The sequence below is a fragment of the Eublepharis macularius genome, chromosome 14, assembly GCF_028583425.1.
Source record: "Eublepharis macularius isolate TG4126 chromosome 14, MPM_Emac_v1.0, whole genome shotgun sequence".
Classification (NCBI taxonomy): Eukaryota; Metazoa; Chordata; class Lepidosauria; order Squamata; family Eublepharidae; genus Eublepharis; species Eublepharis macularius.
The window spans coordinates 731,230-961,752 of NC_072803.1; the positions used below are offsets into that span (position 1 = coordinate 731,230).

Here is a 230,523-nt window from a genome sequence, read left to right on the forward strand (position 1 = left end):
TTGGATATGGACTGGCCCGGGATCCTCTCATTGCAAGGGAAACCTGGATCCTTCTAGGGTGCTGTTTTACTTAGGGAAATTATAAATGTAATTCTTGCCTCTGGAATCTATTACAATATTTATATCCCGCAGTTCTTTGTGGCTCAAGGCAGCCTTTACATCACAATTAAAACAAATTAAAATCAGTAGGATGAAACCATAGTATCCTAACAGAAATGGCTTGATCCATTTATCCTACCTTTTTTCCCTCTTAGTGCTTGCTAAGAAAATTGTGACTAAAGGAGAAAAAAGCTTGTATCTTTCTAATCCTTATCTATTCTAGGAAAAGTTACTTTTCAATAGCTTGTTCAGATAGGAAAGTCTTAACAGCTGGGCTTCATGCAGTAATGTGTTCACTGACAGGGTACTGGGGAGAAAGCCCTGCAGAAGTCGCCTCAAGCCCTTGTATCTGTCTTCTCAAAGAAAGGGAACTCCTAGGCAAGGAAGATCAGGTAGAATGAGTTGAGGGTGCACCGAGGAGGAAGATACCGGTAGCAAAGGGACTTGTGTATCCATGTAAACTGCTGTCCCTGCAGTCTTCGGGTTTTCATCTCTTGGGCTGTCCATGGACTGGTGTTGGCTTGATGCAGGCAGATGGTTGGCTTCGTCTACAAATTAAGTGATGCCAATTTCTCAAACTGCTGATTGGTCTGGGTGCTTTCTTCATTTCATGAAAAAATGGCTGCCTGAGTAGCCCCTCCAGTTTCCTCTACTCAGCCATGGAGACAGGTTTCTTCCAGAGGGTAGAAGGAAGATGCTAAGAAGCAATCTCAGGTATTGCCTCAAGGACAGACCATCATTTTAGGCCCCGACCATCACTGCAGCTGGTCTACTGCCCTTGCATAAACAACGTGCCACCCACTGACCATGTGTGCCTTCATAAATATTTTAAAATTATTTATTTTCAAATGTACGCTACTCCTACAGAGACCTACTCGAAGTGGCTTACAACAGGCAACACAGTCTTGAGGATGCCCCCGGGGTGGAGGCATCTGTGTGCCTGTGTAATTATGGCACCACTAGTCCATTCCCTATGGACATTCTGCAGGGGGAAACAATACCTTAAGGCCCCCTGCCTTGCAGGGACAGAGCAAGCGCATGGGAGTCTGTAGAAATGCTGGCAGCACCCACCAGTTGAGTAGTGTCAGCCAATGACGGCCCTGTGAACGGCACTGACAAGTGCAGCCACTGTCCCTCAATGCCGCCCCCAAGGAGAAACAGGACGGAAAGCCCCACAGCAGCAGCACCTCAACAGAAGCACATGGACTTAGAGACCCCATTCTGAGCCCGGGGGGGGGACACACTCCCCCTGACAGGATGCCCACCCCTTCCCTGACATGGGTCAGGCTGTCAGCAGCAGAAGTACTGCCCACATACAAATGCTCTGCTGTGAACCACATACACCCCCCCCCCGAAAAACAGGCCAAGACAAGACCGGGCTTGAACCCCTAACCCCGGGCCATAGGAGTTTCCAAAGAGACACGTCAGTGGGCATTAGACACCCCGCTGCACTCCAAAGTCACCGCCAGCCACATGGGGCCAGCCAGAGAATATCTGTATGGCTGGGGCTCCTGGTTTCGTCTTCAAATGGGGAGATGGGCAAATGCCCTGGGGCTGACCCCTTCTGCAAATGGCCAAAGGGGGATGGCCAAGCTGATGAGTCACATCTAAGAGCCTTTTGGTCCGGGTGGTGCCCCAGAACTCCCCCTCTGCGGTACCCATGGCATCTCCCCCCCCCCCCACCCATGCATTAACCACCTGGGTTATCAGATGCTGGCGTTACTGTGAGCGTGTGGGACCCAGATCCTCCCACCCCCACATCCCAGACCACTCAGCTGTTTCCCATGCAAGTAGCCAGTGGAGTGTGTGTGTGGAGGGGGTGGGGACCTCCCCTAATTGTGGGGGCAGCTTCCCTGCTTTTTTAGAGCAGAATAAAACAGAAGGCTACTGGGGGCACCTGAAAAACCAGCCCCTGCCATCCTAGCATGGGTATCCCTGAGAGCACACCCTCCTGGATGTGTGAATGGGCAGCCCTAAGGGAAGTCACAGGTGGGGAGGAGGAAGTGAGGCAGGGAGGGGCACGGAGCTAGTCTCGTCCAGACTCAGACAGACAGATAGGGACAGAGTTGTAGAACACCCCAGACTTTACTGAGCTTAGATCATGAATCGGGTTGCCAATGCCCTCTGTCCCATATGGCCCCTATGCTTTTGTGAGCTGCTCCTGGGGGCCATGGGGACACGGGCTGCGCTGTCTCTAGCACAGCATGCAAGTGAAGCAGACTTCCCGCTTGGAAAAGCTGTCCGAGGCAGGATGTTCCAGGAGCTGGGCTGGAGCTACGGTCTGAGCAGAGTGCCGTGAACTGTAATGTTCCCAGATATCCCTGTTGAATTGCTATCTGCCTGAAGGAAAATAGAGAGGGACGTAGCAATAGCAAGAGTGCAGTCCTGGCACCAGCCACAGCCAGGTTTGTAGCACCTGGGAAGGGCCCCCAGCCCCATGCTCAGAAAGGATACTAGGACACTCCGCCAAGGCAGATGCTGCTGCCCTTTCAGTGTGGATGTGCTCTGTGAGTTTGGAAGACTGATGTGCTTCTGCACTGGGCTCTGATCCGGCAAGGGAATGAGTGCCAGAGTTTCTTTGCCATCTTATCAAGGAAATAAAGCGGGGCAGCCCTCTGCCACGCCAACCCACAGTTGTGCCCCGTCCTCTGCCTGGGAGGAGAAGCACGCCAAGGGAGTGTGCAGGGCTGCAAGCACCCCTGCCTCCCTCCCCATCTGAGGCAGCTCCCCTGGGTACACTTTTCGGGGAGCCTGGGCCATGGTGCCTGGAGGGCCAGGCTCAAACCCCTGCCGCCTCCACGTGCTGCTGGCCTCGGCTGTGGAACGGACATTGTGGGGCAGCACCCCCCCCCCCCCGGCGAGGGGAACCAGGGAGGTGGAGCAGCCAGCTTCCTAGCTCTTGCTTCACTTGTTGGTGCATCCTTGCCCTTTTGAGCAAAGCTTCCAGGGGCAAGGGACCAGTTAAGGGCCTGCAGTGAAAGATGTAAGCCCCACACGGTATGGACTCGCTCTCTTCCTGGGTTGTTGGTGCCACGTGCTTGCCTGGCATTGCTAAATGCTCAGTCTGTGTGTGTGCTGCTGCCAAAGTGCCAGACACTCAAAACCTGCACGACAGGAAGATCTGAGGCAAGGGCCCAAGCTGTGCATCTACCTAATGAGTTCTCGTGTGTCCCAGCAGGGGGTTATGTAGGGTGGGGGGGGCTGCCTGCTGTATGGGTGGGAGGGATTGTTTGCAGCTGTACTTGAAATCCTGTGCTTCACCAGACCATTTGGACGGGGCTGCTTGGGTGGGCTGGAGGCCCTAACACCAGCCCCATCCCTGAAGATGGAATGGGCCCTAAAACTACTCCTTGCTCTTTGCCCTACTAAACCATTTCCCCCACTGCCATCTTTCCTAAATCTACATGGCGCCCTGATGCTACCTGAAGCCACAAGTTTATCGCACTTAAAGACCTCTACAAAAGAGCACGTTAGTGCCCACTTCTACTTTTAGAAAACTGAGAATACAACCACTGGTGCCAAACACAGATTAAAAATGCCACACACCCCACCTCAGTGTTGCATACCGAGGATTGCATACTGCACCTTGTTTGTGAGGCAATGTGATCTGGGTGCCTGCATCATCAAATCAGATTTACTCAAGTCTAGCCCTGAAGATGACCTCGACCGTAATACTGCCAATCTGGCCACCTGGACCCATGTCACAGTAAGACTACTGTAACACACTGTACAAAATCTCCAAGTGGACTGCAGTTGGTGCCGAACACTGCAGCTTGGCTATTATCTGGAGCTGGACGGAGCATGCATATTACTCCTGTTCTGCAGTCACTCAGTTGGCTACCCATCAACTACCAGGCTTAATTCAGGGTTTTGGCAATCACACCTTGGTCCCTTGCATCTGTGGGCATGCCTGTCCCTCTATGACAGCTTTGCTCATCTGGGCAGGGGCTGCTGCAGGTGCCAGTCTGCAAACAGGCAAAATTAACACATGCCCATACAGGTGTCCTCTCTGTTGCAGCCCCCTGCTTTATGGAATGGTCTGCCTGATGGGCTCAGGAGGCTCCCTTTCTCCTACCTTTCAACTGAAGACTGAGGTCTCTAGTCTGTACTGCTGCATAGCTTGTAGTGCCTGTTGCTGTACATAGGATCCTGCTATGTAATTTTTTCATCATTTAATGCGTCACGCTTTGCTTCAGAGTTGTGTTTTCAGATTTCTGGTGAGTTCCTGATATCTACAAGACAAATCCTATTGCATTATTTATTGGATGTTCCCTCCTGTTACTGACTTACTCTGTGTAATCCGCCTTGAGTCCAATTAAGAAGAGCAGACGCTTTCTGTAGAGGCTTGACAGAGCACACCCCGTCTGGGAAGTGACATAACTGTGACGTAGATTCGGGTGGTTAGGTTTGAGGCCGAACCCATGCCTGCGTTTATGCACCACTGGATTACAATTTGTCTGAAAAGCAGAGCAGGGTGGTAAGTCCAGGTCTTGAGCCCGTCTTCAGCCACGGGAACATGGCCAAGCCCCCTCTTGCTCTCACTTGCGGCGTTCCAGCCACCGCTGAACAGCCAATGCCATACTGTGAGCAAAGCAGCCTTGTGCCCAGGATGATGCCGTCACTGGGCAGCCTCAGAAGAGTCAGCCCAGCCTTGCCAAAGACGCCCTGATCTGATTAGAAGTTTCAACCCTTGGACCTCTGCTCCGGCCCCATTTGTGGCAGCTCCAAACCCACCCCTGTATCGTCGTCTTCCTGGTACTCTTGCTGCCACGATTTCTGCTTCTCCAGTTTTACTTAGATGTGAACTTGCAACATAGGAGCCAGACTGATTTATGGAAGCGGTCTGTGGCAATCATCCCCTGAGTCCCGACAGTCCTCTAGGGCTCTAAACCAGTCCTGGTGAGGTTGGCCTCATGCAAACCCCGGAGACCGGCCAGCCCAAGAGAGCCCCTGGAACTCGGCTGGTTCGGAGGGGGTGAGCCAGCCTCAGCTTGAGGAAGGAGGAGGGATACTGTTTTCCCTCCAGGGGATTTTGGTGGCTGCAGACGACAGAGGAAGCTTAGACAAGCTTTTTGTTCTTCCAGTTAGTGGTCAGGCTAGGGGAGGAAACTTGTATTAGGGAAATAAACACTCTGTTTAGGGCAGACCAGATCCAACTTTCCACACACACACGACAGGTTCTATGAGCAGGATCTCTTGAGTTCAAGGAGCAGCCTGGAACCTGGCCAGCAAGCTGTGGCAAAACGTTATTTTATTTTATTTTACTTATTTTCGATTTTTATTTCGCCCTCCCCAAATTTCCAGCAGGCTCAGGGCGGATTTATTTATTTACTTACTTTACAATCTGCCCTTCTCACTGAGATTCAAATCAAGGATTACATGTAAGTCAATATGATCAATGGCTGGGACATTCAACAACAACAACAACAACAACAACTGTGCTTAGACAGATTAGTGCCTCACTCAGAGCGATGAACAAGTTAGTGTTATTATTATCCTCATAATACAGCTGGGGAACTGGGCTGAGAGGAGTGGCTGTCCCAAGGCCGCCTGCTAAGCTCATGCCAGTCCTGGGATTCGAACCAGTAGAGTGCTGATTCACAGCCAACCACTGTAGACATTTTAAAAACAAACCCAGTGCAAAGATGAAAATGCGCATTAAAGGCTGTGTAACTCCCCAGTAGGAGCATCCTTGCAGCAACAAACAGTATGCAGTAGTGTAGCCGACAGTCCCGATCCCCTTATCCAAAGCATCCCCCCTTGCAGCACCAGCCCCATTGCCCGCGCAAAGAGCCCTCTTGCATTCTTGGGTCCTGCAGACTTTGCCTTCCTGGCCGCTCCAGGCAAGCCAACCCGTCGGGCGGAGGTGGCGCGCCGTCCTGCAAAGCCGCCAGGGCCGGGGCGGGAGGCAAAGCAAGCCCCGCTCGGGAAGCGGCCCGGGGGCTCCCCGCGGGGAGGCTCGTCCTGCCGCTGCGCTGCGCTGCGCTGCGCCGCCCCTTCGGCTGGGACTCGGCCGCGGCGGGGCATCTTCCAGGCGGGGAGGCGCGCCGCACAGCCGAGCCCCGAGGGGGAGGCGGGGAGGGGCGCGACCCGCCCCCGCCCCCCCCCCGCAGGGCCAGGAGAGACCGAGCCCCCTCCCCTCCCCTCGCGGCCGGGGCGCGCGTGCGCAGTGGCGGCGGCGGGGCCCGGGACTCTGGATAAGCGCCGCGCGTGTGCCGGGCGGGCGGCGGCGGCGGGCGGCTCATGCGGGGCGCGGGGCGGCGCCGTGCCGGGGCCCGGGAACCTGCATAGGGGCGGCGCGCGCGGGGCGGCCGGGGGCGGCGCGCGCGGCAGGCAGGTTCCCGGGCCCGGCACGGCCCCGCGCTCTGGCTCGTCGCCTCACAGGGAAGATGGCGCACAGCGGTCGGTGGCGCTTCCCGGCCCGGCCGGGCACTGGCGCCTGGGGCCGCCGCGGGCTGGGCGGCTGCCGCGTCCGGGTGCCGGCCCTGCGCAGCCCGCGCCCCGACCCGCCCGACCCGCGCCCCAGGGAGCGCCCGCCCGGCGGAGGCGGCGGAGGGGCGGCGGCGGCGGCGGCGGGAAGCGGCGGGGGCGGGGCGGGCGGGCCCTGCGCGCCGCTCCCCCCCGCGGCCCCCCCGCCCGGCGCCGCCCCCGCCCCCGCCCCCGCCCCGGCCGGCGTGGCGCCCGGCTTCGACGCGGCGCTCCAGGTCTCGGCCGCCATCGGCATCAACCTGCGCCGGTTCCGGGCGGCCTGCGGCGCCGAGGCCGGCAGCGGAGAGGTAAGCGGCCGGGGAGGAGGAGGAGGAGGCCGAAGGGGAAGGAGCCGCCCGGCTGCCCGCGCCTGGGCCGCCCCAGCCAGCGGGAGGGAGCGCCGCCGGACACGCCCCCTCGCCTCGCCTCTCGCCTGCCTGCCTGCCTGCCTGCCTGCCGGGCGGGCCCAGCCGCAGCGCCCCGCGCCCCGCATCCTGCCCGGCCCGCAGGCCCCCGCGCCGCATCCCCCGGGCCTGCGGCTGAGCCCCTCCGCGCGGGAGTCCCGCGGCGCCCTCGGGCCCGGAGGGGCCGCCCAGGCGCCGAGACGCTGCCGCCGGCCTGTGGGCGGGCCCGAGCGCGCGGCGAGCCCCCGGGAGCCCCCGGCAGACGGTAGGAGCCCGCGGGAGCCCCGGGCGCCGGGTCTGGCTCGGGGGTGGGGGTGGGGGTGGGGTGGGGGGTGGATGCGCCCCTCCCCAGGGGGCCCTTCGGCGGCGGGGCCGCGGCGGCCTCCCCCTCCCCCTCCCCCTCCCCGGCACGTGTGAAGAGGCGGACTCGGGGCCGCTGCCTGCCTGCCTGCCTGCGGTGGGGGGGGGCGGGGGGCGCCTGTCCCCGGCAGCCTCCGAGCCGCGGGGCTCTGGACCAGCCTCGTCGGAGCCCGGCGGCTGCGGCGGCTGCTCTGGAGCTGCGCTTCGCAGCCCTTCGCGGCGGCCTTCAGGCGTCTCGCCTGGTCCTCCGCCCTCTGCCCAGGCTAGAGGGGGCGGGGGGGGGTCCCCCTGTCAGTCGTGCTGGTTCTCGTCCCCCTGTTTGTTGGTCTGCCATGTCGCTACGCCCCTCAGCACGCAACCGGTGGGAGAGGCTGCCAGGCAGGTGGCGGGCAGTGCCAGCCAGCCATCCGCTCCTCTTGCCCGGCGGTTTCTTCATTTCGTGGATTCAGGTGAAGTGATGGCAGCCCAGAAGAGGTTCCCCGGAACCAGTAACTGAGTGGAGGATCCTGAATACACTGAAGCTTGTGGGGGCGGGGGGGGGGGAGGAGCACCAGACTCAGCAGGGGAGAGAAATGCCCGAAAGGACTGGTTGGTGGTGTGAGAGGTTCTCCCCGACCCTGAAGTAGTGGCTCAGAGTGCCCTCTGTGAGTAGGGCTTGTGGGGCCCTTGTGCCTGCACCTAGAACAGGCGGACTCGGCTGCTGCCATTCCCCATTCTGATGCGACTCTGCAGTAGGCTGTTACAGCCTGCTCTATGTGGAGCTGCCCTTGAAGACTGTCCGGAAACGTTAGCTCTTTTTAAATGCTGCTGTTCAGCTATTGATAAGAATGAACAGAAGGGAGCACTTTACACCTGTCACAGCATTGACTGCAGATACGTTTCCCCGTTGAAGTGGCTGGTGTGGACCTCGAAGACTAAATAGTTTTGATCCTGAGTTGTTTAAGGAGCTTTTCCCACACATTAGGATGGGTGAGTGAGACCATGCTTAAGGCGCCATCATTTGTGGGTGCAGAGCAGGGCTTTTTCAGCAACTGCCCCTTGGGGAATATCTCCCCCAGAGGTCTCATTGGTTTCAGTGTTTGCCTCCTTTAGGCAAATATGCCCTGCTTACCTCAAAGGAAGACTAGGGTTCTCGCCAGGAGTACTGTCAAGAAAAACAGTGAATTGTATTAAGTTTGCATACAGATTGCGAGTATGTGCATGTGTGTGCATGCATAAAACCTTTTTTTAGGTGATCGTTTTACATTCAGGGTCATCTTTCTTTTTGATAAATGCAGTACCTGTTCTCATACCTGTTTTGATAGTCCTTTGAAAGTGTGGCTTAGCTAAGTAATTTCAAAACCTGTTGATGGTTTTATAACATGTTTATTAAGTGTTGATTAGGTTTTTTAAAATATTTTGCTTTTGGAAACTTGTAAAGCAGTAATGCAATACAGTGCATTTAGCAGTAGAACTATTATTCTAAGGTGATACTGGTAATTGAAAGTATCTTTATGGTAGTAAGTATTTTTATACTTTCCTCTATTTTGTCAATTTCCTATCTTTCCATATTCCAGTAGAAGCCCAAATATTTTTAATTAAATAAGAAGAATCACCTCTGAGCTGTTCCTACATACTGGGTGCAGCATCCTTGTCTAGTGATAGCATTCCCCAGGGGTAAACAGGGAAATGCTTACTGTAGAGTTCTTTAAACTTTTGAGATCTTACTGAAGAATTTGGTCAAATTAAGGTGATGAGAGATAAAGTTCTGTGGCTACTAGGCAAATTGAAAACTAATGGCTACTCACCATAGTTAGTAAAGGGCCTCTGAAATCCTGTAAGCCCTGCTTGATGGCCCTCTAGGGCAACTGATTGGCTGCTGTGTGAAAGAGGGTGGTGGATGCGAGGGGCCACTGGGCTGATCCCCCAGGGCTGCTCTTGTGTTTTTGCAGGAGAGAGTCAGATTGGTGTCGTGGTTGGACTAAGACCTGGGAGATCCAGGTTGGAACCGCTGCTCTGCCATGGAAGCTTCCTGGGTTGACCTAGGGTCAGCCATGCACTGTTAGCCTAACTCACTTCACAGGGCTGTTGTGAAGATAAAATGAAAGAGATGCAAGTTGCTTTGGGTTCTCTGAAACACTTTGAATTTTAATGTCATGAGCTGGTAGGGGCACAATGTTCTACCAAGATGATTGTTCTCGTGTGAAAGCTTGTAGCCTGTTGAGTGGATCCAGCCAACTCTTCATTCAGTCTGGGTGAGGGCACCCAATTGCCCTCCTTGTTACAGCTTCTGTCACACACAGCTTTTGTCTATGCAGGTTTTGTGATCTGCAGCATAGCCTTTTTTAACCCCCTTTTTCACCAATGGGAAAGCTGGTTATTTGTCTAAGATGGATGGAAAGATAGGATGGCATTTACTGCAAAGATTCTCTAATTAGAAGACAAAGCTAATGCAGTTCCATTTCCAAAGTAAAATATCTGTTGGTTAAGGTGTGTTGGCTATGGAGAATTCCCAGTCCTTGTTAAAATACAAGGAGGCAGTAATGTATATTACATTAATATTTGGCAATCTACATAACTGTTCAGGATGAAGTATAATCCACTTAATTTGCAAATGGAATTATTTTAGTCTTATCACAATATTTTTTAGCAGCAGCAGCAGGTATCTATACAGTATCACAAACCGGATGATAGGGTTGGGTTGCGGCTCAGCGGTAGAGCACCTGCTAGGCATGCGGGAGTTCCCCGAGTTCAATCCCCAGGATCGTAGGGTAGTCGGTGCTGTGGAAGACTGAGGTCTGAGGAAGGTCTGAGATTCCAGAGAGCCACTTCCAGTCTGGGGAGACAGTACGGACTTTGATGGACCAACAGTCTCACTCGGTATAAGGCAGCTGTGTGTATTTTGCATGGAAGTATTCTGATGATTGTCACAGATTTTACGCCGCAGGTATTTTTTATTCTTCAGGTATGGCTTGAAGAAGCTTAGTCTCTTGCTTACATTGGGGCGTCTTACAATGCCGCATTCTGCTGTGTGTCAGTGCCAGACTAGACGCAATGCCAGGCTAGACTGCTGCCATTTGAAGCCTCACTTTTCAGATTTCAAACTGCCACAGCACGGTGTGACAAGGTGGTGGTGCTTCTCTCGCACACGTTTTCAAGTGCCAAAAGGCGCCCCCCCTCTCGCATTTCAGCACTTGAAAAGGTGAAAGGGGATCAAGAGCATGCTGATCAGGATTGGGCTCTTGTGGCATTGCTGTGGCAGACACAGTGACAGACGCCGTCGCATCTAGTCCGGTCCTGAGTGTAATGCGATTGGCAGAGCAGGTCTGTGTCTTTCCAGTTGTCTGATGGCAGTATGTTGTCTCCTCCATGCTGATGGCGGTTTCAGGGGTCTTGTCTCTTCTGTTCTAGCAGAGAGCTGTGGGGGGGAACTGACTTTTTGAGGTAATTGCAAGTTGGCCTTCTCCTTTATTTATTGCTGGAAAGTCCTGAGCAACTCTTTCAGCAACGAAAGTAGAGTCCCAGATCTGTTTTTTCCCTCCGTGTTTAGATGACGTCCAGCAGTGCTGAACTTACTTCACAAAAAATGGTGAACAGGATTGATGGATAGAATTGAAGCTGCTGCTTCACACTGAACAGCGCTAAAGTATGGCCCAGTTTGGGGCACCCCAGTTTAGGGGGGATGTTGCCAGGCTGGAATGTGTCTAAGGGAGGGCAGCAAAGATGGAGAGGGGCCTGGAGACCAAAGCCTGTGAGGAAAGGTTGAAGGAGCTGGGTACGTTTAGCCTGGAGAGGAGACGACTGAGAGGTGATAGGATAGCCCTCTTCGAGTATTTGAAGGGCTGACACACAAGGGATGGAGTGGAGTTATTGTCTGTTGCCCCAGAAATAAATGGGTTAAAATTAAAGCCAAAGAATTTTATGTTAAACATTAGAAAAAACTTCTTGACAGAGCGATTGCTGACTGAAATAGGCTGCCTCAGGAGGTGGCGGACTTTGCTTCCTTGGCGGTATTTAAGAATAATAACATTCGATTTATATACCACCCTTCAGAACAACTTAATGCCCACTCAGAGCAGTTTACAAAGTATGCCATTATTACCCCCACAACAACAAAACACCCTGTGAGGCGGGTGGGGCTGAGAGAGCTCCAGAGAGCCGTGACTAGTCCAAGGTCACCTAGCTGACTTCAAGGGGAGGAGTGGGGAATCAAACCGGGTTCTCCAGACTAGAGTCCCACACTCTTAACCACTACACCAAACTGGCTCTCAAGTATAATCCACTTAATTTGCAAATGGAATTATTTTAGTCTTATCACAATATTTTTTAGCAGCAGCAGGTATCTATACAGTATCACAAACCGGATGATAATCTTAGGGTTGGGTTAGAAGAGGCTAGATGGCCACCTGACAACAATTATGATTCTGCGGCTCAATATGAATTTAGGCAGATGGGGAGAAGGAGGGCAGGAAGGGCTGAGCCGGGGCTAGGCTCTCGTGGCCCTTTCTTACCTGCCGAGGGTGATGCAGACGACCACTTTGGGGTCAGGAAAGAACTTTCCCCCCAGGACAGATCGGCCGGGGATCCTGGAAGGGTTCTTTTGCTTTCATTGGGTCATAGAGCAGTGATCACTCGGGGTGGGGGGGTGGGGGGGGATGGCTGTGAATTTCCTGCATTTTGCAGTGGGTTGGACTAGGTGACCCAGGGGATACCTTCCGGCTCTGTGTTTCTGTGTACATCTGGGGAAGAAACCCCAAATGTAAAATGATACCTGCATATGTAGCGATGCCACCATTGTCCTGAAACCAGGTGAGCCTCACAATGTAACTTCAGATTGCATTGGCCCTTGGGCTGTAAGTGATGCGCCCTTGTACTGGACCAGTATCTTGTGTGAGTAAACCCTGAAGAATCACATACTGGCACTTAAAGACAGGCAGAGGGATTCCCCCCCCACCCCACCCCATGGTTGGGTTGTTTGATATGCTCTTGGCTCTTCCTGATAAACTGCAGCAGCTCCCAGTCCTGCCTTTAGAGGTCCAGGTATTTCACATCAAGTATTACACACAAGTACCTTTCCAGAGGAGACTTGGAGGAGGCTCCTGAAAGGTTGCTTGTGTGGCTGTTACCAGTTCGACCTGGTTCGCCCTTTGAAGGGGGCAGTGATTTCTGACGGGGGAGTTAAGGGTGCTCCCCTCTTTCAAACTGTCCTACTGATGCTTAGCAAAGCAACCTGCTCCTTAAAATGAGTGGTAGCAGGACTGTTGTGCCAATAAAGCAGAGTTTTTCCAACAATTACAAAGCAAGAACTCTGCCAGATACTCCCAGCTAGAGAGTGATTGCAAAAATATGTGAGAACCCAGTGATGTGAGGTTTCCAGAAAAATGTGAAAAAAATATGAATGAATTTTCCAGAAAACTTTCCAGTGCCCTGAATAACGTTATCTTATTAAGCATGTTTATATTGATATATATCTAGTAAGCAAATATGAAAAATACCACATGTTATGTCTAAAGATGTGAAGGCCTGGAAAACTTTGGGGGAAGCAATGGCTTTTTCCTGTTTTTTTAAACAATGACCTTTAAAAGGTTTATCTAGTGGGAAAGTTGGGGGCACAGTATGAAATATGTTACCTTTTAGAATGAGTAAAATGCTTTCTTAAAGGATTTTCATACCCAAAAGAGGATTTTCCACTAGAAGAATAGGAAACATTACTCATTTGATTTCTGCCGTCAGCGTTGCTTGCGCCATGGGCAAGGGGGCACTTCAACTTCTTCCTTACCAAAAATAAAAATGGCAGTAAAGTGTCAGCTCAGCAGAAGACTGAAGCAGAACTTCTCACGGTTGACATCCATCTTTTTCAGGGCAACCAGATCCCTACAGATCCCCACCACCCACTGACAGCCTGACAGGACGGGGGGCCCCCATCCAGGGAGCTCGGTCCCAGCCAGAGATCCTCTCCAGCAACAACCTCTGGGAACGAAGGGCCATTCATCTGGCCACTCTCCTCCTTCAGGGATCAGATCCAATACAACAGCAGGATCTTCATGAACCACCGGTGGGGGTGGGTGGGTGGGGGTGGGGCGGCGTCTTTCAAGTTGCAGTTGGAGGCAGCCATGCTGATGGCAGGGTTGGCATCTGATTGGGGGCAGAGCCTATTCAAGGATGCTTCAATACCCAGGTGGACTGGCTGAGCCACAGGCACCTGCAGCTCGTTGTTGTAGCTTCCAGTTCCCATTAGTGGATGTCTTTGATACTCCCCAGTATGACAAACTTCTGAGATGCTTCACTGGGTGCCTTTGTCCTTAGACGCAGGGCGTGGATGCCCTAAGAGCACTGTTGCCATCAAGACGTTTTTATGCTTTCCCTCCTGTTCCCTTAATTCTAACAGTCATAATGAAGCTCAAGCAGGAAAAGGCAGAACTGATTTGTATAGCCCCAGCTTAGCCTATGAGACCCTAGTTCTTGAGTCTCCAGGCTGCATCAGTGGACCCTCCATAGAAACCTCCTGTCTCCTCAGACATGCTGACCCAAGGCCCGATAGCTTACTCAGGTCCTGAATGGCTCAGTCTAACCACATGAAGATTGAGCAGAAAACTCTGATGGACAAAGGATTCTCTGAAAAGATGATATCTACTATACTAGCATCTAGGAAGAAGGCTACCTCTAGGATGTCAGAAATAACATCGTTCAAAAACCAGTGGGAGGACATTTTAGTCTACCAGAACATTCCATTGCTAACCTAAGAGTAAATTGTTCTCAAACATAGTAACTTGGAAAAAAAATTACAGTGCAAGTTTGCTGAAATAGAGTTTATTTGCAAATTTGGAACAATGTCCCCCAGGTTGAATTGGGACATTGGATTTTTCTCCCGCTGTAGATGCTTATTTTTTACACTTCCCACCCATGCTTTATCAAGCTAATTACAGCAGGTGTTATAGCTAGCTTCCTGGCACTCTAGTTTGCAATACCCCTACCGCCCTCTGTCTGGATTTTAGAGACTTCTACCCTTTTCTACTCCGTGTATCTGACTCTCAAAAGCTCATACAGTGGAAATCTAGTTGGTCTTTGAGGTGCTGCTGGACCTGGATATTGCTCACATTGGAACTGAATCCTAAGATGGAGGGTGCCGCTGAGAAGGCTGAAGTCTTGAAGGACTTTGTGCTTCCTGCATTGATGTACGTACGGCTGACCCTTTACTGGCTTGGCTAAGTGTTCGTGAATTACGCTGGACCCAGTATTATTTCCGGAGAAGCCAGCTAAGGCAGCTGCTCAAAACCCCTAACCCTTGCACCCTCATCTTCATCCTCCAGTCTTTGTCCCCCTACCTTACCTTGGCTCTGCCAGTCTGGCTGTGTGGATCCATACCACAGTAACCTTCAGACTAAGACTATTGTAATGTCCTCTACGTGAGCCTGGCCGCCGTGTCATCTTAGAAACCTAGTTGGCACACGACACCACAGTCTGGTTGCTATACGGAGCCACACAGATTATTCATATTAACACCCATTCTGCAGTCATCCCATTAGCTACTTTTCAGTCACTAGGTCCAGTTCAAGGTACTGGTTATCACAACTAAGACTCTCATGGCCTTGGACCTTCCTGTGTACCAGACCGACTCTCCTGCTGTGCTCTGCTGTGACAGCCTCGCCTCTCGCCTTCTGAAGGTGCCACCCTGCCAAGGTGGATGGTTTATAGCTTGCCCATCCACTTGCATTCTGCGTCTCCCCCACCTGGTGGAACGACCTGGCTGAGGAAGCCAGGAAGGCTCGTGTATGTCTTCCTTTCTGCACACCATGGGTTGGATCCAGATTAAAATTTCTGCTACTCATTTCCCCTTCTACAGACCCCCTCTCTCGTAATTCCTCAGGGTCCTCTGTCCCTCAAGAGCAGCATTTTGTGATGATCGGGGCTGCTGAAGGAAGGCGGTGGCGGCAGGGAAGTTGTATTCTGCTGCTGGAAAATTTAGTCCGGATCAAACCCTCTATAAAATAGATATCAATTAATTCTTGCTCTTCCTGTTTCTTTGGAAACTTGGGCTCAACAAATCCTTGTCTTTCTCCGAAAAGAAGGGGTTGCATTGTGTACGTGAAGCGCTTGCCTTGACTACAGCCCCTTCAAAGCACTGCAAAGTCTGTTGAAGAATTGATGAAAATAAGAGCTTTCACCCGATGCTGAAAGGGTGAGAATATGCATAACGCAGAGAAAATTTGTTAGGAAAGGCTACTTCCCGCGCAACACGGGCTCTTTCCAAGGTTCTGGATGGACAGCTATCAACACCTGTTCCATTCCCACCCCACCCTTCCTCCCTTACTTCAGAACTGTGGGATGTCCTCTTTGGAAGGCTTTCAAAAGCATATATATTACTCTTTTCGTTTGTTTTCATTGCACCTTTGGTGGTAATAAATTGGAATAGTTTTCTCTTTCTGTATTTCTGCTGATTAACACAGCTCTCTTTTTAGTTGATATCTCAACTTCTTGATTTTTAGTTTGATTTTAATTTTGTGTACGTACTTTTGTGAGTTCTTATTGATGACATACTCAGTAAATAAATGAAGGAGGACTGCCTAGTTAACTCTGTGCTGCTTGAAAGCTTGCTCCATGATCCACAACAGTTGGATGCAACAGTTATTTTCTGTAGTCCAGCTTTCCAGTCCAAAGCTTTGTCCTCCCTCACCAAACACATCCACGTACATCCCCCAAGTTGTGTGGGTGCTACTTTTCTGCAGCGCTGTCTCTCAGTCTGTACGAGAATGTCATGGTCAGACGGGTAGACCTAGCCCACCTCTGCTCTGTGGCCCTTTTGCACCTGCTCAGCAGGGTGGGAAGGGCAAGCAAAACAGGGCAGAGGCAACCACGGTAAGTGGCAGCCGGGCCGTGGCTGTGGCTGTGACTCACCTGGTGCCAAGACTGTGCCATACACCATGAATTCCACAGGCAGCCTCTGGGCCACCCAGCAGCACTGAGTGCCACTGGGGGTTTTAAAAGGAGGTGGCTTGACTCCGCAAGAGCCGGGACTAGCACAGGACCCGAACAGAGGTGCCCTCGGGGACGGGAAGGGACAGAGCTGGAGGACACAGGTGCTAATCTCTCTGTTCTCACAAGCCTTTTCTAGGGCTAGGGCTACACCCCCGGCACGGCTTCAGTTTTCCACCGTTGCTCTCTGCCGTTTTAGGCTGTGTTTTTTTCTAAAGGCTTCTGTAACGTTGCTTTTAGGATATTTATGATTTATTTTACTCCAGTGCATTCTGTTGCCGCTGCTTTGGTGGTTGGTTTTCCTGGGTTTTTGATGCTTTTTGGTGTTGCTGGCTTTCGGTATGATTTTGTTTTCCGTATTGTGAGCTTCCTTGGACATTGCGCTGTAGAGAAGAGGGGCAGTAATATTTTAAATAACTACACGAAACTCTGTGGAGCCGCTCTGCTCGTGGTGGACGTTTGGCAGACTTTCCTCAGGAGGCTCCTAAAATTCTTGGCGATAAAACAGGTTACTGATTCGTTGCATTTTTGATGTGTTCATGCTGCTTAATATTTCTTAACAATATAATTCAAATGAATTTCCTGTAGCTATGCAGTTACATTTATTTAATACTTTTAACATACAGTCTGTCCTATCATTTATTTATTTTAAATTTTTCTCCTCAAAAGATTCAAATGAACTTTTTGAGGTGTGGAGGCAGAACGGGGAGAAGAGCGTGTCAAGCCAGTGTTGAGCTGCTTCCGCGGGGCAGAGGTTCTGTGTGTTGTTTTCGGTGCTGCTGCTGTGCCTACAGGGCTGTGTGTGTGTTAGCGACGACAGCACATTCGCGTGTGGCGATCTCCTGTGCCCTCTCTGCTCCGTTGTTTCTGACGTTTCATTTCCACATGTGCTCCTGGGAGCGTGGCCATTACAGTGTTGTGTCCCACGCCCTTTGCCCCCTTCATGCATGTGGAAGAGTGCTGCTACAGGTTATTAAAAATTGAAATAGGTAAGAGACAAAATAGATGGTTAGAGCACTGTAACGATTTGTTGCTACGTATGTTACCAGTTTTAACAGGGTTTGGGGGGGGGGTTGTATTATGGTTGAAAGGACAAAGAGCTTATACCACATGAGCAGCCTCAGTGAGTTGTCCAGATGAGACCGTAGGGACCGTTAATAACAGGGGAGGTGCTGAACACTTGATGGTGCTGTGCAGAGTGGGGTGGGGTGGGGGGTGGCGCTGCAGAATCAGTGCAGGCTTGGAGAACTCGGGTTGCATGGCTGAAATTGGAAGGAAGCTGGGTATCATTGAAGCCTTTTGAGTTTTGGGGAGTCCCGGGTTCTTTTCCCATTCTTGATGAAAACTTGCTGGCTTTCTTTTTCTCAGTATCTCTTTATTCCTTATAAAGTGGGACATTCCAACAGCATGGAGTGTTTGTAAAGGTGTTGCTCCAGGACTGATGTTGGTCGATTGCTGCATCTTGCCTGCATTTAGTCAAGACTCTGCTGTTTCTTTCACGTTTCCTGGGATTTGTCTGCTTGGCTTTCCAGGAAAGGCGAGTGCCCGAAGGTTGCCTCTGCTCTGTCCCAGCTGAGGAGCTACAAAGGCGGTCTTTGTGCTTTTCACAGCAGCCCTTGCTGACTTTAACCAGCAGCTTTGTAGGGAAAGCCAAGCCCTCTTCCAGCATTGCAGCATTAACATTGTTTACATCTTGTAGAGAGCCTCCAGCAGCCCAAAGGGATTGGCTAACTCCTGAGTATATCTTTGACAGGATCTCTTTTCTGTGAACCAACGGGAGTTTTCTCTGGTGCAGCTTCACATCTCGCCCTGCCCTCTCCCCGCCCCTCTCATCAACCTCAGTGCAGGCAAGATTGTTTCTTGCTTGACAGTGCTGGCGAAGAAGTTAGCTGTTTGCTTCCTGCCTTATGCGTGCCATATCTAAGCAGCACAGAGGAAAATCCTATGAAAGAAAAGCTTTTTAGAAAAGGATCCTGGAGCCGAGCCTTTTGTGACCTTTTCCTGGGTCTTCTGTAGGCTTCGTGAGCTACTGTTCAGCAGCTTGCCAGCGATAGAACCACAGGACAGGGCCTGTTTTTCTGGCATGGCTAGCTTGTAAAGGGTTGCCTTTGAGCATATGGCTGTCTGTCCTCTTGTACCCTCTCTTTTATCAGAATGAATAAATTGCCGTTGGCTGTGCGTGGGCACGCCAACACAAGCGCTGGGAAATCCCCCAGTGTCTCTGATGGGGCAGAATGAGGGAAGTTCTTTGAGAAGGCTGCAAAAGAGATGTGTTGGTGTTTTCCATGCGGAGACAGGCTGCCATGGTTTCTCCTCTGCCGTTGTGGTTGCTGATACAATGCAGCAGTAATGGGGTTTTCACATGGCAATTTTCCTCACTGTTTCCCTGCCCTGGGGCTTTTTTAAAAAAATGGTTGTCGAATATCCTTATGCTTCAGGTTCTCTGAATTCCTACCTTTCATTTTTAAAAAAGTAAGGGTGGGGAAAGGCGCATCTCTGTAAGAAGAAATTAGAGATGGACTGCTAAAAAGAAAGAAAACAAGAAAACTGGGAAATCCAAGAACCTGAGACACAGGTGGTTGTGACAACGTCACCAGATTCAGTCAACACCCCCCTCCCCGCCCGTGGGGGAATGGCTGCTGCATGGGCGGGACTGGGAAAGTCTGGGCTCCCCCCCCCCACAGATGTGGAAGCCCTCTGGCCTTAGCTGCCACCTGCCCCAAAAGTTGGCAGCAAAGCAGACTTGGGAAAGAGAAGCGAAAAACGGGGGGAAACTCGGGAGGTGTGTGAATGCATCACTAATACTGGGACAGCTGGCGAAGAACCTGCTTCCTGACAACAGTCAAATGAGTGCTAACAACTTGCGTGGAAGAGATTTGCAAGGGCCATCTGTGAAAACCAGACGCGACCTGCTGGATCAGACCAGCGGCCCGTCCAGTCCAGCACCCTAACCCTCACACACTTTCTCGGGGGTTGGGGGCCCGGAGAACAGGGCATAGAGGCCGAGGCCCCACTCTGCTGCTGCCTCCTGGCCCTGCGGAGTTCAGATGTTTTGACTGCCTCTGGCTGGAGAGGCTCTCTTTAGCCCCCATGGCCAGTAACCGCTGATAGACCTTTCCTCCGTGAATCTGTCTAATTGTCTTTGGCATGGATGGAGCCTCCCCTCCCCTTTCTAATGCTTCTTGAAATCTAGGATAAAAATGGGCCACTCCTGGTGACATTTGGTTACTTTTCACCGAGGCTGGAATTGGTTCCCAGTTCCTTATTTGCAACCAGCCACAAATACTGATGATATTTTAAGAGCTCTGCACCCCACATTAGTTTTGGGCTACAACCAACCAGGCTCCAGGCGCTCTGCTTGGTTTGGGCTTTATGCCTCTTCACATGGCACTGTCCCCAGAGTACATGATTTGGGGTGGTCCAGCCAAAGCTTTTTTGGAGATACAGAATTATTTTATAGAACTGTACCATAAAATAATTAAGTAGCATGAGAAGGACGCCCCCTTGCATGTTCTAAAGTGGCTTTTGTTGGAGGAGCATTGGGGGGGGGCGTGATCCTCTGTGCGGAGGCGGCTTCTTTATTCTTTTCCGTCCAGCAAGTGCTAGTGAAAGAGCTCTGCTCCTTAGGGGAGGGCAGCCCCAGGGTTTGCTCTTGTTTCCTCTGGGTGTCCCGTGGTGTGCAGAGTTCAACCTAGCATCTTCCTTGTGGTCTGAGAAGAGTACTTCTTCAGTAATAAGCAGCTAACTGCCCATTTGTCAGACATACGCAATATCTATGTCTTGTTGGAAAATGCTTTGTGACTGCATGTGTGTATGAACAGTCCACTTTTAACTTTATAACGCCCCCCTTCCCCACTCTTGTGCAGGATGAACAGTTCCTAGGCTTCGGCTCAGACGATGAGGCTAAAGGACGAAGTCCGACCAAATCTCCCGCAGGTACACTTAGACTGTGGAATGGGCTGCGCAAGGGGATTGGCTTCAGTGGGATCTCAGTATGGCTGTACAGCAAACGACTGGTTCAGTGCTGTACAAAGTGGGATGCAGCCTATGGTGCGCATGATACCTGTTCACTTTGTCAGTGGGAGATGTGAAGAAACACGATTGAATGCCACAATTCAGATTCCACTTCGGGCTTCTTTGGGGGGAGTGGAGAAGTGGGGTACGGATCCTGAAATAAACACGGTTTCAGGACAAGAGTGCTCTGGTGCTGCCGTTCCTGGAGCCCGCCAGGAAGGGCCCCTGCAGGTGGGGGTGGGGTGCTGAGCGTGTCTGCTGTAGAGTTCTTCTTGCTGGCTGGCAGTTTAGCCAGGGGTGGGTTCAGAAAGAACGGCAAGTGCGTATACGCGCACACTGATGTGCTTCAATTCCACTTCCGCTGGCCTGGACTGCTCTCCTAAGTCCGCTCCAGGCCACAAACAGTGTGTGAACTCGTTCTCTGAACTTAGGGTGGGGGTGCTTCTGTCTGAGACCTTGAATTGGTTTGAACGGAGAGGAGGTTGCACACTGCCTTCCGTCAGCACTTTGTCTGGTGCATCATGGGAACTATTCTTGGTCCTTCAGAGGTGGTATTTTGTGGGGTTCTGGAATGAAATGTTCCCATTTTATTGTAACTTTTAAAGGCCTGTGGAATCTGCTCCCCTTTTGGGAAAAACTAGCCCGCTACAATCAGCTAGAAGGAAGAACTTTACCCCTGTTGATGGCAGTGCTCTGTGTGCGTCATCTGTATAAAAACTTTCACTTGCAGTTTATTCAGTTTCATGCGTGTGTACAGTGTGACTTCTCACTGCAGTACACGTATACCTGTCTTGGAGATGCTTAACATGCACTCTTCTCTTCCTTCTTTTTCATCGCCAGTCAAGTCTAGCACACGGAAACCACGTGGGAGGCCCAGAAACAGCTTAGACCGAAGCTCAGCCATGCTTTCCGAGTCCTCCCTAGTGTATTCAAGCAAACCAGAACAACTTACATCCATGGAAAAAGTGAAGAAGAAAGAATTGAAAAGTGGAGAAAAGAGACGAGGGAGGCCTCCTGCGCTTGCCAGTGTGAAGTTCAAAATCACCCACATGAAGGGCACTCCAGATGCCCAGAAAGAAGGCAAGGAAGAAAAAGAGAATCTGAAGAAAGTAAAGCGGACGCCATCCACAGCCTTTCAGCATGCAACAAAAATCAAGAAGCTGAGAGCAGGAAAACTCTCCCCGCTGAAGTCTAAGTTCAAATCTGGGAAACTCCAGATGGGAAGAAAAGGCGTGCCGCTCGTGCGTCGGAGAGGAAGGCCACCGTCTTCCGATCGCTTAAATGCTGCTCTGGCAACTGCTGAGAGTTCTCAGCTGGAGAAAGCCCAGAGGATAAGAAAGGAGAGAGAGGGCGCGACACTGCTCCCCAAAGCAGGAAAGCCTGCAGTCAGGCAGAGCCCACGCAGGATGAAGCCGGTGAGGATAATTCCTTCCTCCAAGAGAACAGACGCCACCATTGCTAAGCAGCTCTTGCAGAAGGCTAAAAAGGGGGCCCAGAAGAAGATTGAGAAGGAAGCAGCAAAGCTGCAGGGTCGGAAGACAAGAACTCCGCTGAAAAATATCCGGCAGTTCATCATGCCAGTGGTGAGTGCCATCTCTTCCCGGATCATTAAAACTCCCAAGCGCTTCATTGAAGATGAGGACTATGACCCGCCAATCAAAATAGCCCGCTTGGAGTCTACACCAAACAGCCGGTTCAGTGCTACCTCCTGTGGGTCCAGCGAGAAATCTAGCGGTGCCTCTCATCACTCCTCGCAAATGTCTTCAGATTCCTCCCGGTCCAGCAGTCCCAGTGTTGATACGTCCACTGATTCTCAGGCCTCTGAAGAGATGCAAGCACTCTCTGAAGAGTGCAGCAATACTCCTGAGGATCCCGCTTCATTGCCCATCTCCCAGTCCCCTGAGGACGAGAGTGGCGAGAGGAGGAGGAGGAGGAGGAGGAGGTTCTCAATGGCCGAGAGAAGTTTTGGGCCCAAAGCAGCTGAAAAACTGCCCAGTCTCCAGAGCGTGTCCCAGCAGCAGTCCTCTTCTGCCTCTCCACCCCCACCGCTCCTTACCCCACCCCCTCCCCTTCAGCCAGCTGCCGGCCTCTCTGACCATGCCCCTTGGCTGATGCCCCCCACCATTCCTTTGGCTTCGCCCTTTTTGCCCACCTCTGCTGCCCCCATGCAAGAGAAACGGAAGTCCATTCTTCGAGAGCCGACGTTCCGGTGGACCTCTTTAAAGCATTCTAGGTCTGAACCTCAGTACTTTTCCTCAGCAAAATACGCCAAAGAGGGTCTCATCCGCAAACCCGTATTTGATAACTTCAGGCCTCCCCCGCTGACCCCTGAGGACGTTGGCTTTGCCTCTGGTTTCACGGCGCCAGGGGCCCCAGCTCCAGCACGCCTGTTTTCTCCTCTGCACTCTGGAACAAGGTTTGACGTGCACAAGAGGAGCCCTCTGCTGCGAGCTCCAAGGTTCACCCCAAGCGAGGCCCACTCCCGAATCTTCGAGTCCGTGACTTTACCGCCGTCTGTTAGTCGAGCTGCCGGAGGAGCTGCTGCGACATCCGTCTCTCTGAGGAAACGGAGGAGGAGGGTGTTCAGCCCCATTCGGCCTGAACCCAGGTCTCCGTCGCACTCCATGAGGACCCGAAGTGGAAGGCTTAGTACCTCTGAACTGTCTGCTCTCCCACCCCCCTCATCGGTTTCTTCTTCACTTACAAGCATTTCTGTAGGTTCCTTGACCACCAGTGCCTTAAACACAAGTTTCACTTTTCCTTCCCATTCCCTTTCCCAGCCTGGGGAATCGACAGAGAAAAGTCAGAGATCGAGGAAGCAGCCGGGTGTTCCAGCTGAGCCCTTTTCGTCCAGCGGTCCTGCTCCCCTCTTTCCATGGTTCACGCAGACTGAGAGGAGCAAGAACAAAGACAAAGTCTCTGAGGAAGCATCCAAAGACAAAGAAAGCGACAGAAGTGTTGAGAAGGAGAAGAGCAGAGACAGAGGGAGGGAGAAAGAAAACAAACGCGAGTCACGGAAAGAGAAAAGGAAGAAGGCTCCTGAAATCCAGAGCAGCGCCGCTTTGTTCCCGGTGGCTCGAGTTTCCAAAGGGAGAGTGGTTGTCAGTGAAGACCCTGCCATTTCCTCACCTGCCAAAAAACCTGTGGGACGAAAGAAATCGACAGCTGCTGACCCAGTGGCTGATATGCCTGCTGTGGTTCTGGTGGACACAGCAACAGCCATCAAAACCAAAATGGCCAAGAGAGGCCGTGGAGGGTTAGAGAAATCCAGCCTGGACCTCGGCCTTGCAGCCCCTTCTGTAGAAAAGCAGGAAGCACTGAGGCTGCCTGCGGCTTCCTCCATCAGCTCGATGTTGGCCCATGCAGACAAGCTTCCGATGACTGACAAGAGAGTAGCCAGCCTCCTCAAGAAAGCAAAAGCTCAGCTGTACAAGATCGAGAAGAGCAAGTCCCTCAAGCAGGTTGATCAGCCCAAAGGACAGGTACTCTCTCTAGAGTCTGGAAAAGGAGGCAGTTGCTTCTCCTGCTGGCATTGCCAGTGAACGTTTTCTTAGTGGCACCTTTCTCTTTATGATTCCAGTTGTCTGATGTGCGTAATGACTACTGTACTTGCCCCCAAAGTTGATGACCTTCAATAGAAGAGTAGCCTAAAATAATAGAGGGTTGAACACAAAAATGGATGGCACTGAATTTAAGAGGAGATGCCTGGCTGGCAGGGGAGGTTCTGCTCTTGCTGCTTGTGTGCTTTCGGGCTGCTGGACCAGCAAGACCACCTGCCTGCCGGTTGTTGAGGGCTGCTCCAGACCCCCCTGGCAAGCGCTGCAGCAGAGAGATGTGGAACGGTCCCTGATCAGCGGGGTCACATGATCTGGCTGATGGGGTCTGGCTGCAGAGGTGTGGGATGTGGCCCCACCAGTGCTAGGTCCAGAGTGTGGCAGCCCTCGCCCAGCGGTGTCTTTCATGTACCCCAAACTGAAGACACCCCCATCCTGGCTTGTTTTGAATGACTGGAGTAGTCTCACCGTTCCTGAAAACCTTGGGGCTGAAAGCATGACTGCCAGGCTGATGTTTTTCTAATGCCTATAGGACACACTGGCCACTCACAGAGTGCTTAGCCATGTATTTTTATACAAGTAGCTTAAGATAGATTCCTCTGCAGGTGAAGCTTGACTGGCAGATTTTTTGGAATATTTTACAAAATTAAACTTGCTTTAAACATTGTCTGTTTCCACTGTGCCGTCTAGGGAAAGGATAATTTTACTCTGGAATGGGGGTTCCCAAAAAGTTCAGAGAGCTCCAGCGTCTGCATTGCAACTAGAGTGGAATCCACGTAGGATGATTGTCTCTGAGCACCCCTAAGAGAGGTTTCTCTGGATGATTCCTGTGTTCTTCTTGCCTACTTTAGGGCCAAGAGAGTGATTCTTCAGAGGCTTCAGTGCGGGGACCACGCATCAAGCATGTTTGCAGGAGAGCAGCTGTTGCACTAGGCCGCAAGCGAGCAGTCTTTCCAGATGACATGCCCACTCTGAGTGCCTTACCGTGGGAAGAAAGGGAGAAGATACTGTCTTCCATGGGGAACGATGGTAAACGCCTGGATGCTTTCTTCCAGGCGACACTGGGGCAGTGGGAGGCGGAAGAGACTGGGACAACAGAGCTGTACTGTTAGAATATCTGAATGGGCTTTATTTTTTAAGATGTTGTAATCTGCCATGAGTCTTGGCGAGAAGGGTGGTCTACAGTGAAGGAAGTGAATCCCCTTGTACAAAAGCATGCATATTCAGGTGAATCTATGACTGGTTTCCCTTTTCTTGGCTGCTGAATTCATAGCTAATGTTTTCTTTAACAGACAAGTCCTCCATCGCTGGTTCAGAAGAAGCCGAGCCCCCGGTGCCACCCATCAAGCCCATCAAGCCCGTGACCAGGCACAAGCCCCCTCCAGAACCGCCTGTAAAGAAAGGCCGGCGTTCAAGGCGCTGTGGGCAGTGCCCAGGATGCCAGGTGCCAGAGGACTGCGGTGTCTGTACCAATTGCCTCGATAAGCCGAAGTTTGGGGGGCGCAACATAAAAAAGCAGTGCTGCAAGTAAGTGCGTGGGACCCCCAGCTTGGAAGCCAAGGGGTGGACTTTGGAAGGGTTTTGAAAAGAGATGGGTTTTGGAAATACCCAATACCCGAAGCGGCAAGCCACTTTGAATTCGGGTATTTGAATCGCGTCGGAATGCTCCGTAAAGAATCGAAGCATTCCAAAGTGATTCAGGGGGCAGGGTTTTCTCCCAGCACCCTCACCCCCCCCCCCCACTTCGCCCCCTGCCACCTCCAACCCATTTAACTGGCCAGGCGAGGAAGGCCAGAGCCACCGCCGCCTCCGGGCCTGCAGCAGCTGCGGGGAGGGCTGGAGCTGGCGCTGCACCGCCTCCTCTGGGTCTGCAGTGGCCCGCAGGGTGGCTGGAAAGGCAAGATCTGGCAGTGCATAGCACCGCAGGGTGGCAAGGAAGGCCTTTTCGGCCTCCTCCGCTGCCGCTCGGGCCCACAGGGCAGTGGAGAAGGCCAGAGCTGCCGGGCCGCATCCTCCACCACCGTAGCAGCCGAGCCAAGGTAAGTGGGGGGGTTGTGGGGTTTGGGGTTAGGGCCCTTTAAACTGTCAGCTGATGGATGGCAGTGGGGGATCCCCCCCGCCACCTGCCAAGTGATAGTTTAAAGGGAGCTGCTTGCAAGCGGCAGGAAAGGGCCCTTTAAACTATCAGCTGTCAGGCGGCAGGAGGTGGGATTCCCGCCCCCCCGTGGCCTGACAGCTGATAGTGTAAAGGGACCTGCCGCTTGCAAGCAGCAGGGAAAGGACCCTTTAAACTCACCCCGAAACTTCCCAAAGCAACCCGAATGCTTCGGGGAAGCTTTGAGTCGGGATTTCCGAATTTTGACCACCATGCTGGCCCCGATTCGAGAATCCCGAATCTTTACAAATAAGGTCCAATTCGGGTATTTTATCTGAATCAGAAACCCCGAAGTGCACACCCCTGCACAAATTTCTTCCCCGCTAATTTCTCTCAGTGCAGACACTGCAGCACTTTCCTGCTGGGGGTAGCCTTTCCTGTTCCATCATGGAAGGGCACATGGTGCCCGAATTAGTCTGGAAAGGATTTCCAAGGGAACCTGGGCATGCTATAAGTCTCCAATGTTCCTGCTTCCATGTCTTAAGGGACTGCCCTTTTCCCAGTGGTCTCACATGAGGAGTCCAGAGAACCCTGCAGTGCCAAATTAGGAATACCAGAGGTGTTTTTTGCTGTCTCCTTTTCTTACTCTCCTCGTCTTTTTGTTTCATCCCAGGATGAGGAAATGCCAGAATTTACAGTGGATGCCGTCCAAAGCCTATCTCCAGAAGCAAGCCAAAGGTGGGGATTCCTCTGGGGATGGGGCAGAGAAGGCCTGGCGCTTGTCACGTGTCTGTTTCCTTTCCAGCCCGGGAGCAAGGCCGTGCCCAGACCCCCTCCCTGTCCTGAGCCCTGCCAGCTGACCACCCACCTTTGCTTTACAGCTGTGAAAAAGAAAGAGAAGAAATCCAAGTCCAGTGAAAAGAAGGAGAATCATGCAGGGAAGAGCCAGCCTGACTCTGGGCCGAAAGCGGCTCCTCCGCCCGTCCTGCCAAGAGGGGACCCTCCTGCAAAGAAACCCAGTGAGGAGAAGAGGGAGGAGGGGGTGCCCCCAGCCCCTCCAGACAGCAAGCAGGCCGCTCCACCTGCCACCAGGAAAACTGGCAAGCAGGCACCCCTCCCTGTGCTGGTGCCCTCCCCCCCACCGCCTAGTTCAGGCCCACCAAGAAAGGAAGCCCCTAAAACCCTCCTTGCTGAACCCAAGAAGAAGCTCACCCTGCCTCCAGAGGCAGGTAGGTGCTAACATGCCTCCGACCCTACCAAGGGCCTCTTCAAGGCCAGGCATCTGCTTGGATGGGAAGGGGTAGGGTGGTGGGCACAAGCATGGGTGGCTAGTGGGGCCGAGCCTGGCAACAGTTGGCAGTGCCCTGAGGAAGGGCAGGGCAGGGCAGCGAAGTGGGGGATCTTTACAACTGGGAGCTGCCCTTTGACTGAGATATGCTGCTTGCTGTTTACTGGTTAAAAGCCTTTGACATCTTCTGAGTGTGGAGCAGGGGTTGGGTGGGGGGAGGTAGTTGTGAATTTCCTGCATTGTGCAGGGGGTTGGACTAGATGGCCCTGTAGGTCCCTTCCAACCCTAGGATTCGAAGAACACCATAAAATCAGTAATAATAGCATGGGATAAAAGCAGTCCTCTCAGATGCCCTAAAAGCACTATCAAGCCAGCAATAATGAGAATATAATAAAAAGTGGAGTGAAAACCACTATCAAGGATGGTGGAATAAAAACAAGCAGGAAGCTTAGACGAAATGGGGGACAAAATGATGCCAAATAATATCATACAGAGGGCATTGATTAATTAATTTTGAAAATCCATGCCCAGTGCCTAAATAATGGTCAGGTTGACACCAGGAGCACCTGAGTGGGAAGGGAATTCTCCCGCTGCACGGAAGTCCCTGCCTGTGGTGCTCAGTACACCGTGGGCACAGCAGGGCCTCATGATCTCAGCTGCTTTGGGCAGGTGACGGCCCTTCCCGTCTAGGGCTTTGTAGATCATCAGTTCTTTGATTTGCCCATGATACAGCTTTTAAAACCAGCAAGGAGTGTACTCTGCTAGCAGCCTTGTCATCACATTCTGAATCATAAAAACTTCTGGATAATATTCAAAGGCAGCCCCACGTAGAGCGCATTGTAGTAGTCCAGTCTGGATATAAGCCATGCATGCATAACTGCAGCCAAATCATATTTCTTGAAGAAGTGCTACGACCGGCACACCAGCCAAAACTGAGAAGGGTGCTGCAAGCTGTAGAGGAGACCTGCACCTTCTTCTACAAGACCTGATCCCACAGTACCCCCGGACTGCTAACTTGTGCTTTTGGGGAATGCAACCCCAGCCAAAATCAGCTGACTTCACAGACCCCACCTGGCCGCCTTACTGACTTAACAGTACTTCATTCTTGCTTGGTCGAGCTTCAGTGTGGTCACTTTCATTCAGCCCATTACTGACTCCAGATAATGGTTCCACACTACCTCTAACCAGATAGCTGAAAAAAGAACCAGAGTGTTGATGGCACCTTAGTCTTCAGGCAACCTCACCTGGTGGCTTCATATAGATGTTGAACCACATGAGGGAGATCAGAGATCCTGTAAAATCCCGTATTTCGGGTGGACCATCAGTCTTCCAGAGTCGCTTTCTGGAAACAACTGTAACCACTGATGCAAGGTAGTTACTCTTAGCAGTCGCAAGATAATGGCTTCTGCTTTCCACAACAGTGCCTTTAGAGCCTGTTCTTTCCTCAAATCCCACATTCCTCTTGGTCTCCAGTGGCAAGGTAGTGACAAGGTATGCTTGTACTTTTCCTAGGTGTAGAGCAAAGCAAACAAAAGAAAATTTCTCCGCGCCCTAGCCTGCCAGTGAAGCAGAAGCCAAAAGAAAAGGTAACCTCCTTTTTGAACTTTGTGCCGGGTGTTTTTTCTCATGCAGACCTGCTGGCTTTAAAAGAGCCTGTGGATATGGCAGATGCAGAGCCCCATCCAACCCCCATCGCGCTCTGATGCTGCAGCCCTTGGGTAGGCCGCTCTTCCCAAGGGGCTAGTCGGGTGCCCGGTGCGCTCACTGTGTTTCGGTGTGGCACGTGTAGAAGAGCCCATGAGGCCAGCCGCCTTGCACTACATCAGGCCGTTGGTCTCTCAAGGTCACAGCTGCCTATTCAGACTGGCCTCAGCTCTCCAGGCTCTCGGGCAGAGGGCTTCCTCGTCACCTGCTGCCTAACCCTTTTTAGCTAAATAAGCTGTGGATTGAAACGGGGGCCTCCTGCCTGCCAAGCAGAGGCTCTGCCCCCAAGCCACAGCCCCTTCCCAGGCTTGTGGCCTTTTGTCCAGGCTTCAGGACAAACAAGATACTTTTTCTAAGCATTAAGAAGCAGTATGTTTGCTAAAAAAAGAATGGTAATGGCTGAACTCTACCATGGCCAATCGCAAACTCTTGCTGGCAGTTCTTTGCTAGGTTTCTGAACACTTTGAAAATCAATAAGAATTCTTCTCAGGATGCGAATAATCAAAGATATACTCAATTCAGATTCTCCTTTTGGATCCTGAGTGTAGTATTTGGCGTTTACAAAATGCCTTCGTTTTTCAGGAAAAGCCCCCTCCAGTCAGCAAGCCAGAAAATAGCCTGCTCAACTTGCTAAGCCCTCTGTCGAATGGTGGCAGTTCCAAGCAGAAGCCTCTGGCAGATGGAATTCACAGGATCCGAGTGGACTTCAAGGTAAAAGGGTAACACGCGTGTGTTGTGTGTTCTTTTGTCTGACATGAGCACAGCTCTTGGAGCTTGTAGGATGCCGTCTTTCAGGAGAGATCTGTTCTGCTGCGAGTTGCTTAATTTATAGTCAAGAGGGGGAGTCTGTGACCTCTTCATATGACACGTGCTGGCTGAGGAGTTCAGCTGTTGCCAGTAAACCAGAGCCAGTGCTTGATGGCTTTTAATGCCCAAGAACAGGTTTAAATGTTAGGAAAACTCTCCTCCTTGGTAAATCCTTGGGTATAGGGTATTGCAGAGGGTCCCCAATTTAATGCAGCACGTATGATTGGAGTGTTGGCAGAAGAAGCGATGCAGTGGCTAATTTGGGAGGATCTGGATCGTGCCACTTGTTGCTCAGATGCTTGCTGTAGCTGGACCCAGGGTCAGAATTCTTCCCTTCTCATGCGCTCCATTTAATGATTTTTAGGAGGACTGTGAATCTGAGAACGTTTGGGAAATGGGCGGTTTGGGTATTCTGACCTCGATGCCAATAACTCCTAGAGTGGTCTGCTTTCTCTGTGCCAGCAGTGGGCATGTGGAGGTAAGGAGTCTGATGCCAACAGTGTGAATCAAGCAGTTCGAGAGGGTAAGCATATGTGGTTATTTGAGTTGCCTTTAAATTAAAGAAAAATTTAATTTGAAGCTCAAATGTCATGCTTAATAAATACTGTCATTATCTTGCAGAGCAAGCTACTGCTTGGGATGCTGCTCTCAGCACTCCTGGGAGCAAAGGCAAAGTGTGCGCGTGCCCTTGTGCCTCCAGGCCCCAGTGCTGGCATGTCCTGGGGGTTCTGCCCTATTATTTATAGAAGCAACAGGCCTCTTCATGGGCTACAAGAACTCAGGCCACTGCCCCAAGGAGCTTACAGTCTGTAATCTGCTACATACAACATAAGTGGAGGTGGAGTAAACCAGGGAAGAATCTGCACACATTCCAGCTACACATGCTCAGGCTACTCTTCAAGCAGGGGCTCAAGGGGTGTGCCTCACAGTGTTCTGGAATATAAGGAGGGCTTTGGGAGTCAGGATGGAGGGTTGGGCTGGATCTGGGAGTGGACAGGAAGTCGGTGTGAGGACTGAAGAAGGACAGTCACATGGCCAGAAGGGTACAGAGGTGGACAGTGTGAGTGGCAGAGTGCTGGACAGGGACGTGGGGACCAAGGCGTGCCTGCAAAAGACTAAAGAGGAGGAAGTGAGAGGAAAGACTGGGCAACGTCTAGAGCCGTGGGGGCAGCGGCCCTCATCACTGGGGCACGGAGAGTTCCTGGAGCCTGGGCAGGTCCTTGTGGCGCAGTGGCGGGGTGTGGCCAAGGGGGTGGAGGAGAGGAGGAATGAGAATGAACAGCATCCACCAGTTCTTCTGTCCTCTTCCAGAAGGGTTCAGCTGCAGGAGAGCATTGAATTTACGGAAAGTACTGAACGAAGGAGAGGCTGAGAACTAGACGTTTGCAAGTTGGAGCAAATGAGTTGAAGGTCGCAACTGCAGAGCTGGAGGAGTGAGCAGGAAAAGGCACAACGCCTCCACATCAGCAGATGGAAAGAACAAGAGGAGTAGCGTAGGGAGAGGCGGGCGGTGATCCGTGTGGAAGGAGATGCAGTCATGGTTAGAGAGACCCTATTCCACAGTCGAGAGGTCTGGGATAGGCAGCGTTAGAACAGTGTGCGGGAGGGATTTATTTACAAGGCGGAGAGCGAAAGGGTGAGCTTAGAAGGAGAGGGAAAGCAGTGGGATTGGAGGGGGTTGTGTTGGGGGGGTTGTCAGTGAGGAAATAGAAAGGTTGAGAGTGGGGCGGTGAGGAGGGACTACAGCACAAAGAGGCAAAGGATTTGGGAGGTGGGAGGGCAGTGGGATGGGGGGGTGAGCTGGGACAAAACTTGATAAAAAGGCAACCAATGTGACCATCCAGGGAAGGCGTTTGGGAGGGAGGCCTCCAAAAGGGAGGACAGCAGCGCTGCCAGTCTGGGCTGGGGTGGGGAGTTGGGGTTGCAGAGAAGGATTGGGAGCAGAGCAGACCACGGAAGGCTTTCGGAGCAGCGGAGCAGCAGTTCCAGAGCGAGCAGGGGAAAGAGGGCAGAAGGGGGCGGGATTCCAGGAGCAAGGGCGGGCGGGTACCCTTGGGCGGAACGAGTGGGTGGATTCAGAAGGGATAGGAAAGGGGACAAAATACAAAATCCAGGGGAAAGCACACTGTCACACAGCAGTCTATCACATAAAACAATAAAAGTTGAGGTAACTCAGCTAAGCACACTTCACCTAAGTTGTAGAAGGTTCCTCAGAGCATATGCAGAGTTCCTTGTAGTACCAAGACAGTGGAGGAGTCCTTAGCCCCTGGCCCACTGGTCTTCCAGTCTCCAGATGTTCCAAAGTGGGGACAAAGAAAAGTCCAGAAGCTCCCAGGTATTTCTGGGCAATGGAGTCTGACCTAATCCGTTCTCCTTGGTGAGATTGACTAGCAAGTCGAACCAGTCCCAAGCAACACTCCATCTCTGATGTCAGAGACTTATTTCCACCCATCAGAGAATTATTACAGGATGGTCCCGCCATTTTAATGGTTCTGTACTAACATGACAAAAAGGGGATCCGGCTCACACCGATTGCCCTTTGTCAAAAAGGGATTTAGTTGGCCAGGTAGCCTTAATGTGGAATCCTATATAATTCCATTAGCATCTTTCTGATGACGCACTTTTATCCTGGTGCGCCTGAGCGGGCGCACCAGGATAAAAGGGCGCTGTAGAATGCCGCCTCTGGTGGCAGACAGTCAGGTGAGTCTGCCCAGCCTCCTGCCACGGGGCGATGTAGCCCAGCTGGAGGAGGAGGAGGGCAGTGCAGGAAGAGCCCCGTGCCTGCAGGTGGAGCCTGGGTGATGGGGCGTAACTGAAGTGCCCGCCTGGGAGCCCCGCTGGAGCCGTGCTGCTCTTGGTGGGGACGAGCCGGGGGCAAAGCGCCCCCCCCTGCCCTCAGAGCCCCGCCGGAGCTGCGCCGCTCTCGGCGGGGACGGGGCGGAGGTAAAGCGCCTGCTGCCCTCTGAGCCCTGCTGGAGCAGGGCCCCGCCGCTCTCGGTGGAGCTTGGGTTCCAGGAACCCAGCTCCAGTGGGGTTCACAGGGCTACAGGCACGTTGCCCCCTTGCATGTCAGCCGTCCCCAGACCCCCCTTGCCCCTCCACCTGCCAGTCCTCCCCAGATCCCTCCTGCCTCTCAGTCCCTCAGACCCCCCCCCTTGCCCCTCTACCTGCCAGTCCTCCCCAGACCCCTCCTGCCTCTCAGTCCCTCAGACCCCCCCTTGCCCCTCCCCAGACCCCTCCTGCCTCTCAGTCCCTCAGACCCCCCCTTGCCCCTCCCCAGACCCCTCCTGCCTCTCAGCCCTCCCCAGACCCCTCCTGCCTCTCAGCCCTCCCCAGACCCCCCCTTGCCTCTCCACCTGCCAGCCCTCCCCAGACCGCCCCCCCCCCCCACGCCAGCCCTCCCCAGCCCCAGCTTTCTAGAGCCCGTTGTATTAATTTGCACAACAGGCTTCGTTTCTCGTTGAGTATAAAGCGTTATGCTCGTGCACGCTCCAGGGGTCCAGGAGTCCCGAGGCTGTGTGTGGCACGCTTGCGCCCTGCGGAGTCTTAGGGTCTTGTCACAGCCTTATATGTGGGACTGCCTTTCAGGGGGGCTGCTTGGAAACTTCAGCTAGTCTAAAATAAGAAAGCTGAAGTGCCTGGGATGTCCCAGTTGGGACAGGCCTTGAGAATTCCTCCTCTAGGACTCCTGGCCTTTCTGGGCCCAGTCTAGAGTGCTGGCTTTGGCCTTTAAGGCCCTGGGCACACGGAGGGTTACCTCCCTTGCAGACTTGTCCATCAGTTAAAACTGCCTAGTAAAGACGTTCTCTGGATGCCCGCTGCCTTCAGACGTGAAGGGCAGGTGGTGTGCTTCTGGCTTCTCGCGTGGTGTCTTAGCAGTTAGATCCCAGGTGAAGACCACCTTTAAGGTGGAGCTCGGGATGGATTGGTCGTGTTGCTGTTTTGTGCTACTCATGTGATTAATCTTAGTGCTGTCGGACTTTCTGGATAGATTTGTCAGCTTTCTTGGAAGTACTCTGAACTAAGTGGCAGGGAAAGAATACTTTAAATAAAGCGTTTGGGTGAAATGGTGACATTAACTTCATGTTGTATTACTAGCAGTTGCTAACCGGAGTGTATTTAAGCTTCTTGGGAATGAATCAGGAGATGAAATTCAGGTGGGCTTTACTCCGCAAAAGCCTTTGTCTCAGTTGAACTGTTAGCCTCGACTGTACTTTGTGGCACCCAAAAGACTATGTGAAAATGGGTTTTGTAGATCCAGACCATGAATGCATGTTTCTGGAGCCAGCTGGAGTGCAACTAGGTCTCACAGAAAATTGTGGGCTGCCACTGAGCTGCTGTGTTTATTTCTTCTCTTTATAGTTTGTGTATTGCCAAGTGTGTTGTGAACCCTTCCACAAATTCTGCTTAGAGGAGAGTGAGCGCCCTCTGGAGGACCAGTTGGAGAACTGGTGCTGCCGACGCTGCAAATTCTGCCACGTGTGTGGGAGGCAGCATCAGGCCACCAAGGTAGTGTGCATCCCAGGTGTCCCTTCTGTGTGCGGGACAGTCTCCTCTGGTCCTTGGGAACACAGGAGGGGGGTTGGGTGGCATCCCTTGGTTAGGTTCTGCCCCCCAGTGTCCCTGGAAGGCACAGCAGCTTGGTTTTGCAGGACTTCTCTCAGCTCCAGTGTGAAATAAAGGGTCTGCCTATGGGACAGCAGAAAAGTCTGGATTGATGTCGACATGACTGCTGTGCTCTGCTGTTCTGTAGCAGTTGCTGGAGTGTAACAAGTGCCGAAACAGCTTCCACCCAGAGTGCCTGGGACCGAACTACCCGACAAAGCCCACCAAGAAGAAGAAGGTTTGGGTGAGTTCTGCCGTTGCGGCACATGGACGTTGGTGCCGTCCACTCTGCAGCTTTGTCGCTTGGAAGGAAGCTGCCCCAGAGCTTAGACAGAATATGAAAGCACCCCTCCTTGCCGGCCAGGGTCTCATCCTGTGGCAGGCCTTTCCCGCCAACTGCCCCGAAGCGGAGGCCTCTCTTCTGTTTGACAGGAGGAGGTCCTCGGGCCTCGTGCTCCCACACTAGAGCCCTTTGCAAAGGAGCCCAACTGGGAGGGCCTCCACGTAGGTCCCCGCTGCAGTCAGTACAGCCGAGGCAGAGGAGGGCAGGCAGAGCTGCTTCCGAGCAGGATCTCGGGGGTGTGTTTACGCAGCAGGAAATCCCACGGCTTATAAAAATATGCTTAGAATTGATTACCCTCAATTGCACCTTCAACTTTTGTTACCATAGTCACATGGTTGATTACTAACAGGAATGCAGAGAAAGCGATCTGCTTTATCGTGCCTGAGTGGTTGAAAGCAGGGAGGAGGGACTGCCCGTTGCTGCCTCCTGGCTGCCGTGTCCAGGGCAGTCCTTGTTCCTCTTGGAATTGGAAAGCTGCAGTGGTAGTGGTTTGCAGTGGTAGCTTAGCCCCCAGATGGAGGCGCGTCACCTGACATGCTGCCTGCCGCCTGCCTTGTGCAAGCCCTCCTCTTGCCTCCAGGGCTCTTTGCTGATTCACCCCAAACAGGCCAGGATGGCAGCTTTGTTCAAAGGCTGCATCTGAAAAAAGGCAGGGGAGTCAAGGGGAACGTGACGGGTCGGCAGCACCGTCCCTTTGATTGTCTGCAATAGCGGAGTGAAAGGATGAGGCCTGTCTGCGGAAAGCATCCAGTAGGGAAGCTTCCGTGAATGAAAGCCGGGAGCCCAAGAGCCATGCAGCCCCTCGAGCCAAAGGCCTTCTTGTCTTTCCAGATCTGCACCAAATGCGTTCGATGCAAGAGCTGCGGGGCAACAACTCCAGGCAAAGGGTGGGATGCCCAGTGGTCTCACGACTTCTCTCTGTGTCATGATTGTGCCAAGCTCTTCGCAAAAGGTACCGGAAAGCTGGGAGCTTGCTTGGCAGGGGGGCCACCCACAAGGCGCCTGCAGTCTGCACTGTAAACGTGGCCGTTCCAGCTATAGATGGAGGCCACACTTGGTGCCGGGGGCAGGAAGCTCAGCTGCCTTGAGGGTGAGAGAGAAGGTGAACCGTGTGGCCATGCTTGTCTGTCCAGAGGAGTGGGCAGGCAGTCGGGTCACGACCCAGGTGTGTTGACAGCTGCACTTCCTCCCAGGGAACTTCTGCCCGCTTTGCGACAAGTGCTATGACGATGATGACTATGAGAGCAAGATGATGCAGTGTGGGAAATGTGACCACTGGGTCCACTCCAAGTGTGAAAACCTCTCAGGTGAGGCTTTCCTTGCAAAGAGCAGCGCATAGAAGGAGCTGGCTGCCTTCTGCCCATCTGTCCGCTCTCCTTCCAGGGAGTTTAGGATTAAAGTACACAGTTTTGTCCTCACAACGGCTCTGTGAGGTAGACTGTGCCAGGGGAGGGTGACTGGGTCAAAGCTACTCAGGAAGCTTTATGGCTTGGACAAGGATTTGAGCCCACACCACCCCCCAGCCCTGTCCAACCCCCTCATGCCACTTCTCGACATTCATTCCCCACACTAACGTGTGCTTGAGTGGCTATGGCATGGTGGTTCAGTGGTCGGGCTGGGCATCAGAACTCTGCTGGTTTGAATCCTGGTACTGCCATGAGCTCAGTCGGTGGCCTGGAGTAATCCCTGCTTTCAGCCCAGCCCCCCAGCTATATTGCGGGGATAATAGTAACACTGGCTTTGTTCTCCATTCTGAGTGGGGCACGGATCTGTTTAGAAGAGCAGTATCTGAGTGCCGTCGTTGTTGTTGCTGAGGAGTGGGCCGTGGCTTTTCTCCTCCTGCCTTGTTCATGTGTCCGGGCAGAACAGGTGAGAAGCTGCCTTGGGTGCTGAAAAGAGGGTCACCTGCAAAGGTGTCTGGCCCCAGAGCCTCAGCAGGATGGGCGGTGGGCAGACAGACTCACACGCACGCAGTTTGGGGGGGGGGGATAATGCTGAAGAATTCTCTGGCCCTCAGAAGAGGAAAGCGGTCAAGCTGAAGCCACCGGCTCTTACTCTCAGCCCCCAAGGTGTGCCTCCCACCTGGACATTGTGCATGGTCTGGCCCAGCTCTGCCTGCCCCCGGCATCCCTAATGTTTGTCCGCTCTCCTTCAGATGAGATGTATGAGATCCTCTCCAGTCTTCCAGAGAGCGTAGCTTACACATGCATCAGTTGCACAGAGCAGCACCCTGCTGAGTGGCGCCTGGCGCTGGAGAATGAGCTGCAGCTTTCTTTGAAGCAGGTTGTGACCGCCCTGCTCAGTTCCCGGACAACCAGCCACTTGCTGCGCTACAGACAGGTAGGCCTCCTTCTCCTGATAGGTCGAGCTGCCAAGAGCTTAAGGTGTTGATTTGTTCAAATGCTGGCTAGGAAGAAAGGTGCACTTGGCCAGCAGAGGCTCCGTGGTGTGCCCCCCAGTTGCAGTGAGGGGACGGGGAGGGCCATGCTAGCGTTTGGGGTGGGTGGGAAGGAATCGGCTCCCTGGCCCTGTGTGCGTTGATAGGGATCCATTCAGTGGAGGGTGAGCCCTGGTGGCGTCTGTCCCAGGCTTTTCCCAGCAGGTGAGCAGCGGTCCTTTCAACAGATGCTGGCAGTGTGGGTGTGTTCAGCTTGTTGGCTCTTTCCCCCAGCACTCTTTTTCTGAGTCCTCCAGGGTGTGTTTCCACGGATGGAAAGATTTCTGCCCACAGAGCACGGCTTCTAATTTCTCCCCTCTCACTGGAGCCCCCAAAGCTTTCCAAAATGCTGTTCCTGGGATAGAAGCAGGGAGGGGGCATTGGGGGCAGTAGCAGGAGGTGGGGGAAATGAGATAGTTACTCTTCACGGGCAGAAATCATTCTATCCTCAGGAAGTGGAGCCAAGCCCTCGGCCTTAGAAACTTAGAGCTGGAAGGGACCCCAAGGTTCATCTAGTCCAGCCCCCTGTACAATGCAGGAAATTCACAGTTAACCTCTCCCCCCCCCCCACAATTCCCTGTCACCCCTCCTCTGTGCTCAGAGGAAATAAAAAAACTTCCACCGTCCCCAGCCAGTCTAGCCTGGAAATTCCTTCCTGACCCCAGAGGGGCCAGCAGGAAGGGCCTCAAGAGCCTCGCAGCAGTTCATCGCAGAACGTCCCTGTGGCTCCCCTCTTCCCCTTTCCCTCCCTGGGCAGTGCACACCTGCCATTTGGGACTTCTTTCCCGGATTTAGGTGGCATTTGGTCCTCCTAGCCATTGCTGCGTAAGCCCCTGTAGCTCATATTGGCATGTCTCATCCCCAAGCTTTGCAAGAGTGCTTGGGGCAGCTAGCTGGAAGCTGGCGTTTTCCTTAAAGAAGCTCATCTCTCTCTGTGTGTTCCTTTCCCCCATCCTAGTCAGTTTATCTGCCGAGGGAGGGGGGAGCCGAGACAGCCCCCTCCTTTAGCTCTGCTGAGTCGTGTGATGCTTGTTCATCATCTAGCAGCCTGCCTGGCTTAGTGCCAGAGTCAGAAAACGTTCTGACCATTTTCTCGTCTCCAGGCAGCCAAGCCGCCTGACCTAAATCCTGAGACCGAGGAGAGCATTCCGTCCCGGACCTCTCCAGAAGGGCCGGACCCTCCTGTACTGACAGAGGTCAGCAAGCAGGAGGAAGCGCAGCCGCTGGACCTGGAAGGAGTGAAGAGGAAGATGGACCAAGGAGGCTATGCTTCTGTGGTACGTTGCGCTTCAGGCACCGGCCGTCGACTCCCTCGCGTAAGGAAAGGAGGGATGTGTGATTCAAAACATGAAAAAAAGCTGTGCATTTGATGGACGGCATTGAAATGATACGGCAGTGCTGTCTCTTTGCCACGATTGCCTCATTTGCACCTTGAAGGTGCTTGGACTCGAGGCAGTCCGCTGTTCGCCACCGGCCTGCTCCTCTTCTGGAGTACAGGGGAGGGAATGAAAGGGGGCTCACTGAGCAGGGGTTGGCCCTCTTTTCCTCGAAGGGAGGGCTCTCGTCGATGTCTTGTGTAGCCAGGTGAGCCCCGTGTGTGTCTTTTAGCTGGAGCTGAGTGATGATATTGTGAAGATCATTCAAGCAGCCATCAATGCCGACGGAGGGCAGCCGGAACTGAAGAAGGCCAATAGCGTGGTGAAGTCCTTCTTTGTCCGGGTAAGGCCTGTTTGCAGTGCTGCTGCATCTTAAAGGATTCCGAAGGGGCTCATGTCTCTGTTTAAACTGTTGGTTGGCTGTCTGCAGCACATTCGTATCTTCGCTTGGCACATTTTAAGCCCATAATAAATAGTTCCTGGTTGTGAATTTGAAGAAGGTTCTTGAAATGTTTAGTGCCTCTCGGAAAACATATATAAGAAAACCTTTCTCTTTTCTCTTTAGCAAATGGAACGGGTATTTCCATGGTTCAGTGTCAAGAAATCAAGATTTTGGGAACCTAATAAAGTCACAACCAAGTAAGTAAGTGCTGTGTGGTTGATCTGCTGCTTCTTTAAGCCAAAGGTGGGGCCAGAGCTGTGACATGTCGGGAATAAAATAGGAGTTCAGTTTCTAGGTGGGCTGTTCTGTTCCGCAGAGCAATTGCCTGCGAGGGCGGGGGTCAGCCTTCTTCACATGCTTGTTGCAGTGGGAGGCTGGGGGGCTGCTGGGCCCATCCATTGGCGGTAGGTTGGGGGAGGCGCCCTAAGAAGGGGCTCCTGTGGCCACTAAGTGCAGCCCTGCCTGATGCTGGGCCCTGTCTCTTGTTGCCTTTTCAGTAGTGGAATGCTGCCAAATGCGGTCCTGCCCCCCTCCCTCGACCATAACTATGCTCAGTGGCAGGAACGTGAAGAAAACAGTTGTGCTCAGCAGCCCCCTCTGATGAAGAAAATAATTCCCGCTCCCAAACCCAAAGGGCCTGGAGAACCAGACTCCCCGACGCCGCCAGTTCCCCAGACGGCACCCCTGTCCAGTGAGCAACAGAGCGTTGTCGTGTCCTGGGGGGCAGCTGTGCAGAGGAACTGCCGTTGAGGCGGGGGGGGGGGGGCGCCAGACCCTGGCCCAGGCCTCGTCCTGCTCTAGGCCAGCCGAGCATTTGTGGGCGAGGGGTTCGGGGCAGCCACTGGAAGGCTGATCCAGAGCCAGGCTTGTTTCTCCTCAAGCCAGTTGGAGACTCTGGGCCTTGGCGGCCTCATTCATTTTCCCAGTGTTTCTGCTCAGTGCCGTTTGTCAGAAATGAGCAACCCTCTCTTTCTGCTCTGAGGTTCTGATAGCAGCAGAGAGGACAGCCCTGACCTGCCCCCGCCTCCAGATGTGGAAGACAACCGGCAGTGTGCCCTTTGCTTGAAATATGGCGACGACGGGGCAAATGTAAGTGGCTTAGGCAGGTTACCGGCTGTTGCAGGCAGTAAGAGACCTTTTGCCCCTTTTTGGTTCTGGTCAGTGTTAACGTGCCGCCCGGCTCTTCCAGGCCCTCTGAGCAGCTGAGCTTGCTGTTCCTCTCCCATCTGCATGCCTCCTTTTTGCTCCGTCCTTTGGAGTCGGTCCCTGGGCTTTTGTCACGCGATGGTATTCTGAGTGCCTCTGGTGGCCTTGGCTACTTTCTGCAGGATGCTGGCCGTCTTCTGTACATCGGCCAGAACGAGTGGACGCACGTGAACTGTGCCCTGTGGTCAGCTGAGGTGTTTGAAGATGATGATGGCTCTCTGAAGAACGTGCATGTGGCAGTGATCCGAGGGAAGCAGCTGGTGGGTAGGAGCCGATGGGACCAGAGTTTTCCTGGGAAGTAGAATGTAGGCTTTGAAGATCAATCACATTGTTCTAAGCAAGAAACTCTTCTCTTGTGCTGTTACAAGAGAGAGAAGAGTTTTGGAAAACCTGCTTTGTGTCTTGACTAAGAGCAAGTTTGTACTTTGCTTTCATGACATGGTTTGCAGAAGGGCAGAGGGTTTTGTACCACATGATTTGCAGCAGTTGTTGTAATGGAGTGCACACTTCTCTGCTAGTAACAAAACAACAAATCCTGCCTCAAGCAGCACTTGAATTGCAAAGCAGCTGTCGCACAAAACACTTGCAAATTATTCCTCTTACTCTCTGATGTGAATAGTCTGGGAAACTTCTGAGTTGATCGCCTTAACAGATTTCATCAAGGCCCACAATGAGTCCCATTTAGTAACTGCTTTGGGACAGGAAGGCTTGTGGGGTTAGCCAGATGCTGAGCTTGAGGGGTGGTCAAATGCCTGCTTTGCAGTCCCCTAGCAGTCAGCTGTGTTGTTTTATACGACTGCTGCGTATGCCAAAGGGGGGCGGGGTGGGGGGAGAGTGCTGCTTTTGATCATCTGTTTTATACATTGTTACGTGATCCTACAAAATGAACCAATAAATTATTTTGTAACCCCCCCCCCCCCGTCCCCCAATCCTGATCGTGCAGAGGTGTGAGTTCTGCCTGAAGTCTGGGGCCACGGTGGGCTGCTGCCTGGCCTCCTGCACGAGCAACTACCACTTCATGTGCTCTCGGGCCAAAAACTGTGTCTTCCTGGAGGACAAGAAAGTGTACTGCCAGCGCCATCGAGATCTGATCCAAGGAGAGGTGAGTGCTCCCTCGCCTCTCCCGATGTGCTCCCTCCTCCTGCACTCCTCTGGCTGTGTTCATGTGGGGTTCCGTCTCTTTGTCCTTGTTGTAGGTGGTACCGGAGAATGGTTTTGAGGTCTTGAGGAGAGTCTTCGTGGATTTTGAAGGGATTAGTTTGAGGCGAAAATTTCTCAGTGGCCTGGAACCAGAGAATATCCATATGATGATTGGTAAGAACTTGGCCTCCAGCACTGGACATGTGGCCAGTGGAATTTGGTCACTAATGTCGCTCTTCTTCACAGAACATTTCCTGTTCAATTTCCGTGCAGGGTCCATGACTATCGACTGCCTTGGAATTCTGAATGACCTTTCTGATTGTGAAGACAAACTGTTCCCAATTGGCTACCAGTACGTACAAACTGACTGGGAAATAGGCAGCCTTTTGTCCTGGAAGATGCTCTGGGGGACTCATTCAGTTGTATGGGAAATCCTTTCCCCCTTTCTCCAGTTTTGGAGGAGTTGCAGACTGAAATCAGGCGTATGTGGGCAGGCACAGCTGTGTCCCAGAACCGTTATCTGTATGGCGTATTTTCCAGGTGTTCTCGAGTGTACTGGAGCACAACAGATGCTAGGAAGCGCTGTGTGTACACATGCAAGATTGTGGAGTGCCGCCCTCCCATCTCAGAGCCAGATATCAATAGCACTGTAGACCACGATGACAACAGAACCATCGCTCATAGCCCGATGCCGTCTCCTGGTGAGCTCTTTCAGGCATGACGTGGTCGTCACCCCTGTGCCAAGTCTGCAGCTGCATATATGGCTGGTTTGTGTTCCCGTCCTCTTCCGTGAACAGCCTTCCGTGGTGCGTGCCAGACCAAGTGCTGAGGATTTTCTGTGCAGGGGCCCACAGTATCAAGCTGGCCTGCTGAAGAAGGGTGTCCACGGAAGAGGACTTCTTGGTGGTAAATACAGGATCCTTCCCAGGGCTTAGATCCAGAGGAGTTAGCCGTGTTAGTCTGTAGTAGCAAAATAGTAAAGAGTCCAGTAGCACCTTTAAGACTAACCAACTTTACTGTAGCATAAGCTTTTGAGAAACACAGCTCTCTTTGTCAGATGTGTCTGATGATGCATCTGATGAAGAGAGCTGTGGTTCTCGAAAGCTTATGCTACAGTAAAGTTGGTTAGTCTTAAAGGTGCTACTGGACTCTTTACTACTTCCCTGGGCTATAGAATATGTTTTAGTTGGAGACTGAAATATTCTATCCCATTTTTGTCAGAAAATTTCAGAGCTGGATACAAAGTGAAATTACTGAAAAACATTTACAATTTGACTGATTGATTGATTGAACCTGCATTCCGCCTTCCTCACGAATTGTTTCCAAAGCAATTTAAACCAGATAAAAACTTCTTGATCCACAACAAGAAAGTGGCAAGAACTGGGGCACACAGGCAGCCAAAGGCGAAGGCGGACAGGATCAGGGATCCACCTCAGTCTCCTTGGCTGAGTTTTTCACGGACCCCCAGAAGGCCAGCGGGGACTGAGCCAAGCGCCCTGCCTGCGGGGAAGACCCCCCGAGTTCTGGGCAGGCCCCTGACAAAGCTCCGCTCCTCCGAGAGCCAGCCTTGCTTCTCCGTGATGTCCTTCATACTTCAGGATGTCTCCTGGCTGCGGTGCCAGAAATTACACGGAAAGGATATTTTTACAATAGTACCTTTCAGGCACCTCCCACCCCTTGACACTCGGCGTCCTTTGCCTTGAATTGTGCTCAGTTTGGCCTTGAAGCCAGCGTGCCACGAGCATCCCCTTCTTCTTTCAGGTGACTCTGCTGTGGCTGGGGCGTACTGACTTCTCATTTTTCTTCTGCAATAGAAATCCTAGCAAAAGAAGCCCATGCAGCCTCTGCAGCTGCCAGCCCTCCATCTTCAGACCTTTCTACACGTTTGCAGAACTACAAGGCTCTGCGGATCAGAAGACCGAGTTTTGCCCCTGTCCAGCGGTCCCCTGGCTCAAGGCCGTTGCCCTCTGCAGGTGCTTTGGTTTCTGTTTTCCCAGGTCTGGGGTGTTTCTCCCAGGTTGTTCCTTAGTTCCGAGCATCCTGAAGTCCACTCCGGCTAGTGCAGAAGCATCTGGGCTGCGTGTCGGGGCTGATTGCAAGGTGTGATGACTGGAGAGTCCGGGCCCAACAGACGTGCTGCTGCATCCTTTAAAGGAACCCGCTGTGATGGGGCTGCCCCTCAGCAGTCAGCTAAAAGCAGCAGCAGGTCCTTCAGAAATTCAGGTTGCGTTCTTAGCACTTAGCTTTTTGACAGCTTTGAAGTGGTGAAATGGATGCGGCATGTGTGACCTCCCTTTTGGAATATAGTGGGTTCCGTTTTTTGAAAGAGGAACGAGGCTTGGAGGGATATGCCGTTTGCAGGTCCAGGCTGACTTCTGGTTTACAGTTCTGAAGTCAGGGACTTTGAATAGGTGACAGCCGGTGACAAGTCAGTCCCCTAAAACAGGAGGCCTCAGTTCTTACGGACTGCTGTCACCCCAGTAGGCACACGACTATCACCAGGGAGACACCCAACTCCAAAGTGTTAATAATTTATTTTACTTTATTTTACTCAGTTTATACCCTAACCCTTCCTGCAAGTGGGTTTAAGGCGGCTTACAACAAGAATGCACAATTAAAAACATCATAACAGCATAAAACCCAGTTTAACATCTAATGATACAAAGTAAACCGTTTATTGGAAGGCATTATGATGCATATGAAAAGGCATGAATACAAAACCATCAGAACGATGTGAATGGCTGCAGTAGATAATATGGAATACCTAAACAGGCAGTGCAGAAGCACGAGCGAATCAAACATGAGCCCACGGTATAGTTCTAAACGAGGACACACTTGGTAGTAGAGAGGAGAACCATAAGCCACGAAACATTGTAAACACACTTACTTATTTATTTACCTTAGACTTTTGTTCTGCCCTCCTCACAAGCAGGCTCAGGGAGGATTACTTCAGGTTAAGACATCATAATTTATAGATCATAAAAACAGTAAAACATTTTTAAAACTTCCAAAATTTCAAAAACAGCACATCATACAAGATGGTATACTAGCTAGATGGCAGCAGTCAACATGTGCAAATTAAAAAAGCCCGATGGTGGATGACTCTAGCCTAGCCTCAACCATATGCCTGGTGGAACATCTCTGTCTTACAGGCCCGGCGGAAAGATAGTAAATCCTGCCAACTTGAAACAAAAGGTTGCAAACATGAGAGCAAGCATAATGCATGTTCCCTAGCCTCAGTGTTAACCCATTAATTGCCACCCTAGCACCCTCCTGCTCTTCTAGTTACAGCTCAGAAGGTTGATGCCGTTTCATAGCTGCTTCTCCAAAGGTCCAGGAAGGCTGGAGGGGCAAGACGTCCGAGGTGTGGGCCTCTCAGCCATCAAATGCTTGGGAATTGGAAGGAGGGGCGAGCAAAGCACAGCGGTTGGGGCCTGGATCTATCTGCAAGGCAGGCCTGTCCAGATTGTGGAGGGGGGGAGTTCCTGTGAAGGCAAAGGGGCAGCCTTGAGATGGTTGAGCAGCCGGTTTGCATACAGAAGGCCTCAGGTCCAGGCGCTGGCAGCATCTCCAGTTACCAACAGTCCTTTTTTCACAACTGACTTCACCAGCAGATGGCTTCCCTTCTTTGGATTCACTGGAAAATCAAAGCAGAAAATCCACGGAAGGCCTTTGAAATACACCCTGTCTTGGTTGTTGAGGAAATTCTTTTATACCTCAGTGTACCAATATGAGGTTCCCCTCTTCTTTGTCTGAGTAATTGACCAAGAAGACTTCAAATCTAGTGATCTCAGAAGTAAAGTTTATTTTCTAGTAAACTTGATGTATAAATCAGATTGCAAAAGTGCATACCAGAATTTGGTAGCTTCCACTTTTATACTTTTCAGAAAGAGAAGATATAAGCAAACAATTTTGTTTATGGAACAAGAAATTATTACATGCATGCGTAAGCAGTCAAGTGAATATATAAACAGATAAGAGTTACATGATGTTCAAATATGATGAATTGACAGGTTAAGTACATATATGCTTTGGGTCAAATACTGTAAACAAAATCTTAAGACTCCAGTGACATCTAGACCTGTTTGAGAGAGGATAAACCCAAGGCTGAGAGAGAAGGGCAGTAAGGGGGGGAACCTCTGAGCCCTTATTCACTCGGGGATTAATATGCTTGCTGAGTTCAGTTTGGCCTTTATCTTGGACTGACCAAACACAGGGAGAACACAGTAAAATGAAACGAGAAAGTGTGTGTGAGCGCATGTCGATTTGAGACACTGTAGTCACCCCAGAGCGTAGCAGAGACCTGAAGAGCAGGGTGCCCCAAAATGCCCTAACATTGGTTTATTAAGTGATCGAATACAGATTATTTTAAACACTCAAATTCTCTCTGATGTGGCTGTGTCAATATTCCCTGATCCAAGTATGCCAAATTTGGAAGACCAAGTTATTGATTATCCTTCTTTTATATTTAACTGTTTTATCCATGTTCTGTATAATGTGATGTTGTTATCCATCAATGTTGTCAATAAATAAATGATTTAAAAAAAAATATTAGGTAATAGCTGATAAGAGAGCCCTCTTCTGCCTGAGACGCGGGAGAACCATTGGCAGTCAGAACGGACCATACTGGCCCTAGTAGACCCAACTCTGTAGAAGGTTCGCGCAGGGAGGGGTTGTGGCTCAGTGGGGGGAGGCCTGCTTGCCTGCCTCAGTCCCCAGCCGCCTCTCGGGCACCAGGGGGTGAGGAGGCCTTTCTCTGCCTGAGACCCTGGAGAGCCGCCGCCAGTCGGCCTGTCCTGGATAGACGGGGGCGGTGGGGAGGCTTGTCTGGCTCAGCTGCTTTGTGTGTTTTCATCTCTGTTCATGTTTTCTGTGTGGCAATATTGACCACTTTGCCTGAGGAAAGGGCCGGAAGAGATACAAGGACAGTTCAGCTGTGGGAGTGTCGTCCCTCCCTTGGGTGGGTCCTAATGAGTTCTGCGTATTGGTGCTCAGAGGATGACCTTCCTGGTGCCCCCCCCCACCAGTACCCTCCGTAACTCTCCTCCTTCTTCTCCCCTCCCCCCCCCCTCTTTTTCTCCAGGGAGTCCCACCCCCGTGACTCACGAGATCGTGACTGTGGGAGACCCGTTGCTGTCATCTGGACTTCGAAGCATTGGCTCCAGGAGGCACGGAGGGTCTCCTCTGTTCCCTCAGCAGTTCCGATCATGGATGCTGTCCGCCAGCAGAGTGCAGGCCACTCACTCCAGGCCCAGCCTGCCTCCAGGACCCAGCACGGGCCCCTCCCAAGGGCACGATTGGAGCGTGCAGCCGGCAGGACAGGCAGGGGGCCCAGCAGCCTCCCGGGTTGCTCTTCAGAGCAGCTCTGTTCCCCCCACTGCTCAGACGTTGCCAGTTCACAGTGGGAGCAAAGGCCCTTCCCTGGGGGGATCACTGTCCTTGGCAGCAGTGCCCCCGGGAGGGACCAGCCCTGCAAGCGCAGAGAAAGCCAAGCTTTTGAGTTCCAAAGACACCAGTGCTGCTTCGCCTGGACATTGCAAAGCAAGCGCTCAGGGGGCAGGCCCGGCTGGCCTAGAGCCAAGCTCCAGCAGAGCAGCAGGGCAGCTTCCAGAGCCCCCGCCTGGGTGGTTTTCCTCCAGAGGCTCCGTGGCTTTTCCACCAATACATCCGAGAGTCCCAAAGAAGGAGCAGGACCAGCAGATGGACCCAGACCAGGCCTGCGCTTCAGAGGATGCCGAGGGGAAGGCTTCTGGCGGGAGTAACAAGCCACCTCTGGCCAGGGAGCCCTTTCCCTCTGGGAGCAGCAGAGAGAGGAGACAGAAAGGGAAAAAAGGAGCTAAAGAGAGGCATTCCAGCAAGTTTTTGACAAATTCAAATCTCCTCCCAGCTGGCAATGAAGAAAGTGCGGAGCCAGAATGTCTTGATCAAGCACCTGAGCCCTGTCACAGCGTTGCTGCCGAGAAGACTGCAGAGAGCCACTCGCTTGCTCAGAGGGCACCCAAGGCTCCTCTCCATGGTGAACTGACCCCCACTAAGGACTTGCAGGCCTCCCAGAAGCGCACAGTGAAAGTCACTCTGACTCCCCTCAAGATGGAAGGGGAGAGCCCCTCCAGAAACGTCCCGAGGGAGAGTGATGCAGGTGCTGTGTCCCAGGACTGCAGACCAGCTTCTGTGCCTCAGCCCGCTTCGAGAGCTGTCCCTGAGGCCCAGGGTGGACCCAGTGAGAGTTCCGCTCCAGAGGCCCAGAGTGATGCCTACCAGAGTCTTCCTGGCCCAGACAGCCGCTTGATACTCCAGGATGGAACGAAAGCCCAGGAAGATGGAGCCTACAAGCGGCGCTACCCCCGACGCAGTGCCCGGGCCAGATCCAACATGTTCTTTGGGCTGACTCCCCTGTACGGCGTGAGGTCTTATGGTGAAGAAGATATTCCCTTTTTCAGCAATTCGACTGGGAAAAAGCGGGGGAAGAGATCTGCTGAAGGGCAAGTAGATGGTGCAGACGATGTCAGTACATCGGATGAGGACGACCTCTATTACTATAACTTTGCCAGGACTGTGGTGTCCAGTGCAGAAGAGCACCTGGTCTCCCACAACTTATTCCCAGAAGAGGAGCCGTGTGGCCTTCCCAAAATCTCTCAGCTTGATGGTGTGGATGATGGATCAGAAAGCGACACAAGCATCACCGTGACGACAAGGAAAGTAAACCCAGTGACCAAAAGGAGTGGGAAAGAGAATGGGACAGAAAGCTTGAAACTCGACAGGAGTGAAGAAAGTGGGGGGAAAGCTCACATGGCCAAGATCTCAGCTGGCCACAAGAGTGCTGACTCGAAGATCGAGAACTGCCGGGTCAAAACTCAGAGTCAGGATTCTCTGGAAGCTCAGCTGAGCTCCCTGGAGGCGGGTCGCCGGCCTCGTGCCAGCACGCCTTCCGATAAGAACCTGTTGGATACCTTTAACACGGAGCTCCTCAAATCTGACTCTGATAACAACAATAGTGATGACTGTGGGAACATACTCCCTTCAGACATCATGGACTTTGTACTGAAAAACACCCCCTCGATGCAGGCACTGGGGGAGAGCCCAGAGTCTTCCTCCTCTGAACTCCTGACTCTGGGAGACGGGCTGGGCCTTGACAGCAATCGGGGCAAGGATATGGGCCTCTTTGAAGTGTTTTCTCAGCAGCTGCCAACAGCTGAACCGGTAGACAGTAGTGTTTCTTCATCGATATCAGCAGAAGAGCAGTTTGAACTGCCTCTAGAACTTCCTTCTGACCTGTCCGTCTTAACAACTCGAAGCCCTGCAGTGCCCAGCCAGAATCATAGCAGGCTTGCTGTGATTTCAGAATCGTCGCTCTCCTCCTCTGGGGAGAGGTCTATGTTAGCTTTGTCTGCAACAGAGTCTGCAGAAAAGCGAGTGGCGGTCGCCGAGAAGCCTGCCTCTGGGGAAGGGGAGCCAACTCTGTTAAGCCCCAGCGTGGACCCGAGCCCTGAAGGACACATGACCCCTGATCCCTTTCTTCAGGGCCACATGGAAGCAGATCATATTGCCAGTCCCCCATGCGGACAGGTGGAGCAAAGCCATGGAACCAACCAAGACTTGACTAGGAACAGTGGAACTCCTCTCCAGGTACCGGCATCTCCTACCCTTCCTCTGCAGAACCCCAAGTACGGTCCAGACTCCACAGAGAACCCACGTCCCTCTCAGATCTCTAACGCTGCTGTGCAGACTGCCTCCCACCACCTCAAGGCAGCTGCCGAAAAACTTCTTGTGGTTAACCAGAACATGCAGCCACTGTATGTCTTACAGACTCTTCCCAACGGGGTTACGCAAAAGATACAGCTGACGTCCTCAGTCAACTCTGCACAGGGTGTGATGGAGGCCAGCTCCCCTGTGCTGGGGTCCATGGGGCCTGGGCTGGCGTTGGCCGCAGGCTTGAATCCAAACTTGCCCTCATCCCAGCCTCTCTTCCCACCAGCCAGCAAAGGGCTGCTGCCTATGCCGCATCACCAGCACTTGCATTCCTTTTCCGCAGCCCCGCCGAGTGGCTTCCCTGCGGCCCTTGGCAGCTCTGCCTCAGGCCTTCTGATGGGTGTCCAGCAGCCGCCTGAGCCAGAAGCCACTCAGAGGACAGACATTGGGCCTGCAGCTCCCACACCCCCTTCTGGCCTTGTCAAGAAAAGGCCAATCGCTCGTCTGCAGTCACGAAAGACCAAGAAGCTAGCCCCTTCTGCCGCCGCCTCTTCTGACATGGTCTCAAATATGACATTAATTAACTTCCCTCCATCCCAGCTCCCCAGCCCTACAAGCCTGTTAGATCTGGGAGCAGTTGGTAACTCTGCATCCCACAGAACCCTCCCCAATATAATCAAGCGTACAAAGTCTGGGGTTATGTACTTTGAGCAGGCATCTCTGTTGAACCAGTCTGTCGGAACAGCAGCAGCTGGGGTTGGAACGCCCCCTAACGTGGCCGGAGCAGAGTCAGGCCACGTTGCAACTGGGCCAGCATCCAGCCTTAGCGCCACTCCATCTGTGCTGAACGTGGTGTCTATGCAGACTTCAGCAGTGCCTTCCACTGGCCCATCAGTCCCTGGGCATGTGCTAGGACGTGGGTCAGTGGCACTGAGTAGCCCTGGACTGCAAGGAGTCTCTGACATTGGCTCGCTCGGCAGCCTGTTAATCAAAACCACTCAACAGGGCCTGGGCCTTCCAGAGCAGCATGCAGGTGTGCCGCCATCTGGCTCGGGTATGTTTTCACAGCTTGGCACCACATCTGCAAGGACAGCAGCACCTGGTGTCTGTGTCTTGCCTTCTGCACAGACTGTGAGCATGACCGCTGACCCTGAAGGCTCTTACCAGCCTGTGACACCAGGACCTGGCAGCAAAGCTGGGACTGTCCCCTCTAAGGGGGACCTTGCTCCTTCCCAGCTCTCTCCACTCTCAAGCTTCCCCAAATTGGTCGATGTTGCAAATACTACAGCTCTAGAGCAAAGCAAACCTTCCCTCCTCGTCACCCATTCGCACTCAGTTCCAGGGAGCTCCCCACCCATTGACCAGCCAGCCCCCGGTGGCCCTTCGCCAGGATCTCTGAAAGCAAAACTCAAAGTTAAAAGGCTTCAGTCCTCAATAGACAGCAAATCACCTGGAAAGAAGCACAAAACCTCTCACCTTTGGACGAGTTCGCCTGAGAAGCACGTTCCCCACCGAGGCACCAGTGCAGCAGCCCAGGAGTTGTGCGTTGGGTAAGAGAAGAGAATCTCTGTTAGGGCCCTTTAAACAAACGGGAGGGGAAAGCTTGTCCCCCTGAGCAGTCTCTGAGTCCGAGCTCAGGTGAACTGCAGCATGAAGAAGCAAGCCCACCACCCTTCCTTCCTAACTGCCAGACGGGCCCTTGAGCCAGAAATGGGTAAAGTTCCGGAGTGCAGACAAGGGTTCTTCCTGATCTTTATTGACGTGGATCTTTATTGTTTTATTAGCAGTAGTGGGTGTACTGGGGTGGCGCCACGTGGAAAAGAGGCTGGAGGGGTGTGTGTGCTGGGTTCAAATTCACTGAGTGTCCTTCAGTGTCGACATCATGATTCCTAAGTCCATATGATTGAGCTGAAGTCAAAACAGGTTGGCTTCCCGTGTGACACCTCCGAAAGAGAGGCGGAGGCCAGCCTCTCTCCCGGTTCCCTCTGAGAGGCTGCTTGGCTGGCTGGCTGGCTGGCCGGCCGGGCGCAGGCCTGGGAGCAGCCCTGAGTCTCTCCTCCTGTCCTAGGGCTCCTGCTCTGAAGGCACACGCAGAGGAGGAGACAGACCGAGAGCGGCCTTCACCCAAAGCGGCAGGGTAAGTCAACTCATCAAACCACTCTCGGCACCTGACAGGGATTTTTATTCTTTCTTTCTTTAGAAAAGGTGTGCGCCACCTCACCAGAGAGCTACTCAAGGTGGCTCACAACTTAAAGTGATACGACAAAACCAAAGAATCCAGGCAGACAGCATGAAACCCACACGATAAGCATAAAATAGTCCTCAGAGCAGAAGCAGACCATAAAATCAGCAAAAGAAAGGTGGCACCCCTCACTGAGAAGCCTGGGTTAAAAAAATGGTTCCTAAAGGAAAGTAAGGCAGGCCTCAAGGAAGGGGAGCGTTCCACAGGTGAGGCGGCACCACTGAAAAAGGCCTGTTTCTAGATGTCACCCGCCTCAGTACTGTTGGGAGGGGCGCAGTGCTTGTGAGGCAGATCTTAACTGGCAGGCTAGACAATATGGGAGCAGGTGGCTCTTCAGGTAACCTTTAGGCCCTTCAAAGGGAAGAACCAGCGCTCTGAATTTTGCCTAGAAAGTAATGGACAGCCAACGTTGGGGTGGTATGGTCCCTGTACCTGGTCCCCAGCAGTAGCCTGGCCAGTGTAATTTCAACCAGCTGAAGTTTCCAGAAAGATTTTGAAGGCAGCCCATTACGGTAATCTAATCTGGCTGTAATCTTGAGTATGATTGCCATGGCCAGATCTCGCTTTCTGTGGTACGGCTGTTGTTGGCATACCAGCCAAATCTGATCACAGGGCCTGAGCCTGCAGCTAGATCCAGAGGGGTTAGCCGTGTTAGTCTGTAGTAGCAAAATACTAAAGAGTCCAGTAGCACCATTAAGACTAACCAACTTTACTGTAGCATAAGCTTTTGAGAACCACAGCTCTCTTCATCAGATTCAACTGCAAGATGAGCCTGCAACTGTATTCATAATAACAACTGCACTTATATACTACTCTTCTAGGCAGATTAGTGCCTCACCCAGAGCAGTGAACAAGTTAGTGTTATTATTATCCCCACAATACAACTGGGGTGCTGCTGGGGCTGAGAGGAGTGGCTGGCCCAAGGCCACCTTCTGAGCTCATGGCAGGAGCGGGGTTCGAACCAGCAGAGCGCTGATTCGCAGCCGAGCCACTTACCCACTGTGCTACCGTCGGCCAGGGTGCAGCAGCAGCACCAGGAGGAAAACGTGTGTCTACTTTTTTGCATCCTTGGGGTAAGCGGAGCTTGACACATCTCTGCCCGAGTTAGTAGGGGCTTCTGCGGCCTCACTCGGTGGGCCTGACCCGTCGTCGGGTTGCGGAGCACACACTTCCTGTTGCCAGAATGGGGTACCGTTTTTCCTTTGCTCTGAATGTGGGTAGCCACACAGTAAGTTCCAAACTGTGTTGTACAAATGCTGGCGGAGAAGCTTCCAGCTCTCCTTGTGCAGTCCTATTCTGGTGGGTCCAGAAGACTCCCTGAAGCTTGCTCTGCTCTCTTGAAACGTCACCTCCCTAGAGGCTCCTTGCCTGCCCCTCGGGCTAATCACACTCCTACAGTCTATCCATCCCTCTGCCAGTTGCTGGGGTTGGGGGGGGGGAGGCTGTGTGGAGATCAGGCACTCGGGACCCCCCATCCGCACAGCCTGCAGCCTTCACACACACACACACACCCATTTACTGCCATGTATTTGTAGTTGTGGCTTCCACAGAGGATTCAGAGACCAAAAACAAAAACGGGTGCTCATGTTCTTTCTTCCGCACTGGCCTTCTTTCCACAGGCAAACGGCATCTCTTCCAGAATCCCAGCTGGCGCAGAATGTTGCCTGCAGGCCAGAAAGTACAGGCAAGTTTCTTTTCTTGAAGACCGTTACGCCAGCACATAGGCAAGGGCTCCTTGGACAGGCATGTAAAGCTGGGCCCTGTGGAAGCAACAGCAAAATCCTCAGCTCGCTTAATGGAGCAGCGAGAGGGACTGGCTCTGTCCCCTTTTCCAAGGAGTCCAGGGTGGTGCCCCCGAATCATCCCTCCTAGAGATCTGGAACCCCAGGGGGCTTCCTGGATGAGTGGGGGCGTTCTCTTGGGCCTCCCCGCCTGTTTCAAACGCTCTGCCTGTTTTTCTTCCAGACTCCAAAGCTGCTGAGGAAGAGGAGGAGGAAGAGGAGGAAGAGGGCCTTTTTAGCTCTCCTCTCATCTTTTGGCTTCAGCAGGAGCGGAAGAGGAAGGAGAGCCTCTCTGAGAGGAAGCCGAAGAAAGGGCTGGTTTTTGAGATCTCGAGTGATGACGGCTTTCAGATCTGCTCAGAGAGTATTGAAGGTGGGAACAGGGAGGGTGGGGTTTGCTTTGGTGCCAGCAGCAGGTTCATGTCTCTTGCACCCACTTCCGACCCTCAAGGCAGAGCCCCCTCGAGAGGGAGCCTTAGATGGGAGGTGGGCCAGTCACACCACTGGGCGCTTCCCTGGCCGTGGAAGGAGTGAGTGGGCAGCTGTGGCGACTCACTTGCCACTCCTTGTTTTCCTCCTTTTAAACCTCAGATGCCTGGAAGTCTTTGACTGACAAAGTCCAGGAGGCCCGTTCCAATGCTCGCCTGAAGCAGCTTTCTTTCTCAGGTAACAGCCGGGGGGGTGGGGGGTGGGGGGTGCTGTTGGACTGTTCACACAGTGCCCGCTTCATTTCTGGAGCAAGTACCACAGTTCCCCAAGGGGACTGCTCCCGTCTTCTGTTTTGCTGTGAAACTTGCAACGTTCCCATTGGGTGGCACATCCCACGTCCAGACGGGGGCTACCAGCTGCCCCGTGCCTTTTCCAGGCGCTCCTGGTGGGGGAGGCTGTCGGCGGCTCGGTTCCAGAACTGCTCCACTCGGGACTGCATGGGGGTGATGCTACTCCCACAAGGCAGACCGTGGTCACCCGGACCTGGTCTGTTGTTTCTTTGCACACAAATAACAGCAGCAACAACCGTGTCCTTGCATGTGACCCTTCTGGACAGATTAGTGCCATGCTCAGAGCAATGGAGAAAGTGTTATTATTACCCCCACGACGCATCTGGGGTGCTTTGCTGAGAAGAGGGCTGACCCCAGGCCCCCTTCTGAGCTCATGGCAGGAGTGGGAGTAGAACCAGCGGAGCGCAGGTTCTCGCAGCCCAGCCACTTCACCAGTCTGCTACGGCCCACTCAAGGCGGGAGGGCAGCTCTGCTGGGGCTAAGTCTGGGCGACTGCCTCCTGCCCTGCGTGGGCACCAGGTGTGTCTTCTTTTTTATTGACGTTAGTTATCGCCAGATGATGCCATGTGAGCCAATGTGATCGATGGATGGGACATCCAGTCAGTCATGCAATAGGATATGGATAGCAGGAATTTGAAAGCAACCAGGAATCCAGTACAGAGCTGAAACAAAACACAGGCCGCGTCACATGATGTATTAAACAAAGTAGAAACTACTCAATAGCAGTATACTTGCAGCAACAGAAAATATACAGTAATGGAGTCTACAGCTCCTGTCCCTTATCCAAACCATCTCTCCGAGCCATTTCCTCACAGCGTAGGCCTGTTACCTACTTTTTAAATATCTCCTGAATAATTCAGCTTGGCGTAGTTTGTAGCAAGGCAGGAGAACGGGAGCTTTACTGACCCCTTCAGGCCGGCCGTTCTGTAAGGCCACCGCAAAGAAGGCAGATGCAGAGGGAGCTACTGGTTTTGCCTCTCTGCCGGGTGGCACGTGCAGGGGGCCTCACAGGCCTCACAGGCACGCGATAACGAAAATGGGGAACTGAGCCTGGTAGCTGATGGGCAGCCATTGGAGTGGCTGATAGCAGAATGGGAATAATACTTGTGCTCCACCTAACTCCTGATAATGAATGAGCCGCACCAAGAGGCATCTCTGAGTTGACTTTGAGGGGAGACCTCCGTACGGCGCATGACAGTCATCCAATCTGGATGTGACTGCGGCATGGATCCGGGTGGCCAAGTCAGCCATGGCGGGCGGAGGGGGGTGCATTTTCCTGGCTAGACCCAAGTTGGGAGAAGGCCTTTGTGCAGCTGCATTAACTTGCTTCTCTAGCAGCAGTGCTGGGCCTAGTATAACCCCTGGGCTCACAAACAGTGTCTTCAGGAGCTCCACTTTCCCAGCCAGCGTCCCCTCCCTCTTGTCTGGGCTCAGATTCAACTTGTTCATTTTCAGCCGATTGAGGGCATCTGTCCAGCAGCCACTCAAGACCTCTGCTGCATCCGCTGGGATTTCGAGAGTGACGCGCAGCGCTGGGTATCACCTGCATAGCGATGACATCCAGTAGCTACGCATGATTTCACTTCAAGGCTTTACAGATGTTGAATAAAATGGGGATAAGATTGCACCCTGTGGAAGCCTGTAAGATAATTCCCATCCCGGGGACAGCTGATCTCCAACAGCAACCCTTTGAGTTCACCCCATGAGGAACAATTTAAACCAGTCCAAGGCATATCCCCTGATACCTGCTTCTGCCTCCAGGCACCTCAACAGGATGGCAGGGTCTGCTGTAGCAAAAGCTGCAGATAGATCTAGGTGGAGCAACGAAAAAGCTTGACCCTTACTATATTCAGATGAAGGTCATCAACTGATGCCACCAGAGCCATCTCTGTCCCATAGTCTGGCCAGAAACCAGACTGAGAAGGGTCCAGAATACACGAGTTATGCAAGAAGACCTGGAGCTGGGCTGCGGCTGCTCTCTCAATCACTTGACTGAAAAGGGCAGAAGAGACTGAGCAATAATTAGCCACTAGGGAAGGTTTTTGTAAGTAGTGGGTGGATGCCTGCCCTTCTCAGTGGCTAAGGAAAGGTGCCTTGAGTTAATGACGGATGTATGATAATTATAGGCTCAGTTGTATGGTCTTTACGTGATTTTAGCAACCAAGATGGGCAAGGATCCAGTGCAGAAGTAACAACCTTGACAAAAGCCAGCGCCCAGTCAATATCCATCAATGAAACTGGGACAAAAATGTCCTCAAGGGAACCAGATGGTGTACTAAGCATTTCTTTCGCCTGGCCTATATTACAGCTAGCATCCAGATCAGAGCTTGTTCGTGATATTTTATCAACAAAAAACGTCACATTCCAAGCTCCCAGTTTAGCCTCAACAGAATATGTTTGGAATCCTAAAATCCCCGAAAACATTTTAGAATATAGAAGGATCCATGAGTCTCGGGGGGGGGGGGGGGGGCTTTGCAGTGTGTCAGGACCTTATTCACCCTTGTCCTCAGTGGGTAGCGCTCAGGCCAAATCTTCATTCCCAAAAGAAGACCTCCCCTCAAAGGCTTAGTGCCGGAGATGGAGTCCAGGGTGTGGCCTCCTCCATGTGTGAGCCAGTGGCTGAGAGAGGCCAAGGAAGCTCTTAATTCCTGGGCCAGCCCTCATGAGGAGCATTGAGCTTCAATGTTGAAGTCCCCTAGAATGGTCAGTCTGGATGTCTCCAGCCCCATGTCCAAGAGCACTTCTGCCAACTCAGAAAGGGTGCTGACTGGGGAACTAGGCAGCCGGTAAACAAGCAGAATGCCTAATCTATCCTTAGTTCCTATTTTAAGGAACAAACAATGCCAGCTATACTTTGTACCAGGAACTTGCAGAAGTGGAAGGATTCGTGGAAGATGTCAGCCACCCTCCTCCCCGCCCACCTTTGTAGCAACTCCTCCTCCACTGGCCATAACCAGGGAAAGATAAACCACCTCATTTTCTTCCAGTCACATCTCTGTTACACAAGCCAGGTCAGTTTGCTCTTCCTGTAATACCCTGGCGTGCAGTTTTGCGCATCAGTGACCTGGCAAAGAGGTAGGGGTAATAGGAGGCCCTGCATCGTTCAGTCTCGAGGGTATGGGGATTAGATAGGCAACAAGCCTCCTTCCTTACTGAGACTGGCCCTCTTTGATACAGTCCAGCTCCATCTCTCCCAGCTTCCCTCTGGACTGGAATGGTGCCTTCACCATGCATCCTTCCTTGCTGTAGGGGTGAGCGGCCTCAGAATGCTGGGAGTCCTCCACGATGCTGTGGTTTTCCTGATAGAACAGCTCTCTGGAGCAAAGCACTGCCGCAACTACAAGTTCAGGTTCCACAAGCCGGAGGAAGCGAAGGAGCCTCCAGTGAACCCACATGGCTGTGCCAGGGCAGAAGTGCACCGAAGGCAAGTGTAGGCTTCCTTTGGAGCTGCCCAAGTGGCCAAACCCTGTGCAGCCCAGGCAGTCTTCCGGTGGCGTGTGAGCACAAACTTGAGCGAGTGCTTGCTGGACAGGTGGGAGGAGGGTCACCCATCCCATCCCAGACAGAATAGCTTGTGTGGGAGAACGGGGCAGGGCGGGGGGAGCCTTGGAAGGGTTTTTTGCTTTGAGTCCAGGCAGCCCCGTGGAAGCTTGCCCCGGGGGGCCCTGGGGGGGCTGACAGCTTGGAGAGTTGGGAGGGAGTGTTGATGGCTCTTGAAGGAGCCAGTTCCCCTCATTGCCTCGTCTGTTCTGAAATTCAGGAAGTCTGCCTTCGACATGTTCAATTTCCTGGCTTCCAAGCACCGCCAGCCACCAGAGTACAACCCCAATGATGAAGAGGAGGAGGAAGTGCAGCTGAAGTCTGCCCGGTACTTGGGCGCAGAGGCAACCTGGTGGGGAGGACTGGAAGAATGTCCTTAGTCCTTGTCAGCAGGCCTAGAAGGAGAAGAACTCCTCCAGCTGGCCTCTAGGAGGGGAGGGCCCCTCGACAGTTTGCACTGCAGAATGGTTTGCAGAGTGTTTGAGTTGGGGGGGGTCAAAGGGAGCAAGAAAAGATGTGGTGGCTGGTGGGGGGGGGGTCAAGCAGCATTTGTTGGCCGTGCTCAGCCGGGCGTGGGGAGGTGTGATTGTCTTCCCTCTGGCCTCGTGAAGAAGGGTCTGAAGCAATCTCTCTCTCCTCAGGAGGGCCACCAGCATGGACCTTCCTATGCCCATGCGGTTCCGGCACTTGAAGAAGACCTCCAAGGAGGCCGTGGGTGTCTACAGGTAGGCGGAAGGCAATCTTGACAGGCTGACGGGGGGAGACTGGTAAAAAAAAGGGGGGAGCACTGCAGCTGCCCGATTTGATCATTGCAGAAAGACCCGAGGGAAGCAGTGCAGCAGGTTGCGTGGAAATCTTCAGGGGCCTGCTTGGTTGTGGGAGGGGGCGATGGCAGGCGGAGCGTCTCCAGGCTTCGTGCCCAGAACGGCTGCCCTCCTTGATGCTGCTGGGTGCGCTGTACTCTCTCGTGCCAGGTCCCCCATCCATGGCCGGGGCTTGTTCTGCAAACGGAACATCGATGCAGGAGAGATGGTCATCGAATATGCAGGCAACGTGATCCGCTCCATCCTGACTGACAAGCGCGAGAAGTACTATGACGGCAAGGTGAATTCCCAGGGAGGAATCTCCCTGGAAGGAGAAGGGAGGCGGGGGGGGGGGGTGTGGCTGCCCAGCTCCGTGTTGGCGCCCATTTCTGGACTTCGTTCCAGCAGCAGAGATCTTAGCGGGGCCTAGCAAGGGTAGCCAAGCCAGGAGGGGGCCTTCCAGGGGTCAAGCAGAGCAGCGCATAGATTCTTTCGGTAGCCTTGCGTTACCTTCAGCAGGCACCTGCGGTTGTGCCAAAAGACGTGCAATGCAAACTGACCGGGCGAGTCCTCTGAACGCTTGGTGCTCTCGAGCATTCCTGACCTGTTTGGGAGCCTCTGACCAGGAGGCATGCTGTTTGGAGAAGCCGGCCTTCTCGAGAAGCTTTTTGCGTTGCTGCTGCTCTAGCAGCTCTAGCGGGCCCTGCCCCCAGGGGTGTGACTTGTCCCCTCTCTGCTCCTGGCCCAGGGCATCGGCTGCTACATGTTCCGTATTGATGACGCAGAGGTGGTAGACGCCACCATGCACGGGAACGCGGCCCGCTTCATCAACCACTCGTGTGAGCCCAACTGCTATTCTCGAGTCATCAACATTGACGGGCAGAAGCACATCGTCATCTTCGCCATGCGCAAGATCTACCGCGGAGAGGAGCTCACCTATGACTACAAGTTCCCCATTGAGGACGCCAGCAACAAGCTGCCCTGCAACTGTGGCGCCAAGAAATGCCGCAGGTTCCTCAACTGAAGGACCGTGGTCTGCTGTGGTCATGGGGCTGGGGCTCACTGTGCCCGCAAGCCTGGCAAGTGGGGCTGGGGCATCCTTCCGAGGTTGGGGCGGGGAGTGGGATACAAGTGGGTTGTGATGGGCCAGAGGCAGCACCTCTGTGCAGGGTCTTGGCAAGGGTGTGAATTCAGCTTTCCCGGGATGCAGAGCCACGCGCCCTCGAGCGCCACGGATTCCCTTCCAGCGCTGCTTGGCTCTTCTCCTGAAACAGCTGGGGGGCGGGGGCTGATCTTCAGTTTTAGCTTTGGTGGGCATGTTTGTGGTTTTACCACAGAATGACATCTGTGTTTGACCAAACACGCCTAAGGAGGAAGTGCTAAGGAAGGTTCCAGTTGGTGTGCCTGAGTCCTTGGTGGAAGAGGTGCTGCTAGCCAGTCTTGCTCCCAGCCCCCAGGCTTCCTGCCCCCAAAGCAGGGTGGAGAGCCTGCAGGGAGGCAGTGTTCGGCCCCGGCCTTGAGCGTGCCCAGGAGTGGGTGTGGGAGCTCCAGTCGGGGGGTTCTGCTTGGCAAGCCAGAGAGCCCTGCCTTGAGCATGCCCAGGGGATGGACTCAGGCGGTCTCTGGGCTTTCTTCCGGGTGGGGGTCCCAGTGGGCAGCTGCAGCCTGTGATCAGGAGGCCCGGTTGGGATGGGGCCCGGGGTGGGGGCTTTCCATCCCTTTTAAAGCAGGTCTGAGCAGCCCCCGTCTCCTTTCAGACTCTTCAGTTACCACCTCTTGAATCTCATCATTGGATTTTACTTGTTTCTGTTTACAGTTTTAGTATTTAAAGTTTTGTAAATGTAAATAATTTTGTATATTTTTCTATGAGAAGCACTTCATAGGGAAGAGCACTTATGAGACTATTTTTTCAACTGTGGTGTCATCCTAATTTAAAAGAATCTGTATTTGATTTTAGTGGGAAGTTGCTGGCCAGGAGCGCAGTTGGATCCTTTCTGTACGGGGGGGGTGGGGGTGGGGGTGGGGGTGGGGGGGGATGAGGGTCCAGCAGCTCCCTCTTCTCCAGAATCTGTGGCTGGGCCTTGATTGATTCTGTCTTATGAAAAGTGGTGAGAGAAAAGATTCCCAGCAGCCCTCGGTGGAGCTTGGAAGCCTGGGGCTGGCGCCTGCTCCCCCCCGCCCCCCCCCCCGGTAGCTCCCCCTGGCTGGGATTCCTTCTGCCGTTTCTGCCTCTTCTTGCCTGGGGAAGTATCCGGTTTCCCACCAGGCACAGTGTGGGTAGCCTAGCGTTTCCGGGCTGCTGCATCTCCTCCCGCCAGGGCAAAGACCAGGGCGGATTTCTTCTGCTGCCAGTGAAGCCGCCGGGCTGGAGCTGAGCCGGGGAGCCTCCTGGGCCAGGCTTCTTCCAGGCCTCTAAGCACACTCCCCGCCCTCTGCCCCTCCTTCAGCACACCTGCCTGGAGAGGCTGCCCAGCTGGGAGAGAGGTGCCCGTTGGTGTGTTTTCTCGGGTTCTCCCCGTCGGCTTGCTTCCTTTATTGGAGTTGCATTGGATGAGGGCGGCCCATGGGAGGGAGCAATGCAGCCCCTTGCTGGCACGGGCATGTGCATGCATTTGGTCAGTCAAGGGGGGAAGTCTGTCCCACCGTCCCTCACATTTACTTGAGGACCCTCTGAGCAGGGCCTGGGGGAAAGCTGGCTGGCTGGTGGCAGCAGCTGCTGCAGAATCTGTCCTGGCTCCCATGAGTGGCAGCCACTGTGGCCAGTAAAACTGTTACCTGAGGATGCTGCTGCTGCTGCTGCTGCACTGGGGTGGGGGGTCTCAGTCCCTCAGGCCAGCTTTGGTTCTCTGCGCTAGGGGAGGGGCAGCAGGGGGCATCCTCCATGCAGCTTCCCGGCAATATGAATGTATATTTCTAAGGACTGACAAGAGATCATGATACCTGAGAATACGAAGACTCAAACCTTTAAGGTGTTTATTTTTTTAAAGGAAAAGCGGGTCATTGCAAAGGGCTGGGTCTGATCATCTCTTCCCTTTCCTCCATTGCAAAGCAATACCAGGTTCTTTGCGCCGAATCGTGTCGTTTGCCCCTTGACTGCTGGTCCACCCCCCTCTCACACACCTGCAAGGTTTTATAACTATAAATATGGTATATATAGGAACTAATATTGTAACGCACCGTGTCTTGAAGCCTGGCTTTGAATTCTCTTTAACACTATAAATAAGGGTTGTGTTGCAGTTGCTCAAAAGGCAGGGCACCCAGCTAGCCAAGGCCCTTCTGGGGCCAGCCGGAGGGGGCAGATGCTCTGTTTGGGCCTCCTTTGGCTAGGAATTCTCCTGGCTTTTCAGTGTTACCAGTACTTGTACAACTTGTTTCTCTCTTTCCTTTTGGGTTTCTTGTTGGGGTGCCACAACTGTGTCATGTGCTTTCCTAGTATCTGGACCAGGTACTGCTGCTTTGCCTCTCAGCCAAGAACTGTACTCGTGGTGTTCCTTTGATTCAATGTCCGTAGTGAATAATCGTTCCAAGCCGTGCAAGTGCTCTACTGCAAACACAGGATTCTGTTCCAAACAAAATGCAACTTATCATGTCAGATCAATCTTTAATTTCGTTTTCCTTTTCTTCTTGTGTTCTTCCAAACTGTTTGGATTTTTTTTCAAGAGGAAATGTGTCTCGAGCGCGTCAGTGTTAATTCCCTGCCACGCCAGGGATGAAGGAAGTACTTTCAATGGTTCAAGAAATGACTGAATGTAAAAATAAGTGTATATAGTTGTAAAAAAAAGGAGTTTTTAAACATGTTTATTTTCTATGCACTTTTTTATTTAAGTGATAGTTTAATTAATAAACATGTCAAGTTTATTGCTTCAGAGGACAGTGTTTCATTGATTGACTGAAACATTGCGCCGCCCCCCCCCCCCCCGGGGCTTGTCTGAATGGAGTCGACCTCAGAGGGCCACTGGGCTTCAAGCTGAGGGAGCCCTGGCTTGCTCATCCTCACAACCCAGGGTACCATGGATGAGCCAAGGTGTTCAGGGAGGGGGCTCAGCTGGCGAGGAAGCTGGCTTTGACTTGGCCCAGGACAATCTTCCTTCCTTCCCTCAGATGGGCAAAGCACACGTGTGCCAGAACAGGACAGAAAAGGACAAGCTGGCCCTTGGGTAGATGCTTCATCCACCAAGCAGTTCCACTCAGTGGAGCTGGCACGAGATTGCAAGGAAAATCGTTTTGTTGTAGACAGAGGTCACCAGCTAAAGCCCCCAGGGCTGTCTCCCTCCCATAGCCTGGCCAGAAACCAGAGTTGTCCAAGAAGGACAGATGAGAGACTGAGCAATGATCGGTCACGGAATTTTTGTCTGGGGTGGGGGTTTAAGTAAGGGATGGATGGCCACCTCTCTGAGTGGCTGAGAGAAGGCACCCTGAGTTAGTGACTGATGTATGATAAACATTATAGGCTCAGTTATGTGGGATTTATGTGATTTTTGTAACCAAGATCGGCAGTGGTGCAGTGCACAAGGTATTAGCCTTCAGAGATGCCAGAATTCTGTCAAGATACCTGAATGTAATTAGGTCAAAAATGGCCATAAGTGGACCAGACAGAGCATTAAGCATTTCTGCTGCTTCGCCTATATTGGGGCTGGCCACCTGATCAGAGAGTATTCGTGCTATTTTGTTGACAAATAACTTTGCCAAGTTAATTGACTTCCTGAGACAGTAACTATTGAGATTTAGAAGACAGAAGATGTTGAGACACCTTAAAATAACTGGGATGGTTGTGAATCAGCTGCTGCAACGGTTGAGGAGAAATGATGTTTCTTTGCCTCTAGGACTGCTGCTCCATTGGTCTTCCAGTGGGCTCTATAGCACACTCTATCAGATTCAGCACAAGTTTTTTGCCATTGTCTTTTTAGACATCTCCCAGCCCTCTTTATGTGTCACCCAGCTTGGTTGTAAAATGTGGGGCTGGTGTCTGTGCCAGGGTGGGAGAAGTCAACATTTCTTGCCATTCTTTGGTATGTGGCGTCCCTCAGGGCGATTCTTTCCCCGATGCTGTTTAACATCTATATGCGCCCCCTTGCCCAGTTAGCCCACAGCTTTGGGCTGGGTTGTCACCAGTATGCGGATGACACTCAGCTCTACCTGCTGATGGACAGCCAGTCTGATCTCGCTCCAGATTCCTTGGCCAAGGGTCTTGAGGCTGTGACGGTATGGTTATGTCAGAGTCGCCTGAAATTGAATCCCCTGAAGATGGAGGTTCTGTGTCCGGGTCGTGGGGCGATCGAGCTGGAGACCCGGCTCCCAGCCCTTAACTGGGTACAATTGAAACCTTCGCCGACAGTGAGGAGCCTGGGTGTGACCTTGGATGCCACACTTTCAATGGATGCCCAGGTCACGGCCGTTGCCAGGTCTGCCTTTTTTCATCTTCGACAGGCTTGGCAACTGGCTCCCTGTCTTTCGCCCCAGGACCTGGCCACAGTAATCCATTCAACGGTCACCTCCAGGTTAGACTACTGCGACTACGCTGGGCTGCCCTTGGCCTGACCCGGAAGTTACAGTAGGTCCAGAATGCAGCAGCACGCGTCCTTACTGGAATGCCAATCCGAGCTCACGTTCATCCTGTGCTGTGCCAGTTGCAGTGGCTCCCAGTGGAGTTCCGGATCCAGTTCAAGGTGTTAACCTTGGTGTTTAAAGCCCTTCACGGACAGGGACCTGCATACCTGCGGGACCGCCTCTTACATTACATCCCCTGCAGGGCATTGGGTTGTGCAGACAAACAACTCCTGGTGGTCCCCGGCCCGAGGTACATCCGTCTGGCCTCAACCAGGACCAGGGCTTTTTCTGCCCTGGCCCTGGCCTGGTGGAACGGTCTCCCGCTGGAGATCCGGGCCCTGCGGGACCTGTTACAGTTCCACAGGGCCTGTAAAACGGAGATGTTCCACCAGGCCTTTGGCTGAGGACCAGCGGGTGTCCCCCTTCTTCCACCTAAGAGCACCACTTTTTCTGGGACTGCCCTCGGCCATCTATGCCCATATACGGACTCCCAAATATTTATTTAAATAGCCTGTGCCTGGACTATTTTAATGACTTTTAAAAGATTATTATTGATTTTATGGTTTTGTGATTCACTGTGTTTTATGAATGTTGTTAGCCGCCCTGAGCCCATTTGTGGGGAGGGCAGGGTATAAATCAAATCAAATCAATAACAAGGAAAGATCTCGTCCATAGCAAGCTCTCATGGCTGCCTCAACAGAGATTGTGTTTGGGATTTTAATGCCCCTCCCCCCTTTTTCAGGCCACCACAGCCATATTCACCCTTGTCTCCATTAGAGAATGGTCAGTCCAGGATTGGAAGACCCCCCCCCCCCTCAAGGCACAGGACAAAAGAGTCCAAAGTGTGGCTTCTTCCACGAGTGGGACCACTCACTAGTTGTGCGAAGCTCAAGTGATACGCCTTGCTTGTTGCTCATGAAACGGACTCAAAGGTTGCCATTGGAGACCAGCTTTCTTCAGTGTAGGAATTATCTTTCAGTGTTCCACAGGATGCAATCCCCACCCCCCCGCCCCCGCCCCCCGGTTGTTCAACCTTTATGTAACGTCTTTAGAAGAAATCATGTATAGCTTTGGAATCGAATGTCATCAGTATGTGGATGGCGCCCAGCTCTCTCTCTCGTTATCCAAAGCCCCGGGTGATGTCTTGAATCACTGCTTGACAGCTGTGGTCAAATAGCTGAAATTGCTTCTGTTCCGTTCTGGTCCAGCCCAGAGAAGACGGAAGTGATGCTTTTGGGGAAGGAGGAGCTATTGAAGGATATTGTGCTCTTCACTTTTGATGGGGTTCAGTTGACCCTTGTTAAGAGCCTGAGGGCAATACTGGAGCCACCACTGCTGCTAGAGAAGCAAGTTAATGCAGCTGCAAAGAGACCTCCTTTCAATTCAGTCTAGCCTGGAAGATGCCCCCCACCCAGACATCCCCAATCTGGTCACCTGGATCCATTCAGTCTATTGTGATGCTCTGTACCTAAATCTCCCCTTGAAGTTATTAGCCCAGTTGGTGCAGAACTCTGCAGCTCAGTTATTAGCAGCTAGACAGAGCGTGACTATTACTCTATTCTACAGTTACTCCACTGGCTACCCATCAGTTAACCAGGCTCAGTTCAAGATTTTGGCTACCACATACAAAGTCCTTCATGGCCTTTGTCGCTCATATCTACAGGACAGTCTCTCTGTCTCTCTATGCGCCACCACAGCAGTTATGCTCATCTGAACAGGGCCGTCGGCAGGTGCCACACCTGCACATGGGCAAACCCCACAACTGCCAGTACGTGCACACTCTCTGGAGGGCCCTTGCCTTACAGAAGGGCCTGCCTGATAAAGCTGGAAGGGCTCCCACGCTGCTGCTTTCCACAAACTCTGCAAGGCTGCAATATTCATGACAATGTTTTTTTTTTTACTTTGGTAGGGCGGCTATACTGAAAGGAAACATTTCAGAAAAATGTTTTGGCAAAGGGATAGGGACCGCAGGTGACACTACTGAGCACGGTCTGTTTACGTAGGTATTGTCCTACAAGGAAATTTCCACGTTTTAACGTGTCAAATTTAATTGCTTAGTTTAAACCCTGTATCAAATTTCTGTCATCCAAACTCTTTTGCATTGTTTATTGGGTTTCCCAGCTGTCAGTTGCACTTTCTCCTTGATAAAGGTAGACACTGGACTATAAATAAAATGGCTGAGAGCATCTTTGTCAACTCAGAAAGAGAGCTAACCAGGGAACTGCCTTCCTGTAACACCTGATGAGACATGCAGTTTTGAACCTCACCAATCTGGTATTGCATATTATTAGAGGTGTTAGAAATGGGGGGCCCTGCATTGTCTCCTCGGGATGCTACGAAGGTTGAATAGGCAGCGAGCACCCTCTGATCAATCCTACCCCATACCTACCACCTCCCATCTGCCCTGGAGTATTGCATTCACCATAATCCTGTTCGGGGTAACGATTTCCCCCAAAGCCACTAAGACACCCCACATTCAACATAGGAACAGCCGCAGAGAAGACATCAACAACAATCCTGGACTGCAGTCACTGATTGTACTGATGTTAGCATTGTCCAAACAGGTGTTGTTTCTATGCCAGCTGTTCGTGGTCTCCAGGTATGTAACTGGCGTAGTTCTCCCTTTCTAACAGTAGGGGACTTCAACTTCTTGTATGTAATGGTTGTGTTACGAGAAAACAAACGAAAACTCGAAAATGACACACACACCCTCCCCTCAACTAAGTTACATTCTTTTTTGTTGTTATTCAGATATGCAGCCTAAATCTGTGCAGGGCCAGACTGACAGCCCATATCTTCACTGAGATGTTAAACTCACAGAAAAGACACTGCAAAGTCCACTAGCCTTGCTCTTTAGTCTGAAAGAGAAAAAAAGTTTTTCGCAATGCTTGCTCCTCAAGATGCCAGGAACTGAAGCTGGGCTATCCTGCATGCCAGCCAGGCACTCTGCCCAGAGCTAAGATCCAGAGGAGTTTGCTGTGCTAGTCTGCAGTCACAAAATAGAAAAGAGACCAGTAGCACCTTTAAGACCAAGCAACTTTATTATAGCATAAGCTTTCGAGAACCACAGCTCTCTTCGTCAGAGGCACGGATGGTATGAAGAAGCTGGCCCGAGACTCTGGATGGTTATCTCATTACCAGAAGTAACTGCCTTTCAGGCATTTCCTTCAGATTCAGCTATGGAGGGGAGGGGTCACATGCAGCCTGGACTGTGCACTCCACCTCTTTCATGACTTTTGCAACTGATTTGTATCTACTCCCCCCTCCCCTCCCCACCACTATCTCTCTGGCCGGTTTCTTTATACCCACTGCCGGCGCCAGGGTTTCACGCAGCACAAGCTGGGAGCATTGGCCGGCGGATGGCTGGGGTGGTGGGGGGGGGAGGCTGCTCCGTGCTCTGCACATCGCTCCGGCAGCGGCTCGTGGCTGCTGCGCCCGGCTGGGGGCGTGTGGCGGCACGGGGATGGCTGGCTGCAGCCCAGCCACACCAGCTCCGCGGAGCGCACTTCCGCCCCCGACACCCCTCCGGTGCCCTCCGCCTACCTGGCCTCAATGAGTGCGCCGGCCCTGTTTATACTCTCCATGCATCTGACGAAGAGAATGCAGAGATGCCCTTTGGCTGCCCCAACGAGTGTCCACTGTTGGACCATGAATCTGGTCAAGCCCCTCTGAAAGCCCCAGTGCTCGTGGCCATCACTCTATATCTCCTGGCCGTGAACTCCATTTCTACTTGTATCTGAAGAAGGGAGCTTGAATCTTGAAAGCTTGAAAGCCCTGAGAAAGCTTGTTGCTAGTGGACATAAACTTCGCCCATCTTCTACATCCCAACACAGCTACCCACCTGAAACGATCTCCACAATTTAATGACCCATCAACACAATTAAATGCCCCCAGAGCTCTAACGGTATGTGAGATGGAGAAAAAAACCATCTGTATCCACTTTCTCCCCCGCCATGCATAATTTTATGAACCTGTGTCATGTCCCTTCCTCAGTTTTCTTTTAAAATGAAAAGTTCTGAATTGTTCGACCTTTCCTTATAGATGCAGTGTTGAGTAGTAGTTAGAGTGACAGACTATGATCTGAGAAACCCAGGTTTGAATCCTCGATCTGCCATGAATGCTCGCTGGGTGACCTCGGGCCAGTCACATGCACTCAGCCTAACTTGCCACACAGGGTTGGTGTGAGGACAACATGAATGGAGGACAGCAGAAGAATATTAGCTGCTTTGAGTCCCCATTGGGGGAGAAGGAAAGAGAATAAATGAAGTAGATCAATAAAAAGGAAAGTTGTTCCTCCCCGCCCCCAACCCTTTGTTCATCTTGGCTGCCCTTTGACCAGCTCCACAATACGCTTTTTTGGGGATCCAGTGGCCAGACCTGTCCACTGGATCTCCCCACGGTCTGTTGTACAGCCCAAGAGGCTCGTTTTAAGGCCACTGCAGGCCTTAGGCACTTCCTGTGGGAGGCCCAGCCCACATCATAGCAAACAAATTAAAATGCATCCACATTTTCAAAACGGACACCTACAAAAAACTATCTTCAGTCTCCCATAAGGCAGAAATGACCTTCCTTTCCTTGCACTACTTTTGATTGCAAGAAATGACAATTGAAGATGTTGGGATTTTGCTCACAAAAAAGTAGGAAGGAAAACAGACTTTTGAGTTTTCTTACGGTTTTTAATTCTGAGTTTTGTTAAGAATAAATTAAAATTAATTGTGATTTATTTTATTATATGTAACTATATAGAAGAGCTGAGTTGCAGTTGACCTGTTGACCTGTTACATTTTGTAGACATTTAAGTAGAAGTTTATAAATTTCGATTTTGCAGTTTTCTTTTTGCATTTTGGAGCCTGTAATTTTTTTTCCAGGGCTCAGCCACTTTCACGGGCCCTTGAAAAGCTGGCTGGCCCTTGGCCCTCTGCTCACCGGGCCCAGTGGACAAAACAGTCTTTGGTCTCCCCAGCAGAGTGGGGGGGGGAGGCTGTCTCCGCCCCCAGCTGCTACTGGCTGTTTGTAGGCCAGCCCCTTCCCGCCTCCCGGGCCAGCCACTGGGGCTGCTGCACAGGCACAAGCCCCCCAGAGCCTGGTGTGCCGCTCAGCATGGGGACAGCTGGCGACAGGGCCGTATTGCACAGCATCTTCCACCCTCAGAGCCCACTGAGGGAAGCCATTGCGGAGGAGCAGGAGCAGGAGCAGGAGCAAGAGGATGGTGAGTTCGACAGCCACAGTGAAGGCAGGAAGGAGGGCGTGTGGACAACCGTCACTCTCCCTTTGGCATGGGGGGTCCACCCCTCTAGCTGCATCATTTCTGGGCTTGTCTGGGGGTTAGCTTTTCCTAAGGCGGCTGTGGGGCGAAGCAGAGGGCCTGTGGGTTGCAGAGACACTGCCTGGTACGCAGCTTCCCAACCACAGGCTGGGGGAGGGCAGTGGGGCAGAAGGCTGCTTTCCAAGGTCATCTGTGGGAGCTGCTCTCCTGACTCCAGCAAGGGATTGCTGACTTGGGCCTTTCTGCACGGTTCTATTCTGTGTTGGCGCAGCCGAGCTTGAACCTGAATTGAACAACCGCACCAGGGGGTGCAATTTGCACTCTCTGTGTGTGTACTTTGCACCTAGGGGGTGTGCAGCTGCTGCAGAGGGAGACTGCTGTTAACCACTGGAACGCAGGAGCCAGAGGGGACACTGAAGGCAGGGCCTGTGTGGATGGGGCTTCTGGCTGGAGCAGGGCTGGGCTGCCTCCAGGGCTCCTGGGGGCTCCCACTGGCCCTGCATGGTCAGAAACCGCGGTCCTCTTCTTGTGCCAGCAGGAGCATTTGAGCCAGAGCTGCTGGAACAAGCCTTAGCTCTGGAGATCCAGGGGATCACAGCCGCTGAGTCAGGGGACCTGGATAAGGCCCTGGAGAGGTTCGGCCAAGCCGTTCGGCTGCTCCCAGAGCGCGCCTCTGCCTACAACAACCGAGCCCAGGCCCTGCGCCTCAAGGGGGACGTGGCGGGTGAGTAAGCCCCGTGCTGGGGCTGGCCCTCCCTCAAGGGCTGCCTCCTGATGCTTCACTGGACCAGGCCAGGCAAAGCCAAGAGCAGGAAGGGGGGGCCTTTGGGGGGGGGCTCCCCACAGGAGCTGCAGACAAGCTTCTCTTCTCTCCCCACCCCTGCGGCGGCTTGGGCATGAGGAGCCCCTCCCCAGTCTTCAAAGGAGGGCCTCTCCCTGGGAAGCTGAGCCACAGCGGTGGGCTGAGGGTGGCCCCACGCCCTCACCAGCCGCCGTAGCTGCAGAGTCCCTGCCTGGATCCGGGCATTCCTCCTCCCTTCCCCCTCCCCACCTGTGTCGGCGCATCCAGTGCAAGCCTGCTCTCCATTTCCGTAGGAGCCATGGAGGACCTGGCTGTGGCTCTGGAGCTCAGCAAGGGTGCCGGCCGGGTGGCGCGCCAGGCGTTGGTGCAGCGAGGGCTCCTTCAGCGGCTACAGGGGCATGATGAGGCAGCCCGGAAGGACTTTGCAGAAGCTGCCCGGCTGGGGAGTGCCTTTGCCCGCCAGCAGCTGGTGCTGATGAACCCCTATGCGGCCCTCTGCAACCAGATGCTGTCGGAAGTGATGAAGAAGCTGCAGGGGCCAGGAGCCCCAAGCCAGGAGCCCAGCCAGGAGCAACTGCTGCCTGGATCCTGGACTCATCCTGCCGGCCGGCAGGCGCCTTGAGGAGCCCTTGAGCAGCCCTGAATCCTAGGAGGGAGCCTGGACGAGCCCCTGGAGGCTGCGGGTGGGGGGCAGGGGGAGGACTGGCAGGGTTGGGCTTCCCTGGCTTGCAAGGAAAATCCATTAAAATGAAATGATTTTTCCAGCGTATTCACGTCTCCAGTTCAAAAGCTCTTTGGGCAAGAGATGCAGACCAGCCACCCAGCAAGCGGCTGCCTTCCCTGGGCACAACCCTGCTCTCTGGAGGGAGGGCCGGTTGCTCCCCTCTGCCTGGCACCTGCTCTCCGGGCCTCAGGCTCTGTCGCCTCTCCCGCTTCCCAGAACTGCCCGGAACAGAAAGCCGGGGGGGGGGGCGCTTGACGGCCAATGGCAAATCTTTCGAGCGGGGGGGGGGGAATCACGCCGGGGAGGGCAGGGGAGCCGCGACCCAGAGCCGTGCGGGGAACTCTGCCCGAGCCCACCGGCCCCCAGTTCCCCGGGCCGGAGCAAGGGGGGGCAGAGCCCGGGACGCGCCGCCCAGCGCCAGAGCCAAGCCCGACTGCCAGCAGAGGCCCGGCCAGGCCAAGCGCCCCGCCGTCGAGGGGCAGCGGGGAGACTCGGGCCTCGGAGGGAAAGCACCGGCCAGGAGGGCTCCGGAGCCGGCCCTGCTCGCCCGTCCTTTAATGAGACTGGCGGCCGCACGGGACCGGACGGGACGGGGCAGGCCCGTCGGGCTGGTCGCTCTCGGCTTGGCCGCTTCCAGCTCGGCACGGCGCGGAGGGGCCGCACAGCCCGAGTTCGGCTTCCGTGGGCCGGGCCGGGCCAGGGCGCGCGGCGACCCCTTCCGAGAATCGGCTGCCGCGCGCGCGCGCGCGCGCGCTCCACGCCGGGCTTCGGCGCCGCAGTGCTTGCGGCAGCAGCGACGCCGCCGGGGAGACCGGATCCGTCACCGCCGCCCTGGAGCTCGCCAGGCCAAGGCGGCCTCCGCCGGGCCGCCTTCCGGCTTCTGGCCGGCCGTCGACGCCCCACGAAGGGGGCGGGACGGGACGGGGCAAGCTCGGCGGCGCCTCCTGGCTCCGGTTGCCGCCGTGAGGCCCGCGAAGGATGCCGAGGCCCCCACCGCCCTGGCCTGGGCTGCGCGGGGCGGATGGCGCCGCCGCTGCTGCTGCTGCTGCTGCTGCACCTCCAGGTGCTGCTGTGGCCAGGTGAGCGGGCGGGCGGGCGAGAGGGCGGGCGGCGGGACGGAGGGAGGGCCGGCCGCCCCGACGCCGCGCCTCGGCTGTGCTCCGCTCTCTCCCTGCAGGCGCGGCGGAGCCGGGAGGCGGGCGGTTGCTGTGGCCCAGCAGCGCGCCCGGGCCCGAGAGCCGCGCCGTGTCGTGCCTGACCGCCGCGCCCAGCCTGGCCTGGTACCTGGACGGCGAGCGGCAGGAGACCCACGACGGGGACGGCGCCACCGCCTCCCGGGACCGCCGCCTCAACTGCTCGGCCGTCGACCCGACCACCGGCCAAGCCTCCGGCGCCTCGGTCCTGCTCCGCGTGCACTGTGAGTGGGTCCGGCGGCGCGGGGCGGCCCTCCCCCTCCCCCTCCCCCGGGCCGGCCTCGCCCTCGCCCTGCGCGCTGCAACGCCGGCCTGATGTCTCGCTTGCAGTTAAAGCCGAGGCCGTGCAGTTGGAGGCCCGCGCCGAAGACGGGACGGGGCCCGGCCTCGTGCTTGTGCTGCTGGTCTCGGTGCAGGCGCGGCCCCCGGCCGACATCACCTGGGTGGACCAGGACGGGCGCCTGCTGGTCAACGCCTCCCACTTCCTCATCGTGGACGCCCAGACCTACCCCTGGCTCGGCAACGCCTCCGTGGAAGTGCAGCTCCGGAGCCTGGGCCGCAACCTCTCCCGCGGCGCCTCCACGCTGCTGCCCGGTAGGGCTCCGAAGGGCAGGCTGGGCTGGGCTGGGCTGGGCTGCTGAGCCCCGCGCAGGGCTCCCGGCAAGAGGCAGTTCGCCTTCGGGGGCTCGAACGCTCCCCGGAGGATCCCCTCCGGGGGCTCGAACGCTCCCCGGAGCCCCTGCAGATAGGATCCCAAGTCGAAAAACCACGACGTGCTCGCCTGCCGTAGCAGAGCCGCCGGGAGCGTTTGTGCTTGGAGGCGGCGAGCGGCCACCGGTCTCTGCCGCCCTCGAGGTCGATGGGATGCAGCCCCCCCCCCCAATCAGAGCAGGCGCCTTTGCTATTTGTCCTTTTAACGGGAATAACGTCTCCTTGAAAAAACCTCCCCTTCCACAACACTAATAAATAAAAGCACGGGGGGGGGGGCTTTCAGCAAAGAGCAGCACATGGCAGGCTTTTGAGAAGCAGAGGCTTAATGCAGAGAGCTTAATGCCTCCCCCCCCCCCCGGATCGATGTGCAGAGGAACGGTGGGGCATCCCTGCACGGCTCAGCCTGCCAGTCTCTGCTTGACTTAAGATTCTGGGGTAAGGTGGGTGGGCCTGGGCTGCAGCCCCTGCAGATAGGAGGGCCTTGACCTGACTGGAGTCTCTGGCCTCCCTAGGTTTCTTGGGCAGCCGCATTGAGCTTCCTCTCCTGGCCCTGGTTGTAGGTGCTGCTGTGACCCTGGGGATTCTCATAGGCCTTGGCATGCTTCTCAGTTGTCTGGTATACCAGAAAGGAAAGAAGGCAGCAGGTAGGAGGCAGCAAGTCAGCAAAACGGCCAGGGCTGGCTCACCCTCTGGCTGACCCAATTCTCTGCCTTCTCCCTGCAGGACTCGCTGTGCCAGCCCAGTTGCCTCCAAGGTAACCTCCCCAGCCACAGGCACTTCTGACAGCAACAAGGCCCCCTGCCAGCATGAACCCAAGCATGCCCGATTCCCTCCAACTGGGGCTGCATGGCTCAGCCAAACCGCTGCTCCTGCTTTAATGGCGAACCCAGAAAGGTGGCCTCAGGCCTGGCTAGAGAGGGGGAGGAAGGACTGGACCCTGGTCAGTTGTCTTCTGCTCTTGCCATAGTGACTCAAACCACCTGAAGCTCCAAAGGGCCCAGATGCCACGGGCGAACATGTCCCTCCCCTCTAACCTCAAGCTCAACGACCGCCCAGAGGAGCCTCAGGGTACAGGTACGTGCCCACTTTTAGCAGACCTTTTGCAGGGTCAGTCCTGCAGAGCCCCCTTGCTGCGAAAGGGATTCAAGGGGGTCCCATCCAGAAGGGCTAAGAAATCCCCCAGCCCCACCATTTTTTCCTTTTACAGCCATGGCTGAGGAAGAGGAGGAGGCCCTTTCAGAGCCTGAGAATAGCTTGGTCTTGGAAGACAGAGGTAGGAAGGAGAGCTTCCCACAAAGTATGCCAGCATGACAGTCAAAGCAATGCTGCCTCCTCCCTGTAGCCAGCCTGGTAAATGCAGAGAGGTTGGGTTTGGTGGGAGTTCTCGTTGTGGAATGTTTCCCCGTATTAAAAACCATTTCCCTTGCTGTGCCGGTTCGCAGCTTGCATGGAGACTTTTTGTTTCATGCAAAGCAACATTCAGAGCTGGAATTCCACAGTCTGAAGCATCACAGCACATTATTCTACGTGTGTGAAACAGGTCTTAGCATGTGGTAGCTATGAAAAAGGCAAATATTACACAGGGAACAGTAGGAAAGAGATGAGGAAGAAAACCACCAGCATCACCTTCAGTGTGCTCTGGTAAACAAATCAAAGGGAAAAGAGCACTTTTGGTATTTTTCTGGAAACTTATCCGGAAACTTTTCCCTGAGGAAGGCAGGGTGGAAGTTTCTAAAAATGAAAAGAAAAAGATGGCTGAGAACAGCAGTCATAAATGGTGTGGAGAAAGTGGATCGAGAATTGTCCGTATCCCACACGAAGGAAACTGACAGGCAGCACTTTAGGGCACATGGAGTTCATGGCTGAGATGTGCTTCAGGCCAGGAACGCAAATGGGTGAGACCTGCCTGTGGCAAGGACCCCAAAGAGGCCAAAGCAAGATTCCCACTTCAGACCCCAGAGTGCCTTGAGCTGCTTCCTACTCCAAAGGACTTTTCACAAAAGAGGCAGGGCTGGCTTCAAGCCAGGGCTCAACCTGAAGGGAGAAACGGCAGAACGTACAGTTTTGTGTGTAGCAGAAGCTGTGGGCAATTTTTTCTGCATTTGCAGGTCTCAGCCAGTTCCCCATGGTTGGGTACATCTACAGAGCCTCAAGCGTCAGCAGCGAGGAGATCTGGCTGTGAGGCAAGGGCCAGCAGCGCCCCAGCCACGCAAAGGACCTGCACTTGCTCTCCGAGGAAGTCTCCTCTGTGCCTGGCGTCAAAGAGGAAAAGAAGAAACGCCAGCTCCAAGGCTGGTCACCCAGAGATACCCCTCAGAGCAATAAGCTTGCCCCCACCCACCAGCTGCAGTGCACTTCCGAGGCCAAAGAACTGGCAGCTCTCTTGTTCTTTACCTTGGGCCTACTAGCACCCTCTCCCCCCCCCCGCCCCCCGCCTTCAGCATGGTAGCTGCCTTTCTGTTTCTTTGGCTCATGGACCGCAGTTTCTCGAAGTCCTGCTCTGCCTAGACTCAAGCAGCATGTATTTGTGGCTGGAAAGGAGGCAAGCCCCAACACTTAGGACCTAGGCTGTTACTTCAGTAAAGGCATGAAATAAGGCTTTGTAGCTTCTGCAGTATACAAATAAAATACGTAATCCAAGTATAATCTCTTTCCTTATCCCCCAAAGGATTATGCTCACGTGTTCCCCCTCCCCCAGCTAAGACTACACGCTGGTTTGTACTCTCCTCGGACACAAAGGAGGCTAAGCCAGAGGCAGAAGGGGCTGCTTTTGCCTTCATTCATTCAGATTCTGGGCTAGAGAGAGCAGCCCATTGTAGTAAAGAGCTGGACCAGAACCTGAAATGCCACCACGTGCTCACAGGATTTCTGGGTTGTATTGATTTTATAAGATCACAATATTGTAGCTGAACAAAACCAAGCCAGGCCCACATTCCCTCCACTTGCAAATCAGAGCACAGAACCCTGTGCCAGAGGCAGAGAGAGAGATTGTTGGTGGGCTAGGTTTTCCTTGCTGGCAGGTGAACAAGGCCCAAGAATTTAACTAGGGCTTCAACTAGTGCCCACAGGCACTGTCCAGAACAAATCAGAGTAAGATCCAAACTTAAGCTGACAGCCAAGAGCCTGGGATGGTGGGCTGCTGAACTAGGGGTGACTTGGGGGCCTTTTGAGACTGTTACAGCTGTAACTGCTGTGGGGGGGCGGGTCCCTCACTCTTGCTGTCCAGAGAATGCCTTTGAGCTCCCAGTGCTTGTGGTGAGACTGGGCGGGCAGTTCCCTTGCATGGCTCAGGGGAAGCTCAGAAGATCCGTCTCTCCAGCTTGCGAGGCAGGGTTGGAGGGAGGGCTTGTGGCCTTCTTGTCCTTTGCCAGGGCATTGAAATGCTGTGGAAGAAAAAAGTTCCATCACAAAGGCCCATCAGGGAACACGCCTAGCGAATGAAGATAGGCGCATCCCCTTAAGCAGAAATCTGCCCCCGCCCCTTTCAGACAACTGGTTGGAAGCTGGTGCAATCTTCGTACCACGGAGTTTTTGAATTCCGAGTAGAGCGAGAACAGTGTGTGCAGAGACTGGATGCGACTCCTGTAGACAGGAATGTCCAGAGTAGCTGGGGAAAAGAAAAGCGCCCCCACCCAAGAAATTACCTGGTCTGACTCAAAGAAAGCAAGGCCGTACCTGGTTACGGGTTGCTTCAGGCAGATCCCATCCCAGGAAGTCAGACACAGATAGGAACACCCCCTGCTGCTCCCGAGCAGCTGGGCTCAAAGAGGACCAGAACGGACTCACCACATATCATGTCTGCATATTCAGCAAGGCTACAGCTGATGTCTGCTGTGGGGAGGCTCACCTAGACAGCACAAAAGGAAGGAGCAGCTGGCTGCTGGTGTCTTACAACAATGTCTTCCTCCAAAGGAGGCCCTATGGAAACCCAACACCTTTCCCTGGCTCCTCCCACTGACAGAATCTCCCCCCCCCCCTCCCCGCCCTTCCTCAAGGCTCCCAGATAACATCTGTGCAGGGAAGGGCTCAATCTCTAAAGGAGCTCCAGGGACATTTCTTTTGCAGCAGGCCTCCTTACCTTGCCTAGCAGTTCTTCAAAGTCAGGGGGCCACTCTTGCATCAGTGTGTCTATTTCAGGCATGGGCCTACAAGCGACCGAAAGAAAAGGGTAGTCCCTGACAGCCCAGCGACCAAGCATTCCAGCGCAGGAACAGCCCGGAAAAGGCCCTTGCGCCCACTAAGCAGCACTGAGGGAAGCAGGGCCTCCATGCTGAGCCAGACCCACCCCCTTCCTCCAGCGAGGATTGTGGGGGGAGCCCACCTAGCATAGTGCACAGAGGCAGGAGGTTTGCAGCGATGGAGCTCGCTGATGCTCTCAACCCAGTTGTCGATGGCTTTGGGATTCTTCTCGGCATTCTCTACGCTCTTCACTTTTATCTGCTGCTAGAACACAAACCAGATTTCCCTGTGCTGAATTCACACACACACACCTCCCCCATCTCTTGCTCCTTGGTGCAAAGAGTCACGCAGCCACACTCACAGAGCTGCCAGCCCCCCCCCCCCCCCACTTACAGCCACACTGTGCTGCTTGGAGTTTTCTGTGAGCCAGAGAGAGAGCACCGTAGGGTCTGACTGCTTAATCGATGGTTCATCTAGCATCAACAGGCCCAGATTATCTGGCTTCCCATCTGGGCGGGGCACCTGCAACAAACAACCCACCCGCCAAGACAGCAGGGCTTCAAACTCGTCTGCTCCTGGAACAGAACTCTGCTTAAGGGAGTCTTCCCAAGGAGGAGCCATTCACCTCTGAGAATTCTTGCGCAAACAGCGGCCCTGACTCTGAAGCAGGCCAGGGAACGGGGTCCTTGTGAAAGGATTCTGCAGAACAACCAAACTGTCCACTGTGAGGCAGGGAAAAGCTCCTTGGACAGCACCAGGAAAAATTCGGAGTGCCGCCCCTTAGTGCCACTCCACAGACAGGCAACGGCTTCCTCCGTCAGGGGTGACAGCTGGAGGATCTCTCCCATAACCCTCTGGGGACCCAGAGCCTACATCGTACCTTTAAAAAGGCATCAATGTCTCCTACTGCAGGAATAAATTCTGGAATGAAAGGCCTTAGCTTGTTATCCAGGTCAATCAGTTGTGGGGAATACCTGCAAAGCAGACGCTGTGAGCTGGTTCCTGCAAAGAGACCCGTCTGCCCATGTGAGGGCCAAGCCCCCTCACTCACCTCCGGACATACTGGAAAAGGTCTTTGATCTCTGGAGCTACAGGCAGGCATTCATACTCCACTGGGTTGTATCCCCTGAAGAAAGAACTGTGAAACAGGGCAAGAGGCAGGGGACTGTAGGAGGTAAGGGAAAGTGGGCTGTTCCCACTCCAGTTCGGGGCTAGCCAGAAAGGCTGCCTCCCCCAACTGGGAGGAGCATTTCCAGGCTCTAACTGTTCCAGGGTAGCCCAACAGGAAACCTTCAAGGGAGACCCTGGGCGCGGGGGGGGGGGGGGAGAGGACTGACTTCCCAGGGGCTGCTTAGGGAGGTGGAGGCAGGGCTGGGGCAGGCTCTGGGTTGCCCTCCTGCCCCTGTGGAGGCCTCGCCCAGCACAGCGCAGGGGTGGAAGCCTGACTGAGGGCGCCCAACCATCCTGGCTGCCTGGGCAGGGGCTGAGGCACCCACCCCTCCAGGGGGATGCCGTGGTCCTCGTCGTCGTCGTCGTCCTCCGAGTCCGTCTCTGAGGAGTCCTCGTCTTCATCACCCACCTCGCTCTGGCTGAAGCGCTGCTGGGAGGCCATCTGGGCCGCTGCCGCCTTCTCCTGTGGAGGCAAGAGACCGTTTGGGGCCGTGGTTAAGAGCCGCAGGACTCTCGTCTGCAGAGCCGGGTCTGAGTCCCCGCGGGAGCGGGGGCCAGTCACGGCTCCGAGGAGCTCTCTGGGCTCCGAGCGGCTGTCGGGGGGGGGGTGTGTGGAAACGGCGCGCTGCTCCGGAGCGCTCGGTCGTCCAGAAGGGCGGGATACCAAGCGCAGGCGGCGGCGGCGGCGGCGGCGACTGCTCCCGCGCGGCCTCCCACCTTCAGGCGCTCCTCGCTGTCTTCCTCCTCCTCCTCCTCCTCGCTGTCGTCCTCGGCCACGGCGGCCTTGCGCTGAGCTCCGGGCGGGCGGCGGCCTGCGGGGCGGGGAGCAGGGCGGGCGGTGAGCGGCGCGGGGCGGGCCGGGCGAGGCGGGGTCCGGGCCGGGGTCCCGCCCGCCCGCTCGCCCCTCGGCCTTCGGCGCTCGGCCCGGGCGCACCTGGCTGGGTGGGGCTGGGCGCGTAGAGGCTGGCCACGTCCTCGGGCTCGGTGACGTCCAGGCTCTCGTCGTAGGGCTGGTTCTCCACCAGCCGCGTCTGCAGGGACAGCGCCGAGGGCGAGGGGTCTAGCGGCGGCGGGCGAGGCGGGCGCGGGCCCCGCGCGGCCCCGGCCCCGGCCCCGGCCCCGGCCCCGGCCCCGGCCCCGGCCCCGGCCCTCCCCTGCTGCAGGCCGGCCTCGGGCGAGGGCGCCGCTCCGGCCATGGGCGCAGCAGACGCGGCCGCGCCGTCGCCGGGGAGACGGACGCGCCCAACTCTCGCGAGAGCGCCGCCGCCGCCGCCGCCGCCTCCCGGGCCGCAGGTCGCGCCACGTCACGTCGCGCCGCGTGCGCCGTGACGTCGCTTCCGCCTGGCAGACGTGGCCGGGCCGCCATCTTGTGGGCAGCCTCGGAGGCCGGCGGGCGGGAGAGCTGGGAGCTGCAGCCGCCGCCATGGTAAGCGGGTGCGAGCGCGGCCCTTCCCCTCCCTCCCTCCCCCGTTCTCGCTGCTCCCGGGCGCGGCCTGCGCTGAGGGGGCTTCGGGGGCTTCGGGGGCGGCGGCAGTCCCGGGCCGCGGGCGGGCGGGCGGGCGGCCCCAGTCCCGGCCCTGACCGCCTCGTCGCCGCAGGTGCTGCTGGCGGCCGCCGTGTGCACGAAGGCGGGCAAGGCCCTGGTCTCGCGGCAGTTCGTGGAGATGACGCGCACCCGCATCGAGGGGCTGCTGGCCGCCTTCCCCAAGCTGATGAACACGGGCAAGCAGCACACCTTCGTGGAGACGGAGAGCGTGCGCTACGTGTACCAGCCGCTGGAGAAGCTCTACATGGTGCTCATCACCACCAAGAACAGCAACATCCTGGAGGACCTGGAGACGCTGCGCCTCTTCTCCCGCGTGGTGAGCCTCGGGGGCCCCGCCTGAGCCGGGGAGCCGCAGCCCTTCCTCTCCGGGGGGGGGGGGCGCCGGTGGCAACGCTCCCTCTTCCACTTCATGCTGTTTACAGTTCCCGTTTCTCGCTGAGACTTGAGGCAGGTCGATAGCGGGACGTTAAATACTCGCAGTGGGGTTTACATAATAGTAGTTCCAAAAACAAGTATGAATTGGAATTAAGGTATGAAATACTGCAGAGAACAAAGCGTGAGTAATTTGACATGCTGTATTAAATGATCTGGAAATTCATAGTAGGAACATAGCTACACCCACAGGCGGTACGGGGCAGTATAGTCTGCGATCGCTATCCCCTTCCCGAGACATCCCTCTCAGCACAAGCATGTTGTCTGCCTTGCTTTCTTGCCTCAAAGTGGCTAATATGGACACGAAACCGTTCATTTAACAAGGTTTCAAAACTTCACTGATTGAAAACATTATTTTTAAAGCACAAATTACAGAATTAAAATGGTAAAGAATTAAAGAATCTCTTTAAAAAATCCTTTCAGAATTAAAAAAAGAACCCAGCCAAATCTGCCAAAGCAGATACGCTGTCTTCCAAACGTTCACTTGAATAAAACTGCTCTATATGCTTTCCCGGTTGTATTGAGCAATGGTACGGCTTGCACCTGCTATTGTAGACCTTTTCAGAGGACTTGTCCCACCGTGGAAAGAGCTGGTTAATGGCTTGTTGCCCTACGGACAGTCTTAAGGCAGGGCCCCTTAAGAAAAAGATTGCTTCAAGAACATAGCTGATACGCAGGAGTATACTGAGAGATTGGGTTTAATAAGTATACAGGCCATAGACTTTAAAGGGCTTCAAAGGTCATAACCAGCACCTTGTACTGGGCTCAGAAATATGTAATCCGTTTGTTTGATGCAGCACTTAAGTTTACATACATTATTTATAGTTTGCTTTGGTCGCTGAAATTAAAGACGGATTACACAGTTGAAATTGATACAATCAGTGACTGGACATTTAATAAACAATATAGTAGGTTACACGTTTTGAGCAAAAAGCCCCAGACAGTAGTCTTGTTGCGGCAAGACTACTGTTCTTTTATTGAGATTTTTATATCTTGTTTTCTTCACAATGAACATAGTAGTTTTGAGCATAATTTTTATCCTCACAATGACCACGTGAATTAGTTGGAGAGAGTAATTGGCTATTCGGCAGAGGGGGGATTTGAACCTGGGTTAACCCAGATCATACCTAGACACGCTGGGCTGGCTCCAGTCATCTCCTCCAGTTATCTACTAATGGAAGCTTCCAGTATGTTTTTAAAGCCAGCCCCACATAGCGCTCATTACAGTAGTCTATGCTTCTGCAACATGGGTTTACTTGGCAAACGTTATATCTTCTGAGCTAACATCACAGCCGTCATGGAGAAAAGCAGAGCATAAAACATATAAGGTAAATAAATGTTGGCTCTTTCCTCATTCGTCAAAAACTTTTATTCCTGATTTCATCCAGATCCCTGAATACTGCAGAGCACTAGAAGAAAATGAAATTGCTGATCACTGCTTTGATCTGATCTTTGCCTTTGATGAGATCGTTGCCCTTGGGTACCGGGAGAATGTCAACCTGGCCCAGATCCGCACCTTCACAGAGATGGACTCGCATGAGGAAAAAGTCTTCAGAGCTGTCCGTGAGGTGAATCCAAGAGCTTGCCAAGTTTGCCTTGTTTCACTTGCAGCTTGGTCTCCACTTGCAGTGCTTCGAATGCCCTGCTTGCTCATTCTCCAGGGCAGCTGGTTGGCCACTGTATGAAACTAGATGCTGGGCTGTATAGATTACTGGTCTGGTCCAGCAGGATTTGTGTTTGTATGCTATCAGGGTCTTTCATTTGTTGAACTGCTTTTATTTTTAAGAACAGATAGCATCCCTCTCTTTTCCTTAGACACAAGAGCGTGAGGCCAAGGCCGAAATGCGTCGCAAAGCAAAGGAGCTGCAACAGGCGCGTAGGGAAGCTGAGCGACGGGGCACAAAAGCACCAGGGTTTGGTGGCTTTGGAAGTTCAGCTGTGACAGGAGGCACAACAGCTACCCTGATTACAGACACCATTATTGAGACAGAGAAACCAAAAGTGACTCCTGCACCAGCCAGGTCTGAATGCAGCTTTGTTATTGTGGGGGGGGGAGGGCAGTGAGGGAAGTTTGTATTAGTTGATCTTGCCCTGGGACTCTGCTGTTGCACCTGGTGCTGCAGCCCCTGAGGGGCTCCAGTGAGTCTGCTCAAGCAGCCTGCTCAGATGAGCTGTGCTGTTGGCTGGGATGTTTGTTAGGCTGAGCGCATCATGTTTGTTTGTTAGGCCGTCTGGATCAAACAAGGCACTCAAGCTGGGTGCCAAAGGAAAGGAAGTAGATAACTTTGTGGACAAGTTAAAATCCGAAGGAGAAAACATCATAACCTCTTCAGCAGGCAAGCGGTCGTCTGAAGCAGCCACAGTTTTTGCTCCCCCTGTCAATATGGAGAGGTAAGTGGAAGACAGTCACGCCTCTGCTGTGTATTCTGGGTGGCTTTATGGTTTTCGGCCATCATGCTACTCAGTCCTTCCATGTTTGTGTGATGCAAGGCATTTTATGTGTTTTCTTTCTTAAGCACATGTCTTTGGGCAGGTACTCTCTGATGTTTCCCTGAGTTTGTGAAGAACAATATTTAAGGATGTTGGTCCTGCGTTGAGCATGAGATGGGGTGTGTTGGGGGAAGGTGAATAAAGTGTGGGGAGGTTTGTTGACACCCCAGAGGAGGAGGAGGCGGCGGCTACTGGGGAGGCGACTGGTGCTGTCCTGGCTGGTGCTGCTTCCATAGAAAACGGTAGAGCTGCAGAGCCCGGGCATTGTCTCCTCTCCAGTGTGCACATGAAAATTGAGGAGAAGATTGCGCTGACCTGTGGCCGTGACGGGGGGTTGCAGAACATGGAGCTGCATGGCATGATCATGCTGCGGATCCAGGATGAAAAGTTTGCCCGGATTCGGATCCATGTTGAGAATGAGGACAAGAAGGGTGTGCAGCTACAGGTATGGATGGTGTGGTGGTTGCTGGTGTGGTGGAAGCTGTATGTGCTGGGAATGAGAGCTGTGGTGGCTTTCCCGTGCATGCAGCAGCCTGCAACGAGTTCAGCTGAGCCCTGGACGTCTTCTGGGATCTGGCTGTTCTTCACCAGGCTGCCAGACGTCGGGCAAGAGCTAGGCCTGTGGTCTTTGGCCTCTGTAGGCTTTGCCATTACTTTCTCTTGCAGCGCTTGACACCAGGGAGCCCCTTCCTCGGTCTGCAGGGGGAAGGGGAAGAACATGCTTGTCTTCAGCCTTACAGTGGGGGTATCTGAAGACGTGAGCTGTGACTCATGAAAACTCATCCCCTGCCACAATTTCTTTTAGTCTTATAGGTGGTTCTGGCATCTTGCTCTTTTCTGCTGCTACAGACAGTCTAACACGGTTGCCCATCGTGATCTACCCACCCCGGCTGGGCCGTTGGGTGTCTGTGATGTATAGGAGGCCGGGTTTCACCTGGAGCTGGCTTGCTGGCCCCAGCTTGCAGTCCATAGGCAGGAGCGCTGATTAGAGGAAAGCAGTTGGCCAGTCCAGAAATAATCTTTCTTCTTGGGCTTCTAGGATTTACAGATTCCTTTCTTTTCATCAGACTCATCCCAATGTTGACAAGAAGCTTTTTACAACAGAATCCTTGATTGGCTTGAAGAACCCTGAAAAGTCTTTCCCCATAAATAGCGATGTGGGGGTGTTGAAATGGCGGCTGCAGACCACAGAAGAGTCTCTTATTCCACTGACAAGTGAGTGTAGCTGGGGTTGCCCAGGGAGTCTCGTGAAACAGATGGGGATGGGGGGAACTGGGCACAATGTCCCCTTTGGAATTTGTCACAGGCAACGTGGCCAGTGTTGTGAGAGGGTGCCTCTTTGCCTTAGTTAACTGCTGGCCATCTGAAAGCGGTAGCGGCTGTGATGTCAACATTGAGTATGAGCTGCAGGAGGACAGCCTGGAGCTGCATGATGTGGTGATCACCATTCCCTTGCCGTGAGTCACATCAACCTCTTGTGCTCCTGCCAGGGTCCCAGTACAGCCCCCCCCCTTCCAACAGAGCTCTGGCTCAGGCCAGGTGCTGGTTCTGAAGCACGGGGTGGGGATGTGGCCTGAGAGTGAGCTGTTGCTGCTTGTGCAGGTCTGGCGTGGGCACGCCAGTGATTGGCGAGATCGATGGTGAGTATCGTCATGACAACCGAAGGAACATCCTTGAGTGGTGCCTGCCTGTGATTGATGCCAAAAACAAGAGTGGCAGCCTGGAGTTCAGCATTGCAGGGCAGCCCAATGACTTCTTCCCTGTGCACGTCTCCTTCGTTTCCAAGAAGAACTACTGCAACATCCAGGTGAGAAAGGAAAGCTGCCCCTGCAACGTCTCTTGATCACCTGGCCCATTGCCCATAGGCAGCGGGGGCTTCTACTGTGGATCAGTGCCACCCTGCTTTGGAACTGGAGGGGTTTTTTTTAGGATGCAAGGAGCAGTCTTCACAGAACCACAGAGTCGGAAGGGGCCATGCAGACCTCCTAGTCCAACCCCCCCTGCCCGATGCAGGATGAGCCTAAAGCATCCCTGACCAATATTCATCCAGCCTCTTCTTGAAAACTGCCAGTGAAGGGGAGCTCACCACCTCCCTAGGCAACTGATGCCACCTCTGAACTACTCTGACCGTGAAAAAGTTTTTCCTAATATCCAGCCGGTACCTTTCTGCATGTTTGCAGAAACCAGTTTGGTTTCGGAGGAGTGGGGAATCAAACCCGGTTCTCCAGATTAGAGTCCCACGCTCTTAACCACTACACCACTACACCAAACTGGTTTCTGCAAACATGCAGAAAGGTACCGGCTGGATATTAGGAAAAACTTTTTCACGGTCAGAGTAGTTCAGAGGTGGCATCAGCTGCCTAGGGAGGTGGTGAGCTCCCCTTCACTGGCAGTTTTCATGGTGTAGTGGTTAAGAGCGTGGGACTCTAATCTGGAGAACCGGGTTTGATTCCCCACTCCTCCCCTTGAAGCCAGCTGGGTGACCTTGGGCTAGTCACAGTTCTCTGGAGCTCTCTCAGCCCCACCCACCTTACAGGGTGTTTGTTGTTGTGGGGATGATAATGACATACTTTGTAAACCACTCTGAGCGGGTGTTAAGTCATCCTGAAGGGTGGTATATAAATCTAATGTTATTGTTACTATTATTATGTCATTTCAGCCCATTGCTTCGAGTCCTGTCCTCTGCTGCCCACTGGAACAGCTCCTTGCCCTCCTCCAAATGACAGCCTTTCAGATACTTAAAGAGAGTAATCATGCCCCCCCTCAATCTCAGTCTTGTTAGGAGTCAGACCATTCCTAGCTCAGGAGTGTTTATGGCAGGGTCTTGAGTATATTTCTTAGCCCTGTGCCTGGAGATGCTTTTAACTGAAAATGTCAGAGATTGAACAGGGACTTTGTGCTTGCAATGCCAGTGCTGAGCAGCTGGCCACACCTGGGCCTCCTTCAGATTGTCTGCACACACGTCAGGGTACAGAAGCTGTATTCAGCCTCTTCTCCTCATAGCGTTTCTTTGGATCGGCTCCAGCACTTGCTGGATTCTTGTCTGCTTCGGGGAATCCAGCCTGGGGTCGTCTTGCTCGGCCGCGGTCTGCCTGGCTAAGCTGTTCTGCAGCGCTCCAGGGCAGGGTGCTTCATCGCAGTTCACCTTACGACCTTCTCTTTGCAGGTTGCCAGAGTGACCCAGGTAGACGGGAACAGCCCTGTGCGGTTCTCCACAGAGACCACCTTCCTCGTGGACAAGTATGAGATCCTGTAGCCGTCGCCGCAAGGAAGCGGCATGGAAGACTTTGAGGCTGTGGCTTCTAGAAAGGGGCCGCCGCTCTTCTGTGCCAGGGGACTCCGGCATGTTAGTTTGCCCAACTCCACTTTCTAAGTCACAGCCAGGCAGGGAGAGGCTGCTGGCTTCTGTGGCACAGCCAGGGAAGCCTCCTTTGGCCTCTGTCTTGGCACACTCCTCCCTTCCCCTTGCCATCTCTGTTACTGCTGGCCACTTACTGTGTTCAGGGGGGCAGGCGGGAGAGGAAGCGGCTTTTCCACCCTCTCCGTAAAATCTCCCTGGACCTATAGCAAGCTCTGACATGGCAGTGAAGCAGAGCCCCCCTCCCCACACCCACACACAGCCGCCGCCGCTGCTGCTTCCCCTTCCTTTCCTCATGCAGTTGAGCCCATGGTTCAGGGTGGGGAGGACTCTGGCTTGAAGACTCTTCCATGGCTCTGATGAATCTGCCTCCTGTTCAGAGGAATAACGTGTGACCGGAACTGCCTTTCTGGGAGCCCTTCAGAAACCCCATTGTGGGGGAGGGAGGAGCAGCAGCCACTGAGGGTGTCTGTTCTCACGGCTTTTGTAGAGCCCCTGCTTGCATGCTGAGGAAGTCACCAGCCTCTCCCAGTTGCCATGTTGCTGATGAGACCCTTTTCAGGATGTCCCGCGTGAAGATGGGGAGCCTGTACTGTAGGTGGTAGCTGTGAATCTTCTGGATCCAACTGTGGTCCCGCATTGTCAGTCTGATTTTTAAAAGGGAGTGAGTTCCACCAATGAGGTTTTGGGTTTGTCCTTAAATAACTGGGGAGGGGGTGATATTTAAAGGTTTTGTAACCCTGTAAAATAATGGAGTTAGGAAATAACACATTCCAATGTACACAATGAATCCCTCCCCCTTGATCAAATAAAAGAATATTCTAAAAGGTGGTGTCTGAGGGTGGGATTATGATACAAATGCTGCAGAAGAGCCTGTTGGCCCGTCGGAGAGCGTGGTTTACGGCTGCCTGTCAAGCGAACGTGGGCCCTGGAGACTGCCTTGGGCACTGTGTGGGCTGCGCCCATGCCAACGGGCATCTCCATCCAGTAATGCCTTTTTCCTTTGGGCATAACTGACTCCTGAACATTTGGGGCTTTTTCAAGCTGTTCCCCCCCCCCCCCAAAAAAGATCATCGTGGAAATGGTGGGGGGGGGAGTGTTGTTACTTTTGGCCCTTCTCCCCAAATCACTAGACCTTAGGGGCACCCAATGAAGTTAATGGGCAGTTCATTCAGGAAAGATGAAAAATAATTTGGTTAGGTAGTCATTACCTTGCAAACCTGGATTTTTTAAGAGACTCATACTGGTGGCTGTGGATTATGGTGAATGTCATGGAGGGTGGGAAGAAAGTGAGGAGAATTCGGGGTGTTCTGGTGTATGTCTGTTGAATTCCTGCCTCCTCTTCCCCCTTGGCACTGAGTCCCCTATAGAAAAGCAGAGGCCTCTCTTGAGCTGCAAGCAAAGACCTGGTGCTGCTCCCCGTGCCGCCGCCGCCTCTTCTAATGTCACGTTCTTTGCAGTGCACAGTGGACTACCCCAGGACTCCTGCCCCTGTAGGTCCTTAGGATTGCAGTAGCCCATGCTGGTGAGGCCTGCTGAGCGCTCCCTGCACTGGAGGCAAAGACGGGGGCTTGCTGTTGCCTTGCATTGCAAGAAGGGGCTCTGCCAAGTGAGAGGGTGGCCTGGTGTGCTTTTGAGAGAGGCTTGTTGGGCTGCTGACCCAACTGGAGCGAATTGTTTGGGCAAGCAGGCCTTGACGGCATTTGCCCCAAAAGGTGGGGTGGGGGAGGCAGGCAAGAGTAATCCATTAAATGCTTCTGTTCACAAGATGTAGATAAGCTGTAACTACCTTTGCTTTTCACTTCATTTACACTTTTTCTCCCCAAGGGGAGCCCCAAACAGATTACATTGTTCTCCCTGTTGAGCCTCCCAACAGCCCTGTGAGGTAGGTTAGGCTGTGTGTGTGAGAATGACTGGACTGAGGTCACCCAGGGAGCTCCCATGGCAGAGAGTATTGGAGCCCAACTCTCCTGGATCGTGGCCCAGCACTCCACCCACTACACCACGCCGCTTGTCAAAGAGGTTTGTTTCTAGACGCTCACGGGTTTGAAGGGGCTGTGTGGTGTCTGGTGTGGGCATCCATGGGAGGAAAGGTTCTGGCGGACCCACAAGCGCCTGTGTGCTCCCTACTCGGGCTTTAGCTTCGGGGAGGTGACAGCGGGGTCCACCTTGGCAAGCTGTCCTGAGCGATGGGAGCTTCCGCCGGGCCCGGCTCTGCCCTGTGGGGCGGGGGTCCTTGGCTGCGCCGCTCGCAGCCTGCCGCTCGGCCGTGGCCACGGAGCAGCGCAGCCGCGCTCGGGAGGCGGGCTGGTGGGGCCGGGAGCGCGCGTTTCCCGTGGCTCGGGGGGGCCGGCCGGGGCGCGCAGCCAGGGACATTCCGAGGGGCCTGGCTGGGCCCGGCGGCTGGGCCCGGCGGGGAGGGGGGGGCTCTTTCCGGAAGGGTCTTTCCCGGGGCGCCCCCCTCCCCTGCCGCTCCGCCGGAGGAGATCGGGGCGCCCGCGCGGCGGCAACTCCTCCTCCGCGACTCCGCTGCTTCTGGCCGCTCCAGCGCTGCGGGCCCCCTTGCCGCTGCTGGCCGGGGCCCGGGGCCGAGTCGCGCCCGGCTTTGGCTTGCGCTTGCGCGCAGAAAGGCGAGGCGGGCCCCTCCAGCCCGGGAGGCGCCCGGGGCCGAGCGTGTGCCGGCGCAGCCCTCGCCCGCGTCCTGCCTTCCGCGGCCGGCAGGCGGCTCCGGGGCGGGGAGCAGCGGTTTGGCCGCCGTTGCCGGCCGCCGCCAGGCCGAAGGGGGCTTCGGCGCCTGGAGGGTCCCTCCCGCGGGGGGCGCTTGGCCAGCCGGGCACGGTGGCTGGTCGCCGCCCGGCGGACGGCGCTCCAGGCCTCGGCCCCTCCTTCGCTTCCCTGAGCGGGCGGGGCGGGGCGGAGGCGCTGTCCGCGGGCCGAGCGACCGACGGGCGGCCGGGCGGCGTGAGGCCAGGCGGGCGCGGGGCAGCGCGTGGGGAGGGCCGAGGGGCGCTCCTCCCCGGATGGGCGTGGGCGGCACCTGAAGCCAGGCGCCCCGGCGGGAGGGAGCCTCCGCCCGCCTCGGCCGTGCCACGTCCCCGGCAGCCTGGGCAGCTGTCTTTCGCCGGCGGCGGAGAGGAGCGGCGCGCGCGAGAGAGGCAGGCCGTAAGCGAGCGTCTGCGCGGGCGCCGAGCGGGGTGCAGCGGCCGGGCCGGGCCCAGCGCGGCTCCGCGATGCTTGGGCTTGCCCGACGCCCCGGAGGGCCTTTCCTTCGCGCGCGCTCTGTGCGCTGCCAGCAGGCAGGGGGAGGGCCGGCTGCGCCCGCCTTCGAGGCGGCCGTCGGCGCCGGCCTGCAGGGAGGCCTCCGAGGGCCCGGCGGGGCCGGGGCGACATCCGCTGGGGCGAGCTCCGGGCTCCGCCAGGCACCTGTTGCGAGTCGCCCGCGGGAGAGCGCTTTCTCCCCGCCCGAAGCGGCGAAGCCTGCGCAGCACAGGCCAGCCCGGGCTGGGTGGGTGGGTGGGGGGCTTGGCTTTGCGCCCGCGATGGTGGCCTCGTGGCTCGCCGCAGGGGGGGGGGCTGGAGAGGTTGGCCGCCGCGTTGCTTCTTGCGGGGCCCGTAGGGAGTCGGTCGGCTTGGGAGAGGAGGCCCTTCGGTGGCCCTGCCGTGGAGACGTTAGTCCAGAGAACAAAGCCGCCCTTGCTTACCGCTGGGCCTTGGGGGCAAGTGTGGCCCGGGACCCGGCGGCGGCGGCAGAACTCGGGGCCTCGCAGCCCTGCAGGCAGCCCCGGCGGGCAAGGGGACACCTGCTCGCGTTTCGGCACTGCGCGGGCACTCTCTGCTGGAATCGGGGCACGGAGGTGCCTGCCCTGCCTTGTGCTTTGCAGTCCTGCAGGCTTCTGTGCGCCCGGCTCTGCTAGTGGCCCTTCTGACGCCTCTGCGTGTGTTCAGATCCTCTTGCCCTTAGCCTTCCTTGTTCTTGTTACAAAAGCTTGACTTGGGTAGCGCTGATGAACAAGAAATAGGAAAAGTTGTGTAGCACAACCCCCAAATTAGCCAAGACATGGGCCTACCAGCGCTCCATGGTGGGCTTCCTCCTTTCTGAAACTTCAGACGGTTCCCTTTGGGAACAAAAGAGGTGGCGGCATGGGGGTGCAGGTGGAGCTCAGTGGCTGAGGCTCGCAGCTCCTGGTTTCCAAGTGGAAATGGATGTTGGCATTCTTGGTCAGCCACTGCCTCCGCCTTGGGAGGGGGACCTGAAGACCTGCTTCCTCTTGAAGAGAGCCTGGGGTGCCCTGAACTCCGAACTCCCATCCAGACGCCCCTCGGGCCCTGGGAATGCCCCTCCAAGTGTTGCTGTATGGGGCTGCCTTGGATTGCCTCAAGGGAGCAGATGGGGGGGGGGGGCTGCTGCAGCCCAGCATCGTACAGAAGGTGCCGCCACATTGATGCCCGTTTCTTCACATCCAGAGGAGTTAGCCGTGTTAGTCTGTAGTAGCAAAATCAAAAAGAGTCCAGTAGCACCTTTAAGACTAACCAATTTTATTGTAGCATAAGCTTTCGAGAATCAAGTCTCTGTATCACGCATCTGATGAAGAGAACTTGATTCTCGAAAGCTTATGCTACAATAAAATTGGTTAGTCTTAAAAGTGCTACTGGTCTCTTTTTGATTTCGTTTCTTCACAGGATCCCATTTGCCCCTCTTGGACTTAGCAAGTGCTTGCCCATCAAGATGCTTTTGGGAAGGGGATTTATGCAGTGGGATGCGTAGGCCAAGGTGGATGTGAGCGTTGCCCTTGTTTTTAAAAAGCCGTGCTCTGGTCTGGCTAACTAGCTGAAGAGTGCTCTGGTCCCGCCCCCCTTGTTCTTTTTCTCTTTCTCTTGATGCATCCGCTGGCTGGTGGGCCTGAGCTTGGCAGGCTGTGGAGCAGGGCTCCCGCCTCCTCCTTTCCCAGGCTGCGCGGGGAGGGCCCGGCCCAGAAGGGGCAAAGGGCAGAGGAGCGAGCGGGGGCCAGAGCTGCTTCTCCAGTATCCCTCCCTCCTCCCTTCCTGCTTTTCAGCCCGCCTGCCTCTTTGGGGGGAGAGATGCTGCCAGCAGAAAGGGAGCTTTGGCCTGCTCCGGCTGGCCCCACCCGCCCTGAGCATTAGCTTGTTGGTGGCAGGACAGTTTTTCAGGAATTTTTGGTAAGCTGCTTTGCATCTACATCGAGCTGAGAAAAGCCAGTTATAAGTGCTCAAAGAATCTCCACGAGAGAGGCATTGGTGGGCTGGGGCGCTTGACCTGCCTTGCTCCCTGAGCAGAAGGGGCACAGCCCAGCCTCACTGGAGTGGGCCCTGTGGCCTGGACTGCCCAGCCTCACCCACTCGCCACACAAGGGCCTCATTCTCTGGCTGCCCGAGCAGAAGAAAGGCTCTTTGTCCTGGAGCCTGCAAGGCTGCTTGCCAGCGCTCACGGCCTGTTCCAGAAGGGAAGGGCCCGGGTGAGAGGCAGAGATGGAGTGCCCCAAGGGAGCTGGCTTGGGCAGGCCAGGAGCTAAGTATCCCAGGGAGGCCTTCTGTTTCTCTCCCATCGGCTCCCTTCCAGGCGAGCTGAGGTGCAGGTGTCCTGCCTCTTCCCCCAAGAGGGAGGCACTGGCAGTGAGGGCAAGCCAGGACAGGGCAGGGCAGTCCTGGGCTTCAGCCTGCAGGTGGCATGTGTCTTCTGGGGATGGGAGCGGGGCAGGGCTCCTTCTTTCGCATGCCTGGTGTGAGTAATTTGTTGATGTTGTTTTCAAAGTGCTGGCAGCATCTATGGAGTTTTCAGAGCTTCGCCCGCATCCAGTCTGCTTGCAGTAAGGGGGGGTCACTCACACCCAGGGCAGCTCCTGCCGGAAGGAAGGTGTCTGCAATTGGAACCGCAGCGGGCAACCAGGCAAGAGAGGGAGGGGTGGGAAGGGAGAAGCTGGGCTGGGCTGGGCTCACACGTGGATAACAAATCCCTCTTTTGCCCACTTCTCTGGTTGCTTGGTTGAGAAATGGGGCCCAGAGTGATCCAGGGGTCCAGAGAGGGTGTTTGGGTGCTGGGGGAGGGGGTAGTTGGCTTCTGCTGGATCAGGCCGTTATGACCCCTTTTCAGTTTGTTTATTTCAAAAATGTTGATACTGCCTCTCCAGGCACTTGCCTAAGATGGCTTACAAATTTTTTTTTAAAAACCAACAAAACGTAAGATGTAAATTAACGATTTTTTCCTTGAAGGGAGGTGGTGGCCATGGAGACCTGTAATCGCAATATGGTGGATCTGCCCTGCCGAGCCCAAAGGTCCACCCCAGTGAGTCTCTCGTGGGGGTGTTCATACAGGGGGGGGGGGGCTCCCCTGAGCTGACCAGAGCTGCGCTCAGGTTTGCACCTTGCAGAGCCGGGCCAGGCTCAGGGAGGGGGATTGGCGAGCAATCTGGTGGGGCTAATTGGCTTGCTCTGTAATCCCATCAGACTGAGCTGTGGGCCTTGGCCTCTCCCCCTTCCCCGCATGGCGCCCGCCCGGATCTCAGGGCCGCCTCTGATGTCTCCTGCAGGGTCAGCTTCTGGACCTGACAGAGGCCGGCAAGGGCCTGAAGGTGCAGACCGAGAAGCCCCACCTGGTGAGCCTGGGCAGCGGGCGCCTCAGCACCGCAGTCACCCTCCTGCCTCTTGAAGAGGGTAAGTGGGCAATGCCTTGGGACAGCCTGCTGCTGCAGAGCAGGGTCAGCAGAGAGGCCACCAGCCAGAGGCTGTTCCGCTTTGCACAGCTGGGTTTGGGCCCCGCCAGGCTCCCTCCCACTGACCACCCATGGCAGGGAAGCCACTTGCAGGGCAGAGGGAGGCAGTTCCTGCCCCCGCTCAGCCTCTCTCTCTCTCTCTCTCTCTCTCTCTCTCTCTCTCTCTCTCTCTCTCTGCAGGCAGGACAGTGCTGGGCTCAGCTGCGGGGGACATTGTGTTGCAGGGGGCTGGTGTGGCCCCCAAGCACTGCTTCATTGAGAACGCACGGGGGACCCTCACCCTGCACCCCTGTGGCAACCCTTGTGCTGTTGACGGCCTGGTTGTGACCCGCCCCACGCGCCTCACCCAAGGTAAGGACCTGCCTGGCTCTGCACTGCCAGCTATCGGGCCTCCTGCCAAGGGGCATGAGAAGGGCGTAGCCTCCACCCATCGTTGGGGGCACCAGGGCGCTGGGTGTCCCAGACCGTGCTTTCAGCTGAGGGCAGCTTACTTGGGATGCACCTCAGGGCAGCGGGCGCTGCGTGTTCAAAGAGCGCCTGGTCAGCTTTCTGGCCAGCCCTGGTGAGGAGCTTTGGCATCCTGCTAACGACAGCAAGCAAAAGTTACGCTTGGCGATTGCGAGCAAAGCAGACTGGCTGGTGCTTCGCTCTCCTAAGCCCGGCCTCAGTTTCACAACAAAGGCTCCAACCACACTGGTGCCTCCTGTGTCCCTCCCGTTTGGCGGCACCTGGTCCCTCAGCCTGCGGTGGAGTGGGATGGGGGAATTTGTGCTGGGGCTGTAAAGAAGCACACACACCCCAAACCTGCCAAGCCTTGGCTAGCTAGGCAAACAGTTCCAGTCTGAGCATGGACTCCCCGCCCTGCCCCCCCGCACAAACCATGGGCCAGTTTCACTTTGTGCCATTAGGAGTGGGGAAAGCCGCCTTGGGCTTGGCCTGGCTTAGCAGCTGCAGCAACCACGGAGAAGGGCTGCTGGGCTCCAGGCAGAGAGTTCTGAGCACTGTCCTTAGTCCAGAGCTGCTTGCTGCCAGACGTTGAAGGTGCTTCCCGACACCTGCAGCGAGCAATGGCCAAGCCTGCCTCTGCAGAGGCTTCCTTTGGGACCCCCTCTCCCTCCAATGACCCCAAGAGCCTGGCTGATGTTGGGGCCGCTCTCCTAGGCTAGTTACTGCAGTGCTGCCATGGAAACATGACAAGCATCTGTGGCTTTGTCTTTGCAAAGGAGGGAGGCTCAGATGGCAGAATGTGGAAGGACTCCTCCAGCCACCCGGGCTTGAGGCCTCATGAGGAAGGGAGAGAAGCAAAAGGCTTCCTCTACTTGCTGGCCAGTCTGCTCTGGTGCTCGCTCTGGGTGTGCCTCACACAGCAGGACAGAGTGACAGCTGGGATGTGCGCTTAGTCCGGCCTGGCTTGTGTGCCAAAGAGAGATTGCATAATGCCCCCAGGCAGTGCCCTGCAGCGCTTCAACTCTTCGGGAGAGCATGCGACCTTGTAAAATGCAGTTACGGATGTGGTGGCTGTCCTTTGCATGAAAGGCCAGGCGAGCCCGTGGCCCCTGTCAGGACTCTTGCGACCTCTGAGATGGGCATGCTCTTGAATGCCAGGTTGTGGGCTCACCTGGGGAGGCTGGACTTTTTGCCCACGATTGCGAGTGTAGACTGTATTGGCAGGCCTAACTCTGTGTGGCAAAGGAATGGCCCCTCCCGGGGATGAGCCCTGCTGTATGAGACGGCTGTTCTCTTGAGCAGAGAGGCTTCAGGGGTGTGTCTGAAGCTGCGTTGGGAGGGCCCTGGCATTCACTGGTCTTTAGCAAGACTTCCAGCGTGCCACACCAGAAATATCTTCGCAGCTCCTGTGTAGATGGCAGCAGTGCCAGAGGTAGGAGAATCTCCCAGATCAGAGAGCTTGGTGGTGTCTGTTCCCCTCTATGTCCCTCCTGCCCTTCTTCTGGTGAGTTTGGTGCCGCGTCCATGGCAGTCTGTCGTTTCCTCCTCCAAGTTGCCCACAGCCACAGAGGGACCAGAGCATACACAGAGGGACCAGAGTGCAGGGGCTGGTGCCTGGCCTTGAGGCCCATAGCCTGGCAGCAGGAGGGGGCTCCTTAGGGAGAGGGGAAAGGGTGAATTTTTCATTTGCAGTGTTATTTCCTGACTCTCAGAGGTTGAAGCCGCCTGGTGTTAAGAGGGTGGGTTCGGGGTGTGTACAGACAGGGGGACAAGGGTGTGCTGTCAGCCATTTTTATATAGTGGGGAAAAGAAACAAAATAAGGACCTCTAACCAGAAAGACAAATAAAGATACGAATAATTATATAAATGAAAAATACTTGTATTTGTAAAAACTGAACAACATAAATATCACAATGGTGAATGTGAGCATAGCAAAATCATCCAATACAATTACAAAAAAATAGAATTAACACCATATAAACAATGTAAAAAGCACAGATATCAACTTTTATATATCGAAAATAACAATAAAAGGTAACAAAAGGAATGTGACTATCAACATTTGTACAAAAATGAAAAGGTCTGAAGTGTGGCTTGTTGTATCTTTGTCAGCTTGTATAACAAATTGACTTTGTACCTCCTAAATGCGAGGAGAAAAAAGAAGAAAATAACCAATGTGCTGGTATAGTTGCAGCTGTGCCTGATTAGAGGTCTGTAAAAATTAACTGCCATACTTAAAGGAAGTATGTCCTAACTGCAAAGATCAACTAAGATATAATTTAAATTATCTTATAGTAGCAGAGGTAAAAATAGTATCAATCATTAAATAATTACAGCAGATTCAATAGAATTGTGATGCCAGAGACACCTTCCAATAATATGGCACCTGCTGTTTAAACATAGGATAAGAGTGTATCAATATTTTAAATCACATAATCACATTTAACAACATATCATAGTTTTAATAAGGATATCTAATTCTCAACATGGTCATATCTGTGAATATGTAAATCTGGCCACTGGAACCAGGGACAGACTAGAACCAGGTCTTTCTATAAGCCTGAAAAAGCCCCAGGTTTGCTGGGAAATCTGACATAAAAATGCACACACGTATGGGGAGGGGGGGTAAGAAACCCCCAAAATAATAAAAACAGCACTGGTAGTTTTAAGAAACAAATTCCCTGTGCAGTGGCCATTGTGGGGGTTGCTAGGCAATCAGAACAGTACTGCAAGCCTTCATGTCTTGGTTTTCAGTAAAAGGCAGGAAGAAGGGCAGAGCTCACTGGGACCAGGCCCAACTGCAGCCGCTGGGTGACTTGCTCCCACATGGCTTGCATGATCTACCTGGGACTGGCTACTGGTCAACAGCAGCCACGCCATCCACAAAAGCCAGTGTGGTCTAGCGGTTAGCGTTTCAGACTAGGGTGTGGGAAATCCAGGTTCAAATCCCACTCTGGCATGGAAGCTCAATGGGTGACATTAGGCTAATCACACAGCCTGACCAACATCACAGTGTTGTTGTGAGGATAAAATAGAAGGGATGCTAATGATGTAGGTGGCTTTGGGTCCCCACTGTGGAGTAAGGCGGAGTATAAATGAATAAGTCATAAATATAGGTGAAGATGGAGGGGCATATAAAAGGTGGCTGGGGGCAAAGGAGAGAAGAAAGCCGGGAAAGAAGCGATAGGGGGGAGAGGGTGCCCCCTGCAAGCTCTTCCAGGTGCTGCAGCCCACAGCTGGGTCATGGCTTTCCTACGGCGAAGCTGCTGGAGAAGGAAAGTTGGAAGGTGGGTGCAGATAAAGGTAGGTTGGCAGGTGGGTGAGAAGGAAGCTGGGAAAAGGAAGAGGCTACAGGGGGGGCTTTGGGGGAAGATGAAGAACAAATAGGTGGGGGAGGGGGGGCGGCAAGGAGATGCCTTCTGCAAGTCCTGGTCTCCTCTGCTTGTGTTCTCATAGTTGCCCCAGGGAAGCTGCCACTTACTCTTATTTAGCCAGGCACTAGCATCATAAAAACATGACCATCTGTTAGAAAAAAAGACATTTAAAATGATAGTCTATCATAATTCATGAATATCTTGTCCTCCAAAAAACAATAAACATAGTATAAAATTGCCTTTAGGAGGATCTGGTATTATGCTTATTATTTTGTTTCTTTTTTCCCTTTTAGAAGACTTCTTCCCCCTGTCTGGTTGCTCCATTTTGATACAGTTTTATAGAATATTGTTAAAAGAACATATCTGGACAGGCGAGCAACTAACAACCGCCTAACACATTTATTGCGCTGAGCCAAATTAATAAAATAACACGCTGGCCATCCTGCCCCAGTCTGCTCCGTTTGTTCCTCCTACCGCGTCTCCTTCCCGCCCCGCTCGGCTTCGCCGCCGCTGGCCCGGCCCGGCCCGCTGCGGCCACCGCGAGGCGCTCCGAGCAACGCCTGCGCTGCCCCTCGCCCTCACGGCCCGGCAGCCCCCAGCCCTGGCCCGCGGGCGGCAGTTGGGCGGCGGGCTGCCCGCCCGGCCCGAGGGGGCCCTCCCCGCGCCTCTCGCCCACGCGCCCGCTCCGAGCGCGGCAGGGTCACTTTTTCCACCGCCGCCGCCCGCTGACTCACGCGGCGAAAGCAGCGGGCGGGGCCCTTCTCGGGGGCGTTTGGCGGCCTGGGAGGCTCCCGGGGGGGGAGGGGGCCTCCGGCGGCCACAGCTGGAGGCCGAGTTGGCGGCGGGCCTGGAAAGGAGAAGCCGCGGAGGGACCCGGGCCGGGGCCGCCCTCGGAGCCGCTCCCTCGACGGCAGCCCCGCCCGCGCTGGGCTTCCAAGCGCCGGCCGGGAACGAGCCGGGAGAACGGCCGCCCCGGGGGAGCCTCTCGGGCGCCAGCCCTGGCGGGGACGCGGCTCGCCGCGGCCGGCGGGCGGGAGGGCCACCCTGGGAAGGGTCGGGCGCTCCTAGCCCCGCCTCGGACTCACCGGCGCCCGCGGGCCCCGCTCCGGCCCACCTCCCCGCGGAGCGCGCCGGGTGGCTGGGGTCTGGGGCCTGGGGCGGCGCCTTGGCCGGGGGAGCCGCCTCCCGCCCGAGCCGAGGACGCGAGGCCCGCCCGTAAGCCAGAGCCGGGGGCGGCCGGGCAGCTGCCTGCCTGCCTGCCTGCCTGGGCGCCGCTATTTGGGGCGCGGCGGCGGGGCGCTCCGGCCTCTTTGGGCGGACAGCCGGGAAGGGCCGAGCGGCGCCTGGGCAGCTGCGTTCTGGCCTCCTCCGGCGGAAGCGGCGGCGGCGGCGGCGACTGTGAGCAGAGGCGTCTCTCGCATGCCGCGACTGGCCGGGGGGCGGCGGCGGGGGCGGGGGGACCCCGGACCCCCCTGCGGGGCGTGGGGCGGCCCCTTGGGCCCTGCCTGCCGAGCCGACGGCGCCTGCCTCCAGGAGGGGGACGCCGAGGCCCGGGCGGCGGGAGGCGGCGTCGCTGGCGCCGGGCTACAAATCCTGGCGAGCAGGACCGGAGCCCGCCCGCCAGTCCGGCCGCCTCCCCGCTGCTCGCGGGGGGCGGCGGCGGAGCATCAGCGGCGGGCCGCCCCGTGGGACTTCTGGCAAGCGAAGGGAGGCCGGAACGTTGCGCGGTAGCAGCAGGGCGCGAATGGCTTTTCTTTGAAAGCCCTCTGGCGGGGGCGGGTTGAGGGCAGGCCAGGCCCGCTCTCGGCCGCCCCTTGGCATCCCCACGGCGTCCCAAGAAGCTCCCGGCGGCTCCCCCTCCCGCAGGTTTGCCACGGCGGCCAGGCGAGGCGAGGCGGGGGGCCCATGCCCGGCTGGCGCGAAGGCTGGCGCGGAAGGGGGAGGCGCCCGCCTGGCGCTCAGGGGCCTCTCCTCGGTGGCCAGGCCGGTCTTGGCCTCCGGGGGGGCGGGGGCTGAAGCGAGGCTTACTGGCAGCCCTCTGGCTAGGAGGCGGCGGGCAACCCCGCGCTCCGCCAGCCTGGCTCACAAACGGCTCGGTGCCCTGTGGAGCTGGAAGGGCAGAGGCCGTCCCACAGGTGAGGGGCAGCCGTGCCAAAGCCCTGCCGCCTCTGCTCGCTGCCTGAGGGCGGAGATGGTGCAGAGCGCCTTTATAACAGAACATTTATTATCACTTTGGTGAGTAATAATAACCATACTAACGCATGAATAAACTAGGCATTCAACACGTGAGGAACAGGAAAGGAGAATAAAAACTGAGTTTGTAGACAGCTCTAATTAGATCAGTGAGCATTTCTGTGGTATCATATATATAATTTGAGACATCACTGAAATGTTTAAAATACGTAAGGTCTGGCTACTTAATAAACCAAGATGGAGCTGAATTTAAGTGGTCTTTTGTAGATTGGCTGTATAAATTTTTCAATTAATTTAAAAAAAAACAGATTTCTGTAATAGATTGTTAATTTTAAGCTGAGAGGAAATTTTGCCCCTGCTCAAGAGGTTCCAAATGTTATGGTACCATCTTTTAATCAAAAAATTTTTGGGGTGGGGTGGGGTGAGGAGAATCTTAATTGAAGGACTGGAAAGCCCAGAAAGTGGCAGTCTGTCGAGTACCAAGACCCCAAACTGTTCGTTTTCATACTTCATTTGTAGCCTTTTCTCATTGGGACTCGGAAGAGAGCGCAAAATTTAAAAACAATGTAATCGGGACAGTTTTAGGTGGGTATCTTTCACTGCAGCCATGTTGCGTACAGTAAAACAACAGGATCTGAGCCTAGCAGCACCTTAGGGAGCAACAAGAGTTTCAGGGTACAAGCTTTCAAGAGTTCAAGCTCAGGGTTCTCCAGTCCTGCTCACATGTGAAGAAGGGGGCGCTGACTCCCGAAAGCTCATACAATGCAATAAACACAGTATCTCAGATAAAATAATTAAAAGTATATTACAAAATTAGGAAACAATGCAAAAATGACAGTATAATACATACAATAAACAGTGTAATAAAACATTAAAAGTTGTAGAACAATGCAATAAAAATAGTTGGGACAAACTAATGAAGCTGGATTACAACATTAGAAAACTATGCAAATAAAGTGAATGTGTGGTACATACAGTAAATAAGGAATGAAAAGTTCCTAATTTTTTTTCACAGATATTAAAACTTGAAGCCTGTCCTCCTAAAAATATCTTCCCGAACAATTCCACATTACAAATTCTACAGAACAACAGGAATGTGGGAGTTTTTCTTGCCTAGGCATGCGGGCCGTTCCCCCCATATGGGAGCTGCGACAGAGAAAACACACAGACTGTTAATTTCCCCCCTTGGCAGCGTAGCATCTTCAGACATTTTGCCCATATGAACATATCGAGAGAGTCACTCCTGCCGATAGGAGGGTCCAAGGCCATGAAGGGCTTGCATAGATGATAATCAGTGACTTGCATTGAAATTGGAACTAATTGGCAACCAATAGAGGGGCTGAAAAATTGGTGTAATACGCATACTCCCTCTAGCTCCTGATAACGATTTACCCCCCCTGCAGTTCCTAGCGTGTCTTCAAGGGCCGATCCATGCGGAGTGCTCTACAGTATTCTATCCTTGTGCTCTACAGTATTTGCGCCGCGTGGAAACGCATTCTTACATGGAAACAATCGTGGGGATCTATGCCACTGTATCCTCGTGTCATAGATCCCCATGACTGTTTCCATATAAGAATGCGTTTCCATGCAGCGCGAATACAGAGGCCGCCGTCACAGTAGCCGTGGGACACCCATGTGAAAGTTTCCCTCCTACTTGGCCTCGGCACTCTATGGGCTTTTTCAGGCTTGAGAAAAACCATAATCGCTGGATCACTATAGTGTTATAATCTATTGCAATAACATACCTAGTTTCAACTTCCATTTTTAAAAAGTGTCTAGCCTTTTTGGTTGTAGACTTAACGGGGAAAGATACAGCAAGCATATTTCACCTTATAACTGCAACCAAAATGGTTAGTAAAATCAAAAAGAGTCCAGTAGCACCTTTAAGACTAACCAATTTTATTGTAGCATAAGCTTTCGAGAATCAAGTTCTCTTCATCAGATGCATGATGAAGAGAACTTGATTCTCGAAAGCTTATGCTACAATAAAATTGGTTAGTCTTAAAGGTGCTACTGGACTCTTTTTGATTTTGCTACTACAGACTAACACGGCTAACTCCTCTGGATCTATGAAAATGGTTAGTGACATTTTTTTAAAGTGGAAATTGGGAACTAGTACGTTGTTGGAGATGATTATTATAATATAATCCTACAGCGATCCATCTATAGCCATATTTTAAAGCCCTCCAAAGCTTTCTGGTGCAGTTGAGGGAGTGGTAGCTGTGGGGGGAAATAGTGTGGGCAGGACCTGCAGAAGTGCAGGCTTTCCCAGCTACACAGCATACCACGGCACTTTGTGATCTTTCCGAAAGGTCATACCAAACCGTTCGGGAAAGGTTGCAGGGAGGGGGACACAGAAGCAGGATGGGGAGGGTCCTTCACTCCGTTTTCACGCATCCGCTTTGCAAGTAGCAGGACCCAGGCCCAGCCCCTGGCACTTCCAGTTTAAAGGGAGAAGGCAGTTCGTGATCCAGAAGACCTCTGCCTGAGGCCCTGCAATGGCCCCCTGCCAGTCGGGCCTGGCTGGACCCGGGGTCTGGTTCAGGTTACGGCAACCTCAGGTGTTCAAGGGCTGAACGGAGGAGGCGGTCCCGTGGCTGCCCCTGAAAATGATGTTGCTGTAGGAATACCAAGGCACAGCAAAACATCCGTGCGGAGCCATCCTTGGGGCTTGTTTTGCAGCTGGTTGAGCCACAAAGCGTGTCCTGCATAACCGTGTGGCTCTTGACTGAGCCAGTGAGGGTCAGCTGCACCCCCTCCCATCTGGGTAGCACGGTGCCCTCCGTGGCCTCAGCCTTTCTGGCCACTGTCGCCTCCCTCTTGTAGGGATTTGGCTTTGACTCCGTCACCCGCAGCCATTTTTTCCTTCGGACTGCCTTGTGCTTGGAATAGCCTGGTTGGTCCTCAATCAGTCTTCCTGACTCAGCTGGGCTGACAAGCAGGGGGGTGGGGCGGGCAGGAAGGGCTGCTTGTTTTTAAACACCTTTTCCTTTCCAGATTCCCTTTCTCGGGGGTTGTAATATGGTAAGAGCTGCCACCAACAAGAAAATGGCCCCCTGCTCCCATATCTTGCTTTTGACTCTCTTGCATAGCAGAAGTTCAGGTGTGAGTGAGAGAGACAGAGCTGCGGAGCCCAGATACTTGGGAACAATCAATAGACTGCCCAGTTCAGCAGAAGTTAAAAGGAAACGCTTGCTAGCCAATTCTGTATTTAAAACAGAGCCTCAGTGTTCTTCTGAGGAATGGGTTCAAGACAGGGCATCCAGGCACGGCATGACAGAGCCTGCCTTTGATATTTGTTTATATTCATTTTCATTTATTACCTGTTTTTCTTGCTGCGATTCAAGGTGGATAGTAAGAACTTTTCAGTTGTTTAGTAAGCTGATTACAAAATAGCTGATTACAGTTTGAGTCTAATGGCAAAGGTTCTTTTTAAATCCACATTGCCCCTCGTAGACATCGTCGCCTCCCAAGTGGGTCTGTTATCCTGTACAATTCAGTTTGGCTGCACATTTTCCAAAAGGACACAGGCATTGGGGCCTTCCTGGCAGCTTCAGGCAAACCATTCCATGCGGAACAGCCGAAGAGAATGTGCGCATTTGCAGGATGCCCTGGAGTTGCGTTGCGACACCCTTTTCTGTCATTTTGCCCAGAAAGGCCACATCAGTTTTCTCTAGTGGTGAGTTTTAAAGTGACGGACGGATGACTGCCTGTTTTAGGGCAGAAGTAAAAGTGCCCTGGACCAGCAGCTGATACGCAGTCCTTGTGTGCTGTGCGCATCTTGGCTGTGTAAGGGTCTAACACACAAGTGGGAGCCTTCACAGATCCAAGGACTCTTGCCGCTTCCGTCTCAGTTAACTGGCTTTAAGTGATTCCTGAAAGGCCAGAGGCTGGCGGGGGCTCCAGTGTCTCAGCTGTGTTGTGACCAGACCAGAGCAGTACTCGATGGTGCTCTTTACTGTGCGCATTATCTGTGCCCAGCTGCATTGTTTTTGAATTTCTATAACTTAAATTTCATGTTGCTTCTGACATGCCATGCCTTACGGTTTTCGTTGCACTGTTTTCGGATGCTGTCATCCTCTCTTGTTTCACTGCTTGCTGTATGTCTTGCAGCGTGTGACCCAAGTGGCTGTCCATCTCTACACCCTCATCCTTAACCAGCCTAGAGTGCCACGTGGCACCTCAAGGGTCAGCAAACAACAACCAGGAATCTCTTTCCACGTGTTCCAGGGTCTCATAGAGGGCTCTGTCTTGCTACTGGGAAATGACAGCCAGAGTGACTCTCAGTGACTTGACTAACACAGTAAGGGATTAGAAACATAGAGCTGGAAGGGACTCTGAGGGTCATCCAGTCCAGCCCCCTGCACAGTGCAGGACATTCACAGCTGTTCCCCCCTCACACCTGTCAGTGACCGCTGCTCTAAACCCAGAGGAAGGCCCAAACCCTCCGGAATCCCTGGCCAGTGTGGCCTGGGGAAAAATTCCTCACCCCAGGGTGGCCATTGGCATTACCCTGGACATATAAGAAAAGGCCATGAGAGCAGAGTACTGGCTCATCCCTTTCTGCCCGCTGTCTCTTGATCTCAGTGCATCCATATCGAGCCAGAAAATCACAATTAAGGAAATAAAAGCATTTACAACGGGGAATGAATGAGACATGACACTTAAGTCCTATTTACTACAACCATTTAGATGAACAGTGGAACAGCAATAAAAACAGAGGCCAGAAAACATACTACAAACATTACAGAACAGCACATTGGCGTGCTAGCCTTCCCATTCCCACCATACCATAAATGGATACAAACACAGACTAAAGACACTTAAGAACTGGAATGAGGGTTCACTACAAGTGGGGAAATGAACAGTGGAACTGAAATGAGAGCACAAGCCATAAGGAATGCAATGAAAGACAGGCAGAGTGGAATGTTCACGTGTGCACAGTCCATATGGCAAGCAGCTATAGATCAAGGCCTGCCAGATACCAGGGACTGTGGTGGAGATGGTGATACGTAAACATCCTGGGTCAGGAAGCAATTTTCCCCAGGCCAGTTTGGCTAGGGATCCTGAAAGTTTTTCCTTCTGGGCGTGGAGCAGGGGGCACTGGGGTAGCTGGGTGGGTGGTAGTTGTGAATTTTCTGCATTGTGCAGGGGGCTGGACTAGATGACCCCGGAGGTCCCTTCCAACCCTGGGATTCTATGAACAATTAGAACTGTGACAGTCCAGAGTAATAGCTGAATATACCAGTTTATTCAGGGTCTGACCTGGAAAACCATTAATATATCTGCAAGTTTTAACACGACGATGCTCTCTATTGCAAAAAGACTTAATAATCATTGGGCCTCAGACAGGAAGGTGGAGAGGAAAAGATGAGGGATGCTGGGGGAGAAAAGGAGCAGAAAAATCTCTTTTGTCTGTAAACTTGGAAGCATTTTTCCTCTGCACATGTGAGGAGGGAGGTGTGTGTGTGTGTGTGGAAACCCCCAAACCTTGCTGCTAGAGTGCTGAATTCTGCTGTGGCCACCCTGGGTCCATTTGGGGGGCTCACTGACTCGGAGCTTGTGAGCCAATGGGCAAAGGTGACAACATGTGTGTGTAGTATCTTCCTACTCCCCATGGCTGTATGGTGAAACAGCGCGATCCCTGGGGTATTTCCTTATGGCACAACCAGCTGGCTTCAGATTAAGATGTCAGCAATATGGGCTATATGTCATTGCAGCTGTCCCAAATGCACTGTCCAGCCCAACAGTTCTGTGATATACTGGTATAACATGATATAACAATATTCAAGTGTTGATTTTTTTCAAAAATAAAAGCCTCCCCCTGCCCTGGGTGTGGAAAAGAAATGGCTGCCAATTTTCCCACCCACAGAGTAGCCATATGGGCTTCTCTGCTGCCCTTCCCAAAACTTCACATCAAACCAGGTTTGAGAAAGATTGAAGAAAAGCTGTGGAATCGCAGGAGGAGCACGGATGCACCATAATGCTGTGGGAAAGCAGGGAGAACCCCCACACCCCAACAGCATTGAGCCCGGGGCAGATAACACGTGGGGATGGCCCGCGTGGCAGAGAGTGTGTGTGGTGGGTGTGTGGCTCAGGGAGAAAGCTTCTGCATTGCTTGCGGAAGGCCCCAGGTTCCGCCCAGGGTGTCTCCAGCCTCCGGGTAGTAGATGGGGTGAGAGAGACTAACCTTGCCCTTTCGCTGCTGGTGGCAGAAGTTCTCCTGCTGCCAGCAGGCACTTCCCGCTGCCACTCAGCTGGCCAGCGAGGCGGAAAATGGCAGGAAAGGGGGCGGGGTGTTGGCAGCATCCTGATGGGCTGGCTCACTCTCCTGTGCCCCTGGAAGGGACACCAGCAACACACGTTCCAGAGCTTCCCTGGTGCCCCCGGTGATCGGTTGACATCACTTCCATGTTGACGTCACCGCTAAGCTCCCAGTTGCCAGGGGATGAGGCAAACCTACCTGAGACCCTGGAACATACGAAGGGCCCTGTGGGATCAGCCCAGTGGTCCATGTGGTCCAGTGCCCTGCCTCACACCGTGGCCCACCAGTCACTCTAGAGGGCCCAGCGCAGGGCATAGAGATGGGGCCTCCCCTTGAAGTCGCCCCTTGGCACTGGTTCTGAGAGGCTGACTGCCTCCGAAGGTGGAGGTCCCCTCCAGTCCCCATGGCTGGTAGGCACTGGTAGGTCTCTCCTCCGTGGCTCGGTGTTATCCCCTTTCAAAGCTGCCTCTGCCTGTGGCCATCCTGACAGCCTCTGGCAGCAAATGCCACATTTTAATCACTCAAGTTCTAGAATTTTAAGAGAGGGAGAAAAGCCCTCCCCGTCCTCTCTCTTGCCTGTGCATAATTTTATAAACCTCTTATGTCCTCCACCGTAGTTGCTTTCTAAACTGAAAAGTCCAGGACTTCAGCCCTTCCTTGTCGGAAATCATCTTGGTTGCCGCCTTCTGTGTTTTCTCCAGCTCCGCCGTGTCCTTTCTGAGAGACGCAATCAAAACTGTGCAGTGTTGCAAATGAGGCCACATCTACATGGGCGTTATAATGTTGGCATTTTTTCTTTTCTCTCCCGTTCCTAATAATCCCTGGCATGGAGTTTGCCTTTGGGTCTGCTGCTGCGTGAATAACTTCCAGTGGAGAGCCCTGCCAATCAGAGGCGACACTGCTGACCTTGAGAGATGCGAGTGCGAGGCAGCTGTGTGTGTCCATGACACCAGGGGATTATGAGTGTGGACACGTGGGCTCCCACTAGCTTTGTGGTTGCCAGTGAAAGTTATATGAGGAGGCACCAGGCAGACTCTAGAGCAGAGCAAGACAGCAGTCATGGGTCGAAGCGACGGGGCTTGTTCCTGCGTGGAAGCAGAGCAGCCAATCAACCCGGCGTGGGGGTGGGGGGGGGCCAGGCCTTGCGCAGAGAAAGCAGGCTTGGCTGCCTGACCGTGGCCAGCTTCCTTTGCTTGTTTCAAAATGGCCGGGGCAATGGCGGCAGCACAGCCTGATTTGTGGTTCAGCCTTGTAACCCTCTCCTGCTTGGCCACTTGCTCTGGACCTGCCTCAGATGGGGTGGGGAGCTGGAAAGCCAAAGGCCGGGAGAGTTGGAGGCAGAGGGGAAAAGGGGACCGACGCCTGTGCCAGCTTTTCCCCACAGGACCCCCCTGCTTTGAAATCCGCTCAAAGACCCCCAGGAGAGGGAGCTGAGAAAAGCTGCCGATGGGGGGCCGTATGCGCTGGAGCTCAGCAGGGCCTCACAGCTCGGGCACCAGCTCAGAAACGCCCTTCCAGGCCCAGGTGTTGGGCCCTGCTCCTTTGGGCTGCAACTGGATGGATAGGGCAGGGCTGGGGTCAGGCACAGGGCACAGCCGAGGTGTGGCGCTGCGTCCCGTTTTGCATTCTGCCTGAGAGCTGCGGGCAGGAGCTGGCTTGTTTGCTGGCTAGGGACCGTGGAATGTCGCTCCCTCAGGCGTTGAATGCTATGCAAACCAGACATGGTGCATTTTGCGTGCACTGAGTGTTTGTCACAGACATGTTCATGCAGTCGCTCAGAAGCCGTGGACAGCTGCACCACGTTGGGGGTCCGGGGCGCGCTTAGGTTGCCTGGAGGCAAACTTTGGAAAGAGGCCCTGCAGGGAGAGGCAGGGCTCGTGCCGCCGGCTGGGGCCCCGGTTAAGTCCCCTGGGGTTCCTGGGCTTTTGGAAGAGCTTTCCAGGTCACTGGGCCTCGCTCCGCTGTGGCCCGGATGCGCCTTCCTGCTGCTGCTCCTCTCCCTGCCCCCTTGGCTTTCTGTAGCCGGGGTCCTGCTCTCTCTTCCGGGTTGTCTTCTGCTTTGTGCCGCTCCTTATGTGACCTTGGATGGAGCTGTTTCCTGTGCAACATTTGGCTGCCAGAGGGTCACTCTGAAGTGGTCCTGTGAGCCGAGACACAGTGCAAGGTCACTGGCTGCCAAAGAACCCCTCCCGGCACCTCTGTGCAGGCCTGCCCTGAAAACCTACAGGGACCCGGGGCTCCGTCAGGTGGTCTCCTGCTTGTGATTGTGTGTGTGTGTGGGGGGGTGCCCCTCTGGGTGTGGGCCAGGGGCCCTTGGGATGCCAGCCGGGAGCAGAAGAGGCTTCTTCCCCCCCGCCTGCTCCGGGGCCTTGGTGGGACAGCGTGGCCCCCAAAGGGGGCTGGGTGTCCAGGCTGGATGCCAAGAGCCCCTGTCCTTCATGCTTGGCATCCTTCTCCCCTCAGGGTGCATGATCTGCCTGGGACAGTCAAGCTTCCTTCGGTTCAACCATCCTGCCGAAGCCAAGTGGATGAAAAGCATGATTCCCAGTTCGGGGCGCAGCCCTGTGGCTCAGCGTGGACTCCGGCCAGGTAAGGAACTTGTCCAGGACTTGAGGAGGAATGGATTTTGCTGGGGGCACGTTGCCGGCTGCCTCCCCACAGGCCGGTCACAGGCACATGATTCTGCCCCTCGGCCGTTCCCCTCTTCCCTTAGCATTGCACCACAGGGCTGCATGAAGCTGCTTACCCCCGGGATTGTGGGTTGTGTGCGCCATACAGGCAGGTGACACTTCCTGGTTCCTGCCAAGGTTTGGGTGTGCCATGCTGCAAATTGCAAAACCCCACTTCGTTGCTGAAACTGTGATGCTTCATGTAGATGGAGTTCAGATTTGAGGCTGGCTTGCTTTTGGAAAAGTTTCCAGTCCTCTTGGAGGGAATCCCACAACAGTACCATGTGCTCAGAAATGGCATTTGACCTGGCACAGATGAAGGTGTTTCCAAGGGGCAGTAAGTGGCTCAGCGGCACAAGAGCGACAGCCATGGCTGGAAGGTGGGGACGGCGTGCATCCGCACCCCCCCCCCAGCCATCCCTTCCTGTCTCTCCGCAGAGGCACGGAGCCTGCAGAGCGGCGGCCAAGAGAGAGCAGAGCCTTCTCGGCACAGTCCCAGCGCTCTGGTCAGCTCCATTGAACAAGACTTGCAAGGCATCATGGACTCGCTGGTGCTGGATGGAGGAAGCATCACCGAGAAGCAGCTGCCGTGCAGGGCTCTGCCACCCAACTCGTCTGCGGTGAACGGCAGGGGGGGCTCTTCCATGTTGCCCCCACCCCGGAGCCCCAGTGCCATGTCTGGGGGTTCCAGTTATGAAAATGCCTCGCCACCATTTTCTCCACTCTCTTCTCCTGCTAGCAACAGCAGCTGCACGAGTCACTCTCCGCTGGGCCCGGATCAGGGATCCCCAATCCCACCTGCGGTGCCCGTCCGGTCCTCCAGTTACAACCATGCTATGTTAACTTCCCACAGTGGGCCTGGCCTGGACCTTCCCAGCAACACCAGCTCTCCAGGTCCCGCACGAGGGCCGGGCAGCCCAAGGATAGCGCGTAGAGCCATGCACGAAGGTCCCCAAAGCCCCACGCCCTGTCGCAGGGCTCGGCCTTCGGTGGAGAGTCCCTGCTCCAACCAGCGCATCTCCCCTCCACCGCCACTGCCCATCACCAGGTATGGAAGCGTGCCGGGCAGCCCTCGCCAGCAGCTGCCCAAGAGTGCACGCTCGACATCCAAGTGCCAGGCCTCGTCCATGCCACAGTCCAAGGTGGGGACTCTGCAGGAGAGGCCCCCCAGCCCCTTTCGGGAGTCTCGGGATGTGCCTGTCAGCCCTTCCCAGCAAGTCCCGGGGAAAAGTTACCAGGCCGCAGAAATGGCAGGAACCGTGCAGGTCCACCAGTTGGGTCAGGTACTGCAGCCCCCTGGCAGTCCGCGGCTTCTTAGGCGGTCCCTGGAGAGCATGCGGGAACTGCCCCCCCTGAGTCCAGCCCTGTCCCGCCGAGCAGCATCCCCGGTCACCCACCTTAGCCCCTCACCACAGGCCAAAGGCTCTGAGAATCCCTGTGCTTGGAGAAGGGACCCTTGGGACACCCTCTCGGCTGCATCTCCCTCCCGCTTGCGGGGCCGCAGCCCTTCGCCCACTCTGCTTGCTGGAGAGCCTGCCCAGCGCAAGCCCAGTGGAGGGCTGGGCCTGAGCCCCGCCTACAGCCTGGGCTCTCTCACCTTGCCCACATCCTCACCGCACCAGAGCCCACGTGTCCACCGCAAGATGTCTGGAGACCTGCAGTTGCCAGGACCCATGCGGGAGCGCAAGCAAAGCATCTCAGCGCTCAGTGGCAACGAGGGGGACCTTCTGCATTACCACTGGCAGCAGCGCCAGGAGCGGCTTCGCGAGCAAGAGATGGAGCGGCTGGTGAGTAGGGCCTGGTGCCAGGCAGGGTGAGGGGGGTGTGGAGCCGCTGGTCGCTGCCCACCTGACACGTTGCCTTCCCTGTCATAAGGAGACGGGAGTGCGGCGGGATGGGCCAGGGGCAGCTGCCGTGGCGTTCTGGCACGTGCGTCTGAAAAAGCGGGGCAGGGATGTGGCTTCTGGAGCCCAGCTGCATGGTGTGCAGGAGGGGGCCTGTGCTGAAACCAGGAAAATCAGCAAGAGCGGGGGTTGGGTTTTTTTTATTCTGGGCTGAAGTGTTTGGGAAGGTTCTGATTAAGCCTCCCCTACCCGACACTCTTTTCCTAACAGAAATGTCCCCTGAGCTGTTACCGAATCCTGGTTTGAAGAAAGATGGGCAGGAGAAGGGGGGGCCTGCCTGGGTTCTCTGTTTGGGACAGTAGTGGGGGGCGGGGGGGGGGTGTATTTCTATCCAGAAAATAGCACCGGGAGAACAAGGGGAAATGGCTCAGAGGTCTCCCCCTTCACTACCTGGCACCTGTGGAAGAACGTGGGAGATCTCCCCCACCCCCTTCCAGTTGTTCCTTTCTAAAGGTTTGAAAATGTGACGTGAGAGCCAGATGTGGACTCTCACATAAGGTACAGTTTAGTGTGCATTGAGTGCTCCAGTGGTTTGTGGAAAAGTCAAACAAAATGCCAGTGGGGGGGTTGAGAGTCCTGCCTTGCCAAACAATTTTACCCTCAGAATGTTTGTTTCCTTATCCCCAAGCTGCTGTAAACAGACATGTGGCAAGAAGTGACTTGCTTTTCTACAATTGACACTTTCAGAATTTCCCGGCAGGCGAGCAGTAGTTCCCAAGATGGAGGGGGAGGCAGCATTCGGCCAGGCGAAGGCGGGGAGGGACATTCACCTGTTGCACAGGATGTGCCTGTTGCAGGAAAAGAGAGGCTGTGCTGGGAGGGCCCTGAGCCCGGAGTGTTTTAAGTGGGTAGGAGGAGTTGTGTGCCCCTGTGGGTGAAGAATTAGCTTCAGTGGCAGGGTGTGGCTTGTGCCCCCCCCCCATCCTTCTTTAGTCCCCAGGCCACAAGCCATACACTCCCTGGGACTGCCCCGCTCGGGTTAGGCTGAGCATTCAGCCCCACAGGTGTTTGCTGGGGTTGCTGTCTCTTTTCCACCGGGGAGATCCACAGCTGCACATTGCTGGGCATAAGACTTGGACCCCAGCAGGGCTGGCGGCCAGCATTGGCCCTGCTCCAGGTCTAACCAAAGGGACCATTTTCCACGTGCAGAAGCACACCCAAGGGTCACGCCCCTCTGGTCAGACTTGTTGCTGCCAGTGAACGTTTGGGCGCCTTCAGCAGCTGACAGGGCAAAGAGACCTCTGCTGCTCCATCCCCATGCTGTGCACCGGCTGTAAGGGAGAAGCAGACCACGTCCGCCCATCTGTCCGTCCTGCTCCCCCCGCCCCTTCTCTCCTCACCCACCTCCACAAGGCCTGACACAGCAGCTGCACCTGGTGGGGAGGGGAGAGGAGGGAACCCGGACAGCAGGCTGGCACGTCACCCTCTGGGCTGCTGACTGAAGGTGCCCCCACGTTCAGCAGTGTGGCTGGCCCAGGTGGCTCGCCAGATGGGCTTGTGACTCCAGCCAGGAAAATGTTCTCTCTGTTCTTTGGACTGGGCCCGCAAGGAGCCTACACAGAGCTCTTCGAAAAGCCCCCGCCACTTCTGATTCTTCTTGGCAATCTCCAGCAGTTCCATTTTGGACCTTAGGCAGATGTGGGGGGGGGGCTTTCTCCTCTTCCTACTGTAAGAAATCAAAGCCCAAAGCTGGCAAGGGAGCCCAGCCCAAGGGAGGAGCCAGAGATCTGTCCCGCCCCTTGAGCTGTGGCTTTTACTCTGAGCACGTTGACACGAAGCAGGTATGCGCATTGTGTGGCATGCACACGTGTGCAACGCCCCCCCCCAATGTATTTATTTGTTCTGATATCATACTCTGCATTTCTTCTCTATGGGGACCCAAAGCAGCTTGCGGCATAATTTCCCTCCCCTCCCTTTTGTCCTCCTTACAACCCTGTGAGGTTGGATCAAGGGGGGAGAGAGGGGCTGGCCCGGGGTCATCTCAGAGCTTCCGTGGCAGAGCAGGGAAACCTCCCGGATCCTGTTCCAACACTTTAACCGCTGCACCAAGGAAGAAGAGAGGAAGACTCTCTCTCTGAAGACGGGATTGGGGGGGAGGGCTTGTTTCTGGTTGCCCCTCCTCAGGGTTCCATTGGCCACCCCACCCACCCGCACTCAGGGACAAACAGGCCCGCTGGTCCTCTGGCAGCCATGCACTTCTGTCCAGACTGGGCCTCAGGGTGCAGAATTGCTCCAAGCCTTCTGCCTTTGCGCCTCACCGGCCACATGCCCTCTTGGGTCTGTTGCGTGTGCCTCAGAGGGTGCCAGGTTCCAACACGCTGCTTAGTTTGCATTTGCCCCATGTCTGGCTGTGTCTTTATCTGGCCTGGGGTGGAGTGTGCTGTCTTGCACCACTCTGCAGACAAACACACAAACACCCTGCTGGGCTGTCTGTCTCGCCAGTGGCTGGGCACTGACTCAGAGGCTCTGCTCCTTGCAGCAGAGTGTGTGATTGGCAGAGCAGCCGTGAGCTGGTAGGGGGTTGTGGCCGGGCCCACACCCTGCAATTAGCTTCTAGCTCTCCCGCAAGGGGTGGGGCAGGGGCTGCATCTCTGCTTTGGCAAGGAAGCTGAAGTGTTGCTTGGCGCTTCCAGAGGCCCGGAGGGGTGGGGGCAATGTTAAGCGTCGCTCTGGATTGCACTGTGAGTACTGGGGGGAGGGGGAGCACCAGGCTAGGCCCCAGCAGCGCTGAAAGCAGCCACATGTTGGTGTGCCTGAACACCCTGTGCGGAAGGCTGTGGGTGCCGAATGGCAGGCAGCTGGACTTCCAGTAGAAGTGGAGGGGGTGGGCCTTCGTGGCAGAGATTGAGGAGAGCAGCTTTAGTCCAGCCTGATTCCCTGGGCCTAGGGGGTGACATGAGGGGTTTGCCCCCTACGAGGGGTGGGTCTGATCTGGGGCTGAGCCAAGGTGTGTCTTGGAGGAAAGCAGAGAAGGTTCCCCCTGGGGTTTCTCCTAGAACTGCTGGCAGCTTCTGTGCCCCCTCCTGCGGGCTCTGCTGCCCCCCCCCAGGCTCCGTTGCGTGGCTGATCTAGTGGATGGGCTGCAGAAGCGGGAGGCCCCGTGAGAAAGGGCCAGTTCCGGGGCAAGGCTTTGATCCCCTGGGGGTTCCTGGTCCCCTTCCTTGCCTGTTCCAAATGGCCACAGAATGCTGGTTTTTGACCTTTGCTGGGATCCACCCCAAGCATTTAACTCTTTGGCTGCTTCCCCATCGAGGAAGCCCTGGCCCCGCTCCTGCTCCCACTGTCAAACGGGGCAGGGGCTTCTGGAGCATCTGCACAACATCTTCTTCCGGCTGGGCTTCTTCCTTAGTCTTCCATGTTTTTCTCTGATGTTTCCAAAACCTACTTTGCTCTTTCCGCCTTCCTGGAGACATTGGAGTGAAAGCACACCTAGATGGGAAGGTGTGGGTTTCCAAATCTCTGCACCCGCAGTCAGCTCCTTTTCCTCTCCTGGTTCTCTTGGCTGCCAGCGGGTTTGGGCTGGTGAGTTTTTTAAAAGCAGAAGTATCTTCCTACGTAGAGGCTTCGGGTTTTTTTTAGAAAGCTGGCAAAAAGCCCACCCCTGGAGCAGGAGGCAGTGGAACAGTGCAAGGGGCTAGGAAGAAAAGGCAGGGGATCCCCCCCAGTCATGTGGACCTGCAGGAGCAATGAGCTCCCAATGGGGACCTGAACCCTGGGAACGCAGCTGGACTGCCTCCGGAGGCGGCCCAGCCGTGAGGCCTGCTGAGGCACCTGCCCCAGGGAGTGGCTTCTAGGTACCATTTGGGATGACGGAGCAGCAGGCCCCTGGCTGACCTGAGAGGTGCACACCCACCCTGCACACGTCTTGCCATGCCTGGGGACACCTGTGCACAGAATTGGGGCTGGATCCAGAGGACTCCCTGGGGGATTCTGTCTGGGGTGCGGTGAGAGAGGAGGGGGCAAATGGGCTGGCCTGTTCATATTTGCCAGGCCGTTTCAGCACCAGCTGTGTCGGGGTCCGCATTGCACCATGCTTCAAATGTGACCCCTCTTCTGGTAAAATGCCAGAAACCTGCATTTGGGGAGTTGGCTGACCAGGAAGGTGAGGCAGGCAGGGGGGGCGGGGGGTGTTTGGCAAGAAGTGGATGAAGAACAGGGGTGTGTGGTGTTGGGCGTCCGGCCTTGAGCAGCCTGCCCAGTCTGGCGCTGGGCTTGAGGCCTCTGGCCACGGTGGGTGACGTCGCTCTCCCCTCCCCAGGAGCGTCAGCGGCTGGAGACCATCCTAAGCCTGTGTGCGGAGTACACACGCAGCGATGGAGCGGAGCGGCCCTCTGCTCCCGATGCGGCCCATGGTGGTGCACAGGCGAGCGGGAGGTGCTCCAAAGGCTCCGTCAGCCCTGGCTGTGCCATAGCGCAGCCCACAGGGTCCCCAGGGCTGCAGCGTTTGGAGGAGGACAACCTGAAGGAGGAGAGCAGCAGCACGGAGAGCGCAGGCCACGAGGTGAGGGGGTGGCTCCTCTGCCTTTGGAGCAACTGCACAGCCAGGGTGCCTCATGTTGGGAGAAGCTCCAGCTTCATCCAGCTACGGGGGAACCCTCGGAGGAGCAGTTTCCTTGCGGGAGGCTTGACCCTTTGCTGAGGGGCTCATCTCAACAGCACGAGGAGCCACAGAACACCCAAGTTGGCCAGGAGGCCATTCTGGAGGAGGCGCGTGCCCAGCTCGTAGCCAACATCGACCGGCTCAAGAGTCGCGCCAAGGAGCTGGAGCAGCAGCTGCAAGAGACGGCGCAGGAGGTGAGGGGGAAGGGGGAAGGCGGGGGGGGGGGGTCCACGGGAATGCCGAGTCCTTCACGAGGGGTGGGGTGGGGGTGCTTTCTCCTGCATGCCCCTTGCAGCTGGTTGTGCTCTGGGGCGTAGTCTGGAGGCTCTACTGCAAGGCACCTGCTTGTCACCCCCTCCCTTCAGGTGGAGATGGAAAGGGCCCTTCTGCAGGGGGAGCGCGAGGCAGAGCGGGTCCAGCTGCAGCAGGAGCAGAAGATGATGCAGCAGTTGCAACAGCGGCTGTCTGGTCTGGACAGCTCCATCCTTCGAGACCGAGATAAGGTAACTGGAGGTGGTGGGGGCGGGGCAGGGTCTGCCCTTCCTGGCCCTGGCAGCTCTCCCCCCTCGCCCTCTCCTGGGGGTGGTTCCACAGCAGAGGTGTCCCTGCACATGGCCGTGGGAAGCTCCGTGCTGAGAGCGGCCCCTGCTTGCAAAGGCCTTGCTGTGCCTTTCTGCTGGGTTTCCGTGCAGAGGCCCCAGACCAGGGAACCTGGACATCCTTGGCCTGTGGGTGTGACCGTGGCCCGCATTCTTCTTGCGTTGCTCAGTGACCCAGGAGGGGAAGCGGCTTCCTCCCTTCCACGGGGCAGCCCCTCATACTCCGCTTTGGGGCTGGAGGTCTTCCCCCTAGTCAGCCTGGGCTCATGCGAATGGGCAAACTCGGGCTCCGCCTGTGTCCACATGCCCAGGGGCCTGTCGCCGCTTTCCAGATGAGGGGCTTTAAGGGCTGCGATGTTGGCAGCTTTGCTTCAGCATCCGGGCAGCCCCCTTTCTAGAGAAGTGCCTGTGTGGGATCTTGGGTTCCGATCCTGGCACGTGTTTCTTTCTCTCACTTGCATTTGCTCTCCTAAACACTTTTTCGGGGAGGTCACAGTTTTCCATCCTTTCTCAAACCTTTGCTCACACAGGGAGCCTGAAGGAAGCACACACCCCACAGGGCATCGACACTAACGAACTTGCCACACTAACAGACGCGCTCTTAACACCCTCGGCTCTCTCTCTCTCTCTCCCCCCCCCCCTCTGTCATTGCTCGTCTGCCTTCCTGCTCGTCTGTGACACGCTAGCATTGGGACGGAGAGGGCAGAGTGGTAGCCCAGGCCACCCCTTGCTCCTTGGGCCTGGGCCCCAGGTTGACTGCCTCCTGCGCCTGCAGTTGTCCCTGCACGGGGTGGGGGGTGGGGCAGCCCTATAGCAGCTTGTCCTTCCCTACCATCTGCCACCACGTGTGGCTACTGGAGATTGCCTGTCAGGGGCACTGAGCAGGACTCCTGTCCATATTATTATTAGATTTGTAATCTGCTCTCCCCGCCAGGCAGGCTCACAGCAGCTAACATGCATAAAAACCATACAATGTATAAATATCCACAGTTAAAATAACCTGATGTGTTGAGTGATCCTTGCAGCCTGTGAAAAGGCTTATGATTTGCACTTATGAAGTGTGCTAGATTGGGGCCAAGGGCAGATGCAGCCTGCTGTGGTTGAGATCCTAGATAACCCAGACCCTGCTGCCCCCCAGGGCTTGGGGACTCCCCCTTGCAAGGTCACCTCAGGTCAGTTCCTGGTGAAATTGAGGTGTTGGTGAATAACCTGGCGAAAGTGAAGATCCGCAGGGGGTTCTGGGTCTGCCAATCCCCTTCAGGAGAGTGGAGCAAAGGCCAGGCGACTGCTGCCCCACTGGAGGCATTAGCACTGCCAACTGCCCCATGCAAGTGGGACTCTGCACGGCACGCTCTGGGAGCCGCTGTGGAGTGGGGCTCGGGGCTGCGGGCAGGCAGGGCCAAGTGCCTCGAGAGGCTGAGCTTGCTCTTCAGACACGGGTGTGTCTATTCTGTGCTGCAAGCAAAGCAGCCTGTCCTGGAAAGCTGCGATCTGCTGGCGGGCTTGGCTGGTCCCAGCTCTGGCCATGAGCAGGGCAAGCAGAAGTCCCACTTCAACCGCCTGACTGTCCAGACTTCGCCAAGTGTGGACCCCATACTTCACAGCCTCTTCCCAGCCATGAGGGTAGAAGTTGGCTCCCCGCACCTGAAAGCAGACCTTCGCAGGGGCCAGAATTCGGCGTGCTCCCACCTCAGCCACAGGACAGCCCTGTGCAGATCATCAGAGCACCCCAGACCTGATCAGAGGAAGGGCTGAAATATCCTCTGCAGGAAAGCCGGGACGGGAATCCCGCCCCAAGAAAACCGCAGCGCTTCGGTCTGCATAGAATAGGTGCCTTTTGTGGGGTGTGTTCAGCTTTTACTCAATGGGGAGGGGCCAGGAGCTCTGAAGGGTGGGGAAGCCCCCCTCCTTCTGCCCAGCCAGTGACGCTTCCTTTGCTCTTCCTGGGGCATTACAGGTTTCGGTGGGTGGTGGTGGGGAACTCGCATACTTAGCCTGAATTTAAAATCAGAAGGGCAAGCACCTTGCTCGGTTTGTTTAAAAATGGAAGCAGAGAATCTTGGGCCACTGCCTGCTCCACCTTGGGCCACATTTTGTAGGCTTTCTGCACTGCCATGCACAACACTGGCCCTCCGTGGGGATCTCTCTGCTACTATTCGCTCGCTCGCTCGCTCGCTCGCTCACTCACTGTCTCAGCTACTGGGAGCCCTCAAGGACGGCAAAGTGCACTCACTCTCGGGGTCGGATGCTAGTTCTGTGTTGCAAATGCGGCACCGACTTGAGACCCGGTTTGGGGACGGATCCAACAGGGGGAGGGGTTCTCTGCTTAAGATGGCCACCGTCTCATGAGCCGGACTCACAGCAGAGTCAGAGACTCACAGTATGGCAACGGTCCCAGCCATGCATAGCGCCTGGCTGATGGAAGGGGTGGTGCGGCAGAGGTCAAGGGCGCAGCGAAAGGTCTTTGGGATGCATCCTGCCCCATAACCTCTGGGTGTGCTGAGCCCCTTGCTAACCCTCGGCTTTGCATGCCATGCTCTTGAGAAGTGTGTTTTCTCTCTCTCTGCCCCCCCGCCCCTCTCTCTCTTTCGTGTGTGTTGTTTTCTCCCGGATTCAGGAGAGGGCAAAGGTTGATGCGGAAAGGAAAGAGCTCGAGACACAGCGGGCGCTTTGCTCTGAGCTCCAGAGCCAGCTGCACAACTGCCCCGAGTCAATGCGGGAGCAGTTGCAGGACCAGCTGCTCAGGGTCAGTGTCTCTTCTCCCCTTCCACCTCTCCACCCACATCCAAGCCTAGAGATCCTGCTCAGCACCTGGGTGACGGTAAGGGTAAGCCTGGCAGCTAAAGGCCAGCGTGCTGGAGCTCTGCCAGGACCCTGCCCCAGCCCTGCCTCGTGCTTCTGGCCCATTGGCTCTTCTGGCTGCTTTCCCAGGTCTGGTCTGTTTCTGGAGGCTCAGATTGCAACGCTTGGGCCCTGCTCTGGCCTGGGCTGAGAACTGAGCCAGGCTTGCAGGAGCTGATGGGCCCAGCCGACTCCTTTCTCGCACGAAAGGACCAGCGGCCCCTCCTTGACTGCTGCTGAGTCTCTCATCCAAGTGCCGAGCCCTCTTAGGGAATGACTGGAGCCCTGTGGGCACAGAGGAGACCATGCCTGACCTGGGGGGGGGGGCAGCACACTCCTGCCCCCTTCCCGGCCTCTCCTGGCACCGCCTACTGGCCAGGATATTTCCGACTGGCTGCCCAGGAAGACCCCTTGAAGGGCCAGCTCTGCTTTGCTGTGGTCAGGGCTCCCCCCCCCCGGCCCGCCCCACACGCCACTCTTGCCTCCCAAGCAGCCCCCCCTCCTGAGTCTTTCAGGCAGGGACGGACTGAGCCCCTGTGCCCCTGCTGCAGGAGGCGGAGGCGCTGGAGACGGAGGCCAAGCTGTTTGAGGACCTGGAATTCCAACAGCTGGAGAACGAGAGCCGCCTGGAGGAGGAACGGGAGGCGCTGGGCCAGCAGCTGCTCCACAGCAAAGCGGAGAGCCACCGTAGCCTGGCCCGGAGGAAGGTGAGCTGCCCGCCCACGTGCTGGGTGGTGCGCGGGAGGCCTTCTGGCTCGCCGTGGCTCAATCCTGCACCTCTGCCTCTCCCCGCAGGAGCGTATGGCAGCCCTAGAGATCCAGGCCAATCAGATCCGTGTGCAGGCTGCTCAGGAGGTGGAGCGGCTGAGCAAGGAGAAGACGGCCACGTTGCAGCTGCTGCAGAAGGTGACACCAAGCGGGCGCCTCTTGGGGGAGTCCAGAGTGCTCTGGGGGAGGGGGTGTCATCCAGATCAGTGGCTCTGCTCTTACCTCCATGCGGCAGTCACAAAGGAGGAGATGGTGGCCAGGGAAGCCACCAGCAGATACACCCTCACCGCCTCCCCCCATTTCTCCCCATGACAGGAGAAAGACACCCTTCTGGCACTGGAGAGGCGGTACTGTGAACTCACGGGTGGCTCTGGCTTTCCCAAGGCCTCTACTGCCCTTCGAGAGGTAACGTGAGGCCCCTTTATTCTCTCAGACCCTTTAGCTGCGCCTGAAGAACCTTGAACTTGGCAGCCCCTACAGCTTCTACGTCCACCCTGGGAATATTTTATTGCAGGATGGGGAAGGGGCCTGGAGCTGATGAGCACTGGCGCTTGCTAGAGAGGCTGCTCGCCTGCTTGACTCCAAGGGCTCCGAGTAGATGAGAACAGGGGGGTTTCCTTACTGGTTGAGCCTTGCGGTGATCTGAGGAGGGGTGCCACGGCCTCATGATGTTGGGGTTCTTTGTCCAAATATAGCACTCCAGCCCTATGCCATGCTGCCTGCCTGCATGCCTCTTAAAAGGCCTCATTGAGATTCTCCTGAGATGCTAAACAGGTACAATAATCATAATCAATACAGCCAATTCTCAACCTGACCCCATCTGTGCATATTTAAACTCAGAGACTAGACCCATGAGCAGATGAGGTACAAGTCCCCCAAAGCCCAGAAAAATCTCAAATCTAAACAAAATTACACATTGGGGGTGGGTGGGTTAGCCCCCTCCCAAAAAATAGAAGTTGCCCTTGAATCTTTAAAAAACGGATGATTTCAGTGGCTACTGTGAGGTTTGCTAGCCAACCACAACATTGCCAGCATTCAAAGCTTGGATGTTGCCATTAAAAGAGGCAGCCGGGGTGGTGGTGGTGGTGCTTTCTAAGGCTCTTTTGGCCTGCTCACCTCCTCCTTGCCCTGGAGGGACGACTCATCAGGGTCGAGCCCAACAGCAGGCACCAGACAGCTTGGCACTGTGCAGTTTGCCCAGTTCACCCAGGTTCAGCGGTGGCTACCTGATAACAAATTGCCTGGGCCTGGCAGTGGCCACCACCCAACTTGCACGAGCGATTTGCAACCACACAACTTTTGCCACGTAACCAGACTTTTCCCCAGGAGAGGCTGCCAGGGCGATGGAACAGGGGAAGGCCGGGAGCCAGAGTGGTGTAGAGATTAGACTAGTATCGTTTCTTGAGGCTCATAATACCAAAACAACGAGTTACGTGACACTTTACTAAAGCTAAATCAAAAAGAGTCCAGTAGCACCTTTAAGACTAACCAATTTTATTGTAGCATAAGCTTTCGAGAATCACAGTTCTCTTGGTCAGATGCATGGAGGGCAAAAAGAGAAACTGGTCAGATATAGAGGGGGGGCGGGGTAGATGCAAACAGCTCCTTCTGATGTGGAGATCAGTTTGCTTCTGTAAAGGTTCAGAGGACTTAGCCGTGTTAGTCTGTAGTAGCAAAATCAAAAAGAGTCCAGCAGCACCTCCAAGACCAACCAATTCCACTGCAGCACAAGCCTTCGAGAACCACAAACCACCTTTTGTTTTTGAAAGGTTTCTGTTGAACTATGACCTTTAAGTCTTTGATGGAATGTCCTGGTAGATTGAAGTGTTCTCCCACTGGTTTCTGGACGTTTCCATTTCTAATGTCAGATTTGTGTCCATTTATTCTTTTGCGTAGAGTTTGGCTGGTTTGTCCAATGTAGAGAGCAGAAGGACATTGTTGGCACATGAGGGCATATATCAGATTGGAGGATGAGCAGCTGTAAGAGCCAGAAACAGTGTAGTTGATGCCATTGGGTCCTGTAATTGTATTCCCAAAACAAAATCCAACGGGAAGCTGCTGAATTGGAATTCGTATGTAAATTTGACTCTGTCAAGCTGGGACTGAATAGGGACTATGAATGGTTATCTCATTATCACAGGTAACTGATTTCCTTTACAGAGGCGGGGTCAGGGGGAGTCCAGTGGCACCTGGTGTGGGCTTTCGGGGACCACAGTTCTCTTTGTCAGATGCATCTGGCGGGGAGAGCTGTGGTTCTCGAAGGCTTGTGCTGCAGTGGAATTGGTTGGTCTTAGAGGTGCTGCTGAACTCTTTTTGATTTTGCTTCTACAGACTAACACGGCTAAGTCCTCTGAACCTTTACAGAAGCAAACTGATCTCCACATCAGAAGGAGCTGTTTGCATCTGCATATCAGAAGGAGATGTTTGCATCTACCCCGCCCCCCCTCTCCTCCTCTCCATCTGACCAGTTTCTCTTTTTGCCCTCCATGCATCTGACCAAGAGAACTGTGATTCTCGAAAGCTTATGCTACAATAAAATTGGTTAGTCTTAAAGGTGCTACTGGACTCTTTTTGATTTTGCTACTACAGACTAACACGGCTCACTCCTCTGCATCTATTTACTAAAGCTGTTTTCCAGTCCAGTGTCCTATACAAGGACCCAAACCGTTATGGCGGCTGAGGAATTTTCTTAATGGATTCTGTGTGTGTGTGATGAATGAAACTAACACCACCCTTCTGCACCCGTTTAGCAGCACTGAGGCGTTTGGCTGTGGAAAGCACATCCCCGCCCCTGTGTCTGGCCTGACTGGTTCATGTATTCCTGACTGATTCCAAGGAACGCTCCTTCTGCCCCCGCAGTGGGTCCTTGTGGGTCAAGCCCTTGGCCTCCTCCTCCCCCTCCCCCTCCCGCGTGCAGTGGCTCTGCAGGCCCCCCCCCCCACACACAGAGGAGGATGCTTCCCTGGGCCCCTTTGAGCCGGAGGTGCTGAGCACTGAGAGGGGCCTTCCTGACCCAACCGAGCACCTGGCCCACTGCTGGAGCACCGATGTGCTTCTGTGAACAGTCGGCTCAGGAGCTGCTCTCGAGCAGCCATCCCAACAGGGCTGGTGGACTTTGGGTGTCACGTGGACAGGGGTTTTCCAGAAGGTGGGAGCTGGGGAGGCTGGGGTGCTGGGGAGTCCTTTGCTCCTGGTCCCTGTGGCTGTCGACTATCCGGCTGCATCATTCTTGCCTCTGGGCCATCTCTCACCCCCCCACACACCCTTTCCCTGGGGCTTGCTGGTCTCTTTGACGGAGCTTCTTGGACTTCCTTTCCTTTTTTCCTTCTGGGGAAGCATAAAGGAGGGAGTGACACTTTGGGGGGGGTGACACTTTTCGCTGCAGCTTCAGGGCTCTCTCTCTCTGCCGATGGGGCCATCAGGGCAGTGTTCGCTCCCCCCCTCCCCCACCCCTGCTTAAACTGCCATCTTTTCAGTTTGTGGTGCCTCCTTTCGCCCCCACTGACATACTCAAGAGCAGCCCCCCAGCCCCCACCCCACCCCGCTTGCTTCTCCCTCACAGGCTTTCCCGTCCACACAGGAGACTCTTCCTTTCTCTGAGCTGGAGGAGGGGGCCGCCGTGGCAAGTCCCTTCTGTGCAGCTGCTTCCTCCACTCAGCTTTACCCAGCAACGCCAGAGGTAATGCGCATGGCGCACGCTTGTCCTGCAGGCCCCCTCCATGCTTGCCCAAGACTGCTTTGTCAGGGCACACTGCCGATGCTCCTGGAAGGCACCCCTCCTGCCTGCTGCCTTGCAAGCCCCTTCCCTGTGTGGCCTCAAGCACTTTGGTCTGGTCTGGTCTGGGTGTGTGTGTTGGGTTTGGGCACCCACTGGTAAGTGGCATGGCTGTTCGAGATCAGTGGCGCAGTCTCTAGGCACCATAGTTAGGGCTGCAGGTTGCCTGCTCAGAGGGGCGTGTGGCTCGTTCCCAGGCACTCTCTGCTGTGTGCCTTGGTGTGTCCTTTTTTGTAAAGAGCTCCAAGCCCAGCCCTGTGCCTGCCATGCCACGTGCCCCCCCTCCCCTGCTCTGCACTGCTTAAGTGTTGCTGTTCCTTCTTGCTGCTCCACCAGCCCAGCTGGCAGAGATTCGGGGCAGGCAGTGGGTTTGTGCCCATCCTCCTCAGCGTAGCCTTCTAGCTGCTCTTCTCTAGTTGCACGCTGGGTTGCGTTTCTCCCTTCTGTAGTTTCCTCCCCACCCACCCCCACCCCAATTTCTCCATCCTTTCTTGAGGAAAGCCCTGCACTTCGTATCTTTGTGCTGGGGGTGGGGGGTGGGGTTAGGATTTAGATCACTGGTCTTTCAAGCAGGGATCCCCACAGGAATGGGGGATCCTGGAGGGAAAGCCCACCCGAACCCCCACAGGGCCCCAGGAGTCGGTATGGGGTGCAGGCCTGTGTGACGGGCAGGGGGGCTTCTTGGGCGTTTGTTCTGTTGTTTCTCTCTCTCCTGTGAGAAAAGGGGCAGGGTGTGTGTTACGGCTGCTGCCTTTCGCCCAGGACTGCCTGCCTGGCTTAGAGACCCCCTGCCACCTCTCCTCCCTCCCTTGCTGCGGAAGCCCATTTTGCTCTCAAGCCAGACCAGGCAACTGCCCACCTGTCCACAGACTCCCCCCCCCCCCGGGCAGGGGCCCAGCTGCCCTCCGGGCACAAGCTGCACCTTCCTCACAGTTGCATGTTCTCCCCCAACCCCAGGTCTACCGTTCCAAGATGGATGGCAACTCAAGCAGCTTGGCCTGGCCCAAAAGTGGCGCCTCCTCCTCACAGGTCAGTGCGGCTGTGCATGGCCAGGCACAGCCCCTCCCTCAGGGATGACTGGGCAGCCGTGGTAGAGGCCTGTGGAAGGGGCAGGAGCTTTGTCTTGTCCAGGCCTTGCAGGCGGGAAGGCCTCCCTCCGGGACTTCCCGCTCCCGGCTTCAGGGTCTCCCTAAGAATTCCTGCCAGCTCTCTCCGCTTCTCCTGCTCGTCCCGCTTCCCTCCTCTCACCCTCAGTCTGCCGGATGTGTGTGCGCAGCAGCAAGTAACTGGACAGGCTCCCCCCCACATCAAGTGGAGGTGACCCTAATCCTGTGTTCCCTGTAAAACCTAGCAGTGCTCACCTGCACAGACAAAACCCTTCCTTGTGTTCATTCAGGAATGAGTCCTATTCCCCCAAGTCCTAACTTCTCCTCCAAGGGGCCATTCAAGCAGCAGTCTCCTTCTTGCCCCTTTCCCATCGGCTTCTGCTGCTTCGCTTTGTTGCATCGGGTTCACTTTCCACCATGGCATTCCCGAGTCAGCTCTTAATTAGTCTCTGAGAGCAGTTGCTTATTATTTCTTTTTTTAATTTTTCATTGCAATTGCAATCTAAAATCATGTCTTTTTTAAAAGTGAGCAATCACTCTGGCTGCAAAGATAACACCAGTCGTTACTGGGCAGAGGAGAACAGGAGAGTTTAATTCGTCTCGTGTTCTGCCCCTGCCTTCACCCAGTCCAGGGAAGCCTCGCTAGTCCGCAGTCAGATTGGCACAGCAGTTGTGTCTCAGGTTTTTAAAAAGTTCAGAGAGTGTAAATTTGAAAAAAAAGATGGAAGGACAGCAAGAGGAATGTGGGCATTAAGCAGACCGGCAGCGTTGCCCGGATTCTCCAGTAAACACCAAAGGGAGTGAATTGTTCCCCTCCCAAACTGTCTGCCATGGAAGGCTCCGTGGGGTCCTGTCACTTTGGCCACACAGGGCTCTTTGCTGCTTCCCCAGGACAGCACGGGCGCCCTTCCTCGGAACCTGGCCAGCACCCTTCAAGATATCGAGATCAAACGCCAGCTGGCTCTGCAACAGAAGGGTAAGCGCGGGGGGCGGGGGGGGGGGCGCAGTGTCTTAAGCACAGCCCTAAGGGATCCCGTGTCTGGCTTGCTGCAGCCATCTCTGCTAGTGGGCTTCTTCTGGGAGCTGGAGCTGGCCTGGGTCCTCTCCCTCCCAGGCAGCCAGGACGGGCTCTGCGTGCCTGCTGCTGCCCTGTGGGCTCCAGCGGGAGGGCCAGCCCCCTTTCTGGCAGCCAGCCTGGCAGGTGACGCTCTGCCTGCTCTTGTCCTGGGCATCTCTGCAGGGCAACAGGTGATTGCGGAGCAACGAAGGCGCCTGGCAGACTTGAAGCAGAAGGCAGCAGCGGAGGCCCAATCTCAGTGGGAAGCCCTGCGCGGGCAGCCCTCCTTTCCCCCTTCGTACTCCCCCCTCATGCCCCACTCCATTCTCCATCACCACCTCCCTGGGGGCCTGGGCCTGCGTGCGGATGACCCAGAGCACGCCTACGACACCCTCAGCCTGGAGAGCTCCGACAGCATTGACACCAACCTCTCCACGAGCGGCAACTCAGCCTGCTCCCCTGACAACATCTCCAGGTACAGGCCAGCAGCAGGCAGGGAGAATCCCAAGGCCTGCCTCGCCAGAGCGTGCGCGCCTGGCCCTGGTCGTTGCATCCTGGCTAGTCCAGTCGCGGTCTGGCGTGTTTCCTACATGCTCGCGTCCTGAGCAGAGGCACAGCTTCCAGGAGGGTGGGGAGGAGCGGCCCCCAGTCCCCACAGGCGCCTCGAGAGAGAGTGGTATGTGTCACCTTGCCTCGCCCCCATCCGTCCATTTCCTTCATCTCACATGGCTCTTTGGGACGATGCTCAGCTCTCCACGCTGCCTCTGCTTGGCCTGGCATGCAACAAAGCACAGGGGCCTGCCTGCTCTGCCCACTTGCCGGGTGAAGGTTTGGGCCCAGCGCTGCGCCTCTGCTCCTGGGAGAAGGGGACTGTGCCAGGGGAGCGGCACCAGGTCTCAGGGCAGCCAAGATAACCCAGTGTGTGTGTGTGTGGGGGGGGTGTACACGTGCTGGCCTGGCTCTGCTGGAGCAGCAGGAGGAGGGGTGACAGTCTGGCCTGGCCTTGCAGCGCCAGCGGAGCTGATGTCGGGAAGATGGAGGAGATGGAGGCCCTGCTGAAGGAGGCCAGCGCAGAGAAGTCGCGCCTGCTCGAAGCACGAGTGAGTGGGGGTGGGGGGTGGGATGTCTTTCACGGGGCCTTTCCGACATGCCTGAGCCAGCCCCAAGAGGCCCCTGGGCTATCCCAGAGCACGCCTGTCTTCTTGCTCTGGGCCAGTCCTGCCTGGCCTCTTTGCTGCCTCCCCCACTTGGAGGAAGGGAGGGCCCTGCCTCCTCTGGGCCGAGAGCAGCCCTGCTGCTGCTGCCGCCCCCACCCCGGTCTTCGCCCAGCAGACTGGAGAACGCCTTTGGGGGCTGGCCGGGTGTGGAGCTGGAGGGCAGCCTGCTAACTTCTTGGGCTTTTGTTCTGGCAGGAGCAGGAGATGGAGCTGCGGCAGCAGGAGCTGGAGGATGAGCGGCGGCGGCGGGTGCAGCTGGAGCGGCAGCTGCAAAATGAGGCCACGCGGCGGCAGAGGCTCATTGAGGAGGAGGTCAAGATGCGGGAGAAGCAGTTTGCCCAGGTCCGGGACAGGGCCAGGCCTCCAGCGGGCCCTCCTCTGGGGCACGTCCAGTCTCAGTTTGGGCAAAGGGCTACTGCACAGCGCTGGTGGCACGTGGCTGCCCTTGCCATGCTGGGCGCACTCCGGAAGCCCAGGCTCACGCCTCAGTTGTGAACAGAACGGCCTCCTGGCCTTCTCAGACGCCCGTGCACAGGGGCGACTCCTTCCCTCTGCTCTCGTGACCAGCTTGGCTGGGGTGCCGAGGGTTTGCATGAGCTGCTGCAGGTGAACGCAGCTATGTGCTTCTGAAGCCTGACGCGTTCCACAGAAAGAGCCAATTAATGAATTCCCAACAAGCAAGCAGAATTTTTGCCACCCCGTATTCTCCTTAGTGCTGGCCAGGTGGCAGTCTTGCTCCACCTTCTCTCCCCAGCCGGAGGCAGGTTTTCTCACTTCCACAGGCCAAGAGAGTGAGGCTTGTGCCTTGGGGGCTGTCTGCTTTGAACCAGATCAGGAGCAAAACGCCTCCAAGGGGAAATGGCAGGACAGCTTAACGCAGCCGCCTGGCCCACAGCCCATATGGGGGTCAGGGTGGAACCGATCCCTGCTTTTCTCCCCTTCAAGGGCTTCTTTGTTATGGAGCAGCTGGGGTGGGTGTCAGGCCACACAAGAGGGTTGGTGAGATCTTTAGCACGTTTGTGCAAGCGGGGGGGGGGGGACAGGAACAGCCAGTGGTGCAGGGATGGGCCAGGCAAATGCTGCCCCTGTGTACCCCCACCCCGCTTACTCGTGCTTCCACAGCAGGGGAGACTTCCCCTCCTGCCATGTGGAAACACCCCTTCGTGCACGCGTGGGTCAGTGTTGGCAGGGAGCCTTCCAAAGTGGCCCAGTGGTACAGTGGTACCGTGTGGGCCTCTGAACATGCCCCAACTCTTCTGCTCTGTCCCCCCACCCCAGGCACGGCCCCTGACCCGCTATTTGCCCATCCGCAAAGAGGACTTTGACCTGCGTGCACATGTGGAGTCCTCAGGCCACAGTGTGGACACCTGCAGTCACGTCATCCTCTCAGAGAAAATGTGCAAAGGCTACCTGGTCAAGATGGGGGGCAAGATTAAGTCCTGGAAAAAGCGCTGGTTCGTTTTTGATCGCCTGCGACGCACTCTCGCCTACTATGTGGGTAAGGCTCTGCTTCCCTCCAAAGCTGGAACCAGGCACGGGCCTTAGTAGACCCTCAAGTCACTCTCCTCCCACCCTTTTGTCGCCCTGTAGACAAACATGAGACGAAGCTCAAAGGCCTGGTCTATTTCCAGGCAATTGAGGAGGTTTACTACGATCACCTCCGGAGCGCTGCCAAGGTCAGTACCTGCCGGGCCGGGGGGCGGGGGGGGGGGAGCTTTCACATGTCCCCGAGCTCTTCCTTCATCCCCTCTCTGCCTCTCTCTTCCTCCAGAAGGGGTTCTTCTCCCTGAAGCAGGCCCTTGTAGGTACCACCCAGGTTCTCAGCATGGCTTTGACCCCTTTAACCTGGAAGTGCCTGTAGCACCAGCATTAACAGTTGCTCCCTGCTGGACCTTTTCTGGTCTGCCCTTCCACTGCAGCTCAGCATAAATGCAGGATGTGATTCTGGCTCAAGTTGCTTGTCGGGCTTCTGCTTTCGATAAAGACTAGGGGGCGGCGGGGGGGGGGGGGGGGAGAATGCTGCACAAAGGGGGGGAACAAACGGCACCTTTTGTAACAGCAAGGGCAGAGTCTCTGTGCCCCACTTGCCACTCTGCCATGGAGAGGTTGCCCTTCTGCAGCTCTGCAGGTCCAAACGCCAGCGTGGAGAAGAGTTCAAGGCGAGATCAAGCAAAGCCCTTCTCAGCTGCTGCTAACCACCACTTGCTGCCTTGCTAACAGCTGCTGGGGGGGGGCACTGCCAGCCAGTCAGTGTAATGCTGCTACGCCTGTTTCTGTTCTCTTCTAGCACCTAGCAGCCTTTCTCCCTGCTCCCTTCAGTAGAGAGGTTGGTCTCGAGGCTCCCTCTTCTCCCCCCCCCCCCCGCACCCCAAGCAGAGTTGGCCTGGGACTCCCTGATCTGTGCTTTGGGGAGGGTGCAACCAGTTCCGATTTTTCACATTCAAACAATGCTCAGTGATGGGGGGACTACCAGCCCCGCCCACCCACCCACCCACCCCTTGGCCCTGCTGAGCAAGCCTGCCCTAGCCCCAGCCCTGCTTTCGGGAGGGGAGGAGGTCGGAGCAGCCCACCCAGCCCCCTCTCGCTTTCCTTGGCAGAGCCCCAACCCAGCCCTCACCTTCTGCGTCAAGACCCACGACCGTCTCTACTACATGGTGGCCCCTTCCGCAGAGGCCATGCGTATCTGGATGGACGTCATTGTGACGGGAGCGGAAGGATACACCCAGTTCCTGAACTGAGGCAGGGAAGGCTGCAAGGACTGCCTGCAGTGAGCCCCAGGGAAGAGCTGGGCTGAAGAGCAGCCGGGGGCTCGCCATGTCATGCCAAAGGCCAGGCAAGGTGAAGAGGACCCCTTCCCCTTTCCTGCTGCAGCAGCGGAAGCAGCAGCTTGCCAGGCCCGCTGCCCTGCTCCCCCCACACAGTGTGGTGCTGGCTGCAGGGACTCCTTGGACACCCCCCCCCCCACTGTGCTTGCCAGGGCCAGTCGGAGGCCCGTCTACCACCATGTGCCTTGAGAGAGGGGCAGAGGGACTTGGCCCCTCCCTGTCAGAACCCAACCACGTTCTCTGTGCTCATTTTGGCGCAGTTGCTTTGGAACAAGCTGCCACTGCAGGCGTTTCCTCGGAGCCCCGGCTTGGGTGCCCTCCTTGGGTGCCCCCTCACCTCTTGGGGTCAGGCGTCAGGCCTGGCTGGTGCTGTTGGTACAAGGGCTGGCGTGATTTTTTTTAATGTCTTGAGCACAGGAGCAGAATAAAGCTCGCGCAGTTCAACCATCTGGCCAGTGCCCTCCTTCCCTGGCGTCCAGGGGAGCTTTCGGACTGCAAGGGCAGCGTGCAGATCCCGTCAAAAGCCCGTCCAGGTTGATCCACCCAGACCCTCATTCAGCTGTGTGGTGGAAATCTGTGGGGCAGGAGTTACACCTGACAGCCAGTATATGCCTACACTGCTGGATGGCCAGGGGGGCTGGACAAGGGAGGGCCTGGCACTGGGCAAGGGGCAAGCCCAGGGCCAGCCTCACTCCCCCAGTACACACACACAAAGAGAGCCTGCGTTGATAAGAAGTTAGTGCAGGAGCCGGGCCGTTCAGTTTTTATTCCTGAGCCGGTGCTCTAGCCCAGCCACAAGCAAGCTTCTACTTCCCCAATTCACAAAGGCGCCTGTGCAAGGAACACTACGAGGAAGGCCCCGACCCAGGCCCAGCAGCGAGGCAGGGATGAGGCTGCTGCAGTGAGGCGGTTGCCGTAGAGGTCCAAGAGCTGCAGTGCCACTCCATTCGTCCAGCCAAAGCCTTCCTGCCCGGGGAGATGGGAGACGGCAAGCTAGGCTGGCTCCATGGCAGGCAGAGGGAAAGGGCCAGACTCTCACCACACCCACTCTACCCGAGAGCAGGGGACTTTGCCTCACCTGGACTGCATACTCTCCTCCAGCACCTGGGGACCCGTCACCTTCAACGTCGTACTGGAGAAAGGAGGGGCGTGTCAGCAGCCCTGTGCCAGAAGGCTGCGGAGAAGCTGCACCGGGCCAAAGAGGCAAAGGGGCCCCAGGAAGGGCTGTTGCCATGGCACGGTGGTGGGAGGTGACACATGGCACAACGGCCCTGCAAGAATCGCAGGAGAGAACAGCCCCCCCCCCCCCCGTTCTGGACAGCAGCTGGACCGGGATACGCCCTGACTCTCTTCCTCCATTCCCCACGTCGTGGAGTCGGACCGCTTTCTCTTTTGGCCCCTGCCCTGGCAGACTGCAGAGGCGGCTTGGCCCTGGGGTGCAGACTGCCCCCACCCCAGAGAGAGGCACAGAGGCTGGGGAGGAGAGCTGGGCAAGGGAGGCTGAAGGGGGCACAAACTTCATTACCTTCTCAAACATGGCCTGGTATGTCTCGTAGACAGCCAGGTTCATTCTCACCCAGTTCTGAGCTAAGGTGAAGGCCAGCTCTTGGGCCTTGGAGGACGGTGACTTGGCCAGACCTGGCAAACAGGAACCGCAGATGGCAAGGGGTGAGGATGGGCAGATGGGACCCTCACCCCCCCCGGGGGCCAGGAAAAAGCACGTTGTTACAGGCAGGCAGGCAGGGGCCAGGCAGGGTGCAGCAGCCCCAAGGGCACAGAGCCCAGCCCACGCATCGCCAGCTCCCTCCTGCTTTGCAAAGTCATCCTGCAGGGCGGGCAAGGGCACAGTTTGCCTGGCTGGGGGAGCTCGTTCAGCCCTAGTCCTTACCCGCAATCACCATGTGCTGGAGCGGGGCCCATGCATTTGGAAGGTCCCACTGTTCCCCTGTGTGAGCCAGTGACGTGGGCAGCCCATTGGTATAAGTCAGTGCTCCGCTCCCCTACGGCCACCCAGAGAAGCATGGAAAAAACGCCCAGAAAGGAACTGTTAGGCATCCCATTGGCTGGGTGCAGTGAAAGGGTGTAGGAAGTCTTCCTGTAGTGCCAGGCTGGGGTGGGGGAACCACAGGAGCCAGTAGGACAGCCTGCTCAGAGCTAGCTACCCATCCTAGAGGTTGAGCAGGACAGCCCCACGTGCCAGGAACGGAGCCAGTGTGTTTGGCTTCCGCGGGGCAGAGCCCCCTCCCCAGCCGCCGCCTGCCAGTAGCCCGCGTCGCGGGTGAATGGGCAATAGCGCCATCTGCTGGCAGAGGCGAGCCCACCACACGTGTCGCTCTAGCGAGAATTTCGGGGAAAGGGAAGGCCTGGCGGAGTGCCGTGCAGTTCGGCGGGGCGGGGGGGGGGGGGACAGCTCGGGCAGCGGGGACTGAATGGGGCGGGAGCAGAAAAGGGACGGGGGGGCGGGGGAGAGGCGGAGCAGCCGCAGTCGCCCCACGGCCCATCTTGCGCCCACAGGGCTCTGCCCAAGGGCTGCCTCCAGAGCCAGTCAGGCCAGCCGCTCCTTCAGCGCCAGGCATTTCTCCGGCTCAGGCAGGCTGACTGGCAGCTGTCCCCGCCCCGCGCCCAAGCCAAGCTGGCTCCCCTCCCCGAAGGGGTCCACAGGCGGGCCTCCGTTTGCGTCGGTGCTCCGAGTCAGCAGCCGCTTTGCCTTGCCCCTTGATCTTCTCCGCGGCTGTTTCCACGCCGAGATTCCGCTCCGCCTCGGCTTCCTACCACGCGGCTACTTCCAGCAGGCTCCACGCCACGGGCTCCGGGATCGCTCCAGTTTCTGGGGGTTTCCCCTACTTTCCCGCAACCCTCCCCGACCTGGTCTGGCACGATCCTTTCGGAAACGCTGCGGCCAGTGCAGCGCTGCCCGCGACAGCCAGCCTCTCCTTACCTCGCTCCCCACGCTGCTGCGTTTGTCCGCCTCCACCAAAAAGAGTTTGCGCAGCTTTGAAAAACTGGCGTCGGATCACGACCGCGCAAGAAAGTTGCGACGATCTGCTGAGCCGACGACTCGCGCGATCTAACAAGGCCGGGCCTCGTCTTCCAAAGGCCTCCGGTGGGGCGAGGCAGCGATGGGCCCGGGTGGAGGCTCCGCCGCCCGCAGAAGCTTCCCCGGCGCTCTCCGCCCGCCCCGCCGCGACCCCCGCCGGCCTACCTGCAGGTAGCGCAGGGCCTTCTCAGCGGCGGCCGCGTCCACGCCGCACTCCGCCCACAGCGGGGTTAGGTTGGAGGGGTAGAAGGCGGGGTTGCGCCTGCGGCGCCGGAGGTTGAAGTCCAGCCACACGCCCGCCTCCTCGTCCCAGAGCACCGCCCGCAGCGCGGCCACCCGCCGCTCGTGCGCCGCGCGGAACCGCTGGGCTTGCTCGGCGTGCCCTGCGAGGAGGCGCGGCCGGGAGTGAGCGCGCGCGCGCGGAGAGGAGAGGAGAGGAGGGCCGCCCCGCGCCCCGCCGCCCCGCCGGCTCACCCAGGCGGGCGTGGAAGGCGGCCAGGAGCGCCTCGACGCGGCACAGCACGGCGTTGAGGTCCACCGGCACGGCGGCGCTGGTCTGCGTGTCGCGCAGCGAGGCGCGGGCGGGCGGCGGCGGCGGCAGCAGCCAGCGCGACGAGAAGTCCCAGCCGGACTCGGCCGCCCCCTGCAGCTCGGCCCACAGCTCCTGCCGGGCGCCGGCCTCCAGGCCTCGGGCCAGCGCCGCGTCCCTCCGGTAGGCCTCGGGCCTGGGCACAGCGCGCGCGTCAGTCAGCGGAGGCGCGCGGCCCGCCCCGCCGCCCGCCCCGAGCCCGCCGCCCGCCCGGCCCTACCTGGGCTCGCCCGCCGGCACGCGGTAGCGGTTCAGGGTGTGCTGCTGGCCGCCCCAGCTGACGTTGACGGCGCGCTGCTCCTGCCAGAAGCGGTACTCCTCGTCCAGCAGGTGGATGCTCTCGCTGCGCGGGGCAGAGCAGAGGCCAGGCGCGTGCAAGCCCGAGCCCGAGCCCGGCCCCGGCCCCGGCCCGGCCCTCCCCTCCCGGCGCGGCCCTTACTTCAGGAAGGCCAGGTCCGCCGTGCGCTCCAGGTACGCCTCCATCATGAGAGCCAGGAGAGGCGGCTGGCTCCGGCGCTGGTAGTAGACGCGGCCGCCGTTCGGGATGTGTCCAAACCTGGCCCGGGAAGCAGGTTGGAGCGGCTGGCCAGAGGCCGCCCGGCCCCGGCCCCGGCCCCTACCCCGCCCCCTGCCCCGCTTCGGGCTCTCACTTCTCCACCAGGTAGAGGAAGTTCTGGATCATGCCCTTCGCGGTGGCTGTCAAGTCGCAGAGCAGCAGCCCCTGGATGACCCAGAAGGAATCCCTGCGGGGGAGAGCCGGCCTCAGCTCTTGCTGCCCAGGGCAGGCGCGGGCGTCGGGCCCGGCCCAGCGAAAGGACCCCCTGGCCCTGGCCCTCAAGCCTCTGCCTCAGAGCGCCGGGGCGGCCCTGGGCTGCGGCTGGCTGGGCCTGGCCTGGCCTGGCCTGCTCAGGAGGCCCGAAGAAGAAGGGCAGAGGCCGGCGGGCTTCTCACCAGTAGTAATATTCAATGAATCGCCCGCCGGGCACCATCAGTGGGTGGGGCACGTAGATCAGGGAGTAGTTCTCCGGGCTGGCCTGGACATCGGCTTTGACCTGAAACGCAGGCCAGTTACTGCCTCTCCTGGCTATGGCCCCAGCCGGCCCCAGCCCAGGAAGGGGGGAGCCTTGCCGCCGACCTTCCTGCCCAGCTGCTTCCACTTGGCGTTCAGCTCCTGAGCCCACCACCGCAGCCTCTCGTCAGAAATCCGCTCGAGCAGCGCCGGGCTAGAAAGGGGTAGGAGGCAAGCAGGGAGCTGGAGGGCCCACCGTCGCCCAGGAGAGCTGGGAAGCGCTGCAGGGCCTCTGCCTTCACTCCGCCAAAGGCCAGCCCTGCGTGCTGCTTCCAGCAGTGGCCAGCCAGAGGCCTCTAAGAAATCCTCAGGCCCCCACCAGCGACTGCTGGTTGTTACACTTCTTCTGGCTGCCTCCCCCCCCCCCGTGCCTTTCTCCTTCTCCCTCCACACCACTGAGGCATGGAGTCTCACATCTGGGGGCAGATGATTTGCATTGGGCAGCAAGACCGAGGTGGTGGGGCCCACAGCGCTTCTTCAGGCTTCGCATCTCCCTGACAAAAGAAAGCCCAGCAGGCACCCTGGAAACTGGAAGGCCTGCGTGGAGGAACTGCCGGGGCCAGGGCTGATGTTCATGCTCCTCTTTGGGCAGCAGCGAGAGCACCCGCTTGCTCTTTAGCACCTCCCCCCCTCCCGCCGTGGGTGCAGGCCAAGGGGGCTGGGCTGGGCTTCACAGGATACCTGGGCGTCCAGTCGGAAGGCTCCCACTGCTCAAACTCCTGCCCAGGGGGAAAGAAATGCGTCTTCACAAACATCTCCAGCTGCTGCTTGGCCAAATCCCCCGTAGGCGTTGCATTCACCAGCTGCCAGAAGTCCTCCAGAACCTTGTCTGGGAAGCAAAGGCCAGCTGTCACTGCTGCTCCTGGGCCCAGCTACAGCCTGCCTCTCTAGCAAGAGGCCAAATGAGAGAGACACTGTTGCTGTGGGGTGGGGGAGCATAAAAGATGCCACTGCTGGAGGGGTCAGGGGCCAAATGCCTTCTGCCCTCTGCTCTTGCCTTGAGTGCATAGCACTCATGTGTGGTTTCCCACTCATGATGCAAAATTAATTGTTCATTTCAGAATTTCTAAATTCAGTGTCAGCTTAGAAAACTTTACATGAACATGGTTTAGAAACCAGCTATGCATACTACGCTGAAAGCCAGAGGGAGGCGGACTAAACCATATTATTAAACTGGTGGCCAAAGCAGGAAATGCTGATTTTCTGTCAGTCAGAGAGGAACAAATGAAGGTGCGGCCACAGCTACAAGATGTACTCCGGCAGGAAAGGGGAGCTCTCCCCCCCCCCCCGAGACAGGCCTGGGAGGCTCCTCCCCCTCCCCAGAGGAGGGCGGGGCTGCCCACTTACCCGGGCTCATTCGCAGGGGCATGTCCACAAAGTACTTGTCATCAGCATAGAGCTCGCTCAGCTGGACCTGCCTCAGGAGTTCCCCGGTGCAGTAGATTTGGCTGGGGGCAAGAGGAGAGGGGTCGGGTGGGGTGGGGTCCTCAGCCCCAGCAGAGGGGAGGAGGAGGAGGCAGAAAAGAGGAGAGGGCCACTCCTTGGGTGGCTGGGAGGGGTGTGTGGCCATGTTTCTCTGGTGTCATGCCAGTGGCCGTGGCCGTGGCCCTTGCCTGTCCTGGTCTAGCTTCCCAAACTGTTGCTGGGCGAAGCCCCTGTACCCTGGTTGACAGAGGTGCCTTCCACCCTTGCAAACTGCCATAGGCCGGCTCTCTATAGGAGGTGGGAGAGAGAAAATGCCTTAGAGTTGAGGTGCGGGGGCTTTAAGGCCCCCCTTCTCCAGCCTGAGCACGACATGGACAGACCCATCTGCAGGCTGCAGTACATGTGTGGGGTGGGTGCCCCCAGCACATTGGCACAGGAGCCCAGCCTAGCCTCTGGCAATACTGCTTAAGTCCTGGTGGGGTCGCTTGACCATGGCTGGGCTCACTCTGGGCAAGGCGCCTCCTCTCGGCCTCTTTTCCTTCTCTGCCAAGTGGGAAGATTTGCGCCTTCTGGGGCTTTGGTGGTTGCTAGGAGGAATCCAGTGAAAAGCAGAGCGTCTTGCAAAATGAGGAGTGCTGCACACAACAGCCGGCCTGATTGGTGCCTTGTGGCCGTCAGTTGACAGGCGGGTGCCGAGACCACCGCCGGAGAACAGCCACCAACCCTTCGCAAGGCACAACTTGCAGATGCCTTCTGGCTACACAGAAGCATGCTTGTTCACACAGGTGCAGCTTATCCTAGCAACAGCCCTGCATCAGAGGCAGCCTGAGGAGAAGGGACGAAGGGCACCCCTCACCCTGGGCCCCTTCACGCTGCTCTCCCCCCACCCCTGCACACTGTTCTGCAACCCCGCAAAGAGCTCCTTCCCAGCCAAGCAGTGCAGGCGATGGTGGTCTTCTGGAAGACCCGCTGGGGGACAAGCGGTGGAAGCCGCAGAAGGGCCCTGCGAGGGTGTGTGTGGAATGAGCAGGGGCGGGGCAAGAGGCGGAAGTGGCGAGTCCACACTTTCTGCCCAGCATCCCAAAGGTTGAGAGTGTGGAGGAGGGCCTGCAGGAGTCGAAACAAAGCAACGCCTGATCCCGGCACAGGTGCCCCCATGCTGCCTAGGATAAGGCATGGGGGGGGGGGGTCCTGGGCCTGGAGGAAGGGTGGGCACAACACAGCCTCTGTTCTTCTTGCCCTCTGAGCAGAGGCACAGGCCCCAGCTCTACAGACGCTTGGGCAGTACTGAGGAGGGGCCTGATTAAGCCCATCAGCCTGCAGGAGGGAAGGGGCGTTCTAGAATGACGCCCGGTCTCCAGGCTGCAGTGACCAGTTGCCTTGGAGAAAACGGCAGCTGAGGAGAGTGGGTTCTACACCGTCAGACCTCTGCTGGGCTGCCTCCCCAAACTCCACCCGCCCCAGGCTCTTCTACCAAATCTTCAGGAATTTCCCCAGCCCATGTCGAACTGGTACGCTCAGATAGGAAGACCCCTGCTTCTCACCCGTCATCCCCCACCATCTCGGGAAGGACAGGGCCAGGTCTCACCTACCGGGGGCCTCTCACTCACCTGTCACAAGGTGGAGGGAAATTGCCTGCTGCTGCTGCCTGTCCTGGCATAGCTATGCTGATGCCCAGAAGCGCCCACCAGGCTGAGGAAAGCATCCTTCCAGCAGTGAGATGCAGTAGCAGAACAGCACCTGTTTGTGGGTCGAGCTGCAAAGAATGCCTGCTGGCTGCACTGGCCCAAAGTCCAGTGGAAGTGAACTTTGGCTAGGAACCAGGGGAGGGGCTGGGCTGGGCTGGTCTCCAAGGCCTGAGTGGTGGACTGGAACAGGAAGGATGGGTGCCAGCCCTGGCAAAAGCAACTCGGGGGGGGGGGATGAAGAGGCTGCCGTCGGCGCACAGTCTTGTATATTCACGGTGCTTCCACAAAACCAGAGGACAGCCCATTTCTCACAACAGCTGCCAGCAGCGTCCATGGCAGTGTCTGATTGGTCCCTTGGACAGCCCAGCTCCTGGCGCATCTGTGAGGAACCTGGCAGGATCTCTTGCTTCCAGCCCCACTTGTGGCAGGGTGGGAGGAGGTGAGGCCACCTGGCAATTGTCTACAGCTCTGTGGCTGTGAGCAGAGCAGCAGGAGTTAAAAAGAGAGAGCCTTCAAGGGAAGAGGCGGCCCTGGGCCAGACCCCCATTTCTCTTGCTTGCACGTCAGGGCCTTGCTGATTCCTGTTGGAGACCGAGGCCTTTGTCGCTAACTGTTCCGTGTTCTCATGGCCATCTGCAGGGTAGCCTCAGCAAGAGATGCCAGCCACTGTCCTTCCCCCGTTTTATTCCTGAAGCAAGCCTTAAGAAAGGGGGGGGGGTCTCCCGGCAGGCACTTCACAGCAGGTCCTACTTTGACAAAGCGGCACCAGAGCTTACAAAGGCTCCCTCTGCAGAGCTGGACGAATTGCATCCGGGAACAAGCTGATTTAATCTCAGCACCTCTGCCTGTCATCTTCGTGAAATCCTGAAGAAACAGCCAAGTACAAGAGACTAGCAAATGGTGCCCCGGCCTTCAAAAGGGGGGAAAGAAGAATCCAGAAAACTGCAGACCACGCGGGCGATACGTATTTACGTTTTCTTCACTTCCTTGCAGTGGGGATTCAAAGCAGCTCACATTGTTCTCCCTTTTATCCTCACAACAACCCTGTGAGGCAGGCTAGCATGGGTGTGTGCGAGTGGCCCAAGCCGCCCCCCCCCCGTCAGCCTCCACAGCAGAGTGGGGATTCCAACCTGCAGCTCCCGGATCCTGCTCTGGCACTCGGCCCAGTACACCACGCGGGCTCTTTTTGATCGAGCGGGTAGCTTGGGGGCCTGCGGGAACGCTGTTGGGACAGGGCATTATTTGCTGTTATCAGATCATCTGACCCAGCCTCCCCCTCTGCCAGTAGTGACTGGCAACTTCTTTAAATGGGGGAAATAAGCTGGTGCTGTCTTGGCAGGAGGAGGGGGCTCAGTCACGGCACTTCATCTCCCCGAAAGGAATTCTCAACGGGTTGCCACAACATTTTCATCTATGACATGGATGAAGGGAACCCGGTTTACAGATGACACAAAACGGGGAAGCACAGCGAACACCTTCCAAGCCAGAAACAAAATTTAACATGATCTTGATAGGTTGGGATGCTGGGCTGAAAGGGATGCAATGAAAGTCTAACAACAAATGGAGAGTTCTGCATTTTGGCAGAAACAATCCGGATGCAGAGACCATCTGACTTGGCAGCAATGCACATAAAAAGGATGTTGGGACCTGAAGCTGAACATCAGGAGATTCCAGCAAGTTGCCACTAATATGCAGATGGCAGAACTCTTTTGTACTCCCAACACATCCCTGGGAGGCTGCGGAAACCAAACGGGTATCTAGAAGAGCTTTGGAATGGATGAGGGCTAACAAGCTGAAACTCAGTTCCAACTATACGGAGGTGCTGCTGGGGCAGGGTTTGATCCAGGAATTGGGGCATCTTTTCAGAATGGGGTTGCACTCCCCCTAAAGAAGCGGATTCATAGGGTGGGGGTGCTGCTGGACCTGAGGCTCGTTGGACGATCAGGTGGCAGAGCGGGCTGCTTACCAGCTTCACCTCATGAGCCAGCTGTGGCTTTTCTACAGCAGGAAAGATCTTGCTGTTATGCATGATGGAAACATCTAGATTAAGTTACTGCACTGCACACGGGGTCACCCTTGAAGACCGTTCAGAAGCAACAGGTGGTACAGATTGCTGCGGCGAGATCTTTGACCAGAGCGGGTCATAGGAACGTGTCACCCCAGCCTTGTTCCACCTACACTGGCTCCCGGTTTGCTTCCATGCCCAATTGAAGGTACTGGTATTTACAGGGCTTTGGGCCAACGTAACTTAAGGATGACTCATCTTTGGGGGACCTGCTTTGGGCCCCCCCACCAACTAAGACTAGGCAGGTGGCAACCCGTGAAAGGGCCTTCTCAGTTGTAACACTGACTCTGGAGCTCCCCCTTGGTGAGATTTTTGTGTCTTCCTCCATCCTCATCTGCAAGCACACGAAAACCAGTTTTATTTGGCGTATCCTACCAGTAACTCTTATTGCTCCCACCCTGGTTGAACGGTGTATGTTTAATGACTTGTATAAATATTTTAAGTGGTGATATATTGTCGAAGGCTTTCACGGCCGGAGAACGATGGTGGTTGTGGGTTTTCCGGGCTGTATCGCCGCGGTGTTGGCATTGTAGTTCCTGACGTTTCGCCAGCAGCTGTGACTGGCATCTTCAGAGGTGTAGCGCTGAAAGAGAGAGATCTCTCAGTGTCAAACCGTCTCTCAGTGTCAAACCGTCTCAGTGGTTTGACACTGAGAGATCTCTGTCTTTCGGCGCTACACCTCTGAAGATGCCAGCCACAGCTGCTGGCGAAACGTCAGGAACTACAATGCCAACACCGCGGCGATACAGCCCGGAAAACCCACAACAACCATTTTAAGTGGCATTTTAATGTTTGTGGCTTTCTGGGACCTACTTGGGTAGAAAGGCGGCATAGAAATATTTTAAACAAATAAACGATGCAGCTAAAAGAAGGCGAATGCACATACCAGAATAGTATACAGGCACTGCCCAGCCCCCTCCTTCCAGGACTGTTCCTCTTCCCGTTCTGTGCTCAAAGAAACCACCCATTTGGACAAAGAGTCTGAACAAATTCAAGTCCCAGTGAATTTTTATTGAGCTCATTCTCTTCTTTAAAATAAGCCTGGATTTTACCATTCAGCACTTTTGCTTTCCAGCACCATTACCATCAGCATTTCACCATATATTTGTGTACAGAAACACACACTGAACCAAAACCTGAGCTCAAGTGGACATTTGCCAATTACTAGTTTCCAAAATAAAGTTCATTCTCCCTCCCACCCCACCCCACCCCTTTCCAATTCTAGTCCCCCCTGTTCATCACAGCGAACATAGCCTGGATTGAGGACCAATGAAAACACCATGTTGCTTAAACTGAACACAAACATCCCTTCCCCCCACCCCAATTTTCCAGTTTTAATAAAGGGAATAGTGACTTTTTTCCAGATTCTCCTCCCCCCCCCCCCAGTTCCTGGTTAAAATACAGCAGGCTGTATCTTGGTATATTCGCCCCCCCACCCCCCCCGCCCCACCCCCAGCTGCCTGCACAGGATCCTAGAATGCTGCCAAAGGGGGCGGGGGGGGGCGGGTTCGGCCACCTTCCCAACCCCGAGATCACAGAGAGAGATGGCACTGCAAGCACCGTTGTCTTGATCTTCTGAAACTGCCAGGATGGAGAAGGCAGTTTTGCCCCATGAGCAGCGTTCCTTTTGTACCCCCGACAGTGGCACTCTCGGCACCAGCAGCACAGGTCAGCCTACTGCTGGCAACAGATGTGCCCCCAAAGGCAAGACAAGGGTTGTGGCGCACATCTGCCACACAGCATCTCCCTTAGCTGGCAGATTATCAGCAGCTCCTGTGCAGGCAGACCCACCCCTAAAAGAAAATCAGAATGAGATGTCAGATGTTAACACCTCGGCCCTTGTGTCCCATCCAAGATCTTACCCAGCTCCTGACACAAAGGCCAGAGGGGCAGAGGAAAAGATGCTCCCATCTCATTCTGAATAAATTAAAAGCGCCAAGTAAGACCACCCCTCCCCCCCCCCTCCGTTGGCAAGTGTGGCATCTTTTGGGAAGAGCACACCGAGGCATGGAGCTCAAGGCTGGCTTGCCCCCTCCCCAGCTCCAAGGCCTCGAGGGGTGAAGCCAGCCACAAGGCACCTGCACAACTGCTTCCTTGGGAATGCCACAGCACACCCAAGAGATTGCTCTCGACTGCTGCAGCCCATGAAGATGGCAGCCAAGTTACCTTCACATACAACATCCTTAGGATCTATTTTTAGACGGGAGAAAAAAAAAGACCAGGGTCTACCTAGTCATCATCTGGAGCATCTTTCCATTTACAAGTCCTTCTATGCCCTAGAGAGAGAGAGGGCGACTAGCGAGCACCAGGTGGCTTCCTGACCCAAAAAAGCCACCTGAAAGCAAAGCTCAAGAATCTATGCCAGAGCCACTCCCTCTTCTAGGAGGCCCTGTTTAAAGTAATACTACTTCCGACTTAAAAATGCTGTGCTTCAAGAGCAGCGTGGGGCACAGCAGCCCACCCCCCACTCATGGCACAGGGCATCAGCATCAGGTGTGCGTGTTCACAAGATCCAACACGTCCGCACACGTCCCTCTGCACCAAAAGACCCTCTCTCTGACACCCTGCTGCTGGGACGACAAACTGGCTGCAGAAGAGAAGCAAGATTTTGCTTTTGGTCAGAATTTCCCATCTAACCCTTGCCCCCCCCCGACCCCCACCCCCCCCCCCGACGCACACAGAGCCTGCCTGTTGCAGCCCCAGGAAGGTCCTCAGCAGCTGGGCTGGATTGAAGTGCAGCTTTGGCTACGCTACTCTGGAGTTGGGCAAACATTTTCTCTCCGAATGGGGCTGCCAGGAGGCACGTGGTTCCAGCACAGATCGCCAGGAAACGGGTGGTGCACACTGGAGTGGCGGCTCTCAGTTGTCAATGGAAGGTGAATCAGGGGAATTCTCAGGGCAAGAAAGTGTGGCACTGCAGATACCACGTCAGACTGCAGAGCGCCCAAGCAGAGCGGCCCTGCACTCGACTCCAGGTGCCTCCTGGCAGCCTGTTGCGGGGCGGGGGCGGGATTCTTAAGAAGTTTACGGGTTGATTTTTCTCATTTCTTTTGCCTGTAGATCAGGCCAAACATCAAGCATGTTGGGAGGGGCACAATTTGAAGCAACACTACTTGGATCTAAAGCACTTGCCAGTCGTATACAAGACCAACAGGTCAGTAAACAGTTTGAGGGGGTAGGGGGCCTTGCCCTGACCTGTTCAAGCCGCTACAAATAGACAGGTTTGGGACAAAGGAGCAAACAAGGGACAGAGGCAACCCAAGTCAAGAGAACTTGAGAACGGGCAGGTCATGCCAGTGGTTCTGGTTCTTTTTAGCACCATTTCCATGTTGTGCATGTGACACTCTGCCTTGACTATGGCAAGCAGGTCTTTGTCTCCTGAAATGCATGCCACCACTGTGGAGGAGATTGGGGGGTGGGGGGGGGGAGAGAACTCAAAGGGCTTGCTCACACTTCTACCCCACACCTGGATCCCTTTCCAAGAGTTGCAAGTGCTAGAGAAAGTGTCACCTCCTCAGAGGCCAAAATTGCAGCACTTGGCACTTCATAGTGTTGCAGAAAACTGAGCCCCTCTCACCTGTAGCTGCTGTCAAGATCTACCTGTAATCCCTTTAACCCCAGCAAACTTCAAAGGAAAAAAAGGAAAAAGTTATATGAACCCATAACAGAAAAGAACACATATTTACAGAGTCTATACAAGTATACACATCCAATATTCCGTGGAACACACTTCAGAGAAGAAAGACTGCCGTGGCTCTGAACCAAGTCAACCTAGCAAGTGCTGTAACCACCAGCAGCAACTCAGGGAAACCAGTCACTGTAGTGTTCTGCTAGAGCACAAGAGCTTGTCACGGGTTCCTGCGGCAGGTGGGGAGCAAGTGGCGCTTTCCTCCTGGAGTGCTGATGTCGCACTGAATCAACCCAGATGTTCCAGGTTTCTTTTTGTTTAAATACACGTATTTACAAGGTGGGTGAACTGCAACTGCATCTCAACTCCTCCATTTGATTTTTTTTTTTAAAAAAGGTTAAACAAAAAAGTATTACTGACAAGTGTTACATCCCAGCCCAGCTTGTTTGAAGGGGGAAGAAGGAAAGGAGGGGAGGTGGGAGAAACTGTGACCAGAACCCAAATGACTCCGTGGGCTGTCTGAAGGTGATGTTCTGAAGGGTCTCGTAGCATAAGGCACTTTGCACAAATAAGGAACAAGCTCTTTCGCTTAAAGACAGGTGAGGAGCCAGGGAGAAGTTGAAATGCACTCAGTCAGGCGGCTGGAGGGGAACTGGAAACTGCAGTCAAGCTTGTGTTTGGGAGTCTCCTCTTTTCAGAGTTCTTCTTCTCCACAAAGAAAGAAATTAAAACCAGCAGTTAGTGCAACTAATTTCAGTCAGCACACAGTGCAAACAAGTGGGAAAACAAAAAAAGTATTTCCTTCCTATCTTCTGCTTTCTTCCTCACAGCCAGAATTTTTTAAAAGGGAAAAAAAAAGCTCTTTAATCTTCACATATCCAAAATGAAAAGATGAAAAACCCATAAAGAGAAGGGCATCCCCAAAGAAACAACGTGTCACATATCCGGATCAATGGGCTTTAGCTTCTGTGCTTGAGCAAAGCCTAGGAAAGAAAACAAGAACTCCATGAGCAGCAAACTGACTCTGCTCAAGAGCCACATTTGCCAAAGCAGAGCCCCGCCCCCCCCCCCCACAGCGCACTTCTAAACACTCCATCTCATGACCCCCTCCATGGGATAAAGGTACATGACACAGCCAGAGGTCCAGGAGAGGCAGACGAGAGGGCACTGCTGGTTCTCTCTGAAGCCCGGAGAGAAGGAAGAGGGGCCTCCTAGTTAGCCAGCCATTATCGGCACAGAGCACAGGCACAGCTCTGCCCCCCACTCCATGCAGGACTTCTGCTTCAAAGGACGCATCATTGCATCCCACGCCCTTGGAGGGGACACATGAATTACAGCCACTGTACTCAGCTGTAAGCGGCAATTATGCATTCTAGAATGCAGATGTACTTCCTTCAGCCAACACCGACTTCCCCCTCTAAGACTACCCCCCCCCTTGCCCCTGACAGCATGAGCAGAGGCACAAGGGCACAGGCTGCATTAATTCAGACCGTCTGGTTTATCTGCCCCGCTTGCTCTCAGATGGGCCTTTCGGTGGTATCCTGCCTGTATTGCTGAGTTGCTCTCCTCCTGCTCAGCTTCTGACAACCCCAATCACTGAGCCAGTCTTCTTCTATTTACTGTGCTTGCTTTGATTTCAGCCCCCAACACAAACGAAGGAAGAATGGCAAAAATGGGCTTGAACCACTCTTTAGGAACAGAGGGAGTAACTGCTTACACCGAGGCTCCTTAACAAGAACTGTAGGCACCTACCCTACACACGCCAGCTGTACCTCACCCCCCGCACAGCACAAGTCCAAGATCCACAAGACACCACGGTACTCTTAAAGACCAAGCTATAAACTCTTATCTGACCTTGTAGGCACAAGAATCAGCAGCTAATGGGCACAAAGTGCAGAGCAGCAGCAGCGCCCATGAGCAGCTGACAGATGTTCAGTAACACAAAGAGGTAAGAAGACACGAGAGGGAGCACACCCCCTTCAGGGTCTCCGCCCTTCAACGCTCCGTGGGGAGGAAGGCCCAAAGCAACCCATCTCCCCCAAGCCTGCCCCCCAGCTCAGATACGTACGCAGCAGTTAAGGTTTCTCCTCCTCGACAGGCTCACTGTGGTATTCCGCCACATACAGGCTCTTGTCAATGTTGCTGGGAATGGGTTTGATTTCTGTCCCCAGCTGCTCTTCAATACTTTTCAGGTTGAATCGATCATCATAGGTGATCAAGTTGATGGCGAGGCCGAGATGGCCAAATCGACCTGCAAGGAAGTAAGTCAATGGATGTAGCAGGACTTGCTCCTTACAGCTTCAGGCAAGCACAGGAAGCAAAGACGCCCCCCCTCTCCCCCCCCCCGGCAGAAGCAGCTTCGCATTGCCGTTTATGGCGGCATTTTTCATCTCTGCTTCCATGTTGTTATTCCCTTAGAGAGAAGGGTACCATGTAAGTGGAGGAACATTCACATTTGGATCTCTGCCATAACCCAGAATCTATGCTCCTTCATGTGTTCAATCAAAAGGAGCATCACACAGAACAAGCTCTTGCGACCTACATTCATGTTGTGACCTACACAGTTAAAACAGCAGTAAAAATGCAAACAGCAGCAACAAAAATGTGGGCACTCTTGGTTGTTAGCCAGCAATGGAACCCACAGAACAGTTACTCCCAGGGGCTTGGGGAGGAGCCTGGGGAGCCTCTGCTTGGAACCGTCCTTGGGCCCTGCTTCTTCCCGGGCAGTGTGTGCACCTCCCCAAGCGAAGAGGACGCGGCAGTTAGCACAGCTGCTGCAAAGCTAGCCGCCTACACCCACAGCAGGGGCCAGGTGTGTCACTCAGCAGTGGCTCAGATTCCAGTACAATTCTCAAGGGCAGCACCAGTAAGACTGAGAAACTTTGAGATGTGTGGCACCTTAGAAACCAGCAAGATTTTCGGAGCGCATGCTTCTGAGAGCCAGAGGCCCCGACTCAATCCTGCTGTTCAACAGCAGACCAACACGGCTACCCACCTAAAACTACCAATGAGGTTTCGTTTATACGGCCACCTTTCTCCGGGGCACCTCAGAACCCAAGGCAGGAAAACAAAGTACTGAGAGGCCACTCAAGAAGGAAAGACAGGAGCTTAATCAGACACATTTAGTGTGCTAACAAGCAGAGGCACTCCTCGGCCGAGTACAGGCTCAAGGAGACAGACGTCTCCACTCCTCGAGCCTGCTCCAAACGTCCCAACGGAGCCACCTCTACTTCACCTGCCCTCAATTTCCTCCTGCTTGTCTCACCCCCACCCACAAAGGCCCCTTCTCCAATGCTAGTTGCTGGGCAAGGGGAGCACAGCGTCTGGGTCGGCATGGCAGAGTGGGTGAATGGCTCACTCATCAGCTGGATCCATGCCGCTCTCTTCACAGGGCCCCCCGCCCCACCCTGCTGCCTTAAATAACCTCTCCAAAAGAGGCAAGATTCCTCCTCCCGCCAAGATGCTGAGCTGCCTTGATGGAAAAGGGCTGCCTCCCGTCCCAAGTCTCATCAAACCCATTCCTCCTGCCTTGCAACAGAGCTTCCTTACCTGACCTGCCAATACGGTGGAGATAAGTCTCTGCCAGCTTTGGAAAATCAAAGTTTATCACAACATTCACAGCTTGGATATCAATACCTCGGGTAAACAGATCTGAAAGTCAAGCACTCCAGTTTAGACAATTCAACAAAAACAGCAAGCAGGACCTTCCACAACCAGCATGCAGCAGAACAGCCCGCTCTACAGGGGGGGCTTGTAGTATCACATAGCTCATGGCACTAAGCCTTTGTCTTAGACATTCAGATGACAGATCTGGTAAAAGTGGTTAGATGGTTACGGACAGGTCCTGCATAGCCACACACATGCCTCTCTAAAAAACAAGCTGATGCCATTAAAACTTGGTAGGGCAAAAAAGCCGCCTAAAATGATGTACATCCAGAAGCAGACCAAAAAAGGTTTAAAAGATAAAACCCCTTCGTTAAAAGCCTGGGTAAAATATAAAGTTTTGAGCATTCCCAAGGCAAGACACCACCACTGGTCTCCGTGGCCACCAGCCTCACTAAAAGTCTTCAGAACGGGCATATGAACCAGAGAGAAGACAAAGGGACACTCACCAGTGCAAACAAGATTGCGGCATAAGCCATTCCGGAAATCATGGAACACTCGATTGCGGTGCTCCTGGCAAAGAAGAACAGTTGATTACTCCCTCTCTACAGGAGTCCTCTAGTGTTTGGAGCTTTTCCTCTTTAGCTCCTCTGTGGGTCCCAAGCCACACAAGCCAACTCAATGGAGGAAAAATGGCGCTAGACATGGACCATCATATTCTGTGCCACTTCACCATTGGCTGCCTCTTTTACTCTTACTCAAGGACATTTCCAAGTTTTGTCCTGCTGGAACTGAAGCCAGGACATGCCAGTTCTAGAAACTGTACCAACCTGTTCCCTTTTACGATTTAGCAACCATCCCTGGAGGGTCAGCAGCAAATGCGACCCATTCAGTGCCTCAAACAGCAGACTATAAAGTTGCTGCATGGCATACAGCAGCACAAAGCAAAGTCCATTACAGACAACCACACAATCAGCTACAAGGAGCAGCAGTGCTGCCCTGATCTCCTTCAATACCACAGCCCTGATGGAACAAAAAAGTAGAGGCCATTTAATTGCTCTGAATTTTACACTAACCTGCCTCATCTTTGCATGAATGTAGAAGCATGAATATCCCAGCTGGGAGATTTTCTTGGCTAGCAGTTCAACCCGTTGGGAAGAGTTGCAGAAAATGATCGATTGGTTAATTTGGAGCTATGTCAAAAAAAGAAAAAAGAGGCATTTAATTGTAATTGTTTCACTGCCTTGAAATTCCAAACTAGTATTTTCAGATACATGGATTATGTATGGCAATGCCATTCAATTAACTTATCTATAGCTTCTGGCAAAAGGTTTTCATGGGTTGACAACCGTTTGCTGTGAATTGCACACCACACACACCACACACACCACACACACACAAAATACAGATAGGAAAACCAGTTTTTAATTTGGAAAGGGAATGGCAGAACTGCTATCTTCCTTTCAGGATAAGAATGCAGAGAGGAAATGAGCCACGGGGTGCTTTTAAAACAGCATAACTCCAAAGCACCTCATCAGCAACCACGTTCCAAACCCTCTCTCTTATTTTTATATATTCACATTATTTATAGCCCACTTTTCTCGCTGAGACTGAAGATGAATTACACTACAGCCAATTTCAAAGACGTTTCAATAACTGATGTGAAACCGAGTATAAGCAGTTCTAAGACTGACTTATTAAATAACACTGAAATGCTCTGAAGAATCATAATTCAAGCAACAGAGTACATAGCAGCACACAGCAGTAAAGTCTATGGTCCCTTTCTCTTTACTGATGCATAGAGTACAGCCCTCCTATCTGAGCAAAAAGCCGTCCTGAATAAGCAATTCTAAGACTGACATTGGTAGACATATGAAATATACTTGTGTCTTTGCCTAGAGTATGAAGCGGGCAATTATATATAACAACTAAGTTAGAACTTTTACACAAATGTTTGAGAGCTATTTATAGACAAAACAATCAACTGGGACAGAAAATGAAAGTAACAAGTGAAAGATCTGAAGCACCGTGCAATCTCGTACTACTACTACATCACTACACAGCGTCTTGCTTTTTCTCTTACACTCTAGACAGAGCTAACTGGCTCCATGAAAAGGAGAGGATTTGGGGGGAACGAAGTATTGCTTACCCTGGAGAATAACGTGTTGAGGCAATGCACTTTCTGGCGCTCAGTAACATAGGCGTAGTACTGGGTAACTCCCTTCAGTGTCAGCTCTTCCATCAAGTTAATCTCATAAGGTTTCTGCAAGTGGGAATTCTGAAAGAAGGTGTTCCAATGCTTAGGAAAATAGGTAGTGCACCGCTGGCTAATTAACAAAGACATGGTTTTCCAGGAGGGCTGCAGTAAATACCAACAGCCCCGGATGACATGGATATCAGCACTGCACTCACCATAAACTTCTGTACACTTAGAGGGAAAGTGGCTGAGTATAGCAAGATCTGCCTGTTTTTAGGTAGCGTGAGAATAATGTCCTCCATTATTTGAACAAAATCTTGGGACAACAACTTGTCTGCCTGTAGTGAGAAATGGACAAGTTTAACATCAACGTACTCATGAAACTCCTCCATGCTTTTTTTATAGCAGGTCCTAACACTGCATTTGGCCCTACAACCCACAGGCCAAAACTGAGCTTCAGTTTTTCCTGGGGAACTAAGTTGGGCACTTCCTCAAACATATGCAGCACCCCTCTGGGTTAACAGAGGAAGAGACTTCTCTGACACCGTAACACAGGCCTGGTTTCAAACTGCCCTTCAGACCCTTGAAGGAATGACACTTTGGACCGGCACAGCTGCAAGGGATTACCTCATCGAGAACAATCATCTGGACATGGTCCACTTTTGCCACTCCTTTCTTGATAAGGTCCAGGATCCTCCCTGGTGTAGCTATCACCACATGCACTGCAAAAGGAAAAGCACGGACAAACTGTAACCTGCGTTATGGGGGCCTGGCACTGGGTAGAGCAGGAAAACTGAAAGCCAACAGCTGGGGCTTTGCCTCTCCGCAGCATTTTCCTGCCAGTTCTTCAGCAGCCCAGGTATCCTACCTGTATCATCTAGCCTCATGATGTCATCACGCAGGTTGGTTCCTCCTGTGGTTGCCATCACTTTTGCCCCTCCCATGTGCTTGCTGACCTGGATGCAGATCTGGCTGACCTGCAGGGCAAGCTCCCGCGTGGGGACGATCACCATTGCTGTAAGAGGGGAGAACACTCAGCCTCCTGTGCTCGCTCCTGGTGCGCGCGTGCGAGCAGCTGCACAAGTTCCACCGGCGGAGCTCGAGCGTCAAGGGAGGCCACAGGCTGGCAGTCAGTTAAGCGCGTCACACAATATGCACAGGGCTGCGAAGAGCTGCGAGGCGGCGGCGGCGAGGGGCCCTGGCTTTAAAACTGACCGTGCTCCACGGCAGGCAAGCCTCCGAGCAAGAGACGGGGGGGACCGTCAGTGCAAACCCCTTGCTTCGTGACGTGAGCGCTACACAAGCATCTCTGCCCACTGTTTGACAAGGTGGACCACAAACTAATTCAGCAAAGCTCTTTCTTAAACAGGGTGGGGGGGTCATTTCCTAGAACGCTGCAAAAAATCATTTGGAATACAAAACCGGAGTGCCTAAAAACATCTCTTCTTAGCACCAGCATTGGAAACCTGGGATAGGAATAGACCTAAACTGGCTCCTTATATATCTCCTTATTCCTGTTTTACGGGGCAAGTGTGGCTTGAACCAGCTTGTGATAAAGATTCATTCATAAACTGGAAATCCAAGCATCTAATTAGAATAACAGATCTAATTGCAAATGGTAAATTTTTATCCAAGCAAATAATAGAAATGAGACTGGACCTTCACTGTCACCTGCCCTCTGACAGGGGGCCTATTGGCGGCAGCGGGGATCGCGGCCTCCCCACTGGCTGTGCCGCTGCTTTTCCCTCGCCTGGATGTGAGGGGAGGGGTGTGGCCATTGGCTGGTGTGAGCGGGGTTGTCAGGGGAACAGTGGGCGGGACCTCCCAGAGGCCGCTGCATTTCACTTGCCACGCTTGGGCACCGGCGGGTCTATCCTGCAAAAGTCAATAGAGCGCCGTCCAGCACCGCCCCATTTACACCAGCGAACGAGCAATGGCGCTGCCTGGAGGGTTAGGACTGCACTGTAAGTGTGCAGAGATGGAAAACTTGCAGACTTTTGGGAACTTTGGTTGCCAGTACAAAGGACATTAGTCCCAATAAAAAATACCCATTGGATCCTTTCTGTTTTTAATTAAGGGTTGTACTACTCTAATTCTGTATTATAGCTGAAAAACTCTAGAAAAGTCTAGTTGTGTCCGGTCTTAGCTCACCTGTGTCCGGTCTTAGCTCACCTGTGTCCGGTCTTAGCTCACCTGTACTGTATCGCACTGCTGTTTATTGTTTACTGTTTTGTTGTTAAATTTTAAAGAAAAAACAGGGAGGGGGGGGCATTTACAGTCAGGTCATGCAGAGATTCTCGCCAACCACCCAACTCTGGACTCCTTTGCCTGAAGAGGACAGGGCTCCATAAATCAAGCCCCCCACTCCTTCTTACATCACATGCTGCGCACACTGAAGCCCTGTCCTCCTTAAGCAAGGGGATCTCAGGAAGGAACAGGTCTTGCTAACACAGCAGGGCTAAGGCACCATGCCAGTCCCGGCTTCTACAGGCATGTCTGTAGCAAGGAAATGGGAATTCCTGAAGCTAGTAAACATCCAGGGTCATCCTGCATTTTTCACTTGAAGGCCCTTCCGTCTGCCACTGACCTTGTATGTTGTCCTTTTTTAAGTCAAGTCGTTCAAGTAAGGGAATGAGGTAGGCACCACTCTTGCCAGTTCCATTCTTTGCTCTTGCCAAGATGTCCCTCCCAGACAGAGCTATGGGAATGCTCTCCTCCTGAGAAAGAGCCAGAAGGGTCAGCACAGTGCCAAGCAGCACAGACTCATCTTACAGTGCCTACCAGTGACGGTGGACAAGAGGTCAATCCCAATGCACGCACCTGCCAGCCGAGACTCTGGCACCCGAAGCACTCTCTCCTTAATCTTCTATTCTCAGTAACAACAGACTGTCACCAAAGCGTCGCCAGGAGAATCATCAGAAGTTAAAGTGGAGCTCCCACCCACCTTAAGGCAGACACCTGAGAGGCTAACTAAGCAGCCATCTGGATATCTGGATCTGAGGTTGCTGCCAGTTTCTTCAGAGACAGTAAAAGGAGAGGAGAGCTGGGTGTGCTAACAGGCATTTAACAGAGAACCTATTTCAACATTTTCAGGAAACAGTAACACCGACACGACGTGTAGAAAAGCAAGGTATTTTGGTAATAGCTTTCCTGCTACATCCAGTTATGAGAAGAAGTCTGCAGACCCTCCACAATACAGACGGGGTGGGGTTTTGAGTCAATTCTACCCAACCCTCTCCTACAGAACTGGTGACACCCACCAGCCAGGGCAGACCTAGGAGATGCCGCCAGAGTCCCAGGGGAAGAAACAGGGCAGGATCTGCCATCTGGCTGCACAGCTGATCGGAAGCATCACACCACATGCCGCCCCCACCCCTTTAAAAGGAGCAAGTTACTTGAGCTGCCACAAACCCACCTGAATTGGAGATGGCTTTTCCCAGCCCATTTCAAAAATTCCCATCAGCAACTCCCGTTTCAGACAGTAATCTTCAAACTCATTTCCTTTAGTGGAGGTCACATCCTGAATAAGCAAACCAGGACAGTTAGCTAGGGCTTTCCCGAAAACTGATCATCTAAAAGCAATGTACTCTTATTTATCTGAAAGGAAGACAGCCCTGAATGTAAGGCAATCTCCACAGAAGGCTATGCACAAATTCCTTATTACTGTACAAACGCACACAGACACACATTCCCAAAGCTGACACATGTGAGCAAAGCAGGCTGGCCCAACACCACTCACCTGCTTGCCATGGGGAGTAAGAGATAAAGCAAATTCTCTTTTGCACATATAGACTGGAAGCTAAGATTTGCGCACATAGGACATTCGCTGCTTAACATCACAAGTGGAATCAGCAGAATTTCTACCAAGCATTTACCTTTCGTTTTATTTATTTAACACATTTCTATGCTGCCTTTCCACTCAATGCAGGGTCCCCACAGGCAGCAAACATTAAAATGATACACGAAAACATTTCTAACATTTAAAAGCATTTAAAATACAAATATATGTATTTAACACAATAAAGCATGACATAAACACATAAAACGTACATACAACAGGGAAGAGGGAAGAGTTAGTGAAGGACTGACAAAGAAAACAGAAAAGGCCTTCGCCCGCTGGTGGGAGGCCAAGACGGCCTTTCCTTGGGTTGCCGCCCATCTAGTCTCTCACATGGCGGGGACATCCAAAGCAGGGCCTCCAAAAGCCAGAGTGGTCGAGTAGGTTCATATGGGAGGAGGGGGTCCTTTAAAGTACTCTTGCTCAAGGGTTAAAATCGAGGAAGCAAAACATAGCTACCCTGAATTGCTTTACCCTTTGTTGTTTCTTACCGAAGTTTTGATCCGCAGATCTTTTGGAGGGAGTTTTAAAGTCTTCTTCCAGTCATCGCCAGGTCTAAATTAAGACAACAGGGTCATGTCAGCGACTGCGCTGGATTATTTTGCCACTGGGGAAGCTTTGCTCTGTATTTCCCCATTATTGCACCGTTTCTTTAAGAGCATCATAAAGCCAGAAAAAGAGGTCAGGGGAAAGCACAAGAGAAGAGCTCAAGAGAAGGAATGCCAGTCTCCTTAAACGATAGTTACAACACAAATTGAGACATTACTCCCCCACCCTCATGAGCTACAGCTGCGCATGCAGGTCAGCAAACTATCACAGAAGATCTTAGCATGTTCACCAAAGTACAACCCCTAGTCTTTTGGGGAAGCTACAGCAGGGTTCAAATAGAAGGCCTGTGGGTGCAGATGTATCACCCAGGGTCCTTATGCCACCTATTACAACAGTGACTAACTAGCCAGGAAATTGGACAGAATGAGTGTTACCTAGCAAGCCATACTACAATTTTCATTTGGCTACTGAGCAGGGTGCTTCACATGCAAATCAAAGTGTTTCAAGATGTTCTCAGCCTAATTTCAGAGCAGCAATCAGAGCAAACACCCAAATATGCAGACAAAACTCATTTGTATATTACTATATGTCCAGTTAACCACAGCCTATCATGGCTAGTATTAACAGACTGATTGCCAACTTGTTGATTGTAATAAATTCCTCATTATGGGAGGGCTTTTTTACAACTATTAAGATCACTTCCAAATTACCATGTGTAGTCTAATGGTTAAGCAGCTGTCCTGCAACGTAGCATGTCACTGGTTTGAATCCCACTCCTGCCATGAGCTCTGCAGGTCACCTTGGGTAAGCCATCCCTCTCAGCTCCTGCTCCCCAGCTGGGATAGTAACACTGACTTTGTTCACTGCTGAGTGGGCACTAATCCATCCAGAAGAACGGTATTCAAATGAATAATTATTACCCTTCTCCAATTTTTCTTTTCAAGCCAGGGTGACTGAGCAAACTGTGGCTGAGCAGTTCCAAACAAATTAGCGAGACTGCTTTCAATTTGCTTTGGTCTACCTTGGCCACTCTGGCTGGCTGCCAGAACCCTGTTTTTGTCCCTCATGGACTATTGTGTCTGCTGATGTCCCTGTGGGTCTGCTATGCAGAGGCTGAGCTCCAGGGACAGTCTGGTATCAGTTGTCTTCTTACCTCCTTGGACAGTTCGGAAAGAAATGGAGGAGGCTATTACTGTTCTCTATGGGAACCCTCTTGGGCTGTCCTAATCTATTTGTCCCCAAAACTTATAAGGGCTAAACAAAACTGCTGCAAGCAGGCACCTATTTTGGAGAAGGCAGTAATCAGCACGCGAATAAAGTCAGCCCTCTATTCCTCCTTTCCCACCTGAATGAGTGACAGGATCATCCTTGAGCAGCTGTCTGAAACTGGCTCTCAGCCAGAGGAAGGGGAATCAGTCGCAACTTAATCTAGAGAAGATTGAGGTGCTCATGTGGATGGTCCCAAAACTGCAGACATGATGGAATGATCTCTACTGAATGCAGTCTGCTCCTGAGAGAGTGACAGCTTAGGAGTGCTTCTAGGCCGCCTCCTGGAGTTGCCAGAAAGGCATTTCAGCTATGCCTCTTCATGGAGGCGTGCCCTTGCCACCGCTGCGCATGCCATGTTAGCCTTGCTATTGGCAGCTGTAGCATACTGTGTATCTGTCTGCTTTGGAATACTCCTTGAAATCTTCAGTTAGTCCAAACTGGCAACCAGTTTAAGTGCTATGAATGAATATTCTGAAAAAGCTCTATTGGTGGGTGGCCAATATAATTCCAAATGAAACTGAAGGTCCCAATTCTTACTCTGCTGCACACACACTGCCCTGTTCAGAGATCCAGTAGCAAAACCTTGCTGTAGGTTCTAATGCCAACTATTAACAGCTCTCTCTCAAAAATACAGGAGGCCACAGACTGACAGAATGGCCTTCTGTGCATGATCTGGCCCCCTGGGCAATTCAGATGGGCAGTTAAAACTCTTTTCCTTACATCAACATTATCAAAAGGATCTGAATTTTTATGTATCTATAGATCGATAGATGACTAGATTTCTGTGCATTTTTAACAGTATTCCACTTTGGGAACGCTGTCGAAAAGCAGATTAGAACAGAGACCCGTGATCGTTTCAGCCATAAAGCACCATTTTACAATCCCTTACTATCCTTTGCCTCCCTGCTGAAAGTCCGTCTCCCTTCAGGAAGGAACCTGACATTTTCGACCTATGCCAGGCGACGGTGCCAAAGATGCTGTACAATGTGGCGAAGGGAGCAACAAATTCAGATCAACGAAGAACAAGAAGCCCAATGACCAATCAGCACTCAGCTAGAACCCAATCACATTTGCTGAAACAGCTGACCCCAGTAGAATCCAAGCCAGCCTGGCAGAAATGGAGTACTGGGCTATTCTGCAAAGGCATACAAGGAATCAGAGTACCAGCTGGGGGTGAGGGCTGCCTAGTGTTCTGCAAAGAGCATCACTTGTACAATTATTTGCCCACAAGCAACAGAGACCATTTGAGAAAAAACAAAACAGAGTGCAGGAATGTGGAGCTTCCCGCCTCAACGGTGACCTCCAGAGTTTGTATCCATCCATAATAAAAAGTGAGTTGTCGCCAATACGGCTTGCCTTTTATATAGAAAGAAGATGGGGCAGAAATTGTGGGTGTGTGCTCAATGTGTGTAGCTCTTGGCCCTTGGAGAACAGGAGACCCTTAAGGACCTACAACAACTCCTGTACTAATAGCTTCCTCTGCTGTTGTGGACAGCATCAAGCTAAGAAGGGCAGAAAGAATCCTTTAGAAAGGACCCCATCCCTGCCTGATAAATCAATATCCTCTTGTACCAAGGACAACCATCTGGAGTTGAAGTACAGCAGATTTGTCGTGTCCTTACATTGATAGGGCAAATATGTGCTCAAGTCATGACATAAAAACAAGCTTTCTAGACATCACAAATGGCTGCGCATTAGAACAGGAGGTCACAGTGGCAACCAGAGGAATGGCAACTCTGAGCGGTGCTCAAGCCCTGGTGCAAGGTGAAAAAGTTGTTCCCCCGGCTGAAACATTGACCACAATGATATAAAGTTCAGCATTCATGTCTACAGAAAGTTGCCCTCAGAGTCCAAAGAAATCACTTGATTTCAAAAGAGGAAACTGGTCAGAAGGAAGTTAAAAGGGAGAATTAAGAGTTGAAACCCTCCAGAATACCTTGAAACTATTTACAACTACACTAACTAAGGTCCAGATAGAACGTATACCTCAAACCAGCAAAGGTAGTGCAAAATTCAGAAGGATGTATGTTACTGACTCAAGTCAAGGAAGCAATAAAATGGAAAAAAGCTTTTTTGTAAAAAGTGGAAGGTTGCCTGAACAAGATGAACAGAAAAAGAGCATAAGTTCTGGTGAAACAAATATAAGTTGACAATATGCAAACAGAATTTGAAGAGGTGATGGTAAAAACATTGAGACAAATAGGAACGCTTTCAAATATAGCAGGAAAATGGCCAAGGAGGCAGGCTGGCCTTTTAAATAACAAAGGGATAAAAGGATTGGTTAAGGAAAATGGGGATACGGCAGAGAAACTAAAATTATTTGCAAAATTATAGGACACTTAGAGAAACATCTGTTCCAGAAACTGTTACTGAGACAGAATTTTTAAACACATCAATGAACAAAGTCTGCTGAGGGAAAATCAATACAGCTTCTGCAAATGGAAGACCTGCCTCACCAACCTTTGAGAGTTCTCTAAGATTAATAAGTATGTGGAGAAGGGTGACTTGGAAGACATATACTTGCACTTCCAAAAGATACTTCACCAAAGACTCCTGAGTAAGTTTTGTGATCATGGGGGAGAGCAGCTCTTGTGTATTAAAAGTTGGTTAAATGGCAGGAAGCAGAGAGTAGAAATAAACAGCTTTCACAATGGAGGGGAATGAAATTCCGGGGTACCATAAGGATCGGTATTGAGACTTGTGTTACTGAATTTATTCATCAATGACTTGGAACTGTGGGTTTAATCCAAGCATGCAGATGACATGAAACTACTCAGAATGTGTCCAACTCTGAAGAGCCACAGAAGGCTCTCTCTAAATTGGATGAGTGGGCCACAACACGCCAAATGGAGTTCAATGTTTATAAGCACAAGAACACGCATTGTGCAGAAAAAATATATATCCGTATATTAAATATGTACTAATGGGGTCTGAACTAGCTGAGAGGGAGACTGAAACATTTTGGTGCTGTAGTGAAAAGCTTGATGAAAATGTCAAACCAGTGTGTGGCAGAGAAGAAAATACAAGCTCCACGATAGGAATTATTAGGAAAGGGGTTGAAAACAGAACAGCCAATATTGTATTACCTTAAATAAAGCCACAGTGCAGCCTCATTTGGAGTACTGCATGCAGTTTGGGTTACCATATTTCAAGAAGAATATTGCAAAGCTGAAGGAAGTACAAAGGAGGGCAAACAAGATGATTAGCAGGTCAGAGAGCACCTTTCTTATAGGAGTCAAGTCCAGGACTTTTCAGGCTTGATTTGACAACTGAAGGGGGCATGACAGAAAACCTTTATAAGAAGTTAGGCACGGGATAGAGAAAGTGGACAGAGGGAGCTTTTTCTTACTCTCCCATAATACCAGAACCTGGGGCTCCTCCAGGGCTACTGGTGAAATTGCTGCTGTGAGAAATAGGATGCTGCCCTACACGGTCCACCGGTCTGATCCAGTGGGTTTTCACCACTAGAAAATAATGAGAAGGAAGGTAAAGCAAAGCATCAAGCAAAGCCTGTCATCAAACAGGTCCCTAATAATAAGCCAAGCTTATGAGGAAAAGTGCTCCGATCAAGGAGCCAGGACTCTCGTGACCGTCACATAGGTGCCTCCAGGTGTAACAAGCCTTTATGCAAGTACTTACTTGAGAGTGGAGGGCATACCCTGGGCTTGCTGCTGAGTGCCATTGTTGATCGTGTTGGGATGTTTCAGCTGGTTCATCTGCTGCTGAGCCTGTGTTCCCCCGCCTCCTGGGCCACTGCTGGGTTTTACTGGGCCCCTCAACTGTCCATTTTGACTGGAGAGACCCATTATAACAGGGTTCTCTGTTCTGGCCGTACTCATGTTCTGCTTTATAAAGATGTCTTTCTTGACTCCAAAGCTTTGAAAGTGAGTACAGAAACTGTAATAACAGTTTATTAGGCTCTCCAAGATGAAGAGATAAATAATGTCCTGCTCAATATACGAGTCTTATTGCAATGCAGGCAAGCACCTGTAAAGTCACTCAGAAGTAAAGCAGTCACTTGCGCTGATGCACTGCGGAACTCCTCCTTTAAAAAGTCTTCTGGCAAACTGGAGTTCTATTCAAAGTCACTCAGTTCAGTCTGAAAGACAAGTCACACAATTAACATACACAATGGTTTTGTGGAGCAGGTACCTATCTAGAACAGCTAAAAGATGTCCACGTGGATGCTAAGTAATACCATTCAGGTCATTTACTTTACTAACAGAAGAAGGGTCCAAAAAGTAGCACTGCTGAAAAAGCTGCCCCAGATCAGCACTCCCCACCAACCCTGGCACTGCAAAGGACAGCCCCCCAGGAGAGATTTCAGTGGCAAGCAAGTAACCAAACACCTTGCTGATTCCCTGTTTAATCTAACAACTCTTAATAAAGCAACAACATTTTTGCTTGGTGCTCCCAAGTCAGCAAAGCAACATGACACAACTAATATAATTTAAGGCTGGTGCTCTTGCCCTCAGCTACCTTTCCCTCAGCTAGTGGAAAGAAAGCCTCTGTATGATGAATCTGCTACAAACATGGTTGGGATATACGTCCCCCTCCCCCCTGCGTTGCAGGACCCCCGACATCCCCCCTGCACTGCAGGCTACGGCAAGACCTGTGTGGTGCTGAGTGGCCAAAGTGTGGGGAGCAGGATCTGGGCGGCCCAGGTGCAAACCCCGGCTCTGCCACAAAAGCTCACCGGGCGACCTTGGCCTAGCCACACTCTCGGCCTAGCCTACCTCACAGGGTCGTGGTGAGAATGACATGAAGGAGAGAAGAATGAAATGAGCCGCTTTGGGCCCCTGCTGCGGGGAAAGGCGTCGCAACATTCCAGCCAGCAGGGCGCCCAAGGGGCAGGGCCCTCGGCAGCTACACCAGCCGCGACAGAGGCTGCCCCACAGACCTAGCCGGGGCCCCGCCACGCAGCCGGGCGCAGGGCGGGCGGCCTCCGCTGCCGGCCCCGCAGGCCTCGCCGCTCTCCTCGGGCAGCGGGACTCGCGCCCCGCCGCCTAGGCCTCCCGCGCCCCCCCCCGCTCCCCGCTGCGCCGGGCGGCCCGAGGCCGAGGGGGCCGCGGCAGGCCGCTCTCCAGCGCGGGCCGCAGGCCTCTCCCAGTCGGCCCGAGAGCCCCCCGCCGGGCAGGCCCGAGGCCTGGGGGGCGCCTGCGCGGGCCTCGCGGCCTGCGCCCCCTGAGAGCCGCGGCGGCGGGGGGGGGGCGTGCGGGGCGGGCCCCGATCCGGCCCAGCGAGCGCGCGCGCCTCCCTCCCTCCGCGCAGGAAGGGGCCGGGGAGGGGAAGGGGCCGCGCCTCACCGCCGCCGCTAGCCTCGCCGGGCCGGGCCGCGCCTCGCCGGCCTCCGCTCTCGCTGGGCGCCTCTTCCCCTCGCCTCCTCCTCCTCCGTCGGTCGGTCTGCTCCGGACTATGGCGGCGGCGACGCGACGACAAGATGGCGGCTTCCTCCTTCCCTTCCTTCCGTTCTTCCTCCGCGGCGCAGGCCCCGCCCACTCGACGCGCTTTCCGGATCACGGCCGGGCGCCAGCGCGCGTGCGCAGGAGGGACGGCCAGAGCCGCGGGGGGGCGGGGCGCTCGCGCCTGCGCAGTGGGGCTCAGCGGCCGTGTCGCGCCGGCGCAGTGGAGAAGGTAGCCGGAGTGGGGCGACACCTGGAGGCCGAGGCCGGGCAAGGCGCTGGCCGGGAAGCGCCGGTCTCTAGCCCCCGCTCCCCCCGGGCTTACGCTAGACGCTGCGCTGCTGCTAGAGAAGCGGCCCTCGCGGCTGCACAGAGGCCCCGCCCGGCTCGGGCTGGACTGCTGCAATGCGCTGCGCGTGGGGCGTCCCTCGAAGTCGGCTCAGGGGCGCCTCCTGCTGCGGCTCAGTTATTAACAGCGGCTGGGTGTGGCTCCCCTTCTGCAGTCTCTCTGGCGCCCTCCCTCCAGTCACCGGGCTCGACTCAGGGTATTGGCTGCCCCATACGAAGCCCTTCCAGGGCTTGGCCCTCGTAGCTGCAGGGCCGCCTCTCTCCCCCCAGGCAGCGTCGCTCACCTGAGCAGGATCCTGCACGGGGCAAAACCAACCTCTGCCCTGCTGCACGCGCCTCCTTGGTGGTGGCCCCCGCCTTATGGGCTGGCTGGCCTGCCTGGGGAGATCATGAAGCTCCCGCTCTTCTGGATTTCTGAAAACTGCAAAACTGAATGATCCGGCAGGGCTTTTGACAGGGGTAGGAGGTCTGTACTGTAAGGAAATAGTTCCGAGAGAGGCTTTGATTAAGGGACGGGCTATGGGCTCAATTACTGCGTACCCACTGGGTGGCTTCCTCATCGTTTAATATACCATGTTTAATGGCTTATGCTTTAGTTCAGCTTTGTTTCAGTGCTGCATAAGATTTCTGTTTGTATCCAAATCCATACTCTATTGCATTGCTGTAGAAGGTCTGAGCCACTGAGAAATTCCTGGAGATTTGAGGGGTGGGGCCTGGGGAGGCCAGGGTTTGCAGAGGGGAGAGACCACAGCAGGACAGAATGCCATAAAATCCGCCCTCCCATGCAACTCTTTTCTCCCAGGAGAACTGATCTCTGTCACCTGGAGAATAGGTGTGATTCTGGGCATTCTCCAGGCCTCACCTGGAGGCTGCCAACCCTCTTTGGGTCTCAGTGAGAAAGATAGATTATAAATAATGTTAAACAAACAAATAATTTCAGAGAGTTAATTCTTATGGAGATAATATATAACTCCATTAATCATCCAAGAATTTAAGCTAACTAACCCTGTGATTGTTGAAAAAATGCACACAACGAAAATCCGGTCTCCTAACATCTCTCAATCCTAACCAAATATATAAAATTTAAAGTTAACCAGGTTTTCTGCGGATGGTTTTCAGACTGCTCTGCAAGGCTTGTGGGAGAACCGACAGTATACTCGGAAATATCTCACCTAGATCTTCTTTAGAGAGCTATCAACAGAAATCCTGATTAGCCTTGTTCATGATACTTTCTGTAGATACTGCAGCTGTCAAAACTAAAATAATATGTGAACATACTCTAGAAAAAGATTGGTTTTCTAGGGGATAATGAGAGAATCTGCATCTAAAATAAATCTGATATTGCTTATTTATTTCTGCAGCAAGATTACAGAGGCCAAATTTACCACTTACTGCCAACGATCATAGTAAGAAGTTTCTTCAGCTGTGTTGAATTAACTAGCAAAGATAAAAGCAGTGCTGAGCTCCACCTGACCATCCAGAGAATTTACACAGACGTTAACAAGCTACAAAGAAACATACATGACTAGGAAGAGTACCCGTGATTCAAACCCATATGACACCACAAGGAGCTTGGAGAGACTCTCTGAATAGCATCCTAGCGTTGGAAGGGTCCTTACAGAGACCATCTAGCCCAACCCCCTGCCCAATGCAGGGACAGCCTCCAGCATCCCCGACAAGGATTTGTCCAGCCGCTCCTTGAAGACTGCCAATGAGGGGGAGCCCACCACATCCCCAGGCAGCCAATCCCACTGCTGGATTCCACTTTTAACGTGAAGAAGTTTTTCCTAATATCCATCTGGTACCTTCCCTCCTGTAGTTCAAACCCATTGTTTCGAGTCCTGTCCTCTGCTGCCATCAGGAAGAACTCCTTTCCCTCCTCTAAGTGTCAACCTTTTAAATACCTAGAGAGAGCAACCGTGTCTCCCCTCAGCCTCTTCCAAACTGAACATTCCCAGGTCCCTCGGCCTTTCCTCACAGGGTTCAGTCTCCAGGCCCCTGGTCATCCTGGTTGCTCTCCTCTGCACCTGTTCCAATTTGTCCACGTCCTTTTTGAAGTGAGGCCTCCAGAACTGCCCACAAAACTCCAGGTGGGGCCTGACCCATGCGGTATATAGTGGGATAATGACATCCTGCGATTTGCATGTTATGCCTCTGTTGGTGTGCCCCAAGACTGTGTTTGCCTTTTTTGCTGTTGCATCACACTGACTGCTCATATTTAGCTTCCTATCCTCCTGTATCCCAAGATCTTGTTCACACACACTGCTACCAAGAAGTGTATCCCTCATCCAGTATGCATGCTTTGCATTTGTATTACCCAGATGGAGAACCTAGTACTTATCCATGTTGAATTGCATCTTATTCAAATCTGCCCCCTTTTCCAGTGTGTTCAGATCTCATTGAATGCTATCCTTCAAGGGTGTTTGCTGCTCCTCCCAGTTTGGTGTCATCAGCAAATTTAATGAGTGATCATTAAATTCCAAACATCATTAAATTCTAAAAACGCTGAAACGTGCTGGGCCCGGGACCAAGCCCTTTGGCACTCCACTGGACACCTCTCCCCGTCAGATGTGATGCCAATGGTAACACCGGCGATCCCAGCTGGGCGGGGCTGCCTTTGCGCCCGGGTTGCAGGCTTCGTGAGCTTGTCCGTGATGAGCCTCCCCCACACGGCACCGGTGGCCGAAAGGCTCCCTGTTCACTTTTTCTGAAACGTCCCTACTTCTTTTCTTAAGGAAAAGGTCCCAACTCTTTTGTCTTTTTGCCAGGGGAAAATGCTCCAACCTCTTGGTTGCCCTTTCCTGCTCCAACTCTAGTGCTACAATATCCTTTTTCAGGCCATGCGCACGGTATTTCAAAGGCAGCCGGGCCGTACCACTATCCAAGGGCTGCTTTGTTGTCGGTCCCTTTCTTTAAAATCCCTGACTTGGAATTGGGCGTTCTGCTGCTGCCACGTATTGTCAATTGTTACTCGGAGCTGTCCACCCTAACCCCACGCTGACTCTCCTGGTCCGCTGTGGCCTGTTCAAACCCCATCAGCATCTGTTGAAAGTCAGGGATTTTTTATTCCAGGGTGCATCACTTTACACATAACTCCATTGAATTTCATTTGCCACGAGGTTGCCCACTCGTGCAATTTACAGAGAGATTCCTGGAGCGCCTCAAAATCTGGCTTGGATTCCCCCTCCTGAATAAATTGGTATTTCCCATGAAGTTGGTCGCTCCGCTGCTCACCCCGAGTTCCAGATCATTGAAGTAAAACAGCACCAGTCCCGGGAATCCCACTGTGTCATACCCCTGCAGCTGATGCTGTTGCAGTGGTTCTGTCTGAGATTCTGTCGCGGGGGTGGGAAACCTGAGAATGGGAAGTGGTGGCTGAGTCCTGCTGTAATCTCTCTCCCCAGCCTTGAGAAGTCTTAGGAGTCCCACGGCCTGTTTTCCTGCCTGCAGAGTTAGAGGACTGTCAGGAGGCGGGGGGGAAGTAGGAGGAATCGTGGGGAACCTTTATCTGCTTCGGGTTTGTCGATAGCCCCCAGTCCTAGCAAGGATGGCGTAAGAGCATGGGACTGGCCTCAATAAAGAACTTTAACTCCTGAAGTGAAGCCTTTTGAGAGCTGCCTGGCATCCTTACAGGCTGCTTACATTATTATTATTATTATTATTATTATTATTATTATTATTATTATTATTATTATGTCATTTATAGTCCACCTTTCTCATTGAGACTCAAGGCGGATTCCGCAGTGTGAGATTAGTAGTCAATATTAGGACATTTCCATAACGCCATTGGGTAAATATAAACAAGTTTACAAAGACATGACATTGGCAAGAATCCAGCGCAGAGCTGAAGAGATGCTGAAAAAGAACAGAAGCAATTCCAGGGCTGACATGAGACAACACGAAGCACAGGAAGCTGATAGGAGCACTTGTTTAAAGCCACAGGTAGTATGTACGGCAACATAGTGGTGAAGTCTGTGGTCCCCCCTAATTCATTAGCAGAGCATCTGAGACCCCTTTCCTTACAACAAAGCCCTCCTATCGGAGTAAAAAAGCCTTTTCGAAGAATACAGTTTTGCATCCTTTGCAGAAAGCCAGGAGGGTGGGGGCTCTCCTAGGCTCCTCAGGCAGGCTGTTCCACAGGGTAGGGGCCACCACAGGGAAAGCCCCATGCCCGGGCTGCTGTTGATTTCGCCCACATACAGGCCAGCACCTGCAAGAGACCCTGTTCAGATGAGCGAAGCTGCTGTGGAGAGACAGGGAGGGAGGCAGTCCCGTAGGTATGCTGGGCCAAGGCCGTGAAGAGCTTTGTATGTGATAACCAATACCTTGAAACGAGTATGGTAACTGATAGGTAGCCAAATTACCCCAGTTAAATAGGAAAGCTCAGCCCATTAGTTCCCATTGCTGCAAGAGCTGTCCACCACCATCAATGCTTTCTTTTGTTTAGCCAGTTTCTGACCCATCTCACCCCATAACTGCCAGGCTTACTCATAGTTTCCGGTTGGAAGTCCAAGTATATAACATCTACTAGCTCACAAATGCACTGGGGCCACACTGGATGGAGGGCTTTGGCAACCCAGTTCATTGGACTTCTTCATGATGAATGTTCAGGGAGGTCTGGCGTGTTCTACAACTCTGTCCCTGGCCAGTGGGTCCAGTGGCACCTTGAAGGCAGACCCCACGTATTGGTCCTCCCTCCCCCCACACCCCCTGCTGGCCGCTGTGCTTGGCTCGCCCTGGTAATAAACTGGTAGGTGGTCCGAGGGAGGACCACAGGGAGGGGGTGTGGTCTCTGGGTCCTGTATTCCCCACCCGCACTGCTGGCGCCTGAAAGGCCATGCGGTTTGGCAGTGCTGTTCAGGGGGCCCGGGGGAGATGCAGGGAAATGCTCCCATAGGTGCAGTCGAGAGGGGTTTGTCCCCGCCCCCAGCCAAAGTGATGGATCTCCGGGGTGGTCCGTTTGCAGGGCCCTCCTGACCCCGCTTTTGCCATCTGCAGGCGGAAACATCAGCTCCGAAGCTTTCCCCTGCCTCTCCCCTCCCCGCAAGCAGAGCCCTGGCAGTGCTCTCCCAGGGCCTTCCCACTGAGCCAGGCCTGTCCGTGCAGCAGCCTCTGCCGGGCCCCTGTGGCTGGCGGCGATGCGAGGGCTGCAGTGGAGTGCCTCCTGACGCAGAGGACAGGGTGCTGCCGTGGGTGTGGGGGCTGTGGCTTCGCGCCTGGCCTCTGCCTTGTCTTTCTGCGTGTACCTTTTCAGGGGGAGGGGGTGTGTGGCTCAGAGCAGGGTCTGTGGCTCAGCACTTTTGCTGCCAGTCAGGCCCTTGCTGGGGAAGGGGGGCGGTCCTGTGCATTGCTCAAGTTCCCTTCCCCTGTGGGCTGGCTGGGGCACATGGGCCATGCGCCTCTGTTGGGGCAGCGCTTTTGCTGGCTCTCTGGGGTGGGTAGGCTTGGCATTGAGGGGCAGGGGCTGGATTGGTGGGTGGCGATTGGTTGCGCTTGTGTGTGCCACTGACAGGGGCGTCATCAGCTGCCATCTTCTGTGCTTGATGGGTGTTGCTGAGGTTGCTACGGACTCCGGCATGCGTGCTTTCTGTGCCGTCTGTGCCTTGCAGAGGGGGGCATGTTGTCATTTCCCCCGGCGGAATGTGGACCAGCAGTGCCACTTCTGCCTTGCCACCAGTGCCGCAGGGGCCTTCCAGATTGCAAGCCTGGATGCCATTCAGGCCTGGAGATTTGTTTGTTTTTAATTTGTCCATTAATCCTGGAATTTTATTTTTGATCCTGTTTTTCTGATACCCTTCCCAAAAACTGTGGCTCTAGCAGGAGTAATTGCTCTACATTTTCTGCTGTGAAAACTAATGGAATAAATCCATTTTGTTTCTCTGCCATTTCCCAGACTTCCTTCCCAAGCCCTTTCACTCTTGACTCATCCAAGGGCCTCATCATCTTCCTGACCAATTGCCTCTTTTGAATGTACTGAAATAAATGCATACTGTTTGTCTTTAAAAGTTTTGTGCTAAGTTGTGCTTATTCTTGTTCACCTCATTTGAGAAAGACTTCTGCTTTTGACAGGAAGCCTTCTTGCCTTTTGCCTTGCCCCGTTAACCCTGCGTGTATCTTCCTGCATTTGCTGGTACACTCACGAAACTGTGGTACGCGTTCAATCTGAGCTTCCTTTACTGTTCGTTTCATTTTGAAGCATCCTGAAAAGATTTGACTGTTGTTACCCATCCTTTCAGCTTCATTTGACTATTTCCCTCAGACTAGTCCTCTTGATTTAAAGATGTTTCCTTTTCTGAAATCAAATGTAATTGTGTGGGACCAAAAAGGCTTCTTTTAAAGCCTCAGTGAGGTGAACGGAAGGGAGCACAAAGTCTGACGAAACAAGTGTAGTGACAGGAGAATTTGAAGAGCCGATCGCTAAAAACGGGTCTTGCTCCGCCTCCATGTGATTTGGACTGGACTTGGAAACAGCCAACAATAAATGGGTCTAATTTGTATTTAACACTGAAGATTCTTGGAGGAAAGTTTCTTGGATGAGGTGTCAGCAAATTCATAAAGAAGACAGGACATAAGAAGATGGTCTTCACCCACATTATGCAGACAGGCCTGGGGACAGGGGCATAGACTTTCCAATTTCCTGGAGGGGGGGCTGGGGGGCTGGGGGGCTGGGGCTGGGCTGGTCCTTAAAAGAACCGGGGTCCAGTGACATCATAGGGAGGAGCCAATGACACCACAGGGAGGGGCTTCCATTGCCACCATCTGTGGAGGCGGGGCCATGGAGGATTTAGGGAGGGGCTCCCTACAAATTTAGGGGGACCCAGGCACCCATGATCATTACCTGCTTGAAAATCGAAAAAGGATTGGAAAACATTTTCATAAAAATTTTCTCTTGCATTGTTTGGCGCATATATTGTTGCTAGTGTGTAAATCTTGCCTTCCAGAAGCCTGATTTTCAGAATCATATATCTTCCATCAGAGTCTCTTAATTCTTCTGTAGCATTTATTTGTAAATTGTTTATATAAACTGCAACTCCTTTTTAAAATTATAAATTCTTAATAAACACAGAAATACATAAGAGCTAGCAGCCTGTTGGACATTCATGGACATTTAATCCTGGACTCATTCATGCAATGTTTGGGAACATGAGAGATACGCTCCTTGCAGAACAGTGGTCAGTCCGGCCATTGACAAGAATACCAGCGAGGAATCTGTAAAAACAAGCTTAAATATAAGGGAAGTTAGGATAGCACCACTTACCTGTTATCCGGCGCAATATATCAATATTGGAATAGGTTTCTTGCTGTTTGCTTATCAGAACTTTGAAGCACTTTGATATTGAGAGATAAAGAGCTTGAACGGTCCTTAGAAATAGTGTATTGGGACATGAATAATCATAAGATGTTAACATTTTTATTGATATTTATTACAAATATTTATTGGATGCATTGTGATATTGTGTCTGTATATTTATTCACTTATGCGCACTGTGCACTTTCATTATTAAGTTAAGGAACTTCCACAGAAGATCTTGTATCTTATGGGAGGTGTTTGGATTCTGTGGTGCCCTTTAATAGAGCTTTGCTAAAAACATCAAGACAAACGAGGAGCATTTCCTCAGATAGCTCTGGAGCAGGAAATCAGCCAAGCAGGTGGCTGAGCTATTAGATGACAGGCATATAAAAGATGGCAGAGAAACCAAACCACTTCTTTGCATCTGTGTTCGTTGTGACAAATTTGGGCCATGAACCCCAACCAGAGCCATTATTTTCAGGAAAGAAGTCTGACAAACTGACTAAAATTGAAGTGACGAGAGATGAAGTTCTAGGATTTCTAGGCACGCTGAAAACTAATAGATCAAGATGGGTAGCCGTGTTAGTCTGTCTGTAGCAGTGGAAAAGAGCAAGAGTCCAGTAGCACCTGTAAGACTAACCAAATTTGTGGTTCTCATGAGTCACAGTTCACTTCACTTGACATTCTAGCTGTATCTGAAGAAGTGAGCTGTGACTCATGAAAGCTCATACCCCACCACAAATTTTGTGAGTCTTATACTGGACTCTTGCTCTTTTCTACTGAAACCTAATAAGTCTGCAGGTTCAGATGGCATTCACCCATCTGTTCATAAGGAACTCAAATGTGAAATTGTCAATCTACTAACAAGTATATGTAACTTGTGTAGTGACCAGTATAAGTATCTTCTTGTTAAAATCTGCACCAGAAGATTGGAGAATAGCTTACACTGATTTTTAAACATGGGTCCAGAGGGGAACCAGGAAATTACAGACCAGTGAGCTAAATGTCTGTCCCAGGCAAATTAGTAGGAACTGTAATCAGGCACGTTTTTTATTTCTTTGTGTTATTTATAGTCTGGCTTTTTCACTGAGGCTCAAGGCAGATCACATAGTGTAACTCGATACAACCAGCAGCTGGGCCACGCAATAAACAACACAATAGGGTGTAGACTGCAGGAATTTGAAAACAGGCAGAAATCTGATGCAAAGCGGAAGCAGCGTTGAACAAATCTTGCGCTATTTGATGTAACATAACTAATGACAGTAACAGACGGTGCACAGTAGTATAGCCTACACTCCGTACTCCTTTAACAAAGCATATTTCTGAACCATTTTGTTACAGCACAGCCTGTTACCAAGACTGCCACTCACCCCTCAAACTCCAGCCCTGGGCTGGGCATGACCTCCCCCTGCCCAGTTCCTTGCAAACTGGTGCAGACGTCTATCACCAACCAAACTGGACCAAGTTGAAGTGGGCAATGCCAGTGTTCCTCTGCCCACTGCAAGGATGAGCTCTGCTACTGCACAGTGCTATACCTTTGGGTGTATGGCAGCATAGCAGATCTCTGCCTTGGGGCATGCTGTGAGGATAGAAAGATGGAAGGACTTTGGGGCCTACTTGGAAGCGTGGTGGTGGAGGGCCAGCCTGATACCCCCCAGGCGCTGCTGGTGGTGGCCGTTGTGCCCCTGGTAGTTGGCAACAGAGGAGCTGAGAGGAGCCCTCAAGTCCCCTGGGCACACTTCTGCAGAGGATGCAGCATCTGGATCTTTAAGGCATGTGCCAGTGGAGGTGGGCCATCGGCCCGCTGCCCATTCCTGCACGGCTGTGCCTTCCCCCTGCCTCCCGCTAGTTGGTTCCTTCCCCCCACCCCAGCCCTTTCTACTGTGCTGTGCCATCCCCAGTGTCTTTCCAGCAGTGTTTCCAGCAACCAGGTGATTTCATCCGTTTAATGTTGTGCTCCACTTGCCCAGAGGATGTATAACATGGGTCTATAATACGGCATACTTGGCTGCAATCTCATAAACAGTTACATTGGAGTAAGTCCTAGTGGATTCACTGAGACCTGGGTCAAATCCACATTCACCTATTACCCGCATGTTTATTGGATATCTTCCATTTGCCTCCAATCCGCGATTTTTTCCTCTTCGTTCACATTCCTGCTTCCAATCCGTCTTTCTTGCATGTCCCTCCAGTCACACGGCCGCTCAAAAACCGCTTTTTTGGGCGGGACCTTTTTTCCTCGCCCATTTTTTTTATTTTTTTGAGCGCACTTTTCCGTTATTTCGATCTTGCCTTATAAAGAAACATCATTGAAGATAATGATGCCTCTCTTTCCCCCACTGACAGCACTGATGGCTCTCTCCCGTTTCTTTTTTGGAAATTTGGAAGCATGTGGGAAGCTTTCGTGGGCATTTCCTATGCAGGACAGTTCAGTGCCTGAATTTTACTGAAGTTTCACTTCCTTGGAGTGTCATTATTTTGATATTTCATAATTTCGATATTACAGTAATTTAAAATAAAAAAAATAAAAAACAGTTAAAAGGGGAGTTTCGCGAGTCCGTTCTGAGGATGGATTCACCCCAAAATGATTTTTCAAACTACCAGATTTGATTCAGAAACAGCATAATCAATAAATCCAATGCTATGAAGTCAAAAACAGCCTTTTGCAGACTACGGAGCACTTGCAAGCTGAATCAGCCAATAGGAGCTCTCGGAACGGCCGGAGAGACAGGAAGGGGGGTGGTTTTTAAAAAAACCGCGTAAATTGCGCATTGGCCCGTTCACGGCCACCGTGAAACTCCCGTTGAAAACCTGTGACCACATATTCGGGAGAAATGCGAATGAAATGCGTCTGTTTAATGAGGTAATGTGACCGGCACTCGGGATTGCGCGGGGAATGCAGGGAACATGCGACTTAGAATGAGTAATGTGGATTTGCCCCTGCTCTTAAGTAGACATTTACAGCCTGTAAACACTGATTTAATCTTCAGTGCAATGGTCAGTCAGCATTCAGGTGGAACCAGGGCCGGTCCCTTGACACTTTCTATTCTTGCTTTCATACAGTGATTCACGCTCAAGAAAAACTTCTGGCCACCAGAACTTCTCAGCGGTCTCTGCATATTGGTATGTCTCTCCATCTTCCTCCCAACAGACTTGCCCTGGGGTCCAAATGTGTTCTTAAAACAAGACACAATTGGCATGGCCAGGAGCTTGAGCCTGGGAGCACCCACGTGAGGTTCTTTTGCACGGCTGCAAGAATTACTTTTCTGCATTTAGCTGAGGATTCAGTGTTTTGTTTAGTTTTAGTTTATTCGGTGTTTAACTCGCCCTCCCCACAAGCGGGCTCAGGACAGGCCACAAGAGTCATAAAATACAATTGCATAACAAGTTTTACAATAAAATTCAGCAATTAAAATTATATATATACAAAAACCTGATACAGTTGGCTACACATTCCTGCCCCCAGCATACAAAGAGGAGACAGACAGACAGATGAGCTGGACTCGCATACCGGAGACCGGTGGGAGGCTCAACGATGGTCCTGGCACTGGCCTCAACCGTAAGCCTGGTGGGACATCTCCGTCTTGCAGGCCTGCCGAAATGATACAAGATCCTGGCGGGCCCGAGTGTCCTCAGACAGAGAGTTCCACCGGGTTGGGGCCAGGACCGAAAAGGCCCTGGCCCTGGTCGAGGCCAAACGAGCCTCCCTAGGGCTAGGGATCACCAGTAAGTTCTTACCCTCTGAGTGAAGCGCTCTCCGGGGCACATACGGGGAGAAACGGTCCCTCAGGTATGCTGGTCCCAATCCGTTTAGGGCTTTAAAGGTTAAAACCAACACCTTGAAACGGATCCGGAATTCCACGGGGAGCCAGTGAAGCTGCTGGAGGATTGGTGTAATGTGTGTCCTGTGGCACTGTACTGATAGATCATTGAATAGATGCAGAGGAGTTAGCCGTGTTAGTCTGTGGTAGCAAAATCAAAAAGAGACCAGTAGCACTTTTAAGACTAACCAATTTTATTGTAGCATAAGCTTTCGAGAATCAAGTTCTCTTCGTCAGATGCCTGATACAGAGACTGGTCAAATACAGAAGAGGAGGGAGGAGAAGAGGCAATTAGGGGCACTGTACCGATAGATCATTGAATTCCCCTTACAGTTCAGCTTCTCTAGCCCAGAGGGACAAGAAATGCACCCTCTCTCTTTACTCAGAAGGGAGTTGGTTGCATTTAGCAATGGTTCTGCTTTTCCCTTCAAACTTTGGTGCCTTTTGCTTTAAATAAACAGTTCCTAACATCCTGTTCTCTCTGTGGCTGGCCACAGCATTTACAAAACAGCTGTTAATTATCAGGGGGAGGGGGGGAGACGAACTGCTTTTTACTTTGCAGGCAAAGCCAGTGCTAATTTATTTTGATGTCCTGATAGAGTTAGGAACAAGCAGCATGAAGCAGAAGGCAAGGAGGAAAGTTTAAAATGATATTTTGCCTTAAGAAGTGTCAACAGCAATTTAATTGTCCGCACATTAACTCAGTTTTTGTTGGCACATCAACTTGGCGCATTAAGGTTTTTTAAAACTGCTACAGAATAAGTCTGTGGCACAAAAGGAGGCCAGTGAGGAATCGACTGGAATTGATGATGTTGATGATCAGAAATTTAAAACTGAGAGGATGAATTACAGCAATGACCAACTATGTGGCCAGTGCAGACCCCCAAGCTTTTAACCCACCCAGCTCTTGTTATCTCTGTTTTCTCTGGGATGCGTCCAGATGTGGTGGCGGCTGGTGGGCCTGGCCTGCCTTTGGCTGGCAGCTCCTTTACCCAAGAGGTGACCTGGTGAATTCCAGAGGGAGGAGGGAGAGAAGCAGGCTAGAGAAGAGGCAGGCCTGGGGAAGGGGCAAGGGGCGGGGCCAAAGTGGGGACCGCTCAAAAGCTGTTTTCCCTTGTTACAGAGCTGGAAGGCAAAGGAGCCCAACAGCCAAGAGTCTGGGGAGTGGGGGTCAGGACAGCTGGGTGGGGTTGGGGAGAAGCAGGCTGGATGCAGTGAGAGCCCCAAAGCCGCCCCCCCCCGCCCCCCGGCTCAGATGCAGGGAGACGCACAGGGCGAGCTCCGGTGTCTGCCTTCAGGGCCTGCTGCTACAAGCCGGGCCCCTGCCAATAGCCACCAGGCAGCCCATGAGAAGCCATGCCCTGCCCTGGGGGCTTGCTGTGGCACCCCAAGGGCAGACAGGTTGCCCCAGGGCAGTCTGATGTGTCTCCATTTAATTTTTAAATGGTGGACACAGATTGCCCCTCAGACGCACCAAGAAGAAGCTGAGCCCTGTTCACAATATAAATTCTCATTTAGTCTCTTTCAGTGATGCAGTGAGGCATGGCAGCTGTTTCCACACACAGATGATTGTCTTGTATAGCTCTTGTTGCAGCTGCAAATGCAGAGGTGTCCGTCATAGCAGCGCCGCATCCACACATCCTTGCTTTAGCACTCTGAGGTGGCCATTCCCTCCTGGAACTTGAAGGCTTGGGGAGGGGCTTCTTAAAAATCAGAAATAACTAGATTGCTATAGTGTAATAAAACTATAACAACCTATTAAAACCGTGTGCCCTTTCGGAGCTGTCACCTTTAAGAAAGTACATCTCTAGCCCTTTTCTTTGAGGAGTTAGAAGGGAAAATGTGCAGCTTGCACTTTCCTCATAATTCCACAGCAAAAGAGGCTAGGGACTTTTTATTAGATGAAAGCTTGGACATGGCTCATTGTTGCAGCAGATTGTTACAACAATATAGAGCTGAAAAAAGCCCTTGGTGAGAGAGAAGGCAACGGCAGCCACAGAAACTGAGGTAAGGGAAATGGTGCCAAAAATGCAGACTTTCCCATCCATATGACATCCAAAGGCACTTGGAGTGTAATCTTTCCACAAAGATCATGCCAAACCATTTTGGAAAAATCACAGTGAAGCAAGGGGCAACTCAGAGGCAGGATGAATAGAAGGTGACGGTGCTTCTGTAAGGAAGTCTGTGTGAAAACAGTGTGAGTGAAGATACATGAATTGCACTCAGCCTTCTAAAGTGCTATTTAAATGCTACTATTACTCGTTATTCCTTTATTCTTGTGTAGTTCTCTGCAACTTTGTGTACTCCTTTATCAACAACAGCTAGCCCATGAAAATGTATTTCTTGAGCTCCCCCTGATGCACCTTGTGCAGTAAGTCATCTGGGGCAGACCACCTGGGGGCCCAGGAAACGTAATTCGGCTGCCCTGCCCAGGACAGAGAAAGCAGGGCTGCTGTGCCTCACCTGGGCGGGGAGCTTGGCGGGGCACAGGCGGTGCTGGCCAGGTTCTATTTCAGTTGCTAGCATCTTCCCGGGGGGGGGGGAGCGGGGCTCTTAAGGCCAAGCTGCAGGTCCGTGCGGCTTGCATAGACGTTATTACATGTATATTGAGATGTCCTTGACATTGATTGTAGTGACTCGTGCTGTGCAATTCGCCTTGCGTCTCAGTGAGAAAAGCGGACTAGAAATAATGCAAATAAATGAGTAAATTCTTTTAGTCTGGCTAAAAGAATGGGTGTCTTTAACCAATCGCAAACTACTAACTTTGGAAGGTTATAATAAACTATTTGGATGGCATGCATATATGTGGTACGATAAGTATAAAATGGACGCAATGTTTCAGCACCACTATTTGAGAAGAAATTTATTGTTGACTTGGCTAAAGTACAAAAAATTTATAGACTAGAAGAAACCACTTTGGATTATACCAGCTGAGGTGATCAACCCAAACTTAGAATATAAAGGAAAAGAATGGCTTACTCTCAAAGACTTAACAGAAGTAACAGATAATGAGTTGAATCTCAAACCAAATGAGGAGTTGCCATTCAAATATGGTTGGTTGCAATATAGACAAATCAAAGACTTATTTGATTCAGACCAAAGGAAAACAGGCCTTAGAACCAAGAATTCAGAGCTAGAAGAATTACTGTTGGGAGATAATAGTAAAATAATTTCTAAAATGTACAAATTGTTATTGAAGTGGTTTACAGAAGATGAAACAGTCAAGGTGCAAATGGTAAAGTGGGGTATAAATTGTAATAATGAAATAACGATGGAAGCATGGGAACAATTATGGAAAAATACTTTAAAAATATCAACATGTACCAGTATTAGAGAGAATGGCTACAAAATGCTATATAGATGGTACTTAACACCGAAAAAATTAGCCATAGCCAACAAACAGCTATCTAATAAGTGTTGGAAATGTAAGGAGCATGAAGGTTCTCTGTTTCATATGTGGTGGACTTGTCGTAAGGCTAGAGACTTTTGGACCAAAATATGTACTGAGATGTCTTTGATACTTTGTTATAATGTTGCAAAAAATCCAGAAATGTTGTTATTATCATTGCATTTGGAAGATGTTAATAGAAATGATAAGATATTGTTATATGATATCAGCAGCTAGAATAATATATGCTCAGTACTGGAAGAGAGAAGAAATACCTGAAATTGAAGAATGGACAAGGAAATTGTTGTACATGGCTGAAATGGACAAACTAACAAGAAACTTGAAGGAGCAAGATCCAGAAGCATTTTTGGAAGATTGGAAAAAGTTGAAAAAATACATGGAAAAGAAATTGGATGTTAAGGGACAATTATGGTCTTTCGAGGGGTTTTAAAGAAATTTAGTAAGATAAGATATAATTAAGATCTTTACTAATAATAAGAAAAGAACAACTTTAGTATAGAAATAAAGTATTATTAATAACGGGGGGTTGGAGTGCTGTTGGAAGTCATTATTGAAAAGGGGGGAGGGGAGGGGAGGGGGTGGGGAAATATACACAGGGGAACTGAAATGGAATGTATCTGTATTTGAAATTGATTATATATTGACCCATCCAATACAAATCTATTTAAAAAAAAACATTTTCCAAAGGGATGGGAAGTCCGCGGCGCAAGAGTCCCTAAACTGAAACACTGCCGCTCCTGCCTCACCTGTCTCAAGGGGGGCTCCATTTATCCTCACGAGGTCCTTGCCCGGTGGGGGGGGGGGAGAGAGCCTTGGCAGCTTTATCAGCTGCTCCTGCTCAAATGGGGCAGGCTTAATTTGAGCAACCTAGACAGGAAGACCCATTTAAAGAATTGTGTGGCAGCATTTTGAAAGAAAATTTGCCTTGTAAATCACAGGACGAGGGTTTGTCCTGCTACTCAAGTCTTTTCCCTTGATGAAGCCCTGACAGGCAGCGTGTGGCTGCATCCCAGAAGATGGCAGAGTACAGCATCCTCCTTCCGGACATGGACATGGTGAGTTGGAGCAGTTCTGATGCAGTTACCGTGTGTGTGGGGGGGGGGCAAGGGATGCTCTCATGGGAGTCAGGAAAAGGGGGCCTCTCAGAGGGTCTGAAGGAGACTCCATGTGCTTTGAGCACGTTTAAGTTTCTGGGCAGATGCTTCAAGCAGAACTTGAGGGCAGAAGGCGGCACTGGGGGAGCTGTGTGGTTTGTGTTTTCCAGGGGATTCCCGAGGTTCACTATCCCAGAACAGGCTGCTGCAAGGGCTGTGCTGAGGAGCCCGTTGTCTGGCTCAGGAAACGTCTCATGCAGCGGAGCCAGAGTGTCCTGTAGTGCCTTCAGGGCAACTACCCAAGGATTGCCAGAACTAAAAGGACGTCTGTGAGTCTTTGTGGCACTGCAGGATTGTCGGTGCTCTGGCTGTAGGGAAATGCAAGGCTCGCAGGTGGCCCTGGCACCTGGCTGCTCTTGCCCTGCCCACTCGGCTGCCGTGCTTTCAGTGGGCAAAGACCTGGTACTTGGCTGTGCCTTCAGACTGGGCTAGTAAACTTCAGCAACTGGGATTTCTGACATGGCTTCCCAGTGTCCGGAAACGTCCTGCTTGCCGGCCGCAGTCCTCAAAGCCAGGCCAGACTTCCTCCTCATCTGCCTGGAGAGTGCAGTGGCAGCCGGGAGCCAAAGCAGCCAGGGGGTGAGGGCGAATGTAAACGGGGCTATCAAGCTCTTGCGGGGCTCCCAGCGCCAGGGGCCATTCTTCAGGCCTGGCTTCTTTCCACTTCCCCTGCTTCTGAGCCCCCAGGAGACAGCCTGGCCACATTCCGGCCACTGAGCTCCCATGGCTGGTGCATGCCACAGTCTGGTGTCCACGGCCTTCGAAATGCACACGGGAGATGCCTCCCGAAGGAAAGTGGCAGTTCTCCCTTGGCCCAGTTGTGGGTTGCCCCTCAGTGATGGTGGTGGCCAGCCAGACATGGCTGAAATGTCAACATGGCCCCTCAGAGGCAGTTGGCATAGCCACATGGAGCGAAGCACGGTGCGTAGGAGCACACGAGTGTGGGTGTGTGTTTGGGGTGCCATGGTGGCTGGGAAACCACACAAGGAGTGCAGCAAGTTATGGGGGACTGAGCCCCAACCAGATCACACAGAGCAGCTGCAAGTAGGAGTTGGGCGGGTCCCCGCAAGAGGAAGGCGCCATCTGTCGAGGTGGTTCCCCAGGCACTTCACAGCTCGTGGGGCTTCCGCTGCAGGCAGGACCACAGCCCCAGCCCCAGGGGAGACAAGAGGGCTGCTCTCTCCCACCCTACCCCCTGCTGGGCTCCAGAGAGCCACTGGCCCCTCCCTTCTTTCCCCTTCTGATAACGTGATGGCTAGGCCAGGACCCTCTGGTAGCCCTGGAGCCCCGTGGCATGGCCGAAGGGACACTCTGCCAGTACTGAATGGAAGATGGAGGAGGAGGAGGCGGCTTCCACGGGGCTCAGAATGCAGTGCCACAAGCCCCAGAAGAGTTCCACAGAGGTCCTAACTACTTGCTCAGAATTTTCATTCAGTTCAGTGGACTTACTCTGACAAGAGCCGCATTTAGACACGCAGGACGCAGCCTCCTTGCTTAGGGCCCTCTTTCCAGCCCCTAGGAAAGCCACAGCCGTCTCCCGCTGCCCATCCCCAAGGGGAGTGCCTTTGTCTTCACAGCCCTGGGCTGGTTTCAGGAAGAGAGGAACAGGAGCTGCAGGCATCAAGGGCAGACCAGCCCAGGGGGTCCTCAGGTGACGGAGGGGGCAGCCTTCTTGACCCCACCCACTCCTGTCCCCATGCAGCACCCTTGTTGCTTTGATATGGTGAGGCGGGCGGGGGGGGCAGAATCCAGTTTAATTAATTGCTTCCTGTTCCTGGGAGCAATCCAGCCATTCTTGAAAGAGTCCTAAATCATTGAGGGTGGGAATTGCAGACCAAAATAGCTTATTTTCTATAAAGGTAACAGTGCTATCCTATAACAGAATGGTTCAGGAAAAGGGACTACAAACAATCTCTCTTTAATTTAGGGTTTACTCCCTGTTTGTAGCATCGTCTGGGTCCAGTGGCACCTTAAAGACCAACTAGATTTCCAGGGTATGGAGCTTTCCAGACTCAGAGCTCCCTTTGTCAGCTTTGACTCTTGAAAGGTCATACCTTGGAAATCTAGTTGTTCTTTAAGGTGCCACTAGACCCCAAATCTTGCTCTTCTACTAGACTCACACAGCAACCCACTTGAAATTATCTTCTTGTCACTGCAATGTTTTCTACAGAGGTAATACCATTCCCTGCACTGCATCTACCCTCTTGATTATGTCTAACCTGCCACGTGCATCCAGATGTCTGTAATCTTGGTCCTAGTACGTTGCTTCCTATACGTCCCATCATAGCGATTGCATCAATTTACATTGTGTAGTCCACTTTGGGTCTCAGTGAGAAAGGCGGGCTATAAATATAGTAAATATGTTTTATTTGGGAGATGGTTGTAATTATGATTTTACAGTCCAGAATACTAAAAGAAAACAAAACAATCCATGTGGCTGCAGGCAGTAGCAGTAATGAAGACCTCCCCCTTCTCCACATACCTCAGAGGAGGAAGGGGTCCCTTCTAAGAGGTCACCCTTCCAGCCTGACGCCCTCCAACCTTGAGACTCTGAGTCTCCACAACAGCAGAAGAGCTGTCTGCACATGAGCCGTGACGGTTCCAGCAGGGCCCGGAACGTTTCATCCACATTTCCCCGCCCCCCCTCTTCTCCAGGTCATCAACCCTTGGCTCAGGGGAGTGAACCTGTCCCCTGAGAGCTCCACACATCAAGCACACATACACACTATTTCTGTTCAGTTGGCAGATAATCCTGCATGTGGCACTCTTGCAAAACACAGGCTTGGGGATCCCAAGTCTCCCGGTGGGGGCAGGGGGGGGGTCCCCACTCCCACCCTCTGCCCCCCCCACTCTCCTGGCTGACAGGGGGGGCAGGGAAGGCAGGGGAACAGGCCTCCTGGGAGCACTCCTGGGGCACGGTGACGTCACTCCCAGTAGTAAAGAAGAGCAAGAGTCCAATAGCACCTACAAGACTAACGACATCTGTGGTAGGGGAGGAGCTTTCTCTGAAGAAGTATCTGAAGAAAGGAGCTGTGGCCCATGAAAGCTCCTGCCCCACCACAATTTTTGTTAGTCTTGTAGGTGGTGCTGCTGGACTCTTGTTCTTTTCCACTGCTACAGACTCACACGGCCACCCATCTTGATCTAACTCCCAGAAGCGGCATCATCGCCCCGCCCCGCGAGCGCTCCCATGCTTTGCAGCAGGCCAGGCGTGTGCGCACGTGCAAGCAGCGACATAAAGAGTGAGTGCCTGGTCTCCCCTCCTGCTGGGAGGGTAAAGGGACCTGGCCACCCTACTCTGAGTAGCCGCCTCATGCTTTGCTGCTGTTTTGTCTCCATAGCTAGTGTGACAGTTTGAAACGTTTAGGGATGAGAAGGGGGCTTACCTGAACCCTGAAGAAGGTGGTTCCTCACCTGCAAACTACACTCGTGCAGGAGCTTCCCTCACTGGTGTGTCCCACTGCCCCACGAAACTCCGACTCTACCCTGGAAGTTGCTGCCGGGCTTCTTGGAGCCTTGACTCTGACGGACTCTGCTTCAGTGGGGACTTGGTGTTGACACAAAGGGCACACTGAGGCTGAAGCCAGCCAAAAAGGGCCAGAGAATCTGCAGAGGCATCAGATCTCTACCCAATAAAGGATCTGGGCTGGCCTCCACGCCCTGCAGCCCACCCCCACATCTGTAAAACCACGCGCACTGGCCTTCCCGGCTTGCCATAGTCTGTTAGCAACAGCGGTTTCACCTTTCACTTCAACTTGGCTCTCGTTCAAGACCAGTTCTGTTAAAGCTTTTCTCCTGATGTCACTTGTGGTTACAGCCTGGTGATTTTGTGCCATTTGGGAAGGGGGGGGGTCTGCAAAACCAATCCTAAGGGGAAAGGTTGCAGGAACTGTGCACATTTAGCCTAGAGAAGACGGAGTGGGACCATGGTTGAACTCTTCAAATGCCTGAAAAGCTGCCCCATGGAAGCGTAATGTTACACAAAGCCACGGAAAATCACGAATAGCGACAACCAAAGACAATTATCATGAATCCTAACAAAGTTAATAATAACCAACTCACTACAATCAGTTTCTCAATTATTTTATAGTTTAGCCAACAGTTGCAATCACAATGCCATTATTACTTTACAATATAATTCTTCAATTGATGTAATTATACGCAGACCTTATATCTGAACCTATACATGAAGTGCTAAAGATACATACATATAGTAGATGATAATTCCTATGACCAATACACCAAGGGCACCATATCCAAAGGTAAAGTGATTAATCTTTCAGTTGCATGTACCGAGGAAATGTGAACTATGTAGGTCTAACGTCCATCTTTGATAAAGAGCCAGAAACGGGACCTTCTCAGCGAACCGGTCAGCCCATTAGATGGTCGACTCTACTCTGCACAGACACACCTATACCTAGGCCGTTTCCAGACGGCTTACCTGCCTCCGGAACGTTGCGCCATCTTGCGGGGAAAACGCGAAATATCGCATTTTCTCACGCGAGTTTTGCACGACGTCGTGCAAAACTCTGGAAACGGCCCTAGTCATGACCTGTTGAACTTATTGGACTAAACCATATAACTGGTTCAAGTGACTCCTTGTGCAATATATGTATTGGTCATAGGAATTATCATCTATTATATGTATTTTTAGCACTTCATGTATAGGTTCAGATATAAGGTCTGCGTATAATTACATCAATTGAAGAATTATATTATAAAGTAATAAGGGCATTGTGATTGCAACTGTTGGCTAAACTATGAAATAACTGAGAAACTGATTGTAGTGAGTTGGTTATTATTAGCTTCATTAGGATTCACAATAATTGTCTTTGGTTGCTCCATGGAAGAGGGCAAAGACTCCCAGAAGGCAAGACTAGATGTGAAGGGGTTAAGCAATAGGAGGGGATATTTGGGTAGAAGTTTCCTAATGGTAAGAACAGTTATGAAGGGGGGCAGACTGGGGGTTAGCTGGAAGTTTTGACGCAAATGACCGACAGCCATCCATTGGGAATGCTCTACCTGAGGTTGGGCTAGAGGACCTAACAAAGCCCCTTCCAACTCTAGGAAGCTATGAATCCAAGCACCACTTCTGGGAATAGTCCAGGAGTCTGAAAGGCAAGTTTTACCGTGCAAACATGGCCAAGATCAGCGGTATGCTCTCCCCCCCCCCCCCATGGCAGCTCCTCTCTCTTCTGCTGCCATCACAGAGAGGTGAGACAGGGAATCAGTGTGGCACGGGGGTCCCTGCCGTGCAGGGGCCTCACCCTGCAATGCCTCTCTCTCCCCCCAGCCCTTCAATTACAACGCATCAGACAACAACTCAGCCTATGACGATGACTACCTGTGCTCTGAGACACAAGACGGCCGCCAACACCCCCTGAAGAAGCTCTTTGTGCCGCTGGTCTACCTGCTGATATTCGTGCTGGGGGGGCTGGGCAACTCCCTGGTGCTGGTGATCATCTGGCGCTATCGCCACACCCGCACCACCACCACCGAGCAATTCCTCTTCCACCTGGCCTTGGCCAACCTCCTGCTGGTGCTCACCTTCCCCTTTGGGGTGGTGCAGTGCCTGGCCGGCTGGGTGCTGGGGACTTTCCTCTGCAAGGTGCTGAGTGCCATTAACAGGGTTAACTTCTACAGCAGCAGCCTGCTGCTGGGCTGCGTCAGTGTGGACCGCTTCCTGGCTGTGGTGTATGCCGTGAGGACCTTCCAGAAGCGACGCGGACTGTCCGTCCACCTGACGTGTCTGGGGGTTTGGCTTCTCTCCCTCCTGTTGACGCTGCCCGACTTCCTCTTTACAGAGGTCTGGCAAGAGAGCAGCAACATCAGCTTATGCCACTTCCAGAAGGACGGAATCCACGGCAGCAACGCATGGCTGGCCACTCGCTTCCTCTACCACATTGTGGGCTTCTTCCTGCCCTCTGTGCTCATGTGCTACTGCTACACAGCTATTGTGCGGGTGCTATGTAGGTCCCAGCGCCTGCAGAGGCAGAAAGCAGTCAAAATGGCCATCTTGGTCACAGCGGTCTTCCTGCTTTGCTGGAGCCCATACCACGTGGTCATTTTCCTGGACACGCTCACCAAACTGGAGCCCAGCGGCTGCGGAATGCCGTGGCTGAATACCGCCACAATCGTGAGTGAGATGATTGGCTACAGCCACTGCTGCCTTAACCCCATCCTCTATGCTTTTGTGGGCGTCCGATTCCGCCACGATGCCTGCCGGCTTTTGCACGACTGGGGCTGCTTGAGACAAGCCACCCTGCAGGAGATCCTGGGCCCCGGGAGGACAGAGAGTACCACCGAGACAGAGGTCACCACCCCCGTCTCTCGGCAGCCCTCCTCGCCCTGCACGCTGAGTCTCCAGGCCACATCCCCAGACGCGTCTGGCCCCCCCTTGCTTTCTCCCGCAGCCCCGGTGAGCCACAGGTCCCAGTGGATTAGCGGGGACCTGGCTCGGCCCTAGTTGAAAGCTTGCCCAGAAGGTCGCTGAGCAGTGCCCATTTCACAAGCCACATGCTGCCGTGGCTGGCCCCTCACCCCGTTTCTGCTCCCCCAGCCCTGTGTGCCTCGAGGGCTTAGATTCGGCCTTTGCCTAGTGCTGCAGAGGCTTTTGACTCCCTCGATGCCTTTTGCTTTTTACTCCCTCGATGCCTTTTGCCCACGTTATCTGCCCTGGGGATGCAAAGCCCCCAAGCTGCTCCTCTGTCCTTAAGAATGGGGGCAATTGCTCATCATGAATGGCTTTTCTGCGTGGGCGATGGAAAGGTCAGGGTGGCGACTCGTGTCCAGCACTGCCACTGGCACGTGGGCATCCTTAGCATTTCCCTGCTGGAGAGTTTCTGAGCTCACAAGCAGACAGCAGAGGCAGCCACAAAGACCCCAGACAGCCTAGCAGGAGGCCTTGGTGTCATTGTCCCTCCAAGGAAGAGCTGCCGGAAGCATTGCAAGTCGGTGGGAGTGTCACTTGCTTGGGCCAAGGAAAAAGGGGAGCAAAACGCCCCAGAGCCGTTGGGCATCTGTTCCATCTTGTTCATAGCAAGGAAGCGAGGGCAAAGCCAGAGTTGCTTGCCTTGCTAGCCTATCTGAACGGACGCTGAACTATCTCGAGACGGCCTCTCCTTCACTCCTTAAAACATGTAAAATAAACAGCAACCTTCCCGTATGATGAACAAGCAAGACTGCACCAGGGAAGATGGAGCAGCTCTCAGCAGCCCCTCCCAGCCAGTGGAGAAGCACAGACCCCGGCCTCTCTGCGCCTCTTCGGAAATGCCACTCAAGCCCAGCACGGACCCTTTTGGCAGGTGCAGCCCTGGGACAAGTGGCTAGAACTGCCCATTTGACTCTGCTTTGCCACAGCATATCCTGCATGTGGGAGCCCTGGAACCCCCTTTGGCCCAGGAGCTGGCAAGCTGGCTGGGCCAGCAGAAAACGGGGGAGGGAGGAGTGGTGGGGCCTGCATGAGCGCTCTGCTTCTGCACACAAAAGATCAATCAGTCAATCCATCCGTGTCAAATAAAGTGTGAAACCTGGACGCTGCCTCAGGCCCCTTCTCTCCCCGGCAGTCTTAGCAGTGGGTCAAGGCCTCTCACGTCACCAGCTCCTTGACCTGGGCACCTTCTGCATGCCAAGCAGGCTCTTGACCGCTGCCCCCCCTTCTGTAGCCACTTTGCTCTCTTCCTACAGAGCGAACTCTCTGCCCGGTCTTGCAGGACAGGTAGCCAGATTGCCGGGGGGCGGGGGCGTGCGCGTGTGTGCAAGCCAGCCCCTGTAGACTGATTCAGGCACCAGACGGGCCCTTCCCTCCCGGCTTCCCTCCCGAGCCCCCTCCCTCTCCTCAGTCCCCTTTCATTGTCAGAAGCTGCCCTTCCCCATCCCAGCTCTGCAGCGCAACTGTCGCTAGGGAGGTTTGGCAATGGCAGCCCAGGGCTGCTCAAAGGCATGGGATTCCGCCCCCCCCCCCCGCCCCAGGATCCTGGCTTCACTTACTCAAGCAGAGGAAAGTGTGGGGGGGGGCAGGGCGGGGGGCCTGGCCAGAAGGAGGTGGCTGCCTCCCCGTGCAGCCATGGGGGCCACCTGTGTTTGGGACTCCTGAGTCAGAAGGGAGGGGTGCATTTGGCGCCCCCTCCATTGCTGCAGACTAGAGGCGGCCTGCAGCCAAGTCTCCAGCTACAAGCACCGCTGGGACGGAGGGGGGGAGGGGGGCTTCTCTGGTTCCTGGGCCCCTTCGGCAGTCTTCACAACCCAGCCGTCTTCAGGCAATACCCGCCAGAGACGCATGCACCCCCTCTGCCCCACACACTTGCCCCGGCCCCTCTGGAAGGGCAAGGGCCTCTCAGGCACACACAGGCCTAGTGATAAGAGGGCGTTTTGGGAAGTAAAAGCAGGCCTTGGATGGATCCTGTCACAGGGGACGTATTGAGTGCCTCTGGGTATGCACAGATCTTCTCAGCCTTCAGGTCTGAAGGAAGGCGGCAGGCCCTTTCAGCAAGACAGCCTTGGCCGGCAGTCACCTCAGGCCCCAAGCTGGGCCTCAGCCGGGCCTTCGTGGCAGCTGAGCCGGCACGCTGCCCGCCTCTCTTGCCCAGCCCAGCCCAGCCCAGCCCAAGAGGACACCCAAAGGCTTCTGTCAGGCAAGTTTTGAAATGTCTTTTTAATAAAAAGGCACCTATAAAACAGGTCAATCAATACGTTACAAGCAGCACAGATACCCAAAAACAAGCCTAGAAATCATTTCAAAATAAAACCAGTAAGATGTCTTCACATATTGTATTTATATATTTATATTTATATATTTATATATATATATTTATATAATGGTACAAAATGCGTGGGGGGATTCCCCCCCCCTGGATGACAGGTGACCCGGCAGTCCCCTCCCCCTCCGAGGCATGAGCTTGCCCGTCCTGGCCTCTGGGGCGGCGCTGTGGTCAACTGCTTGCTATGGGCCCCCAGGCCTGGCCTGGGGTGGAGGCGGGAGGCCGCAGCTAGACAGGGAGGGGATTTGGGCAGGGGCAGGCTGGCCTCAGGCAGGGCAGGCAGCAGAGCAAGAAAGCACAAGACGCAAGACGGGACAACACTCACAGCGCAAGGCAAGGGGGGGGGCAGGGGCTGGCAAAAGAGACACTGCAGGAAGAAGGGGACACACGGGGACATGGCTGCCTGCCGGGGCTGTTCCGGTTGCTTCCCAGGGCAACGGGCTTCCAGAGCACCCTTCCACCCCCTCCCCCATCACCATCTCCCCCAGAGGGGAACAAGCCAAGGGCCAAGGGGAAGCTGCAAGGGAGCGTCTGTTTATGGCTTTAACAGCAGAGGGGGCTGCGAGGGCTGGCAACCAAGCACCGGGTCAGCTCTCAGGCCTTCCGCCAGCAGAGCAGAAACATCCCTGTAGCACTACTGAGAGAGAGAGGGTGGCAAGGGGCTCTCCACCCAGGGCCTGCGAGCCAGAGCTGGCGCCTGAATGCCTAAGACCAGCCATGTTTATTTCTGCTTCTCTGTGCAAACCCGGCAGTCCCAAGAAGGAAAGGGTGGAGGGGCGAAAAGTATGACTGCAAAACGGGAATATTCCCTTCTTGTGAATAAATTCAAAACGAACACTTGGAAAATTCTAGCAAAGCCAGTAAAGTCTTGGTTCATCTGCCATATTTGTCTCTCAAAGCAGCAAAGACGTGACAAGGAAGTCACGGCTGGCTGTCTTCCCACAATACCCCAGCTACCTTCTGAGCTAGTCCAGCTCTGCTCCTTACCGTCTATCAAATACCGAGCAGGGAGGTGGAGGCACAAAGCTCATCAGCGCCCTTGGCATAACATCAACCCCACCCCCCCACCCCCGGTATGGACAGGATAGGGGAGAGGTGGGGTGGATGGAAATGGCAGAAAATCCAACACAGGCTACCTCTAGCCTCCCTGGGGAAGAAAATCCTCTAGCAAGACTTGAGAAAACAGGGCAAGGAGGAAGAGGGGGGGGGTTATTCTCTGCTCCACAGCATGTTCCAATGCAGCACTGTCTGGTGGGGCCAGAGCACTCCCCCCGCCCCCCCCGCAACAGAAGACCCTTGGGTCAAAGTGGGTTTTGTCAGCTGCAACCAAAGGGAAGCCCCAAGCTATGGGAGGGGGCAGAGTTGCCTCCCGCCCCAGCAAGACAGAGGCTGCGGTGTGGGCAGAGGCCTGGCCATTGAGTCCACAATGAGTTGACTTTGTGTCTGTGGGTTTTTTGTTTCATTCAGAACAGTTTTTGAGGCTTCTATTAAAACACAGAAATACAACAATTTCAAACCAGCAAGACTTGGCTGTTGCTTCCCCCAACCTATTTACAGTTTTCCCAATCCCTCTTGCGCATTTTGGTTGCTTCTTTTCACAAAAAAGAGAAAGAAAGAATTCACACCCAGGAAAGACTCCACTCACACTCTGTGCCAAGGGCGACGGCAGGGGCCAGCGGCCGCCCGCCCCAGGGCAGCCCGCCTCAGAAGGGCAGGTTGGCCATGCTGCCGGCTCCCGGGCCGTAGCTCACCTGGCTGTCCAGGGAGACGCTGCGCTGGCGCGAGGGGTGGGAGGCCAGGAGGGTCTGCTGGGGGGGAGGGCCCATGAGGGAGCCTTGCGGGGAGAGCAGGTGGCCCGGCGGGGCATACATCTCACCCGAGACAGACATGCTGCGCTGCTTGGCCTGCAGCAGCAGGAAGTTCTGCTGGGGCAGCATCAGGCCCTGGGGCATGCTATTCCCCACCACGGCTGGCTGGGGCGCCAGGCCTGTCCTGCCCATCACGGGCACCTGTCCGGGGTGGCACATGGCCATGGTGCGTGGCATGCCCTGTGGGCCCGGCCGAGCCGGAGCTTGCTCCACCATCATGTTCTGCAGGTTCATGAGGTGCAGGTTGGAGGGAGGCTGCGCCTTGGAGGCCGGCCCTTCGCCTTTGGGGAAGTACTGCAGGGTGCTGCTGGGCTTCTCGGACGGGATGATGCGCGACAGGTCGAACTCCGGGATGCCGGTGGGCGTGGGGCGGATCACGTCGCTCAGCTCCGGGTCGTTCAGCACCGAAGCCACACCGGGAAGCACAGGAGGGTAGGGCTCGGGCAGCCGTCCTGCCATGCGCTGCTGCGGACCCATCGGGCCGGGCTGTGGCGGGGGCAGCTCCTCTGGGGACAGCCCCATGCTGGGGGGGTAGTGCTGCTGCTGCATGCCTGGACCACCAGCCCCAGGCAGGTTGCTGCCATTGGTAGGAGGCTGCTGGAGGCGAGTTGGGAACATGAGTTGGCCGGGGGGGCCGCACGGCTGATGGAGCGATTCTGGGGCCCCAGGAGGCAGCAACATGGGGGCTTGGGGCACCGCACTGCTGTGCATGGGAATGTTGGAGCCGAGCGGACTTGGGGAGGACATGGTGGGTGCCGGAGGCTCGTGTGAGAGTGGCTGCTGTCCAGGGAGGTTGATCGCCATGGGGCTCTGAGCAGGAACAGCCCCCACAGAGTTCATGTGCAGCTGACTGTGCTGGCTGCCTGCCGGGGAGAAGGGAGAGCAGTTAGCCTCGAGCAGAAGAGATCTCCCTGGAGAAACAAGAATGCCTCTTGTTCATCAACCAAACAACTGATGTGGAGAATCAACCCCCTCCCCAATGCAACTAGCTGCACGTGCTCTGGTCTGGTCAGCCCTCTCCTCCTGCGATGTGGGTCATGCCGTCTCGGAGTGGGAAGAACCTCTCCACTGTTGCCCTAAAACCACCACGCCCGTTGCTAGCTCAGGTGCTAAGTTCTCGACCCTTGGTGGTTACCTGAGCCCTGCTTATCCAACCATCTCAGGGCAGGGGGAGTCATCCACCCCCCACCCCCCCACAGCAGCAGTGCCTGGGGCCTGGACTGCGTCAGCTCACGCTGAGCGAGCATGGCAGAGGCAAGGCCCCCCGGCCTCTTACATGGGAGGCTCAATGAAGTCGCCCAGCAGCACCCAGGGACCAGTGTCCTGTCAGCTCCCCCCCGCCCTCCGCTGCAACCTACCAGACAGGCTTCCCGGGGGAAGCATCGGCCGGTCGGGGAGCAGCTCGTCATCTGACGTGGCGATGGTCTTGATGGCGTTGTGGTAGAGTGGGGTGGAACTGGGCATGGCGTACTTGGACATCTGTGTCATCATGAGTGACAAGGGGTTCTGGGATGGGGGTGGATCTGGAGAGGAAGGAAAAGGCAGGTTGGGGTTCACGGGGCCAGAGGGGTGGCTAGGTGGGGCAGAGGAGCTGCTCCGAGGCCCAGACGGCATCGAACCTGCAACAGCAAACACAGCAAGCGGCTGAGCGGCAACTGCCCTTCACAGCGGAGCCATGCCGCACCCTGCTCTGGCATACAGAAAACCCTGGCAGAGAGACAGCTGGCCTCCAGCCCCATGGGAAAGGCGGGCATGCAGCTCAAAGGAGGTCTTCCTCTACCCAACACAGCTAGGCAAAGGAGGGAAACCACATTTTCCCATATAGTATTTCAGGCATTTTCTTAAAAGGCCCAGATTCATTGGTTGATTAAAACAAACTGATTTTCAGCCGATACCACCTCCGCCCTACCTAGGAAGGTACACAAGGACGGGGTCCGCGGTCTGAGGTCAGAGGACATGATACGCTGCTCACTCAGCAGCCTCTTTCAAGCTGCATTGGTACGATTTCAAGCAGACGGCTGGCTGGAGGGACATAACTTACGTTTCTGATTCCCCTTCGGAGCCCTCCACTCCCCCTCCACCCCTGGTACCGGCACGTGGGGCCAGGCAGCTGTCCTTTACCTTGCTCAACGTTGCCCAGAGGTGCAGAGCTGCTCATTCCGACGGCTGGCTTGCTCTGGCCAATGCCAGGGCTGGAAAGGGCGTTTTTGGGAGATGGAGCCCACCCTGGGGAAGACGCGGCCACGGATGGCGACTTGAGGCGGCTGGGAGAACTGGCTGGGGAGCGGGCGCTGAGCACGGAGCTGAGCACCTGTGGGGACTGAAGAGCAGCGCTGGTGGCACTGGCGGCTGGCAGGCTGACCATGGCAGAGGGCGTCTGAGGGGACTTGAGGCTGGCAGAAGGGGAGGTGCCCAGCGGAGAATGCACTTGGCTGAGCGTTGGGGACTTCAGGCGACCCACATTGGGAGAGTTCATCTGCCCCATGTTGAGGGCCAGGTCCGAAGGGCGGCGGCCCAGGCCCCGTGCAGGGGCTTGGGGCATGTTTGTGGGTGGGGCGTGGGTGGTCGGGGGCAGGGGAATGTGGCTGAGCCGCGTGGTGCCGCTCACAGTCCCAAACATCTCTGGTGCACTGCCCATCTCCTGTGACACAGCAGGGTACGGGCCCTGCCCGGCCGAAGAAAAGCCCTGCTGCCCTTGATTGGGGAATGGCGAGCCCATCAGCATTTTATGGGGGGCCCCCATCATGGCTCCATTGCCACTGGGGGCACGTGCCCGGGTCCCATCCTCTGAGGGCACCAAATCTGGGCCGCGCAGTTTCTGGGACATCAGCATCTGTTGCTGCTGTGGGGCCATCTGCACATTTAAGTTCATGTTCATGTTGACGTTCATGTTCATGTTGAGATTGCTGGGGCCCAAGGCGGGCTCCATGTCCCTCAGCGGGGGGCTCAGCACAGCCCGCGCACTCCCAAACTCCAGGCCAAGCCCTTCGCTGGTGAACAGGGTTGGCTCCACCTGCCGATGCGCCTGCATCATGCGCTCCATCTCCACACCGAGCGGCTGTTGCATCCCGCCTTGCCGCTTCTCCAACAGCTGCTGCCGAAGCATCTCTTCACGCACCCGGGGGGTCAGGAAGCGCTCGGCATCCCCCTGCCCTGGGGGGTAGGGCAGGTTCCCGGGGGCAAAGTTGCCAGGGCCACCCATGGGCATCTCCTCATTCCAGGCCATGCCAGGCCTCACCGGGCGCTGCATGGAGCTCATGGGGCCCAGGGACTCAAGGGAGGCCACGTTCTGCATCCCTCCAAAGCCCCTCTGCATTTGGTTTCCAGGGAAGCGTGGCCCAGCAAAGGGGGGCCGCAGCTGCATGGGGTCCTGCATGTCCACCGGCACGCCCCGCAGCAGCCACTGCTCTCCAGGCTTGCTGTGGTAGGGCGGCGGGGGACCGCGCAGCATCATGCCGCTCATGGGCTGGGGCAGCATCATGTCCTGCAGGGGGCGGGCCCCGTGCAGGCCGGCCTGCTCCTCCTTGCGGCGCTTCTCCTCATAGTACTCCTCCTGCAGCTTGCGCCAGGCCACCTGCTCCGGAGTCAGGCTGTCCTGGCCGAGCCGCTGCATCATCAGGTTCATCTGCTGGCCGAGGTCGACCCCGGGGGGCACCGGCCCCTCCTGCTCCAAGCCAGGCCCCCCCAGGCTCTGGGTCTGCGAGATCATCGACTGCAAAGGCTCCTCGTACTTCTTCATGCCGGGTCCAGAGGGAGGGGCTGGCGGCTGTGGGGGAGGGGCCTGTGGAGGCAGGACGCCCCCTTCGCTGGGCCCGGGACCCCCCTTGAGGAAGGGTTCCGCCTCGCTGGTGCGCAGGAGCAGACGCTCGATGTCCCGCAACGTCTGCAGCGAGCGTTCCCGATGTTCCAGCTGCTCCTTGGAGAGTCCTTCTGTGTTCAGTGGGTGGCGGGGGCCATTCCCTGCAGAGGGGGGGCCTGGGTTGGCTCCTTCCCCAAGCAAGCCATCTGCAGCACTGGCCGGGAGGGAGCTGGGGGCTGTGGGGGTGCCGGGGTGGGTGCTGCTGGGGGCTGTGCTGCAGCTGCCGCTGTTCCCCACTGAGTTGGGCGTGAGGTCCCGCCGGGCATCATCAGGGGCTCCTTCCTGCGGGAGGGCGCTTGCGGGAGGCAGTGGCCCTTGCCCAAGACCCAGGGAGGCACCAGGAGCTGGTGGTGGGGCAGGCGGCGGAGGCTGGCCCTGGGGCTGGCTGCCGGGTGGCACGGTGGCCTGAGACTGTGGGGTGCTGGCGGGAGATGGGCTCATGGGCAGCGGCTCTGGAACTGCTGGCATCTTGGAGGGAGGGACCTGCTGGGAAAGGAAGGGGAGGGCCTCAGGTCACAGCTCCACCACTCTTTCGGCCCTGTTGGCCTGCAGCTCTCTCACACCCACGACTGAGGGAACCAGCACTGTCTAGTGCTGAGGCGGGTCGGACTAGGATCTGGCAGCCCCAGGTTCGATTCCCCCCCTCTGCCACAGAACCCTGTGGAGTAACCTGGGGCCAGACTCCCTCCCTCAGCCTCACCGACCTCGCAGGGTTTGTGTGAGAATAAAACAGAGGTGAGGAGAAGGGCGTACGCCCCCTTGGATCTCGACTGGGGAGAAAGGCGGGGCGGAGACGAATGAGTACTCAGTGTAACAGAGAAGGCCCCCTAATCTGAGCCCCGCTCCCTGGCCCACTCGTACCTGGTCCAGCTTGGCTCGGGGCACGTGTTGCTGGTGGTAGCCCAGAATGGAGTCCGCTCGGCCCTGGAGCACCGCCTCTGCAGCCCTGCAAAGGCAGAGCCAAGCCGTCAGCTACGCACCTGCGGGACCTCAGGGCCCTGCCAGGGATAGGAGATCCGGCCCACGTGCACCCCGGGATGTCGAGGGCTGAGACCCCCACCGAGAGCAATCATGCCTCCAACACGCTGGGGTTCATCCCTGCGCCCAAGAGCATGGACAGGGCATCGGGGGGGGGGGGGGGGAGAGGCGGTCCAAGGAAAGTTCCTATCCCCATGCCGCGCGTGTAGGGGCTCTCCTCCCATGAGGCAGCAACTCCACACAGCAGCGGCTGGGTGCAAAGTGCCCCTCCCAAGCCCAGAGGCCCATGCTGCGCAGGCGGGGGGGGGGGGCTTACGTGTTTGCAAGGTGCGTGGTGAAGACATAGACAAACTGCAGCGGCTGCTTCCCACTGCCACTCCCGACCTCAGACCGCAGGCCAGGGGCTGCACTGTGGGGTGCGGTGGGTGCACTACTCTCACTCAGGGCTGGCAGTGGATTGGATCCTGTGCCCAGCTGTGAGGCCGCAGTCATCGCCGACTCTACGACGTTACAATCTGTGGCAGAACATGAGAGACAGGGTAAGCGAGACTCTCAAAGGGCTGGCGAGGAGATCCAGCAGGAGGGTTTCAGAGCCAAGCAGGTGGAGGTGGCCACGGTCCCCACAGGCGGAGTGGAAAGGGTCTGGGCGGAGCCGGCTTCTGTGCATAGATTGCCACGGGGGGGGGGGGGGGCGGCCTGCGGGAGGGAAACACTGTGGCCACCACGGCTTTGCTTTTCTCCACTTGTCCAGCAGGTGGCAGCACACAAAGGGGACCTTTCGACTATGAATAACTGCCATTGGCTACCACGCACAGCTTTTCCACCCCAAATCGGGTCCCAAACTTTGGGACACTCCTATTTTAAGAGTAGGGTGGGGGCAACCCACTGGCCATTTAGGAAACCAGTCCGCCACCACCCCTGCAATGTGTTTCACTGTGGATGCCAGCTAATACAGGCTGCCACCCCCACCCCGGATTGGGTGTTTAGCTCAAGTTTGGAGAGAGGAGCATTTCCCAGGAAGCGCAAGACAATAGCCACAAGATCTGGAGAGAGGGGACCTTTAACTCTTTCCTTCTCCACTGTTTACTCCTTAGAAAAACCACCCTCGCGAGTTGCTTTTGCCCAGCCGAGGGGAAAACAAAGAGTTTTCCGTCCGCATCCTCCCACCAGGTGTAAAAGCCGCTCACGGATGGCTTCTCCGGGAAGAAAGCAGCAGGAGAGGAAAGGCCCCCCCCCATCCCCAGGCCATACTCTCCCGATGAGGCTGCCTTGGCAAAAGAAAGAAGCCCTTCAAAATGGGGCAAGGCACTAACAGGGCGGAGCTCTCAGAAGAGGGCTGGAGGATTTGCTTTCAGCCAGGGGTTTGCTAACAACAGGGAGGAGGTTGCGAGCATCAACTGGGAAGAAAAACAGACTGTGGGATCAGGCGCTCTCCCACTTGCCTCCCTCTGAAGCACACACGTTACAGCTGTGGATTGCAAGCAGTGTGACAACAGAGCGGAGGGGGGACTGTGGTTCACCTGGTTCACCAGTTGCGTCCCTTTCTGGATCGGGACGCCTTGCGCACAGTCACCCATGCCCTCGTTTCCTCCCGTCTGGACTACTGTAACGCTCTCTACATGGGGCTCCCCTTGAGGACCACCTGGAGGCTACAATTAGTGCAGAATGCGGCCGCGCGGGCGATTATGGGAGCAACACGGTGCGCCCATGTAACACCTCTCCTGCGCGAGCTACACTGGCTTCCGGTGGTCTTCCGGGTGCGCTTCAAGGTGCTGGTTACCATCTTCAGAGCGTTCCATGGCTTAGGGCCTAGGTATCTGTGAGACCGCCTGCTGCCACCGATAGCCTCCCACAGGCCGGTACGCCCCCACAGAGAGGGCCTCCTCAGGGTGCCGTCGGTCAAACAATGTCGGCTGGTGACCCCCAGGGGGAGAGCCTTCTCTGTCGGGGCCCCTGCCCTCTGGAATGAATTGCCCCCGGAGATACGTTTGGTCCCTGATCTACACACCTTTCGCCGTGCCCTTGAGACGCTATTATTCCAACAAGCGGGGCTGGCCTAAATGTGTTTTAATTGAGTTGTCCTGTTCCGAGCTAAATTATCCAATATGTTTATATTTTATATTCTTACTGTTTTATATTTGTATGTTTTATTTTGGCTGTACACCGCCCTGAGTCCTTCGGGAGATGGGCGGTATAAAAATTCAATTAAAGTTAAAGTCTCTGGGCCCAGGGCCACATGAGGGAACCTGCCTGTCATCCCAGCTGTCTTGGAGGCCCTGCTCCAAGTACCCCCACCTCTATGGTCGGGGGGGGGGGGAGGGCAGCACAGTCACTCCAATTATGAAAAAAACAACCCACGAGCCCCAGCACTTGGACTCATCTTGGAGGGAGCATGTCAAACCCATCCCCTTTAGCTGTGTTGTTAATCGTGCCTTGAGAATGGAATCCACGTCTCATTGCTTTGGGGCTGGGCTGCTACATTTGTTTCTCCCAGGACTGACCATGTTTGGCTGCCAGCATTCACGCTGAGAGCCTTCAAGGCAGAAAGGGGCAGTAACAGTACAACAGAAATGCATCAGCGCTGCCCCACAGCCTGCAAAGCTGATCCAAATCTGAAACGATGCTCTTCTAAGCTCAGGTGAAGGCTGAGGCCAGAGAGCCTCCCCAGTTCTTCCCTGCCCAGACTTTCGCTCTCTCTTCTTGCACTTAAAACCCATGAACTGGTTTAAGGAACCGGGCAGTGGCAGCAGCACCAAAGAGAGGCTCTACGGGGCTGAGGCCCTGAGCCTGGGGAGACCAAGTCCCGAGGCCTCCCGATTGCTGCTCTGAAGGGCAGGGGGCCAGAGGTGTGGCTTTGCTCCAACCAAGCTGACCCCAGCCACACACTCAATGGGGCTGCCTCCAGGCCCCCCGTGTGCAGCGTGGCCAGGCATGGGCCAGGCTGGACTCACTGTGGGTGCTGCCGAGGGCCTTCTCCTCATCCTCGCTGTCCGGGCCAGAGCACCACTCATCTCCACTGTACGGCTGCTTCCTCTCCAGGACACAGCGCCGCTTGCTCCGGGGAGCCACTTCCCCTGCAAGGGAAAGAAGCGCCTGAAGCACTTCGGTGGGTTGGCAGGAGCCCCTCCCCGCAGGAGGGGGCCCAGAAGGCTCTCAGAGGGTGAAGTGGGCACCCCCCCCCGCCCCCCGCCCCGGCCAGACCCGAGTGGGCTTCCTTGCCTTTCAGCTCCTTGTCCAGCGAGGCAGCGTGGCCTTCCTGCCGCTCTCCCGAGTCCACCGAAACACTCCGCTCCCGCTTCACTTTGCCCTTCAGACCCCCGAAGACGGGGATGGGAGCCGGGCTGGGCTTCAGTCCAGAGTTGCCCGGAGGGGGCTGTCCGACCTGGCCGCCATGGTTCCCTGCCCCCACGCCCTTGACGCCCAGGTTGCAGGCGGGGCCTTGGCTCACATTGTGATGCTGCGCCTGGGCACTGCTGTTGCCGGCCTTTCCATGACTGGTCAGTTTACTGTCAGGGTGCATTTGACTGGCTAAGGTGTCCGGCAGCGACACGGGAGGAAGTTCCACGTCTCTGCTGGGTCTTCCTGTCGCAGGACAAAAAAAGAGAAAGAGCGGTCAGCCAGGGGACAGGCCTCGAGCCAGAGGCGACAGGGGCCAGCTGGGCAGTTCCCCCTGAAGGGAGGCCTTCCGGCCAAGCTAAACCGGTTGGATTTGCCAGCCCCTTCCAACGTGTAATCAACCTTGACTGTCAGTAAGAAAAGCGGACTATAATGAATATAAATAAATCAATGTAAACAGGAGACTTCAAAGGTACTTAATGGGATGCTTGGTGCCCCTTCCCAAGAGCCAGGGCAAAAAGAGGTGCCCAGGCATCACTCCATGTCGCCAGGCCACTGGATGGCCGTCTGCACGCAGCGAGGCTGGCTGAGGGACTCAAAGGAGGGTCAGCGCTGCTCAGTTCCCTCTGCCCAAACGCTGCCTGGGCAGATGCTTACAAAGGGCATGGAAAGGCTTCTGGCGCACTTCCCTCCGAATCGAGAGGCCCGCGGGGAAGTGCTGGTCCTTCCCTGGCCCCTCTACGGGGGAGCTCTCTCTAGCAGCAGCCCCGGAGGCTTGGCCCGCGTGGCTGCCCTGCCCACCAGACAGACAGGTGTGCCACGGAGAGGCTCCTCTTGCATCTTGTTGGATGGGGACTGGGGAGGGCCTGGCCTCTCAACCCTCCTTAGCCCCGAAAGTCTCACTGAGCACGGAGCAGCCACTCAACTTCAGCCTGACCCACCTCACAAGATTGTTGTGAGGGGGCAACAGCGGAGGGGAGAAACCATGCGTGCCAGCAGGAGCCCACTGGAGTAGCCAAGGAAGCGAGGCCAAATGCCTTCGGGGAGGGGGCAGTGCCACCACGCTGGACTGCTCTAGTGCTACGAAATGACAGTGGTGGCAGGAGAGGAAGCAGGCAAGGCCAGGGGGAAGTAAAGGAAATGGTTTCCAAAGGAACCTCACCCAGTGGTTTCAGGTAGATGCTGAAAACACGTTCAGAGCCATTAAAGTCCACTTTTGGGGAGCAGAAAGGCAGAATATTCATGTTTTAAGTAAATACATTAATGAAAAGCAAATAAATAAATGGCCTTGGTCAAAGTGGCGCTGCAAAAACAGCCCTGCTGCCAGACTAGCCTTGACCACAACAGCCACCCACATCCATGGAACAAGCGCAGCAGGGGCAGCTTCGGGGAAGGAGAGCTGCCCTTGGAAGGGCTTAGCCCTCGCGGAGGTCACCTCAGGCCACTGTGCTGTGCCGGCCCACCACCCGGAAGCCACAATCCCAGCCCCCACGCCAGCAGACCCCAGGAACCCGGCCTCTCCGGCTGCATCTCCTTCAAGCAGAGTGGCCCAGCTGGTTGCCTTCCGGGATCCCTGTCACAGCTGAAAGGCACCTACGGGCGAGACGCCCCTTGTCATCCAGACACACACACCCCGCATGGGCTGCCCTGGCCAGGGCGCCTGGGAGGCAGCTTTCCCGTTTTCAGGGGGACATTTCAATGCCGCCAGCCCAAAGCCTCTAGGGCTGCCACCCTCCAAATATGCCCTTCCATTTCTGTGGGGAAACGGGGGCACCATGCCAGGTGGATGTTTGAACAGCCTAGTATAGTCATGCCTGATTGTGAAGCGCAGAGTACACAAGAGCCAGATCTGGGGGAAAGCTCAGGTGTCTTGCTGTGAGCAGCCAGTCCAGCACCACAGCGAAGGGGCGGGGAGCAGAGGAAGAGGAATGCTCAGACGCCAGCCTTCAGTTTGCCCAGCAGTTCTGAGCATGGGCACAAGAGGATGCAGCACCACAACACTTCCAGGCCAGGGAAATATGCAGCCTTGCAGCAGGGGGGGGGGTGTTGCCAAGGGGCAAGGGTTCGTTTGGAACCCCAGGAAATGACAGCAGGAGGTAGAGCAATGATCTCCCTGCAGCCTAGCAGGGAGGAAAGGGAACTGCCCCTTTAAGTGTCAGCCGTCACATGGGCTGGTTTAGTCTCTGGGGGCCTATTAATAGCAGCTGGAAAGATCACATCACTCCTGGGATATTTATACCCCTGGTTCCACACCAGGAGAGACTTATTTCCATGCTGCCGAACCCAGGCCTGGGGGCGGGGGGGAGGAAAAGAGAGGCTACCTGCTGCAAAGTCTCCTCAGAGGCAACCTGAGCCAGGCCACGCCTGCACATGCAAGGGGATCCAGACGTTACCAGACCTAGTAGGGAGGACAACGTGCCCATTCCTGACCCCACGTCCTCTGCCATCCACCCCTGGACTGCAGCTGCACTGCAACCAACAACTGGAGGCACTATCGCTGCCGGACGCCACACCTTCCACAGCCCTGCCTCCCGTGCAACCTGTCAGCAGACCAGCCTGGCTGAACTGCCTATGCCAGAAAACTCACAATGGCCCTGCACATTTCACGGGAGCAGAACTGCTCTCCAATTGCTCAAATCTGGGGGTGGGGGTGGGGGCTCTTGCCCAGAGGGCAAGAAACAAGGAGTATGTGTGTGTGTGTGTGTGTGTGGACTGACTGGTGGTGCGCTGCTTTGCTCAGCATTCTCTTTGGAGCGCTCGGATAACCCCTCTCTTAGCATTTCTTTGGGGATTATACCGGGACAGGGGGAGGCCAAGCCTCCTCTGCTCCAAGAAGACACAGGACACATCAAGGTAGACTCAGGGACCAACTTGCACAGAAGCACCCACCCTCCTCACAACACAATCCCTTTGAGCAGTTGCAAATTTCACTGCCAGCCCCGACTGCAACCACAGCTGGGCAGCCTTGCCGTTTCTCCGGGCTGCTGCAGTACACTCAACACACAGCCACGTTCCTGGAGATGAATGGGCTGCCTCCCTCTTTTCTCCTGCTTTGCAGAGGCAGAACTTGAGCATGTGAAGGATTGGCAGGCAGAGCACCTAACAGGGACTGGGCTGCTCTGAACAGCGAGAATGGGACAGGCCGAAGCTGGTTCCCAGTTCCTTATTCCCAAATCCAGCTACAATGATAGATACTTAAAAAGCTCCGCTGCCCAGGAATAAGCTCTGGACCACCACGAACCACATAGCCTCACATTCTGGGGATTCAGCTCTACAAGGGGACCTCTGCCACTCCCTGGTCCAAAGTCTGGGGGTTTTTTTTCAGGGTGATTCTGGAGATTAAAAAACGGGGGACAGCACCCCAAACAAGCATTGGACCACCCTGTATCACATACCCCCCCCCCCGTCTTTGGGGACAGACCCTGCCAGGTGACACACACTGGTCTGGCACCAAGAGCTTTGAGGTGTTCCAGGAAGCCTGGATTATGACGTGGAAGAGACATCAAAGATCTTGGCGGAGACTGTGCTCCCCACTTTGGATGGGGTTCAGCTGACCCTTGCAGACGTGGTTAAGAGCTTAGGGATTATACTAGACTCAGCACTGCTGCTAGAGAAGCAAGTCAAGGCAGCTGCAAGAAAGGCCTTCTTCCAAACCAGTCCAGCCCAGAAGATGCACCCCCCCCCCCCACTCCGGGGTTGAGAACAGATTTCACATTCCCTTTTACAGGCTGCCACTCAAAATATAAGACCTGGATGGCAGAGGCTGGACCGATCTCATCAGATCTCAGAAGCTGAGCAGGTTAGTACTGGAGGCCACCAAGGAAGTCCAGGGCTGCTGCACAGACACAAGCAATGGCAAACCGCCTCCATTCCTCCCTTGCCTTGAAATACCTTTGAGGTTGGCTGCAACCCGACGGCACTTAATACACATACACAGCCGGGAGAAGAACTCTCCACTGCCAGAAGAGCATGAGGCCTCCCCGCTCTGAGCAGGCTGCCGAGGCCTGAGTCGGCTGGAAGAAAGGGTCTAGCTGGCAGAATTTAAGATGCAGACATGCACAACCCACAAGGACCATATGGGCCTCCGGCAAACCCTACCACCGACCCCAAGCGTTTTTCTTCCCGGTAGGAAGGCATCATTTTAACGCACGCTTGCACATCTTGTCAGTCTGTCAGGGCTGGCAGTGGCTGCTGAGGTCAAAGACAGGAGCGCTAGGCTGGGCTGCACCCGGCCAGTCACAAGCAGCATTAAAACAATAATTGTAGACCCACACAAACAGAGAACTGTGGCACAAAAAACTAAATTTGGAAAAAGGAGCCCCACTGAATTCTCACAGCTTTCGTGACCAGGACCCAGGAGGCCGGCCCTGCTGAAGGATTGCCCCTGAGCAGGGAGTTCTCATGCAGTCAGGGGCATCTCCTGCCACAGTCAGCACACTCACTGGCTCAACAAAAGTTAGTATGTTGGTTTGCAACGTAGTTCACAATCTCTGACCAGGGAGTGAATTGCTGGGGAGAGGCAAGGCAGGAGTGGGAGAGGAAAAAAATAAATGTGGCGAGGTCCACCTGTTGCTCTTCTGTGTCTGGTGCATTTTGACCCTGAAGATTGTGGAGAAATAACCCCCACCCTACACTTCACCCCAATACTGAACCGCTGGGGTTCCGTGGCATCCCTGCTGCAGGATTCCCTTTGGAAACGCGCAGTTGCCAGACAGGACTGGGAGTGATGCCTCCATCCCCCAAGCGCATTCCCGCTCTTACTTATGCAGCTCGTGGGCAGGGAAGACAAACCCTTCGCCGCCGCCTCACACCTTGCTGGAATGTCACCCCTCAGGGGACACAGTCCTGGAGGGGCAAATGGCGCATTTTTTTTCTTCCAAGGAAGGGAGAGCAAAGGGACCCCATGGAGGGGCAGCCTCCTAAGGGGAGACATGAGAAAGCAGCTCTCTGAGCAGGGAGGGGCAAGCCGGGCAGGGCGGAAGTCTTTCCCCAGAGATTCCACCCGGATTCCACATGATCAGAGACAACGGGGAGAAGTCCCAGCTCTGGGAACAAAAGGAACGACCAACCTTTTGTTTAGGACAGGAGGACTTATACAGTACTTATGCCATGTTAACTACTTGTGCTTTAATTCAGAAAGGTTTCATCCGTGTGTTCAGCTTTATGCTGGTTTTCAAATGTGCGGCTATCACACTCTATTGAATGTCCCATTGATCATATTGTATTTTTGCTTAACAAATGTCCTAGCTAATGATCATATTGTATTTACTTGCAGTATGTAATCTACCTTGGATCTCAGTGGGAAAGACGGGCTATAAACAAACAAGAAGCTTTTTTCACCTTTCCTTGGTGTCCTTGCTTAACCGGATGCTTGGCCAGGCCATGTGTACCCTTCTTATTTTTGTTTACTGAACTTTCATATGCTCTAAGCCTGACCTGAGGAAACACCATTCAGTCTTGCAGTGTGAAGTGTGGCGACAGGAAGGGCAGCTGGGAAACCTCCCCATCCCTGAGCGAGATCACTAAAGATTGCCAAGTTGCAACAGACCACCTCCACGCTGCCTTCCAAGAGCGAGGCGGGAGGCACCACAACTAGGCGGAGCCTTTGGATGGCAACACTGTACAGTGCTGGATGTACAAATCTGGGTAGCAGGAGATACTCCCTCTGCTGTGGCAATGGTTAGTACCCGGTTTGTTTTCAGATAACCTCAGGTGTGAGGGAAGCTTTAGGCTGATCCTGCACTGGGCAGGGGGTTGGACTAGATGGTCTGTATGGCCCCTTCCAACTCTATGATTCTATGATTCTATGAAAGGGGCAATGTCGTCAAGCAGACCTGGGGTGGGCAGAGTCTTCTGACCGCCAAGGAACAGCCGAAGGAGCAGGTCTTGCAAGCCTACTCCTTTAAAAGACTACAGAGGTGGGCGAGGAATGTTTCCCCTTCCCAGAGGCTGCCTTCAGGAGAGGAAGGGGGCTTCACAGTCTCCCCTCTGCTGTTCAGCTGCTTTTCCCACTGTGAGGGGAAATAGAGGGGGGAGTAGAATAATAGACTCATCAAGTTGGAAGAGATCCCGCCCCCCAGGGTGGGATGCAGGACGTTCGCAGCGACTCCCTCCCTGGTCGTAGCTGTATCATTTCAGCCTAAACGCCCCGAAGTTCAGTCCCAAAGCAAGCCCAGGAACTGGCAGGGCTGAACCACGTCCCTCTGAGAGAGAGGACATACAGACGCAAGAATAAGGACGGAGCAGGGTCATGCAGGCAGCCGGAGGGGAGGATCCTGATGAAACCCAGAAGGGCACCTCCCCAGGACCGCCCCCCTCATCTCTCTCTCTCTCTCTGACTCAGCCTGGTCCCTGGGCCCAGAAGCCCTCAATCATCTCAGGACCACTCTATGCCCTTTCTCGTCCTTACCATGCGGGCCCCCACTGTTGCAAACAACTCTGTCTTTAACTCCATGCGTCTTGTGGAGGGCCCGTAGGCAGGGGAGAAACGGTCGCTGTAACGTTTATGATTTCAGATTGCATCGGAAAATGGCTTCCTTCGTGTTAGAGACCCTTTCCCGCAATGAAAAAAATCTACTTAATGACAGGGATGTTCATCCACCGTGTAAAAAAGGGGGCTGATTGGGGGCGGGACACCTGCCTTTCCTCCTGGAATCCTCAGGTGGGGAGGGGGCCCTCCGGAGCTACCCAGCCAGGCCTCTCCCACACCAGGAATGTCTCCTGTGACACTCTGTATGTTGCCACAGTTGGAAGGCTTCACACGCCGCTGCTTAGGCCAGCCCTCAGCCTGAAGAGAACGCGCATCATTCAGAGAGGCCCCGGCACTTGGTGCCACAACGGCCCCCTTCTGCTCCAGAGCCAGTGAATTCCGCGTACTGTCAGAATGGAGGCTGATCTGGTTAAGAGAGCCGGCCCTCCCCCACCCCGTTTATAACACAAGTCCTCTGCAGCTGGGGCTGGGAAGACCTTTGGAAGCCCTGGGGGCCGCCACCACACGCTGAGGGGGCCAGGGCTTCCCCGAGCTGTGCCAGAAACAGTCACACCAGCACCGCCCCCCTTGCCCTACAGCCACAATCCCTTCCAAGAGCTCCCAAACAGTACAAGATTGGCTAGGAGGGGATTCACTGTGGCTCTCCAAGGCCCGTTCTACTAACCCAGAGTGACAGGAGTCAGTGGAAGGCCCCGATCCTGCCAGGGGTGGCAGTCTCTCTTCAACAGCCTCCCATTTATGGTCTGTATAGGAGAAGACATCAGAGGCTGGAGGGAGTTCCACCACGGACTGTGTGCACAGGTCCTGAGTCAAAAGGAAAGCGCCTCCCCTAAGGAAGTCCCCCCCACCACCACCTTAATGCCAAAGGGGCAAGAGACCTGTTTGTTGGCGAGGGGCTTGGACTGAGGGGCCCCCCACCCGCGAAGAGACAAGGGCTGAGAAGAGCAGGGAGAGTCCCTGGCGTGGGGGTGCACTGGCTGCCTCTGCGCCACCTCGACCCTGTCCCAAATGCTGCCACCCAACCTGACTCTCCCTGCTGAATCTAACCCCCTCGCACTCCTCACAGGCTCCAGGGGAGCCAGGCAGCAAGAGCTTTGTTGTGAATACATGAAGCTGTCGCTAAGTGAAGGGGGGGGGCAGAATCCAGGCAGGAGGGAAAGGGGGAGAGAGCAGTTTGGTTTCCAGCCAAGTCCCTGACTCAGCCAGCTTGGTCGCTTGCCACGCACAGTCAAAAACAAAACACTTTTTGCCGTTTGGGGACCAGCAGCAGCTTGTGGCCTGGCCAGAAAGGCACCACCACACGGTGAAGCGGCACGCCCAACAACTGTGCTCAGCTTCGTCTCTCCCAGGGGACAGACTCAGCTCACACCAGGAGAAGATAGCTCTTCACTAATGATGCTGGGAGAACGGTCCCTGACTCCAGACAGCAAGGCATGCCACTGCTGGGAAATGGGCATGAGCTCACTGACCCTCAGCAGGCACCTCCTGGGTGCCCCAAAGGGGTGCCTACACTTTCACCCAGCTACTGAAGTTGTCTCTGAGCATGCCAACTGATGCCAAAACAAGCTTGCCAGTTTGGTGTAGTGGTTAAGAGTGCGGGACTCTAATCTGGAGAACCGGGTTTGATTCCCCACTCCTCCCCTTGAAGCCAGCTGGGTGACCTTGGGTCAGTCACAGCTCTCTCAGAGCTCTCTCGGCCCCACCCACCTCACAGGGTGTTTTGTTGTGGGGATAACAACAACATACTTTGTAAACCGCTCCGAGTGGGCGTTAAGTCATCCTGAAGGGTGGTATATAAACTGAATGTTGTTGTTATGATTGCCAGGCCTAGTCTCCACCCCACAGTGGGAAAGAGCTGGTTGGGAGCACCGGAAAGGGCACCCCGAGCACGCGCTTCCCCTCAACCCAACGCTGGCAGCCAAGCAGGCTGCACCCAGTCCTGCAGCCTGGGGCCATGACAGCTGCCCTCCCCCCCCAGGACATGCCTTGACAGGGGCTCAGCAGACTGGCCAGTGGAGGAAGGAGAAGGCAGGATGAGGAGGGAGCAAGAACACGGCTCCTCTGTGGCGGGCGCCTCTCTTGGGCTGCAACCCGGAGGCCTGAGAGCCTTTTCTGCCTCCCACGGCTGGGCCGAGTTTATATGGGGTCAAAGGTCAGTGCTTTTCCAAAGCACTCTGGGGAAGATGCCAACTGGAACAAACGGCTAACACCCGTCCCGCTGCACAGAGCAGCCTGTGGCTTCATTAACCCGTCACAGGAAGCGACCAACAGGCTGCACCCCCCCCCCCCAAAAGAGACTGGGCAACCCAAGCACCAGCTGGCAGAGGTGCTGCACAATGCCCTCCACCAATATTTCGCAAGCAGACGTGGTTATGGGGTGATGGGAAGGGAGGTCCAGAGCTAGTAAGGAGGAGCCTTCGCCACAGTCAGAGGCTGGTCACGGTGAGGAGGAAAGCTTCCGCACCAGCAGACGGGCCGGGAAAGCCAGAGGCCCCGAGGGGCTAAATCCTGCTCCTTCCTCCGCGTGTGTCCAGCAGCACCCCCCTCTCTCCAGGGCCCTGCTTCTCCCCGCCTCCCAAGCAGGCTGTCGCTGCCACCTGAGCTGCAGTTTGCCAGGACGCTCGGAGCCAGCTTGGAGGGTTTCTGTCACCACGGACAGCTTTGCCACTCACCACACCAAGAACAACCACAAGGCACTCGAAAGACATCCGCGTTCTGCCCTGCCTTGGACTGCACCTGCCTTCTTCCAGGGGAGGCGGGAGCAGAGGAAGGGGGTGCAGTGCCTGCAGGCTAGGCAGCGCCGGAGGCAGCAGGGGCACTACCAGCCCTCCCCTCCCCTACTCCTGTGGCCCCAGCCTGGGCAGGCAGAACAATTCCTCAGACCATCTCAAACGGGGCAAAGATGCATCCCTGAGGGAGCCCCCCCCCCCACCAGCACTCTGCCCCCGAGGAGGTGAACACAGCACCACGGGAAGGGGGCCAATCACTGCTCCCTTTCCAACAAAGACAACGTTCCTCTGGCTTTTACCCACTGGGAGCATTTCCCAGCCAGGCTGCCTGCATGTGCCATCTTGCCACCAGTCTCGTCAAGCCAGCAAAAGCCCCAGGCAAGGCACAGAAGTCCCTGCTAGTAATTCACCACCCGGTGTACACAAACGCGTAGGCAAGTAGCAAGCGCCTTCCAGTGTGGCCTACACACGGTTGCAGGCTTGCAGCCCCCCATGTTCCCCGCCCCCCATTATATCTCTGCTCTTTGCACAGCATCACCTTCCTTCCACCAGGAAAAGCACTGCCAGACGGCAGCCAGGTTCCTGTTTCTCTGCTGTCCCACAGAATAGGTGCCCAGGTGTGCGCTGAGTTCCAGGGAGAAGGAGGCAGCACTAAAGCCACACCTTTGGCTTCCCCGGAAGGTGAGCTGGGCTATGACTCAGTCTTCTGAGGGCCACGTGCTCCAGGAAAGGCAGCCCCACAGGCAAAGGCACTGGGAGGGTGAAGAATAAGCCTTGCTCTCACTGAAGCTTCACAGTATCAATCAGCAGGCAGAGCTCACGGCCCTGCTTTTCCAAGGAGGGAAAAGAAGCACAACATCTCAGCCAGGCCTCATTCTACATTCTTTTGCTGCAGCCTAAGAGGGAAGCAGGAGCCACAGGTCCCTCCACAAGTACCAGGGGTCCCCCACTCTGGTTGAGTTCAGGACTCAAGCACAATCAGCATGACCCGGCTGTACCACACAGGTCCATCACATGCTAACGGGTGTAAGAGAAAGCATCCCAAAGACCCCCATTTGCTTGACCCATCGTCTTTCCTTAAAGTAAGTCCCTAGCCCTTGTGACTTCAGAAATATATTTGAAGATGCCTGGATAGTCCCTGGGAATGCCCCCAATGCCCCAGGGAGGGGGGGGGGAAGGCTTTCAGTGGCCAGGTGTGAGAGTGGTGGAAATTCCATGCTCTTTGCAGCACCTCGTGTTTCCCTAAAGCTCTGCAAAGGGCACCCATGGCCATGGTGCCCACCTCCCATACCACTGCCCTCCTCCGCTGCTGGGGTGCCTCAGCTGCCAAACCGAATCGCCTTCCCAAGAAGGAAAGGGCAGAGCACCGATGGAAGAGCCGGCATGACGCTCCAGCCCTCCTGGGTCGAGCCGCTGATGCCTGCAAACTGCAGCTTCTTGCTCCAAGTCAGCGCCCAGCACCTCTGCAAGCAGCTGCCCCCTCCCCCATACTTGCAGAGCCTCAAAGACACAGCTGGCAAAAATGAAGTCTGCTGCTGGCTGCACGCACGCACACACAACCGGAGAGGCCTCGGACCCAGCCCTCTTGGGCTGCCCTGGAAAAGGGAAGGGGCTGCTCTCCTCCCCCTTTGGCTCCTCTTCACCCAGGGAAAGCCTGCTGCACTGGCCCTGCCTCGCTCCAGACCCATTCAGCACCACTCCTTGCAGAAGGGTGGGGTTTGGCTCATTGGCTCCGGTCCCCTGGAGCAATTTGCTCCGCAGACCAAATCTTCTGCAATACACCAGGCATCTGCTTGTGCCACAAAACGTTTATCTGAGTTGAAGGAGGAGGAAAAGAGGCATCTCCGGAGAGGATTTCAAGGGAGTCCTCGGGGAAGTCAGAGCATTCAAGCAGCTCCGCCCCCCCCCATAAGGCCCCCACACTGGTTTCTCAACTCAGTCAGCCTCTTAGCTGTGATTGGTCTTCTGACTGCACTGGCGGGGGGGGGGGATGCTGGTGCCTCTGTCAGGCTACCCTCCCAAGGGGAGAGGGAAGGCAACAAAGCCAGGGCCCGCACATGGATGCATCCAACTTCATCTTGGAATAATGTGTTGCCCAAGGGTGGCAGCCAATGCCGACTGTCCGGGGTGACTCTGCCAACCCCTCTCTTCCGCTGAGGAATCAGTTCAGCAGGGCAAGAGGAATGAAGTTGGAGCAGCACAGTAAGAGATGGCGCCCCTCCAAAACCCACCCACCCACCCACCCACGAAGTAAAACACCCCAAAGCAAGTGAATGCAAGACTTTAAACATTTACAAACACAGAAAACAGCTTTAACCGAGGCTGGACTGCAGATCCCCCCCCCCCAAACAGCCCCTCTCACTCCCTGGATGAATCATTCTGAGAGAAAATAAGTGCAGACTCCAGCCCCCCCCCCAAAGCCTTCCCAAAACATGCTCTTCTCCTTGGGCCAAACATCCCCCCTCCAGAAGAACTCCTTCAGAAAAGGGGAGGGGGGCTGCTGCATACAGCTCAAGCAATTTTATAATGAAAAACCAATTAATTCACTAACATCAGCGCTCGGTTCCCATCCGGCAAAGCTGACCGACACGTTCCTAGCATTCTACCAGCCACAGGTTTCCGCTGTCAAGTTGGTTTAAGCTACACGGAGAGTCCCGCCTCCACTGAAAGAAGTGCTCCAGCCTGAAGAATGCAGCCGCTGACAAGCAGAGGGACTGGGCCTTTCACTAGACCTTCCTACTCCATATTTTCTGGAAAATTAACAAAGAGAGCTGTTTATTTTAAAAACACCAAGGCAGATCCTCCTCCTTGGGGACAGAGGAATCCACAGGAGACGAAGCACTGAAGGGAGGGCTGCTTATCGGGCTGGCAGAAGAGACGGGGCAGGACAGAGAGCGGCGGACATGCTTACAGAAGGTTAAACAACCGAGAATCCAAATGACTTCAACCAACTGAAGCAGCAGGGCAAGGACAGCCTCACTGCGATCCATGTTAAGGCCTGCCTATCGGAGGGGGGCGTCTGCTGCTGGGACTAGCCAGGCAGCAGGGGGGGTGACGGAGGCTTCTGGCCCATTCCTCCACTTGAGGCCACCAGGTCACGGAGCCCACAAGACCCCCCTACATCACCTCAGCCCCTCGCTGCATTCCCCACTTGCAGAGGTTGCCCCAGGAAGAGCCATGAGAAAGGGGTCCTTAAGAATGAACGGCCACACACGAGCTCACCAGAAAGCAGAGCCGCAGGCACAAGCACAGATCCGTGGTGGTCTACTCGGCAGGAGCCCGGAAGGTGAGGCTGCTACCTCCGTCCCACTACCAACCACACAGGAGAGGCTGGTGGTGTGCAGGGGTCAGCTTAGGCGCATGCCCCGAGGCCTGCAGAGGATGCTCTGCCGAGGAACCAGCTGTGAGTTTCCTGACCCAAGGAAAAAGCTGGCACAGTCTGCAGAGGAGCCCAAGGAGAGCAATGCAGGGGAGCAAGCGTGCGGAAGCAGAACTGGGGGTCCTTAGCGCAAAGAGGGCGACGATGCGCAAGAGGGCTGGAGAGGACCTGAGTGGCCGGAAGATGCGAAAGACCGAGACCCTCTCTGGAGCTCCCGATCCAGCCTCCAGCGCTCCGCACTGCTAACGCCCAATCCCAGCCTCTCCAGAAATCCTGCATGGCAGGGGAGGCAGTTGGTGGGACTGGGCCCAGATGGCAGAGGGCAGCCTTGCCTACTCATTCCCAATGCCATGCAAGACCCTAACCCTGCCAATCTAAGCCAGCTCAGCCACCTCCGCCAGCGGCCTCTGGGCCAACCCCTCCTCTCAAGATCAGGGCAGCCCAGGATCAATTTCTCCTACAAGCACTGGGCACACACATACTCCCAACCTATGGCCAGGTTTGCTCTCCGACCGTCAAGCAGTATGCAACTCTTGATGGAGGGGTAGGCTATGTGCTACTGCCTCCTGCCTCGGTCTCTCCCCTTGCAGCTAGGACCCCTCATTAAACAAAAAAACAACCCCCCCCCCCAAGGGACAGCCATTCTTGGCATTTCCTCCCTCCAGAAAGGCTGTAAAATTTTCCAAGTGCAGCCAACGATTGGGGGGGGGGGGCTCATTAGCAGCTGCGTGGGGAACCCTGGAGCGGGGCAGGAGCGGGCTGGGGGAGGGACACACTCTCCTAATGCAAAACAGCTCCGGCCTGGGATTGGAAATGAGAACCAGGCCTAAAGAAAGAGGTGGGGGCACTCTGGGCTCCACTTCAAGCCCCTGTTCCAGGAGTCGCCTCCCCCTCCCAGCCTGGCTCCTCGCAGACACTGGCCAGCCTGGTGAGTTGGCACCAGGCAGAGGAAATTCCTGCTCTCTTGCTTCTGGCAGCCAAGCGGGGCTCTGGCTGCAGCCGCCTGGAAAGCCACGACTCAGCAATTTTCTTGCCATGCAGAGGACTTGCTCCAAGCGGCGCCCCCCACTACCTCCTCCCTGACCCCCCCACTCCACCCCCAACCCTGATTTGCTGGGATTCAACAAGGCCCTGAGACCCAGGAAGTGGCTCCTGTTTGGGCTGGAAGGAGCATAGGACACCCAGTCCGGCCTACCAAAGCCCATTGCCAGGGAGAAGTTCAAACCAGGCCACTGAGAAACAGGCAGACACAAGCTGCCTTCAGCGCACCCCCCCCCCCCACCGCGGCCCACTGCTGCTGGCCTCTGGCCCAGCTCCAGCTAGGCAAGGCGAACGGCTGAGAAAGGCTGTCTCTCATCAGGAACACAGGCCCAGGGAAAGACGTCTGCCTGAGGCACAACAAGCCCCTCTAACCTGCAAGCAGTGACCAAATGATGGTGGGATCTAAGAGGAGGGAAGGGGCAGTACTCCAGAGCCTCCGCGGGATCCCCTTCACCCCCAAGCCCAAGGACTTGGAAGGTGCATGCATCCGCCGCGTGTCTGCCCCTTTCCTCCAGGGGCATCCTGTGCCCCCCGAGATATTCATCCGATCCCCAAACCACGGACAGGCGAGAAGAAGCCCTTTTCAGGGAGGCAAAGTATCCACCCCGAGGGGCCAGCCAGTGGCCTCACATTCGGCAACGTGGCAAGCCACGGGACACTCTGCCACAAGGAGCTCCTCGCTGGAGGAGGGGCGGCCTCTGCCCCCTAGCCGCAGCCACTCCAGAGCCGAAACTGCCACAGAGACTCCAGAACTGCCCTTCTGCTCAGGATGAAGGAAGGGCAGAGAGCCCACAAGAATTCAGGCAAAAACTTGGGGCCCTTTAAGACTAAAGCAAGAGGAGGGGAAATCCCATTGCAACTGCCTCTCTCAACCACCACATCCGCATCTGTAGCAAAAAAGGCAGCAAAAGAAATCCAACCCTGCACTTTCATGTTTCTAGTCCTCCACGCTCTCTCATGTAACTTGCCCAGGAACCTCAGCAGCATTGAGAACAACCACCCTAGAAAGTCAGCGGAGACAAATCTGGCTTCAGCCCACCAACCAAGGGGCTGCTCAGCCTTGGCTAAGCCAGATGGCTGCCGGTCAATGGGACATGTAGCCCAGGAAATGTGGGCTGCCTGTGCCTGAGGCTGCGCACGAAGCTGCCTCACTCCAAGGGAGAATTTGGGTCCATTTAGCTCCAGAGGGTTGGTCTCAGGCTGGTGGAAGCTCCCTGGGGCCTGCAGCAGAGACAGGCCAGTTTCAACCCCTGCTGCTCGCAAAACCCTTTAAATGGAAAGGGCAGCGACTGACTCTGGAACTTTCTACATGCACAGCACATGCTCTGCTATGGATCAATGGCATGTCCCCAGTCCTCTTTGATAGCTTCTTCCATTGCAGCACCCCCAAACCCCGAGCATGTCTGCGTGCATATGCAAAGTATGGGGTGAACCGTTCAGTAACAGGCCCCAGCAGGGCAAAGGACAAAGGCTCCAGCCTAAATCACCGTCCCACAACCCATGACAGAAATCAAGACCACTGCAACCTTAGGAGCAAAGCAGAAGAGCACCGCCTGGCACCCGGGCAAGAACCAGAGGGCAGGCAAACAGGAGCTGCCAAGGAGAGGAAGCCCAGCCCCCCGCTCGGGCATGGGCAGACGAGCCAAGGCCACCCAAGAGACTAAACGGTGGGAGAAAGATGGGCCCGAGTCAGAGCACGTAGGCCCACCCAGGGCCCCGCTAAGCCTAGCTGGTTCCCTTGTGAACATACCTGGCACTCCAGTCTTCCACCTAAACCGGAGTTCTGCAGGCTGGCAGCCACAGAATACCCGTTTCCTCTGGTGGCCAACTTCCTAGGAAGTACCTGGGGGGGGGGGTTGCAACTCTGCCTGCTACAGAGCATAACCATGCCGGGGATGTGCCTGTAGGAGCCCTGCAGAGCCTCGACGTGGCAAGGCAAGCAAACTCACTGTGACTTATGTTATAAAAACCAGTCCTAACCCGACCAGAAGGGGGGAAGCTCAGGGAGCGAAAGGGGCAGGAAACAACCTTCATCTTGCACAGAAGGCCAACGAAGACCCAACTGGGACCCAACTATTCAGGGCGGCCATCGTCAGGCCCAGACCAGAAGATTTTGTGGCTCCAAGCAGCTGCACCGCACAGCCTGAGAGCCACACCCAGTGTCCTCTGTGACCTCGGAATGGATTCCAGGATGCACGATGCACATTGCGCAGGGCTGCACAGCTGCCCCCTGAGAAAGGCAGCCACCCCAGGCAACCAGTTTGCTGGCGAGTGCCATGAGGCCACCCTTACATTTCGGCTTCTTCTGTCAGCAGACACAGCGCCTGGGCACAGCAGGCCACCAAGAGCCACACAGAGGGCAAAGGTGAAGAATTCAGAGGCCTTGAACATCAGGCGTCCTGAGGCCGGCGGCTCATAGCGCCATCCTGTGCACATCCCAGGAGTAAAACTCTTTAAGACTGAGGGCCTTTCTTCAAAGTAGACCTTAGGAGCATGCTGCCTTGAGGGAGAAAAGGAAGGCAAAAGAAAATGTCTAAGAAAGAAACGTTATAGTCTTGATTTCTATGGCCTTGAAAGGCGTGCAAATGGACAGAGACGGCCACTAGGCAGCAGAAGGCAACAGATCTTGGCAGGCCTAGATGCACCCCGGTTGCCTGCAACAGGCAGGAAGAACCCCCGGCCACCAAGCAAGGAGAATGCGGGATGGTTAGCAGAGGCAGGTGGGGAGCTTCTGTTTCTGACAGCCAGAACCCTCAACCAGTTGGCCCAATGCTCATCCCCCAGCTGGACGAGCACCCGGCTCCAGCTCATCTTCACCACAGCAGGGTCTGCCTCAGTCACCCCATGCCCCGCAGGCTCGCACCTGGCTCACCTGCACTGCCTGAAGAGAGGACTAGCCCACACAAATGGAACCCTGCCAAACTACACTCGTTGTTGCAGCGAACACTTTGCACAACCCGTCCACCACACAGAGAAGGGAACCCTTTGCTTCTGTGCAAAACAGGCACATTAATCAGCCACGACTCGGTGGTCCAGTGACAGAAGCCGGAACGCACTCGCGCTTCTTATGCCGCGCGCGCGCACCCCCCCCCCCCACCAGTTGGGGTGCCAGCATGACGGACGGACGGAGCTCCAGACAGGGGCAAGCCAAGGAACCCTGTGAACCAGGTCCTGCCTGCACTGGCAATGCCAGCCCAAAGTCTCCCGCCCCAGCAGAAGCTCAGCCAGGGCGACCCGTCACGGAAAAGCGTAGGCCACGGTGCCGGCCAGGGCCTCCGCTCCAAGAAGAGGGGCGCGGGCAGCAGCTGAAGGAGGCGGGTGCGCGCAGCACCCAGGATCCAGGCCGGGGAAAGGCCGTGCCCGCCGCCCTCCTTCCTCTTTCCCCGCACATCCCTGCCTGCGCCCCAAGCCCAACCCCACCACACACCAGGACGCGGCGCAGAGGGGCCGCCTCCCGCCGCGGGCCCAGCGCCGACGCCAGCCAAGCGGGCCCGCGGCCCCTGGCCCGCCCGGCAGCAACAGGAGCGCCACCCCGCCTCGCCCGCAGAGCAGATGCCCACGCCCGCACCGACGGCGTCCGGGCAGGAAGGCCTAGCAGGCCAGGCCAGGCCAGGCGGCACGCCGCCTGCAGTGACAGCCCCGGCCGGCCGGCGGGCGGGGCGGCCAGGGGCCCTGGCACGCGGGCACCGCGGCGCGAACAATGCCTGTGGGCGGCCACGGAGGCTCCGGCGCCAGCTTACCTGCTCAGGGGAGGCCGCCGCCCCGGGGCTCGCCCATGGCGGGCGGGCGGGGCGAAGGCTCTTTCGCTTTCACTCGCCGGGCCGCGCCGCCCGGGACTGGGCCGTCGGGCGGGCGGAGGCTCCAGCGGCCCCCCTTCGCGCGCCCGGCCCGGCCTCGCCCTGCGCCGCCGCCGCCGCCGCCGGTGCCAACGGGCAGCGCCCGCCGCCGCCTGCCTCTGCCCGCCTCCCACTGCTCATTTGGGGAAGAGGAGCGCCCGCTCCGCTCCGCTCAGACGAGCGGCCGCTCCAGGCAGGCGCCGCCGCCGCCGTGTCAAAATAAGAGCCCGCCCCGCCGGCTCCGGGTTCCGCTTCGGCGCGGCCTCCCAGCGGCCTGTCGGGGACCAGCACCTGGTGGGAGGGACGGAAGGGAGCGAGCGAGCGAGCGAGCAGGCGGGCGGCCCCGCACAGACGCCGCCCCGCCGGGCCCAGCGAGCAGCGCACACGCCACGTGCGGCGCCGGGGAAGGGCGGGACGCGACGCCCGGCAGGCCCGCAGCTCGGGGCGCTTCGCTGCCGGGCCCGGAGGAGCCGCGAGACGAGCCCGCCCGCCCGAGCCTTTCACGCCTGCCGACTGCCTTGCCAGTTTCCCGGCAGCCTTGCCAGGCGGGCGGGCCTTTGCGGGCGGCTCCTGTTTCGGGCCGCGGCCTGCCTTGGCGGAGCGGGCGGGGGCGCTCAGCCCTGGGAGGGGACCGGCCGCGCGGTAGCGCTCGCTGGGGCCGCCGCCTCTCCAGCCCGGCGGCCGGCCGGGAGGGCCGCGCTCGGGACAGTCCGGCCTGCTGCGCCCTCCCCAGGCGGGATTCCCAGCGGGGCAGCTCCTGGCCCCGACGAGGCTCTTGCTGCTGCGCGGCGGGCGCTGTGCCGCTCTTCCCGGCGGGGGGGGCGGGGGGCGGCCGGCTGTGCGTGTCGCCACCGCTCCGAGGGACGGGGCTAGTCGGCGGAGTCGTGAGCGAAGCGGTTGGCGGGCCTTCGAGGGGGCGCCGCCGCTCCAGAGCCCTTCGGAGCCGGCTTCCTGCCAGCCAGGGGCCTCGGCCTGCCTCAGCCACGCCTCTCGGCCTTTACGCGCCGCGCTGCCGGCCCTGCGGAGGGGCGAAGAGGCCTGCCTGCCAGAGAGAGCCGGGCTGGATCGGGCGGCGCCGCTGGCGGCCCTGCCCCTCTCTTCGGGCCGCCGGAGGACTCTTATCCTGATAGGGCGCCTCTCGCGTAGGCCGGAGCCCGGGGACGTCGGCGGGCGGCCGTCGCAGCTGCGCTCTCGGACGGTGCGGGGCCGCAGCCTTCCTCCGGGCCGAGGAGACGCGCTCAGCCCCCTCGCTGGCGGGGCCCCTGGTCGGCGCTGGGCTCCTGCGGAGGAATGCCGGGCCCCGGGAAGGCTTCCTGAGGAAGCCCGGGCGCCGCCCGGCGGCTCCGCCAGCCCCACCGTCGCCGGGCCAGGCACGCTGCACCCCGAGAAAGCCGGGCAGCTTGCGACGCGAATGCGGCCGCCTCCGGGCATGTGCAGAGCGGCTTCCTGTTGCCCTGACAGCCTCGCCCTGCCGTGGAGTCCGGAGCCGAAGCCCCGCTGGGCTCGAGGGGGCTGAATTGGAAGGGAAAGAAGGCCGCGAGTCTGCCAGGTGGCCCCTCCGCTCCTCGTCCGCCTGGTCGAGGCACCTTTGGCGGCCGCTTGCAACAGGCGGAGGCCAGGCTGCCACCGCGGGGCCCTCCGGCAAAGGCACCCGAGGGACGTTTGGGCCGCCCGGGCTTGTTCTTGAGGCGCCGCGGGTGCGGGAGACTAGAGGCCCTTGGCGCCGGCCAGTGCTTGACTGCCGCCCTCCAAGGCTCCTCTGGAACCTGCTGGCGCTAGAGAACCGGCCAGCACAGCCAGACCCCCTTGCCTGCCGCCCTGGCCCTGCCTCTCCTGCTTAGAAAAGGAAAGGGGGTCTTCGGGATGCTGGTGGAAATCCTGTTCCCCGCCACAAGAGAATTGGGTGGAAGAGAAGGGCTTGCAAATCGCCTTATGGGGCGGGGGGGGGGGTGGTCTGCCGGCGCAGTCTGTGCTCTAGAGCGGGAGATGCAGCAGCAGCACGGCGTGCCCTCCCCACGCCAGAGGTGGGACTCTGGCAAGCCCTTTGCTGGGAGCAGCAAAGTACTCTGTGCCTGCCTGGGCCATGGGCCACAGCATGTAGGAATGGAAGTCCCAACGGGGAAGGAAGGGTGTGCTTGCAGCGCTGGAAGGAGCCAGCCAAAGCCAAGCTGAGCCCGGCATGGCAGCAGTCCCAGGGTCAGAACAGTCCTCTGGAGAGCCCGTATCCCGAGGGCGAGGGTGGGGTGCCCTAGAAAATAAGCCTGCTACTCCTTCGAGTGTGCTTATAAGTATTGGCAGTAGATCTGTTGCGGTGGAAGACTTAATCCCCCTGCTCCCTCCAAGACCCTCTCATGCCGCTGTGGTGGGATAATTAGATGCGAGGGCTCAGTGCAGATGATGCTCCAGTTGCCTAGCAACTAATCGTTTCCATAGAAATGGCAAACCACAGCCTCCAATTCAGCAAGTGAGCAGGACAGGGAGAGATGCCTCGACTCCCGCACTGATCTGCTCCTCCAGAAGTGTGCAGGAGCCTGGAGGTACGGGGAGGGGGGGGGGTGGCGGCTTAAAGGCCCAGCACTCCTCTTTCCGCTTGCAAGGAGATGCCATGACTGGCATGAAGAGCCTTGACCTTCCCTGTGCTTCGCTCTTCCATGGCAAGGACAAGAGGGCCCGTATATGCCTTCCTTCACCCATCGGGTGGTGTTGCCGCCTGGCCCGCTGCTGTGCCTTCACTAGCAGCCTGGCATGTAGAAGCGAAGGAGATTAAGCTTTTCCTGTCACATCTGTCACAGGAGATGCTTCACTTGCTACATGCGCTCCCCCCCCCCCAAAGGAGTAGGGCCAGAAGAAAATCTGGCAATGCTTGGCTTCTGGGCTTCTGCCTGTGTGTTTGCGCACCCCTAGCAGTGCAGCAGCACCAACTTTGGTTGAATTGACAGGAGCAAGGCGTTCCAAGGCCTTTGGGGAATGCTGCTGTCCTCAGGTTTGAACATTTCTCTGCCCCTTAGTTTCTGCAGGCATATAAAGAGAGCAGCACAGCAATTGTGGCCAGCAATTTCCAGTGTGACTCTGCTAGAGATTCTCTGAAGCAGCCTCAACGGGCTCCTTTAAAAATGGGGTTCTCCCTCATCCAGCCTGCTGGCCTTGCGCTGAGTCTGTTCTCTCTCTGTTCCATCTGCCGATACTCGTAACAGGACAGGGCCTTAGGTTTGCCTCGGCGGGTCAAGCAGCCTCATCTAGGGGTGAGGGGCTCCTTGGCATCACTCTCTCCACCCTTGGTCCCCCAGGGATGAGATGTGATGCAGCTCTTTCCTGCCAAGCATTTTGGCTGCCTAGGCCTGGGGGCTGTGGGGTAATACTGCACCCGGAATGCATTTTGCACCATTACTGGGGGTCTGTCTCTCTTCCTGCTCCTGTCATTTTCTTTCTTTGGCACCACCAACGTCTCATAAACGGAGAGACCGTAGGATAGCTCTCTAGAATACAGCGTTTCAGAGAATCACAGCAAGCAAGAGCGTTAGTATGCTTTTAAAAAATGTGAATGCAAATCAAATACATGCGGAGAGATCGTGAGTAGCTCAGAGAGGTCCACAGCCAAAGCAGGATTTCAGTCCATCTCTCAGGTCAGCTCTGATGCTCTCCACTAGGCAAGTGGTCTGTCCGTATGTTGGGACCGTCGGGTGGGTCAGAAACCCCTACAGAGCTTTCATTTTTTGGCTGCCTTGTTGCAAGGCCTGCTATGTACATAGGTGTGTGTGTGACGTGTGCTTGCAGTGCCCTCAGCCTGCCTCTGCATGTGTGCTGAAAGAAGTGGCAGAATGGCGAGGCCGTGGCACTCTGTGGAGGGTGTTCCTCCGTGGCACTCCGCGGAGGGCCTCTTCCTCCCTCTGGTGCACCTTCTAGGGCTCAGCTTGTCCCCAGGTCCTTGGTCTGCTTCCCATGACCTGGGTGTGTGTGTGTGTGTGAGTCTTCTGAATATCGCATGGTTGCAGCTCAGCGAGTCCCAGGTCTGGAAGGGTTTTATGGCTGTGCTAATTTGCTTCTCCAGTAGTAACGCTGGGCCCAGTCTAACCCCCGTGTTCTTGACAGGCCGCAAGGGTCAGCTGAAGCCCATCCAGCGTAGGGACCGTGATGGCCTTCAAGAGCTGGGCCTTCCTAACCAGCAGTACCTCTTTGGTAAGGGCTCAGTTTCAATGAGTGCATTCTTATCCCTGTAACTCCAGCAACTGGGCTGTAGCTCAAGACCTCTTACCTCCCCTAGAAAACGTGGAGAGAGCGAGTGAGCGAGAGCTGGGTGTTGTCGACATACTGATAGCACCCAGTACCAAAATTACAAATTACCTGTTTTTCGTAGAACTTTTTCGCGGAGCCCCACCCCGTGACTGCAGATGCCTTTAAAAGGAGCTGCGTCATGAGGGGAGGTGCAGCCTTCTGCTTGGGCAGATTTGCCAGTCCATTATTTGATGCATTTCATATTTATTTATGTTATTTATAGCCTACTCAAGGTGGATTACATAGTGTAAGTCAATATGAATTATTGTTTTCTTGTATTGATTTTAACTGTTCACCGCCCAGAGCCCCTGAGGATGGGTGGTTTATAAATCAAATAATAAATAAAATTGCCGGAACATCTCATAACGCAATAGGTTTCAGTACGCAGTGATGTAGTCTACAGTCCCTATCTGTTTTCCAAAGTCTCTGAACCATTTTAATACAGTACAGCCTTTCTACCTGGATTTTAAAAAAGCCCCCTCGAATAATCAGTTTTGCAGTTTGTGGAAAGATAGGAAAGGGGAGCCTTCCTGACCTCTTCCAAAAAACGGGCGCTGTGTGGGCAGCTGCTGATTTTGCCCGTTTGCAGGGTGGTCCCCGAAGAAGGCCCTGCTCAGATGAGTGAAGGAGCCCAGGGAGGGAGGGAGGTGGCCCTTCAGATCTGAGGGACCAAGGCCATAGATAGACTCAAGGTAAATTACATTGTATAAGTCAATGCAAACATTGGGACGTTCACATATCATACAAGTAAAATGAAGACAAGCCCAGTCCTGATAGGTTGCCAGTGGAGTGGCTGCAGGATGGGAGTCATTTGGGTGCTCCACCCATCTGGTAGTTTTGGAGTCTCCAAATTGACTTTTAGGGAGAGTTATGTAGGCCTTTAGTCTCGTGTTACTGTGGCATGGATTCAGGTTGCCAGATTGACCATGGCAGGGTGGTGGTGTCATCTAGGCTAGACAGAGTTGGGAGAAGGCCCTTTTGTCAGCTGCGTTAACTTTTCTAGCAGCAATGCTGGCTCCAGTACAACCCCTAGGCTCTTAACCAAGTCAGCAAGGATCAATTGAACTCCATCTAGAGTGAGGAGAACAATGCTCTTCAGGGAGCTCTGCCTTCCCCAGCTAGCATCACTTCCATCTTGCCTGGGTCCAGTTTTGATCTGCTTGCTTTCAGCCATTTGACCAGAGCTATCAGGCAGGGACCCAAACCTCTTCTGTGCCACCTGGGGATTGGATAGCAAGATACAGAGCTTGGTGCCATCCTCATCATCCAGTTCCATAGCTATGAAGGGTTTCTTTTAGAGGCTTTACATAGAGATTGAATAACATGGGAGAGAAGACACTGCCTTGAACAACTCTGCACAATAATCCTCACACTGAAGATAGCTGGTCTCCAACAGCAACCCTTTTGAGTCTGTTTCATGAGGCATGGTTTAAAGGAGTTCACGGCATGTCCCTGAGAACTACTTCTGCTCCCTTCTGAATGCCTCAATGGGATGGCATGGTCATCTGTGTCAAAAGCTGCAGATAGATCCCGGAGTTGCAACGAAGAAGTGTGGCCTTTGTCTACAGTCAGACAGAGCTGCTCAACTAAAACCACCAGATCTCTCTCCGTCCCATAGCCTCGCCTTGCAAGTCTGAGGTTATGACTATGAAGAGTTTGCCGTGCATTCGGGAGCCCTGTATTTGGAGCTCGGCAGGGCCTTCGCTGAGATCTGGGGCAGCAGGTGCTCTGGGGGATGAGACTGCGTCAGATGGGCTTTTCTTGCCTGCGTGTGGCAGAAATGCCAAGTCCTGGGAGTGTCCCAGTTTCCTGGGATAGTGGGATGGACGCACTGCATGGTAAAATTTGGATCTAGTGCTGGTGGCTGGCCTTGAGCTAAGCTGGGAGGAGGAAAGGCATCGTATTTGGCCCCCTGGCTCCTACGTGCCTGAGGCCTGCAGTAGACTCTGGGTCCACCCTTGCTGCTTTCCCATTGCTGCTCTGGATTTTCCAGGCGGAGCCGGCTCTCTCCTCTCTGTATCCGGGCACCCCAGTCCTTGCCCTCTCCAGAACAGGCTCAAAGGCTGGGACCTGAGCCAGGCGTTAGCAGCCTGGTAGCCGAGACTAGTCGGATCCTGTCAGAGGCTGGAAGCGAGGAAGACTGGGGTGCCTGCAGAGAGGACGTCAAAGGCAAGCCACTTCTGCACATCTCTTGTCCTGAACGCCCCGTGGCCCCGGGCTTACCGTGAGTCTCTGGCAACGCGACAGCGCTCAGTAACTGTTGGTGCTGACCTGTGTGAGGGCATGCCTGCCAGGTCACTTCCAAGCAAGGGCTGCTGTTGAGTGGTTGGGTTTGGCCTGCTGCTGAACTGCGGCGGTCTGGAGGCTCCTGGGCTGACTCCAGCGTTGCCTCTTGTGGAGGAGAACCAAGGCTCCAGAGGCTCTTCCCAAAGGGATGGGCCTACATCCTCTGGGACGGGACCAGGCTTGGCAGCCCGACAGATGCCCCAGGCTCAGAAGGGCCCGGGCTTTTGGGTTGGGGGCTCCTCTTCCCTGCCTTCTGCTGCTGTTTCCCGTCTCTCGCCCCCCCCCCCCCGCTCCAGAGGCAGGGCACTGCGCTGCCTGCCTCTCCGCACACCCTGGGGCAGAAATGAGCTGGTCAGTGGGGTGGGCAGGGTAGGAGTTCCAGATGCCAAGGCTGGTCCCAGGACAGACCCAGGGGTGGGCAAATGTGACTCCTGACGCAAGACCGGCATTCAGGTGGGGCAGCCACAGGGTCTCGTTGCAGGATCTCCTGCCTCCCCGGAGGAAAGTGCTGTTGCTCTGGCCGGGGAGGGAAGACCTTGGCTGTCAGGCACGGGAGGCCGCTCAGGGCCCCACCGCTCCTCGCTGCAGCATCTCCAACGCTCGTCTCCAGCAAGACTCGGCCTTCTGACTTCAGCAGCAAGGCTGTTGCCATGGAGACCCCGCAGTGCATGTAACGCCATCTTGGGGGGAGGTGATGACAGTCCCAGCCTGAGCTCTGAGGGGCATCGGTGCCACCGTCTTCCCGCGGAGGATACTGACCCTTCTGCTTTTGTGCCATTGTGCATCTAGCGGCCGTTGTCCTCTCCTCCCTGGGGCTGGCAGGCAGTAGAGGCAGGGGGTGGCCCTTAGTGAGGGTTTCCCTGTTCCTCCTGCTGCCAACGCACCATCCTTCTCCCTCCAGCCACTCCCAAATGTACCAGCTCCAGTTCCTCGTGCCTTTCCAAAACGGGGGTGTGTTCAGGTTCATTCCTCTTCTTGTGATGGCGGGATTTGTGTAGCCTTGCCCCCCCCCCATTACTATGCAAGCACACAGGCACACACAGCCAGCTCGCCCATCTCAGGCCCTCGGAGTCCACCTTCAAATACTTCCAAGGCTGAGAGAGGGGAGGGCAAGAGAAAAGAGCCCTTCTCCCTCTTTCCCCCTGTGAGGCCAGAACACTCCGTAGAAGTGGCTGCTTCTCTCTTCTGCAGCCACAGCTAGTCTTGGTTATTTCCTGGTGTGTTGCATCTTCCATCCATCCATCCATCCATCCACTCATTTATGTTATTTATAGTTGGCCTTTCTCACTGAGACTCAAGGCAGATTACACAGTATGAGATGAGTACAATCCATAGCAAGTACATTTCCATACAGCGTCAGGAACATTTCCATAAACAATGCCATAGGTTAAACAGATACAGGTTTTAAAAGACATAGCATTTGCAAGAATCCAATTCAAAGTAGAAGAAAATACTGGAACAGAACATAATCACTTCTAGGATTGACATTAGACAACATGAAGCACAGGTAGTACATAGGAGTACATATTTAAAGCAACGGATATGTAAGGCAACAGAGTGGTGAAGTCTATGGTCCCTAACTCATTAGCAAAGCATCTGAGACCCCATCCCTACAATATAGCCTTCCCATTTGAGTAAAAAGCCTTTTTGAATAATTCAGTTTTGCATTGTTTGTGGAAAGCTAGGAGAGTGGGGGCTCTCCTGACCTCCTCAGGCAGGCCGTTCCACAGGGTAGGGGGCACCACAGAGAAAGCCCGTGTATGGGCTGCTATTGATTTTGCCCATGTGCAGCTTGGCACCTGCAAGAGTCCCTGTTCAGATGAGCAAAGCTGCCATGGAGGAGCATAGGGAAGGAGACGGTCCCACAGGTATGCCGGACCAAGGCCATGAAGAGCTCTGTATGTAATAACCAATACCTTGAATTGAGCACGGTAACTGATGGGTAGCCAATGGAGTGACTGTAGGATGGGAGTGATGTTCAAGCTCCTGCTCGCTCCTGATAACAGTCGAGCTGCAGCATTTTGCACCAATTGGAGCCTCCTAGTTAACTTAGATGGGAGACCAATGTATAGAGCATTACAATAGTCAAGCCTTGATGTTACCATAGCACGGATCCAGGTGGCCAGGTCGGCCGTGTTGAGATAAGAAGCCATCTTCCAGGCAAGAGTGAGGTTGTAAAAAGCATCTTTTGTGGCTGCCTTAACTTGTTTTTCTAGTAGTAGTGCTGGATCCAATATAAATCCTAGGCTCTTAACCGAGTCAGTGAGGGTCAAACAAACTCCATCGAAAGTGGGGAGTACAATATCCTTCAAGATCCCTGCCTTCCCAACAAGCATCACTTTCCAACAAAGCATCTGGGTTAAATTTCAATTTGTTTCCCAACCATTTCACCACGGCTGTCAGGCAACAACCTAAAATTTCTGCTGCATCCTGTGAGGACTTAGATAATGAGATATAGAGTTGGGTGTCATCTGCATACTGGTAACGTCCAACTCCATAGCTGCAAATGAGTTCTCCTAAAGGCTTTACGTAGAGGTTGAATAATACAGGAGATAAGATTGCACCCTGTGGAACTCGGCAAGATAGTTCCCTTTCTGGAGACAGCTGATCTCCGATGGCAACCCTTTGAGTCCGTTCCATGAGAAACAATTTAAACCAGTCCAGGGCACATCCTTTGATGCCCACTTCTGTTTCTAAACACCTCAACAGGATGGCATGGTCTACTTATGTAAAAACTGCAGACAAATCCAGGAGAAGCAATAAGGAGGCATGGCCTTTGTCTATATTCAGACAGAGATCATCCACTAATGCTGCTAAAGTCATCTCTGAAACCTGACTGGAAAGGGTCTAGAGTGATAGAGTTATCCAAGAAGATCTGGAGTTGGTCAGCTACTGCTCTCTCGATCACTTTGCCCAGAAAAGGCAGAACAGAGACTGGGCAGTAATTGGCCACATCATGTCTAGGGATGTTTTTTTAAGTAGTGGGTGGATAACAGCCTGTTTGAGATGCTGGAGAAAGCTGCTCTGAGTGAGCGATTGATTTACAATAGACTTCAGTAGTTCACTTATGTGGTCCTTACTTGGTGTTAACAGCCAGGATGGGCAAGGATCGAGCACACAAGTAGTGGCTTTCAAAGATTTCAGGATCTGGTTAAGATCTGTCATGGTAATTGATTCAAGGCAGTCCAAATGTAAGCTAGATGGTGTATTAAGCATTTCTTCCATCTCATTTGCATTCCAGTTAGCATCTAGATCGGAGCATATTTGTGATATTTTATCAGCGAAAAAGTTAGCAAAGGCCTCGCAGCTAATTGTCTGTTCTTGGGACTGTAAAGATTCAGATTTAGGGGTTAGGAGGCATCTGGATATCTTAAATAATTGGGATGGTCGTGAACTAGCTGACGCAATGGTTGCTGAAAAGTAGCGCTACTTTGCTGCTTTAATTTCCGCTTCATAGGACCTCCAGTGGGTTCTGTAGCATACTCTGTCTGTTTGCACGTGAGTTTTTCACCAACGCCTTTCTAGACATCTTCCAACTCTCTTTAAGTCAGCCAGCTCTGTGGTAAACCATGGGGCTGGCGTCCGTCCCAAGGGCCGGAGCGGTTGACAAGGACCCATGGAGTCAATAGCTTTAAGGAGCTTTGCCTTCTGTGGAGCCTGTGTCTGGGATTCCAAAATCCCCCAAGGCATTTTGGAATCTAGAAGGGTCTATAAGCCTTTGTGAGCAAATCATTTTAACAGGACCCCCCATTTTGTGAGGTGTTGGGGCTATATTCACTTTTGCCTTCAGCAGATGATGGTCTGACCATGGTTGGGGCCGAATTTCCAACACTGAAACAAGATCTTCCCTCAAAGGCTCAGTGCAAAATACTAAGCCTAAGGTGTGGCCTCTTCCATGTGCAGGGCCTGACACTATCTGAGAGGGGCCCAGGGTTGCCAGGGAAGCCATAAATTCCTGAGCTGGGCCTGACTCTGAACGCTCAGCGTGGATGTTGACGTCCCCCAGAACAGTAAGTCTAGGTGCCTCCAACGCCGTGCCAGCTCAGAGAGGGTGCTTAGGGGGGAGCTGGGTGGTCTATACACAAGCAGGATAGAGTGACCAGGGCAGAGGAAAGGTGGGGCCTGCTGCAGCGGTGAGAGTAGGGGCCTGCAATCTGGCACATGCCAGACTCTTCTCTGGCAGCTGCTAAACAAACTTCTGAGGGGAAGGCAAGCATTCCTCTCTGTCTGAGGAGACTAGGGCCTGGCGGGATTTGTTATCTTTCCACCGGGCCTGCAAGACGGAGATGTTCTGCCAGGCATTTGGTGGGGGCTAGGCTGCCCTCTTGCTGGCCATACCACTGAAGACCATCCACCACCCATACAGGAGCTCATAAAGTGTGACACATATCCGCCATCTGAGACATTTTATTGTACATGGATAATGTTTTTAAATGTTTATTTATAATGTTTTTATTGTTTTAAACTGCATGTTATAAATCGTATGTTGTTACACCGCCCTGAGCCCATCCAATGGGGAGGGCAGTCTAGAAATGTAATAAATAAATAAATAAATAAAGGATGCGTCATTCCTGAGCGATGTTCCTGTACGTGATCTGTGATGGACATGTGTTGGCTTCACACACACACACAAGGACCAATGAAAGCTAGTCAAAAGATTAAAGTGTTGCAGAAAAGTCACGCACGGATGTGTAATTGCTGTAAAATAGGCAAGTCCATCATTACCAGGAACTTGGTCAATATAAAACCAATAGAAATGGCAGAATAGGTCGTCCTCCTGGAGAAGGTTTTGTTCCACAAGTAAGAAATACCCAGAGAGACAAATTTATGCACAAGTGCAATCCTAAGCAGAGTTACTCCAGTCTAAAACCATTGAAATCAATGGGCTTAGACTGGAGTAACTCCATTTAGGATAGTATGGTGTGTGTAGAAATTTCAAGTCCCAAAAGGAAAAGGGACACACAATTGCGGTCCAAACCAAAACTTGGGTCGCAATCCTGAGATGCAAGGGAAAACCAAGGAGGCAGCCTGTGCGGAAATGCCACGCGCTCCAGAGTTTCCACTCAAAGTTCACAGTGATGGGGTCTACATTATGGGATGGGAGCCAGTTTGGTGTAGTGGTTAAGAGTGCAGGACTCTAATCTGGAGAACCGGGTTTGAGTCCCCACTCCTCCCCTTGAAGACAGCTGGGTGACCTTGGGGCAGTCACCGCTCTCTCAGAGCTCTCTCAGCCCCACCCACCTCACAGGATGTTTTGTTGTGGGGATAATAGTAACATACTTTGTAAACCACTCTGAGTTGTCCTGAAGGGCAGTATATAAATCGGTTATTATTATTATGTTATTACAGGGTTGTTGTGAGGAGCGATGGACATCTCTCAGGGCTGGTTGATACACCAGAGAAAAGCAGCTGGGGCACGACTCATCCAACATGCATGGATCGATTTGGTGCCTTATTAATGCAAGTAATACAAGCTAGGGAGAATGAAGAGAGACCCATTCACTGACTGGGGTGAGCGCCTCGACACAGGGCTGGAACGGCCACCCTGTCCCGGTGGGTCCAGGCAGATGCCCTCTGAGAAGGGGAAGAGTGAACACCAAGCGAGGCCTTAGAGATTGGCTCCTGGGGGGAGGGGATAGGTTGGTTGTGGCGTCAGGGCCCCCCAGGGACTGTGACCCTTCTGGCCTGGTTCTCAGTCCAGTTTCCAGCTCTCGCCCCCTTCCTCCTTGTCTGTGGACAGGGGTTCGTCATTGCCACCTTGGCTCTCCGGGCCCACGTCACAGAATGCCAGTCAGGGATGGGTCGGTATTTTGCCCCCTCACCTTTCCTAATGCGCGCAGACCCACCCCTGCATTCCTCGGGCAGGGGCTGCCACGTCTACAGAGAGCACCTGTGGGAGTGGAGCCCAGCAGCAGCCCAACTGGACTGAGACGCTTCTCCTCTACGGCGTGGTGGCGGAGCATGCCGAAGTCACTCTCGCCACAGACGGGCACCTCAGCCACCGGTTGGGCCTTTTGGTGAGTGGCAGCAGAGAGGATTTCTACTCTGGGGCACACTACGTGGACAGAACACTCCACCATGAAGCAGTGGAACGATTCCTTCGGGCCAGTGAGGAGATGGGTCAGGGCCCTCATGGTCGAAGGTGATCTGCCTGAGCAGGTGGTTGAGGAGGGCTTGCCAGAGCTGGAGGCTATCAAGTGGGCAGTCATACCCCCAGCCATCTTGGGGGGCGTCGGTGTCAAGGACCTTGCCGGTGAGTCTAGAGCTGGGGCTGGTATCGCAGCCACCAGAGAGGAGGGCCTTTGGAGCTGAGCCTGGGTTCCTGGAAGCCGCTGACCCCGCTGCCTCCCTGTTTCAGGCAGACCCATCAGAGTAGATGTTGGGTGAGGGTGCTGGGTGTTGCTGGCCAACATGCTACCCTGCCGCGGGTGCCACCCCGCTTGCTGAGGGGGATGACCACGAGGGGGTGGAGTGGGGAGATGTGTGCGAGGAGCCCCAGGCCCCGGAATCAGAGCAGCCAGGTGACGGGGGAGGAGGCTGGGGGGCGGCAGGGTCTGTTCACAGAGGGCTGCTATGCTCAGCTGCCTCCTCTCCTGCAATGGCCTTCTCCGCAGAGGTGATGGTGGAACTACAAGCTGTGACTCCGGTGTGCTGGACTGCGGCAGCAGGAACCGCTGTCCTCCAGATGCTTGGCCTCAGCCAGTCCCCCGGACTCAGCAATGAGGGGGGTCCCCACCCCATGAGGGGGGAGGGGGGCTGGTGTCGATTTGCAGGTCGGCAGGCCGGGAGGGGCAGGGGAACTGCCCTCAGACTCAGACGGGTCCATGGAGACAAGCTCTGTTCTGTGTGGGCACACTTGTGATTGGGTGGGTGCAGCAAAAATACCAGGTGACATACCAGGGCTCCTGAATTCCTAAGATGGACAGAAAGGGGGCCCACAGAGGAATGCTCAGCCATTAACTGTTGACTGTCACCGGCTGTATATTCTGGGTAGACAAAAAGAACACCTCCTCATACAATGTATAATTAACCTGTGAAATTCTCTACCACAGGATGGCGAAAGGGACCCCCATGTTCAGAGGCAGTGTACCCTCTTTATCTGATGCTGCAAACAACCAAGAGATCTCCAGTCCTATTTCTTAGAAAGTGATTACCCGGCTTGAAAAGGACAGAAGGCTGAGATTTTTATTTATTTCATTTATGTTATTTATATTCTGCCCTTCTCACTGAGACTCAAGGCAAACTACACAGCATGAGTCAATAACAATAAAATAGGGTTTGGATTGCAGAAATTTGAAAAAAAATCAGAAATTTGATAAAGAGGTCTGAAACAAAACATAAGCAATTGAACACATTAAACAATGCAGAAACTACCCAGTAGAAGCATACTTACAGTAACAGACTGTAACCAGTAGTATAGTCTACAGTCCCTACCCCTTTAACCAAAGCATCTCTCTGAACCACTTCCTTACAAAACAGCCTTATTACTTGTGTAAAAAGTCCTTTTGAATAATTCAGTTTTGCATAGTTTGTGGAAAGCGAGTCCATCCTTCAGATTACCAGGCATGGATCCATCAGCTGCATCAAGGTAGGATGCCATCTTCCAGGTTAAATAAAGGTGGAAGGAAGCATTGTTTTGCAGTTGCATTGACTTGCTTCTCCAGCAATAACATTGTATCCACTATAGTAAAGAGTCCAGTAGCACCTTTAAGACTAACCAACTTTATTATAGCATAAGCTTTCAAGAATCACAGCGCTCTTCGTCAGATACTGGTTACAATCTCTCTTGGTCAGATTGCATCCACTCTGACTCCCAGGCTCTTGACTGACTCAGCAAGGGTCAGCTGAACCTCATCGAACGTGGGGAGCGCCGTGTCCTCCATCGCCTGGTCTTCTCAGCCAACGTTGCCTCCATCGTGTCAGGGTTACAGTTTCAACTTGTTCACCCACAGCCATTTAACCACAGTGGTGAGGCAGTGGCTCAAGGCCTCTGCTGCATCCCCAGGCCATGTGGACATGTCCAGGAGTGCTGAGCACACAATCAGCTGCTGCAGGGCCTTGTGAGCGTTGGCTCCTTTCTCAGTCTGCTGTGCAGGGCAAAACTTGGACATAACCAAGCCTAAAGGAGCCCGGTTAGAATGCTGGCTGCCTGTGCATTGCCCCACTGCAGCACATGCAGAGCGTTGTGCCCCACAAGTCATCACAGCGTGTTTGTGTGTGTGGGGGGGTCCCCTTACCTTTGGGGGTCTTTCAATCAAAAGATGGCAGAACTAGCTGGTACCAGCTGGGAAATGTAGCTACAGAAATGACAGCAACCATCTCCCTTCCCCTGCCAATAGTAAAGTTCCGGTTTTTCACTTAAAATGAGTAGCAACCTCTAAGACATACCAGCAGGGGGTAACCAAGATGGTTCTTATTTATTTAGATTATTTATAGGCCACCTTTCTCAATGAGAGTTTACAGAGTAAAGAAAGAGGATGAAAATGCAATCATATCGCACAAGCTATCCAATGAGCAATGCAATAGGTCCGGTGGAGCATTGCAGGAAAGGTGGCCCCAGAGGTAACGTGGGTCCCAGGACACGGAGGGGTTGGCCAGTGATAAGCAGCGCTTTGATTTGAACCTGGCAACTGACTGGTAGCCAATGGAGTGATTGCACAACAGGTGTGAAATGCTGTTCCACCTAGCATCCACTAGTAACCTGCTAGTAACCAAGCTGCTGCTTTCTGAGCCAGTCAGAACTTTGAAGGGCAGACCCACAGAAAGTGCATCACAATAGACTGGTCCTGAAGTAATCATAGCCGGGATTCACAGGGCTAGATTGGTTGAGTTCAAGTAGGAAGCCATTCTCTGGGATAAATTAAGGCAGCAGGCTGCTTTTTATTGCGGCTGCATTAGGGTGTTTCTCCAGCACTAATGATTTAAGGACTACTTCTCTTGATGTATCAAAGTCTCATGGAACAGGATCGTGTCTTTTAATTCAGTAAACCCCGAAGGCACCTCCCTCGCACTCCTTCAGAATTTCCGTTTACCACTCAAAAGACAAAAATGGCTTCTAGAATTGATTCCACAAGTGCCAAGGTAAAAACGATTGTTGGTAGAATCTGTGTGTATCCTCCTAATTTGCATTATTTCTATGCACAGAACATTCGAACTCATCAAATCACACCCATGACTAGGACTAGGCCAAATAAAGACCCAGCATTTCGTGGCATGTCATGGAGCATAAAACAGGGCTCCTGGTGGTTTTGACACAGAGACAGGCAAATCCACCCTAAGTCCGGGCAGGCAGGTGGTTGTGGTAGTCTTATCTGCAAAGCTGCCAACCCAAGGCCTGGATGCATTGCGCCAAGGACTCTTACAGGGGGCACTCCACGTTGTTTCATGGCGCAACTTGTGAACAGAGGTGTGAGGCCATTCCTAGACCCGCCCCTCAAATCTAGATGTTTCTGCCACTTGTTTGCAGGATGCAACACCTTCTGTGGTGCAACCTGTGCACGCAGACGGGCACCCTTTGCAGGACTGATGCGCGGGGCGGGGGGCGCCGACCTGCCCAAAGCCTCCCGCGGAAGGGCAAGAGGCAGGCCCTTCCTCCGCCGGGCCTTAAAGGTGCGAGGCCGGCAGGAAACGGGCCGCGCCCCGCGGAGCTTGCGCGCAGCGGAGCGATGGAGCTGCGCCTGCGGAACGTGGCTTTTTGGGCCAGCTTGCCCCGAAGGCGCGGCCCCACGCTGGGCCTGACCGGCGGCCCCTCGCCTGCAGGTAGGGGCCTCGGAGCCCGGGCAGCGCGCTGGTGGGCTGGAGGCCGCTCTCCGGGGCGCGGGGCCACGCCGGCCGGCCTGTGGCTGGGCGCCCCCCGACGTGCTTTGCTTGCTCTCCTTGCAGAGGCCGAGGGGCAGCCGCACCTATGGAGGTGGGTCAACCCCAACCGGGTCTGCCCCATCGCGGGGCGCCCCTGGGGGCCTTGGCCGGGAGCGCCCTCCGCCGGCCCCGCCTGCCGTCGGGAAGAGGTGCTCTCCTCGGCCAGCGAAACCACCCAGGTACCCGCCGAGGCAGCGCCTCGGAGCATTGCGCCCTCGGGGCCCGCCGCCCCCGGGAGAGGCTCCTGCCCGGGAGAGGCGAGGGACAGGGCGCCTGTGCCGCGCGAGCGCCTCTGCTCGGGCCCCTCCGGAGGCAGCGGGCCGGGCTCCGGCGGAGAGCAGCGGGGCGCCCCTCCGTCCAGCGGCCCGCCCTCTGAACAGGCGCCCCCGGCCGCGCAGGCTTCTGGCGCAGGAGGCCGGCGGCCGCGGCTCCCCCACCCCGCGGCCCGCCGAGGAAGGGCCCTCCGCGGGCGCAGCAGGAGGCCGAAGGGCGCCCCCGGGGGCTGGCCGCACCCGCCGCTGAATTACTGCCTCCTCATCAGCCTGGCCCTGAGCAGCAGCGCCGACGGCAGCCTGGCGGTGCAGGAGATCTACCGCTTCGCACGGTGCGTACCTGCCTCTCAGCCGGGTCGGCTCACACGCGCGGGCGGCGGCCGAGGGGCTGCCCCAGGACGCCGCCTGGGCCCTGCCCGCAGCCCTGGAGGGGCCTCTTCTCTGGGCTGAGCCTCGGAGCGCCAAAGCCCTGGGCCTGCCCGTGGGGTGTGCGTGTGTTTAAGTCATGTACCTATTGAAAGCATTTGTATGCCGCTTTGCTACCCAAATGGGCCGCTGACGAGTTATGGGGGGGGGAGTGTGCCAAACAAAACAGTCTTCATCCCCTGGTGGAAGGCAGTAGAGGGGGACAGACCAATCTCCCTGGGGAGCGCGTTCCAGAGTCTGGGTGCCGCCATTGGGAGGCCCTTTCTCCAGTTTCCACTAGTCTCACCTCAGATTGCCAGGACACCCGAAACAGACATTAGGAGAATGACCGGGTAGGGTCATATGGGGGCAGGTGGGGTGCCTTGAATTGGGCTTGGAAGCAAATTAGCAGCCAGTGCAGATGGAACAAGACTGGAGTGATATGGTCGCTTGCAATCCATTCCAGACAGCAAGTGTAACTTCCAGACAGTCTTCAAGGACAATCCCATTTAGAGCAGATTGCAGTAATCTAATTTAGATGTTATTGGGATGTATACTACAGTGGCAAAATCTTTCCTGCCCAGGAGGGGCTGCAGCTTGCTTACCAGCCAAAGCTGGTAAAAGGCACATCTTAATGGCAGCCACCTGTTTGTGCAGTAAGAGGCCCAAGACCTCTGGTAGCACCTCCATTTTGTTAGGATTTTCAGCTCTCATTCTCTGGAAAAGCCAATAATGCTAGGAAAAGTGAAAGGCAGTAGGCAGAGGGGAAGACTTAAAACAGGATGGTTTGACTCAATAGAAGAGGCCATGTCTTCCGGTTTGCAGGATCTGAGAAAGTCTGTTAATGATAGGGTATTTTGGAGGTCTTTCATTCATAGGGTTGCCATAGGTCGGAGATGACTTGACGGCACATCACACACACACATCCACTCCAAAACTGCCTCTGTGCACTTGCTGTTTCCACAGCCTCCCTGGGAGTAGCGCAAGATAGAACTGACTGTCATCAGCATATTGGTGGCAACTCACCCTAGATCACTAGAGGACCTCTCCCTGTGGATTTACATAGGTGTGGGGAAATATGTGGGGACAAGATGGAGCCTTGGAGTGCCCCAGAGGCCGTGCAGCAGCTCCGCAGCGCTCCACTGTGAAACCTACCCTTGGTGCGCTGCTGACACTATGCAAAACAGCTCCTCCCAATCGCAGGCCAGAGAGGCAGTCCAGAAGGCTACCATGTCCGATGGTGTCACAAGCCACTGCGAGGTCCAGGAGAATTAATAGGGTTGCACTGCCCCATACATATCCTCCACCAGGCTGATCAAGGCTGCTTAAGTCCCCAGACCAGGCCTGCATCCAGACTGGAATGGAGCCATCAACCCACTTCTTTTAGGAATCCCTGGGCGTGGCCAGCCACCACTTGTTGGCAAGCAGCCCCCCCTTCCCCCCCCTGCCAACCCGAGTGATGCCCGTGCTTCTGGGGTTGAACAGGAACTTGTGCACCAGTGAGGCTGGCTGGCGAGTTGCCTCTGGTGCTAGCCACCAGCAAGCAGCTCTGCTGCGGTTTGTCTTCTCGGCAGGCACCATTTCCCCTTTTTTCGCACGGCTCCTGAGGGCTGGAAGAACACGATCCGTCACAACCTGTGCTTCAGCAGCAGCTTCCAGAAGACCACAGAGTTTGTGTGTCTTGAAGGGAACCGCAAGTCACGCCTGTGGAAGCTGACTTCTGAGGGGCACCGCAAGCTGGAGGGGGAGGTCCAGGCGCTGTCAGAGGACCAGATGGGGCTGGTGCGCCAGAGCATGGACAACCCGGGTAGGCGGGGAAAGAGACGAGGCCTGTAAGCCCAGAGGAGCGGGGAAGGAGAGGGAGGGCCAGGAGGCGAGCGTCTGAGGAGCTTGGAGGAGAGGGAGGCGGTTGTCTCCGCACGCAGCGGGTGCCGGCGGCTGGCAAGCTCCTCTGGGCCAGTGGGGGGGGGGCTCTCCTGTTGCACAAGAATTTATTTACATCATTTCTCCCCTTCGGGGACCCCAGTCGGCTTACATTGTTCTCCTCTCCTCTGTGTTATCCTCCCAACACCCCGGTGAGGTAGGCTAGGCGGTGTGTGTGACTGGCCCAAGGTCACCCCGCGAGCTTCCATGGCCGACCGGGTCTCTCGCATCCGAGTACTCTAACCACTGCACCAGAAAAGTGAGCCGTGACCTGTCTGCAAGGAAGAGTCTCTTCCAGGGGCTAAGTGCACCCCTGGCTCACAGCCCTCTTGTGTTTGTCACTCCACCCGCAGGACTGATGAGGTCTCTCTTTGGGCTTTGATCCTGCCCATGGCTCGCTTGCTGTGGAAATAGGGAGGACACCATTTCTCACGGGACCTACAGATGCCTTTATTGGCCGCGACGGGGGCCAGACTCTCTTGCGAGGCGGGTCTGAAGCCCCAGCCGGCTGCCTCTAGAAGGACAGAGTGTGGTGTGCCTTGGGAAGCACTTCCCTGTCAGAAGGTGGTGGTGCTTTCGGCCATAGGATGCAAGACTGCTGCTACGCTTGCCCGAGGCTGACCAGTGCAACGCTCCGTCTTTTGGAGGAGGCGGGGTGGAGGAGGCAGGGCAAGGACAGCCGGCTCACCTGCACTGTAGCTCCTGCCACATGGCGCTGTGTGTGTGTGGGGGGGTGGGGGCCTCTTGACTATGTTCTGTTTAAAGATATCTTGAAGTAAAAGCATGTAGTGACCTGAGTGAGTGACCTTTTTCCCAGCTGGACCCCAGAAATACTTTCAAAGTGCAGCCCATGTGGCCTCCTCTCCCAGCCCGAAGAGGCTGCTCCTGTTGGGCTCAGCTGAGGAGCCCGGGGCTGGATGCTGGGTGAGGGGCTG

At 54.7% G+C, this 230,523-nt stretch overlaps 10 protein-coding genes across 31 annotated transcripts; 6 read left to right on the plus strand and 4 right to left on the minus strand.

Annotated features, from left to right (window-relative positions):
* Positions 1–6,488: 6,488 nt before the first annotated feature.
* On the plus strand, positions 6,489–61,994 carry KMT2A (lysine methyltransferase 2A). 3 transcript variants are annotated; one of them, XM_054998460.1, is made up of 35 exons: positions 6,489–6,875; positions 20,150–20,219; positions 21,138–23,779; positions 24,703–24,880; positions 25,144–25,378; positions 26,620–26,684; positions 26,828–27,175; positions 28,747–28,820; positions 29,521–29,649; positions 30,110–30,223; positions 34,108–34,254; positions 34,499–34,594; positions 35,525–35,645; positions 35,887–36,000; positions 36,849–37,033; positions 38,234–38,407; positions 38,739–38,849; positions 39,072–39,145; positions 39,446–39,639; positions 39,931–40,037; positions 40,277–40,414; positions 41,098–41,256; positions 41,351–41,468; positions 41,568–41,646; positions 41,835–41,995; positions 43,109–43,267; positions 46,378–50,533; positions 52,845–52,909; positions 53,191–53,379; positions 53,598–53,672; positions 57,035–57,213; positions 57,550–57,653; positions 57,967–58,050; positions 58,300–58,429; positions 58,877–61,994. In XM_054998460.1, exons 1-35 carry the CDS (start codon positions 6,489–6,491, stop codon positions 59,150–59,152), a joined length of 11,637 nt encoding a protein of 3,878 aa, XP_054854435.1. In that variant the 3' UTR covers positions 59,153–61,994. The 3 variants fall into 3 exon arrangements, with proteins under 3 accessions (XP_054854435.1, XP_054854433.1, XP_054854434.1); XM_054998458.1 differs by lacking the exons at positions 57,550–57,653; positions 57,967–58,050; positions 58,300–58,429; positions 58,877–61,994 and adding an exon at positions 51,052–51,120 and having other exon boundaries at positions 57,035–57,237; XM_054998459.1 differs by lacking the exons at positions 6,489–6,875; positions 57,550–57,653; positions 57,967–58,050; positions 58,300–58,429; positions 58,877–61,994 and adding an exon at positions 51,052–51,120 and having other exon boundaries at positions 20,163–20,219; positions 34,502–34,594; positions 57,035–57,237.
* Positions 61,995–68,733: 6,739 nt separating this feature from the next.
* Positions 68,734–70,512, plus strand: TTC36 (tetratricopeptide repeat domain 36). Of its 2 annotated transcripts, none has more exons than XM_054998453.1 (3): positions 68,734–68,884; positions 69,477–69,665; positions 70,037–70,512. In XM_054998453.1, the coding sequence occupies exons 1-3, from the start codon at positions 68,776–68,778 to the stop codon at positions 70,363–70,365; spliced, it is 627 nt and encodes a 208-aa protein (XP_054854428.1). In that variant the 5' UTR covers positions 68,734–68,775; the 3' UTR covers positions 70,366–70,512. The 2 variants fall into 2 exon arrangements, with proteins under 2 accessions (XP_054854428.1, XP_054854429.1); XM_054998454.1 differs by having other exon boundaries at positions 69,480–69,665.
* On the plus strand, positions 70,496–75,011 carry TMEM25 (transmembrane protein 25). Its single transcript, XM_054997949.1, has 8 exons — positions 70,496–71,546; positions 71,645–71,884; positions 71,991–72,254; positions 72,884–73,015; positions 73,095–73,125; positions 73,339–73,445; positions 73,579–73,644; positions 74,480–75,011. Exons 1-8 carry the CDS (start codon positions 70,496–70,498, stop codon positions 74,551–74,553), a joined length of 1,965 nt encoding a protein of 654 aa, XP_054853924.1. The 3' UTR covers positions 74,554–75,011.
* A 225-nt stretch (positions 75,012–75,236) lies between these two features.
* On the minus strand, positions 75,237–78,979 carry IFT46 (intraflagellar transport 46). Of its 2 annotated transcripts, none has more exons than XM_054997717.1 (11): positions 78,655–78,979; positions 78,438–78,532; positions 78,047–78,183; positions 77,602–77,676; positions 77,431–77,524; positions 76,944–77,072; positions 76,693–76,811; positions 76,450–76,516; positions 76,158–76,218; positions 75,893–75,978; positions 75,237–75,754 (listed from the first exon to the last, which is right to left on the minus strand). In XM_054997717.1, exons 1-11 carry the CDS (start codon positions 78,914–78,916, stop codon positions 75,659–75,661), a joined length of 1,221 nt encoding a protein of 406 aa, XP_054853692.1. In that variant the 5' UTR covers positions 78,917–78,979; the 3' UTR covers positions 75,237–75,658. The 2 variants fall into 2 exon arrangements, with proteins under 2 accessions (XP_054853692.1, XP_054853691.1); XM_054997716.1 differs by having other exon boundaries at positions 76,693–76,814.
* Positions 78,980–79,078: 99 nt separating this feature from the next.
* ARCN1 (archain 1) lies at positions 79,079–86,377 on the plus strand. Its single transcript, XM_054997712.1, has 10 exons — positions 79,079–79,146; positions 79,319–79,582; positions 81,087–81,266; positions 81,514–81,719; positions 81,925–82,089; positions 82,468–82,633; positions 83,256–83,403; positions 83,537–83,645; positions 83,791–83,995; positions 85,355–86,377. Exons 1-10 carry the CDS (start codon positions 79,144–79,146, stop codon positions 85,442–85,444), a joined length of 1,536 nt encoding a protein of 511 aa, XP_054853687.1. The 5' UTR covers positions 79,079–79,143; the 3' UTR covers positions 85,445–86,377.
* A 2,093-nt stretch (positions 86,378–88,470) lies between these two features.
* On the plus strand, positions 88,471–128,364 carry PHLDB1 (pleckstrin homology like domain family B member 1). Of its 14 annotated transcripts, XM_054997694.1 has the most exons (26): positions 88,471–88,708; positions 90,601–90,724; positions 91,317–91,451; positions 91,775–91,847; positions 92,092–92,215; positions 92,455–92,625; positions 107,018–107,143; positions 107,662–109,010; positions 113,386–113,628; positions 113,784–113,921; positions 114,093–114,230; positions 116,944–117,072; positions 117,719–117,874; positions 117,963–118,073; positions 118,251–118,340; positions 121,516–121,614; positions 122,668–122,739; positions 123,687–123,792; positions 124,057–124,348; positions 124,883–124,973; positions 125,286–125,432; positions 126,369–126,588; positions 126,681–126,766; positions 126,862–126,891; positions 127,378–127,416; positions 127,688–128,364. In XM_054997694.1, exons 4-26 carry the CDS (start codon positions 91,788–91,790, stop codon positions 127,826–127,828), a joined length of 4,158 nt encoding a protein of 1,385 aa, XP_054853669.1. In that variant the 5' UTR covers positions 88,471–88,708; positions 90,601–90,724; positions 91,317–91,451; positions 91,775–91,787; the 3' UTR covers positions 127,829–128,364. The 14 variants fall into 14 exon arrangements, with proteins under 14 accessions (XP_054853669.1, XP_054853668.1, XP_054853667.1 ...); XM_054997693.1 differs by lacking the exon at positions 90,601–90,724; XM_054997692.1 differs by lacking the exon at positions 88,471–88,708 and having other exon boundaries at positions 90,182–90,724.
* A 276-nt stretch (positions 128,365–128,640) lies between these two features.
* On the minus strand, positions 128,641–135,827 carry TREH (trehalase). Of its 2 annotated transcripts, XM_054997710.1 has the most exons (14): positions 135,646–135,827; positions 133,958–134,058; positions 133,292–133,439; positions 132,677–132,764; positions 132,493–132,593; positions 132,192–132,284; positions 131,981–132,097; positions 131,762–131,884; positions 131,427–131,677; positions 131,118–131,335; positions 129,804–129,915; positions 129,441–129,553; positions 128,994–129,047; positions 128,641–128,881 (listed from the first exon to the last, which is right to left on the minus strand). In XM_054997710.1, exons 1-14 carry the CDS (start codon positions 135,738–135,740, stop codon positions 128,735–128,737), a joined length of 1,761 nt encoding a protein of 586 aa, XP_054853685.1. In that variant the 5' UTR covers positions 135,741–135,827; the 3' UTR covers positions 128,641–128,734. The 2 variants fall into 2 exon arrangements, with proteins under 2 accessions (XP_054853685.1, XP_054853686.1); XM_054997711.1 differs by lacking the exon at positions 135,646–135,827 and having other exon boundaries at positions 133,292–133,497; positions 133,958–134,061.
* Positions 135,828–138,778: 2,951 nt separating this feature from the next.
* On the minus strand, positions 138,779–158,334 carry DDX6 (DEAD-box helicase 6). The gene is made up of 14 exons (XM_054997713.1): positions 158,179–158,334; positions 156,512–156,971; positions 151,546–151,609; positions 150,632–150,736; positions 149,804–149,933; positions 148,085–148,231; positions 147,844–147,938; positions 147,432–147,554; positions 147,169–147,297; positions 146,096–146,212; positions 145,529–145,592; positions 144,966–145,067; positions 143,485–143,667; positions 138,779–142,399 (listed from the first exon to the last, which is right to left on the minus strand). The coding sequence occupies exons 2-13, from the start codon at positions 156,709–156,711 to the stop codon at positions 143,492–143,494; spliced, it is 1,452 nt and encodes a 483-aa protein (XP_054853688.1). The 5' UTR covers positions 156,712–156,971; positions 158,179–158,334; the 3' UTR covers positions 138,779–142,399; positions 143,485–143,491.
* A 15,799-nt stretch (positions 158,335–174,133) lies between these two features.
* Positions 174,134–180,839, plus strand: CXCR5 (C-X-C motif chemokine receptor 5). The gene is made up of 2 exons (XM_054997719.1): positions 174,134–174,198; positions 179,591–180,839. The coding sequence occupies exons 1-2, from the start codon at positions 174,160–174,162 to the stop codon at positions 180,761–180,763; spliced, it is 1,212 nt and encodes a 403-aa protein (XP_054853694.1). The 5' UTR covers positions 174,134–174,159; the 3' UTR covers positions 180,764–180,839.
* A 2,223-nt stretch (positions 180,840–183,062) lies between these two features.
* On the minus strand, positions 183,063–210,747 carry BCL9L (BCL9 like). 4 transcript variants are annotated; one of them, XM_054997690.1, is made up of 8 exons: positions 210,477–210,747; positions 192,981–193,343; positions 192,713–192,835; positions 190,078–190,276; positions 189,645–189,729; positions 187,046–189,266; positions 186,283–186,543; positions 183,063–185,787 (listed from the first exon to the last, which is right to left on the minus strand). In XM_054997690.1, exons 2-8 carry the CDS (start codon positions 193,279–193,281, stop codon positions 184,760–184,762), a joined length of 4,218 nt encoding a protein of 1,405 aa, XP_054853665.1. In that variant the 5' UTR covers positions 193,282–193,343; positions 210,477–210,747; the 3' UTR covers positions 183,063–184,759. The 4 variants fall into 4 exon arrangements, with proteins under 4 accessions (XP_054853665.1, XP_054853666.1, XP_054853663.1 ...); XM_054997691.1 differs by having other exon boundaries at positions 186,283–186,447; positions 187,046–189,269; XM_054997688.1 differs by having other exon boundaries at positions 187,046–189,269.
* Between the last annotated feature and the right edge of the window lie 19,776 nt (positions 210,748–230,523).

Coding starts and splice junctions, on each gene's coding strand:
- KMT2A (XM_054998460.1), top strand. CDS start 6,489: ATGGCGCACAGCGGTCGGTGGCGCTTCCCGGCCCGGCCGGGCACTGGC. Junction 29,650..30,109: donor GGATCCGAGTGGACTTCAAG/GTAAAAGGGTAA, acceptor AATGATTTTTAG/GAGGACTGTGAATCTGAGAA. Junction 41,996..43,108: donor TAGCCCGATGCCGTCTCCTG/GTGAGCTCTTTC, acceptor CTTCTGCAATAG/AAATCCTAGCAAAAGAAGCC.
- BCL9L (XM_054997688.1), bottom strand. CDS start 193,281: ATGCACCCTGACAGTAAACTGACCAGTCATGGAAAGGCCGGCAACAGC. Junction 189,730..190,077: donor ACCACGCACCTTGCAAACAC/GTAAGCCCCCCC, acceptor CTGCCTTTGCAG/GGCTGCAGAGGCGGTGCTCC. Junction 189,270..189,644: donor CCCGAGCCAAGCTGGACCAG/GTACGAGTGGGC, acceptor TTCCTTTCCCAG/CAGGTCCCTCCCTCCAAGAT.
- TMEM25 (XM_054997949.1), top strand. CDS start 70,496: ATGATTTTTCCAGCGTATTCACGTCTCCAGTTCAAAAGCTCTTTGGGC. Junction 71,885..71,990: donor GGTCCTGCTCCGCGTGCACT/GTGAGTGGGTCC, acceptor TCTCGCTTGCAG/TTAAAGCCGAGGCCGTGCAG. Junction 73,016..73,094: donor GAAAGGAAAGAAGGCAGCAG/GTAGGAGGCAGC, acceptor TTCTCCCTGCAG/GACTCGCTGTGCCAGCCCAG.
- CXCR5 (XM_054997719.1), top strand. CDS start 174,160: ATGGCAGAGTACAGCATCCTCCTTCCGGACATGGACATG. Junction 174,199..179,590: donor TCCTTCCGGACATGGACATG/GTGAGTTGGAGC, acceptor CTCTCCCCCCAG/CCCTTCAATTACAACGCATC.
- ARCN1 (XM_054997712.1), top strand. Junction 82,090..82,467: donor CCCCCTGTCAATATGGAGAG/GTAAGTGGAAGA, acceptor TCTCCTCTCCAG/TGTGCACATGAAAATTGAGG. Junction 83,646..83,790: donor GTGATCACCATTCCCTTGCC/GTGAGTCACATC, acceptor CTGCTTGTGCAG/GTCTGGCGTGGGCACGCCAG.
- TTC36 (XM_054998453.1), top strand. CDS start 68,776: ATGGGGACAGCTGGCGACAGGGCCGTATTGCACAGCATCTTCCACCCT. Junction 68,885..69,476: donor GGAGCAGGAGCAAGAGGATG/GTGAGTTCGACA, acceptor TTCTTGTGCCAG/CAGGAGCATTTGAGCCAGAG. Junction 69,666..70,036: donor CCTCAAGGGGGACGTGGCGG/GTGAGTAAGCCC, acceptor CCATTTCCGTAG/GAGCCATGGAGGACCTGGCT.
- PHLDB1 (XM_054997694.1), top strand. CDS start 91,788: ATGGAGACCTGTAATCGCAATATGGTGGATCTGCCCTGCCGAGCCCAA. Junction 113,922..114,092: donor TGCAAGAGACGGCGCAGGAG/GTGAGGGGGAAG, acceptor CCCTCCCTTCAG/GTGGAGATGGAAAGGGCCCT. Junction 123,793..124,056: donor GCTGGCTCTGCAACAGAAGG/GTAAGCGCGGGG, acceptor GCATCTCTGCAG/GGCAACAGGTGATTGCGGAG.
- IFT46 (XM_054997716.1), bottom strand. CDS start 78,916: ATGGCCGGAGCGGCGCCCTCGCCCGAGGCCGGCCTGCAGCAGGGGAGG. Junction 76,517..76,692: donor GCCTCTGTGCACTATGCTAG/GTGGGCTCCCCC, acceptor GGTCGCTTGTAG/GCCCATGCCTGAAATAGACA. Junction 75,979..76,157: donor ATATGCAGACATGATATGTG/GTGAGTCCGTTC, acceptor TCTTTTCCCCAG/CTACTCTGGACATTCCTGTC.
- DDX6 (XM_054997713.1), bottom strand. CDS start 156,711: ATGAGTACGGCCAGAACAGAGAACCCTGTTATAATGGGTCTCTCCAGT. Junction 147,939..148,084: donor CATGAGGCTAGATGATACAG/GTAGGATACCTG, acceptor TTCCTTTTGCAG/TGCATGTGGTGATAGCTACA. Junction 147,298..147,431: donor TAAGTGTACAGAAGTTTATG/GTGAGTGCAGTG, acceptor ACCTTCTTTCAG/AATTCCCACTTGCAGAAACC.
- TREH (XM_054997710.1), bottom strand. CDS start 135,740: ATGCTTTCCTCAGCCTGGTGGGCGCTTCTGGGCATCAGCATAGCTATG. Junction 131,678..131,761: donor GTGCCGGCGGGCGAGCCCAG/GTAGGGCCGGGC, acceptor CGCTGTGCCCAG/GCCCGAGGCCTACCGGAGGG. Junction 131,336..131,426: donor CGCCTTCCACGCCCGCCTGG/GTGAGCCGGCGG, acceptor GCCTCCTCGCAG/GGCACGCCGAGCAAGCCCAG.